At 47.6% G+C, this 260,151-nt stretch overlaps 12 protein-coding genes across 32 annotated transcripts; 4 read left to right on the top strand and 8 right to left on the bottom strand.

Moving 5' to 3' along the window:
• Nucleotides 1-16,871: 16,871 nt before the first annotated feature.
• CHAC1 (ChaC glutathione specific gamma-glutamylcyclotransferase 1) lies at nt 16,872-19,238 on the bottom strand. The gene is made up of 3 exons (XM_061430812.1): nt 18,872-19,238; nt 18,405-18,440; nt 16,872-17,963 (listed from the first exon to the last, which is right to left on the bottom strand). The coding sequence occupies exons 1-3, from the start codon at nt 19,091-19,093 to the stop codon at nt 17,562-17,564; spliced, it is 660 nt and encodes a 219-aa protein (XP_061286796.1). The 5' UTR covers nt 19,094-19,238; the 3' UTR covers nt 16,872-17,561.
• Nucleotides 19,239-31,276: 12,038 nt separating this feature from the next.
• Nucleotides 31,277-40,497, bottom strand: DLL4 (delta like canonical Notch ligand 4). The gene is made up of 11 exons (XM_061430811.1): nt 40,022-40,497; nt 39,648-39,917; nt 39,099-39,156; nt 38,051-38,314; nt 37,592-37,652; nt 37,375-37,505; nt 35,737-35,906; nt 35,334-35,553; nt 33,482-34,184; nt 32,888-32,996; nt 31,277-32,352 (listed from the first exon to the last, which is right to left on the bottom strand). The coding sequence occupies exons 1-11, from the start codon at nt 40,085-40,087 to the stop codon at nt 32,347-32,349; spliced, it is 2,058 nt and encodes a 685-aa protein (XP_061286795.1). The 5' UTR covers nt 40,088-40,497; the 3' UTR covers nt 31,277-32,346.
• Nucleotides 40,498-62,645: 22,148 nt separating this feature from the next.
• VPS18 (VPS18 core subunit of CORVET and HOPS complexes) lies at nt 62,646-71,851 on the bottom strand. Of its 2 annotated transcripts, XM_061430804.1 has the most exons (5): nt 70,982-71,851; nt 69,762-69,903; nt 66,856-66,947; nt 64,859-66,729; nt 62,646-63,990 (listed from the first exon to the last, which is right to left on the bottom strand). In XM_061430804.1, the coding sequence occupies exons 1-5, from the start codon at nt 71,070-71,072 to the stop codon at nt 63,265-63,267; spliced, it is 2,922 nt and encodes a 973-aa protein (XP_061286788.1). In that variant the 5' UTR covers nt 71,073-71,851; the 3' UTR covers nt 62,646-63,264. The 2 variants fall into 2 exon arrangements, with proteins under 2 accessions (XP_061286788.1, XP_061286789.1); XM_061430805.1 differs by lacking the exons at nt 69,762-69,903; nt 70,982-71,851 and adding an exon at nt 69,667-69,756.
• A 20,007-nt stretch (nt 71,852-91,858) lies between these two features.
• Nucleotides 91,859-94,897, top strand: RHOV (ras homolog family member V). The gene is made up of 3 exons (XM_061430803.1): nt 91,859-92,521; nt 93,311-93,369; nt 93,557-94,897. Exons 1-3 carry the CDS (start codon nt 92,314-92,316, stop codon nt 93,998-94,000), a joined length of 711 nt encoding a protein of 236 aa, XP_061286787.1. The 5' UTR covers nt 91,859-92,313; the 3' UTR covers nt 94,001-94,897.
• An 18,564-nt stretch (nt 94,898-113,461) lies between these two features.
• Nucleotides 113,462-126,909, bottom strand: SPINT1 (serine peptidase inhibitor, Kunitz type 1). Of its 6 annotated transcripts, none has more exons than XM_061430775.1 (10): nt 126,440-126,909; nt 117,674-117,801; nt 117,314-117,452; nt 116,999-117,217; nt 116,843-116,869; nt 116,380-116,505; nt 116,213-116,263; nt 115,048-115,218; nt 114,782-114,829; nt 113,462-114,365 (listed from the first exon to the last, which is right to left on the bottom strand). In XM_061430775.1, the coding sequence occupies exons 1-10, from the start codon at nt 126,894-126,896 to the stop codon at nt 114,142-114,144; spliced, it is 1,590 nt and encodes a 529-aa protein (XP_061286759.1). In that variant the 5' UTR covers nt 126,897-126,909; the 3' UTR covers nt 113,462-114,141. The 6 variants fall into 6 exon arrangements, with proteins under 6 accessions (XP_061286759.1, XP_061286760.1, XP_061286761.1 ...); XM_061430776.1 differs by having other exon boundaries at nt 117,047-117,217; XM_061430777.1 differs by lacking the exon at nt 116,380-116,505.
• A 152-nt stretch (nt 126,910-127,061) lies between these two features.
• Nucleotides 127,062-149,636, top strand: PPP1R14D (protein phosphatase 1 regulatory inhibitor subunit 14D). Of its 4 annotated transcripts, XM_061430795.1 has the most exons (7): nt 127,205-127,273; nt 127,557-127,681; nt 128,130-128,590; nt 139,107-139,365; nt 148,843-148,926; nt 149,080-149,112; nt 149,321-149,489. In XM_061430795.1, exons 4-7 carry the CDS (start codon nt 139,114-139,116, stop codon nt 149,384-149,386), a joined length of 435 nt encoding a protein of 144 aa, XP_061286779.1. In that variant the 5' UTR covers nt 127,205-127,273; nt 127,557-127,681; nt 128,130-128,590; nt 139,107-139,113; the 3' UTR covers nt 149,387-149,489. The 4 variants fall into 4 exon arrangements, with proteins under 4 accessions (XP_061286777.1, XP_061286778.1, XP_061286779.1 ...); XM_061430793.1 differs by lacking the exons at nt 127,557-127,681; nt 128,130-128,590 and having other exon boundaries at nt 127,062-127,273; XM_061430796.1 differs by lacking the exons at nt 127,205-127,273; nt 127,557-127,681; nt 128,130-128,590 and adding an exon at nt 138,857-138,949.
• Nucleotides 149,637-150,450: 814 nt separating this feature from the next.
• On the bottom strand, nt 150,451-157,635 carry ZFYVE19 (zinc finger FYVE-type containing 19; the record flags this gene model as incomplete). Its single annotated transcript, XM_061429763.1, has 11 exons — nt 150,451-150,874; nt 150,957-151,084; nt 151,186-151,284; nt 151,598-151,677; nt 152,113-152,322; nt 154,427-154,535; nt 154,883-155,028; nt 155,125-155,243; nt 155,629-155,682; nt 155,851-155,972; nt 157,525-157,635. Coding segments are annotated over 11 exons (1,257 nt in total), but the record flags the coding sequence as incomplete, so codon positions are not given.
• DNAJC17 (DnaJ heat shock protein family (Hsp40) member C17) lies at nt 157,605-187,919 on the top strand. Its single transcript, XM_061430790.1, has 11 exons — nt 157,605-157,809; nt 177,577-177,646; nt 177,940-177,998; nt 178,194-178,281; nt 179,666-179,751; nt 179,990-180,086; nt 180,645-180,688; nt 181,151-181,228; nt 182,035-182,115; nt 182,596-182,706; nt 187,724-187,919. The coding sequence occupies exons 1-11, from the start codon at nt 157,732-157,734 to the stop codon at nt 187,844-187,846; spliced, it is 915 nt and encodes a 304-aa protein (XP_061286774.1). The 5' UTR covers nt 157,605-157,731; the 3' UTR covers nt 187,847-187,919.
• On the bottom strand, nt 181,223-187,727 carry C10H15orf62 (chromosome 10 C15orf62 homolog). Of its 5 annotated transcripts, none has more exons than XM_061430801.1 (3): nt 184,882-187,727; nt 182,433-182,522; nt 181,223-181,838 (listed from the first exon to the last, which is right to left on the bottom strand). In XM_061430801.1, the coding sequence occupies exons 1-2, from the start codon at nt 185,393-185,395 to the stop codon at nt 182,455-182,457; spliced, it is 582 nt and encodes a 193-aa protein (XP_061286785.1). In that variant the 5' UTR covers nt 185,396-187,727; the 3' UTR covers nt 181,223-181,838; nt 182,433-182,454. The 5 variants fall into 5 exon arrangements, with proteins under 5 accessions (XP_061286785.1, XP_061286784.1, XP_061286783.1 ...); XM_061430800.1 differs by having other exon boundaries at nt 181,223-181,831; XM_061430798.1 differs by lacking the exons at nt 181,223-181,838; nt 182,433-182,522 and adding an exon at nt 183,653-183,970 and having other exon boundaries at nt 184,882-185,564; nt 185,710-187,727.
• Nucleotides 187,920-188,084: 165 nt separating the features above from the next.
• On the bottom strand, nt 188,085-192,144 carry GCHFR (GTP cyclohydrolase I feedback regulator). The gene is made up of 3 exons (XM_061430802.1): nt 191,690-192,144; nt 189,837-189,931; nt 188,085-188,597 (listed from the first exon to the last, which is right to left on the bottom strand). The coding sequence occupies exons 1-3, from the start codon at nt 191,723-191,725 to the stop codon at nt 188,474-188,476; spliced, it is 255 nt and encodes an 84-aa protein (XP_061286786.1). The 5' UTR covers nt 191,726-192,144; the 3' UTR covers nt 188,085-188,473.
• A 5,813-nt stretch (nt 192,145-197,957) lies between these two features.
• On the top strand, nt 197,958-213,269 carry RMDN3 (regulator of microtubule dynamics 3). 7 transcript variants are annotated; one of them, XM_061430782.1, is made up of 14 exons: nt 197,958-198,056; nt 198,441-198,634; nt 200,453-200,699; nt 201,115-201,258; nt 205,571-205,859; nt 206,720-206,822; nt 207,250-207,312; nt 209,783-209,843; nt 211,048-211,123; nt 211,287-211,364; nt 211,602-211,700; nt 211,972-212,025; nt 212,158-212,238; nt 212,543-213,269. In XM_061430782.1, exons 2-14 carry the CDS (start codon nt 198,448-198,450, stop codon nt 212,594-212,596), a joined length of 1,536 nt encoding a protein of 511 aa, XP_061286766.1. In that variant the 5' UTR covers nt 197,958-198,056; nt 198,441-198,447; the 3' UTR covers nt 212,597-213,269. The 7 variants fall into 7 exon arrangements, with proteins under 7 accessions (XP_061286766.1, XP_061286770.1, XP_061286771.1 ...); XM_061430781.1 differs by having other exon boundaries at nt 197,996-198,198; XM_061430783.1 differs by having other exon boundaries at nt 197,997-198,198; nt 200,510-200,699.
• A 246-nt stretch (nt 213,270-213,515) lies between these two features.
• On the bottom strand, nt 213,516-248,594 carry RAD51 (RAD51 recombinase). Of its 2 annotated transcripts, none has more exons than XM_061430788.1 (10): nt 247,544-248,594; nt 244,055-244,157; nt 242,266-242,403; nt 233,521-233,638; nt 232,256-232,347; nt 223,956-224,050; nt 216,082-216,195; nt 215,605-215,734; nt 215,268-215,389; nt 213,516-214,810 (listed from the first exon to the last, which is right to left on the bottom strand). In XM_061430788.1, exons 2-10 carry the CDS (start codon nt 244,139-244,141, stop codon nt 214,687-214,689), a joined length of 1,020 nt encoding a protein of 339 aa, XP_061286772.1. In that variant the 5' UTR covers nt 244,142-244,157; nt 247,544-248,594; the 3' UTR covers nt 213,516-214,686. The 2 variants fall into 2 exon arrangements, with proteins under 2 accessions (XP_061286772.1, XP_061286773.1); XM_061430789.1 differs by lacking the exon at nt 247,544-248,594 and adding an exon at nt 243,540-243,833 and having other exon boundaries at nt 244,055-244,144.
• Nucleotides 248,595-260,151: the final 11,557 nt, after the last annotated feature.

Here is a 260,151-nt window from a genome sequence, read left to right as displayed (position 1 = left end):
TGGGGATTCCAGAGACATCCAGGCTTTGAAAACTTAGCTCTCTGATCCTCCAGCCTGTGCTAGCAGTGTTTCTCTGATGGAGCTAAATAAAACACTGATAAACTCTTGCGTCACCATCAAGCAGGGTTTGCGCTGTTCCGAGTGTGCTGGCTGTGTGGCCTCCTGAGCCTTGGCTCACCCTGCACACCCTTGATAGGCGCGGGCTGGCTCCTGAGCATCTGCTGCTCCCTGGTCACAAGGGTAAGCCTTTTCCTCCTCTTGTTGATCTTAAGTAGCACTATCATATATGCTGGGTCTTGTTTTTGTTGCTGGTAAACTTGACCATGGCCTTGCACAGAGCAAACCGGTGTCAGTTTTCCAATTAGCCATACCCTATTGTCATCACCACTGTGGCTTCTGGTCAACAAGCCCACTAGGATGGATCCTCTCCAGTTCTCATTACCTAGCCTGCCCCTCAGTGACAAGACTGTTCAAACTGCACCAAGGTCAACGGTGGTCACCCCTCTAGAGACCTGACAACTCAGATCTTCGCATGGCTTCACCCAGATGTGGATAGGCTAGATAAAGTCTCCTCCTGAAAAGCATGTGAGTTCTGGACCAGAGCTCTCCAGTCATCTCTTTCTCCACACACACTGCCATGCTCCCCTGTTAGGCATTTTCAATCCAGTCCCTGAAGCAGCAGCTAACATGTCATATTGAGGGATGCTCATGGCCTTGATGTTTCTCTTACCTGTCCATCCCTCACCTGAGGTTTCATAGATGGAGCTTGAATCTTAAAAGTGAAGGCTTCAAACTCATTAACAATTTGAGTCCTGTCCCCAACTTACACACTTTCTGAACACTTGTCTGCCTCCCACGTGAGAGCCCAACTCACCTATGAACCCAAAGAACCAGTCCCTAAACACAGAAGAGGGCTGGTGAGGGATCCTACCTGCTAGAAGCATCCCTCCGGAAGGCCTGGAACACAGGCCATCCTTTCCACTAGAGTCCTCTCTCCACATGAGCCAGTTGTGGGGCCTCAGGTAAGTGGATTTTAAGATTGTGAGTCCATATGAACAGCCCTGGAAATGTGTAGTCTGTGCTGGGCTTTCTAGCACAGTCTCCATCCAGGAGTCTCTGGAAACCCCCTGGACCTGGAATTTTCGAGATCCTCAGATGTGCCTCAAGGGCTTTTGTGAGTGTGGGTGAAAAGGGATGTGGGCCCTCCAAATTAAACAGCAGCTCTGCTTTTACTGCCAGGTTAAGATTCTTTGTGGTGGTAAACTAAAGGGGAAAAAAGGCTTGGTGGTTTTTTTTTTAAACCTCTGGAACATTTAATAAGTGACAATTATTTAAGTAATACTTATCAAACTTTAATATACATATGAATCACCTTGCATCCTCTTGAAGTGCATATCAATTTCAGAAGGTCTGGGATGAGACCTGAAACTGAATCTCTAACATACCTCAGCTGCTTTGTCTTGGGCCACACCTGGAATAACAAGGCCTTGGTCCCCGCTCCAGCCCTGTCAGAATAAACTCTGATCTCTGCTTGTACGCCCCACCCCAGCCAGGAAGCCCTGTGCAGGAAATACATTTTATGTTTTATATTAATCGACCTGAGAAAATGAAAAACTAGCATTTCCAGGAAAATGAGGTCCCATACATGTTTTCTCACTTTTTTGCCTTTAAATGTATCAATTCATGATTTTCTCCATGGCCTTTCTCTCCTGGGTAGACCTCTGTTAAACATGTTAGGTATGAAGGAAGATCCCTGACCTGCTGCTGCCCTTTCCTGTGTAGTCATCACCAAGCTGTAGCTTTTTTCATTGCTGCAAAGTCTGTGATCCCTGGGCCCACTATTTTCAGCTACATCCAGTCAGCTTTCTCAGCTAATTCCTAAGCCATTCTCAGGGGCATGGAGAAATTTGCCAGGTCTCTCTTGCCCCAGCCAGCCACCTTCACGGTGCTTTCAGACTACTTGGCTGTGGAGAGCAGGTTCTGTTCTAGAGAACACGGGGCTTCTCGTTGTCTTAAAACCGTGCACCCCAGTGCTTGCTGCATGGAAGCAAATGGTGCTGCTAGAGAGGCATCTGCCTGGAGGGTAGGTCCCTGCATGGAAGTTCCTAAGGACTCTAGGGTGGCAGGAGCTTGGGCTCTGTCAGCCCTAAAAAGAATAACCCCTTCTGTTATCCTGGAAGTGTCTGGGGCAAATAGTGCCATGGCTGGATTACAGAGATCCCAGTCCCAGGGCTGGGTGTGGGGGAAGGTGGAAGGAAAGGAAAAGAGGAGGGATGCCATGCCTGAGACCCACTTCCTGGGTCCTTGTGGAAGCTGGGTGCCTCCCTTATCACCAGGCCCCTGAACTCTTCCTGTGTTCCTGTTTCGTCCTTGCTTCAGGTCCTGGGACTCCGTCGCCGCCCATTCTCATCCCAGTTTCCCTCCTTTACCACCAGCTGCAGGAGGTGTCCTCTTGGTTCTCTCCTGTTGTGTGCACGCGTGCTAAATCACTTCAGTTGTGTCTAACTCTTTGTGACCCCATGGACTGTAGCCCACCAGGCTCCTCTGTCCTTGGGATTTCCCAGGCAAGAATACTGGAGTGGGTTGCCTTGCTGCCAAAAATGAGCATCTTGCTTCCTTTTATAGTAAAGGTTTTCTTGCTCATCAAAACAAAGGGCAGGTAAAAGCAGAACCAGACATTGGGAATTACAAAGCTCAGGATACATTTCACGGTTCTGAGTCCCTGGTCTTCAGTTCTTGGCACCTTGGCTGAGAGAAACACAGATTCCTGAGCATGAGACTCTCTCTTAGGGAAGAGTATCTCCCCAAAGGCCTGGCAATGGGCTGTAGGGAGCACCCCTGCAGGGCCTGCACCTCTCTGCTCTCCTGCCCCTTGGGATTTTGAGGTCCTGGGACCCAAGGGCCAAGAATGAATGCCTGGGCCAAGGGATGAGGTGACCTCTCTGGGTCTAGTCTGGACTGGAAGTTAGACTGCACAGCCTCTGAAGGGAAAAGGAAGCAGGGCCATCGAGGGTCACAGCTGCAGGAGATGATGGGGAGCTTTCTAAGCCCCGTTCCCACCCCATCCCATACCGCCAGCCCAGCTGTTGTTCCTGAGAGCCACGCTCTGGGAGATCGCCCAGGAACACTCAACATCTCACACCCTGCACCAGCACCCACCACCCTAAACCCCACCCTGAGTCAGGCTTGCCTGTGGACTGTTCCTTCACATTTCCCAGGGGAGGGGGCCTAGAAGACGCCAGGCAGCTTCATGCCTTGCCACCGTGAAGCCACTTGCCTGGGAAAGTCTGAGGAGGGTGGACAGTGGAGGGTGTGCGGGACTGAGGGGTGATCTGGTGGATTGGAAGGGCCATGCAGTTTCAGAGGTCTCAGCCCGTGGATGTGGAAAGGGCAGCAGGAGCCCCGTCATGCAGAATCTGAATAGCTTGGTCTTTCAGAGAGCTGATGTATAACACTTTAAAGCATCAGAATTTATCTCGGTTAGGGCTTCCCAGGGTGGCTCAGTGGTAAAGAATGTAGGAGCCTGCAATGTAGGAGCCGCAGGGAGGCTAGGGTTCAATCCCTGGGTTGGAAAGATCCTCTGGAGGAGGGCCTGGCAACCCACTCCAGTATTCTTGCCTGGAGAATCCCATAGAGGAGTCTGGTGGGCTACAGTCTATGGGGTCTCAAAAGGTCAGACATAACTGGAGCAATTTAGCATGCACGCACAGGACTCTCTTTAAGAGATTTTATGAATACCACAGCTTAACCCTTCTGAACATATCTTAACCCTTCCTGAGGACCTGGGTCACAGAAGCATGTGGTGCCCTTCACTGTGACTGCCATGTGCCCGACACTAAACCATGCTGGCAGCTACGCTGGTATGCTGTTCAAGTCTGCTTTGAACAGGGCCCGTGCCCCTTAAGTGTCTTTGTGCCGATATCTAACTTACCTCCCTTTTCAGAGCTACCTTTTCCAAATTGGAAGCTAGAAGCCATTTAACCTAGCTCAGAACTTCTGAACCAGGGAAAAGTAAATTCCCTGAAGGAGGAACTGCCCAGTTTCCTGGAAATAAAGACATTGAGCTTCGGTGCATGCCTGTGGCTTCTGCTGGGCTCTAGTACATGAGTTCTGGATAAACCCAGTATTCTAGGTTGGCTGTTCTGGTTTGAATCAGTTCATTAAAAGTTGTAGATTTTTTAAATCTCTCTTTTAAAAAACAAAACCAAAAAAAAGTTGATTAACTTAAACACCTAGGAACACCTCTGCCAAGGAAGAGCTGGAGGTAATGCAAACAAATGTAGTCTATCATTAGGGTTCAGCCAGAGCAAGAAAAATTAATTGGTAGATCTCAAAGGCCTGTGTAATTGAACCTGATCTCCTGATCTCCATTCCCCCATGCTTCACTTTTATGGGAAAAGTCTGGTCATCCCTAGGGACTGTTCAATTACAGCTCTCCATGGGTTGGGCCATAAATTCTCTGAGCAAATAATGTCATCATTTATATTGGTTAAGGCAGCATACCATCTATAAGAAAGATCCAGAAATGCAATTCCTAAATGTAAATCCATATCAGTTCAGTTCAGTCACTCAGTCCTATCTGACTCTTTGCAACCCCATGGACTGCAGCACTCCAGGCTTTCCTGTCCATCACCAAGTCTCGGAGCTTGCTCAAACTCATGCCCATCGAGTCGGTGGTGCCAACCATCTCATCATCTGTCATCCCCTTCTCCTCCTGCCTTCAATCTTTTCCAGCACCAGGGTCTTTTCTAATGAGTTGGTTCTTCACATCAGGGAGCCAAAGTATTGGAGTTTCAGCTTCAGCATCAGTCCTTCCAATGAAAATTCAGGACTGATTTCCTTTAGGATTGACTTGTTTGATCTTGAATCCACAAGATGGCAGAGTAGAAGGACATGCGGTCATCTTCTGTGAGAACTCCCAAATTGCAACTAACTGCTGAACAACCATCAACAGGAGAATGTTGGATCCCACCAAAAAAAAGATACCCCACTTCCAAGGGCAAAGGAGAAGCCCCAACAAGATGGTAGGAGGGATGAAATCGCATTTAGAATCAAACCCCATACCCACCGGGGTATGCTCAGAGATGCTCGGAGGGCTCAAACAAAATCTTGTGTGCACCAGGACCCAGAGACCCCACAGGAGACTGAGCCAGACCTGCCTTTGAGTGTTGGAGTCTCTCCTGTGGAGCCACGGGTCAGCAGTGACCTGCGGTGGGGATGAGGGCTCTGGCTGTAGCAGAGAGGGGGGCATGGCATGTGAACCGCACCATAGAGTCACTGAGCAGACAACCCACAAACTGGAGAACAATAATACCAAAGAAGTTCTCGCACCATTACAAAAGTTCTAGGGCCCACAACAGACTTCCCAACATGGGGATCCAGCAAAGGGCCTGAGAACCCCTGGGGAATTTTGACTTTGAAGACCAGTGGGATTTGATTACAAAACTTCCACAGGACTGGGAAAAGAGACTCGTGGAGGGCACAAACAAAACCTTGTGCAGACCAGGACCCAGGAGAAAGGAGCAGTGGCCACACAAGAGACTGAGCCAGACTTGCCTGTGAGCATCCCGGGGTCTCCAGTGGAGGCGTGGGTCAACAGTGGCCTGCCGGGGGTCAGGAGCACTGAATACAACAGTCCTGGCATAAATCCTTTTGAAGGAGGTCACCATTACTGCCATTACTCTACCATTGTTTTTCCTCAGGCCAAACTACATGGGAGGAACACAGCCCCACATGTCAACAGAAAAAAATTGGATTAAAGATTTACTGAGCATGGCCCTGCCCATCAGAGCAAGACCCAGATTCCCCCACTGTCAGTCTCTCCCATTAGGAAGCTTCCACAAGCCTCTTATCCTTATCCATCAGAGGGCAGACAGAGTGGAAACCACAATTACAGAAAACTAACCAAACTGATCGCTTGGATCAGAGCCTTGTCTAACTCAGTGAAACTATGAGCCATGCCGTGTAGGGCCACCCAAGATGGATGGGTCATGGTGGAGAGTTCTGACAAAACGTGGTCCACTGGAGAAGGGAATGGCAAACCACTTCAGTATTCTTGCCTTGAGAACCCCATGAACAGTATGAAAAGGCAAATCTATATATCTCTCCCTTAAGAATTTGAGTATGTTCTACACATTTCAGGACTTCCTTCAGGGGATCAGATGGTAAAGAATTTGCCTGCAATGCAGGAGACCCAGGTTTGATCCCTGGGTTGGGAAGATCCTCTGGAGAAGGGCGTAACAACCCAGTATTCTTGCCGGGGAATCCATGGACAGAGGAGCCTGATGGGCTTCTGTCCATGGGGTCTCACAGAGTCGGATATAACTGAGCAACTAACATTTTCACTACACATTTAAGGTCCCAGTTTCTCTTCCTCATTTTTCTCTGCCATCTCCATGCTCTGTCCTCATCTACATGGTTAGTGCTGGTTTGCAGAAATATAGGAAGAGGAAAGTCTGGGGACAAGGTGCCCCTACTGTCTTAAAAGTTAGATACTTAATTGAACTTCTCCTGTGATCCTTAACTGCACTTGGTGGCCCAATGGTTAAGAACCCGCCTGCTAACACAGGGGACTCCAGCTTGGTCCCTGGTCTGGGAAGAGCCCATATGCTGTGCAGCAACTAAGCCTGTGCATCGCAGCTGCTGAGCCCCTGCTCTAGAGCCCGGAGCCACAATCACTGAGCCCTCAAGCTGCTACTTACCGGAGCCCTCAAATCCTAGAGCCTACACTCCGCACCACAACTAAAGGGGGCCCACTTGCTGCAGCTTCGTGCACAGCAACCAAGTTCTAGTGTAGCCAAAAATAAAATAAATAAATAAAAAATTTAAAATATATATAGTTTACAGTGTAGACATTTCATAGACTTTCCAAATAAACAGGATTGTAGACATTAAAAAAAGAAGGGGGAAAAAAAAAAAAAAAGATGGAGCCAAAAACATAAGGGAAAAATCTTAGGTTGAAAAGCATGAAACTGCTTTTTAATCTACAAATATGGCAATTTCATATGTTTCAACCTATTTATAATAATGTTATTTTATGATTTTTGAGGTATTTTTCTTTTTCTGTTCTAAATATTCACTTTTGTGCTTAATTTTGTATACTTTTTCTTAAAAGGGGCTTTCCCAAATTGTATAAGCTTTAGGCTTCACACACCCAGTTCCAGGGTGGGAATGAAAAGGGATAGGGCCTTGTGTAGGACAGTTTGACAATCTGTGTCAGGAATTTTAGAAAGAGCCATGCCTTTGGCCTAGCCACTCTACTTTTAGGGGTATATTTTCAGAAATAATCAAGTGTGATGTAGGGCAGGGCTTTGAACCTTAGGGGAATGGAGCAGAAACCCAGAGTGAGTCTTGTCAGAATCTCCCTTCCTCATAACTTTTGGGTTTCACCAATAACTCCTTGGCTTAAGACCATTTTGTATGCAATTAAAACAAAGGGCTTGTGGCAGCATAATAGAATTTAGCAAAAAAATTGGAAACCACCCAAATGGAAATGACATAGAATTGGTTAAATAAATTTTGTACATCACTATGTTGAATTAGGTGACCATTAAAAATCATATCTTCTAGAGTATCTGATGACATAGGAAAAAAGCTTACAATTCAATCTTAGGTTGAAAAAATAGGACACAAAATAGATGAAGTTTGTTTTTATGTATATATGTAAGTTTTTTCATAGAGTAGTAAGAAGAACTAGAAGAAAGTAAGCTTTCTTGGATGGTGGAATTATGAATGAATTTTAACTCTTCATACCATTCTGTATTTTCCAAACTTCCTATTATGAGTCTGTGTTATTTTTTATATAATTACTATAAGTGCTTTAATAAAAGAAGTAGGTTTTTAAGGGAAATTTAGAAAAAACTCAAAAGCCAAACGAAAGTAAGATATTTCCCATAGTGAAAATTTTCTTACAATGCATCTTCCAATTTCAATTCAGTTCTCCTGATAAAATGATAACAGGGCAGCACCGCCCCAGCACCTTAATGTTTTCAGGGGGACTTTAGAGAAGCTGAATTTCAGGGAAAAGCATAGACTAGAAATTCAGATACCATGCGGAGATATTTTCAGGCAGGTATGGCTTTTCACATCCCTCACATTAGATTCTGAGTATCAATATCTGCTCTGGGTTTACAGAACAGGTGTTCTGATTTACCTGGGCATGGGGCTAGCTTTTCCTCTGGGTAGAAAAGGGAGCTCTCTGCATGGCCCATCACCCAAATCAGTGTTCTTAACCTCTTAGAGGATATCCAGGGCCTCTGTGCTCAGGACTTTTGTTTTGCCGCTCTGCATTTTATTATATACTTGACTTATTTATGAATAAGTAATTATTTGTACAGTTCAAAATCAAAAACATACAAAAGGGCATAAGAATAAAAAGTCTCCCTTCCATCCCAACCCCTGGCCCCCAGCTCCCCTCCTGGGAGGCAAACTGTGCTGACAGTTCCTAGTGATTCCTTCCAGACATATTTCTATGCTTTTAAATACATGATTGTATTCATACTATGTATCTCTTTTTTTCCACTTAACATTATACAGCAATGTTAAGAAAGTACTGCAAAAAGAGTAAAATGTTTTCTGAACAGTAATAAATATTCTTCCTAAACATTCATAATGACTGCAAATACGCCATGGAGGGGAGATGGGCCATTTGGTTGTCTTACTGCTGGAAAATTTGGATTTTCACCCCATAAGTCCCAGAGGGACATCCAAATGAAACCATCTTCCTGGGTTCAGCCAGCAACTGCATTTGGTTTGGGCCCTGATTAGCCTTTGGCTCTCTGGGGACACAGAACTCTGGGGTCAGGAGGAGGCCCGGGGCCCAACCCAGAGGGACAAGCGGGTGGTCCCTGGCCTTGAGGGGCTGGCTGTGTGGTCCAGGCCAGCAGAGGAGATATATTTAGCTGAGCCAGATGCTGCTGGCTGTGTCATGACCCAGGAGGACTGTGCTATTGGTAAACAAACCACCATGGCCCAGCCCTCCTCTCTCCTCCCTTTCCCCAGTTGCTGGCAGTGCCGTGAGAGGTGGAGGCGGGCCCTCACCAGGGAGACGGCTCACACAGAGGGGCCACCTGCAAGATGCCCAGCAGAATTGTATGGCCTTGTCTCATGGCCCACGTTTGTTTTTTGCATTTCCCCTCCTGCCTTTCTCCACTCACCCTCCCTAACACAGCAAAGTGGGGCAGCCCAGGGAACACCCCCCCTTCTTCCTGTGCCTCCACACCCTTTTCCCTCTGCCCATCAACCTGACTTGTCCTCAGTGCTCTGCTAAGTGAATGGAGTTCATGCATACAGTCATTCAACAAACTTCATTTATCCATTTTTCTGTCCAGCAAATATTTTTTGAAGGCCTGAGATAAGCCAGGCTCAAAGCTTGGCCCTAAGAACACAGCAATGAACAGGGAGGTGCCAGCTCTGGCCCTTGTGGAGCTTATACTCTGGTGAGTAACTAATTAGGTGTTGGTGGAAAATGACAACGTTCAATAATAACCAACATTCACATGTTGTTTTAAAGTGTGTAAGGGTCTCCACCTGATAGCACATCTAATCCCAAGAAGCCGAGAGATATGATTGTCATTCCTGCTTTAAAGACGAAGAAACTGCAGCTCAGAGATGCTAAATAACCTGGCCCAGGTCCCACAGGGTACACAGAGCCCTGGTTCTTGAACTCAGTCCCTCCAACTGCAAGCCCATGTCTTTCCTGTAAAAGAGCAGCCCCTGGAGCTGGATGGGAGTAGGTTTCTCCCGCAGCTCTTCATTTTACATTTGAGGAAATGAAGACCTAGAGAGAAGAAAAGTGCCTGGCCTAAGACACAAGGCTTAAAACAGGACTGGAAACTCTGGACCCCAGCCCAGTTCTCTTCCTCTGCATCTGAACAGCAATTCAATGTCCTGCCCAGGGTATAAGGCCCTGGCAGATCTGGGGTCGAGGATAATCACTGCAGGTCTGTCTCCTCCTATCCCCTGCGCCCCCACTGGCCCACCCGCGTCTGCTGCTTTGTCCCTTTTGTGAAGATAGAGCCCAGAACGGCTTCCCCAGACCCCATCCTCCCCTTGCCAGGGTCTGCTTCTTACTGAGGGCGTGGGCTTTCATTCAGCAAACAAGGAGAGCACCTACTGTGTGCAGGCTCTGGGAAGCCCATCAAGGGCGCACAGTCCACTGGGGAGGCCAAGCAGGAGCACAGTGCCATCAAATGTGCAAGATAAAAAGCACAGATATGAGAGATGCGTGACAGGGCCCCAAAGCCAGGCCATGATGGACAGGTAGAGAAGGTTCAGAGAAGGCTTCCCAGAGAAGTCAATTGAAATCTCAATTGAGCCCTCAGGTCTGCGTGATGAGTTAGCCAGGCCAGAGCCAGCAGGGATGAGGCTTTAATGGAGAGTGGATTACAAAGTGAGAAGGCACCCTGGTCATCGCAGGCGTGTGGCAGGCATGTCAGGTGTGGGTCACGCCTCTCAGGGCAGCAAGCAACCTGTGAGCAGGAAGTGGGTCTCCCTTCCTGCAGAAATCCCCACGAATGAGGGCCTACTCCTGTGGGTGGATGACTCAGGCACCTCACGTGAGCAGCTTTCGCACCATGGACTCTGCATCCTCCCAGCCAGAGCCACCCTCCTGACCTGGCATGGGCATGACAGCCTGCCTGGCAGGAGTCTGACCATGGCGGTGGGGGAGGAGACACAGGTGGGTACAAGACTACTGTCCCCTCCTCCCCCAGTCACCAACACCCTCAGGTTGTTCAGGAGGGCCCAGCTCCCCCTCCTGTGGGGAAGGGAGCCCTAGCCCAGGAGACAAGGACAAACAGCCCTCCAGCTTGGTGCCCCGAGCAGAGAGGACTAGCAAGGGCTCGGACCCTGCCTTTGACCGGCCTGCAGAGGGCGGCCCTTCCCCTGGTGTGTGTTTAGGGCCCGACCTCTCTCTGACTGACTGAAGGGGAGAAAGGGGCGGCCCGGGGTAGGTCAGTGCCGCCCCAGTCAGGCACACGCCGGTCCGCCCTGGCCCCAGCAGCTCCCTGTCCCACACTCCTGGGCCGTGCTCAGAAACATTCACTTTGAATGCTGGCCCTAGGAGGCAGCTTGGCCGTCGTCTCCCTTGGCCATGACTGTGGTGTTCACAGGGCCTTTCCCTCCAAGGCGAAGCATGACACTGCACTCAGAAGGGGTGTCTCATTAAACCCCACTCCCCATAGGTCCCCTGAGTTTCTGTGGGGCCCAGAGCTGTGCTACGTGCGGAGTGACATTCAGCTCCCACCCTGGGGAAGGGGGATGGACGGGGCCTAGTGGGGACATCTCTGGAAGCAGATCACGTCCCTGTGGGTAGGGTCCTGGGCACGAGGTGGGGCCCCAGCCAGCCCCAGCCCAGGTCAATAGCAGGCACGATGCTGGCACTGAGTTCCAAAGGCTGTGAGAAGGTTGGGCACAGTGTTGCATGGGCAAAGTAGTAGAAGCAAAGGCATGGTGACCAGAAATAGCATGGGGTGGGAGGAGACAGCAAGCAGGAGCAGGATGGAGGGGCTGGGGGTGGGGATGTTTACCTCGAGGGACACAACGCGCTATGGGAATTTGTCGTGGGCAGAGTGGTGGTCAGAGTTACATTTGAAATCATGTAGAAGATGAATATCCAGGAGGGCACCGAACTGGGGACACAGATCAGTTTGGAGGGCTTGACAGTCGTCTGGGGAAAGAGGCAAGTGTTAGGGCAGGGGTGGGAGGGCTGGGAGGGCGGGACAGGGCACCCTTAGGTCGGGGAGGACAGCAGCAGGTCTGAGAAAGGAGACCGGGCCCATGTTTAAGGGTGACAGAGGTGGGTGCTCACTCTGGGGCTCTACCTTCCTGGAGGGGGTGGTAGTGGAGGGAAGGGTCTACCCTGAGGAGTGTTTGCAGGGCAGGGACCCTGATCAAGTGGGAGGTGTGGGCGCCCCCAGTGCCCTCTCCTTCCTGGAGGGGCAGGGCTGATGACGGGGGAGAGTGCCTGGTGGCTGCGCCTTCAGGGTGTGTCTGCTCTCCCTCATGCCCACGGAATGCCCGGGTGACCCTGAACCAGGAAGCACAGGCCTGGCAGGACTCTCCAAGGTCACCTGGAAAGGGCAGAGAAGAGTGGTGCCCTCGCGCCCCTGGGCCGGGGCCAGGGATCCAGGGATAGGGCAAGGAGGGCAGGACAGGACGGGGGCGGTCAGGGGCTTCGGTCAGCTGCCTCTGACAGGCACCAAATAAAGCAGCCCTGCTCAAGGACATCCCTGGAGGGCCAGGGGTTAAGGCTGGGTGCTTCCATTGCAGGGAACGTGGGCTCAGGCCCTGGGGGGGAATTAAGATCCTGCATGGCTGAAAAATAGAACTAAACAAACGGAAAAAAAAAAAAAAAAACCACAACAACAGCAAAAAACTGCTGGGTCCCAGTTCCCACAGCCACCATGCAATTTAAACTACCCAAACCCGGATGTTCCTGAGAGTGAAAGTAATAACTACCTCAGGACAACAGGAGCAAACTAGGCTTGTTGACTGTCTACCGGGCACTGTGGGGTGTGTGGTCATCCCAGAGCAGGGGCAGGAGGCTGGCGTTCGTGCGCCCACCCAGGCCCACAGTGACCTGTCCCCACAACCTGGCCCCAGAGCACCCTGACCCTCCTCAGACCCGGGCCTGGGGAAAGACAAGGTGTTCCCCATTCGAGGTCCAGCTCCTTTTGCGTCTCTGCCATCACTGTCTTCAGAGAAACGACAGCCCTAAGAGGAACAATCTCCCTCCTGGGACCCAGTGTGGGGGCCACCTGGAGCACCCCCAGAGCCTGTCAGCCCTAGAAAGGTGCCTGTAGGCGGGAGTCGTGTTTGCTCACGTGCCCTTGTATCGCGCAGCAAAACCCTGGGATCCCCTCCTGCGTATCCCCCGTTTCAACTGGCTGCCAGGAGGTGTCCCCACATTCCCTGCTCCTGGTTTTAACTCAGCCCTCCCCAGCCCCTGCCCGCCTCATGGCCTTCCCCTGCCACAGCACAAGCCTCCTTAAGCCCAGACCCGAACACAACACTTGGTCTGCTTGACAAGCAGACAAAACAAAAAGAACAAAAACAAACAAAGACCCTTCTGTGGGAGGAAAAACAAAAACATCACCACAGAACTCTACTTCCCTGCAAGATAAAGTCTAACACTTGCTCTAAGGACTGACTCCAAGGTAGCTTGCCACCTTGTCCCCAACACCCGCAGGCTTCCTCCTCGCTGTCCCTCCCTCATTTGCTGACGCCATCCCCACAAACCTGGAGTGCGCCTCCTCTCCGTGGATTCCAGCAGCTTCCTTAAGGCCATCCCTCACCCGGCTGCCTCTGCCCCATTCCCTGAGCTTGGAGTTGCCCCAGGCTAGGTGTGAGAGAGACTCTGCTAGTCCGTCTCCCCCGCAGCTGGAGGTCCAGGGCCCCTCAGCCTGCTGTAGACACAATAAACTTCGAGTAAATTGACTGATCCTTCCTACTCATCCCCTGTTCTCCAGAAGGATGCCCTTGAGGGATGATGGACAAAATGATGATTTCTCTGTGTGTGTATTCAGTCGCTCAGTCGTGTTGGACTCTTTGAGACCCTATGGGACTCTGCGGTGCTATGGACTGTAGCCTGCCAGGCTCCTCTGTCCATGGAATTTTCCAGGCAAGAATACTGGAGTGGGTTGCCATTTCCTTCTCCAGGGGATTTTCCCAACTCAGGGATGGAATCGATGTCTCCTATGTCTCCTGCACTGCAGGCATATTCTTTACCGCTGAGCCATAATTTCCGAGATCCCTGCTAACTCCTGAATCCCAGAATGCCAGTGGTCTATGGTTGGGCACCCATCCTGCTTAAATCCCTTCAACTAAAAAAGAAAATAAAAAGATAAATGAATAAAAATGGCTCAGGGACTCCTGGGAGTTCTCAAACCCCTCTCAGGAGGTCTGTGAGGTCAAAACGATTTTTATAACACTACTGAGAGGTTATTAGCCTTTCACTCTAATTTTCTCACAAGGGTACAGGAGAGTTTTCAACAGCTATATGTGAATTTGGATGAGAATTCAGCTGCTTCCATTAAAAAAGTAGAATCATTTTTCCCTAAAATGTTAACATATAATGGGTTTTTCTTATTTGATAAAATATGTTTTACACTTCTCAATTCCTAATACACTAAATGTTGTCAATTGCTATATCAACAGAAGCTCTTGGGGTCCTCGGACTTCCATGCCTTCTCCATACTCTCGGTCACCCCTCAGCTTCTCTCTTCTCTCAACAGTCAACTTTTTGCAGAGCTGTCTACTTCCCTCCCACTAGCTTCTCAGCCACACCCTGTGGTTCCCCACCACTGACACCACTGAGGACCCCCTGGCATTTCATCCAGTGGACATTCCTCTGGTCTCATTTCCCTTGACATCCCAGCAGTGTGACCCTGGCTCTCAGAAAACCACGCTCTCCTGGTTCTCCTCCTGCCTCTCCAGCTGCTCGTTCCCAACCCTTTTTGCTTTGCTCACCCTACCAGGGCCGGAGGCCTCAGGGTTGGCTTGGGGCTTGTTCTCTTTTCTCTTTGCTTCAAGCACTGTCTTGATAGGTGGAGCTCCTAAATCTCTACCCATGTGACTTTCCTGAGTCCCAACCCCACATATCCAGCTGCCAGGGATGCCATGTGCATGCCACTGCCCCACAGGCACCCCCAAGGCAAACATCGGGCAGATCTCCACCCCCACCCTTTCCAACGCTGCCACTGCACGGAGAACCCTGGCCCTCTACTCTCTCATCAGCCAGCCACATGCAATCCCGCTGACCTCACTATCCAAATGGCTCTCGAATCTACCCTCCTGTCTTTTCCCACCGTACCCCACAGCTCCAGCCACCTCCCCTCTCACTGGCCTTTGACCTTCCTCCTCCAGTCTGACACAGCAGCCAGTGTTCCTTTTTTAGTAGCCTCTTCCCCACTCAGAATCCACAGGGGGCCCCCACTAACCCAGGAGGAATTCCACCTCCACAGCACAGCTCACCAGAGCAGCCAGTGAAATGAGGTCTTGCCACCCATCCTGCCCCATGCCCTCTTCCCCACCACACTGTCCCAGCAGGGCTGATCTTGCACCCCTCTGGTACAAGCTGTTCCTGCCTCTGTTTGCTAGAGTCACCTTCTCAAGCTCATAATTTCTCCAGAAAGCCTTCCCTGACCTCCTCTCGACCTCAGGGTCAAGAGCCCTTTCTACACTGAGTGCCCTGTTCCCATCATGACACATTTCAGGCTGAATGGTCACCATTCAGAGGTCTTTGAGGAGCAGGATTTCTTCTCTGTTGTATCTCCAGTGTCTAAATTGGTGCGTAGCATGTAGCAGCACCTTAATAAATACTTGATGAATGACTGACTTGAACTATGTGAGACCACGTGCAGCAGGCAAGTGACCTTCCCCACCCTTGCTGCTAAGTCGCTTCAGTCATGTCAACTTTGTGTGATCCCATGGATGGCAGCACACCAGGCCCCCCCATCCCTGGGATTCTCCAGGCAAGAACACTGGAGTGGGTTGCCATTTCCTTCTCCAATGCATGAAAGTGAAAAGTGAAAGTGAAGACGCTCAGTCGTGTCTGACTCTTAGCGACCCAATGGACTGCAGCCCACCAGCCTCCTCCGTCCATGGAACTGTCCAGGCAAGAGTACTGGAGTGGGTTGCCATTGCCTTCTCCACACCCTTACACTCATTCATATAGAGCAGGGTCTGATGTGAGTACCAGGATTGGCTGTCTGGCCCTGCCCTGCCACGGAAGGCAGCTGCCCAGGGTTCCCTGCCTCCCGTCACCTCCTCCTGTTGTGCTGTCCTGACCAAGCTCCCAGAAGAACTTGGCTGGACTCCTTTTCCCATCAATGGCCAAGACATGAGGCTGCCAAGACATGGGCACCCTTCCCAGGCACAACGGCTGCCCAGCTTGGTCGGAGCTGACCCTGCTGAGGACACCAAGACCAAACCAGGGCACCAGCTGTAACAAGAGTGGCGGCAACACCCACCACACAGCACCCCAGGGTAAACAGAGGCTCAGAGGTGGCTTTTCTGGAGGCCACTGAGCAAGTGAGGGAGAGGCTGGGTTACAGCCAGGTGCTTCTGCTGCAAAAGCCTTATCTGGCCCCTGCACCCATTCCACAGGTCCAGGAGTAAAGGGTCAATCCACTGAGGGGCCATTTCCAGTTGAGGAGCCCAGGGCCAGGCTGAGATCTTGGGGTCTGGGACTTGCATGGGGCGGCGGGGAGGGCTGGGGGAGGGAAGAGTAGCCAGAGGCAGGCAGATGTTTGCGAACAAACAGCAGACCAGGGGTGCCCAGCCACCCCTCCCTTTTGGATTTGAGTCCTGGCAGGTAGGTCAGGGTGACAGGGAAGGCACAGCCCACACCAAGGCCCAGGAGGCAAGAACGAATTCCTGAACCTCAGAAGTCAAAGGGCCAGCGGGTCCTCCAGGCCTGCACTGGCAGCACTGTCTCACAAGTTGTCATCACCTTGCCCTTGAAGCCCTTTGAACCCACATGGCTCCTTCATCAGGAAGCCCGAGGTCTAGCCTCCCTGTCAAGAAGAGGCAGCAGCTGACCCTGCAACTGGAGGAAAACCTGATGTGAACTCCACACCTATCCACCTCTTCAGAGCAGCTGGGGGGAGATGCAGGCTACCAGGCCACTGGCAAGGACTACTCGCAGGGCTGCCAAGTGGAGCAGCCCAGGCAGAATCTGCATACCTTGGGGGGCATTCTTCATGTGCACTAAGAACCCTGCAGTCCTGCCTGCTCAGCAGTCCCTCTCTGGGAGAGCCACGGGGGATGAAGAGGGAGCCCTTCCCCCTCTAATGAGTCTTTCGGGGCCACACTCCCTCACTCATCCCAAACCCCCATCTGAAGAAAGAACCATATTCCAGCACAGCACAGATAATGAGGTCAGTTTATGGATTACAGTATGGGACAGATTAGGAAGGGGCCAGGGCCTACCTACAGTGAGAAGCTTCCCAGGAATAGACCGACAGACAGAAGTAGCCCAGACAGACAAGACAGAGGACCAGGGAAACAAAGCCAAATGGGGAAGAGGCCTTGGCTCAGCCTCAGCAGCTGTGAGGCTGCAGGGCCTCAGATCCTATAGGGCTCCCTCTCCTCACTCCCTTCTACACCCTCACCAGCAGGCTGGGACCCTTGGCAGGTGGTGTTTCTGGGGCTGGGAAATGGTTGGTCTGGAGGGGGCGGGCAGACAGTCAGGGCTCTTGGAGGCTCCCTGGGAAGATGGAGGCCTGGGTAGCATGGAGACAGTAGCAGCACTGGGGGGATTCCAGCCAGGCACCAGGCACCTGGGGTGGGGCACTGCTCAGCAGTTCCCCTAAATCTAGGGCAGGCCCCCCACCCTGCCCACCACACCAACATGGTGCAATAAATAAAGTTTCAAGTAGTAAATCGGTGTCAAGCAGGAGATCTAGGGGCTGGTGGACAGGCAGGGGCTTAAGAGAGGCCCCTGTCGGCCCACCGAGTCCTCTCAGTGAGCTCCAGCTGTATCAAGTCTGTCTGTGTGCATTGGAGTGGGGACCTGGCCCCCATGTCCATGTAGGCACTCCCTGCAGGGGCTCAGCCCCTCAGACCAGTGCCAAAGCCTGCTCAGTGGGACAGAAGCAGGGCAGCATAGTGCCTACAGCGTCCACGATGGCGGCCAGGTGCTCGTCCTGAGCCTGGGGCCCACAGAGCTGCATGAAGTCCGCCAGGCGCAGCAAGTACTCAAGGTTGTGCCCGGAGAAGCCTCTGCAGGCCAAGATCTGTGTAGCAATGGCCTCCTCGGGGGCAGGACCCAGGTAGCCAGGGTTCTGCGGAGTGGCCACGTAGGCCAATGCCTTGAGTGGTTGGTCAGGGGCATCTTGAGGGTAGAAGGTGACCTCCTTGGTATCGTAGCCGCCGAGCACCGCCTCCCGCACGTTCAGGTACTTCAGGGCCTCGCTCACCTGCTCTCCTTGCACCTGGTATGCCACACCCCAAGTGCAGCCCTGGGAGAAAATATGGGTACCGGAGTCAGTCACGAAGTTCCTTCTGATCCCATCCAGGACTGTACTCGATAAGGGAAGTGGGCAGACTGCTGATGAGCCCTCTACTATCAATATAGCAAACCCTCACCCTCCCTTAACTAGGGTTGAGAAGGTGGACTAGCCCCAGGGAGAACAAAAATTCAGCTCAGAGTTTGGTCTGAGAAACAGTGGCCATCACCTGTAAGCTTGTTAGGAATGCGTTTCAGGCCACTCTAAATCTTATATTAAAATCTATGTTTTAAAAAGATCCTCAGGTGATTCTTGTGAGAAGCACTTATCAAGACTCAACCTTCCTCTCAATCAGAGGGGTATCTATCTAATCTAGCCTGAGGCCAAGGGTCCATGAGCTCTGCCTGTCTGCACCCCTCCATGCTGGATCTCTTTCTTGACTCTGGCACTTACCTCATGATCTTCAAGGAGGGTCACCACACGACCAGGCTAGGGAGGGAAGAGAGATTTTGAAAAAGAAAACAAGTTAGAAATGAGTTCAGCCATCACTGGTAGAGAAAACCCTTAGTAACCCTTCTATCCCAGGCCTCAAATAGCCCCACTCTTGGCGGGCGGGGTGGGGGGCGGAGGAGTGGAGGGAGTGATGTATGTATGTAAGAGTAGACATATGGCAGTGGCCCAGATTGGTCATCAGAAATATTCATCAACACGGTGATCCACAGGATCAGGCTCTAGCCATCACACAATGACCCACTAGGTACACAAATTTAAGTCACAACGCCCTGAAAGGTTCTCCCATTTCCCCCATCTGGACGGAGTCACTGTCAGCCCAGATAGGCCCGGATACTCCAGGGCACCAGCGCAGCGCCCACTATCCTGCCCCAACCCCCGTCATTCACCCGGGCAGGGTCGATGCTCACCATCTTGTCACTGCCACGATGGAAGGTGTCTCCCTGCCAGAAGCGGCGGCTGTAGCCGCGCACGAAGCCCACACGGCTGTCACTGTAGGCGAAGTCGGGCCTCCACACCAGGGAGCCGTACCCAAAAATCCACAACGTTTGGGGGTCGTCGTCTTCGGAGAGGGGTTGTGAGGAGGGCGGAGAGGCGGGAGGGGAGTTCTGGGCTGCAGGCTCCTGCTTCATGGTGCCGGGCACAGGGACGGGCCCGGGCGGCCTCCGGGGCTGGTCTCCGGCGCGGGCAAGGAAGGACCGACCGACGCGCACACCTGGCCTGGCTCCGCCTGGTCGCTCCAGCTGCGCGGCCCCGTCAGAGGCGCTCTTTAAACCCTCCAGCCGGGAAGCCCTACCCCTCGCAGCCAGCTTTCGCGTTTATTGGGGCGGGGCAAATTCCCTTTTGGCCAATCACCTTCGGATTTTCCTGTTCAGTTAACCGCGCCGCCCTCTGAGTGGGTAACTACGTGACCAGCCCAGGGCCCAGCGCGTCCGCTGATTGGTTCGACTCCACCTCTGTAGCAAACCTGGCAGGAGTGATGCAACGGCGGAGGAGGTTTTCCCAGATCAAGCATGCAGCAAGGGCGCTTCAGATTGCGTCAGGGGCCGGCAGTGGGCACGGACGCGGGCACTGGTTGTCTCCCCGGCAGCCCCTTTATGCCTTGGTCCCTTCAAGAACCATGATGGGCGGGTCTCCGGAGGATGCCTCTCAAGCACTCCTGCCAGTGCACCTGGCCGAGTCACTGCCACCCCAGGCAGCACGGATTCATTACCAGGGTCAGTGCAGGACACGTCCAGAACGAGAGCTCTGGGCGGTGTAGACGCGCATCTCTGGTGCCTCGCCTGGGAGCACGTACTCTGGAGAAGCTATCGGAGGCACCTCCGCATTCCGCATAAGTGCCTCATGCTATTGGCGCGCGTGAGCAAATGGAGAAACTGAGTCACGAGGCTGCCAAGGGGTTCTGCAGAAGCTTCGAGACTGAGTCAGACCAGGCGGCCAGGGCTTGCGGGCAGCACGTGGGGGCTATGCCTCAGGCCAGATGTGAGACGCTCCAAGCCCAAAATAAGGTCTGGGAAAAGCCGGTCAGAGCGCTTGCAACAGCAGTCTAGTGGTGGTGGCCAGACCTGCGGAGAGAAGCCATAAAGCCAGCAAAGCCAGACCAATCTTGCCCCAAGGCAATGGGTTTAGTTTTGTTCGGACAGGAGATTTTGGCAACAACGGTGGGGTTAATCGTAGGCATGGAGGTTCTGGAAGTGGAAGGCAAGGAGGGCCCAGGTGAGGTCCCCAGAGGACCGTAAGCAGCTACCAGCCTTCGCCCTTGGCTACTGTCTTCACGACCCAGGGATTGTCTTCAGGCCGCCTGGAGTTGACCCCCTAAGCAGCGGCCAGGGTCAAAGGCAAACAGAGGCAGCAGAAGGCCTGCACTTGGCAGAACTGCTCCAAAGGACTGCTGCCGAGGTCGGGGAACTGCTGATGAGGGGCAGGGTGAGTCCTCCGGCAGGGAAAGGGGGCAAAGCAATTAGACGGTTAAACTAAAAATGATCTGCTCACCGAAGGTGCCTAAGATAAAATCTCCGGTAGGAATGCACTGTGGTGTGTATAGTATGAAGCTAGATCTTTAAAAACAAAATAAGTTATACATTAATATTAGTAAAAGAAATAATATGGAATAATATATTTAAACTGTTAGCGGAGACTGTCACCAGAGGAGGATTTTCATATTAACCATTCGTCTGTATTTTTCTGGAAAAGTAATTCATGTTCCTCGAAGAAAATCCAAACTTTTCCGTAAATATTTACATTTGTTTCTGGTTCTTCCTTCCTCCTTCCCTCCATTTGCCATGTGCACCCTCCCCTCTTCTCTTCTCCTCTCTATCCTGTCCTCTTTGGTCCATATGAGCACCTCGTTTGCTGCTCAGGGAAAATATCCCCCCTCCATCTATCTCCTTTGGTAGTTGGGTGGAAGGTGAAAATCTGATACTAATACATTGCTGAAAGTATCTAAATTGATACAGACAACCCTTTGAAAGCAGCTTCATGATACAAATCAAGAATCATAAAATAGCCTGCCCTTTGACCCATTACTTCAACTCCAGGAAATTATTAAAAATATGTGGAAAGCCATATTCCTCAAGGTTTTTCAGTGCATTGTTCCTTATTATAGCAAAAGCAAAAGAAGTAAAGCTACTTAAATATCCAAAAATAGTTGAATGTTAAAGTAAATTATGGTCAATCCACAGGTGGAGAAATGCACACACAGACAGAAAATGACTTAAAATCCTGCAATAGATGATTCGTTACATAAATTTGATATAGACATGAAATTAAATCTGCAGTCATTGGGAACAATTATGTATGACTACACTTATGTAATTAAGTGAAAAGCAGGTTATAAAATAACCTAAAATAACTTTCTTAACCTAAAAAGTCTATATGTGTTCATTTCCATAGGAAAAAAACTAGAAGAGCATAAAAATGCTCAGTGATTATCTCTTAGTAGTAGGACTACTGAGATCTGCACTTCCTTTTTTATACCGATTGAGATTGGGAATTTCTCAAGAGAACATAAATTACTTATGTTTAGAAAAAGAAGTTTAAAATAGGAAAACAATGTAGTAAAAATTCTTATTATTGCATAGTAAGGCAAAAATAGGAACTATTACATGTACTATAATTAAAACCATTAAAACAACAAAAACAAGATTCATGAGGAAAAAGATGGGGACACCATATACTAATGTTGGGTGGATTTGGGGTATTAAGAGTATAGGTGATTCTTTTCTCTATTTTGCAAGGCTTATGAAATGTACGTTTTAACAATACAAAGTTACTTTTAAAGAGTAGTTAATGGTTCTCTGTTGGCTAAGTAGTTAATGGTTCTCTGATATAGCATATCAGAATCACCTGGGCAATATCTTCATGATGCTCACTCTCCTAAACTCTCCATGACTTTCTTCTAAAAGCCCCAGGCTTTAATAACATTCCTGGTGGCTCAGACGGTAAAGCGTCTGCCTACAATGCGGGAGACCTGGGTTCGAACCCGGCGTCCGGAAGATCCTCTGGAGAAGGCAATCCACTCCAGTACTCTTGCCTGGAAAATCCCATGGACGGAGGAGCTTGGTTAAGCCACAGTGTGTGGGGTCGCAAAGAGTCGAACATGACTGAGCGACTGTCACCTTTGAAGAGTTTATCAGTGACCAGCTCTTGCTCCAAGCAGAGTTAGTCACTCCCTCCTCTGTGTTCCCAGACCCCTTACCTCAGTTCTGTCCCATCCACTTCATGCTTATAACAGAAACGTGTAATCGAGTGCTTATCTTGAGCTAGGCAGTTTGCTAAGTGATTTTGCTCTGCTGCTTTGTGAGGTAAATATCATTTCACAGATGAGCAATCTGGAACATAGGAAAGTTAGGTAACCCGCTACAGTGACACAATAGCAAAGTATAGCCTGGAGCCCAAGGCAGGCAGTCCAACCCCAGAGACTTCTTGTTAATGAACTTTTGACACCCTGTCTCCTATGAACTTGAGAGCTCCCAGAGAGCAGACGTCATTTTTGAAGGCCCAGGAGAACCAGCACAGTCCTGGCTCATGGAAGGTTCTCTGCAAAGGGAGGTAGAAGAACTGAAGCTCTTAGAAAAGTCCAGGGCACCATGGAGTTCAGAGGAGGAGGAATCCTGTGAGACACAGGTTTAACTTTGACCCTCTTAAAATAGTGTGTAAAAGTGTCAGTCTCTCAGTCGTGTCTGACTCTTGCGACCCTATGGACTGTAGCCTACTAGGCTGCTTTGTCCGTGGAATTTTCCAGGCAAGAATACTGGAGTGGGTTGCCATTTCAAAATAGGAACCCCCACAAAAGTTGGCCCAGAGGTCTTGACCACCTTCCCAGGAAGTTGTCTCACCTGTTTCTTCCTTGCTTATCCTTGCCAACATCTGTCTCTTTCCCTCCCAGTGGGACACTCCCAGGCAGTAAACTGCCCACCTCATCCAGTTCCTCTCCAGCACTGGCAGCAATAATCCCATCTTTCCTCCTAAAATCCCCTCAGGGTGGGGCTACAGACGTCATACCCACAGAGATGCCAGCTCACAACAGCTGATGAGAGGGTATTGCCTCCACCTTGCAGAGTCGCACATGATGCATTCATGGTGGCTTCCTTCTCTGAATCTTTCCCAAATTAATCCTTCCTTATTGTTCTTCCAAGCGGTCACTTCTAATTTCCTTCTCCTCGTTCCAGTCACTGTAATCAACTCCTGGTGTTAGTGGGCACCATTATCTGAAACGAGGGAAGGCTGTACCTTAGGAGCCTGGGGATTGTGCGAATTTATTATGCTAAATGATGAAGTTGCTTTATGAAGCTGCTGATTCCAGAGGAATGAAAAATCTTCCCATACATGAGCTCTAATACTAGCTTGTCCAGATTTGAGCCTAGTTCCACCATTTACCATCTGGGTGACCATAGGCACTATGGTGGCCTGAAATTAGAAAATGCTTGCTCCTTGGAAGAAAAGTTATGACCAACCTAGACTGCATATTAAAAAGCAGAGACATTACTTTGCCAACAAAGGTCCATCTAGTCAAAGCTATGGTTTTTCCAGTAGTCATATGGATGTGAGAGTTAGACTATAAAGATCTGAGCGCCCAAGAATTGGCCACCTGATGTGAAAAACTGACTCATTTGAAAAGACCCTGATTCTGGGAAAGATTGAAGGTGAGAGAAGGGGACGGCAGAGGATGAGATGGTTGGATGGCATCACCAACTCAATGAACATGAGTTTGAGTAAACTCTGGGAGCTGGTGCTGGACAGAGAGGCCTGCCTGGCGTGCTGCAGTCCTTGAGGTCTCAAAGAGTCAGACACGACTGAGTGACTGAACTGAATTGATATATATATCTCACATCTTCTTAAACTAGTTATCTGTTGATCAGCAATTGGGTTGTTTCCATGTCTTGGCTACTGTATATAGTGCTACTATTTACATGGGGGTGCATGTATCCTTTCAAAAGAAAGTTTTTGTTTTTTCCAGTTATATGTCCGGGAATGGGATGGCTGGATCATATGGTAGCTCTATTTTTAGTTTTGCAAGGAACCTCCATATTGTTTTCCATAGTGCCTGCACCAATTTACTTCCCCATCAATACTGTAAAAGTGCTCCTTTTACTCCACACCCTCTCCAGCCTTTATTATTTATAGACTTTTTGATGATGGTCATTCTGACCAGTGTGAGGTGACACCTCATTGTAGTTTTGCTTTGCATTTCTCTAACAATTAGTGATGTTGAGCATCTTCTCGTGTGCTGGTGGGCCATTTGTATATCTTCTTTGGAGAAAGGTCTATTTAGATCTTCTGCCCTTTTATTGATTGAGTTCTCTTTTCATTTTGTTGATGTTTTCCTTTACTATGCAAACGCTTTTAAGTTTGCTTGCTTGCTGCTGCTGCTGCTGCTGCTAAGTCGCTTCAGTCGTGTCCGACTCTGTGCGACCCCATAGATGGCAGCCCACCAGGCTGCCCCGTCCCTGGGATTCTCCAGGCAAGAACACTGGAGTGGGTTGCCATTTCCTTCTCCAATGCAGGAAAGTGAAACGTGAAAGTGAAGTCGCTCAGTCGTGTCCGACTCTTAGCGACCCCATGGACTGCAGACCACCAGGCTCCTCCATCCATGGGATTTTCTAGGCAAGAGTACTGGAGTGGGGTGCCATCACCTTTTCCGTTAAGTTTGCTTAGGGCCCATTTATTTATGTTTGCTTTTATTTCTTTTAGCCTTGGGAAAATATTCCTGTGATTTATGTCCAGAATGTTTTGCCTATGTTCTCTTCTAGGAGTGTTATGATGTCTTGTTTTAGATTTAAGTCTGTAAACCATTTAGAGGTTATTCTTGTGTATGGTGTGAGGGAGTGTTCTAATTTCCTTGGTTGCTGTTGTCCAGCATTCCCAGCACCACTCACTGAAGAGACTGTCTTTTTTCCATCGTATATTCTTGCCTCTTTTGTCATACGTTAATTTATTGTAGGTATATGGGTTTATTTCTGACCTTTCTTTTCTGTTCCATTGATCTTCATGTCTGTTTTTGTGCCAGTTCTATGCTGTTTTGATTACTGTAGCTTTGTAGTATTTTCTGAAGCTTGGGAGGGTTATGCATCCCACTGTGTTCTTTTTCTTCAGGATTGCTTTAGCAGTTGCTTTGTGGTTCCATATAAATTTTAGGATTATTCATTCTAGTTCTGTGAAAAATATCATGGGTATTTTGATTATGATTGCATTAAATCTGTAGATTGCTTTAAGTAGTATGGTCAGTTTAATAATATTAATTCTTCCAATCCAAGCACATGGGATATCTTTCCATTTCTTTGAACCATCTTTAATTTCCTTTATCGGTGTTTTAAAGTTTTCAGCATTTAGGTCTTTCACCTCCTTGATTAAGTTTATTCCTAGGTATTTCTTTTGGACACAATTTTACACAAGATTTTTGTTTGTTTGTTTGCTTTCTCTTTCTGATATTTCATGGTTAGTGTAAATAAATCCAAGCATGCTATTAACAGAATAGTTTCTCGACCAAAGAGGGAGATTATCTTTGTGTGCTTGGGGGAAGCGGGGTAATGCTTAAATAAATGAATGAAGAAATAAATTAAATAATCCACATTCCACTAGGGGCTATATCTCCTGCAAACCTGTGAGTGATAAATGTATCCTCAGGCCCTTGGCCCATGTGCTCCAGCCAACTCTCAGGCAGGATGGGAAGGAGGAGCTGAAACCCTTGATACAGTCCACCTCAGAAGACGGAGAGAAGTGGAGAAGACAGCTGCTCTGCTGGTTATACCAACTGAATCCAAAGCCAAGGGCAGCTAGGCCACTTGGTCCCCTGCCCACAAAATCAGGGACTGTCAGGGGTCACTCATGCCCTGGCAGAGGGGTGCATGGGTAAGTGGGAAAACCTGGCTCCCTGCCCATTTCTAGTTGCCAAGGAGCGGGGAAGACACAGCTGATAGGACACCCTGGGAGATTCAGATGTGGGGCTTAGTCCTGGAAGGGGAGGGGCCAGGGCTCCAGCAGAGGACTGAGATGGTGGGGTCTCTCTTCCAATTCCAAGGAAAAAGAAAGGTGTAGTTTGTGGGGGCAGGAAGTGGTTGGCTCAGGGCTGAGGAGAACAACAGTGGGGCCCACTTCAGTGGAGTGACAGAGCTGCAAAGAGGGGAGACTGTAGGGTCAGAGGCAAACATCAGATCCCACAGAAATGCTGGGCTGTGGTGGCACCAGGCTTCAGAAGTGAACCTAGAAAAGCAGCCCTACGCAAAATGGGCCTGACTGTGGGAGCAGACTCTTGAGAGCCAGGGAAGTAAGGCCTTAAATGACAGCAGCTGGGATGACAACCTGAGGGGCCTACTGCAAAGGGGCAGGAGATCCCAGAACATTTTAGTTCTCTTTTATCAGAGAGCTAGAAGAGGAAGCACTGAGGGAAGGGAGTCACTGATGGAAGTGAAACTGAACGTCCTACAGTCGTAGGATAGGCCTCGCCCAGATATCTGCCTCTGTGGGGAAGGGAAAGCAGTCCTAGCACAGGTCAAGGGCACACACCTGTCTGCTAACCGCCAGGGCCTGCTTTGCCTCCAGCATGAGTCAGGAGGAGGCATCACTGGAGACAGACGGTTCGCCCTGCCTGGCAGGGTTTTGGCTCTGCCCTGCAGGGGGTGCCATGACACAGGACAGCCATGGGCCCAGGGCTAAATCCAGACTGCTGGCTATGACTGTAGCTGCAGCTGGCTTTTTTTGGACCCTGCGTCATGGCCTTAGAGGGTCTTTGGGGATGAAGGGAACATGCTGAGCCCACTCTTGGCCAGAATACTAGCAAGTGCAGGGCTAAAAGCCACTTGTGGTAGATCTCCAAGGGGAATGGGACTCTAGAGGACTCGGGGTCCTGCCGCCATTTCCCACAGCCCAGGTCTCTCTTCCGTTACTCCCCACGTCAGAGGAGGTTGACCTAGACTAGTGATGCTCCTTAAAGACAGGGACACAAAGAGAAGAAATGGTGGAGGCAACCTGGCATCTCAGCTGCCTCCTTGGTCCAGGGCTACTGCTGGGGACTATCCAACCAGATTCCTAGCTCCTCACTAGCACCTCTCCTCCATCCTGTGGACTGGGATGGTGAAAGCTCCCAAAGTGGTTTGCTGGCATAAATTTAAAAAAGATTAACCTACCTGGGAGAAATATCAATAACCTCAGATATGCAGATGACACCACCCTTATGGCAGAAAGTGAAGAAGAACTAAAGAGCCTCTTGATGAAAGTGAAAGAGGAGAGTGAAAAAGTTGGCTTAAAGCTCAACATTCAGAAAACTAACATCATGGCATCTGGTCCCATCACTTCATGGGAAATAGATGGAGAAACAGTGGAAACAGTGTCAGACTTTATTTTGGGGGGCTCCAAAATCACTGCAGATGGTGACTGCAAGCATGAAATTAAAAGACACTTAATCCTTGGAAGGAAAGTTATGACCAACCTAGATAGCATATTAAAAAGCAGAGACATTACTTTGCCAACAAAGTTCCGTCTAGTCAAGGCTATGGTTTTTCCAGTGGTCATGTATGGATATGAGAGTTGGACTGTGAAGAAAGCTGAGCGCCAAAGAATTGATGCTTTTGAACTGTGGTGTTGGAGAAGACTCTTGAGAGTCCCTTGGACTGCAAGGAGATCCAACCAGTCCATCCTAAAGAAGATCAGTCCTGGGTATTCACTGGAAGGACTGATGCTGAAGCTGAAACTCCAGTACTTTGGCCACCTCATGCGAAGAGTTGACTTTGACTCATTGGAAAAAACCCTGATGCTGGGAGGGATTGGGGGCAGGAGGAGAAGGGGACAACAGAGGATGAGATGGCTGGATGGCATCACCAACTCGATGGACATGAGTTTGGGTAGACTCTGGGAGTTGGTGATGGACAGGGAGGCCTGGCCGTGCTGTGATTCATGGGGTCGCAAAGAGTCGGACACGACTGAGCAACTGAACTGAACTGAACCTACCTGGGGCGGCAGGGGAGGGGGAACAGACTTGTTGCTCACAAATATTTTCATACACTAACTCATTTCAATCTCATAGTAATGTACACAAGGTATTGCCATTCTCTGAGAGGTTAAAGATAATTAACTAGACGCCTAGCTTCCTAGGTACAGATCATGTTTTATCGCCAATGCCTGGCATATAAAAGGTACTCAGTTAGTGTAGAAGGAATGAAGAAATGCATGGATTGTCCCAGGTCACCTGGCAATGACAGGTGGTCCTGGAAGAAGCTTCAGCCTCCCAGCTCAAACCTGGTGTCCTTTCTGGCCGGTCCCCGTTTCCTTCCACTCAAGATGAGGGCAGGGATGGCCCAGAGGGCCGTGAGGTGGGGAGGGCGCTGGCTGAGAAAACAACTCAGAGTTTGGGTATGGGCTCGCTTCTCAGGCACAGCTGAAGCATAGTTAGGGGAAAGCATCGCGCTGAGCTTTCTCCAGTCTACTCTCTCTGCTTAGGGGGCCGAGGCCTGGAGGGAGCTCTGCGCGACAAAGATGACACGGAACTCGCGTCGGGCTGCCCCCTCCTCCGGCTCCTCCTGGTGACCTCCAGGGCAGAGACGGGCTGACCCCGAGCCTCGCGAAGCGACCGCGGTCCCGGTCCAGGTGCGGCCCTGCGGCCGCTCAGCGCCCCCTGCTGTCGGGCAACGGGGCCCAGGCAGTCCCGCCCGATGGCCCGCCGGCGACACCGGCTTCCCGCGGCCGCGGCCCGGCGCGGGCTCCCCGGCCGGGGGCGGGATTCGGGGCTGCAGGAGGCGGAGCCGAGCGGGCGGGGAGTCTCCGAGAAACTCGCGGCCTTCGGCGGCTTCCCGGCCCGGGAAGTGAGCCGGGGTCGGGAGGCCGCAAACAGGAAGTCGGGCTGTAACAAAGAGCTCGAGGCGGGCGGGGGGCGCGGAGCCGCGGGACCTCCGGGGCGCCCGGGGCGGCAGGTGCGCCCGCGCCGCACCTGCCTCTTCCGCCGCCGCTCGAGGCTCCAGGCCGGCCGGGATCCAGCAGTGCCGTGCGCCCTGGGCGCGAGGGAGGGCACGGCCGCTTGGGGAAGGCCACTGGGACCTCCCAGGCGCATCCTCTCCCCGGGAAGGGACACTCACAGTTCCCCGAGTCAATGAATCACTTCCATCCCTTCCCGGAATGCAGCTGGCCACGTGGGGCGGAGGGCTGGGTCGTCATCCTGCGGACCCGCGGGGAGAGAGTGGCAGGGAGGAGGACCCTTGTGGGTCCTCGTAAGAAGTGGAACAACCGCACAACCTGAGTTCTCTAGTGGCCTCATCTAGCCCGGGACGGGGCGGGGGAGGAGGTGGGGAAGGAGGGCGAGGTAAGAGCCACTCTCCTTTTTTTCTATCCCCTGACCAATCTGGCTCTGAGGCAGGAGAGGGAACCCTAGCTGAACCACCCTTCTTCACAGCCTCTCCCTACCTCACCTCCCAAGGTAATATCCAGGTGGTTACCAGCCAGTAAGCCCTGGAAAAGCCATTGTCCTCGGAACTGGAAGTCACCGTGGGTTAGGCTTTCCTTTAGATGGGTCACTGCCTCCAGGCTAAGGAACTGCTAAGCTCTGAATTCTCTTGTGAAATGCCAGTGCAGATTAAGCATGGGTGTTTTGATAAGCCATGAGGAAGACTTCACAGCGAGTCCACAGCTATCATCTGGCTTTGTGTCTGCCAAGCCTGGGGCCTCTCCTGTACACCTGAACACTCCATCAGGAAAAACTTGGGTACCTTACCTATGAGAAGAGGCCAAACCCTCAGGGAGTGACCTGGACATCCCAGAGAAAGAAGGGCTTCCACTGTGGCCTGTTCACACCCTTAGTGCCTGGTGCATGGCAGTAGAGGTGGAACCTGGCACAAGCTACGGGGTGAAGCTGCCCAGACCAAGTGCATGAGGAGACCCTCTCTTCCCCCAGAAAGCGGGCTTGGTATCAGATCGGGTGAGGGGGTTTGACCAGCCAGCTCCCCTCAGGACTCTCTCCTCAGGACCTGGAAGCCCGTGCAGCCCAGCACAACACGGTGGTGTGGACGTGCAGGCCCGCGGGTGTCCTACCTGTCCCCCACATGGGAGCCTCGTCATCTCGCCTTCGTGTCCCAGCCCAGTTCCCCCCGCCCCCCAGGGCCCGGGAGCTGCTTTCCTGTTTCATTTTGGGCAGGAAGAGTGAGGTCGTGTTGTTCTTCCCCCTGCTGCCGGCTCAGGCTGTGGGAACGGTTCCCTGAATGCTTTCCTGTTTGATACCCTGTGTGTGCGGTGAGGGGAACAGAGAGAAGTGGCAAGGCGTGGAATGTGTGCACTTGGGTGAGTGTGCACGAGCCTCGGTCTCTTGCTCCCTTGTGTTGGGCATAACTACCCAGATTAGGGCTGAGTATGCTGTGTATGTCAGGGAGAAGGAGACAAGGGAAGCACGAAGTGCTGCATGTGCTTGGTCTCCACTGGGAGCATCTGCTGGGTCTATTTTGCTTTACTGGACAGAATGAGAGCTAGGAGCATCTGCTCAGCTTTTTGTCAGTGGCTCATTTTTCATCACTTGCTCTCCAGGGGATATGTTTGTGGCTGTAGCAAGAAGACTGTGGCACCCTAGGGACCATCTTGAGCCTTAGAGGAAGCTAGCCATTAAGTCGAGACTGGAAACTCCATCAAAAAAATAGTGCCTCAGCCAGAGAAACCCAGACTCAGGGAAGCCTCCCTCCTCTTCCTCATCCCCTCTCTACAGTCTTCAGGAAACTCTAGCAGCTCCGGGCAGAACAGGCACAGTGCACCAGCTCTCTTGCCCAGCTGCAAGGAGGACAGACCCAAGGCAAATCCCCTGGCACAAAGACCAGTGCCTGGCCACGGCTTAAAAAAAGAGCAGGGTGCCAGTCCATCTAAAACCCTGCAGCAGCAGGAAGAAGGGCCCAGACATTATCGTGGTTTAGAGACCCCGTGCTCTGACAAGAGACTCCTTTTGAAAAGAGCAAGAGTGGCTGGATTGTCTCCTTCCCCTGAATTCCTGTATCTCCCGGGCTGACTAGGGTGTCCATAAGCCTTTTCAGACTAAGAGAGAAAAGAGGGGTAAAATCAGGTCAGGGGGCATATCCCCCAAGGAATGGTAGGAGCAAGAGGGGGTTGCAGCCAACCTCAAGCCATCGGGTAGAGAAGGCTGGCCCAGGCTGGGGACTAGATGGGTAAAGCCAGGTTCACCAAGGACTAGAAGAAGACGAGGGCCCAGAGCACAGGAGGCCAATCCCAAGTGCATGCACAGGTCCCAGGAGTTCTGCGGGGGATGTGGGGGGAAGCCGGCAGAAATATGAGAAGGGGATTCAGAAGGATTCCCACTCTGTCATCACAAAGACAGGACCCAAGAAGTAATAAACTCCTGTACACATCTGTTCCATATTATAAATACACATTATATACAAAATAATGTTATAAAATGTAGAAAGGTCAGTGCTTCTGATTCTTAAATTATTGAAATACTAGACTCCAAAATAAACTACAAAAAAAAATAAAAACTCATATTATTGATTTCTGAAGATCGGCTTCAAGGGTAGTCCGGGGGCAGTAGTGGGTGTGGGCAGAGCCCAGGCTCGAAGCCGTTGGAATGGGCTTCAAGGAGGGAAGGATCTGGGTGTCCACAGCACCCAGTTTCTCCCTCACCAGAATTTCCATCATCTCTGTCCAGAGCTCCCCAGTTAGGCCTGGTGCCCCTGGCTGGGAAGAGGGGCAGGCCCTCCCCCATCTGCTCACAGGAGCCTGAGACATCCAGGGCCAGAGGCTATGGAAGCCTGGGAAGGCTTACCAATATCCTTACCCAGAGAGCCCAGGCCAGGGAGAGGATGGGGTGGTGTCAGGAGCAAGGCCCACATGCAGTCGTTGGAAGCATGGGGCAGAAAGCGCTCCTCCTCTCCGCTCCGGGAGCTCACCTCACCTGCAGGGACACTCCTGCCAAGAGCTGCACCAGGTGGCTTCCTGGCTGGTGGATGGCCCTGCCCTTACTGGCCTCCTCTCTCCTCTCTGATTTGGACCCAGATGTCGCCATGGAGCCCGGGCCAAGGCACTTTTGGAAACACAGATGCCAGTGGAAGCCAGAGCAGCTCCAGGCCCCATGGGACCACTGCCCCTCCCTCTGGAAAATAGGCTGGAGCCCCAAGGAGCCCTCTGAAGGCCACTGCCGGCAGGGTGGGTCCAAGTGGCACCTCTCCTCTCCTCTGTTCCCCTGGCTGGTGCGGCTGCCAATCTGATGCCAGACAGACACCCAAAGATGTGGAAGGGTACTGCATCTCTTGGCAGGTTCACAGTCTGTCCAGTTCATGCCATTCCCTCTTCCTCCTGAGAGCAGCACGTTGCATATTAAAAATGTCCCATCCAGGATGCAATGTAAACAATGCAGAAGGAAGGTCCAGCTGCTGGGGTGGAGCTGGGATGTCCTGGGGAGGCTCCTGCCTTATACCTGGGTGGCATGTAGAAAGGGAAAAAGTGGGTTACCCTGGGGTACCAGCACTCCCTCCACGGCTGCCCTGGGCCTCCCTGGGAGAAGCCAGTGAGGCAGGTGGTATGAAGAGGAAGTGGGGCAGCCCTCCTGGTCTTCCGGCCCAACACATACCCATGCCTGGAAGTCTGTGCCCATGAGGGGGCCAGTGAAGGAAGCCAGTGAGTAGGGGCAGGAGGGGCCCAAGGCAACCACCCTCACCCACCAGCAGCTGGGAAGCAGCTCCCGGGAGCTGGCCAGGTGCCACGGCCGCCCAGCCCAGCACTAACACAGCAGGAAGAGACCGGGCTGGTTCACCACTGCGGCTCCTGTTTCACACCCTCTGTGGCAACGAGGCCAGCAGAGATCCAAGAGCCACTGAACCAGGCCTGCCAAGGAGGGGTTCCGACCCACCCTTCAGGAGCGGCCGCTGGGGTCAAGAGTAACCGGGCCACTTTCTCATTCCCTTAAAGGTAGGAGGGCACATGCGAGACGGGAAGGCAGGCCCATCACTCACCTCTGTGGCAATGACACATTCATTCCTCTCTTCTGATATCAAACACACAGACTGGTACATGGAGTCCCTGGGGGAGCATATGGCTGATATCCGACACTCTGGCTTTTCACTGAGGGAACACAAGACAGGCCGGTGAGGGAGAGATGAGCAGAGGGCTGGAAGAGGTGGGGCGCTAAGCTGGACCCTGGAGAGCCAAAGGGAACTGGCCAAGGTGGCTCCGGGAGAAGACACAGGGATTAGGGATACTCAGTGCTAGCCTGGTAGGCAGTTGGGAACAGGCCTTGAGAGAGCCACAGAGGGTCTCAGGCCTGGAAAAGGCCAGTTTGCCACTGGAGGCAAGCCATGCTGGGGGAAAATTGGAGTCACAAGTGACATAGTGTGGATATTTGAATGAATGAATGAGTGAATGGGAAGGAGGGATAAAAAGAGCCTGGAAGAAATCTTATTGGATTTGTAGCCTGTCAGCGGTAAGAGCCCCTATTTGCTTAAAAGCAGTCAAGGGCCTGGGGCCAGCCTCCCACCTGTCCTGGGAGAGCCCAGGCAGGACCATAGGTGTGACCCTGGGAAGCCCCTGGGCCTCCAGGTGCTGCTTACCTGTGTATCCGCAGTGGCGCCTTCTCCCCTAAGCTCTTATCACTGTGGGAATACTTCCCGGGCAGGATCCCCCGCCCCAGGAGCCCTGGGGCCAGATTATAGTCCAATGTATGGTTCTGCTGTTTGCCACAGTTGGACTTGTCCAGGCCACAGTCTACTTCCAGCTCCTTCTTCTGGTTTGTGTTCTTGAGCTGGGCAGTGGGGATCAGGTTGTCCTTTTGGAAGTCCGACAAATTGTTCATGGCCTCCCTGCTGCCGCCGTCGGGCCGCCTGAGCCGCAGCTGCCGTACCGCCACTGCCACCATGCACAGTAACACGAGCACCACCACCAGCCCCACGCCCAGGGACACGGCCACCCAGGGGAAGGTGGGGGGCATGCTCATGCGAAACTCGCAGCGGCTGCCCACGAAGCCATAGGGGCAGTTGCAGACGAAGTTGTCAGGAGGGAGGCCAGGGTAGCACGTGGCCCCATTGAAGCAGGGTCCCGAGGCACAGGCTTCGGCAGGCAGCCGCACCTCGCAGCGCCGGCCAGAGAAGCCAGCTGGACAGGTGCACACAAACCCATTCTCCAGGTCGTGGCACGTGCCACCATGGACACAAGGGCTGCGGGCACAGTCACTAATGTTGATCTCACAGTGGGCGCCAGTGAATCCAGGACGGCAGCGGCACACGCGGTTCGGACCTCGGTTCAGGCACTGGCCCCCTGTGGGGTACACACAGGCCACAAGTCAGCCATATCCAGGGAACGCTCCCTGGAGCAGAGGGTGCCCCATCCCGGGAACCAGCTCCGAGCTCAGGTCCTCCTGCCTCCAGAACACAACCAGCATATACAGATCCCGCTACAGAGTTCTTTGCATGAAGAGTCAGGAGACCCTGAGTTAAGGATGACCCTGGTCCTCTATGCCTCAGTGGGCTCATGTAGAAAAACCACTGGCTGCTTACAGAGCTTTACAGTAGAATCAAGCAGATATGCTTGGGTTTGAATCTCAGCTGTCTCTCTCTAACTAAGGATCTGGCACCTGCTGCTTTATTTTATTTCTAAGCCTCAGTTTCCTCATATGTTAAATTGGAGAAGAATGCTATAGGCTGTCTTTTGAAGGTCAGGTAAAATAATGCATGAAGACACGAGCCCGTGCCTGGTGTATAGTAAACGCTCAAATAAATTATTGTTTCACTTAAGCATCACAACCACATGAAAGAGGACAGGTAGTACATTTTCCCACTTGGTGATGAAGAAACTATGGCTCCGGGGAGTTAACTAGTGACTAGCCAGAGAACAGATTCCATCTCAGCCCTTCTGGTCCCTCTCCAGCCTTCTCCCCGGCACAGCTGTCTGTCTGTCTCCCAGATGGTCACCAGTGGAGCAAGGAGACAAAGACCAAAGACAACATACGTGGTGTCCCCCAAAATGCTGAACATTCCAGACACCTTAAGGTTCCGGGTTCCCCATAGCCATGGGGCAAGGTGAGGCCTCCATGAGCCGGGCCCTCACCTGCTAGCCACCTTCAAAGAGGGACATGAGGCCTTCAAAGTCCCTTTCTCTAGCCAGGACTTCTTGGGGAGGGTCAGAGGCCACCCTAGCCAGATCAGGACATGAGAATAGGAATGGAAGCCAGGCAGTGTGCATATTACTTCCTCTCCAATGGCCTGCACCCACTGCTAACCTGCTCTTCTTCCAAAGCCACCCAGATAATCAAACAAGCTCTTCAGCATCCAGAGCAGATGCAGATCCATCTCAGCCTGCCCAGAGTGACACACAAGGCCTCTCTCCTCCTCTTGTGACCCTCCCTCACCAGAAAGTTCTCTGGGCCCCAGGGCCAATCCAGCATGTTAGCAAGGCAACAGGACGCACCATTGGCACATGGGTTGCTGGTACACCTGTCCACTTTCTTCTCACAGTTGGAGCCAGTGAAGTTGGGGGGGCATTCACAGGCGTAGCTGGTCCCCTGGTTGCGCTCCCGACAGGAGCCACCATTGAAGCAGGGGGAGTCAGCACAACTCAAGGTGCTGTGTTCGCAGTGCAGGCCATAGTAGCCCGGGGGACACAGGCAGTGGTAGCCATCCTCCTGGTCCTGGAATGAGAGCATAAAGGGGCCAAAGTCAAACCATGGGGAGCAGGGATTCATGGCTGGGACCTAGCTCCCACCTGCCCATAGTGCCTGCCCATGGCTGCACATTCACTGGCCACCTGGGGTGGGGATGCCCGGGTACCACCTGGCCAGAGCTCTGCCTTTCTGGGCTGGCCTAGGCCTCACCTTACAGCTGCCTCCGTTGCGACAGGGGTTGCTATCACACTCGCTGAGCTCCAGCTCGCAGTCTACGCCAGTGTAGCCTGGGCGACAGGTGCAGGTATAGCTCCGCTGCCCACTGTTGGAACATGTTGCCCCATTCTTGCACGGGGAATGGTGCGTGCAGTAGTTGAGATCTGTGGAGACAGGAACCAACTGAGCAGAGCCAAAAAATGGTCTCCACTTCCAGGCTCCATGGAGTGCAAGTTCACTGTCCATGGTCGGACCTGGCGCTTCAACCCAAAGTCTTCCAGGTCCAAATACCCTTCTTCTTCCCCCAGTGAAATTATGTATATCGAAGTACCTAGAACCACATCTGAGGAGCGCAATCAATCAAAGTTGAAAAAACACAGTTGGACACCTGCCTGCAGGTAAGCTCACAAACACATAAAGGTAAGGAAGAGAAGGCGACAGCAAGGCCACATACTGAGGAGGAAGTCAGAAAAGGCTTCACGGGGGAGGGGCAGCTGAGGTAAGCCTGGAAGGGGGATGCAATTTTAACAGGTGGAAAGAGTAGTGGGAAGGCTAGAGCCATCATAGGTGGTTACCAGGCATTTTTTAAAAGCGGAATGTGTTACGGGGGTATTTTGAAATATAAGTCTTTGTTTTCTTATTCAGGGAGGACAGAGAGGGAGAACCAGACAGAGCAAATACAGGGACTGTAAGGGCTATGTTTGAATAAGACGAGTATATGACTGTGTCACCTGGGAGCAAATGTGGGGCGAGGAAAGAGACATGGCAGGAACCAGGTGTGTGTGTGTGTGTGTGTTTGAGGGGCGTGGAGGGGGGACAAAGTGACACACACACACACGCACAAAGAATACAGGGGCTGAATTCCAAGCCCCTTGTTGCCAGCAAGTCAGGGCCCAGGCAAGTTCCTTCTATCCTGGCAAGCGTCCTGCCCACCCTACCCAGGCCTGTGCTGGTGTCTCCATGGCAGCAGCCACCCCATTTGACCCTGAAAATGGGAGGAACGCGCTGCAGCTGGCTATGAGGATGAAGGAGAAAAGGCTCCCTCCCCCACCACTGAGGCTGGCAGACCCCCATACAGCCAGAAGAGTGACCGGCCCCCCAAACACCAGGAAGACTGTGGGCTCAGGCAGCTGCCTGGCAAGTGCTACTGGGGAGAACAAGGGAGGCTGTTTCTGCCTCACCGAGAAGGCGGTTAGATGTCACTCCGCCCAGAGGTCCCCCGCACCCACAGCCTCGGGGCAGCCCGTGGGCACACCCCACCAGACAGCTGTTTAGGGGAGAGCTGCTCAAACAGCCCTGGCAGGTAAGCAAACACTTAGGGGGTTAATAGGTAACTACAAGGTCGAAAGAGGAACTGAGCCTGGCACCCCTCTCTCTGGCCTTGTTGGAATTTATGAGGCCACCTTCAGGCTGCCAACTTGTCACCCTCCTGGCTTCTCCAGCCACCCTCTTTCCCTAGCACCTGAGGAAGAAGGACCCACCAGCTCACGTTAAGCCAGTTGTTAAGATCCTTCCAAGTCCCAAGCTCCTTGAAGGATAATGGGAAAGTTCATCAGTCATCAAGTAGGAAAGGTCCAGGTGACAGCTCTGGTTTCCACCCCCAGCCCATCCCTTCTCTCTGCCCTGACTCACCTTGGTCACAGAACAGGCCTCCCCAGCCCTCATCACAAGTGCATTGCCAGGGGGTGCTGCAGGTGCCATGGCGACAGCCATTGTGGGGGATGCATTCGTTGCACAGGCGGCCCTGCCAACCCGGGCGGCAGCTGTAGAACAAAAGACAAGCTGGGGGTGAGGTGAAGGCCTGGCCAGGGGACAGCTCCCCCCTCACAGCTTCCGGTCCCCTACTCACATGCACTCTGCAGGCTTGCTGCAGTAGCCATTCTGTTCATGACAGCCAGAAAGACAGATAGCTGAGGGAAGAAAACAGGGCTGGGTGAGGGCGGGATGCCAATGACTCTGAAGTCCTATTCTTCCTCTCCTGCCCTGGGGGTGCCCCCAGCTCTCCTGGGCTTACTTCCCACTCCTGGCCTCCCAAGGGAGCCATGGATGACTTAAAGAGAAATAATGGCACAGGGAAGGAGAATCCAGTGCAATAACGGGGTGTTTGTGGACTTAGCATGATGGGGAGGAACGCTAAGAAGAGAGAGGGCAGAGTCCAAGCCCGTCCTAAGCATCCCCAGCTGTTCCTGAGGCCCAGTTAGTGGACAGCCCAGACCGCTCTCCAAGGGAGGCAGACTGCAGACGACAAGATGCCACTGTGCTTGTTCCGGGGACCCCCCTCCAGGCAGGTGGGAGCTTGGCTGCTTACGCTGTTCGCAGTACTCCCCCGTCCAGCCGGGCAGGCAAGACAGGCTGCCATCTGGCTGACACACGTAGTGGCCGAAGTGGTCATTGCGCTTCTTGCATAGACGCGAGCAGCTGTCCCCATAGTAGTTGTCACTGCAGATGACCCGGTAAGAGTAGCGCAGCCTTGTGAGAGGGCTGGTCTGCTCATCCAGTAACCAGTTCTGGCCCACAGCTAGGGAGCCCTGGATGGCGATCTTGCTGATGAGCGCGTCTGGTGGCAAGGCCTCTGAAGGGGCAGAGGGCCGGGTCAAGGAAGGGCAGCCAGTCCCCAGTAGTGCCAGCAACTGCTGGATCAAACCAGTTGTCCAGATGACCCCCACCTGCCAGCAAGCACGGGCCACAGGAACCCAAGCGTCCCACTGCTTAGCTGCTCTGTATGTGCATGTGCAGAGAGCCTGATACCATTCAAAAAGGGGACAATAGAAGGATGTTAAGATATCCCAGTGTTCTGGAGGCAGATAGGCAGGGGAAAGAGGAAAAGAGGTCAAAATGAGGGGATAAAAGAAAAAAAAAAGAAAAGAAAAGTTCTCCAGGCCTTTGAGGACCCTGGGAGCAAAGGGTCCTCTGGTGCCCATTCAGGGGTTCTGCCCTTAAAGATGGGTAATGCTTTTCTTTTTCCTTTTCAAAGTGAGAATTGTTGTGCTGCTGAAATATCCTTTTCCTCTGTGTCAGAACAACATCCCAAAGCCATTATTCCCTTTCCAAAGGAGCGGAATTCGCGAAAGGTGTAAAATACAGGAAGGGGCCCGTCAGCGGCGCTGGCAGCTTCGGCCTTTCTCACCGCCGTGCTCCCCGCGTTCCCACGCCAAAAATAACCCGCAGGAAACGCAATTGTGCTCAGAGTCCAGGCAGCGGGCGGAATCCGAGCGTCCAGCGCGGGGCGCAGCTCCCAGCCTAGCTGAGCGTCCTGCCCCCCACCCCCCACCCTGCACTTCCCCCGCCTATTACAGATTAACTCTTTCGGCGCTGCGCCGTGTCGCCCCCCTGTGGCCGCGAAGCGAGCTACTCACCTGGCCGCAGGTCATCTCCTGGTGCGTGCCAAGCTTCAATAATGAGTGAGAAGGTACCCTGGGAACAGAAAGGAGGGGGCGGGGGAAGACAGAGAGATGGCGAGATGAACAGGGGATGGTGGGGGTGCCTTTCGGCAGCCGGTTTAATTAATCTAATTGCAGGATACAGTTACAGCACCCGGGTCAACATAACGGGTCTGTGCTCAGAAGCGCGCGCGAGCAGGGAAGGCGAGAGAATCCCGGGTAGGAGGAGAGTTGAAGAAGGGGTAATGTACGGGGGAGTCTTTCGGAGGTGAGGAATAGCCGGGGTGGCAGGTGATGAAAATTGTATCCCAAGGTCTAGGAAAAGATGGGACGTAGAACTGGGAAAAGAGAGACTGGTGAGAGCCTACAGGAGGGTGAGGTCCCAGGAAAGAGTCGGAAAGAAGGGTCAGAAAAGAGTGCCCCCCCCCTTTTTTTGGAGGGAGTGAGGAAATCTAGAGAGAGGGTTTGTTCCCAGGAGAGCCCCCTTCTCTCGTGATCTCCCAGTGCGCCCAACGCTGTACTCACCGGCCAGGTGAAATTGAAGGGTAGTTGGAGAGGGTTGCGTCCCCCGCCGCTACTGTTGTCTCCGACGGCGAAGGAGTTGGTGCCCAGCACAGGCGTGGAGACGCTGCCGAAGGTGCAGGGCCCGGGAGAGACGACCGCCTGGAAGTGCTTAAGGCAGACGCGGAAGAAGGTTCGGCAGCCGGGTTCGCACGGCCGCCCGCTAGCTAGTACGCCGCGCTCGTTGGCAAACTCCTGCAGCTGCAACTGGAAGACTCCGGAGCCGGCCGCGGGCTATTGCACAGGGACCAAGAGAAAGAAGAAGGGGAGCGGTCAGCTCGGTGGACGCCCGGGGCTCAGGCCCCGGGCGCGGTGGGAGGGAGTGGTGGGGATGTTACCTGCTGCCAAAGTGCCACCAGCAGCAGTAGCGCCCAGCCCGAGGCGCGACGGGACGCGACTGCCATCCCCTGGGGCGTCGCTCTCTCCACCCGCGGGCTAGGAAGCTTTCCCGCGCGTCCCACCGCCGGAGGGGTCCCTGAAAAGCCAGGCTCCGCTCGGGGCTTTCCTTCCGCCTCTCCTTCGCGCTAACTGCGCTCCAACTGCCGCGGTAGGTAATCCAGGTGAGGGCGGCTGGGTGGCAGCCGCTCTGAGGACGTGTCCTCGGGTTAATCCTGGTGCTGTAAGCAGGCTAGTGTCCGGCTACGCGGCACTGAGGCGGCTTGAGCTGCGGCTCTTGGCCTTGCGTTCACTGACCGCGCTCAGCGCCGCTACTGAAACCTGCGCTCTCCCGAGCTTTCCTTATATATATTGGCTCCTCTCTTCACCCGCCTGTCACTCAGACTCGTGGTCACTCTCCCCTCCCCTCCGGCCTCTAGCTGCTACAGTCCCAGCGCCGCCCGGAGGGGCCTCCGCCCCCGCCTTCCCCCCTCCCCGCCAGCCAGTCAGGCACAGGTCCCCGCCCCTCTGGGCCGCTCTCACTCAGCTCCTGGGTCCCCCAGCTCAGAGCGTGCCGAGGTGACCAGTTCTCCGCAATTGCGGGGTTACAGGAGGAGACATCGGCCTCGGGAGGACTAGGGGGAGCACCAGCGGGAATGGGGCGAAAGATGAGCTAGTGGTTCCCGGATGGTAGAGGGGGCGGAGACACTGGGGAGTCCCCGTGGGCGGAGTGTCCACGGCCGGCGTTAGTTACCTGCAACCCTCGAGCAGGTAAAGGGAACTTAAGCTCAGAAAGCGAAACCAGCGCTGAAGGACTCGGATCTCCTTTACCCTCCCGGAGCTTCGGGAGCCCTGACGTCGTCGGCCCCCAACCTGTGAGCGTCCATCCGCCCCGCACCCTACCACCCTACCACCACCCTGCGCAGCAGGGAAGCCAGCGGACGCATTAACATCTCTATGGCCAGTGCAGACTAGGCGAGGGGCCAAGTGTCCAAGGCTCGGGGGCTCGGTTCCTCCACCTGATGGGCATCTCCCTCCCCAGTTGCAGGGGGCGTGTCCAGCGCGTGCCTCCTCCCTTCTGCTTCCCGCCTGGGCTCGGCGCGTGCCAGTCCCAAGACGCGTGGTCCCCGTGCTGGGGGTAAGGGGGCGTGGTCCCCAACATAGAAGAAGGGGGGCGCGTCCTCAGCTGTATGGTAATAAGGGTCTGGTTCCGCCTTCAGCGCCTCTTCTCACCTGGGTTTAGCTTCAGCTCCAGCGCCTACCTTCTCCCCCCACCCCAACAGCCTCAAGCCCTGGCCCCCGCGTCCTGTCGCTCCGTTGGGGCAAGGAGGAACTCTCCTGGCTCCAGAGTTGGCTCAAGCCACCAGAGTCCGGGTGAGGGGCGGAGGTCCGGCAGACCCGGGTCCTCTCCTCCTTGGGTGACATGTAGGTTGGAACTGGAAGCGCGCGGACTCGTTTGAGTTTCAGGCGGCTTCCCCCGTCTTTCTTTAGCGTCTTCCCTGGGTGGCCCCACTTCTCAGAGCGGCGGCAGTGCAGCTGCTTTCCCGGAACCCGCGTGATCCCCGGAGGCTTTAGACCCCGGAGGGCCGGCTTCTCCCAGTGTCGGGGGGTGCAGGAGAGCTCTCCCTCTGAGACGCTGAGGGCGGCGGGGCCCTGTGGCTTCAGCTGTCAGCCCGCCCGCACAGCTATGGCTGTCGTCGGGCGATAAGATCGGTGCGGGGGGAGCAGGGACGCGGCGCGGGCCCGGGGGAGTCTTGGAGGGGCACGGCGCAGAGCTCAACAGCTGCCTAGATCGAGTATGATCTGATTTTTTTTTTTTTTTAACTTGAGGGTGGTAGTGTGGACTGGGGGAGAAGGATGAGAAACAAGAGGTTGGGAGCGTGGGTTGGGGGAGGGGCGAGGTGAGGAGACGGGCTCCGGGGTCCCCCACGCACGGCCACCCCTCCCAGCCACCATCTGGCGCGAGCGGGTTGGCGTGGGGAACCGAGGTGGGGCGGGGGCCGGCAGATGGGCCCAGGCTGCGCTCCAGAGTTAATGTAGGTTATGGACAGGCGGAGTCCCCAGGCCAGAGGGAGGGGGAGCCCAGGGTTGGCCTCCCAGCGATCTTGACAAGTGGGTTCTCCGCCCATACCCTACGGGTCCCTTAGTCCTGCCTAGGGTGCCAAAGAGTGCCCCTCACTTTCCTCTGAGGTGGTATCCAACCCTATCTAGTTCTGTCCTTTTCAACCCAAAAATCCTAGCGTGAGAGTTCATTAATAAGAAAAACAAACAAACCCAAAAACCTGGCTCCTTATCTGGCTCTGGCTTTAGCCTGACACTCAAGGGAAACATCCAGTCCCACTGGAGACATCTTTCTCAGTATTGGAAGAACTGGAACACTCTCCATCCCTCTACACATCCGTACTAATGCGCCTATAAGCACTTTGCAAATAGTCAAGGACCAAACACAAACATCATTATCCTCAGAATCAAGAATTCTTGCAAGGGATCCAAGAAATAGAAATCCTCTGACTTCTAGAGGAAAGGGTTAAATTATCTTCCCCATCAAAAGGCATTCAGAAAGCACCTATTTGCTAAGGGATGCTGTCTCAGAAGTTCATTTACTCCCCTAGGACTCTAGGATGTGGTCTTTGGCCCTAAATACCCACTCCAGTGTTCTGGGGTCCAGCTTTGCTCACATTTGCTGAGCAGGAGAGGGTCGCTTTGTGGGCAAGAAATAGAAATGTGAAGACTTCACAACTGGAGCTCCTCCACTTTACTCCCACTTGTGACTTGTGGCCCAAAACGTGTCCGCGGGCTCCCAGGAGCAAGAGGCTGTGAGGGTGTCAGAGGATGAAAATCACAGTGGGGTGGGACCCACGAGGACGTGTGTGGACCCTGCTCCTATGCAGACCCTGGGCCAGGCTCTGGAGAGAGGGCATGGAAGCAAGGCCCCAAGGACCTGGGCTTCCTTGGACTGACTGTGGGCCTTCGAGGGTCCACGGCTTCTCATCTCCACCAGCATCCACAACACTGCCCAACGTCTGGAGCCCAAGGAGGGTCGAGGCCTGGCTTCAAGCAAGCCCCACAGCCTCCACCCCAAGAACCTTTGGCTTCTGCTGTCCTCTCCGTTTGGCCGCTGTACACAGTGACCCCAACAGGCAAGACCCGCACCTGGGGCCTGGAGGGTGCAAAGTTGTCTTGAAGCCTTGCCCCCAAGCTGACCCCCAATGATTAGGGTGCGACCGGGACCGAGTAGAGCCTCAGGCCCCTTCCCCTACTCGGTAGCCTTCGCGCCCCCACCCGGTGGGAGGGGGCGGCGCGTCGTCCCGGCTTTCAGCGCCGGATTGCACACCCACCCCCGAGACAGCCTTCTCTGCGGGAAGACCTGCGCCCAGGTAGGAGCGCGATAGGGGCAGGGGACAGCGCCCGCCGAGGGGGTCCAGGGGTGGGGGAGCTAGTCTGGCTTGGGCGGGGCGCTTAAGCCTTAAGGGGCGCCGCTGCGGTCGCTGCGGAGAAGGGGCCACGTGCAGGGAGCGGCGGCCCGGGAGCTGCACAGAAGGCGGGGAGATTTGCAAACTGTTGCTGCCACATGGCTGCTCCATTCGATCCATTCACATTGAAATGAGGCCGGCGCGTGCCTCATCTGCCGCAGGGCGCTGCCACGCGTCAGCCCGGCCCGCCGCGTGCCAACTGGGGCAGTGGGGCTGGCAGGGCCTGGCAGCCGTGGGGGCGCAGCCCGGGCCCCGAGGCCAGGCGGCGGGTGGGGGAGGGGGGCCGAGCTACCCTAGCCGCTCAGGCGCCGCAGTTTCGCGGACCTTGGCCCTGCAGTTGGGAGCGAGCCGACGTGAAAGGACCAGGACCGACGGGTTTCGGAGGGGGGCCGGGATCGATGCCGCCGCTCCCCGCAGATGCGCCCCAGCAGCGCTACTCTCCATCTGCCGCTGCTCGCACCTGCCGGTCAATAAATCGATTTTACAATTTAATGCAGCAGCTTCCCGCCCGCCTGGGACAGATGCCGCCGCAGAACCACCTCCGCCCTCGCCCCTCCCCTCGAGGGGCGCCAGCGGTTAGGGCCGGGATTCCCGCTCGGCAGGCGGCGCCCCGCGGGGCCTCTGTCACCTCTCTCTGGAGTCCCTACAAGGAACTGCCTGCTCTGGGTCTTTCCCGCGGGACAGAGCGGGTTTCCCATAGGACAGGCCTGAAGCTGGTGGAGGAGAGAGGAAGATGATGACTTGGTGGTGGCCTTCAAGACTTACTTGGGGGCTTCACAGGGGGAAGACAATGCAGTGGCTGATGATAAGACGTGAGAGCCCCTGTGAGAAGGAGGAAGGGGTAGCACCTGGGACACTTGTGCTGACAGCCACTGGGTTCTGAAGAATCTCCATGGCAGAGCCCGGGAGGGTTGAGTTGGAGTGGGGCCTCTCCTCCACCTCTGCCTGAGTGGGGTGAATAAGCATGATGCAGACCTGACTCTTGGCACTTCTCAACCATATGGTCTTGGGCGTGTAATTCAACTATGGCTCTACACCTTAGTTTTCCTATTTGTGCAATGGGGATAAAGGATGGGAGGGCAACTGAGTATGCATTTGCAAATGAGTTCCAGGAGAAAAGAGCAGAAAAAAAGGAGAGCTGAAGGCAGTTATAAAGGATGAGGCAAAGGAGCAGAGGATGGAAACAAAGCGAGGAAAGCTAGGTGGGGCTTGGAAGGGAGACTGCACAACCTCCACTGGAAAAGGCCCTGTGCGGGTCTTTTGTGAGAAGAGGACCAGAAGGTTCTCAACTGAAAGCAGAAGTCTGGAGCTTAGAGAATGGGTTTAGAGATGGTTTGGAAGAACTAATTGCCCATGACCACATGACCCTCCAGCCAGGGCCCAATGTAGGTCTCAAGCTCTCACCCTTCCTCCTTCACAGTGGGGTTTCACAGCAGAGGCATTGGGAGAAGTCAACTTCTGGACAGCCCTGCTTATTGAGGGGTCTCAGCCCTCCGTGCATCAGCAAGAGGGCACACAGACTGGGCTGGGCTGTCCGCTGGTTTATGGCTCGTGACTGATGACCCAAATGTCCCAAGGAAAGGATGTCCAAGTGGGTGAGGCCATTACACATGAGTCAGAGTGCCTGCTCTGGCTCTCCATAAGACCAGGAGGGCTTCCCACCTTCTCTTTGCCAGGCTCCCAGAAGCCTGCAGGCCTGGGCTAGCCCCATTCTCTGTCTCCTTTACCTTCTCAGAAGACTGGGGCAGATGGTGCCTAGGGCTGGGGCAACTGCTCTGGACTGAGCCCTCTCCTTCTCAACAAGAACAGCTTCGGCCTGAAGAGACAATGGGCCCAAGAGAGAAGCAGCTGAGGGTCCGTCCCTGACCTGAGAAACCTCTTCGTCCCTGACCTGGGAAGCCTCTTCTGACTGTGTAGGAAGGAAGCGCTCCCTAGGCTTCCTGTGTGCTAGTTAGAAGGAAAGAAGGAGAGAGAGGAAGGCAGGGCAGAGACCTGCTGGCTGGAAGCAAGGGCCTTCATTGGTGGTGACCTGGCAGCTGCCCCAGCTTCATTTGCCAAACCCAGGGGAAGCCTGGAGAGCTAGGGCCAGGAGCCATGCCGCGGGTATTTCCAGCCACAGATGAGTCCAGGGTTTATGGCAGCCTCCACGGCAACTTTCCCAGATCCCCTGGCTTCCCCTTCCCTAGCTCCTTCCTGTCCCCACCCTACAAATTAGGAGGGAGGCCCCGGGGAAGGGAGGGAAGGCGCTTCGTGGAGACCCTCAGGCTGCAGGCCTTGCCCAGCCTGCCCTTGCCTCCTGCTGGGTCTCTCAAGACAGAGGGGACTCTGAGAGGGCTCACAGGGCTAGAGAACAGAGGGCATGGGACAAAGGCATTGCTGAGAACAGGGAACCTTCTGCCAACCGTGCTGAAGGACAGAATGGGATGGGGAGCAGAGCCTGAGTTGAAGGTAAAGGTTCAGGCGCCTCCTCAGCCCTCTATCTGGGACCAGTTTCTCTGCCCCAAGGACTTTCTTCCCTCTCACTCACTGGCCCCCGCCCTGAGTGTGCTAGCCTCCATGTCCTCTGCTCTTGTCCCCTCCCCAGCATACAGCTCACCTGTCCCTGAAACCTCTCTTTTCAGTAAACGTTGACAGGTGGGAAGCTCTCGCCAGCCCCACCCGCCTGCTCAGCCCTCACTTTCCTCTCCTGGCCCTGGCCTCCGTTTAGCATCAAGGCCCAACATTGCACCTGACCCCTCCGTGTCCTCGTGTGCACTTCACCTTGCTCTGCTGAGCAACAACTCATCTCCTGGAAGAAACTCTGACCTCTCTTCATTTCTCCACATGACCTCTGATCTCTGGGCCCAGCCTCCACCCAGGACTTGAAGCGAGGAAGAGATAGGTGCTGGGGTCACAGCTCTCCCTCTCTGCAGCCCCAGAGCCTGGGAGTGGGGACTCCTCAGATGGGCCAGGGTCCCCTCCAGCCTCCCTGGGGGGAAAGGTCGGGCTAGAACCAGGAAGTGCTGTGCTTCACATATTCTCACACACAGAGAAAGAAGCCAGGGGCAGGTGCCAGCTCCATGAACAGCGGCCTGAGCAGGTCCCTGAGGAACAGCTCCCTGAGGAAGGCTGAGGAGCAATCTGACTGCCATGGTCAAGTAGGTGATGGGTCTTAAGCAGAGAATGGTGACCAACTGACTCCGTCTCCCACCACAGTCAGAATGAGAGGAAATGGGCTTCAATCGTGGCAGGAAGGATTTAGGTTAGACATATGGGAGAACTTCCTGTGACAGTGTCTACACTATGTATCCCAGTCGTTAATCCACGTTGAACTCTCGCCTGGAGTTGATGAGAAATGCATGTTGATGCTGCTAATGAGTAACTTGTCTTGCCTGTGATTAGTCAAGAACTGCCAACCCAGAGGATTTTCCTTGTCCAGAAAGAAGTCCAGGGAAGCCTGAGAGGCACTAGGACCTGGGCCTCCTCTCAGCCCTGAGGGGTTTGGGGACAGTGTTAGACCACTGTGGGTCAATGTCCTCTGCCTCTCCTGCCCCAGTTCTCTGGCTGCTGCTCTTAGGTCCAGCCCTGTGGAGCTGTCCAGCCACCTGAACTTTGCAGCAAAGGGGCAGGCTTACTTTAAGGTCTGGGAACTCACAGAGAATTTCCAAAGCAATGGTGAATACCTAGGATCTCCACCACCAGGGGCTTCAGCACCAGCCTTAGCTATTTCTATAAGTTTAGAAATAGACAGGCTTTAGCTTGGTTCTGTGCCCATTCACCCAACTCTCATGAGTCCTGCTTAGGCAGCACGAACATTTCCACTGCTGGAGTCATCCTGCACTGAGATCCCTGTGTGTCGCCCCGTGGCTATGGTCGACACCCTTGTCTCTTGCTTCCCTTCCTCTCCTAAGAGGCTTGATCCCCTACCCCCATTACCACCACCCTTCTCTAGGTAAGGAGGAAGCTGGGAAGACCTGGGATGGGTCTATCAAGTGGGCATCAAAAGAATGCAGGCAAAAGACCTGCTCCATTTGCAGCATGGCTCTGTGCACCCCCATAATGGGTCCTCCTGGGTCAGGGCCTATGCATGTGGTACATGTACACTCAGAGTTTGGTCCATTAGTAAACCAGTTGTGAATGAGGTTGACTATGTGTCTAGCACTGGGCTGTGGTCAGTGAGGCTAAAAGGAACATCAGATTCAGTTGCTAATGCCTATGGGACATGCAGATAACATTGACGGTCCTGAAAAGGAATGTGATGTCCTGAGGAACCAGGGTTCAGAGAGGCATGGGGGACCCCAAGTCAAGGGAGGCTTTCTGGGTGGACTGGGGAAACACACTGAACCTGGAGAAAAAGAGCAGGACATAGAAAAAGAGAAGAGAGGGTATTCCTGCCAAGGAGGGTGGAGGGAGGAAAAGGATCAGGTAGAAACGAAGTAGGTATGGCTGGAGTGGACTTTGTATGTGGAGGGTTGGACGTGACATTGGACAGAATATGGAGATCTATCAGGCAGATTAATTCAGCCTTGATCAATGGGCTTTCGAATTGTGGTGCTAGAGAAGATTCTTGAGAGTCCCTTGGAGAACAAGGAGATCAAACCAGTCAATACTAAAGGAAATGAACCCTGAATATTTATTGGAAGGACTGATGCTGAAGCTGAGGCTCCAATAGTTTGGCCACCTGATGTGAAGAACCAACTTATTAGAAAAGACTCTGATGCTATGAAACATTGAAGGCAGGAAGAGAAGGGACGACAGAGGATGAGATGGTTGGATGGCATCACTAACTCAATGGATATTGAGTTTGATCAAGCTCCAGGAGATAGTGAAGGACAGGGAAGCCTGCTGAACTGAATAAAGCGTGCTGAAGTTCATGGGGTTGCAAAGAGCCGTACACGACTTAGCAACTGAACGACAACAACAACGGGGAGCCTTTGGGTTCTTGAGCCGAGGAGGGTGTTCAGCCATTATCTGGCAGTGGTGCGCAGGTGGTCTGGAATAGGGAGGTGCAGAGGGAGGGCCAGAGACAGCTACGAGCCTTTCTGCATCTGTGGCTGGTGGCCAGGTATACACCAATGCCTGGGTCCTGTCCTTGAGATGTCTGGGCACCTGAGGTTGCCAGACCCCTGATGACCTGCTGGGAGAGGCCCCACGCTGTCCTTGCCAGCAGCTGCTCTCTCCTTCCACCCCAACTTAGACAGAGCATCCCTGACTCCTATACTGAGCATGGGGACTGCTTTGTCTAAGCCACCTCTCGCACCCATCCCGCCCCCTTTCCTCCTTTTTCCCTCAGAGGCCTGAGGCCCTTCCTGGCAGCCTGCCTGAAAGAGGGTAAAGGGTTGGGTCAAGCCTGGGTTCATCCATCTTCAGGCCTGAAACCCACTGCAGGAATCTACAGGTGTCTCAAGGGAATGAGCTGGGGACTTATATCTAGAAACTCAGGATGAGGTAAGCTCTCAAGAGCACCTAGGCCCACCCCACACTCTATACCCATGTGCTTGAATACCTCTAGAGACAGGACCCTCACCTCCTCCTCAGGCTGATCCTGCTCCTTAGGTGGTTCTGGTTATAGAAAGTACATCCTCTGGTTGATCCAAAAGTCCTGCTGTGATCAGAGACTGGTGGTGTGGGAGAGCTCTGTTTGGGCCTCGCTGAGGGGCTTCTGGAGTGGCACTGCCAGAGGGAGGGTCCACCAGCCTCTTGGGTCTAAGGTGGCTCTGCTGGGTCTTGAGGGCCTCCCTGCTGCGCCTGCCTGGCGCCCTGGGCTGGGGCAGTTTAACCGTGAGAAGTGCCAGTCAATTCCCAGCTCGGCTCCGGAGGTGGGGCAGCAAGGGCGAGGCCAGGCCAGCCCCGTCAGCCTTGTCAGCCTCACCGGGAGGCCAGGCTAGGGTCAGGCTGTCGCAAAGGCCGGCCCTCCCCAGGCTGAGATCATCGCCCTCCGGCCTCCATGGCAGCCCCCACCCCCAGCTGAGCTCACTGCCCTGGCCCGCTGGGGGACATTGTTGTCTCCTGGGCCCCTCCCCCGGGCTCAATGAGCTGTTTGTTGGCATGTCCGGCGCGGGCAAGGGGAGGGCGGGCACGGGGCGCCCGCACACAATGGGGATTCCGTCCATTCTGAGGTGGCTGCGGGAACCAGGCTGGCTTTGTCTCTGGGACCCTCATTCCCACCATTTAGCGGAGCCGGAACTCCAGGCGGAAGGCCCCGTATAAGAACAACAATGTCGTCACCCCGTCTGTGGGGGGAGGGCATTGTGGGCCAGGCCTCTTGGGGCCCACGGGACCCACAGTTCAGGGCAACCTGAGGAGCACTCGGGACAGGTCTCAGGGCTGAGGCTGTGCCTCAAATCTGAGGGGGACTCAGGAGGCGGGTGACCCCCCGCCACCGCATGCCCTGCTGGTGTATCTGCAGCCCGCAAGCATGGAAGGCGCTTCCCTGGCATCTCTAGCTGTCTGCAGCTCCTCCCTGTGCAAAGATGAGAGCTAAGGTGCAGAAGGGGGTGAATGTACCCTGTATGCCCCATTTGGGTGATGTGCTGTAGAGGTGCTGAGCTCGAGGCAGCCTGACCCACAGGCCTTTCTGGATGCAACTTGGGCAAAGACCTTTGCTCAAAGCTGGGCTCAGGCCCATTTCCGAGCCTCTAACTCGGCAGGCCTGGCCCTTCGGAAGCGGCGCTGGCTGCTCAGACAACAAGTGTTTATTTTCCAGGGTGAGGGGAACAGGACGTCACCGCGTTTCCCTCCTGCCTGGTGCTGCAGTGGTTCTCACAGTCTGGGCACTGGTGACATCACCAGCCTTTCCTCCTTGGTCCTGGCCTCCTTGCCTCTCCCTTCCCCCACCGCACACTCTGGCCAGGCTACACGTTCTGAAGCTCCTGCTTCCGGCAAGGGCACTTCTGAGCAGGTCCTCATGGAAGGCGAGAGGGTGGCCGGGAAATTACTGCATCAGCCCCTCACTGCCCTTGGCATTCAGGCCAAGCCTGGGGATAGCCCCTTCTTGCTCACCCTCACCAGAGCACTTGGTGTCCCACCGGGCACGCTCCTAGAGTGATGCTGGCCCTTTAAGGGTCTTGGGAAGCCAGAACAACAGGAAATCCAAACGGCCTCATTAGGCAGCTCAGAGCTCAGCACAGTAATTAGTGCCCTGAAAACAAAACAAGGAAAAGCAGGTGGTGGTGCCCCCCCCCAATCTCGGCTGCCCCCGGCGTGGCCTGTTAGTACCCAAAGCTAGGCAGCTGGGACTGGAGCCCCTCCCTTCTAAGCCCCCTCACCCCAAGCTCCTGAAGCCTGCTGCGTGCTGCCCAGGCCAAGGGTCAGAGCCTTAGCTTCTGGGGAGCAGGCAGTGGCTTCTTGGCCAATCATTTCCCCCTGGGGGAGGATGAAGCCCCAGGGACCTGCACTGGGGCTTCCCCTTTCCTGTAGCCAGGTGGCCACTTGTCCACAGCATTTTCCACCTGTTTGGAAAGGGCTGTGATGAAGGTTGGGAGCCGGGGTGGTCTTCTCCAGGGGGAAAGGGGAGACCCCTGAGAATCCCAGGCCAAGAAGGGAGAATCCTGGTCTGTAGTCCAGCCTTTCAAGATCTCTGGTGATTCTGCAGGTGGGCAAGACAACTTGGACAGAAGGAATGGTAACCCACTGGCCCTCTGGACAGACCTTGAGGACCTGTAAGCCCTTCACCTGGTAAAAGCCTGGCCAGAAGCAAAAAAATACCCTAGTGAGTTCTCTTCACTCAGGCCCCAGGCCCCAGCTCATTCTACCCTCCACTCTCCCCCATCTGATGCCACTGGAACCCCACCTTGTCCCAGACCCCCGAGAGATCTTTTATGTGTACTGCTAGGGGAGGTTAGCAGCAGCAGCAGCTAGGGCAGGTGCATACTGTGCTCCACTTAAGAAACAAATAGTCATTCAACAAACATTTCTGAAGTGTTCAAAATACTCCATGCACTGTGCTGGTGGGGAATTCATGAGAAGGTTTCAAGGAATTTAGATGGTAGTTACCTTGTGATAGCTCATTACAGTCCCTCCCTCTGTTTTGAGAAAGCCTTTGAGAGGAGGGGCTGTGGCTTTCTGTGTGTGCACATCCCCTTGTAGACAAAGCTCTTAGGAGACTGGGACATGCTTATGAACATTTAAAAATGAACCAAGAAAAAAAAAAAAAGAATCAGAAATAGTCTAACTTTAGAGTAAGCTCAGTATTTGGCATGGCACAGCAGCAGCACTCTGGCAGGGCCCCCCGGTTGCTGGGGAAAGTCACAAAGGCTCAGAGCAGAGATCTCCCTGAGGACCCTAAGTTTTGTGGACAGCAAGGGCTAAGGGCATTGTGGGGAAGGATCCTCTGGTCATCCTGAGAACAAAACTGGAGATGACCCTGGGAGGTAGAGAGGAGCTGTGCTGGGCTTGCCTGGGCTGCAGGCCGTAGGGGGTGGGGTGGGGGTGGGGGATGCTGGGCGGGAGAGCTGGGCAGGTTGAGTATGGACCGTGGCCAGCCTATGGCCAGTGAATGGGGCTGTAATTAAGCTGCGGGTAGGTTTCTGGTCACACTCCTGTTGGCTGAGAACAAAGGCCCCAGGCGTCATTGCCCAGGGGGAAGGAGAAGGAGCAGAGGGAGGGGGCGGGGTATCCCAGAACCTGCTATTGGGTTGGGCAGCTGGCCTCCAGCTGGTCAGGGAACTCTGTGGGCACCTCTGGAGCCACCGGCAAGGTGGTAAATTCGGAGGGGCTAGAATCCTGTGAGGCCAGTGCTGATGCTAGAGGTGAAGGGGATCAGCCAGCAAGTGACCAAAGGGTCACAGGTTCATGGAGCAGGGGTTCTCAGCCCTGACTATACATAAGAATCACCTGAGCTGCTCCCTAGAGGTTCTGATGTAATCGATCTGGGACGAGGCCTAGGAGGCACTGGTATTTTCCAAAAGATTCCTAAGTGACCCAGAGTGCAGCCAGAGTTGAGAACTATCACTTGTTGGGAGCACAGGGCCCTGTTTTAAACCCTAGGGCTTCACCTCCCCCTCCCCCAAGCCCATGGCGATCAGAGGTCTTGCCTACTGGACCAAACAGTGCAGGTGCCCCGGGCGGAGAGGGAAATGGACAACAGAGTCTCCTAGGCCTGGGGGTGGGGACTTTGGGAAAGTCCTCCTCTTCGTGAAACCCCCTCACCCAGCGGAAAGTTACCCAGGGAAGCGGCTCTGGGCAGACAAGGCAAGATGGCTGGGGAGGTTCCCATGGCCTTTTCGGGCCCCCAGGAAGGGACCCTCCTACCTCACCCCCAGCCCCCCAGACAACACCAGGAGAACAGGGGAGCAGGAGGGAAGAGAGATAGACTCAGAGCACCTGAGCTGATGGAGCCCGACCCGGTTCAGGGACGTGCGCTGGTCCTGAATCATTTCCCGGATATAGCTCAACAGCTCAGACTTCAAGGTTTTGAGGGGGAAATCTTTTTTCCAAGTTCCTCGATCTGTCATCCCACTCCCCAACCCCCCCGCCCACCTCCCCGCCCCGCCGGCTGGCCGGATAGGCCTGGACCAGTGTCCTCTCTCGGCTCCCCCTCAGCCTCCCAGCTCGGGCTTCTCCACTGAGCTCCCTGGACATTGTTTCCCGCCTCAGGAAGTCTCTGATGCCCTGCGCTGGATTTTGTTTTCCTTGTTATCGGGACAACTAATATTTTTTCCTGTGCGGAAAAAAAAGAGATTTTCCCAAGCAGATTACAGCTGTCAGTGAGGGGGGAGGGGGCTGGAGGTTGAGCCCTCCCTTCACCCTCCCTCTCTGCCACCCTTCCAGGGCAGGGCTTTTGAACCAAGGAGGAAGCGCTGGCCCAAGAGCCAGCCAGGCCAGCTGGAGCCAGTGACAACTCTGGCCTTGGGAGAAAAGTCAGGCCCCTATCCTCTGCCTGAGGGGGCCCTGCTCCCTGCTAAGAGGGCTGATCCATGGTCTGGGTCACATGCCCAAGGGCAGGGAGAGGATCTGGGGCCTGCCTTCCCTCTAGCGGGCCAGGAAGAGCAGGCCACTCAGCAGTGCCCATCGGGTAAGTTCTGTCTGAATGGCACATCCTAGGCGCACAGTCACATTTGTGGATATACAACACACACACATACATCCTGGGCTTCTGTATTCTTCCTCAATAAATGCTCACTTTCTACATGAGGTGCTATGGTTCTAGGGAGAGGCTGCCTGAGCTTTTGGGGCGGGGAGCTTTAGCATAACCAGGATTGCAGCAATAAGGCCTTACCTAAGATGACCAGGTTTTTTTTTAAGGTTCACAACAACAAACGGAAGGGCTTTAGATGTGGATTACTCTATTGTTTGTGGTTTGCAAATGTATTTAGAAAACTAGCCCGCGCCCTCCCATGCCCTGCACCCTCCTGCAAAGTGGATGGTCAGCTCTGAAAAGGACCCTCCTATCTCTGTGTGATAGCTCCACAGTGGGCTGTGTGCAGGGGTGAGCAAGGCTATCTGTCCAGGGGGTGAGGAAATAGAATTTCTATTGAGATTAATTGTTTATCTAAAAAATAAGTTGAACTTTAATAATACTTAATATGTGTTTTGACTGGAATATAACCTATACAGAGATATTTATAATCTAAAAAATTCGGAGACCACTACTCTGGGAGATCAGTGAGAGCTTCCAGACTGGGTGGGGGAAGGGAACTGTGGAGGAGGGGCTGGTGAGCTCTGGGTGCAGAACCATTTGGGCCAGGTCGGATGCCCGTACGTCACCAGCATTGTGGACTTTCCGGGCCATCACTACCCGCTGTGGCCTCCCCTCTCCCTGCCCACCCTCTCAGGCCCTCTATGTTCCCGTTGGGTTCTAGGACCTTTGGCTGCCATGCTTCCCACCAGGGAGAAAGTGGTCTTGTGTGATGGTCCCTATACCCCAGGCTGGTTGAAGTGCGGCTGGGGTCCCTCTAGCTGCCCTGGATGCTGTGTCACCCCAAGAGAAAAGTCCCTGGCGGGAGGCGGCCCTCTGCCGGGAGGCTGTTTCCTCAACCAGCCAAGGTAAGAAGTGGGGGATTTCCAGCCCTGTCCATGGGCTGACTTAGTGCTGGGGGCTCCTCTCCTTCCTCATGCAGCCCAGGCCCTGGTGAGGACAGAAACCCCAGAGTTGGGCCCGGTTGTCAGCCAAGGGGTGTGGGGGCAGAGTCAGCTAAGCCCGCAAGTCTCCCCAGCTGTGACTCCCTGTTCCATAATGAGCCAAGTCCAAGGCGGAGCCCCAGGGCCACACCTGGGGCCAACAGGGACCCAGTCCTGGAAGACCCCGGCAGGCCTCTTGGTGGGGAGTAGGACCTGGAAATCCAGAGCCACACTTACTCATGGTCCTGTGGGGAATGACTCAAATCAATGAATGCCCCTGCCTAACCCCAGCCTGCCCTGGTTCTGGTGGTCAGGGGAATGGCAGGTCTGTATTTTTCCCTTTTTGGCTCTACTAACTGGCTGGTCCTTCCAAGGATGCTGGAGAATCAATGGAGCCAATGTGGGCCCCTTGGGAGCTGGGAGCCAGGACCCTCACGTCCCAGACATCTTGCCCCAAAAGCTTGACCCCAGGAAAGGGGAGCCATGCCCTAACAGCGTCCCCTTTCTTCCCGCACTGTGGTCAACTGAGTGAGGAGAGTGGGTGTGATCCTGGGGGCTGATTGGAGACACAATTAGGCAGATTTGGTGACCTGGTGATGGTGTTACACACAGACGCCCCAGCTCCAATGACGGGTCACTTAGGCCCAATAATGGCTTAGGAAACAGCTCGACTCTTCCTCCACTTTCATGAAGATTCTCTCGTGCCTCAGACACTTGTGAGTTTCACTTCGTTGCCTGGCTTGTATGTGTTTGCTACATGTATACATACCCAAGCCTGCAGGTTAGTGTGACCGAGGCATGTGAGGTGGTGGAAGAGACAGGGATTCGTGCAAGGTCCCTGAGCATGAGAGCATCTGAGAGGTGAAATAATAAATTCAGATATCATCAGCGCAGGCTGGCAATACACCATGATAATGTACATGCATTATCACCAATCTAAATACCAACCAATCCTCTGAGGAAGGTATCATAATCGCCATTTTACAAATCAATAAACTGAGTGAAATCGAGAAAAGCTAAATGACCAGCCTGAGGTCACACAGTAAGCAAATCTAGGTGAGCATTTGAACGCAGGTCAGTCCAAGGCTAAGCCAGAGGTCTCTCTGTCAGGCTCTCTCAACATGGTTCTCTTCAGTTATGCTCCATCTGCTCCTTGTCTCTGAGGCTTTGGCTGCCCTAGTCTGAGGTAACCCCCTCTCCCCCTCCTTCCCTCCCCTTTGGTCAAGGTGGCCAAGCAGAGCCTGTTCAAGGCTGTGTGGAGCCCAGATGCTGGGCCCAGACCTTCAAACATCTAGCCTGTGCCCATTTCAGAGAGGGTCTGGCTGGCCCTGGGCGGGATCGGCTAGGGCAGAGCTGGGGCAGCTGTTTACAGTAAACAGAAAGCTCCCTAGGAAGGAAGGAGGGGAGGGGCTGGGGTCGTCATGGAGACAGGGAAGAGCAGCAGGGCCTCGGCCCTGATCCACAGTTACTGGTAACGCATCCCTGCGCCTTCTAGAGCTGAGAAGGCCCATGGAAGGTCCAGACGGACAGCCTAGGCAGGAGGGGCAGGGGCAGGTTGGGCCTCGGAGCCATGCCTGCTGAGAACACACTCCCACCTCATTACATATTTCTACTTATTGCTAACAATAACAACCACTGTTTATTGAGCTTTTTTTAACAGCAGGCCTGACGCTAGGTCCTTGAGAGTATGTTTTCTTATTTAAGCCTAAAAACAACCAGGAGACAGGCAGAATAACACTCTCTAATTAACAGAAGAGGAAATTGAGGTTCAGAAGGATGAAGCCATTTGTCAAGATCACACAGCTTGTGACAGAGCAAAAATTTTTGGATCAAAAACTCTTTACCAAGGCAGATAGGAGATGAGCTAGCAAGTGAAGCTCTGAGACTGTCAGCTGGTGGGGAAACTGAGTCCCTTGGGTACCAAGGGGACTTTCCCAGGCTTCTGGCATTAGTCAAAGAGATGGCTGGGGACAGAACTCGTGTGTTCCAGCCCTAACCACTAGACCACACGGCTTCTCCATGGCCTGAGCTGGGAAGGTCCAAAGAGAAACTCCCTTTCCAGCCCCAGCCCGGTCTTAGATTCTCCCCCAGCTATCAGGCTGCCCCTGTGGAGGCCAAGCCTAGCCAGGGTGCCTGGGGGATGCTGGGGGGTTTCTGCCCACACATATGGTTTCCAGATTCCAAGGGATGAAAAGGAGGCCCTTGGGGGCGGAAATGGGGGATGTGTGATGACAAATTTAGACTGATTGCTTTAAAAAAAAAAAAAAAGGCCTAGAAACCCTAAAAAATAAAAGCAAAAAGTCCGCTAGAAAAACCAAAGGGAATTATTTGATTGTGGAGCCAAGTGCCGTGAGGTAGAACATGGTTTAAAGTGGAACAGTACCAAGGGTTCTCCTGACTGTGCTCAGAGGATGACGGGGAGGAAGAGGAGTTCCGTCTGCTGTTTCTGGCTTTACCCCCTGGACTTTGAGACAAGGCTAAAAGTTGGGCTTGGCTAAAGTCGGATGTCTGGAGTTCAGGAGCACTTGTTGGGGGGGCTCCCCTGTAAAGACAGGGCCGTTCCGATGCCAAGGATCCTGGCTTGTGGCCAGGGGTCCCATTGGCTCACAGAGCGAGTTGCCCTAGGGGAGGCTCCAGCTGGTCTGTACTGGGAGCATGTAAAAAGATGAACTGTAAGGTGGGGGTCTGGGGTGTCTCTGAGTCCCAGCCTTAAAGGGAAATCGCCAGGAACAGAAGGTAAAGAAAGGACAGCTGCCTGGAATTCTGGCCTGCAGCAGGCCCAAAAGGTCAAAGGTCAAGGGGGGACAAGGGGGACTTCCTGAGGCTCTCTGGGGAGTGCCAGCCAGCCAGGCTGTTGTGCAAGCTCTGGGCTGGACCAGAAGGGCAAGCTGGCAGAAGAGCCGTGCCTGGCCTAGTCCCCTCAGCCTCTCATATCTGTTCCCTGGAGCTGGAGTAGTGCCCTCTCTCCTTCAGGAGATCAGACCCCGCCCCCCAACAGCACCCCGTCCCACCTCACTGGCCACACTCTATATGCTTGAGGGCTTCGTCTCGAATACTCATCCTGAACCTCTCCTCCCCAGAACCACCATCTTTTGAGAAGCAGAAAAATCTCAAGTAAGCGTCTTTCTTCCATTTCTACTCGGATTTCCGACGTGATCAGAAGGGTTCACGAGGAGAGAGCCATGAGAGGGGGTCACAGACTCTCAGCTCTAGAGGAACAGGCACAAGGAGAGTGGAGGTGAAGCAAGCATCAGGGGTGTGTGGGCGCTGGGCCCTGGGTTAACCACAGATGTGCTGCCCTGCTCTCCCTTAGGCTCACATGAGCCTCTCAAGGTCTATTATGTTTGAGTTTAACAGGTGAAGAAATTGAGGTTCTGAGGGTGTGATTAAACTGACAGCTGGTAAATAGTACAGCAAAGACTTGCACTTGCTCTTTCCAGATCGCCTCCCTGTCTCTCAGCTCAACCCACCTGACTGGAGATGGAGAGCGAGCACAATAAAGGGTCTAGGACCGCATCTGGCTCCCAGAAGGTATGGGATCATTACTGACTGATGCTGAATCTCACGGAGAAGGGACTGGATCCTGGATGGAGCCTGGTGTATCACAAATTTCTCCTCTTAGATTCAGCATCTATAAGAGCAGGAGGTGGGGTTGCCAGCTCAGTGGTTTTTCCAACTTGGATTCTGGGCATCCTGGCATCTCATAGAAATTGGGATGGGGGAGAAAGGATGGTGAGTAGGGATGTTCCCTGCCTTCTTCCAGCCCAGATCCCATCAGGGAAGCTCAGCATATCAATATAAGGTAGTGGACATCCATAAGGGACGCTTTTATTTGAATAAGGGTCCCACAGCACTCTATGACCTCCACCTGAGGTCCCTGCAACTCTGACCTTCTGGGAGCCGTGATCAAGGCAGGTCCTGGGCTGGGGAGAGAAGCCAGAGGATCTAGTGAGGGAAATGCAGGAAGCCATGTCTGGGCTCCTAGCCCTATGGCAGGAAGCAGGTTAAGGTCAGAGCCATGAGATCAGGCCTCGGCAGAGGAGGTGAGTTAGAGACACATGGCACTTGCCTCTCCACCCGGGAAACACAAATAGACCTTTGGCCACAGCAGCCTGGAAACCAGAAGTAGCACCCACCTTCCTGGGGGTCAAACCTATGTCCCTTTCTCCTTTTCTTCCAGGCCTGCTTGGGCTTGTTGTGGTCGCCAGCCAAGGACCACCCTAACCTCCTATGACCTCTTGGCTCCTGCTGCTCAGTTCACAGCCTACTTCAAGGTGAAAGCTGAGAAAAGGCAAAGCTGCTCACAGGAAAGCCCCTAATAGAGGGCATTCAGTGGGCAAGGCTAATCACCTTGAAAGAAGGACCCTACTTGGTGCTCCTTTATGGGCCAGCCCTAGACAGAGTTGTCCCTGTGCCTCCGTTTTCCATTTTGGAAGCTGGGCGTAAGAATGGTGTCCCTCTCCTGGTGGCTTCAGCATGCATAGCTCCCAGCATGTGTAGTCTCCATGCTCTAGGTGAAGGAGGAAGCAGAGGGTGGCCCTATAACTATCTAGCATTCTCCTTCTGTCCCACTGCTCATCCTGGCCCTGCCTCTGACCACCATTCACCCTCAACCTGCTGCAGGGCCCAGCCTCACTCCATGTAAGCAAAGCTTGCCAGCAGGGTCCTTTGTGGGGCTGCTCCCCTGTGGCACTGCCTAGGGGCCCCACCATGGGGCAACAGATGGACCTATGGTCTCTACAGAACAATGGTGGGGGAGGGGCCCTGGCATCGCCTGCCCCAAACAGGAAGCGCTGCATGAGCTTCAAAGAACTGGCAGGGCCAAGGGGCTGAGTGGCTGGAGCCGGTGCCAGGACCGGCGGCTGCCTGAAGAGATGCCTGCCAGCCTCGGGATGCCCAGCCTGCAGTGGGGGTGGGGCTGCAGTGGCAAGGGCAGCTGGGTCTCGGCCGAGGACGCTTTGCACCCTCGGTGCAACAGCCTCTGACCTGGAAGCAGGCTGAGGGAAGGGCGCTCGCACTCAAGGCTGTTTCCCGGCTCTGCTGCCACCCGCCCGCGGGACTGCAGGTTCTTTCCCAGACCACAGTGGGTCTGGCCCTCCAGCAAGTAACCGTGAGGGGCAGGGCTGGCACTAAGCCTGCCGCCCACTCCCTGCCTCCTGCTCCCAGCTGCACTGCTCAAAGCCTTTTCCTCTCCACTTCCTGTTCACACAGGGGGGGGCGGGAAGTGGAGGGAGGAAGTTGGGGGGAGGCGAGTAGGGGGGACCCATTGAATAAAAGGAATTAACCGTTTCCCTCCTCTGACCTCTGGGAATTTCCGCCTGTGAAAGTGTCTCGAAGAATCTGCAGAGTTGAGGGAGTGAGGAGGAGGTGTGCCCCTCTTGGCCCCCTTCCCTGCCCCCTCTCCCGGTGTTAGTAGTGGGGCCAGATAACTCCCTCTGGGCCCCCTAACCTTTTGTTTCCCTGGCGCCAGGGGGGCAGCGCCAAGGGCAGCCTGGAGCCTGGTGGCCCCCTCCCAACCAATGGGGTTAGGGTGTCCCGCCTGCGACACGAGTTGGGCGCAGCGGGGCAAGAGGGGGCTGAGCAGGAACTGCTGGGAGGCGGTGGTCCCTGGGGAATGAACTCACTCCCGGGCTGTCCGGGCTCTGAGCCCTGCGCCCTCCCTGCCAGGGTTAGCTTTGGCCAGGAGAAGGGCGGTGGGCAGTCGGCCGAGCCTCAGACGTGGGGCGGGCACACCCTCGGGGCCACTCCCCCTGGGGCAGAGGAAAGGAGCTGGTGGGTTAGGGAAGCCAGTAGACAGCGCCCCCTAGTGCCCGCTGCTGACTCAGCCAGGCGCCCCCCGCAGCCCCCCCACAAGGGCCCTCTCAAGGGCGGGCCTCAGGAAGCACCTGCTCCCCAGGACCAGTGGCCGCCCTGCATCTCCCCCAGGTGGCTTCCTTGTTTACAGGCCTCCTGCCCTGATCCCAGCGTCACTGACTGTGGCCACTCCTCCTATTTCCAGTGACCGCTCCAGAAGCAGCTCATTCATCTTGGCCCCTGCCCACGCAGCTGCTCCCCCACCCCACCCCACCCCCTCTTGGTCCTTCCCCCAGGCTTAGGGCCAAGGCCCCGAGGGCCTTCTCTCTTCCCTCCACTCCAGGCCTTGCTTGGTTTCCAGGGATCTAAGAGCCGTGGCTTCCCGTTGCCCTGACTCAACGGAACCCCATTCTGTTGGTGCCAGAGAAGATTGGGGCCTTTTTCCAGGAAAGAGGAAGCAGCCTAGGACCAGATGGGCAGGCTTAAGAAAGGACAGAAGGGGCAGGGGTGTCCCAGGTTGTCTTAGCCAAGTCTTCTGGGAGGAGGGAACAGTAGGGCAGCCTTTGCTTAACTAACATGTTATTAGGCACACATTATGTGCAAAAACAGAAGCCTCAAGCTGTTCCAAGTAAGCAAGTGACCAGGCCAGTGGTAGGCCAAGATTTACCTAGCAGACAGTGGGGAGCATTACCCTGAGCCCTGGACTGGGCATGTCTAGGTGTGAGGGGAGCCTTAGGCCACATGGAGAGGAAGGGAGCAGGAGGCCCCCCAAATCTTCCTGGGGCACTGGAAAGCGAACAGGATTAGGATGGGTAGGGTCCCCTTTGTTTCCATTCTTGTTTCAGGGGGAAGATGGAGAGTCTGAGGCTCATCAAAGATGGACAGCTTCTGGCCCTATCCCTTGGCAGGGGCCATGAACAAACCCTGTTGTTCTAGTGGTTGGGGAAGAAATCAGCAGGACAAGATTCTCCCAGAACTGCAGAGGATAAATGTCTTGGGAGAGGATTAGGCTGCCCGGGCAAGAGAGAGAAGCCTGCCATCACTAGCCAGGTGACTTGACCCCAGCCTGATTCCAGGAACACTCACTAGTTATTTCGTCTCAGTCTGGGCAGCTGACTGACCACACCCATAAAGCTGGGCAGTGGACTGTGAACACTAGTCCATGGAGCAAAGGGTGCTCAGCTGATGTCACAGGAAGGCCCTGCTTCAGGACTTCCTAGGGCTTAGCCTCAAGCCACAACTAAAGAAGTATAAGTTGGGGGGGATGGGTAGGTCATAGGAGCTAGATAGGGAGAAAACATATCTGCCAAATGCTATGGATGGCGGCAGCAGCAGTCTCACCTCCATGGTGGACCTCTGCATTACGGTTAAGGGACTTCCCTGGTGGTCCAGTGGTTAAGACTCCATGAAAAAAATGAAACAAACATCGATTGTAGGGCAGTATCAAAATTGGGCAGAAGTTGAGAAGGCAGGGTTCCAGGCTGGTGAAGAGACAGGCAAGCAAATTCTAACAAAATCTAACATGAGCCAGTGGAGGTAGGAAGAATGAGGGGCTTAGATTTATGATTAGGCATTGAGATTAGCAGAAAACTCCTGGGACAACCAGGGAGGGAACAGACCAAGACTTGAGAAGTCAGCGCCCCCAGCTGCCTGAGTGTGGAGAGTTCTGTGGGGAGCAGCACCATCTGCTGGCCAAGGGGAAGAACAGACCCTGCACCTAGACTTGGGAGTGCTGTGCTGAGTTGCTCAGTTGAGACTCTTTGCAACCCCAAGGTGTGTAGCCCGCCAGGCTCCTCTGTCCATGGGATTCTCCAGGCAAGAATACTGGAGTGGGTTGCCATGCCCTCCTCCAGGGGATCTTCCCGACCCAGGGATCGAACCCAGGTCTCCCGCATTGCAGGCAGATTCTTTACCATCTGAGCCAGCAGGGAAGCCCATGAATACTAGAGTGGGTAGCCTATCCTTTCTCCAGGAGATCTTCCTGACCTAGGAATCGAACTGGGATCTCCTGCATTGCAGGTGGATTCTTTACCAGCTGAGTTACCAGGGAAGCCCAGACTTGGGAGGGTAGGCCTTAAAGCCCAACCCAAGCTTGGAGTCAGAAAGAACAGAGTGAAGGCAAAGAATCAAAAAATCATCCTGTCACATCTCCAGGAGGAAAAAGGGCCAAGGCTTGAAAGTATACAGGGCCTTGGCAGCTTCCTGTGGCACCCCAGCCCGTCTTGGAGATCACTCACACACTGCTCTCCCCAGCATCAACACAAAGGCACCAACTCCAGAGTACCAGGGCAATGCAGACAGTTTAATGCTCTCCACCTCATCACCATCTCCCACTGTCCTCCAGGAGGCTCTCTGCCCCAGGGCACCCCTCACACTGGAGCCCCAGACAGTGTGTGCACAAGGGCAGGCCCACCATCAGCCCCACCTCTCACCGCAACCCATGCCCAGGGCTTGGGGGGCTGGCCTTTTCACCTGTGGGACCGAGAGGCAGACAGAAGAGAGCGCTTCTGAGAGAGACAAGCCACAGTGAAAGGGAAGGCTAGGATAGGAGGTAATGCTCCAGGAGAACAGGTGTGTGGAGAGTGAAAAGGAAAAGAGCTGTTACACGCATGGGGATAGTGATGGGGTCACAATTCTGATTTCTCCAGGCTATGGCCCTCTACTGGGAAGCAGGCTTATGGCCTGGGCAAAACAGCAGCTCTGAGGCAGCTCTGAAGACCAGCACAGGCAGCTGGCAGAAAGCATCAGCTGATACCCGAGGGCAACAGGGATAGGTGCAGTCCCCCCACCACCGTCCCAGCCCAGCAGCCTCCAGGAGATTGAGCACAGATAATGCTGTGGCTTTCCCAAGAAGGGACAGCCCCTCAACTGCCTGCCCGCCTATCGGGGTTGACATCTTCCTACAACCAACTGAGGTGCTCCTCCTCGTAGCGCTGGGGGTCGATGAAGGGCCGGTCAATAGAGCGGATCATCAGCTCCCCACAGTACACGCACTCAGCGGCCACAAGTTCATCCAGGTCAGCCTTGAGCTGTTCCCGGCTGGGCACCCCAGCAGCAGTGCCCCCCTCAGCCTCCTTAGCCCGGGCAGAGCCCTTGGCAGGGGGTGGAGCAGCCCCTAGCTTTCGCTGCAGCTCCTCGAGCCGGGCCTGCTTGTAGGCCGGCAGGCCAGGCCGCACAGCCTGCAGCAGGCAGTCAGCATGGAACATGTGGCCACAGAGGAAGAGGTAAAAGGGGCGGTTGAGCAGGGGAAAGTCGCAGGTGGCACATTTGTCCTGGGGCTCTACGGTGCCATAGCGGCCCCGCAGCTCCTGCAGGTCTCTCCGGATGCGCTGGGCACTGGCTGTGGCCTCTTCCATCTCTCGCTGTAGCTCTTGGATGTGGTGGTTGTAGGCCTTCAGTGAGCTGCAGATGGCCTCCTTGAAGTGGTCAATGGTGACGAAGTCAGGAAAGAAAGGCAGCACATCTTCAATCTTGAGCAGGGGGCAGCTGGCCAGGCAGGCCATGGCCGTCTGTACATCTTCCTCCTCCTGCACCACGTGCCGCGCAATCTTTAGCCACAGCTTCTTGCGCAGCTCCTCGTCTTCCTCAGGCAGGTCAGCACACTGCTTGGCCAGGTCCACATCCACCTGTGGGGAAGCTGAGAGTGTTAGGGTCAAGTCCCCTCCCCACTCAGGGCAGAGTCTGTGGGAAAGACAGATGCCCAAGAGAACAGATGCCCAGCACTCCTGGCAACGAGAAAGATCGGGCTTCTGGGAGCTGAAATAGGGGCTAATGAAACAGGAAGGAACCTGAAACAGGAAGGCCTGTCAGTAACGGGCCTGTCCCTGTCAGAGCTATGCAAATGCTACTTATTAATGGTGGGCCTGCAATATTAGTTAAGTTAAAAATCACCTCAGGAAATACCCAAAATACAGATTTTTGGGCCCTCACCCAGACATTCTGATTCAGTAAGTCTTGGATTCAAACCCAGGAATATGATTTTTTTTTTTTCTTTTGACTGAAATGCATGGTTGGCAGGATATTAGTTCCCTGACCAGGGATTGAACCTGCGCCCTTGGCAGTGAAAATGCACAGTCCTAACCACTGGACCACTAGGAAATTCCCTCAAATTTTAAATAGCACTTTCTATAATCCTAAATAGGTGATAATTCATGATCTGAGCAATGCAACTCAGCATCTTCCCATTCTGCAATTGTGGCTAGCATGTATGCAGAACTCACCTGTGAGGGAAGTGCTTATTATATTAACCCCATTTTGCAGCTGAATAACCTGAGGCAAAAAGAGGTTCAGAAACCAGTCTGAGGTCACACAGCCTAGTACGAGACAGAGCCAGAATTCAAACCCTGACTTCTGAGTCGTGTTCTTCACCTCTATACAACAGCTCCTCTGCGAGAGAGGCCAGCACCCCTTAGCCACGGTCCAACCCCCCCAACTTTCAGCATGTCTTGCTTTCTAGTCCTCTCTCCCAGATGGGGTCAAGGATCACCGGCTCACCTGCAGGGCCAGGTCCACAGCCTCCTCATACAGCTCCAGGACCTTGTAGACGTGGACACAAGCACGGTGGTGGCCGTGTTCAGCACAGAGCCGCAGCGCATACTTGAGATCATAATGCACGCGATGTGGGCTGGCCCCGGCCTGCTCCAGGTAGGCCAGCAGTGAGGCTGGCTGGCCCCGGGCATAGAGCGACAGCAGGTAATTGTGAATAGCCTGCTCGGTCTCGCCCAGCACATTCACGCAGAACTCCATGTAGCGGATGGCTTGGCTCACCTGCTGGGCCTCGCCACCTTGGCTATAGTTCACCAGGGCAGGGATGAGCTGCCGGGCATCCAGCCGGCTGCCCATCTCAATCCAGGCGTCCACCAGCTGGCGAGGGATGTGACGGATAAGGATGGGTGAAAACTTGTAGAAGAGCTGGGGATCACGGTGGCGGGCCAGCACGGCCAAGGCCTCCTCGTAGGCCTCATGCTGGCAGTGGTAAGCCACCACGCGCTCGTAGTCCTGCATGATCACAGCAAAGTACACCATGTGCTCCGTGTCCCCGTGGCTGGCCAACAGCTCGTGGATGGAGGCCCGGCTGGCAAAGAGCCACTCCTTGTGGCGAGGGCTGCTGAGGAAGGAGCGGAAGCGCTCACGGGTTTCCCGGTAGAGGTTCAGGGCGTCGGGGTCACCCTGCAGGGCCCCGAGCCGGCTCAAGTAGAGCTCCGTCAGCCACGCGGTCAGCAGGGTTGCCTGGGTTCGTTCGGCAGGCTTCAAACTGGCCAGTTTTCGCTGCAGGAACTCGGCCAGCGCCTCCTCCTGTCGGGCCTCCAAGAATTTAAGGGCAATCTCTTCAAAGTAGCTCTGAGTCAGGGCATAGCAGCGAGCGCTCTCCAGGTAGCGACGCTGGCGGAAGCAGAAGTCAGCCTCCCGGGCCAGGACTGTGTCCAGGCAGTCAGGCCGCTCTCGACAATACTCCTTGGCCAGGTCGAAGCGGTTCATGTCTAGGTAGGTGCGCCAGACATCCCGTGCCTCCCGCTGTACGTGGTAGCGGAAGACAGCCCGCTCGGTGTGGGCCCACAGGTGACCCGTGGAGGAGTCCTTCACCATGTGCTTCAGCGGCCCAAACTTCTCCAGGAAGTGGTCCCGCAGGACCACCTGTCCCGTCAGCGTGCACACTGCCTCCACCCGGTCTGCCAGCAGCAGCAGGAAGTGGAACTGGGTCAGGACAATGGCCAGGGGTGGGCTGGCCCCGGGACCCACCCCCTCTGGGTACTCCCAGACCCGCTCCTCACTCAGCAGGGAGTCCGGACGCCCGCAGTCCAACGATCCATACAACACGCCATCTCCCATCATCCAGGCGAAGGCCCGGGGTGCAGAGCGCAACTTGGGGGTGTAGAAGGCCAGCTCGCTGTAGCCCAGACTGCTGGGGAACTCACGGAATGGGGGTGGGTGGTCAGCATAGGCAGCAAAGAGCCCCGAGAAACCCTGGGCCTCAGCTCCCTCCGCCACTCGGCCTATGAACTGGAAGAGGCGCTGCCGAGTGGTGGCGATGACAAAACCACGCCCTTCAGGGCCCCGCTCAGCCTCAAGGGAGCACACAGGTGCTGGGCCCCCTTCTTCATTTAGCACGTACAATGGACGGAAGTAGAGATCCGGGGCAGGGCCAAAAAGCCCACCCTCGCTGGCCGAAAGCTCTGCTTCAAAGATCTGCCCTTGGGCGGTGCCAACCAGGATGGGACCCGTGCTGCTCTCAGTGCCCAGGGCCTTATTCCAGCCCACACTCTCCACCAGCTGCCCCTTCCAGCGTGCCAGGGGCCGAACCTTCTGTCCATTACGATTCACATAGAGGACCTCAGTGCTGCTCAGAGCGATCAGCAGATGAGAACCTGGAGGAGGGCAAAGCATGGCACCCTAGAGGATGCTGCCTTTCCCACCCTCAGGTCCCACCCACCCCGGCAGTGACCTGCCCTCAAAAGTCCCCACCCCCACCTCAGAACTCTAGCACCACTCACCAGTGGGGTCCAGGAACATCTTGTGAACTTTGGCATCATCCTTGCGCCCCAGCTCCATGTGGTTGGGTTCATTTGCTTTGCCCAAGTCAATGCTGTCAAGACAAGAGTCAGAGCATGACTCCAGAGGAGGGCAGAGCCTTTTTTTGAATCACAGACCTCTTTATGGAGAAGGCACTGACACCCCACTCCAGTACTTTGCCTGGAAAATCCCATGGATGGAGGAGCCTTGTTGGCTAAAGTCCATGGGGTCACTAAGAATCAGACACGACTAAGCGACTTCACTTTCACTTTTCAATTTCATGCATTGGAGAAGGAAATGGCAACCCACTCCAGTGTTCTTGCCTGGAGAATCCCAGGGACGGGGGAGCCTTGTGGGGTACGTCTATGGGGTCGCACAGAGTCAGACACAACTACAGCGACTTAGCAGCAGCAGCAGCAGCAGCAGACCTCTTTATAATCAGATGAAAGGCACAACCTTTCCTCCTTGAAATCTACACAGACACATAAAATTCTGAATACAATCCCAAGGGAACTCTGAAACACATAGGGGTCCTCCTTCAGAACCCTCAGCTCTGAGAATCTACTTCATTTTGAGAAATCACTAAGCAGAAGTATTTTGCTTCTGCTCAACACACCCCCAGTGCCTCCAGGAAGATGGGCAGGGACATCCCAGAATGCTGGGGTAAAAAGGGAACCACAAATAGTAGCTAATGGTTATTGAGCACTTTCTAGATACCCAGCAGCATGCTAAGAGCTTGAGCTAGTATGACCTCAATTAATCTTCACAGTAATCTTGATGGGTATTTCCTTAAGGTTATTCCCTATTTAAGGTATTTCCCTTATTAAAACCTTTTCAAATGATATGCTCATTCTAACCAAAGAATCAATGCAAAATTGTATGAAGGGGAACTTCCCTGGTGGTCCAGTGGTTAAGAATCCACCTTGCAATGCAGGGAATGCGAGTTTGATCCCTGGTCAGGGAACTAATAATCCCACAAACCTCAGGGCAACTGAGCCTGAGACCCGCATTGAAGATCCCATGTGCCACAACTAAGACCCCACACAATCAAATTTAAAAACAAAAAGTAAGTATGTACGAAGAAAAAGTTAATGACTTTCCTTCCAAATTCCTGTTATTCCCAGCAGAAAAAAGTGATATTAACGTCTTTCTCCATGTTCACAACATAAAGTTATTTTACCACTGTTTTTATAATTTATACCTTACTTTTCTCAATGATATCATGAACATTCCACTGGGTCAACAGATACAGCTCTCATTGTTTTAATAACTGCGTAATATTTCCTTTTATGCCCGAATCATAACTTAATCATTTTCCTACTGATGGGCATTCAGCTTGGGTCTAGTTTTTTCCTACCAGAAACATGGCTGCAATCAACATCCTTGTATATATACCTTTCAAACTCGTAGTTTTCTTTCTATTACTTGAATTCCCCAAAGTGGGACTGCCAGGAAATGTCACAGATATTTTAAAGTTTAACAGACATTACTTTTCCAAAAGGTGGTGGCAATTTATACTCTTTCCAGCAATATATAAGTTCATCTCTCTATATCTTCACCAGCATCATGCATTGCCATTTTAAACTCTTGCTAATCTTACAGGTTAAAAATAATAGTATCTTAGTTGTTTTGTTTTGTTTTTTTTTTTCAATTTTTTGGCCATACCGCACAACATGAGGGATCTTAGTTCCCCAATCAGGGATTGAACCCACGTCCCCTGCATTGGAAGCACAGAGCCTTAATCACCGGACCACCAGGGAAGTCCCTTACTGTTATTTTAATGTGCATTTCCCACAGGTTTAAACTATTTTCAGATGTTTACTGGAAATTTGGAGTTCCTCTTCTGTGAACTGCTTGTTTATATTGTTTACCTTTCCTCTTCTACTGAACTTTTTCTTATTAATTTCAAAGGGTTTTTTAAGGAACAGGAATGTAAATCTTTAGTCATATATGGAAAAACATTATTTTCCCACTGTCTTTTGTCCTGACCTGCCTCATATGCTTTTCTATTTTTATTCTGTCATAACAGAAATTACATAGTCAAATCTACCTTTTCCTTTGTGGATTCTTGATTTTCTAGCTTGAGTAAGGTCTCCCTTAAGCCCAAGGGCACAGAAATTTATTAAATATTCTTTAATATTCACACTGCTTATTTTTTTATATTTAAATAATTATTCTACTTAGAATTCATTTTTGTGATACAGAGATTTAGCTCTGTTTCATCTCAGATGGTTATTCTGAATAGATAAAAAAATTTTGCTAACACCTTTTGTCATGTATTATTTCCATTTACTTGAGATATTTCCAGTTTTATTGAGATATTTTATTTCTACTTATAGTGAATTTATTTCAGGACTCTAGACAGTTCCACTTATCTACCTGACTAACTTTGTGGGTTGGTACTGTCTATAATGGGCTTCCTTGGTGGCCCAGTGGTAAAGAATTTGCCCGCAATACAGGAGACAGGGGCTCAATCCCTAGGTTGAGAAAATCCCTTGGAGAAGGAAATAGCAACCTACTCTAGTATTTTTGCCTGGGAAATCTCATGGACAGAGAAGCCTGGTGGGCTACAGTCCATGGGGTCACAAAGAGTTGGACATGACTTGGTGACTAAACACACACACAGAGTCTGTAACAGATGAAGGGATGTGTTCAGAGAGACCAGGTGACTTGCTCAAGATTCCATTGCTGTAAGTGGCAGAGCTGAGCTCTGAGTCCAGGTCTACTGCACTACATCAGTTCTCTCTGCAAAGGATAGGATATTTCCCCCAAATCCCAAATCACTGTTTCACCTGCCCAGAATGGAAGAAAGGCCTGGTCAATCAACAGTTCCAAAATACCACCAATCCACTTCCTACACTCGTAAACCTTCTGGGTCTTCATTTACCGGAGTAGTGTATCCTTGCCAAGGCTCATGCAGAGCTGATTGCAGGAGACGACAAGACTGGTGATGCGCTCGGAAGGGGTAAAGTCAATGCGCTGCTTCGTGAAGATGGGCGCTTCCTTCTCTAGCTGGGCATTCACATATCCTAGGCAAGAAGCAAAAGAAAGGTTAACTATGAAACAGAGGAAGGGCAAGAAGAGGCAGATTGCTCCTCTCCACCTTCTTCTAACATATTCCTACCCCAGGATGTTGGTTAGTGACACTTTAAATATCAATATATCAAGCACTTTACTAATCACTTCTACATTAGTCCTACGCTACATTATAGGTTCTGGGCTCTTCCCACACCTCTGAAAGCAGTAAGGGGTTGATTCTTTGAACCCTTGGGACGCTATTAAACCACTATGTACCTGCTCCTGGTGGTAATGAGGTAAAGTTTGAGTGTTCTCCCTTATCAGTCTTTGGTCAAGCAATCCGAGCTCAACTAAAGTCGTCTAGTTCCACTTTCTTCCCTCCTCCCTGCCCATGCAATAATGCTCTCAATGAATCTCCAGAAGAATGAGGGCAGAGGGATCCCTGAGAAACCCTTCCAATCAGTTGGTTAACAAACTGCTGGTACTTTCTCTCTAGCCTTTACTTTCATTTCTCTATCACTACTCAAAATATTCCAGCACTTCAGATGCCTCTGCCAACTCTGTACTACTTTCTACAAAAACTTCCCCTTACCATCCAGCTGCAAACAGCTCTACCAAAAGCTTAAGATACTTCATTTTCCCCTGTTCAGTGACAGAGTTCCCTCTAGGCTCATCCCTCCTTCCACTACAACACTCCCCTTTCACCAGTTCTTTACTCATTCTTTCTCTTACCTCCACAAGGGGACTGATGGGAAAAACACTGAATCAGATGAAGCCTATTCTCATCTGAACCTATTCTCAGTTTTCCCAAGTGCTGCCCTCTAAGCAAGTCACTTCCTTATCCGAGTCCCAGTTCCCTCTTAGAAGGACTCTAGTGGCATGGCCTAGATCACGCGGCTGTGCTTGCTGCTCTTACAAACTTCGACCATCCACCGCCTAGAGGCCATAAGAACCTGAGGAGAACCAAGGGCCTAAATCCAGACTGCAGGTCCAGGAGGTGAACCCGAGCTCTTGGAGCCACCTGCTCCGCTCCTCCCATGCAGATGCCAGGACAGCCGAGAGGTGCAGCGGCGCCTTCACTTCCCTTACCCGAGTGGGGGATGCCCACGCTGGGGCAGCCGGGCTGCAAGACGGTCGAGCGGGACAGGGAGTCCTCGTATTCATCCAGGATAGACGCCATGGTGCCCGGCCTCTGGGTCCTCCGTCCCAGGGATTACAACAGGGCTCCCCCCAGGGATCCCCGTCTCCCCGGATTGGAAGCTGCGACTCCCCAGCCTCGACAGGAATCTGACAGATCCTGGCAATCCGCCACCGCCAACTCCTCCTCTTTAAAATCCTAAGAATCTTTTCACTCTCGCCTTATAGAGCGAGAAGATCAGAGAGCTCGCCTCCTTTATTTGACGCAGTCCTGCACCCAACTCACGCCCCCAAGAGAGCACCGGTTCCCCTTAGCCGATCTCAGGTGATCCCAACGTCGCCCGAGCAGCTCAGCTGACTCCCGCCCCTGGGACGCACGCCTATAACGTAACTTCCGGGTTCTCAGAAGCCCACGTTTGCTGGCGCAGGAACGTCGCGGAGCCGGCCCTTGGGAGGTGCAGTGAGGGCTGCGGTGGGCGGGGCCGGATGGTGGTAGGGGCGGGGTCGGGTGGCGGACGGGCGGGGATATGGCCTAGCTGGCTCTCCAGCGGAGTTCTCCGTTCTCTGCTGCGGAGAGTCCGAGCTGGTGGTGGTGGTTTAGTCACTAAACCGTGTTCGACTCTTGTGACCCCATGGACTGTATGTAGCCCGCCAGGCTCCTCTGTCCATGGGATTCTCCAGGCAAGGATACTGGAGTGGGTTGCCATTTCCTTCTCCAGGGGTCTTCCTGACCCAGGGATTGAACCCAGGTCTCCTGCACTGCAGGCAGTTTCTTTACCGACTGAGCTACCAAGGAAGCCCCTAGGTGGTGGACGGGCCCCGCTGAACACAAGCCCCACCCTCCTGGACTCTGCTGCAGTTCTAGACTTTGACACCAGGAGGCAATCCTGGCTTTCTCAGTCGCCTTCCCAGACCCGCCCAGCGCAATCCAGCCTCAGCCTCTGAGAAGGTCCCCAGCATTTTTCACGCCCAGGCTTCCCTCCGGCAGAAGACCACTCAACCTCTCTGGTCAGCTCCCGCTCGCACATTTAAAAATAGTCCGTTGCCCTAGGTCCCCAGTGAAGGAAAAGACTACCCACTCCAGTACCCTTGCCTGGAGAATTCCATGGACAGAGGAGCCTGGAGGGCTGCAGTCCATGAGGTCGCAAAGAGTCGGACACGACTAAGCGACTAACACACACACTAGGTCCCCAGGAGAACATTCCTTTCTTCAATCTAAACGCCACCTAAATCCTGCCTTCACACGGCACAGGCAAGCGGTCCTGGGCTCTCTTCTCCCACATCCAGGGACCCACCAGTTTCCAGAAAGTGGCAGAGATGGTGGCTCGGCCAATAGGAAGCTATGTGCTATCCAGTCTCTTTCTCTGGTTCGTAGTGGCTCCTCCGTGTTGAGCACTTACTCTCTGTCTGGCCTTGAGTTAGGTGCTGGGGTCACAGAGATAAGTACAACAACCGTCCTGGAAGATCATAATCCAGAGGGGCGATGGGCCCATAAATAGGTAGTTAATGCTGATTGTGAAGTGAAAGTCACTCTTGTCCTACTCTTTGTGACCCCGTGGACTGTAGCCTGTCAATCTCCTCTGTCCAGGGAATTCTCCAGGCCAGAACACTTGAGTGGGTATAGCTGTTCCTTTCTCCAGGGGATCTTCCCAACCCAGGGATTAAACCCAGGTCTCCTGCATTGCAGGCGGATTCTTTTTTTTTTTTTTTTAATTTTTAAACTTTACAATATTGTGTTAGTTTTGCCAAATATCGAAATGAATCCGCCACAGGTATACATGTGTTCCCCATCCTGAACCCTCCTCCCTCCTCCCTCCCCATACCATCCCTCTGGGTCGTCCCAGTGCACCAGCCCCAAGCATCCAGTATCGTGCATCGAACCTGGACTGGCGACTCGTTTCATACATGATATTATACATGCTTCAGTGCCATTCTCCCAAATCTTCCCACCCTCTCCCTCTCCCACAGAGTTCATAAGACTGTTCTATACGTCAGTGTCTCTCTTGCTGTCTCGTACACAGGGTTATTGTTACCATCTTTCTAAATTCCATATATATGTGCTAGTATACTGTATTGGTGTTTTTCTTTCCGGTCTGAGCCACCAGAGAAGCCCTAATTAATCCTAGAAAAGCAATTTATGATTTGTTCAGCAGCGCACTCATTCCGCAAATGAGCATGCAAGCAAGCAAGTGAACACACACACACATACACTCTGTTCCTGGCTCTGGGGACACCACACAGAACAGAACAGAAAAAATCTGCCCTCCAGACATGTACAAGGGACATGGCCACAGCGCTGTTGAAGCACAAGTGCCTGAAAAGCCTGGCTGGAACAAGGGATGAGGGATGTTGGAGGCGGATGGGGAGTCCAGAGCAATGAAACAGTGAGGATTTGGGTGCAACTGCTCTTGGTTTTCCCTCTTCCACCTGCCGGGGCAACTCAGAAAGAATCTCTTCCTTTCTTTGGGGTCATGGGCCTTGCTACCTTGCTAAAGTGGAAGACTCTAGGCAGGATTACCAATGTCCTGGCTTTAACCCACAGCCCTGTATTAATGACTAAGAGTGCCCTCTTTGTTCTCAAAAACTTCCAGATGTACAACGTACATGGTGTGGTTATGCTTCTCTAGCTTAACTTTCCTAGTAGGCACAGAGGACTGGACCCTCATCAGCCCTCACTGAAGGTTCTCTGGGCCTGGAGTGTCCCTGACTGCTTCGCGGTCCAACATATTAAATAACTTCCCAGAGCTCCTGGGCTGGCCTCTCCCACCTGAAACCTGCGGCTGCGACGTGGCTACGCCGCCAGGGGTGCTGAGCAGCAGGTTAGGTCCCAGGAGGGAAGGTGCCCAAGCTACAAAGTAGGGAGGTTTCCGCGGGGAGAAAAGTGATCCCAGCCCTGAAGCTACTCCTATGTAAGGCTCCACCCCAGATCACCTGCCGGCTGCATTTTGATAAACACACATAGGTCCAGACGAAGGTCAAATAACCAGAAAAGGTACATTTCCTACAGATGCGCCAAAAACCACACTAAGTTCCTAATATTCGGTGTTATTTCATCTTACCTCACACTAATGATATAAAATAGGTACTGCTCTTTTCCCCATGTTAGGAAAGCGAAAACTGAAATTCAGCATGGTGGAGCATTTTGTCCAAGGTCATGTGGCCAGCAAGTGAGGAAACCAGGAAGCAATATTCAAATGCAAGCAAATGCTTAAGAGTTTACCACCGCACTGTCCATGACCCCAGAACAAGCTGAGGGGAGGGTGACACAGCTGAATCCTCAGGTCTGGACTGTGCAGGGAGAGTGTACGCCCTGCATGGAGCTGGTGTCTCAGGGAAACAGAGCTCTTCCAGCCACCTCACTGTCCCCAGAGCCTCCCTCTCAGTTCCACTGTTCTCTGGGATGTATGGGGTGGAGCCTAAGTGGGCCTACACACTCAATACTACTCCCTGTTGAGCTGATTACAGCAGTTTTCCCCCCCGCATACTGGGTCTTCAACCTTAGGCTAGACTTTGGAGTAAGAGTCAGAGACCAGCCTTCTTATTCATGCCTAGTCACTTGGTAGCTGTGACACTGTGTACATTTGATGCTCTTAGCGTTGATCTTCTCATCTACAGAAATAGGTATAATGATACCTAGTAGGTCTATGTGGAAGAGTAAATGAGGTGATCTAGGTGAAAGCTCATTGTGATAGCACAATGTTCAACGTAGAGCATGTGCTCAATAAACTCTAAATGTGGCTTTAACCTGAGAGTCTCTCAAGTCCACCTCCTCCATGAAGTCTCCCTGCATCACAATGTCTCCCTCAGAACTGCTATGGATTTCCTTGTATTGACCTCTACTGCCGCCTATTTCACCCCACTCCAGTACTCTTGCCTAGAAAATCCCATGGATGGAGGAGCCTGGTAGGCTGCAGTCCATGGGGTCGCAAAGAATCAGACACAGACTGAGCGACTTCACTTTCACTTTTCACTTTCATGCATTGGAGAAGGAAATGGCAACCCACTCCAGTGTTCTTGCCTGGAGAATCCCAGGGATGGGGGAGCCTGGTGGGCTGCCATCTATGGGGTCTCGCAGAGTCGGACGCGACTGAAGTGACTTAGCAGCAGCAGCAGCAGCCACCTATTTATGAAGCATGGGCATTTGGTTTTGATGTAACGGATGCTGATTATGGGGAATATCTCAAATACTTCTGAGCACCTGAATACAGAAATGCCTTAGGGAACTTACAGCTGGAGATGCAGATCCACTCACTTCTACCCAAAAAACCCCTGTGGGAAACTTCCCTGGTGGTCTAGTGGCTAAGACACAGAGCTTCTGATGCAGGGGGCCCAGGTTCGATCCCTCGTCAGGGAAGTAGATCGCACATTCTACAGCTAAGAGTTCTTATGCCTCAACTAAAAGATCCTGCATGCTGCTACTAAGACGTGGTACAACCAAATAAATAAATATTAAGAAATACGGTAGTTGTTGCCATGAAACAGGTAAGGGCTGACTGCTGGGCCGGGGAGAGAGAGGATTCATATATGAAAACCAGTGAATCTGAGCTAAGACTTGAAGTGCATGTGTGATTTCCAAGGGCCAAAAAGGGAAAGCAGCAGCTTTGGGTCTGCAAAGACCTGTAAATAGTGATGCTGGTGGGGAGGTGGGGGAGGTGGGGGAGGTGGGGGGTGGCTGAGGAGCACTGGGAGTAGGGCAGTGGGTGAAATGGGACTGGTGGTGGCCAGATTGTGAAAGCTATTGGATGGGCCATCAGAAGGTTTTGGCTGGGGATGAAACCACCTGATGTGGGTTCTGGAAAGATGGGTGGTGGCTTGGGTGGAGTCCATATCAGAGAGGATGAGCTCTGAGGCAGAAACAGAGAAGTGGAGAGGGCCCAGCCTGGAAAAGAGAGAGTAGACTGGGAAGACATTTCTGAGGAAGGGCCACTGGGCTTAGTGTCAAGTTAGGCACTGGCCGGGGGGAAGAGAGCCGGCAAGGAAGCATGCAGGACGGCTGCTAGGAGACCTAGCACATGGTCCAGTGACAACTTTGTCTGGGAGGAGGACGAGCTGGGTTGGGGTGGGGCAGAGGTCACATGATTGAGCTCAATCTGGATGATTGCATTTGAGGCCCCTGAAGGGCATTTACTCCAAGAGACCCAGCACCTGTTGGACATTCCCTAACTCACTAATAAATATTTATTAAACAATTGCATGAATGAGTTTTCTCATGCTTTAGTTTCTACATTTGTTAAAGGAGAAAAATCTACCTTGCAGTGTTCTGTGTTAAAATTAGTGAACCAATATTGATATATTCTTATTCACTGAAATCCATACTTTATTCAGATTTCCTTAGTGTTTAACCAAATAACCTTTCTGTTCCAGGACCCCATTTGGCAGATGACCTTGCATTTATTTTATAATGATTTTTTTAATGTTTGTTTTTATTTATTTGGCTGTGTTGGGTCTTTTTTTTCACTAGGGTAATTTTTAAGCTCTAAAATTATCTGGTTTTATTTCTAAGAATATGTTTCAGTTACATCTAATTGTCTTTAAGATTCCAGGCGCTTTTCATATTTGAACTGTGGACCTGTTTGCTTCTTTATCTTTAATCTTTATGAATTATCTGACTTTAAAATTACTGCCCACTTCTCTCCTGTTTAGTCTGAACCCCAGTGGACATCCCCCTCTTCACCACAGTGTTCAGATGTGCAGCCAGGAGATGACTCTTGACTCCATGGGGGCTCTCAGTCCTGCCCCAGGATTCTGTGGCATTTCCCTACTCTGATCTTTGACCTACTTTCTTGGGTAACTATTTCACATCTTTCTGTCTTCCTTGACACCATTCAAAACTTTCCCCTCCTCCTAACTCTCAGCTAATAAATCTGTGTCCTATCTTCCTGAGAAGAAAGAAGCAGGAGAGGATTTATATAAGATCCATTGCCTCATCTACCCACTTATCTGCTCCTTTGCCTTTATTTTTTTTAATTGGAGGATAATTGCTTTACAATATTGTGCTGGTTTCTGCCAAACATCAACATGAATCAGCCATAGGTATGCCTATGTCCCCTCCCTCTTGAACCTCCCACCCACCTCCCTGTGCTGAGTCTTAATTGTTGCATTCAGAATCTTTGATCCTTGTTGCATCATGCAGGATCTTTTAGCTGTGGCTTGTGGGATCTAGTTCCCCAACCAGGGATCAAACTCAGGTCCCCAGCATTGGGAGCACAGAGTCTTAGCCAATGGACCACTAAGAAAGTCCCTGACCTTATATTCAGTTATCATTTCTCCTTAGGCTCCTCTTGACTGTGGCAGTTTTTTCTGACTTTCCTTGTTTTAGGTGACCTTGACAATTTTGAGGAACACTGGGCAGGTAGAATGCTCTCTATTGGAATTTGTCTGTTATCTTTTTTTCATGATTAGACTGAATTTGTTGAGTTTTAAAAGGTAAAGGCGCATTATCATCACCTCATATCAAGGGTGCATACCATCAACATTGCTTATCACTGTTGATGTTGATATTGATCCCTGACTGAGGTTTGCCAGGTTTCTCCACTGTGCAGCTGCTTTTATCCTCCTTTCTAGACTGTACCCTTTGAATGGAAGTCACTATACACAGCCTACACCTAACGAGTGGAGATTTTTGCTTCCTTGGGGGTTAAGTATTATACAAATGGTTTGGAATTCTTTTACATGGGAGATTTATGAATTTATTTATAAATTTAACTTTTAATTTTAATCATATATTTGAATTGTTGGTAAATTTTTTCCCAACTGTCTAAGTGGGAAATGAAGGCATCCTAGGTCAGCAGTCCTCAAACTGGGGTTCACAGGTCCTTATGGGGTATGGAAGTCTCTCCCAAGGAGACCACACCAAGTCATTTTATGAGAATCAGTGCCCAGAGCATCTGTGGCTAAAAGTGACCAGCAGGAGAGAAGGTGCCTGGGAGCAAGGTCACGTCCCCTTCCACCTCTGCTGCTCCTGACTCTTCAGAAGAAAAGCACACCACACACCCACCTGGATGGCGAAACAGAAACCCATCCCTTGGTGCATTGCTTCAGAACTTAAAAAACCTGCAGGGAGCCCAGAAGAGAGACCTCTGGAATTGTTGGTTCTCCCACAAAGAGAATAAAGACAAGAAAACAGTGAATAGGACTTTCCTGGTGGTCTGATGGTGAAGAATCTGCCTTCTAATGCCGTGGACATGGGTTCAATCCTGGGTCAGGGACCTAACCTCTCACATGCTGTGAGGCAACTAAGCCCCTGTGCCTCAACCACTGAGGCTGGGCACCTAGAGAGAAGTGCGTACACCTCTACGAAGAGCCCGCGTGCTGCAACTCAGACCCGACACAGCCAAAAATAATAAATAACTATTGTGAACGGAGATGTGTGTAAACAAGGCTTCTCTGCATTTACATTAAACAAAGCAAAACAGTAACAGAACTGATGATGAATTTTGTCACGTTCAAGCATTCTATCCATGAATACATAACCTAATTGAAAACGAACCCCCAAAAAGCCTGATGCATTTCATCAAAAGATGTATTTCTAGTATAATTTTACTTTTCATGTATAACTTTATCAAAATGTGTAATATATTTGTGCTTTGATGTTGAATGATTGTAATGATAATTTAATTCAAATTTAAAAGAAAACAAGTAGACTTAGAGCCTCACAGTCACAAGATATATAACATAATGTTAAAAAACATATATATACTAATTACACCCAGTTAGGATACAATACCAATAAAACTTCCAATCATAACATACATGGGAGGAAGACTGAAATATTGAAAGAGAAAATGAATAACATAAATTTTCCAACTGTTAAAGTGGAGCTTGTTTACATTATTCTTGTGTGTGTGTGTGTGTTGCAGAGTTTTATTAAAGTGAAAAAGGGACAGAGAAAGCTTCTGACATAGACATCAGAAGGGGGATGGGAGAGTGCCCCCCACATTATTTTAAATGGATGTGGTAGGATATCAAACGAGTTTGGTATTTTAGTTTCCAATGTGCGTATGTAAAAGAGTGAGGTCAGAGTTTTATTTAAATGTCAGTATTCACAGTGTACTAGAAGTGGCATTCTCTGCAGCTGCTTGGTCTTAAGGTGAAGAGTTTTGGTTGTCAGTACCTATAGTTTGGGGGCTTCCCAGGTGGCACTAGTAGTAAAGAACCTGCCTGCCAATGCAGGAGACATAACAGATACGGGTTTGATCCCTGGGTCAGGAAGATCCCCTGGAGGAGGACACGGCAACCCACTTCAGTATTCTTGCCTGGAGAGTAAGAGGACAGAGGAGCCTGGTGGGCTGCAGCCCGTAAGGTCGCAAAGAGTCAGACACTACTGAAGCGACTTAGCATGCAGGCACCTATAGTTTTATTCATTTTTAGGGAGTTTGGGAGTCTTAGGGGGGAGGTAGATGCTTTGTCCCAGCACCACCTTGCCAGGCGCCACTCCCAGGCTGGCTGTTGCTCTTCCTACCACCACCCTCCTGCGCTGTTTCTCCAGAAGCTCTTCTCAGAATGTGGAACCTAACTCAGTCAGATGCTGCTGGACGAGTCTCTTGGCCCCTCTGAATGCTTCTCATTTCCTCAGCTGTAAATGGTGAAGGTAGAACTAGAGTATCTCTTAACAGTCTATGGTTCTCTGAAACCCAAACCTTTCTCACAGTCCGTTTGGAGACACGTGGGGACAGCTCCCAGGGAATAATGGTTTTCACGCGACTGCCTCCAAGCTGGTTTCTATGCTTCTTATCTATCCCTTAGTCTAGGATACATTTTAGAAGATGCCTCAGCCAGGAAGCCTTCTCTGATTATGTGAAACCAAATAAAATCTAACAACCAGTCCTCATCCTGCCTCCAATCTTTTAGGTCATAAGACCTGATACACTGTAAGCACTTGAGAAGAGTCTGCTGTATTAATGCATGGCTTGACACATAAATGTGTGTTTACATGCCTACCATCACACTACGTATGTCTATGTATTCACCCACACGTCCTCTTGCAGAAACTGTTTCAAACTTAAAAATAATGAGATCTTTGTATTAAGAATAAAAATAATAACACAACAAAAACAGTAAAATCCAAATTGTTCAAAAAGACCACTAATATGTAGTGTTGTGAGGCTGTGAAGCAACTGGAACTCATTGCTGGTGGGAATGTAAAATGGTGCAACCGTTCCTAGCCACTTAACATGCACTGACTTTATGACTCAGCATTTCCATACCTGGGTATTTACCTGAGAGAAAGAAAATATATACCCACTTAAAGATTTGGACCAAATGTTTATAGCAGCTTTATTCATAATAGCCCCAAACTGGAAACAACTCAAATGTCTATCAATAAGAGAATACACAAGTAGTAGTACATCCATTCAATACTATTCAGAATTAAAAAAGAAAAAATTATCCTTACACACGGGGCTTCCCTAGTAGCTCAGTGGTAAAGAAGCAGCCTGAAGTTCAGGAGATGCATGTTCCATCCCTGGGTCCGGAAGATTCCCTGGAGAAAGAAATGGCAACCCACTTTAGTATTCTTGCCTGGAAAATCTCATGGACAGAGGAGCCTGGAGGGCTACAGTCCAAAAGAATCAGACACGACTTAGTTACTAAATAACAACAACCCTTACATACAACAGCATGAATAAATCTCAAAAGCATGCTGAGTTTTAAGAGGTCAGACATAAGACAGTAGACAGAGCCTGATTCTGTTTATTTAAAATTATAATAGGCAAAAATAAAACTTTATCAACAGAAAACTGTTCAGTTTGCTTGGGAACTGCCTTAGAGGCGGAGGATTGACTAGAAAGAAGCAAGAAGGAACTTTATAGAGGAAATGGAAATGTTTAGTATCTTGATTGTGGTGGTGGTGAATACATTGGTTGAAACTCCTTAAACTATACAGTTAAAATGGGTGTATCTTAGATGTAAATGATATCTAAGTAGAGGTTATTGTTATACCAAATGTTATTTTATTTTTTAATAATTTTATTTATTTATTTTTCTTATTTATTTCTGGCTGTGCAGGATCTTCGTTGCCATGCAAGCTTTTCTCTAGCTGCGGAGAGTGAGGGCTGCTCTTCACAATGCTACTCTCATTGTGATGCACAGACTTCTCACTGTGCTGGCTTCTCATGCTGTGGGGCGTGGGCACTGTGTGGGCTTCAGTAGTTGTGGACTGTGGGCTCAGTAGATGTGACTCCTGGACTCTAGAGCACAGGCTCAATAGTTGTGGTGCTCAGGCTAAGTTGCTCCTCAGCATGTGGGATTTTCTTGGATCAGGGATCAAACCCGTGTCTCTTGCATTGGCAGGCAGATCTTTACCATTGAGCCACCAGGGAAGCCCTGCAATAGCAAATTTTAAAAAGATCTTTGCCCAAATGTCAGAATGGATATTAGAGTTTATAAGACAAAAGATAACATGCTTTGTAGCCCATAATTATTTTTATTTACATTTTTAAAAACACTGAAGTATAGTTGGTTTACAATAATGTGTTAGTTTCAGGCAGATAGCAAAGTGATTCAGTTATATATATTTTTCATATATTTCTGAAGATAATCTTCAGATTATCTTCCATTATAGGTTATTGCAAGATATTGAATATATTTCCCTATGTTATACAATAAGTCCTTGTTGCTTATCTATTTTAGGCATAGTAGTTCGTATCTGTTAATCCCATATTCCTAATTTATCCCTTCCCTCACCTTCCCTTTTCATAACTGTAAGCCTGTTTTCTGTGTCTGTGTCTGTTTCTGTTTTGTATATAGATTCATCTGTACTATTTTTTAGATTCCACATATAAGTGATACCATATAATATCTGACTTCCTTCACCAAGTATAATATTCTCTAGGTTCTTCAATGCTGCTGCAAATGGCAATATTTCATTTTTTATAGCTGAGTAATATTCCATTCTGTGTGTGATGTCTATATCTATATATTGTGTTTTCCTAAACTGTATATCTTGATGGGATAGCCCATCATCCTTAAGGGTAGACTGAAAAGTAGGTGTTGGTGGAGCAACAAATGGGGCTCTGCAATCCTGGCTGTATCTTAGCTGTGAGGCCTTGGGCAAGTCATGTAACTTCTACGAAGACTCAGTTTCCCCATCTGTAAAGTAAAGATAATAACAATACCAGTATATTAGAATGATGACTTTGTGTTCCCTATCTGGATCACAGAAGACAAAATTCTGAACCTGTTTTTTTAATTAATATTTATTTATATGTTTTCCGCTGCGCCAGTTCTTCACTGCTGCTGCCTGAGGGCTTTCTCTGGTTGAGGTGAGCTGGAGCTACTCTCTAGTTGCGGTGTTCAAGCTTCCCATTACAGTGGCTTCTCCTGCTTCAGAGCACAGGCTCTAGGTGCACAGGCTTCAGTAGTTGAGGCTCATGGGCTCTAGAGCATGGGCTCAGTTGTTGTGGCCCAGGGCCTTAGTTACTCCCAGGCGTGGGGAATCATCCCATACCAGGGATTTAAACTGTGTTCTCTGCATTGACAGGTGGATTCTTAACCACTGGACCACCAGGGAAGCCCCCGAACCTATCTTATCTGACAAATGTGTGTTCACTCTTAGGCTGCGCTATGACTTCATCTGAAAAAAAACTTGACCTGACCCAGGGGAAGATAATTATAATACTAGTGCACCCTTGCAGAGTACTTTCTCTGCACAACACTATTCCAAGCATTCTCTATAATTCATTTAATCCTCACAACATTCTATGAGGCAGGCACTATCTTAATCCCATTTTATAGACAAGCAAACTGAGGCCCAGAAAAAAAGGCCACAGTTAGTAAGGGATGCAACCTGGATACCAATCCAGGTGCTTTGACCCAGAATCTGTGCTCTTAACCATCAAGTTAACTTATCTCTTGTTGACAAAAGCATAATTTGTGATAAAGTCGGGGAAAAGAACTTGATTTAGAAATACTAACTTTATACAAACAAATGAGAACAAAATGCAGTACCTTTCATATCAACACTTTTATGAAAAATAGTGAAAGCTAATTTTATGTTGGTGTGGAAAATCCTGCTCTGTTTCTAGTTTCAATTGCTGTGGTTCAGCTAAAGAGCTAAAGAGCTGGAGAAGGAAATGGCAACCTACTCTAGTGTTCTTGCCTGGAGAATCCCAGGGGCGGGGAAGTCTGGTGGGCTGCCGTCTCTGGGGTTGCACAGAGTCGGACACAACTGAAGCGACTTGGCAGCAGCAGCTAAAGAGCAGTCTACCCTACTAACAGGGTTAGGGAGACCAGCCCTCATGGTTTTAGAGCTGAAGTTCTGTATCCTGGGGAGGTATCCCTAGGTCTAGCTGTTCCCTGCTGAAATAACCCTGAAGGAAATGAAAGCTGTGACGTGACCTGGATTGGGCTCTCGCCTCCCTTCCCAACTCATTTCTCCCACTCACTTCCTTGGTGAGCTGAGCTAGTTTTAGTTACACAATGGACCAGAGTCTTTCCCTTCTGGGCCGGATTCCTGCTATTCCTTCAGGCTGTTTCCAAACCCTCTTTGCTTGGTTCACACTCATTCCCAAACCCAACCAGACTGATGAAATTCGGCAGGTACACACCTATGTGGTCACGCCAGCGGTTAAAATATCCACTTCCCTGAGTGTGTCTCTCACCATCACTCTTCCCTAGGAGCCAGCCATTAAAGGTTTAATCTCTGGCATACTAGAGATTTTCTAAAAAGCTGCTCCAGCCCAAGGACCACCATCTCTCTGTGGGCCAAACCAGTTGTTAAATAATGTAAATGTCATCCTTGGTTCAAACTATATAAAATGCAGTTTGTATAAGCAATGCCAAGGAGAGGATTTGGATATCATTACTAACTGAATACTTCTTTATTGGGTCCTCTTTTTTGTAAAGCTGCTAATGTTCATCTTAATCATCAAAGGAAAACACATGCTCTAGGGTTAACCGCAGAAGGTCGAGTGGACCTTGGTGGTCTCATGCCCCAATTTCTATCCACGGAGACTTTGGGCCAGCGGAGCCAGTCTTTGAGGAGAAGCAAGTAAGGATTAGCTGAGCCATTTGGACAAGTGCTTGTGACATCAAGGAACTTGGGGGTAGTCTCTTTATCATTTGGTAAATCACGCCTCACCATTCATTTATTTATTCCACAAAGAGTTAATAAGCTCCTCTTTAAGTGGGATGCCACTGGGCTAGGGCAGTAAAAGCCAGAAGTTGTATGATACCCTCTTTGTCCCCTATCCTGTGTATAAGATGTGCACACAGGAAACACGGAGTGTTCTCAAAATGAGTGAGACACACCTTGAGTTCAGAGAAGGAGGGTTAACATAGGATAAGCAAGGTGGAGGAACACATGAGCCCGGATTTGTTCATCGCTGTGCACTGAGCACTTTCCACAGTGCTTACCCCACAGTGGGTTTGCAAAGAACCTCATGGAATGAAGGGATGAATGAGAACATAATCATAATTCATGATCCTGCCATTCTGACATTGTTGACATGTTGGCGTGTTTCCTTTTTTTCTAAATATACAATGAATGTGTATTTTTAAAAATATTTATTTATTTGGCTCTTCTCAGTTTTAGTTGTGGCATATGGGATCTAGTTCCCTGACCAGGGATCAAACCTGGGCCCCATGTGTTGGGAACTTGGATTCTTAGCCACTGGACCACCAGGGAAGTCCCTGAACGTGTATTTTTTATTTCAGTTTTTTTTTTTTTTTTTTTTGCATAGAAGTAACATGTTCATTGTAGAAAAGGGAGATAAAATGATGATAAAACAACATAATATTAATAGCTAACTTGTGCTTAGTGTTCATTATATATCAGGCAAAATCTGCTTCCCAGCCAGTGACAATGACTCTCTACATTTTGGTCTAAATCCTTCTTATAGGACTTTTTTATTCTAACTGTACACTTAAAAAAAAATACTTGGCTCAAACTGTTTATATACTTCTGTATCATTTTACATTATTTTTTAAAACACTTTCCTACATCATTGGAAGTTCTCTTAAGGATTATTTTAGTGGCTGTTTATCCCATCCTGGGAGTATACTGTAATCAGAAGCTGTGGATGACAGCAGAGATTCATATACTATCCAGCAGTGAATAGGGATTCACTGTAGTGTTTTAAGTGGGAGAGTAACAGAATAAACTTGTTGTCTTAGGAAGCTTGAGTCCACTAGAAATGAGCAGAACAAAGTCAGGGAGGCAGGCAGGAGGTGATTCTTTGGGCAAGGGATGCCAAAAGGAAGAGGAGTGTCAAGTACTTCACAAAAAGGATTGAAGATGGAGAGGAAGGAGTCCAAGCACATGGTGAGGTTTGAAGACTAGTCGGCTCCAACTCTTTCCAATTCATTAGCTGGAGAGAATTGTGTTAGCGTTTTCAGAAATGAGGAAGTTAGGGGGAGAGCTCTATTAATGAAATGAGAGAAGAGTACTTTTATATGAACAGTTTTAGCTGGAACTCCTGCAGGAGGTTAAAAACAAACAAATAAAAATACTGGGCAGGGCTTAAGAGCAAAGTCTGGGCATAAGTGAGAGGTTTGAGGAGGTAGAAGCAGTGAGATCGAGTGGGTAGAGATGAGGTGGAGAGAAAGGCAGGGAGAAGAAAAGACTAAGGCTGGATGTTGGGAGAAGGGCAGGGCTGGGCAGAAGCCAAGGAAGTAGCCAGATCCTTAGGACAGATGGCATGGAGAGGCTGGAGGGGAGATGAACAAGATCTGTTCCCCTGGTACCAGGAGGCTAACTCAGTCCAGGCCACTGAATTTTGCTTCTGACACCCTCCCAGGATGCAGCACAGGGAGTAGAGAAAAATCCAGTTATTGTCTTATTATCATCAGTATGTTGGTAAATAAGTAGTTTTTCCCAGGTTTATTAAGTGTTGGATATAAAATTCTTTTTATTGCATCCTCTTTTTATTTCAAAGCTTTCTGACCTACTCATTGAGTCTCTGGGCTCCTTTTGAGCAGCAGGCCTGATTCAGAAGTCTCGGAATGGAGTATGCAGAGGATATAGAAAAAGATTACAAGAGGTACGTTTCATTGACAAAGGGCCTCAGCACTGAACTTTTTTGGTAAACTCTTCCTTTTTTGCTAATCTTTTTTTCAACAATAGGAGAATCCAGGTGGTGGGTATGGGTAGATTTCTTTTGGTTTATTGAGTTGAGGTTTTGCTGGAGGTATTTCAATGTATGCAGTAATTTTAAATAAGATCAGGGCTTAACAGAAATGCCTAGGAAATTGACCACACCTGCTGCTGCTGCTGCTAAGTCACTTCAGTCATGTCCAACTCTGTGTGACCCCATAGATGGCAGCCCACCAGGCTCCCCGTCCCTGGGATTCTCCAGGCAAGAACACTGGAGTGGGTTGCCATTTCCTTCTCCAATGCACGAAAGTGAAAAGTGAAAGTGAAGTCATTCAGTCGTGTCCGACTCTTAGGGATCCCATGGACTGAAGCCTGCCAGGATCCTCCATCCATGGGATTTTCCAAGCAAAAGAGTACTGGAGTGGGGTGCCATTGCCTTTTGGTGAATCTATTGATTGCTAGTTTTGGGATGGTCTGCCACTTAGGAGCCTCTTTGATCTTGACGCTAGTTTCCTAACTTTGCTGGACTCCCCGTATACTCCCCCCACATCCCTCAACCGCTCAGCAATCACACTTGGATATCTTATGAGATAGAGCAAACTAAAGAAGCTTCACAAGTCTAAAGCTCCATATACCTTCTGTTGGACACTTTGGAAACAAAACGTTATGACTGCCAAGATTCAATGTCAGGACCACGTTTCAGTTTTTTTGTGTGTTTGTTTTTCCACTAAATAAAACTATTTTTATTAATCTTACACTCTGCCTAAGCTAGCTAATTTTTTTTTAACTTAAGGCTTAGTTTTTTTTAATATAGTTGACTTAAAATATTAAATTAGTTTCAGATGTACTACATAGTGATTTGACATTTGCATACATTATGAGATGATCACCATAAGTCTGGTAACCATCTGTCACCACACAAAGTTATTACAATATTATTGACCATATACCTTATGCTACACTGTATATTACATCCTCATGGTTTATTTTATAACTTGAGGTTTGTACCTCTTAACCTCCCAAGTATTTCACCCCCATCCTCCTTCCTTCTGGCATCTACCTGTTTGTTCTCATAGATGTGTCTGTTTTTATTTTGTTTTGTCTTTTAAACATTTTAATTAATTTTTTTTAGGCTGTGCCACACAGCATCTGAGATCTTAGTCCCCCAACCAAGGACTGAACCTGAACCCCCTGCAGTGGAAAGGTGGAGTCTTAACCATGGAATTGCCTGAGACGTCCCTAATTGTTTTGTTTTTTAGAGTCTACACGAGTCAGGTCATAGAGTATTTGTCTTTCTTTGTCAGATTTAGTTCACTTAACATAATACCCTCTAGATCCATCCATGTTGTAACAAATGGCAAAATTTCACTTTTATGGCTGAGTAATATTCCTTGGTACATGTATATAACATCTTTTTCCATTCATCTATTGATGGACACTTAAGTTGTTTCCTGGCTATTGTAAATAATGCTACAATGAATACTGGAGTGCATGTATCTTTTTGAATTACTGTTTTTTGTTTTCTTCAGATAAATACCCAGAAGTGAAATTGCTGGATCATATGGTAGCTCTTCTTTACCGTCTGAGCCACCAGGGAAGCAGAAATGCAGGAGACCTGGGTTTGATCCTTGGGCCACGAAGATCCCCTGGAGAAGGGAATGGCTACCTGCTCCAGTATTCTCGCCTGGGGCATTCCATGGACTGGGGAGCCTGGCAGGTTACAGTCCATGAGGTAGCAAAGAGTTGGACATCACTGAGTGACTAACACCTGGTAGTTCTATTTTTAATTTTTTGACGAAACTTCATACTCTTTTCCATAGTGACTGCATCAATTTACAGTCCCACCAATAATGTGCAAGTGTTCTCTTTTCTCCACATTCTCACCAACACATTGTTCTTTTTGATGATAGCCATTCTCACAGTTGTGCTTTTAATTTGCTTTTCCCTGATGACGACTGATACTGAGCATCTTTTCATATGCCTGTTGGCCATCTGTGTGTCTTGTTTAGAAAAACGTCTAGTCAGGTCCTCTGCCCATTTTTAAATCAGGTGTTTTGTTGTTGTTGTTGTTGAACTGTATGAGTTCTTTGTGTATTTTGGATATAGTTTCAATATAGTCCCTTTATTGAATATATTGTTTGCAAATATCTTCCCCATTCAGTAGGCTGTCTTTTTGTTTTGTTGATAGTTTCTTTCAATGTGCAAAATCTTTTTAGTTTGATGTAGTCCTGTTTGCTTATTTTTGCTTTTATTTCCCTTTCTAGGAGACAGACCCCCCAAAAAAAATATTGCTAACATCATGTCAGAGAGCACATTGCTTATGTATTCTTCTAGGAGTTTTATGGTTTTGGGTCTTACATTTAAGTCTTAATCCATTTTGAGTTTATTTTGGGATATGGTGTGAGAAAGTAGTCCAGGTTTGATTCTTTTGCATTAGCTGTCCAGTGTTACCAACAGCATTTATTGAAGAGCCTATCTTTTCCCCATTCTATATTCTTGCCTCCTTTATTGTAGATTAATTGATCATATTAGTGTGGGTTTATTTCTGGGTTCTATATTCTGTTCCATTGATCTATGTGTCTTTTTGTGTGTTAATACCATACATTAGGGTCTTTTGTTTGTTTTTTAAATAAACTTTAGAACAGTTTAGACTTACAGAAAAATCAAGAAGATAGCACAACGTTTCCCTGTCTTTCACGCTCAGGTTCCCCTATTATAAATATTTTACATTATATTGTACATATTTTCCAGTAGTCATGTATGGATGTGAGAGTTGGACTATAAAGAAAGCTGAGCCCTGAAGAATTGATGTTTTTGAACTGTGGTGTTGGAGAAGACTCTTGAGAGTCCCTTGGACTGCAAGGAGATCCAGCCAGTCCATCCTAAAGGAGATCAGTCCTGGGTGTTCATTGAAAGGACTGATGTTGAAGCTGAAACTCCAATACTTTGGCCACCTGATGTGAAGAGCTGACTCATTTGAAAAGACCCTGATGCTGGGAAAGATTGAAGGTGGGAGGAGAAGGGGACGACAGAGGATGAGATGGTTAGATGGCATCACCGACTCAACGGACATGAGTTTGAGTAAACTCCGGGAGTTGGTGATGAACAGGGAGGCCTGGCATGCTTCAGTCCATGGGGTCTCAAAGAGTCAGACATGACTGAGTGACTGAACTGAACTGATTGTACATTTTGATGTCACTGCTTATCACAATTAATGAACCAGAATTAGTCCATTATTATTAACTCAGGTTTACATTTTATTCAGAATTCCTTAGTTTTTACCTAATGTCCTCTTTCTCTTCCAAAGTCCCACCCAGAATACCACATTACGTTTAGTTGTCATGTCTCCTTGGGCTCCTCTTGTCTGGGGCCGTTTTCCATACTTATCTTGTTTGATGACCTTGACAGTTTTGAGAAGTACTGGACCACCTTTTGGTAGAGTCTCTCAGTTGGAACTTTCCCTGTTTTTCTCACGATTAGACTGGAATTCTTGAGAGGAAGGCCACAGAGGTAAAATGTCATTCTCTTTGCATCACATCAAAGGTACATACCATCAACTTGACTTATCAATGTTGATCTTAATCTTGATCACCTGCTTGAGGTGGTGTTTGTCTGGATTTTCCACTGTAAAGTTGTTTTCTCCCCTACCCTTTTCAATCTTTGCAAGGAAGTCACTATGCATGGCCCACAGGAGTGGTGGTTTACTCTCTTCTTTAAGGGTAGCGCATCTACATACAGTAGAAGCATTCACAAGATCATTCATGGGAAGTTTGTATATTATCCCCTATTTATATCAGAATAGATATGCTATTTATTTTATATTTTGGGTTATAATCCAATGCTGGTTTATTTTATTGCTCAAACTGTCCCAGATTTGGCCTGTGGAAGCTCTTTCAGTTGGCTCCTGGGTCCTCTAATGTATCTCCAGCTTCCTGTTGCTTTGTTTGTTTGGCACTTCCTTACTTTCTGTACTACAAAATGTTCCAGGCTCATCTTGTATGTTTCCTGCTCCAGTCCTAAATTCGATCATCCCTCCAAGGAGAAAGTCAAGGCAACATTTTAATCTTAGCAAATGTGTATCTGACTGGAAGTTGGGACAATTTCTCAGGTGGACAGGAACAAGACTCAGGCCACCCTCAGGAGGGGACTTTCCCAGCAACAGCAGCAACCAGAATTGCAAGTCTTTAGTGAGAAATAGATGACTCACCAGCTCCCCAGGTTGTCTCCTCCTTCCCCCCTCTTGCTGACAAGTCTGTCCCTAAACCAGCTCAGACAGAGAGACCCAGGTTAGAAAGTGTCCCCACCCACAGGGCCAGCAAAGAATGGCCTGTTGCAGGCCAAGTGGGGTTTAACCATGACCAGCTGATACCTCCCCCATTTGTATTATTTCTATTCCCTTCTACCTGCAGAAAGAATTAAACATGATTACTCTCAAATTTACAGCTACAATAAAAGTTTTTTTAATAATAGTTTGGGTAAAAGGATAAGAGCATGGTGAAGAAGAGTGTGTGTGTAGTAATTTTGTCCCAGACACCCAGACTGGGGCAATTTCCCTAGGTTCCCTGAATCACAGATTGCTAGCACCAGAAATAAGAAATATTTAAGAAATAAATATGAAATAAGGAAGCTTCACCTAGCATGTTATAGCTGAGATGGAGCAAGTGATCTCTCAGGAATTACACAGCTAATGAGTTGAAGAAGTGGGAATACTGGGGCAGGTTTCTTGATGTCTAGGTCTTTTCAAATCCCCATTCTTGCCTCCCTTTCCAGGACAGCGAAAAGAATAGCTTTCAGACCTTCTGGGCGACACAGTGTGAAGGCAGCACTTTCAGGCTTCTTTCACTTGCCGGATGTCTTGTGTGGATGTGTCTGAGGAGTCATAGGGGCTATAATTAGGGGTTATTAGCATCCACAGATACTTGGAGGTAAGGAATGTAGGATGTAGACACTGGGATACAGAAGTCAATACTGGGGATCCTACCATTTCCGCACAGTCAAGTTTTTAATGATTAAATCGGCAACTTTCTAGTTGTTGTCCTCAACATTTGATCAACAGTTGGTGGTAGGGGTGGGGTAAGGAATAAAAATCAGAAATCTTGAAACATTTTTTCAAGAGATTTTGAGATTTGGACTTAGGGATTTTTATACTACCTACTGCTTGAAAAATACAATGATTTCTTTTCTTCAATTTTCACTGACCTACTCCCAACACTCTCCCTTCAACAACTCGTGAAGGAGGTGTTTTCAATGATCTTTATATAGGCTGAGATCTTCGTACAGGCTTGGAATTCAGAGAAAGGATTCTGGGCCTGTTGTCACCTGGTGTGGCTACAATAAAGAGATGAAATTAGCATCAGGCTATTCTTCACTTGCTCTCTTGGTGACCTTCCTAGAGTTACATGAGATATCATGTCTCTATCTATAAACATCTTCTAGGGCAAGGACAATGGGTGACCCAGGACAGCATCAGCAAACAGGTAATTATTATGTGCTTTTGATGATGATGAAGATAATATTAGAGACTTTGGGGATACAGAAAATATTCAATTGGAGAATTGTCCTTGAAGATCCTCCCCAGCTAGCTTCTCCAGCATCCCGAGATCCTTTAAAGGAGCAGAGTGAAGGTGTTTAAAGCCTGCCTTCAGGCTGAATCTAGAGGAAGCTCTTCCGTGGAAGAGGTACAATACATTCTTGCCTGCCGTGTTCCCTCTTGAGCTTATCTTCTGCCTCTTCATGATCTCTTTATTTTTAAAAAGTAATTCATTAATAAAATTATTATCCAGACTTTTTAATACTCAAACATGTCTTTTTTATTGTTTTGATTTGAATAAACGTTTAATTTGAAAATGTTGCATTATGTGTTCTGCAATTTGCTTCTTCTTCCTAACAATAAATCCTGGATATCTGTCTCTGCCAGGATACCGAGATCTGCCTCATCTGGGCAATTCTTTGTTCTCGAACTTGTGTGATTCCCTGAGCGTCAGTTTTCGGCCCGCGTCTCTACCTCCTGATGTTAGAGACTGCCTGACCTCTTGGGGCGTGCTGAAGAGGGAGGTCCTAGAGGAGGCTCGGAGGGTGGGCGGGGTCCGAGGCCGCTTGGGGTATGCAGATGAGGTGGGCGGGGTCCACATAAACCCAAGGGTAGCGGCTGGCGGTTGAGCTGGGTTTCCGCGGATTCAGTCAGAGGCAACCTACGGAACGTGCTTCACCGATCACAGCGGAGCCTGGTCCTCGGCTGTCCCCTGAGCGGGTCATGCCCCCGCGGGAGCTAAGCGAAGCCGAGTCGTCCCCGCTCCGATCCCCGACCCCTCCCCCGGGACGGGGCAGCGCCTCCCCCGAGCTGGGCATAAAGTGCGTGCTGGTGGGCGACGGCGCGGTGGGCAAGAGCAGCCTCATCGTCAGCTACACCTGCAATGGGTACCCCGCGCGCTACCGGCCCACAGCGCTGGACACCTTCTCCGGTACGTTCAACGGCCGCGGCGGCCGCGTGGCTGGGGGTGGGGTTGTGCACTCAGGGGCTGCGGCTGGAGCAGAGGAACCAGTGCACCGAACCCCCCCGGGAGGCTGGCGGGAGCAGGCCCCAAGGTGGCGCTGCTGAGGCTTGGTGGGATCAAGTACGCTCTTTCTTTTTCTTTAAAAAAATTTTTTTTTCATTTATCTTTGGCTGTGCTGGGTCTTCGTTGCTGCGCGGGTTTTTCTCTAGTTGCGGCGAGCGGGGACTACTGTAAATTGTAGTTCGCTGCTTCTCACTGCGGCGGCTTCACTTGTTGCGGAGCACCGGCTCTAGAGCGTCCCGGCTTCAGTAGTTACCTCATGTTTCGTTTCGGTTCCAGGGCTCTGGAGCACAGGCTCAATAGTTGTGGTCATGGGTTCAGTTGCTCTGAGGCATGTGGGATCTTCCTGGACCAAGGCTCGAACCAGTGTCTCCTGCATTGGCAGATGGATTCTTTACCACTGAGCCACCAGGGAAACCTCCTTTTCTTTTCTTTATTCGAGTATAATTTCTTTACAAAGTTGTGTTAGTTTCTGCCCTGCAACGAAGTGAATCAGCTATATATATACACGTATGCCTCCCTCTTGAACACTCGCCTCCCCCCATACCACCCATCACAGAGCACAGAGCTGAGCTCTCTGGGCTGTACTGTAGGTTCCCACTAGCTATCTATTTTATACACGGTAGTGTAAATACGTCAAACCTAATCTCAGAACGCTCTTTCTAACTCAGTCTTTCGCCTGCCTCTCCCCTGCAGTGCAAGTCCTGGTTGATGGAGCCCCGGTGCGCATTGAGCTCTGGGACACAGCGGGACAGGTGAGAAGTAGGAGCATCCTCTACTGGTCTGGGGTGAGGTGGGTTGGAGGCTGGGAAGATCCCGGGTCCATCAGGAATGGAGAAGGCCTTGGGCACTTAGTTATGAGTCTCAGTCTCTAAAACCCAGGTGGCAAGGGATTCCCTGCATCCTGTGGCAAGGAATAATGGCCTGAACTTTCCATCCTAGGAAGACCTTGACCGCCTTCGCTCCCTCTGCTACCCGGATACAGATGTCTTCCTGGCCTGCTTCAGTGTGGTGCAGCCCAGCTCCTTCCAAAACATCACAGAGAAATGGCTGCCAGAGATTCGTACTCACAATCCCCAGGCGCCCGTGCTGCTGGTGGGTACCCAGGCCGACCTGAGGGATGATGTCAATGTACTGATTCAGCTGGACCAGGGGGGCCGGGAAGGCCCGGTGCCTCAACCCCAGGCTCAGGGTCTGGCCGAGAAGATCCGGGCCTGCTGCTACCTGGAGTGCTCTGCCTTGACGCAGAAGAACTTGAAAGAGGTGTTTGACTCGGCCATTCTCAGTGCCATTGAGCACAAAGCCCGGCTGGAGAAGAAACTGAACGCCAAAGGTGTGCGCACTCTCTCCCGCTGCCGCTGGAAGAAGTTCTTCTGTTTTGTTTGAACAGCTGTGGCAGCAAAATGATCAGTAGGCCAATGGCCACAGACTTCTAGAACCTGAGACATGGGGCCTTTGAGAGGCTCTGCTGGCAGGGCCAGGACACCCCCATGGGACTCAGTTCCCGTCTGAACGCTGTGGAGCCATGGGCCTTTAACTGCCCGCTCTTATATGCTAGGGTGAGCCTAGGGCCTGGAGGAGGGAAGGCTCTGACTTGGATTTCTGTGGTCAAGGCTGACAGAGAAATCCTAGTACTTTGATTTTCATGGGATGATCCTGACAGTGTCAGCTGCCTCCAAGCAGTTTGGGATCCAATTCCCATTTTCTTATTATGGGCCCTCAAGCCAGCCTGGCTGAATTAAGACCCCTTGTGGTGGTCCCCACCCTTTCCTTGGCCCAGGGGTGAGGAAGAGCCTGAGGAACAGCTGGGCATCTCGGAAGGCTGGAAGGTGTCCAGCCCTGATTTGGAGAGTTTAGAATGAATTGACTAAGACAGAGGTCTGTGAGAGATTGAGAAGGAGCAGAAAGTACAGCCTTGGAGCCTTAGGACTAGAGGCAGGCTGGGGAGAAGACAGATCAGAGGGCTTCTCTTGGAACGAAGAAGAGAAAGGAGAGTAGAGAAGTGGGGCAGCTGAGGAGCAAGGCTGACACTTGGGCTGTCCTCAAAGCCTCAAGGCCAGGGAGGGCGGGGCTGGTGCCTGAGAAGAGCTGGGTCTCAGGGCTCCCTAGGCACTGCCCAAACTGGCTGGACAGGAGTGGGGCAGGAAGTGAGAGGCAAGGCCCAGCAAGAGGAGGGGGAGGAGCTGCAAATCGGAGCCTAAAGGAAGAAGGGGCTTTCTCCAAAATCATAGCCTAGAAGACAGGGCAATGTGGAATCTGCAAATAAAGCCTTAAGTTTCTGAAGCTGCTGTCTCTGTGTCTTTTTCTGGAGAGGTCAGCATGTTGGTCCCTCAAGACCCAACAGTTTGGATGGAGACAGCTTGGGTACCAAAAGATTGAGGCTAGATTGAAAGGTGAGGGCTGGTCTAGATGGGACAGTGATGGGAACTGGCCTGTGGGGAGGGGTTTGGGGCGCCCCGTTTGGGGCTTAGCTGGTTCCCAGGAGAGCTAGCGTGGGAAGCAGCCTGGAAACGGGTTTCCCCAGGTGTCAGCGCCAGAGCTGCTTTCCCATGACCTCACCGGGCGGGTGGTGCCCCTCCCCTTTTCCCCTCCCTTCTGGAGCACAGTGCTCAGCCCTGGGCTCTGGGGCAATCCTGAGCCCTCTAACCTTCCTGTCTACAGTGCCCCAGGGTTTCAGATTGGGGAGGGCCCTCTGATTCAGACCCCAAACACGAAGGGACCCCCATACAACTTAAACCTCAACCACTGGCCAAACTTCTTGGACTTGGGTTGGTTGAACTCAGTCTTTAGACTTAGCACTCAAAGGCTACATAAGGACCTAGTGAAGGTCAAGATGCCAGTGTTAACAATTTATATTGCTTTTTTTCTTTTTTTGGCCTCTTCTGTGCAGGTTGTGGGATCTAAGTTCCCCAACCAGGGATTGAACCTGCCCTCAGCAGTGAGAGTGAAGTGTCCTAACCAGTGGGCCACAAGGGAACTCTGGTTAACAATTTAAATAGAAGTTTGGTCCCAGAAATCCTTTGAGAGTGAAGGTTCATTGATTGATGACTTGGAAAGGAGCAGGGATTCAGAGAACATTCCCTGGACTTGGAGCTGGAAGGACGTTTAACAGGTGAATTTGGAGTGGGATGGGCACCACTTTACCTGTAAGGAAAGGGAGGCTCACAGAAAAAAAGGTAATATCCCAAGTAATATACTATTATAAGTGGCCATAAGAACTTTGCAAACTCTGCTGCTGCTGCTGCTGAGTCGCTGCAGTCGTGTCCGACTCTGTGGCAGCCCAGCAGGCTCCCCCGTCCCTGGGATTCTCCAGGCAAGAGCACTGGAGTGGGCTGCCATTTCCTTCTCCAGGCACACCTGGGACACTTGCTAGGCAACTAATGGGCCAGGTGAGCCTTCTGTCCCGGCCCAGCTCCCTCTGCAGGAAGTTGTGTGTGTGTGAGAAAGAACGTGGCTGTGGGACAAAAGTCCTAGCCAAGTGAAACCTCAGATAATCCCCAAGTTTAGTTTTGGCCAAGACTGTCCACCTTATGCCCCACCTGGGCTCTTCCCCCAGAGCTCTGGCCACCTGTCTCCCTTTGCCCCTTGCCCCCTCATGTGGATGGAGTCTCACGCCCCTGCTCCATGGCCGGCTGTTACCTCAGCCCAGCCTGACACACTCCCTTTCCTGGGGGCAGAGACCCCAGTTCAAGTTCAGGGTCTGGCATCAACCATGACCTTAGGCAATTTTTTTTTCCTTCTCTATGCCTCAGTTTCCTCATTCGCAAAATGAAACACTCAAGTCTCTGGATTAGAGATTTTCAAACCGTTCCAAGGTGACTTAAGGTGCTATGGGTTGGGGGAGGAAGCCTAATCAAGTGATCTTTGGGGTCTCTCCCAATTCCAGCTTCTTCCCTAATCCTCTGATGGTACTAGTATACCCATGTCGCTTTGTCTTCTCTCCTGCTGGGTCACTGAGCCTTGTTCGCCTCGCACCTGCATCTCTGCCACTCCCGCTTCCCACCCCGGTCCCCCTAGTGCTGCTTCCTTTCTCCTGGCACTTCCCTGACTCAAGACTCTTCCTAGATCTCAGTGCCTGCAATGAACTCCCAGCTTCTCATTTCAGCACTCAAGACCACAAATCTGACACCAACCTGGACAAGTCCAGATTGTCCCAATGATCCCCACTCCCTGATCCCCAATCATTTTTTACTTCTGACTCCAAGTCTTTGCTTTTGCTAAATCCTCTAGAAAGTGCCCCCCACCTCCTCTCCCAACCAGATGCCCAGTTTCTCCTTTAACGGTCTTCTAGTCACTACTCAAGTCAAGTCAATACTTCCAGTCAATACTCTCTAGGACCTGTATCATTAATGTCTGCACTGCTGTCTTGGCCCATTAAGGAGACACTGAATTTAGTCCTTTGCTCACACTACACCACTGCCCCCCACCCACCATCACCAGCTAAATGGAGAGGGAACAAGTCCCATTCATGCCTCTGTGTTCCCACAGGATCATGGGCCCAGGCAACATTTGCTGCTGGCCATTTAGTGCTTGGGGCTTCCCTTGTGGCTCCGATGGTAAAGAATCTGCCTGCAATGCGAGAGACTTGGGTTTGATCCTTGGGTTGGGAAGATCCCCTAGAGAAGGGAAAGGCTACCCACTCCAGTAATTTGGCCTGGAGAATTCCATGGGCTGTATAGTCCATGGGGTCGAAAAGAGTTGGACACAACTGAGCGACTTTCAGTTTCATTAAGTGCTTGAGATAAAAAGCCAAGCAGTGAGCCCTGCAGGAGATCCCGAGGATAAAGTTCATCTCCAGGTCTGTGTCCAGGGGCCTTACCACAGGCCTAAAGAGTAATGGAATGGCTTGGACTTCCCTGGTGGCCCAGTGGTTAAGGCTCCTTGATGCCACTGCAGGGGGCCTGGGTTTGATCCCTGGTCAGGGGACTAGATCTCACGTGCTACAACTAAGAGTTCGAATGCTACTACTAAAGATCTCGCATGCATCAACTAAATGATCCTGCATGCTACAATGAAGATCTCACATGACGCAACTAAGACCTGGACACAGTAAAGATAAATATTTTTTCAAAAGAGCGATGGCTTGCTGGAAAGGCCTTCTGAGGCACTGGGCCCATGCCTGTACAGAGCAAAAGGGGATTTACCTCTTGTTCCAAACCCACCGTCTCTCTCGCTGTCTCTACAGTGTGATCTCTCTCTGCTTTTCTGGGACTGTTTTTATCTCTTTATCTCTCTCATTTGCCTCTTTTCCCCTCTTTGCTCTGCTCTTGAATCTAAAGGAACATTGACTATATTAACTGGAAAGAAATGTATGTTTCTTACGTATACAGTCTTAAATTAGTGCTTATTGATGTAAAATTATTTTTAATATCTGTGGAACCAACCCTTAGTTGATGTTTTTAAATATCTATTTTCTTTTTTCACAATAAATGCTTCGCTTACAGAAAAACTGGAAAATCCAAAGCACTAGAAGATTGAAATGTACCAATAGTCTTAATTCCCAAAGATAATCCATAGTAACATTTTGATGTTACTTCCTTTTGGTTTTCTCTGTATATATTTGAAATATTTCTTGTGATTATGCTAGATATAATTTTGTATTTTCAGTTTAAAATTTTAACAGCTTTTTCATGTTATTATAAACTCTGATTAGAATCTGTAACCATTTATGTATGTTTGTTTACTATTTCACTCTGATCATAATTTCTTCAACTAGATCCCCATTTGGGTGCATTCAGGTTGTTTTCCTTTAAATACTTTTTTTCTTTTATAAATGAGATTAAATCCACAGTTGATTATTTTTTCCACCATGGATTGGTGACCATCTATAGAAAAAACATCCTTCAATTTTGGCTTGGATACTGGGCCACCATATGGTCGTAAAAGGGGCCTATGAGGGAGCTTTGCCTGTTGACTTGTCAGAGGCTCTTTCTGTTGAAGCATGACTAGCAGATTGTGGGTGTTCAATAAATACTACATGATGACAAGGTATGTATATATGACATATTTGTGTTCATGTACATCCCTCTGCATCCCTGTTTTTGCTCTTGTGTATTTCAAGTGGATATTACCTTTGTGCAGACCTCTGAACCCTTCCATTCGTGTGCAAGTTTGTGTATCTACATGTGTAAATGTGGAAGTCTGTCTTCGTGTGAGATGTGTGTAGCTCCGCATGTGTACATTTGTGTATCCACATAATACTTGCCCTTGCTGGGGCTGCTAAGTCACTTCAGTCGTGTCCAACTCTGTGTGACCCCATAGATGGCAGCCCACCAGGCTCCCCCGTCCCTGGGATTCTCCAGGCAAGAACACTGGAGTGGGTTGACATTTCCTTCTCCAATGCATGAAAGTGAAAAGTGAAAGTGAAGTCGCTCAGTCGTGTCCGACTCTTAGCGACCTCATGGACTGAAGCCTGTCAGGCTCCTCCGTCCATGGGATTTTCCAAGCAAAAGAGTACTGGAGTGGGGTGCCATTGCCTTTTGGTGAATCTATTGATTGCTAGTTTTGGGATGGTCTGCCACTTAGGAGCCTCTTTGATCTTGACGCTAGTTTCCTAACTTTGCTGGACTCCCCGTATACTCCCCCCACATCCCTCAAACCGCTCAGCAGTCGCACTTGGATATCATATGAGATAGAGCAAACTAAAGAAGCTTCACAAGTCTAAAGCTCCATACACCTTGTGTTGACACTTTGGAAACAAAACGTTATGACTGCCATGATTCAATGTCAGGACCACGTTTCAGTTTTTTTGTGTGTTTGTTTTTCCACTAAATAAAACTATTTTATTAATCTTACACTCTGCCTAAGCTAGCTAAAAAATTTTTTTAACTTAGCATGTATGCATGGGTTTGTTGGATGTGTGTTGGTCTCTGTGCCTCCGTGTGTACATCTAGGTTTGGGTCTTGTGTCTTCGGGGCTGTATGTCTATGTGTCTGTGTGTGCCCAGGCTCAATTCTGAGTGGGTCTGTGTGTTGGGGTGGGTGGCGGGGGGCGGGTGGGGGCCGGGGTTTCCTCCATGAGCATCTTTGTGCTGGGTGTGTGTGTGCTGGGCTGGTGTGTGAGTGCACACTTGAGGGAGCTGGGCCTTACTCGCTTTCCCCTGGTTAGCAGAGCGGTGCCCAGGGCAGAGGTGACACACCCTCCGATCTCATTCTCCTGGGAACCAGCTTGGGAGAGTGAGTGAGACCGAGAGCAGACTGCGTCAGGAGTACCGGCCCCTTTTGCAACCAGCCCAGGCCCCAGGCGGTAACCAGGCTCTCACAGGTCAGACCTGCCCACTGTGCCTGGCTGCCAGGAAACCCCGCTCCCAGCAGGGCTGCGCTGTCAGCGCCCTCCCTGGGCTTGGGCCAAATCCTCTGGCGAGCGGAACTCAGCCAGCCGAGAGGCCACATTAGTCACGCTGTGACAACAGTAGGGAGTGACTTCCCAGGCCTGGGCAGTGCTGACTGTCCCAGGAAACCACTGTTTTCTGTCCCTGGTTGCGGCAACACTTAGGCAGCCTGGTCTGCTCCAGTATTGTCTTCCATTCTTACAACTGAACTTCCAGATGGGCCAGAGGGCTCTTATTAGCTCCGATTTTCAGATGAGACTGAAGCCAAGGCCAAGATGGCGCTTGGACCTGGGCCCTGACCCTGCATCCAGGCTTCTTTCTAGGGTGCCGCCTGGAGGCTCTGCCCCCCTAGAAATAGACCTCCCAGAGGGCAGGGCTGGGAGGCATGGTTGATGGGACAGACAGATTAGGTCGTTCTAGGCTGAGTGGGACAGAGGGAGACAGGGTCGGAGTGGAATGTGAGAAGGGAAGTTGGCACTGAAGCGGGCCTGCCCTCCTCCTGGAATGTTCTCCACGCTTCCTCCACTGAACAGATTTGTCCCCTAACTGGGATGACCGTGCAATTCATTGTCAGACTCGGGATATTTCTGAGATTGAATGGGAACTCTATTAATAACCTGGGCGTATGGTCACCCTGCTCATACCCTTCTGGAAGGCAGAGCCAGTCAACGGTCTCCTTGCCTGGCCAGCTCCTTGGCTTGCTTGACCTTTGCCTGTACCAGTCTGTACCAGACTCTCTGGCCCCTGGGCGGTGAGGGGCAGCAAGGGGGCCTTTGGGCCAGGTGGGGCACAGTGATTCCCTGGGGCCCCTTGAAACTGGCAGAAAAGCAAGCAGCCCAGCCCCCAACCAGGGACGCCTGACCTATCGTGTGTTTCCCCCTCAGACCTGTACTCACTGTGGTCATGTTCCACTGCTTCTGCCCATCTTCTCTCCCTCCCCAGCACCCCATACCTGCTGGAGATGGCAAGATCATCCCCTGGTGAGACAGGGACCCTCTATTCCCCAGGATATGTGTGTTTTTCTACCTATGGCACTGTTCCACCCCTGCCCAACAGGCCATGTGTCCCGCCGACCACCCCATCTCCCATGGGTTCTCCGGTTTCAGTTCTATCCCCAACTCGCTGGGCGACTTTGGCCAAATTACTGCTTTCTTCCTTGTCTAAGTTTCTCCCAGTTGTGAAGCGGGGTTAGTACTCTCTGCCCCTCCCTGGCTCCCAGGGGACCTTCAGGGAGAAGCACGAGAAGAGTGGGGAACTGATATGGAGGAAGCTGTGCAGTGTGTGAAGGAGCAGTTCTGGCCTGTGTTTACATGGGTGTGTGGGCCTTGGGATCCCAGCCTCCTGAGGCTTGGGAACAGCCCTGACTGCTCCTTGGCCTGGTTCCTTTGTCCCACTTCCAGAGAAATGACAGACACTAAGCCCAGGAGCCTGGGCATCTGGAGAAGATGAGACCTCAGAGCAAAAAGTTTGGGGCTCAGACTTCCTGGCCTATTCTGTCCCCAGACACTGGCTATGTGACCATGGGCAAGTCACTGCCCATCTCTAGGCCTCAACAACTTGGCTCTGACAGCCTCCACCAGTCGTGTATTCAGGGGGCCCTAGAATCTGTAACCTGTAACCATAGTTTAGGGATTAGAAAGGATTTTGCCACCTAGTCCAAGTCCTTCACTTTTCATAGAGCACTATGGATTTTCTGGGGGCCACAGACTAGTTCTGGTTAACCTAGGATCATAAACTGGTTGCAAAGAGGATCGAGCAGGAGAGGGTAAGTGGATCAGAGAAAATCCACTGGCGAGACAACTCCAAGTGGGTTGGTGAGTCAACAATGTAATCTTTTGTACTCCATCAGTATTCGATCATCCCCAGTCCTCTCAGCCTCTCCAGCCATGCCTGAAACCCAGCCTGGGCCTCTCCTCCCCTTCCCCACTATTTCATTCCGACTCTGCTGTCTGCCACCTGCTAGGACTCCACCTGGCTCCTCAACCATTCATGAAGATCAGCTGGCAACTCATTCCCAGCATCCTCCTTTCCTGACCCTGGCAGGGTTTGAAACCCCTCACCTTCGAGCCTCTTTCTTTCTGGGTCTCCTGCTGCCCCTCCGACTGCTCCTCCTCAGCTTCCTTTTCCTCCAGAGGCTCTGTCTTTACTTACCGCTCTCCCCTCTAGGTTGACTCTCTCCATAAGTAGTCTCCTCCTTCCTGCCCTTCACCCTCACATGGCTTATTCTCTCCACCAGGCCCACACACTCACCTCCAGGGTGTTGGGGGCCTCACCAGGAGGCCCCACACCTGGGACGCAGAGCTAAGTGCATGGCCCAAAGACTATAAGACTCGTATGTTTTTGCCTTATTCCTAGCCCTATCTTATGTTCCTTCTTAGGTTTCTTTTTAAATCTTGTTCCTTTGTACTCATCTCATAGTTTATAGACCCTTTTAAGTTGCCTTTAAATCTTTCCCCAGTAAGGCTATGCAAAAGCAAACAAAAACTAAGATCAACAATAAGAGCCACAAAGACCTACAAAAAGATCAACAAAACCAGTCTCCATCTGGTCCCTGACGGCCCTCACCTTCTGCTTGGTTCTCCTGAAGCTGCCTTCCTCCCCTGGGCCCTGTTTCTATTGATGGCACTGCCAGATTTCTGGCACAGAAAACCGGAAGGCCCCGCTGACTCAGCTTCTCTGTCTGCACGAGCCAGTCAGTCACCAAGTCTTGGAGCTTCTCTCTCCTTTACCAGCCCCTCATTCTCTATCCCATCTCAGAGACTCCGGATCTAATGATTTGTTTCTTTCCGAAACAGACCTCAATATCTCTTCCGAAACCATTATTCATTGTAGAAAAGCAATAGATATTCATTGTAGAAAATTTTCAAAAATGCAAGTCAACAAAAAGAAGAATGTGAAAACCACCTGTAATTTTATCAACAAGAAAACACTGTAGGCATTTGGGTAAAAATCTTTTTCAGTTTTATGTAAAAGAGTTTTTGTGCATGTGTTTTTTTTAAGCTCTTCTTAGTTTCTTTCCCAGTGTATTTTTTTGGTCTTCCTGGTTCTGGGCTCAGCTGATGGAACCCCAGGAGCTACTGCAGGTAGGGGAGGAGAGTACTGTGGGGGAGTTTCGGCCACCCCCGGGGGCTGAAGCCAGCTTCTGGGTTTGTGGTTTCCAGGTGACACTCTTGACCTTGGGGGTGGAGGGTGGGGGTGGGCTGAGAAGTGCCTTCCCAGGCTTCAGTCTAGCTGAAGCCTGGGAAGGTGGGGAAGGGAGTGGTCTTGTGCAATAGGACAAACCACTCCTCATTCAGGGCTGTTTGTTTAAAGGGGCAGGGATGGGTTCCAGAGAAACAACCCTGTTTTGTTTTCTTTTTAAAAATTTATTTATTTACTTATTGGCTGTGCTGAGTCTTCATTGTTGTGCAAGAACAACACACTAGTTGCCCTGAGTGGGGGCTACTCTTGCAGTGTGTGGGCTCTTTCACTGCAGTGGCTCTTGTTGCAGCGCACCAGTTCTAGAGAGTGGGCTCAGTAGTTGTGGTGCACGTGCTTAGTCGCCCCGTGGCACGTGGAATCTTCCCAGACAAGGAATCTAACCTGGGGCCCCTGCATTGGCAGATGGATTCCTAACCACTGGACCACCAGGGAAGTCCTCAGAAGCAATACAGTTTTTGTCAGTGTTTATTAGATTTAAGGGCCTAGGTCTGATAGATAGAGTGCCTGATGAACTATGGAATGAGGTTCGTGACATTGTACAGGAGACAGGGATCAAGACCATTCCCATAGAAAAGAAATGCAAAAAAGCAAAATGGCTGTCTGGGGAGGCCTTACAAATAGCTGTGAAAAGAAGAAAAGCGAAACGCAAAGGAGAAAAGGAACGATATAAACATCTGAATGCAGAGTTCCAAAGAATAGCAAGGAGAGATAAGAAAGCCTTCTTCAGCGATCAATGCAAAGAAATAGAGGAAAACAACAGAATGGGAAAGACTAGGGATCTCTTCAAGAAAATCAGAGATACCAAAGGAACATTTCATGCAAAGATGAGCTCGATAAAGGACAGAAATGGTATGGACCTAACAGAAGCAGAAGATATTAAGAAGAGATGGCAAGAATACACAGAAGAACTGTACAAAAAAGATCTTCATGACCCAGATAATCACGATGGTGTGATCACTGACCTAGAGCCAGACATCCTGGAATGTGAAGTCAAGTGGGCCTTAGAAAGCATCACTACAAACAAAGCTAGTGGAGGTGATGGAATTCCAGTTGAGCTATTCCAAATCCTGAAAGATGATGCTGTGAAAGTGCTGCACTCAATATGCCAGCAAATTTGGAAAACTCAGTAGTGGCCACAGGACTGGAAAAGGTCAGTTTTCATTCCAATCCCAAAGAAAGGCAATGCCAAAGAATGCTCAAACTACCACACAATTGCACTCATCTCACACGCTAGTAAAGTAATGCTCAAAATTCTCCAAGCCAGGCTTCAGCAATATGTGAACCATGAACTTCCTGATGTTCAAGCTGGTTTTAGAAAAGGCAGAGGAACCAGAGATCAAATTGTCAACAACCGTTGGATCATGGAAAAAGCAAGAGAGTTCCAGAAAAACATCTATTTCTGCTTTATTGACTATGCCAAAGCCTTTGACTGTGTGGATCACAATAAACTGTGGAAAATTCTGAAAGAGATGGGAATACCAGACCACCTGACCTGCCTCTTGAGAAATTTGTATGCAGGTCAGAAAGCAGCAGTTAGAACTGGACATGGAACAACAGACTGGTTCCAAATAGGAAAAGGAGTACGTCAAGGCTGTATATTGTCACTCTGTTTATTTAACTTATATGCAGAGTACATCATGAGAAACTCCGGACTGGAAGAAACACAAGCTGGAATCAAGATTGCCGGGAGAAATATCAATAACCTCAGATATGCAGATGACACCACCCTTATGGCAGAAAGTGAAGAGGAACTCAAAAGCCTCTTGGTGAAAGTGAAAGTGGAGAGTGAAAAAGTTGGCTTAAAGCTCAACATTCAGAAAACGAAGATCATGGCATCTGGTCCCACCACTTCATGGGAAATAGATGGGGAAACAGTGGAAACAGTGTCAGACTTTATTTTTCTGGGCTCCAAAATCACTGCAGATGGTGACTGCAGCCATGAAATTAAAAGACGCTTACTCCTTGGAAGGAAAGTTATGACCAACCTAGATTGCATATTCAAAAGCAGAGACATTACTTTGCCAACAAAGCTTCGTCTAGTCAAGGCTATGGTTTTTCCTGTGGTCATGTATGGATGTGAGAGTTGGACTGTGAAGAAGGCTGAGCGCCAAAGAATTGATGCTTTTGAACTGTGGTGTTGGAGAAGGCTCTTGAGAGTCCCTTGGACTGCAAGGAGATCCAACCAGTCCATTCTGAAGGAGATCAGCCCTGGGATTTCTTTGGAAGGAATGATGCTAAAGCTGAAACTCCAGTACTTTGGCCACCTCATGTGAAGAGTTGACTCATTGGAAAAGACTCTGATTCTGGGAGGGACTGGGGGCAGGAGGAGAAGGGGACGACAGAGGATGAGATGGCTGGATGGCATCACTGACTCGATGGACGTGAGTTTGAGTGAACTCCGGGAGTTGGTGATGGACAGGGAGGCCTGGCGTGCTGCTATTCATGGGGTCGCAAAGAGTCAGACACAACTGAGCGACTGATCTGATCTCTGATCTGATTTGGCTTCCCTGATAGCTCAGTTTTTAAAGAATCTGCCTTCAATGCAGGAGACCCCAGTTTGATTCCTGGGTCGGGAAGATCCCCTGGAGAAGGGATAGGCTACCCACGCCAATATTCTTGGGCTTCCCTTGTGGCTCAGCTGGTAAAGAATCTGCCTACAATGCTGGAGACCTAGGTTTAATCCCTGGGTTGGGAAGATCCCCTGGAGAAGGGAAAGGCTACCCACTCTAGTATTCTGGCCTAGAGATTTCCATGGACTGTATAGTTCATGGGGTCACAAAGATATGACTGAGTGACTTTCACCTCACCTCATGTGAGCTGCTAGGACCAGTAAGTTCTAGAGAAAACACTGGAAGGAGGATGGGTTATTAGGGATAAGACGCCCAAAGTCAAATGCCTGGAGGGCCCAGGCAAGCACCTAACCTAGGGAGATGTAGGGTGAATAGGGGATGCGGGCAGTTAGTGCCTGAGGGGATCAAGAGGACCTAGTGCCTAAATCACTGTAGGAATGTGGACCTCAATTGCCAGAGTCTTAAGTTTTCACAAGCTAGATATGTGTGTGTGTGTGTTTTAAATAAAGTTTCCCGATTCTTTAAATGTAATAACTAATTAAAGAAATTAAACCACTGTTTGGGTCACAGCCCAACTGACTGCCAGCATGCAACCTTTCCAACTAGGCTTTACTGCCTGTCTACCATGTACTTCACAAAGGTCCCTCTGCCTAACTTACTTGATGTGGCTTCCTCCTCCCTTCCCTCTCTCTGGGTTTCCACCTCTAATGATATAGCCTGCTTATATGTCCACTTCTTAAAGTTCAGTTTGGATTTCCCTTCCCTTGTCCCTCTGCTCAAATCCCCAAGTGCCCACCAATGTGATCTCTACCTACCAGCCTCCCAGCTTTTCCTTTTAGTGCTTGAGCCAAACTGAGCAGCTGGCTGGACCCCCGTCAAAACAAGAACCATGATCTCCACTGCCCAGCTTTTGCTCACTTTGATTTTGTTATGCCTGCAGCACACACAGCCACCTGTTCATCTCATTTTATACCTCCTTCATGAAGCTGTCTCCAAGATGGCAGACTAGAAGAACATGCACTCATCTTCTGTGAGAATTCCAAAATTACAACACACTGCTGAACAACCGTTGACAGGAGACTGTTGGATCCCACCAAAAAAGATACACCATGTCCAAGGGCAAAGGAGAAGCCCCAGCAAGATGGTAGGAGGGGAGAAATCACATTTTGAATCAAACCCCGTACCCATCAGAGATGCTTGGAGGGCTCAAACAAACCTTGTGCACACCAGGACCCAGAAACCCCACAGAGACTGAGCCAGAACTGTGTTTGAGTGTCTCCTGTGGAGACACGGGTCAGCAGTGGACTGCTTCAGGGGAAGGAGCTCTGGGTGCAGTAGACCTGGGTATGACATAAGCACTCTTGGAGGAGGTTGCCATTAACCCCACCATAGAGCCACCAGAACTTACACAGGACTGGGGAAACAGACTCTTGGAGGGCACAAACAAAACCTTGTGTGCACCAGCACCCAGGAGAAAGGAGGAGTGAGCCCCATAAGAGACTGACCCAGACTTGCCCGTGAGTGTCTAGGAGTCTCTGGTGGAGGCATGGGTCAGTGGTGGCCTGCTGCAGGGTTGGGGGCACTGAGTGCAGCAGTGCCTGCACTTTTGAAGGAGTTGCATTGTCTTATTTAGCTTCACCATAGTTTGGCCTCAGGTCAAACAACAGGGAGGGAACACAGCCCTGCCCATCAATAGAAAATTGGATTAAAGACTTACTGAGCATGGCCCCGCCCATCAAAACAAGACCCAGTTTCCCCCTCAGTCTGTCTATCCCATCAGGAAGCTTCCATAGCCTCTTATCCTTCTCCATTAGAGGGCAGACAGACTGAAAACCACAATCACAGAAAACTAACCAATCTGATCACATGGACCACAGCCTTGTCCAACTCAATGAAACTATGAGCCACGCTGTGTAAGACCACCCAAGATGGACAGGTCATGGTGGAGAGTTCTGACAAAACGTGGTCCACTGGAGAAGGAAATGGCAAACCACTTCAGTATTCTTGCCTTGAGAAGCCATGAACAGTATGAAAAGGCAAAAGATAGGACACTGAAAGATGAACTCCCCAGGTCAGTAGGTGCCCAATATGCTACTGGAGATCAGTGGAGAAATCACTCCAGAAAGATTGAAGAGATGGAGCCAAAGCAAAAACAATACCCAGTTGTGGATGTGACTGGTGATAGAAGTAAAGTCTGATGTTGTAAAGAGCAATATTGCATAGGAACCTGGAATGTTAGGTCCATGAATCAAGGCAAATTAGAAGTGGTCAAACAAGAGATGGCAAGAGTGAACCTCGACATTTTAGGAATCAGTGAACTAAAATGGACTGGAATGGGCAAGTTTAACTCAGAATTTATCTACTACTGTGGGCAAGAATCCCTAAGAAGAAAAGGACTAGCCCTCATAGTCAACAAAAGAGTCCAAAATGCAGTACTTGGATGCAATCTCAAAAATGACAGAATGATCTCTGTTCATTTCCAAGGCAAACCATTCAATATCACAGTAATCCAAGCCTATGCCCCAACCAGTAATGCTGAAGAAGCTTAAGTTGAATGGTTCTAAGAAGACCTACAAGATCTTCTAGAACTAATACCCAAAAAAGTTGTTGTTTTCATTATAGGGGACTGGAATGCAAAAATGGGAAGTCAAGAGACACCAGAGTAACAGGCAAATTTGGCCTTGTAGTACAAAACGAATCAGGTCAAAGGCTAACAGTTTTGCCAAGAGATGCACTGGTCATAGCCAACATCTTTTCCAACAACACAAGAGAAGACTTTACACATGGACATCACCAAATGGTCAATACCAAAATCAGAATGATTATATTCTTTGCAGCCAAAGATGGAGAAGCTCTATACAGTCAGCAAAAACAAGACTAGGAGCTGACTGTGGCTCAGATCATGAACTCCTTATTGCCAAATTCAGACTTAAATTGAAGAAAGTAGGGAAAACCACTAGAGCATTCAGGTATGACCTAAATCAAATCACTTATGATTATACAGTGGAAATGACAAATAGATTCAAGGGATTAGATCTGATAGACAGAATGCCTGAAGAGCTATGGATGGAGGTTTGTGACATTGTATAGGAGGCAGTGATCAAGACCACCCCCAAGAAAATGAAATGCAAAAAGGCAAAATGGTTGTCTGAGAAGACCTTACAAATACCTAAGAAAAGAAGAGAAGCGAAAGGCAAAGGAGAAAAGGAAAGATATATCCATTTGAATGCAGTGTTCCAAAGAATAGCAAGGAGAGATAAGAAAGCCTTCCTCAGTGATCAGTGCAAAGAAACAGAGAAAAACAATAGAATGGGAAAGACTAAAGATCTCTTCAAGAAAATCAGAGATACTAAGGGAACATTTCATGCAAGATGGGCACAATAAGGACAGAAATGGTATGGACTGAACAGAAGCAGAAGATATTAAGAAGAGGTGGCAAGAAAACACAGGACAACTATACAAAAAAGATTTTCATGACCCAGATAACCATGATGGTGTGATTACTCACCTAGAGCCAGACATCCTGGAATGTGAAGTCAAGTGGGCCTTAGAAAGCATCACTACAAACAAAGCTAGTGGAGGTGATGGAATTCCAGTTGAGCTAATTCAAATCCTGAAAGATGATGCTGTGAAAGTGCTGCACTCAATATGCCAGCAAATTTGGAAAACTCAGCAGTGGCCACAGGACTGGAAAAGGTCAGTTTTCATTCCAATCCCAAAGAAAGGTAATGCCAAAGAATGCTCAAACTACCGCACAACTGCACTCATCTCACACGCTAGCAAGTTTAAGTAATGCTCAAAATTCTCCAAGCTGAGCTTCAGCAGTATGTGAACCATGAAATTCCAGATGTTCAAGCTAGATTTAGAAAAGGCACAGGAACCAGAGATCAAATTGCCAGCATCCGTTGGATCATCAAAAAAGCAAGAGAGTTCCAGAAAAACACCTACTTCTGCTTTATTGACTACACCAAAACCTTTGACTGTGTGGATCACAATAAACTGTGGAAAATTCTGAAAGAGATGGGAATACCAGACCACCAGACCTGCCTCTTGAGAAATCTGTATGCAGGTCAAGAAGCAACAGTTAGAACTGGATATGGAACAACAGACTGGTTCCAAATAGGAAAAGGAGTATGTCAAGGCTGCATATTGTCACCCTGTTTATTTAACTTATATGCAGAGTACATTATGAGAAATGCTGGGCTGGAGGAAGCACAAACTGGAATCAAGATTGCTGGGAGAAATATCAATAACCTCAGATATGCAGATGATACCACCCTTATGGCAGAAAGTGAAGAGGAACTAAAGAGCCTCTTGATGAAAGAGGAGAGTGAAAAAGCTGGCTTAAAACTCAACATTCAGAAAACTAAAATCATGGCATCTGGTCCCATCACTTTATGGCATATAGGTGGGGAAACAGTGGAAACAGTGACAGACTTTATTTTTTGGGCTCCAAAATCACTGCAGATGGTGACTGCAGCCATGAAATTAAAAGATGCTTGCTCATTGGAAGAAAAGTTATGACCAACCTAGACAGCATATTAAAAAGCAGACAACTAAGGTCTGTCTAGTCAAAGCTATGGTTTTTCCAGTAGTCATGTATGGATGTGAGAGTTGGGCTATAAAGAAAGCTGAGTGCCAAAGAGTTGATGCTTTTGAACTGTGGTGTTGCAGAAGACTTGCACTGCAAGGAGATCCAACCAGTCCATCCTAAAAGAAATCAGTCCTGAATATTCATTGGAAGGACTGATCCTGAAGCTGAAACTCCAATACTTTGGCCACCTGTGGTGAAGAACTGACTCATTTGAAAAGACCCTGATCTGGGAAAGATTGAAGGCGAGAGAAGGGGATGACACAGGATACAATGGTTGGATGGCATCACCGACTCAATGGACATGAGTTTGAGTAAACTCCGGGAGTTAGTGATGGACAGAGAAGCCTGCTGTGCTGCAGTCGGTGGAGTCGCAGAGTCGGACAAGACTGAGCAACTGAACTGAACTGATGAAGCCATTTCCCAACCTCTTTCTTAATCTCTGTGGCTTGACCAGCCTGTTTCATTCAACATCCATTTGTGGGATACGCTGTAACCAAGGGGATCCTGGCACGGTGGATACTGAGGTAAATAAGACCCGGCCTCCATCCCAGAGTGGAGGAGCCTTGTCCCACTTAAGCTAACACCCGGTCATATGTATGCAGGGCAGCTATGAGAGGGTGGCTTTTTCAGCTGGATTATCAAGTAGGAGCTTTCCAGAGGCAAAGAGATATTCAAGGTGGAGGCAACTGCCTATACAAAGAAAAGGAGGTGTGAAAGTTCTGGGAAAAGGAGTCATTTGGCTGGGGACAGAGCAGAGAACAGTTGGGAATGTCTCAGCAGTTCGGGGACCAAATTGTTTAGGTACAGTATTTGCATTCCTTCCGCCTGCACTCCAGTGTGTAAGTTCCAGAAAAGCAGGTGCTGTGTGTCAACTTTTATTGCTCCACACCTGACACCTGTCTGGGACTGTGTACTCTGGGTTCAACTCTTGCCGCAAAGACAGCTCCTGGCAGTGATAAGAGCGCCCCCTAGTGGCTCCTCTGCGCTCCCACCTCTCGTCAGCCAGCTGACTCAGCCCTGCCTGCCTCCCAGCAGCTCTTGCTAGGGAAGGCACTTTTGTCTGCCGTCATCTCACTTCATCTCCACCCTCCCTAAGAGGAGGATGCTCCCTTCAGTCCAACAAACACTTATTAAGCTCTTATTCTGTGTTGATTACTCTTCTAGGCATTGAGATACAGAATTGACATCAGCCTGGAAGTGCTCATAGAGAACCAAGGGATAATGAAGTTTCCTGGTGCTGTGGGGACGAGAGGAGGAATCAAGCCCATTTTGAACCTTGAAGGATGCATGAGTGGCTGGCAAAGTAGGAAGCAAAATACAATGCCCTTTGAAATGGAAACAGCCAAAGCACAGTAAAGGCCCCACCCCTGCCATCTACTCAATGTTTATTGAACTACTACCATTTACTAAGGTCATAGAGGGGGTGTGGCGAGCTGCAGACTCAGGTGATTTAAGATGCCATCTGTGTCTGCAGCACTGTGGGAAGACAGGTAACTAAATGGAAAAGGGGGTGCTTGGTGATGAGGGTCCTGTTAGCAGACACAGGATGTAGAGCAGGGAGTAATCCCGAGAGGATCTCAGGAATGAGCACTCATGAGAAGGGTGAAGATGGGCCAGTTCAGTACCACAGGCGCAAGGGCTGTGAGAAAGCCATCAAAAAGAGGCCTGTCCTGGGCTGCTAATAAGGTTTTGCTTCTTTTAGAAAAAATTAATTTACTTATTTTGTTGCACCAAGCCTTAGCTGTGGCATGTGAACACTTGGTCATGGTATGTGGGACCTAGTTCCCTGTGTGTGTGCTAAGTCGCTTCAGCCGTGTCCAACTCTGTGAGCCTCTGGACTGTAGCCCGCCAGGCTCCTCTGGCCATGGGATTCTCCAGGCAAAAATACTAGAGTGGGTTGCCGTGCCATCCTCCAGGGAATCTTCCCAACCCAGGGATCAAACCTGCCTCTCTTAAGTCTCCTGCATTGGCAGGCGGGTTCTTTACCACCAGTGCCACCCCTGGCCAGGGGTCAAAACCGGGCCCCCTGCACTGGGAGCGCCACTGGACTACCCGGGAAATCCCAAGGCTCCGCTTCTTGATCTGGGTGCTTGTCTCCTGGGTGTGTGCAGTTATGGAAATTTATTGAGCTGTACACTTAGGACTCAAATATGGACATTAACCTCAGTTGCTCTTCAACCCTTTAAAAGTAGTCCTCAACCTCTCACACTGCTATTTGATTTTTCTGTGTGGCACTTTCCACAATTTAAAAAAGTCTCTCTTTTGTAATGTAAAGGTTTAAATCAATCCCCCGGTACCAGCTCTAAGACCTTAGGAAATGATCTTTGCTGAGTCAGTTTCCTCGCCTGTAAAACGCGGATAATGGTAATACCTTCATCCTGGGATTGTGTGCTGAGGCAATCACTTGAGATATGTTAAAGCACTTACACAGCGCTTCCTATATGCTTAAAAATACCAAACTTCTAAGGACTGGTGGTGCCTGGTACATAGCTCAATAAATAATTGGTTGAATAAATGAATGAATGAACGGAATGATTTTTTTTTGCACAAGCAGGTAGGTAGCTCAAACAAACAGAGGGGTGTGGATTGGAGGCGAGCACCTGAACTAATGGCAGGAGCTCAGAGCCTGGGGAGCAGCTACACTCCTGTGAGAAGCAAAGGCTTCTATGGGTGACCAGATGGGCCCCTTGTCCCCAGCCCCTACACCAAAGGGAGTAGAGATAAGAACCAGGGTTCAGTTAAATTCCCTGGCAGTCCAGTGGCTCCACTGGAGGGGCCCAGGTTCAATCCCTGGTCAGGGAACTAAGATCCTGAAAGCCTCGGCTACAAAATGAAAAAACCAAACCAGGGTTCAAGTGTATGCACCCCCCACCCCCCAAGTCCTCGACTACATACTGCAGGCCCAAACCAGGAAGAAACAGAGCTCCATGGCCTCCCTAGGTCCCTACTCCCAGGGCTCTTTCTCCCCTCCCCCCTGGTGGTCAGACTTGGCAAGTCTCTCCACCCTCAGGGGCTGGGGCTAGGACAGTTTCGGGAAGGGTGGGAAAACCTGCTGAACAGGATGACCAAAGCCGGAACCGGTTGGACAGGACGGTCCCATCTCCCCCCAGCAGCCTGTCCCTTTCCTGGCCCACAGAGCAGAGGCAGGAGACTCACAGAATAAATCACTTTATTCCACTGAGTGGACTCTGGCCCGTGGAAACAAGGGAGCTCCAGTGGGTGCGGAGGATCTGGCTCCATGTGCAGGCTGGGCTGGCTTGGGGCTTACTATGGGGGGCAGGGGAAGGGGTGGGGCCAGAGAGCCACTTCCTACTCCTCTCACCCACCCCCCATGGCATTAAATAAACAAAAAGGAACTCTGTACAACACAAAATATACAGGGAAGTCCTTCCCCCCACAGACCGCCGCCCACTGGAACCCTGGACTTTGCAGAATGGGAGGGCCAGATGCGGAGGAAAGGGTTGGGGCTTCCAGCCTCTGATGCTGTCCCAAGCCCTTTCCCAAGGTCATGGGATGGGGGCAGGCAGCTTGGAACAGGAAGCAAAACTCCAACTTCCTCTGAAATCCTACGTGGAGAGGTCCATTTCTTTGGGACTCCTGGCTCAAAGGTTTTCTGCTCCTTGCAGACCTGTGAGCTTTCTCAGGAACAAGTAGCCTGGACTTAGCTGAGACTCCTCCAAGAGGAGCTGAAGCCCTGGCCTTGGAGGCAGAACAGCCCTGGGAAACAGGCTGGAGAAGTCTGGTCCCGAAGTCTTTGCCCAGCCCAGGCCTCCGTCTTGGCTAGGAAGCAGGGCTGGGTGAGAGATGGCGAGAGCCCTGGAGAGGCCCAGGCTCAGAGGGGTCTAGTTGTTTGGTAATAGACCAGGTGTTCCATGTCATCAGTGGTGGAGACCTTGGAGCTGGTGGGGGTGGAAGGTGGGGGGTGGCGGTGTCTGTGGAAGTCCTTTCTCTGGTTCTTGAAGAAGCAGTAGCCCAGAATGGCGACCACCACCACGATGCAGGTACCCAGGAGCACTGCAATGGCCACCTCCACGGGGCCTGGGGGAGGCAGGGAGCCTGGGGGAGGAAGGGCCGGATGAAGCACTACCAGAGCCTGCTGGGTCCTGACGCCCACCCCTACTCTGTATCAAAGGGACTTAGGCAAACGGACGCGGTGGGTGGTGGTGGTGGAATAAGGACCCTGGGCATGTGAGCAGCTGAAACTGCTCTGCTGGGAGTTTGGTGGGAGGGATTCTGCTGGGTCTTGGCTCCAGGTCACTCTACTTGCAGCTGATACGGGGAGGACACTGATGGCCCGCAGACCTGGCATGTATTTCTATCCTTCTCTCCCTTGCCCCGGCAGGTACCACCATTGTCCCTTTAGCCAACCTCAGGATCCTCTCAACACAGGCTTAGGCTGTCACAACCAATTGAGTGGAGTTGATCTTTCAGTTGATACCTACTCAGTGGTGACAGGCAGACGGGAGGCTTACCTGTGTTGGGAACGGGGCTTTCCCGCCGCAGACCAAACACATCCTTCTCTACAAACCAATGGAGGCGGGGGAGATAAGTCAATATGAAAGGTTCGAAGACTCAGCTGCTCATCAGTAGTGCCCCAGACACCCCACTGCCATCCCTTCCCACCCTTAGTTCAGGTGCTCTGACGACAAGGCTGACCAGTCCACGCCTTGAGACAGAGCTGAATGCTCAGCTAAGCCTTTCACCTCCCCATCTTCCGGCCCCCCTCTGCCCCACTCACTGGAGATGCCACGACAGGACTCAAGGCACTGCTCCTCCTCCTCAAAGTTGTTCTTGTTGCCATAACAACCGCCATAGGTAAAGCGGGCACAGTGTTCAGTGAAGGGGTTGTAGTACCAGCGGGGGATGCTCTCTGAGCAGAGGCCCGTGTCTGGCATGTCTACACAGTGCCCTGCAGGGTAAGGAGCAGACGAAGGTGTGAATGTCCACGGGACCTCCCTGCCACCACTAGGCTCCACATGGTTGCTGCCCGCCACCCCCGACCCTCCTCAGGCTGGGGATGGCTGTGATTCAGTGAGGGCCCTGGGGGCCCCAGGAATATCTGGGCCATTTGCAGTGCTGCTAGAAGCAAGGAAGATAAATGCAAGAGAGTAAGTGTGGGTCCAGAATTACGCTAGGCTGACTCATATAACTATTTCTTAATTTTCTTTCAGCATTCCTGACTGTATCAAGGTCTTGGTTTCTCCCCAGCACTTGATGGTCTGCCTTCTAACAAAGAAGACTCAGTCTGAACCTTGGCAGCCAACAGCATCCAGCTAAAATTTTTTATTATATGTTTTATTATACTTATTTTAAAAGCAAATCTCAAATTGTGACATATAATAGTGGCTTTTCATTTACAGTACTGATGTGAAAGTTCCTTTTTCTTTTTTAATCTCCAATTTCAGTTATTTATTTTTGGCTGTGCTGCGTAGCATGCGGAATCTTAGTTCCCTGACCATGGATTAAACCCATGCCCCCTGCATTGGAAGTGTGGAGTCTTAACCATTGGATTGCCAGGGAAGTCCCGGAAATTTCCTTTTTAATATATTAAGTTAAATCAATAACATCTCAGTGATATGTAGGCATGGTTAAATTTCTGAAGGTGTTGGAACTCCCCTGGCAATCCAGTGGTTAAGACCCTGAGTTTCCACTGCAAGGGGCATGAGCTCAACCCCTGGTTAGAGAACTAAGATTCCACATGCCATGTGGCATGGCCTAAAAAAAAATAAGAATTTCAGGAGGTGTTTGATGCTTAGCAAACACAGAAAGAAAAGCACAGGACACCCCTGCCCCCAGCTTTCTGCCCACAGCCTGGTATCCACAGCAAGCCCCTTCAGCACACTGATGGCATGAGTGAGGAGAGTAGTTCAGCCCTGACCCAGGAGACCAGGGCAGGAGCTTACCTTTGTCCCCGGGGAAATGGATCCTCTGGAGTTTATCGAAGTCTCTGGTGTCTGCAAAGATGAAAGATCATCAGAGGTGCAGACCTGACAAGGGCCTCGCAGAGGTGTGGGGTGAGTGGGCTGGCTCTGCCCTGCCCTGCCCGCTGCCCTCCACCCCCAGGCCTCACATTTCTCACAGGTGGCCTCATCGGAGGCGTCGGGGCAGTCAGGAGTGTCGTCACACTCCAGGAAGCTGTCGATGCAGCAGCCATCAGCGCAGCGGAACTTGCTGGAGTGGCAGCTGCCAGAACACACTGAGTAGGGGTGAGGCCAGGGGGAGGGTGAGGTCAGGTGGGGGTGCAGAGGCCAGCAAATACCTCGAGTCCATCATCTACCTGGCCCTCTCTACCCCCAGGCGGCATCATGACACAGCCCCTGTTCCCTCTCCACCCCTGCCCCTCAAACCCTCACACAAAACAGGCAAAGGCTGATGGGAGGATCCTGAGCTGCAGGGGGTGAGGCACTTGTGGGCCTCCGTTCTGAGGGCAGGAATGAGTTGTAGAGCCAGGGCAGTGTGGGCAGGGGCCTGGACTTGATACCGGCTGGAGAGCTGGCAGGGGTAAGGGAAACAAGGAAAGCAGCAAAGCCCACCTGGATGATGCCTTTCTGCTGAGGGACCTAGGAGAGAAAAACAGAGAAGTGAGAGGAGGCAGGGCCAGGCCCCAGCCGGGATGAGCTGATAGGGGGGCCTAGGGATGGGGGTATGCCCATGCCCACCTCCCTGATCCGTGAAGAGAGAACACCTACCCTGGGGGAACGTCACCTGAGCCCCAACACTGCTTCGCAAAGGCCCACCTTGCACATTGCGGCAGGCGAGCTTGCACTCTTCCTCCCGAAGGTAGTTGTTCTTGTTGCCCAGGCAACCTCCATAAACAAAACTCTTGCAGATCTGTTCTGTGGGGTCGTAGTACCAGCGGGGGAAGGAACCACGACAGCGGCCCACCTTCCTGGATGCAAGGCAGTATTCTGGCAGGCAGGGAAGTTGGTCAGGGGCGTCTGAAGGGCCAGGCAACTGGGGCGGGGGATGCCTCCCATGGTGGCCTCCTCGCCCCACTTCCTTACCTTCCGTCTGCTCAGGGGACAGCACAGTGACTGTGACGTTGGACGTCCTCTCTGGCTGGTCTGAACCGGTCGCCGTCAGCTGGAACAGGTAGCTGCCTTCTTTGAGTCCCCACAGCTCCACCTGGTCTGGATCATTCCTCTAAGCACAGGAATAGCCGTCAGGCAGGGGCTGCTCCAGGCCCTCCCAAAAAGCCATTCCCCCACCCCTGCCCCAACTGGGGAGAGCAGACAGTCTTGGTATTAAATGGATCCTCGGCTTTTATCCACCCCATCCCTCCTGGAGCCACAGTTGGGCCTATGGCCCCAGGAAGGAGCCCTGGAGAGCTGAGGTGGGGGTCCGAGAGCCACCCAGTGTCTCACCTCAACCCTGATGTCTGTGTCACCCTGCAGCAGACGCCAGTCTGTGTTCTCCACACCCTTCAGCACTAGGGGCTCCTGGGGCTGTACCTTCAAGTCTATACCGTCCCAGGCCATGGGGATCCGGGACCCTGGGAGGAAGGTGAGGTAAGGTGAACTCTCACTGAATGGGAAGGATCCCTCCTCAAGTGAGGGGCTGGTGCCCTATGGGTGGCAACTAGACCAACCTAGGACTCAGCAGCCTGGTGAGACACAGATACAATTTCGCAATGAAACCATTCTTCTTGTCCTCTATTTAGATATGTTACACTTAAGACATTCTAATGTTGTAAAGCCACTTTCTGAAGCAAATAACTGAATGCATTGCCATCTGATTCCATTTAGGAAAAAAAAAATATATGTATATATACATATACATACATATACACACATATATTTGGAAGGAGGAATTTTCCTATTTTCTACAATAAGCAGGTACTTGTGCTAATTGCTTTAAAAAGTCAGGGGACTTCTGTGGTGGTCCAAGTGGCTAAGACTTGGCACTCCCAAAACAGGGAGCCTGGGTCTGATCCCTGTTCAGGGAACTAGATCCCACATGCTTCAACTAAGTTTGTATGCCACAACTGAAGATCCTGCATGCCACAACTAAAGAACCCACATGCTGCAAGGAAGATCAAAGAACCCGCGTGCCACCTCTGAGACGTGGTGCAACCAAATAAACATATTTTTTTAAAAGTTAGAGTAACAACACTTTTGAAATGCCAGATAAGTTAATGTGTAATTAACATCATCACCCTTCTCTCTGCAGCCCAGATCACTGCTGAGAAGCCCATCCGGACAGAGGCCTTAAGTACAGAGTTCCCGGGCAGCACTGTGTCAAGCCTGGTCCCATGATGACCGGGCACATGAAGAGGGTGCCTCCTCCAGTTACAAGGGGACACAAAATACCCTCCCTCAGCCAGGGTCTTCAGAGAGAGCATGGCCCTGTGGACATCTTGATTTTGGACGTCTGGCTTCTGGAACTGAGACAATACATTGCTATTGTTTTCAGCCACCCACTTTGTACTACTTTGGCATAGCAGCCCTAGGAAACTGACATACTGCCCTTGAGGGTGTCATGGTCCCGTTAGGCAGGTTAAGACCCAGCCACAGGAAGCAAAACCAGAGAAAAGACCCACCAAGATGAAGGGGTTTGTGGTACATGTACAAGACAAGGAAATGGATGTTTAAAGAAAGGAAAGATCATAGCAAGTTAGAGGAAAAAGGCAAGACTCTGTGAAGAAAAGACAAAGGATTTTTTTTTTTGAGACAAAGGATTTTTAAAATTCTTTTACTTTTTTTTTGTTTAGTTGTGGGGAAGAATGTTCTGTGTTGCTGATGATAGCAGAAAGCATGATGAGCCAAAACAAGGAGTGGGGAATTTGCAAGGCTGGTTTGGTGGACTTTAAGGAGACCAGCTGGGCTGGGCCAGATCTCCAAGGGCCCTGGACACTCGGTCAGGGCATGTGCACAAACAGGATTGACATGCAAATACTTGACAACTGATGGTACAGAAAGGGGACAGACACTGGCAATGAATAGTGGCACAGAAGCCTGGAGGCCCAGTCTGCACTAGAAGCTGACCTCCCGCAAAGCCTGATCAAGCTCCAGAAGTACTAAGGGAAGGCCAAGGGCTAGGGTAGCAGGGGAATTCTTAAGCTCCCGGCAGCAGCTGTTTACCCATCTGTCTGGAATAGAATTATTTCTACGGAGCAAGGAGACCAGCAAGTGGACCAGTGCAGTAGTTCAAGGCAGATGCAACAGAAGCAGTCTGAATTAAGAGATAGCTTAGGGATGGATCCTGATGCTGGAAAAGATTGAGGCAAGGAGGAGAATGGGGCAACAGAGGATGAAATGGTTGGATAGCCTCACTGACTCAATGGACATGAGTGTGAACAAACTCTGGGAGATACTGAAGGACAGGGAAGCTTGGTACGCTGCAGTCCATGGGGCCACAAAGAGCTGGACACAATTTAGCAACTGAATGATGACAGAGATGGAAAGGAGGATCTAAGAAACAACGGGCAGATGCTTCAGGCTGCTGTGCCTGACAAGCTCTAGGGAACTGGCAACGGAGAGCCAGGGCATGGGCAGAAGGGAAACCAGATCTAGCAGGAACATGTGGCTTCAGCCATAGAGAAGTTGAATTTAAGGGAGAGGAGTGCAGTGAGAGCCCCAGAGAAGCCAGAGGTGGAGAAAGACCTGGAGTCATACTAACAAAGCTGCTGCTAATGGAAACTGTGCTCAGAGGACTTCCCTGGTGGTCCCGTGGCTGAGAATCTGCCCGCCAATGCAGGGGACAGGTTCAATCCCTGGTCTGGGACGATCCCACATGCCTTGGGGCAACTAAGCCCTGGACCACAACTACTGAGTCTGGGCTCTAGATCCCACACTCCACAACAAGAGAAGCTACCATAACGAGAAGCTGTCACACTGCAACTAGAGAGTAGTCCCCATTTGGCAACTAGAGAAAGCCTATGCACAGGAATGAAGATCCAGCACAGCCAAAAATAAATAATTAAAAGAAAAAAAAAAGTGTGGCTGGCACACACTAGGTACTTTATCTGTAGTATCTTATCAGAGCTGGCAAATTATGGCCTGCAGGCCACATTTAGTCCAACCTGTTATATTTTTTAACGGTTGAAAAGAATTCTTAAACAATACTTCATGACATGTGAAAAGCCCATAAAATTCAAATTTGTGTCTATAAATTAAGATACAGCCTTACCAAATTGTTTACAAATTGTGGATGGCTGCTTTCATGTTACAACAGCAGCTGAGCAGTTGTAACCAATACAAAATCTAAAGTATTTACTATATGAATATTCACAGGAGGTTTGCTGCCCCCATCTATATTGCCAACCTGCCTAACCATCCTGCCACAACCACATTCTTGCTCCTCTTTCCAGATGAGAAACTGACACCAGAGAGGTTAAATGACTTGCCCAGGGTTGCTCAGTTTCTAAACAGCAGAGCTAGGATTTGAACCCTGGTCTGACTCATACTTGCTGCAAAACATCAAAACACCATGCTGCAGGTTATACCTGATTAGAAGGATGACTTTTTTTTATTATTACTTTTATAATCTTCAATTTTGTTTTTAGCTTAGGTAATACATGGACCTGGAGAAGGAAATGGCAACCCACTCCAGTATTCTTGCCCGGAAAATCCCATGGACAGAAAAACCTGGTTGGCTACACTCCATGGGGTCGCAGAGCTGGACATGACTAAGCATAAGGACATGAACGAACCTTCTCTCCAGAGGTATTCTCAGTTACTAGTTTGGGGGCGTGTGTATGTGTGACTATCAGGAGACAGAGTACTGAATTTATAAGCATGCAAGTTCTTCATCTTGCTTTTCCCTTAATATATACTGGAAATCATTCACAGTAATACATACTTTTGGTTGCATAGCACTTTTAACACATTTAACCAGTCCATCAGTCCCTCTGGGTCGTGAAGATCTTTTTGTACAGTTCTTCTGTGTATTCTTGCCATCTCTTCTTAATATCTTCTGCTTCTGTTAGGTCCATACCATTTCTGTCCTTTATCGAGCCCATCTTTGCATAAAATATTCCTTTGGTATCTCTGATTTTCTTGAAGAGATCGCTAGTCTTTCCCATTCTGTTGTTTTCCTCTATTTCTTTGCATTGATCGCTGAAGAAGGCTTTCTTATCTCTTCTTGCTATTCTTTGGAACTCTGCATTCAGATGTTTATATCGTTCCTTTTCTCCTTTGCTTTTCATTTCTCTTCTTTTCACAGCTATTTGTAAGGCCTCCCCAGACAGCCATTTTGCTTTTTGCATTTCTTTTCCATGGGGATGGTCTTGATCCCTGTCTCCTGTACAATGTCACGAACCTCATTCCATAGCTCATCAGGCACTCTATCTATCAGATCTAGGCCCTTAAAATCTATTTCTCACTTCCACTGTATAATCATAAGTGATTTGATTTAGGTCATATCTGAATGATCTAGTGGTTTTCCCTACTTTCTTCAATTTAAGTCTGAATTTGGCAATAAGGAGTTCATGGTCTGAGCCACTGTCAGCTCCTGGTCTTGTTTTTGCTGACTGTATAGAGCTTCTCCATCTTTGGCCTCAAAGAATATAATCAATCTGATTTTGGTGTTGACCATCTGGTGACGTCCATGTATAGCCAGACATCCTGGAATGTGAAGTCAAGTGGGCCTTAGAAAGCACCACTACAAACAAAGCTAGTGGAGGTGATGGAATTCCAGTTGAGCTATTCCAAATCCTGAAAGATGATGCTGTGAAAATGCTGCACTCAATATGCCAGCAAATTTGGAAAACTCAGCAGTGGCTGCAGGACTGGAAAAGGTCAGTTTTCATTCCAATCCCAAAGAAAGGCAATGCCAAAGAATGCTCAAACTACCATACAATTGCACTCATCTCACACGCTAGTAAAGTAATGCTCAAAATTCTCCAAGCCAGGCTTCAGCAATATGTGAACCGTGAACTTCCTGATGTTCAAGCTGGTTTTAGAAAAGGCAGAGGAACCAGAGATCAAATTGTCAACAACCGCTGGATCATGGAAAAAGCAAGAGAGTTCCAGAAAAACATCTATTTCTGCTTTATTGACTATGCCAAAGCCTTTGACTGTGTGGGTCACAATAAACTGTGGAAAGTTCTGAAAGAGATGGGAATACCAGACCACCTGACCTGCCTCTTGAGAAATTTGTATGCAGGTCAGGAAGCAGCAGTTAGAACTGGACATGGAACAACAGACTGGTTCCAAATAGAAAAAGGAGTTCAAGGCTGTATATTGTCACCCTGTTTATTTAACTTATATGCAGAGTACATCATGAGAAACGCCGGACTGGAAGAAACACAAGCTGGAATCAAGATTGCCGGGAGAAATATCAACAACCTCAGATATGCAGATGACACCACCCTTATGGCAGAAAGTAAAGAGGAACTAAAAAGCCTCTTGATGAAGGTGAAAGTGGAGAGTGAAAAAGTTGGCTTAAAGCTCAACATTCAGAAAACGAAGATCATGGCATCTGGTCCCATCACTTCATGGGAAATAGATGGGGAAATAGTGGAAACAGTGTCAGACTTTATTTTTCTGGGCTCCAAAATCACTGCAGATGGTGACTGCAGCCATGAAATTAAAAGATGCTTGCTCCTTGGAAGGAAAGTTATGACCAACCTAGATAGCATATTCAAAAGCTGAGACATTACTTTGCCAACAAAGGTCCGTCTAGTCAAGGCTATGGTTTTTCCTGTGGTCATGTATGGATGTGAGAGTTGGACTGTGAAGAAGGCTGAGCGCCAAAGAATTGATGCTTTTGAACTGTGGTGTTGGAGAAGACTCTTGAGAGTCCCTTGGACTGCAAGGAGATCCAACCAGTCCATTCTGAAGGAGATCAGCCCTGGGATTTCTTTGGAAGGAATGATGCTAAAGCTAAAACTCCAGTACTTTGGCCACCTCATGTGAAGAGTTGACTCATTGGAAAAGACTCTGATGCTGGGAGGGATTGGGGGCAGGAGGAAAAGGGGACGACAGAGGATGAGATGGCTGGATGGCATCACTGACTCGATGGACGTGAGTCTGAGTGAACTCCGGGAGTTGGTGATGGACAGGGAGGCCTGGCGTGCTGCGATTCATGGGGTTGCAAAGAGTCAGACACGGCTGAGCGACTTATCTGATCTGATCAGTCCCTCTTGATTTAGGTCCTTCTTCCCTACCTTCCTCCCTCCCTACTAAAAACTAGCCCATGCTGCCTCAGGGTTTATTAGTAATATTATGATGAAAACACCACCACAGCTGTTTTTATACACATTATAGGATGTGTTGACAGACACTGAGATTGTTTCCAATTCCTTGCTATTATAAACAATGGTGCAGTTGACTGGCTGGCTGGTAAGTTGTTTTACACACGTTTAAGCATAGCCACAATATGAGTTCCTGCAAGTGGAACTGTGATGAGGGTTATGTGCATTTACACTTTTGGTGGATACTGCCAACCTGCCCTTCACAGAGGCACCACAGAAGGTTAGTGAAGTCTAAGAGTTCAAAGGAAGGAGAGAAGGTAAAGAGATAAGAACAACTGATAGAAGGCTGAATCATAGGGCTGCGTCCCTGCCTCTCTTTGATGAGGCAGAGAAAGCAGAGCCAATAGGGGAGTCACAGAGGGTGGTCCCAGAGGTGAAAAGACCAGGACACACAGTGACAGCAAAGAGAAAAGGAAACCTCCATTATAAGACCAGGAGAGCAGGGCCAGGAACCAAGCCTCAACCCAGTGGCTTGAGGGCTCACTGAGAGCTAGCCCAGGCCCTGAGGTGAGAGGCCAAGCCAAGGGGGCAGTGAACTGGGAGGAGCCTGTCCCTCCCTCCTTGCCTTTTCCAGAAAGTAATCAGCAGTCCACAAGGGGAAACAAGACAGACTACTTGGCAGTCTACCTAGCAGAGAAATAGGCTAGCCCCACTGGCCCCAGGGTAGAAGTCACAGAGTGACATATCAGACCTCGAGCCAAATCAGCAGTGTCTACCCACACACGCAAGGCTGGTCCTCTCCAAGCCCCAGTCCCCAGGAGCAAGGGGCAGATGTCTGGACAGATACCACTCCTTACTTCCCACCCACAGAGAGCAAAGGGCCAGAGGAGCAATAAAGCCAGCCCCTCCCCCAGCCATCAGGCCTCAGGACTCTCCAGGGAAACGCAGTCTCTATCTTCCAAGCCACTCTTCCAATGCAAAGATGGGGAATGCAGGGGAAGGGGAGAGGAGGAAAGAGCAGGGTGTTTAGGAGGCCCCAGTAATCTGGACTGGATTGGCCTGGCCACAGGCAGGGAAAGGGGTACAGGTCAACCCACCCTGGGAAGGGCTCCCCCAGTACAAGAACCAAAGGTTCAGAAGCCCTGAGCACTTGCCCACTTTGCCTGCCTCGGTCTACCCTAGCCCAGCTTCCAGAAGGCCATAATGGCTTGACCCTCTTTGTACTTTCAACCTCTCTAGTGCGACTCAGGTGAGAATGGACTCCTGGACACATGCACACAGCATCCCCCATTCCCCCAAACACTGTGGTGCCCTGAAATGGCCTGGGGACCAGACTAATCCAAGTTCTACCCAGCACCTCATGGGACAGGAAATCCCCACTCTGTCCCGTCTTGTGCCAACCAGGCAAGTCAGGAGGTGGGGAGGTTCCCAGATGAGGAAGGCTCCGTCCAGCTCAGCATCCTGCCCAGACCCCAGAGTTTCAGGTGTTGGTCCTCTAGTGCTGGCCCTCCGATGGGTCCTGTCAGAGCCGGGAGGGCAGGCAGCTCGGATCACTTAGGTCATCACCACCTACACTCCCTGCTGCTTCCTTGTGAAATACGCTCAGGCCCTGGCCCACTGGGACTCAGTAGCCCAGCCTAGCCTGGAGACAGTGTCCCCCTCCTGGAATCTCCACCCCACCTCTTCTCAGAGATCCAGAGCTTCTGAAAGGATAGGGAGAAGAGGAAAGGCTGGAGAGGGAAACTCCTTTCTCTACTTCCCAGGACTGAGACCGACCAGCCCCAGCCTGGCCCTGGGCTCCCCAGTCTCTGGTTCTGCTGTCCACTGGGCTGTCTTGGATCAGAGACAGGTTTCTACCAGAGAGATGGTCTTGTGTGAGAAATAGCACAGCCCTGCAGGAGGTCCTTCCTGGGGTTGAGTCCCATTTGTGGATGGTATATATTTAAGACGGGAGTCAGTTTCCTAATCTAAAAAGTGGAATGACTACTAATAGCACCCTTTTCAGAGGCGGTTGTCATGATGCCTAAGTGAGAGGCTGAGTGGCATAGCAGTCAGCAAACAGTAAAGTACTAACAGAGGTTATCAGCATGACCCATCCCTGCCCTGGAGCCCCACCTGGCCAGAACAACAGGTGGAGAGGATGGGGAACGAAGGTCTCTGGAAGGACCCCAATCCCAGCTAACTGCTCAGTCCCAGGAGGAAAGAGGAGGAGCCGTGGCCCCACTTTGCCCTTATCCTGGCAGTAAACAAGGTGAGCAGACAGCTTGGCTACTAGATCTTAAGCAGGAAGAGCTCTGCCAGGCTTATGAGCACACACAAGTATACACACACGCACACACACACTTGCCTGGACAGCTGACTTCCTTCCCCTACCAGGTAGACATACCAGTGGACTGACTCATCCAGCAACCCTCCTCACCTGGACCCCAGGGCTAGGCTACTGTGTCCACAATACCACCTTCTCCCCAGTTGGGTCATCCCCAATGGGCTTGTTCTTTAGACTCTGGTGGTCTGGCAGTTTTCCCCCAGACCACTAAAGACCAGTACTTGGGGAGAGGAGTACAAGAAATGCTAGAACCAATCCCAGACCCAGCAGTGAGGAGCCCAGCCTTCACCAGTCCACTTGACAGGGTCCCAAGGTACCTAGCACAGTGCTTGGCCTGGAGTATCTATCTATCTGGTCATCAGGTTGCCTCCAGACAGCTCATTCCCTGATTTGGCCCATTGGGGTCAAAGTAGGAATCCCCAGGAGCTTGCTCCCACTCACACATCCCAGAGCACCCGCCCACTCAACATCCTGAATTCAGGAGCCAGCTTGGGCTCTAGGACGTCCCCCCTCGCCCCTCCTGTAGGTTGTTCTTTATTTACTGTTTATACCATGCCTACTTCTAAGGATGAGTTAGGATCGAATGGGACTCTCCTCCAGCTTCGCGCAAAGACCCTATAACCAGTCCTTTTTGTGAGTCTCCCCAGATTCTGGCACCCTCGTCCTTACCTCTGAAGCCCTGGGTCCGCAGCTCGCGGTAGGAGCGGTAAACCTCCCGCGTGAGGTAGTTGATGAAACCCTCCCTGGGCGCGAACTTGCACACGAAGTTCTGCTCGTAGAGGCAGTTGATGAGGAAGCAGGAGACGATGGCGTCCTCCCCGCCGTCGGGCTGCAATTCCACCAGCGCCAGATTGCAGTCGTTGGAGCTGCAGCAGGCGTGCACGCAGTCCCTGCCGCGGCGCGCGGTGAGGGAGCGCAGGAAGGTGGCCCCGTTTCTGACCGAGGCGTCCGTGTCGAGCACGAAATCAGGCACCCCGGGGGTAAAGCGGTTCAGGCAACCGTCGGCCGTGAGGAGACCGGGGGTCACCGGCGGCGGCCCGGCCTCGGCGCCCTGGAGGACGAGCGCGCAGAGAAGCCACACGGCGACCGCTGGGATGCGGGCCCGGGAGAGGCGGCCCCCGGCCATTGTCCTCCCGGGGATCGTCGCCCTCCTCACCACCGGGGTCACCTTCAAAGAGCGGGCCTCTGGGCTCCGAGGGTGCTAGCGACCTGCGAGAGGGAGGGGACGGAGGAGGAGACATCGGATCAGCCGAGAGACTTCCAGGGAGGAGTGCCGGCCGGGAGGAAGTGAATGGGAGGACCGAGGAGCACGAACATCCCGGGAGTGAAGAAGGGCAGGCGGGCCCGGTGCTCCCACGCACACTTCGGTGACCCCGCAGCCGGTCGGACGGCTAAAGAGCTCACGTACCCGGACACACGCACCGGCGCAGAACAAAGGGCCAGACATGCTCCGAACCCGCTCCGCCTCCTCCTGGCTCTCCTCGGCCCGGGTTACCTGCGCAGGTGAGTGGGGTGGGGCCGGGCCTGCCGAGGTTCCGGTCCAGGTTTCCTGCGCTGCTCGGACCGCCGTTTCCGCCCGGGTGTCGGGTGCTCTGGGGTTCCGGCACCTCCACCCGTCTAGTTTCTGGTGAAACTGAGTCAGTGCGGCCGGGGCGGGGCGAACATTAACCCCGGCGTCGCCGGCCCCGCCCACGCCCGGTGCGCCCCTGCAGCCCGGGCTTCCGGGCCGCCTACCCCCAATCCCTGCCATCTTCCACCCTGCTTCTGCAATCTGGTGCCCAAACAGGCTCAGAGGCCGGCGCGCCCTGCCCCGGTCCCAACCTCGCGGGGCTCCATGCGCCCCAGAAGTACACCCCTATCCCTGGAGGCCCAGACACTTCGGGAAGCGCCGACGACGTCTGGCACCCGAAGGTGGGTCAGGTGCTCAGAGACGCCCGACTCCCTTTCCGGTCCGGGCTAGCATTCCCAGACCCAGGCCCGAGGCGCTAGGGAAGGGGCTGGGGGAGGAGAAACGGGGGAAAGCCCGACGCCAATGATTTCGCTGTCGTGGTCAGCCCTCGGGAAGTCATTTCCATCTTGTGGCGGGAAGAGATCCCATAAGCTGTGTGGCTGCCCCTTTGATAACTGGAATTCCAGATGCCTGCTGGATTATTACCACCTTTGCCAGCTCTGGAAATCCTCCTTTCAGTTACAGTTGAGAAACAGATTTCCCCGGGCCAGGTTAGTGGTTCCTTTTGTTTTGAGGCCCTTCCTCATTTTGTACTAACGTTTCCGTTCGGGTAGTTGTCCGAGCTGACTTAGCTTCATTGGTCAGACGATGCGTTCTCTAGAGCACAGAATTTCTCTCCTCTCTCACCAGGTGGGGTGCTCCTGGTCAGGAGCTGGTTCTTTGTTTCAGTAAAATAACATCCTTGGAAGCTAGAGGTTCCGGATCACCAAAGTAGCTGAGCCTTCACTGAGCCCTGGACTCCTTGAAACCAGGCTCATTGCTTTTCCTGAGTGAAGAACTCCTCTTAAAGGCCATTCTTTACAGAACAGCGTTGGTCCTGTTAATGTTCTCCTCAAAAGAGATTCCATACCGGACTTCCCTGGTAGTACAGTGAATAGAAATCCGCCTGCCAATGCAGAGGTCACAGATTCAAGCCCTGATCCAGGAAGACTCCATATGCCAGGAACAACTAAAGCCCACGAGCTGCATCTAGTGAACCTGTTCACCTAGAGTCCGAGCCCCGCAACGAAAGAAATCGCAGCAGTGGGAAACCCTTGCACCACAACAGAGAGTGGCCCGCAGCAATGAAGACCCAGCGCAACCAAAAATAAGTTAATACAATTTTTTTTTAAAAGAGATTCCACACCTTCACGATGACTTAACAAACCCCAGCCCAATGGGAACGGTCTTCTTACCCACTAGATCCTGTAGCCAAACCTCAGCCTTTTTCTTAGCTTAACTGCAACATTCCCTAGCTGCACACATTTTGGGTATGGGTATTGGGTGTGGGAATCTGGAGTCTGTCTCCCCTCTGAATTTTCCGTTTTTTTCCACTGCCCCAGGCATGGTGGGGAACATGGATGATATGCTGGGGAATGAAGCTTATGATTGTGTAGTTAGTGGAAAGAAAGAATTTTGTTGAGATTTGATTCCTGCTTCCTTTAATACCTTATACATACAAAAATCCTAACACAGAAGACTTACCCTATGGTAATATTACTACAGATTAATCATTACTTCCATCATATATACCATTACAAAAACCTACATCTGATAATGCCCAAAACCTGTTCCCAAGTATTTCCCACACATTGCCCCATTCAGTCAAAACAAACCAAGATAGTAGGTACTAATTTTAATCCCCATTTTACAAATGAGCAAGCAGGCTCAGACAGGTGGACAAACTTGTTAGGTCACGTGACTTTGGTGGCGGAACCGGGATCGGAGTTCAGGCAGGCTAAGTCCACTGCTTTAGCACATAAACGCTGTGCTTTTACTGCACTTTCAATTCTGACTTCAGCTGGAAATTCCACACTCAGCTCAGATCAACTTGCCTTGAAAATCAACAGATTTTCAAGTGGGGATCAGCCACCATTTGAGATGCCTGCTGGGTTCCAGACACATGACATCTGTGACCTTCTAATGCTCACAGTAGCTCTGAGAATGGTTTCTACTTTGCAGGGAGGCTCACTAAACTCCACCTAGGTAAGGTAGTGAAGAGTGGGAGGCAAGATGCTATAGGGGTTCAGCTTGTGGGCTTCAGACTCAGATTACAGGGTTTAACTCTTTCATCAGCCACTTACTGTCAGTGTGGCCTTTGGCAACTTATTTATCTCCTCTGTGCCTTAGCCTTCTTGTATACAACGTGGGACTTCCTAGGGTTAGTATGAGAATTAATGAGTTAATACAGAGAAAACATTTGACTCTGAGTGCTCAATAAATGTTACCTGAAAAAAGCGACAGAGTCAGAATTTTATCTCAAGTATCTCAGACATCAAAAACTACTCTTTGGGAACTTCCTGGTGGGCCAGTGGCCAAGACTCCATGCTCCCAATGCAGGAGGCTCAGGTTCGATACCAGCTCAGGGAACTAGATTCCACATGTTGCAAGGAAGATCAAAGACCCTGCGTGCCGCAAGACCTGACACAGTCAAATAAATATATTAAAAAAAAAACAACCCTACACTTTTCACACTACCTTATGCTGGTTCTTACATCCTAAAGAGAAAAGCTACACATGAAGGGAAAAAGACTAAGTTCACCAAAGCGGTAAAGGTGATGGCATTTGAATGATGAAAATATGGGGTAACATTTTCTTTTTTCTAGTTTAGCAATTATTACCAAAGTTTCTTTTGGTGAGCTTGAAGTGTTTCCATGAGAAAGAGAAAAATACATCATGACAGCTTTCACATTCATATTTAGCCCCGCATTACTTCTTTTTCCACATTCTCTCCTCATCTCACCGACCCAGCCACTTTGTCGCAGTATCTCTGTTCCCCTTGGCTTTCCTTGGGCTTCCCTTGCAAACGTCCGGCCAGCCCTGGGTGGTGGCAATCTTCTTCGGTAACTGCTCACAGACATCCCGGCTTGTCTGTGGCCACTGCTGCCCTAGTTTTGGGCTCTCTACCAGCTTGCAGATGTACTCCAGGCCACCCTGCACGTGGCATGTGGTTCCCTCCTCCAGCCCTGCCCTTCACCTGTTCAGGGCCTCAGTGACTCCCAAGAGCCTCTCTAGCAGTATGTACAGAGCCAGCTATCCTCTGGGTGGGTTCATAAACTTTGGTTTATGGAGAGGCAGAGAGCGTCAGAGCTATTGGGGATCTCAGTTAAAGCCCTTCCCCTTACATATAGGAAGCTGTGTGTCCTATATAGGCCCAGAGATCGGTCTTTGGTTTGTTCAGAGACAAACAGAGCTAGCATGTAGCAGAGGCCATCTCTACACTTCAGGTCTCTTGACTGCCAATATTGGGCCCTTTCTGTGATTCTGACTTACTTCCTACAAAGCATTTCCAGATGGTATTGTTTTCTTTTCTCTCTCTCTCCTTTTTTGGCCATGCTGTGTGGCTTATAGGATCTCAGTTCTCCAACCAGGGGTTGAATCTGGGCCATGGTAGTGAAAGGCCAGAACACTAACCACTAAGCAACCAGGGAATTCCCCCAGATGATATTGTTTTCTGATTGTACATTGCAGGCCCAAGGGAGCTGTCCAAGTGAGTTAGCTTTTTTGTTAGGCCACGTGGTTCACACTCCCTATATGAACTTGGGGAAGAGAAAGCCAGGGTTTATGCTATAGGCTTCCTTCTTATTTGCACCAGTACCAAACACTGATGTTAGGAGTGGGTGGTTTGGTGAGAACATGCAGTCCTTAACACCATATTAGAAAAGGAACACTGAATGCCTTGTCTTGGATGGTGGTCTGGTGGTTTCTATAAGTAGGTTTAATGAACTATCTACAAAGACCGCTATCAACGATGGTGGACAGGCCCTCACCTTCCTTGTAAGTGCATGCTGCTCCTCCCACCAAGAGGTGGTGTCTACCTTTCCCTTCCCTTTGAATTTGTAACTTGCTTTGACCAATAGGACAGAGTAGAAGTGGTGCCACGTGGCTTTCAAACCTCAGCCTTGTGGCTTGCATTTTCCCTCTTAGAACCAGTTGTTGGGTAAAGAAGTTTGACAACCCTGAGGGAGAGAGAGGCCACCGGAGGAGAGCAAGACCGGAGGATGAGAGGTTGTGATGGGAGAAGGAGGTGTCTGGCTATCTCACAGCCACCCCCGCTGAGTAGCTTCATTAAACCATTGTTCGCCTTTAGCCCCAATTGACTCGCTCCAACAGAGATTAGCTACACCTTCAAAGCCCTGCCCATGTTGCAGAATCATGAGGAAATGTGTTCATTTTAAGCCTTTAAATTTTGGGATGATATCTGTAAGCAGATAAGTTAGGGAGTCCCTGAAGAAAGAGAATCAGGAATGGCATTCTTGACATAAGAGAAGCCATTGTGGGGAATTCTGTGGTGGTCCAATGGTTAGGGTTCCTGGCTTTCACAGCCAGGGGCCCAAATTTAATCTCTACACAGGGAACTAAGATCCCACAAGCTGTGCAGAGCAGCCGAAGGAAAAAAAGAGAGAGAAGCTATTTTGGCTGAAGTTATCTTGTGTTCCCTGATAGCTCAGTTTGTAAAGAATCAGCCTGCACTGCAGGAGACCCCAGTTCGATTTCTGGGTTGGGAAGATCCCCTGGAGAAGGGATAGGCTTCCCACTCCAGTGTTCTTGGGTTTCCCTCATGGCTCAGTTGGTAAAGAATCCACTTGTAGTGTGGGAGACCTGGGTTCGATCCCTGCGTTGGAAAGATCCCCTGAAGAAGGGAAAGGCTACCCACTCCAATATTCTGGCCTGGAGAATTCCTGGGTTGCAAAGAGACATGACTGAGCGACTTTTACTTTCATCTTGTGACCTAAGCCTGGCCACAGTGCTTGCCCTTGAACAGGTCTAGGTAACAAGGATCTTGAGGGAACAAAGAAAGAACAGAGAAGACAGTCAAACAATAGTCCTGTGATAAAGCAGAGTCCTAGTTCCTCCTCAAGGAATATACATAATAATTTATCTTTGACTCCAGCTGGAGTTAATGCCCCCACCCTGGTGGAGGACAGAATAATAATACTGACCCTCCTGACTTCAATCCACCAAGACTTGGATGCCTAAAACTTCGCCCTAATTCTATGCAGAATTTTCTGCTCAAGCCTCTTCCTAAATATGCGTATCAGTTCAGTTCAGCTCGGGCTACCCTTGTGGCTCAGCTGGTAAAGAATCCGCCTACAATGCGGGAGACCTGGGTTCGATCCCGGGGTGGGGAAGATCCCCTGGAGAAGGGAAAGGCTACTCACTCCAATATTCTGGCCTGGAGAATTCCATGGACAGAGGAGCCTGGCAGGCTACAGTCCATGGGGTCACAAAGAATAGGACACGACTGAGCGACCAACACTTTCAGTTCAGTTCAGTCGCTCAGTCATGTCCGACTCTTTGAGACCCCATGGTCACAATGCTTGCCCTTGAACAGGTGTAGGTAACAAGGATCCTGAGTGAACAAAGAAATGTCAGAACAGAGAAGACAGTCCAACAATAGTCCTGTGATAAACCATATGTATATACCCTTAGCTCAAAACTTCCCTAATTTTGCTGTTAGGGGAGAGGCTGCTTTGAGAAAGTTCCCTGGTCTCCTCCTGACTTGCTGCTATTGCTGTTGTTTAGTCACTAAGTCATGTCTGACTCTTTTGTGACCCCATGGACTGTAGCCCATCAGGCTCCTCTGTCCATGGGATTTCCCAGGCAAGAATACTGGAGTGGGTTGCCATTTCCTTCTCCAGGGCATCTTCATCGTCACCCAGGAATTCAACTCACATCTCTTATGTCTCCTGCTCAGGTGGGTTCTTTACCACTAGTGCCACCTGGGAATCTCCAAGGCAAGTAATAATTTGACTTGCTGCCGCTAAGTCGCTTCAGTCGTGTCTGATTCTGTACGACCCCATAGACGGCAGCCCACCAGGCTCTCCTGTCCCTGGGATTCTCAAGGCAAGAACACTGGAGTGGGTTGCCATTTCCTTCTCCAATGCGTGAAAGTGAAGAGTGAAAGTGAAGTCGCTCAGTCGTGTCTGACTCTTAGTGACCCCATGGACTGCAGCCCACCAGTTTCCTCCGTCCATGGGATTTTCCAGGCAAGAGTACTGGAGTGGGGTATTACTTGCTGCAAATAGTAATAAATCCTTCCTTCTTCCAGTCTTTGGCTTGATTGTTTCTGTTGGCTTGACAGCCACTGAGAGGCAAACCCATTTCTCCGATAACAGTTTGTTTTGTGGAAATAACTGAAACAGAGGGACAATATATTTACAGAACAATTTTTAGTATTAATTATCTGATTATCTGGAGAAGGAAATGGCTACCCACTCCAGTATTCTAGCCTGGTGAATCCCGTGGACAGAGAAACCTGGTGGGCTACAGTCCATAGGGGACCAAAGAGTCGGACATGACTGAGCGACTGAGTACTAGCACATCTAATAATTATAGCTAAATAAGTTGTATTTTAATGATCTAAAGACCAATAATTCCCTTGATAATTCAGGGCCATGGAGAAGGCAATGGCAACCCACTCCAGTACTCTTGCCTGGAAAATCCCGTGGATGGAAGAGCCTGGTGGGCTGCAGTCCATGGGGTGGCTGGGAGTTGGACACGACTGAGCGACTTCACTTTCACTTTTCACTTTCATGGATTGGAGAAGGAAATGGCAACCCACTCCAGTGTTCTTGCCTGGAGAATCCCAGGGAAGGGGGAGCCTGGTGGGCTGCCGTCTATGGGGTCGCACAGAGTCGGACACGACCGAAGCGACTTAGCAGCAGCAGCACTGCAGGGCCAAAGAATTTTGAGGAAAGTAATGCAATATTTGTCAAGGTGAGGCCACTGTCATTGGTTTAATCTTCATTTAAAGGAGACAAGTCCCCTCAGATACTGCTGCAATCCTCAAAGGGCTTGATTTATTTGGCCGTGCTGCACAGCTTGTGGGATCTTAGTTCCCCAACCAGGGGTTGAACCCCAGCTCTCAGTAGTAAAAGTGTGGAGTCCTAACCACTGGACCACCAGGGAATTTTCTAAAAGGGACATTTTTGAAGAATTCTGCTAACGTCAAAAACGTTCACAATAGTTCAGTGTGGTAGATAACCTCTAAATGATCACCAATGATCCATACCGGCCAGTAATCATGCCTGTGTGTGTAATCTCCTCCCTTCAGTGTCGCTGGACTTAGTGATTGGCCTCTGATGAATAGAATACAGCACAGCAAGTCATGGGATGTCACTTCCTAGATTAGGTTACAAAAAGACTGTGACTTCCATCTTACCTGTCCCTCTGCCTCTCTCAGCGCCCTGTGTCTGTTGGAAACCAGCTGCCATGTGGTGAGTAGCCCACTAGAGATGTCCATATGGCAGGGAACAGATGTCTGACCAACAACACTGGCTTGTGCTGGCTTGCACCCTTCTGAGAACCCCTGAACCAGAGGAGTCGGCTAAACCACGTACTGAAATTGATATAATAAATACCCATTGTTTTAAGCAGGCTTTGCTGGTGGCTCAGAGGTAAAGAATTGCCTGCCAATGCAGAAGACATGGGTTCGACCCCTGGGTTGGAAAGATACTCTGGAGAAGGAAATGACAACCCACTTGCCTGGGAAATCGCTTGGACAGGGGAGCCTGGGAGGCCACAGTGCTGGGGTAACAAAATAGTTTGACATGACTTAGCGACTCAACAATTGTTTTAAGCTGCTAAATTTAGGGGTAATTTGTTATATAGTAATATATAACTGGTGTGTGCCCAGTCGCTTCAGTTGTGTCCGACTCTTTGTGACCCTAAGGACTGTAGCTTGCCAGGCTCCTCTGTCCGTGGGATTCTCCAGGCAAAAATACTGGAGTGGATTGCCATGCCCTCCTCCAGGGGATCTTCCTGACCCAGGGACTGAACCCGAGTCTCCTGTGTCTCCTGCATTGTAGGTGGATTCTTTACCCACTGAGCCACCTGGGAAGCCCTAACATATTCATTAATTTAAAAAATTAGGATATCAAACTATAAACAGTTTATCTGGTACAATCTTTCAAGGAGCCTCTAGAATTTCCCTAGAAGTGGGGTGGGGGGAAACACAGGGTGGTCCAGGGGGCATTCCACTGCAGGTGGTAAGGGTTCCATCCCTGGTTGAGGAACTAAGAACCAAGAAGCATGGTCAAAAAAATTTTTTTTTACATAAGAAAAAGAGAACATCTAGCTCTGATGGGGCCTGCTTGCTGCTGATTTTATTCCACCGCTGGACCCAGGCCTGGCTGGGACAGCAGGGCAGACACCCTCGCCTCTGCCCAAGCCTGCACCCTCTTTATTTCCCCACCCTGATATGAACCTGTGGTCCTGGTGGTTTTTATTTTCTTGAAATTTGAGTTCCCTTATCTTGGGCAAACTTATTGATGAGTGGTGACATGCATAGGTCAATGCTGAGATGAAAGAATGTAAATAAGGAGACTTATACATAAATAATGGGCATTACTCTTTCGTGTGCCATCGAGCGTCTCTGGGACTGTGTTGTGTGTTCCTGCAGAGTCTTAACAACGCCCAGCTTATAGATGAGGAAATATGCTCAGAGAGGTCCCATGTATGAACCTGTGTTCCTGTATTGGCATTCATGGAATTTGCATGTTCCAATCCATCACCAAGTTCTGTTAAATATTACCCCCTAAATAGCTCTCCAATCCGCAACTTCTCACTATCACCAGCAATACCTCCCCCAGTCAGGCCCTACAGCAGTGGTCTCCCCACTGACCTCCAGGACTTCTGCACCCTCTGATCCTCTCTCTATTCAAAATCTGAACATGTCAGTCTGCCCAACCACCCTGGCTTAAGATTTTGCAGTGACTCTCAATGCTCTTAGGATAGAGACAAAACTTCTTACCATGGTTCACAGGGCCCTAAGTGGATAGATCCACCCTGTCTGCCTCAAGACTCACTTCTGCCTCCCTCATCTCTTTAAAAATTTTTATTTATTGGCTGCACTGCACAGTTTGTGGAATCTTAGTTCCCTGACCAGGGATCGAACCTGGGTCCACAGCAGTGAAAGCACTGAGTTTTAGCCACTGGACTACCAGCAGATTTCCCCTCCCTCCTCTCTTTGTTCCAGCTCTACTGACCTTCTCCAGTCCCTGGTGCTTACCCTCGTCCTCCTGCCACAGGGCCTTTGCATATGCTGTGCCTTCTGCCAACTCCCACCTCTTCCCTGTACCTAGTTAACTCCTACTTATCATTCAGAACTCAGTCCAAATGTTACCACTTGTTAGGTCATACCCTCTCTAGACATTCTATATCACCTCTTACCTTTTCTTCAGAAAAGAAATATAGTTGCAGTTTTACATTTATTTGATTAGTTGATTAATGTTTATTTTTACACTAGACTGTAAGTTCCATGAAGGCTGAGACCGTGTCTTTTTTGGATCACCAGTCTTCAGTATTGAGCATAATGTTTGCCTACCAGAGGAGTTCATAAAATCTTTGTTAAATGAATGAGTTAATGAATGAACAAAACCATGGGCTCTTCTGATCTGGTTCCTTTTCCTGAATGGGCTCTTGAACCCTTCAGGAGACAGAAACAGAATGGGGAGGAAACTATCATAATAATGCCTATCACACTGTGTAACATGTCATCAAGGTAGAACAACTGAGTCTACAGGCTGTATTTTAGAGGCCTCCCTACCCCCTTCTTATTGCCACCTTCTTCCAAAGAGGGTCAGGAAGGAAGCCACTGCAGAGAAATTCCAGAGCCAGCCTTTGATGGACAGAGCCTCACCGGGAAAGCAGGGAGGATGGGAAGGCAAAGAAAGGAAGAGAAAGGATGTCTGTTGAGAAAGTACTTTGTATTGAACATCATGCTAAATGTTTACACACATCATCTCATTTAATATTTACATATATATTTATTTGACTGCCTCGGGTCTTAGTGGCAGTACATGGAATCTTTGCGGAGCTCAGACTATCTGTCGTGGTACTCCAGCTTTAGCAGTTGGGGGCTTCAGTATTTTCAGCACATGCTTAATTGCTCTGCAGCATGTGAGGTCTATAGTTCCCCGACAGGGATTGAACTCATGTCTCCTGAATTACAAGGTGAATTCTTAACCACTGGACCACCAGGAACGTTCCCACCATCTCATTGAATCCTCTTCAAACTCCATTTTGCAGATGAGAAAGCAGACTCAGGTTGTGAAACTGGAGGGTTATTAGACCAAGGCGGGGCAAAGCTGAGTTTGAACTGGGATCTGTCAGCCTTCCTCTGAAGCCTGGGTGTTTCTAGGCTACCATCCTGGCTTCCAACCCTCAAACACCTCCCCAACCCGGTTAACTTAGGGCCTAGAATATCACCATTAAAGACTCATCAATTGGTTTTTGTCTAAAACTCTCTTGTAGGTGTCACTGTATGAGAGTTGAAATTGATAAGTTGGAGACAAATTCAGCATCACAAAGGCAACCACTCTAAGACCTAAAAAGAAATTAGTGAAAAATAAATACATAAATAAAAATATGAATGTAGCAAGTAAAGGGGATGAGGGAGTATGAGTGAGGGAGCTAATTTCTTATCATTCATATTAGGAGACAAGAGATACTGTCTAAAATGGACAAATTGGAATTTCCCTGGCAGTCTAGTGGTTAAGACTCTAGTCAGAAAACCAAGATCCCACATGCCACGCAGCATGGTGAAGAAGATAAAAAATAAATAGAATGGACACATTTATGTTATTACACAAAGAGATAATGGTGATCACAGGAGAACTAAGAACAGAAACTGTTGGTAGGCTGCCTCTAGGGGGTGGAGCTGGGGAGAACAGAGAAACTTTCATTCTTTATTTGTCCTTCTTAGCTCTTCATTAAAATATATATATATTATATATATAATATATATTCTTCTGTTGTGTAACTTTTCTAAAACGTTTGGAAATTTTTATTACAAAAGACTGAAGAGACAAAAACACCCTTCCTTTAGCATGCAAGTCTGTCTTGAAGTAATAGTCCTTGACACCGGGGTAAATGTTAGGTCTACAGGGTTCCTCAGTGGAACCTCAGTCAGGGGAGGGTCATGTGGTGATAAACATGGCTTTCTAAGCAGTTGCCTCTGGGGAATGGGCTTGGGAGACAAGTTCAACTCTGCAAACACACAGGGCCAGGGGAGTACCTGTTCCCTCACAGTCTTAAAGGCAGCTAACACTCAGACACAAGAGGATGCTGCCCCCACGAGGGCCAGAGATCACCACCCCTCTAATTATCCCTGATGCAACTCTGCTCTCAGCAGCACCACGCTCTGAGCAGGAGCCCTTGCCAGCCAGGGACCCCACTCCTGCAGGATCCCTGTGAGCGTAGCTTCTGAAGGCCAGTGGATCTAGTCCCAGGAAAACGCGGTGCTAAGGTCTCTCTGGTGAGTGTGACTCAGGTTAGAGCCCCGCACCCCTCAGGACCCAAGGGCCTCTTCCACCTCCGAGGCATGGCACCCTCTTGACCTTTGTTCCTGTGTAGTTTATATCCCTGTTTTGCAGCAGCTGCAGAAAGGAAGGCTGGGGCACAGCGCGGGAGTGCCACTTACTGGCAGCCTGGAGCCAGGAGCCTGGCATTCCCAGCACCAGACAAAGGCCAGTTGATCTTTGACCCCCGCCCCCCCAGAAGCCTTGGCCCTGCCTCCACCCGCCTTTCTTTCTTCCCTGCTGGCCTCTCCCTCTGCTCTCGCTCCTCATTCCCTGGCTTTCCTGCTCTGACTGGCAATTTTTCCCAACTCTTTGCCCAAACCAGTCCTTCCATGCTGTCTTCAAGCCCTGCTTCCTGCACATCTCCCAACCCGGACAAGGAGAATCCAAGTAAGAAGGTCCACTGGGCTTCTGGGAGGAGGAGGACATCATCCACAGACTCCGAGTCCAAGTCCCAGTCCGACCCCTTCCGACCCCGGTCCCGGAAACCCAGCCGGCTGACGGTGAAGTATGACCGGGGGCAGCTGCAGCGCTGGGTGGAGATGGAGCAGTGGGTGGACACCCAGGTTCAGGAGCTCTTCCAGGTGGGTAGGACCTGGCGGGCCTGGGGACTGGAGGGCACAATAGAAGTGTTCTATGGAGAGGAAGCTTTTCCCACAGGCAAGGCATGGGTTCGCAGTCCTGAAACTGGCCTCCCATTGGTCTGGGCTCTGCCTCCCACTCTATAATCTGGAGCAGGTCTTTTAACATCTCTGAGACTCAGTTTTCTATCTATAAAATGGGGCTATCAATGCCTGTTGTACCCCTTTTGTAGAACTTTTTGAGGCTCAGATGAGATGGTAGAGGAATATTTGTATTTTAGGTCTGTATTTACTTTCATCCTCAACACACATACCTGTCTAGTGCAACGCTGTTCACTCCTGTAGCTATCAGCCATGTGCAGCTATTTAACTTTAAACTGATGAAAATTAAATGCAATTAAAACTTCAGTCCTCAGTCACACTAGCTACATTTCAAGTGCCCAATACCTCCAGGTGACTAGTGGCTACCAAGTTGCCAGGACAGATACAAAACCTTTCCTTCATCTCAGAATGGATAGTGCTGGAGTAGAATGTCAGAGTGACCAATAGTGACCACTGATATGAGCGCCTGACCTAGCCTTGGCCCTGGCTCCGACTGATTCCCCTCAACCACATCCTGAGAGAGCAGCATTTTATTTACCTAGATACCTCCAAATCGAGATCCTAGTGTAGTAACAAAGGTTGCTCCAACAAGAATAACATTTTGAGCACTTAACCATACGCTAGGCACAGTGTCCAGAACCTGCCTTACGTTATTTCATTCAGCTCTCCCCACAAGTCCATTAGGTAGATTCTGTTTTGTTGTTGTTTAGTCACAAAGTCCTTTCTGACTCTTTTGAAGCCTGCCAGGCTCCTCTGTCCATGGGATTTCCCAGGCAAGAATACTGGGGAGGGTTGCCATTTCCTCCTCCAGCGCATCTTCCCAACCAGGGATCCAACCCAAATCACCTGCTTGGCAGGCATACTTTTTACCACTGAGCCACCTGGGAAGCCCAGATACTGTTTTACTGTGGAGGAAATGAGGACAAGGCAATGGCAGCCCACTCCAGTACTCTTGCCTGGAAAATCCCATGGATGGAGGAGCCTGGTAGGCTGTAGTCCATGGGGTCGCTGGGAGTTGGACACGACTGAGCTACTTCACTTTCACTTTTCACTTTCATGCCCTGGAGAAGGAAATGGCAACCCACTCCAGTGTTCTTGCCTGGAGAATCCCAGGGATGGTGGAGCCTGGTGGGCTGCCGTCTATGGGGTTGCACAGAGTCAGACACGACTGAAGCGGGTTAGCAGCAGCAGTGGAGGAAATGGAGGCTTAGAAATGTTGAATAAGTAGCCCAGGGTCACACCACTAGAGAGCCCTGGGACCAGGAGCTGAGCTGGGGCTCTGCCTGTAGCGTCCGAATGTTTATTCACGTAACTTAGTGGTTCCCCCAAGTTCTTCAGAAATAATTCAATGCCCCTGTTGCACTTCAACTAAATTTCAGTCTACTGGAGTGGGGCCCAGGCGCTGGTCTTTTTCATAAGCTCCACTGCCGATCCTAGTGTGTGGCTAGCAAGAACCTCTGCACCATGCCAGAGTCCTCCTTGTCCACATGCCATGGTCCTTGTTTCTCTCCTTCCTTACTCAGGTCCTGTCTTTTTCTTGGGGGACAGCAAGGGTTTGTGACTCTCCCAGGGAAGAGCTGTGTCAGTGGTCCTGCAGTGGGGGTGGGGAAGAGTGATACCCGTGGCCCAGGCTGTCTTGTCAGGCTCACTGTGTCACGTATCAGTTTGGTCCAGGTGTTGACAGTGTCCCTGGCAGCACTTGTGGAGGAGAGGGAGATGGCTTGGAGCTGGGAGCAGGAGAGGCAAGCTTTCTTGGCCCGTGTCTACTCTGACTTTACTGGACATTGCCCTGCCCTTCATTCCTGCCAGCACCCTGCCTCTCTGGGTCTGTTTCAATTTCAGATTGTTAGACTTGTGGATAAAAAGTCTCATATTTCAGACACCTCAGGGCAAATCCTTCCAGGCATTAGAGAGAGACAATAGCCAAAGAATCTTGTTTTGCAAGATCAAGGCAGGGGAAAAGCTGTAGAATTATGAGCTCATAAGGTTAGAAAACAGGACATGTGGGAAGACTGCTCCCAGGAAATGACTGGAATAAAATACCTGACCTGTGGTTGCCATGGCAATTGTCCAAAGGTGCCAGGTGGGAGTTCCTGTCCTAATCTCTGCTCTTTTCAGCAGGAAGCAGGCAAGTGGGTGGGAAGCACTAGGTAGAGGCTGGTCACCTTGGGCAGGGATTGAGGCAACTCAGTCTTCAGCTTACCCAGCTTCAGTTCTACCTTCATAGAGTCCCTCTCTACTAGCTGCCCGCCTACCCCTGGCCACATGCCCACCCTGGATAGCACTGCTGGATTGGTTCCAGGAGTAGGTTGCATTACTGCTTTTAGTTTAGTTTAATGGGACCCAACCTTCCTTTGTTGAAGGGCCCCACCTCTTCTCACTGGGTGTGCAGCCTGTTTTAGGGTCTTAAGAAGAGCCAAGTCTGGATTCAACAAGGCAAACTGACTTGGGGCCCTGGAGCTCCTGTTGTCCAGAAATGATTGTGTAGATTCGGCTTTTAAGCAGGGACTTAAACACTCGTGAGCTTCTCCTGTTTAACACTATGCTCCGGTTTGGTTACCATCCCCTACTTCCTGTCTCCTTTACAAGGCCCTTTAATGGATTTGTACTCAGAGCCTTTGCTAACTTTCCCCCTTCTCTTCCTATCACTATTCAAACCACTGTAATCTACAAACCACTGCAACCTGACTTCTGTTCCCACCACTCTATTGAGACCTCTTGGCAAAGTCGAGGATCACTACCTGGGGGGCTAAATAGTGTACATATCAGCAGGGGACACTGTTGACCACCCCAGAGTTTTGAAACATTCCTGTCGTTTCCATGACACAGCCCTTTTGATGTGATGACATTTTAAAAAACAATCTATTCAACTTACAACCATAAAAATGTACCACCTGTGCCTCCCGAGGTCTCTCTTGAGTTCCTGGGTGATCAGGGATGACCCTCCACTCTGGCTGAGTGGACCTTGATTTATCTATCAGTCCTCTGTGAGGTCAGGGAACTGTTCATTTCTGTGCCTGCCGTGTCTCATAGTATCTGGCCTCGTGAAGTTTTACCCTCTGAATGTGTACCTTGTGTTCAGCAAAAGCTCAGGAGAACCCTTCTGCAGACTTTTGGAGGTCTCTTTCTTCATAACTCCCTCCTCTCTGGAACTTGTCCATTTACAGCCGCCTCAACCCCAAACTCTGATCTCTGTCATATCAATTTAGTATGACCACTGCGCTCTGCTTGGGATCTGCCTCTCTGCTCTGTGGTCTGGAAACTGCCTTCAGGATGAAACCCAGGACAATTGTAGAGTTTATCTCTTTCATTTCTCTTCTTTCCCAGGTAGTGCTGAGTTACCTGTTGTCTAAAGTCTGAGAACACTGTTCATATATTTTTGTCTAGTTTTCTAATTATTTTCTGACTAGTTACTTATGTTGAGAGAATAAATCTGGTCCCTGTTACCCCATCATCAGAAGTATAAACATCTTGTTAACTCCTACTCAGCCTTCAGGTCTCAGATTAGAGATCACTTCTTCCTGGAACCCTTCCTAAACCCCGGTCTTGGCTAGGTTCCCCTTTCATGTGCTCCTATAATATCTCATCAGAGTGCTTAGCTAAGCTAAGTCACTTCAGTCGTGTCCGACTCTGTGCGACCCCGTAGACGGCAGCCCACCAGGTTCCCCTGTCCCTGGGATTCTCCAGGTAAGAACACTGGAGTGGGTTGCCATTTCCTTCTCCAATGCATGAAAGTGAAAAGTGAAAGTGAAGTCGAGAAGTCGTGTCCGACTCTTCGAGACCCCCTGGACTTCAGCCCACCAGGCTCCTCCATCCATGGGATTTTCCAGGCAGGAGTACTGGAGTGGGGTGCCACTGCCTTCTCCTCAGAGTGCTTATCACCCTGTATTATAACTACCATTTTGCTTGTCAGTATCCCTCAGGAGAATATAAGCTTTTCGAGAGCAAGACCATATCTGCCTGTCTTGCTGTTATGGCCCCAGGACTCATCACAATGCTTGGTGCACAACATGCTCTCAATAAGGATGCATTTAATAAATGAATGCTAAATCAGATGAGCTAGAAACCGAGGAAACAAAGGAGAAAGTCTAGAGCTTAGGGTGAAAGAACTAACTTAGAATCCTAGCACTAATTTGCTTTTAAAAGGGTATAGAAGGACCAAAACTAGTAACAATGATTAACCATGGGCAGTGGAAGGAATGAGAGGGTAATTGAGGCATTTTTTCCCTTCTTTCTTTTCTAAATCAACTTTATTGAAACATAATCGGCAGACAATAAAATGTGCCTATTTTTAGAGTAGGGGGTAAGCATTAGCTTGTCAAGATATGGAACATTTCCACCACCCAAAAAGTTCCCCCCAATAGCACTTACTTTTAAACAATTTATACAACCAAATTAATTAATGCATCTGTTTTTACTGTCTCCTCAACTGCCCCTAAGATAGGTTCTTTGAGGGCAGGATCTTTGTTTTGCTCACTGAAATTCCCAAGGTCAGAGTGCCAGGTTAATAGTAGCCAGTGGACACACTTGTTGAATGAATAGATTCCAGATAATTAAATACTCAAATAGAAAAGGTAAAATTATCAAATATCTAGGAAAATGTAAGGTGACTATCAAATATTTACCCAAATCAGTATGGGAAGAACCTACTAAGCATAGAAAAAAATTTTTTTTAAATGAAGCAAAACTCAACCTGGAAAAAAACATTATTTCCAATTATATAATACACCTATTTCTCCAATGCCTCCCCCAAACAGTATATCCATGATATATGGAATGCTAGGGATAATCTGAATCAAAACAAACAAATAAGCTTCTTTAGTCAGTTAAAAAAAACCCTCAACAACCCCATAGAAAAATGGAGAAGGCAGCAGTTCTTGCAGTGTGTTCTGGTGACACCAGGGGCTCCCAAGACCTTTTCAGAGGGTCTACAATTATTTTCATAAATAATGCAATAAGTTGTTTGCCTTTTCAACTATATTGATATACGCACTGATGATGCAAATCAGTGGTGGACCTTGGCATGAATCAAGAAAATTGCACCAACCTATTCTAGAAGTCATGATCTTCCCCATCAGGCAACTTTCACTTAAGAAAGTCCCTGATGAAGCACTACAAAACCTTGAGTTTACATCTTAAATTTAAAAAAAACATTTTTATTAAGGTGTAATCAATATTCGTTTCAGGTGTACAATGTAATGACTTTATATTTGTGTATATTGCAAAATGATTACCATAATAAGCCTAGTTAACCGCTGTCTTCATACATAGTTTCAACAAATTTTTTCTTTTTCTAAAAATAATTTTATTTATTTATGACTGTGCTGGGTCTTCACTGCCGGGCGAGCCTCTCTCTAGCTGTGGTGCGAGGGCTTCTCATTGTGGTGGCTTCTCGTTGCAGAGCACAAGCTCTAGGGCATCTGGGCTTCAGTAGTTGCAGTGTGCAGGCTCAACAGTTGTGGGTCCCAGGCCCTAGAGTTGTGGTGCAATAGTTGTGGTGCACAGGCTTAGTTGCTCTGACTCATGTGGGATCTTTCCGGACCAGGAATGGAACCCTTGCCTCCTGCATTGGCAGTTGGATTCTCTCTTTTTTTTTTTTTTTTTTGACTGTGTTGGGTTTTAGTTGCGGCTCATGGGCTTCTCTCTAGTTGTGGTACCTGCGACACGTGGGATCATAGTCCCCTTATCAGAGATCAAACCTGAACCTGTGTCCTCTGATTCTGAAGGTAGGAAGGCAGATTCTTTACCACTGAGCCACCAAAATTTTTTTTCTTGACAGGAGGACTTTTTTTTTTCTTTTTTCAAACCCATGCTCCCTGCAGTGGAAGATTCTTAACCACCAGACCACTAGGGAAGTCCCAAGGAGGACTTTTAAGATTTATTCTTTTAGCAACTTTCAAATAGGCGGTACAACATTATTAATGCTAGTCACCATGCTGTGCATTAGAGCCCCATGACTTATTTATTACTGGAAGTTTGTACCTTTTGATTTGTTTTACTCATTTCGCCTTTCCCCACCCCCACCTCAGCAACCACCAATCTGTTCTTTTATTGATGAGTTCTCTTTTTTTTAATGCCACATACAAGTGAGATCATACAGTGTTTGTTTTTCTTTGATTTATTTCACTCAATGTAATACTGTCAATGTAATTCATGTTGTTGCACATGGCAGGATTTCTTTCTTTTTTATGGCTGAATAGTTTTCCAGTGCATATGTATACACCACAGTTTCTTTATCTATTCACCCATTGATGGACGCCTAGGTGGTTTCCATATCTTGGCTACTGCAAATCAACACTGCAGTGAACATGGGGGTTCATATATGTTTTTGAATTATTGTTTTCATTTTCTTTGGATTAATATCCAGAAATGGAATTACTGGGTTATATGGTAGTTCTATTTTTCAGTTTTTGAGGGACCTCCATACCATTTTCCATAGTGCCTGCACCAATTTACATTTCTACCAACAGGGCACAGAGGTTCCCTTTTCTCACATCCTCACCAACACTTGTTTTTTATTTTTTTGCTATCTTTATTTTAAAAATACATGCACATGGTAAATTTTTTAAAAAATAATAAAATGGTACACAAAGATGTAAAATGAAAAATATGTCTTTACTAACTTATAGAAACACTTGTTATTGTCCTTTTGATAATAGCTATTCTAACAGGAGAAGGCAATGGCACTCCACTCCAGTACTTTTGCCTAGAAAATCCCATGGACCTAGGGGCCTGGTAGGCTGCAGACCATGGGGTTGCTAGAGTTGGACACGACTGAGCGACTTCACTTTCACTTTTCACTTTCATGCATTGGAGAAGGAAATGGCAACCCACTCCAGTGTTCTTGCCTGGAGAATCCCAGGGACGGGGGAGCCTGGTGGGCTGTCGTCTATGTGGTTGCACAGAGTCGGACACGACTGAAGCAACACAGCAGCATTCTAACAGATATGAGGTTATATCTCACTGTGGTTTTGATTTTCATTTCCCTAATGATGAGTGATTTTGAACATCTTTTCATTTGCCTGTTGGCCATCTATATGTCTTCTTTGAAAAAAACGTCTATTCAGATACTCTGCCCATTTTTAAAAATTAGATTTTTTTGCTATTGAATTGTCTCAGTTCTTTATATATTTTAGATACTAACCCCTTATGATTTGCAAATATTTTATCCTATTCAGTAGGTTGCCTTTTCGTTTTGTTGATGGTTTCTTTTGCTGTGCAGCTTTTCTCTTTTAATGACTCTATTTTTTATTTTAATGACTTTATTGTTTTAGGTTCACAGCAAAATTAAGCAGAAGGTGCTGGGAATTTCCATATTCTCCCTGTCCCCACACATGCACAGCTTTCCCACTATCAACACCCCCCTACTAGAGCACTAGTGCTCATGAATTTATATTGCTACATCATAACTACCCAAAATTCAGGGTTTATATTGGGATTCACTCTTGGTGCTATACCTTCTAAGGGTTTTCACAAATGTGTAATGACGTGTGTCTACCCTCCTGGTATCATCACGTAGAGTAGTTTGGCTGCCCTAAGAATCCTCTGTGTTCCACCCATTCACCACTCCTCCACTGTAACCCCTGGCAACCACTGGTCTTTTTATTGTCTCTGTAATTTTCCAGAATGTCATATGGTTGGAATTGTACAGTGTGTAGACTTCTCAGGTTGGTTTCTTTTGCTTAATAATATGCATTTAGGCTTCCTCCATGTCTTTTTATGGTTTTATAGTTCATTTTGTTTTAGCACTGTCTGGGTGCACCACCATTCATTCATTCATTTACCTACTGAAGGACATCTTGGTTGCATCCAAGTTTTGGCAATTATGAATAAAACTGCTATAAACATTCATGTGCAGGTTTCCGTGCAGATATATTTTCAACTCATTTGGATAAATATCAAGGAACACAAGTGCTGTTTTGTATGATAGGAGTATGTTTTGTGTTGTAAGAAAGTACCAAACTGTCTTCCTAAGTGGCTATGCCATTTTGCATTCCCACCAGCAGTGAACAGGTATTCCTATCTCTCCACAGCCTCATCAGCATTTGGTATTTTAGTTTGTTTTTGTTTGCCATTTTAATAGGTATGTAATGGTATCTCATTGTTATTTCAATTTGCAATTCCCTAATGAAATGGCAACCCACTCCAGTGTTCTTGCCTGGAGAATCCCGGGGATGGAGGAGCCTGGTGGGCTGCCGTCTATGGGGTCACACAGAGTCAGACACGACTGAAGTGACTTAGCAGCAGCAGCAATGACATATTATGTTAGCATCATATGCTATTTGCTATCTTTGTATCTTCTTTGGTGAGGCAGATATACAAAATTTCCCCCTGTTTTTAAATTGGATTATTACTTTCTTATTGTTGGTTTTGAGAGTTCTTTGTATATTTTAGATAACATCCTTTATCAGATATATCTTTTACAAATATGTTCTCCCAGTCAGTGGTTTGGTTTCTTACTCTCTTTACCTTCTTTCATTTTTACTTTTATAAACTATGTATTGCTTAAATTTTTGCAATGACTATAATAACTTTTAAAGTTAGCTTTATTGAGATATGATTCATATACCATACAATTCCCACTTAAAGTGTAAAATCCAAATAGTTTTAACTATCTTCATAGGTTGTACAACCACCAGTATGGTCTAATTTTGGAACATTTCACTATCCATAAAAGAAGCCCTGTACCAGTTGGTAGTCACACCCCATTCCTTATCACCACCAGTCCCAGCCTTAGGCAACCACCAGTCTACTTTGTGTCTCTATACACAAACATCCTACTCTGGATGTTTCATACAAATCGAATCATATAACATGAAGCCTTTGTAACTGGCTTCTTTCACTAACATGTTTTCAAAGTTAATCCCAGTTGTAGCATGAATCAGGCCTTTATTTCTTCTTATTGCTGAAAAATACTGTATGGCTACATAATATTTATTTATCCATTCACCAGTGGATGGTCATTTGAATAAGAAGAATGCTTTGAACTGCACTCATATGTGATTTTTACATGAATATATATTTTCACTTGTCTTGGGAATAGACCTAGGAGTGGAATTGCTGGGCCAAATGATAACTCTATATTTAACATATTAAGGAGCTGCCAAATTGTTTTCCAAAGCAGCTGTACCATTTTATATCCCTACTAACAATGTTTATAACTCTTGAAATTAAAGATACTCTTTTTAAAGAACCCTAGACTTTCAGGTAGAACATAGTAGGTGTTTGGTAACTGTTGAATGGACGGATGAATGGGTGGTGCGAGTAAGGAGAGGAACTGAACATGGAAAATAGAGTGGGAGATGGGTGAACCCAACTGCCTTTCACTCCAGCACCAGCTGGCTGGGCTCCTCTGAGCCCCATGTGGTTCCCAAACAGGATCAACCAACTTCTTCAGAGCCTGAGATCGACCTGGAGGCTCTCATGGAACTATCCACAGAGGAGCAGAAGACTCAGTTGGAGGTAGAATTGGGGACCAAGGGGAACCCAAGAACCCAGGTTCTGCTTCCCCATCCAGTGTGGGGAGAACCAGTTCAAAGGGGGAAATTCCTGGGAGACTGGGGACTCGTGAAAAAGTGCTGTGGCTCAGGGACCCACTCTGCTTTCTTCCACCAGGCTCTTCTCCAAAACTGCCCCCGCCCCACAGAGGTAAGGGATGCTCTGGTGGTCTGGGCTAAGAGGGGGCCCAGTGGGCCAGCAGCTAGTGAAGAGGAAGGTTTGGCCCTGGGTCCTTCTCCCCTTTCCTGACTTGGAGGCCATGGAATCAGGTGGAGACTAGGGGGAGCACTGTGGTGGGGTAGGTGTGACCCCATAACCTGATCTCATCCCTGCTTCTGCTCCTCTGTTTCTTTCTCAGCCTTTTATCTCTGAGCTGCTCAGTCAACTCAAGAAACTTCGGAGACTCAGTCGACCTCAGAAATAAGCCTTGTGAGACTAGCTTCATCAGCCTCAGCACTGCCCAGTCTGCCCTGAACTCCTGGATCTTCAGCTGGGTGGGAAACCACTCCCTGGGACCCAGACAAGGAACATGGAGAATGAGGAGGGACATTTGAATGCCACTGTCTGTGTGCAGCCACAGCTGGTTCCTGTCAGCTGCACTGTCTGGGAACCAGTCATGGCTGTTGCCCACTGCCTTCCTATCAGCCAAGTGGATAAAACCTTCAGGAACCCCAGCTTCATGGAGTGTGGTGCATATCTGTGCTGACGGATGGGGGAGGGAGAGGGTGAAGTCTTATACCAGAAGGCCAGCATCCAAGTCACTAGGCTCCCATATACCTCACCCGTCCACATGTCCAGCCACCCACCCACACATGCCTTGAGAATTCAAAGATACAGGTCACAGTTCTGTGTCAGAGAAATCACCATCATGCAAGGTCCCAGAGGCCAAGCAGAAGGCACCTGGCTAAGACACACAGCATCCTGCCACCACCAACAGGAGCCTAAGTGGCAAAGACCAATAGGAGAGTTAACTGGAAAAACCTAGTTGGGTCCGGGGGCATCAGAAGCTAAACCTTCTTCCCCCACTAACTGATCCAGGAGGCCTCAGGCTGAGGACTCTTTCTTGAGCCAGCTCCAAGCCAGAGGCTAAAAGAGAAAAAACAGGGACTAAGCAGAGGGGTGTAAAGGGTATAGGCTGAGAGCCCAGTGGTCAGGTAAGGAGGGAGCTGGTGGAAACTGACAGTGGGTCTGAAAGGCAGGCAGGTGGGGACAGGAGCCCTGGAGGTGGCATCCTTTGGGAGTAAGGCCAGAAGCAGGGTATGCATTCACTGTTTGTGTAGGCAGTGTCTGAGTACTAGAAAGGTTGTATAATCCAAGATGGTGGGGCCTGGGGGCATGCCTACTGCATGTGAGGCCACCAGGAGGGGTGGGGCTGTTCCTGCCTAGAGAAACTTTTTCCTTCTTCCTCACTTCACAGGACTCTGCTCCTGTACCTCTCCGAGGGCCCAGGCTCAGGATCCATAGGGTTCTACAGATAAAAGATGCTGGTCCAATGAATCACACACTTTATTAAATCCTCCAAGTACCAGCGGAGGGCCCTGGGCTCTTGAGCAAGTTTCAAGGCTCCTCCTTAGATTCAGACTGGTCTTGCCCTGTCTCTCACTTCCAATCCAGACTCTAGCGCTGGAAGGCTCCTGACCTCTGCCTTCCCTCTGGCTCCTCCAGTCATTGTCTCCAATGGAGAATCCTTCCTCCTTCCAGGAACGGAGGCTTAAGAAAGGGCACATTCATAAGCAGTCCAGCCTGTCATGTCCTCCCATCAGATGCCCTGGAGGGCGCCCCAGCCTGTGTGCTTGCCTGTAGGATGACGTTCCCGGGAGGACCAGGGCTCCCTCAGTGCCCTTGGCCTTTATGCAGGGGCTGGTAGGCAGATGTCTGGTGCTCTTTAAGCTCAAAGGCATCATGGCCTTCCCTGCGGAGCATAGAAATAGGTCAGAGATCACAGGTAGCCCTGGAACTCTCCGAGCCCCAAAGAACATTCCACCTTCACCCACCGGAAGCAGCGGTTGCAGTAGAGGTCTCCGTCGCAGCCAGCACAGCGAAGGGTGGCATCCTCATTGCAGATGCAGCACCAAGGGAGCTCCTCTTCCTCTTCCTCAGGCCTGGTGGCCATGGCCTGGGCCTTTAAGGACCAGAGAGGAATGGGGGACATCAGGTACCTGACGGAGGTGGGAGGGAGGCTATGATGGCAGCCTGGGGGTCTGCATCTGTGGTTCTTCTCACCTTAGGCTCTGCCCCGCAGGACTGGTCTTGGGGTTGGGGAGTTGGCTCCACAGGGATATTAAAGCCACTTGCCTCATCCAGGGCAGCTTCTTCGGTGAGCTGTGGACAGAGTGAAGAGGTACAGCTCCTAGCTCCAGGCACCCCGCCAATGCACAGTATTTCTGCACTCTGTGGCCTAAGCTCTCAACCCATCTTCCTTGATCTATTGTCTGTGGCTGCTGATGTCCCATCTCAAGGGACCAGGGGCAGGTGTGGGTCACGGGAGTAGAGGAACTCCAGCTAGAACAGGAGCTGCAGAGTGACAGGCCAGCAAACCCCAGGGTGGGCACAGAGTGAATGGGGCCAGGGGTGTGGTGGGGCAGCACAGCAGGGACCAGACAAGGGGTGGTCAGGTGCGTAAGGCAGGGCCAACCTGCCGCAGGACTCTCTGGATGGCCTTCTCTTCCTCCTCTTCATCATCGCTGTCAGGAAGGTAGTAGTCCTGGAGGGTCACTTGAAGATGGAGGGCAGGGAGCAGGGGAAGAGGAGTGAGGTGGAGAGCTCACCGGAGTGGCTGTACTGCTGTCCCCGGGAGTGGTGTGGTTTCCAGCGGCACTTGTTCCAGAGTTAAGCCGCCTCCGCAGCCACTCTGATCAGAGTGGCTCTGACCCCCCTCTGCTCTGATATCCACTCTGCCCCCTCTGCTGGGCTGCACAGCGTGAACAGAAGGTTCTGCACCTGAAGGGACCCGGGGCCCCTGCCCCCTGATGGCTGCCCCTTGTTCTTCATCCACCGTTTTGCCCTAGCACTTGTCTCATGGTTCTAGGCAGTGCTCAGTAGACTCGGCCTGGCAGAGAGTACAGCCACTGTGCAGAGCTTGGCCTGGGGGTGGGGGTCGGGGGGCCTGCCCAGGGGACACGAGTGAGTGGCTGTTTTACCAGCCTTTACCTCTGTCAGGGTCCCGTCCCTGCAGCACAGCCAGGCGCTTGGCGAGGGCCAGGATGCGCTCCTGCCGGGTGTTCTCCTCCCGAAGCTCGACGGCTGCCTCAGCCAGCAACCTGCTCTTTTCCTCCTCCAGGGACCAGGTGGCTTGCCCCCTGGAACTGGTGCTCTGGGCCCCTGGGCACCCCCGGTTGAGGTCGTTCTGGATAGAGGCGGCTAGAAAGAGTGATGCATTCAGGGAGGGAGACATTTTGGGATCTCTCATCAGAAACCACTGAGCCCATTTCCTAACTTTAAAAAACCCTCCACGAATTACCAGCTTTTTGTTCCACAATAGTTCCTGTGGCTTATATTGCAAATAAAATTAGCTATTTTTATTCATTTTCCCAAATATAAGAAACCAGTAATCTTAGACTTTTTTTTTCAATTAAATTCATCCCCACCCACCTGATACTTTAACATGTTGCCCTTAGGGTGGGTGCCCCATGGTATAAGAATCACTGCCCGAAAGGAGCAGAAGATGGGGAGGCCAGGGTCCAGCCAGGCCCTCTGCCTTACAGGCTGGAATCAGCATTTCTAGGGAGCAGCATAGAGACGACATGAGGGAAGCTGAGGTCTTGAATGTCACTAGGGGGGAAGAATTTTAGTTGAGTGGGTGTGGCTCTGACATGGTCCTCTTCAGCTCAGAGTTTTAGAATAAGACATTTGAAGTTAGACAGCTTTGGGCTGAAGTCCTAGCTTCGCTACTTAATAGCTATGTGACCTTGGTCAAGTTCCTTAAGCTCACCAGGCCTCAATTTCCTCGTTTATAAAATATGGATAATAATATTAATCATAGGATTACTGAGGATATTCAGTGAGATTGTATCTCTAAAGCAGGGTTTCTTTTTTTTTTTTTTGGCTGCACAACATGGCATGCAGGATCTTAGTTCTCCAGTTAGGGATCAAACCTCTGCCCCCATCAGTGGAAGTACAGAGTCCTAACCACGGGACTACCAGGGAATTCCCCTAAAGCAGGGTTTCTTTTTTTTTTTTTCTTAAGGTTTTTAAACTTTTTATTTTGTATTGGGGTATGCATGCATTTGTGATAGTTTCAGGTAAACAGCAAAGGGATGCAGCCATACATATACATGTATCCATTCTACCCCAAAACTCCCCTGCCATCCAGGCTGCCACATAACATTGAGCAGAGTTCCATGTTAAAGCAAGGTTTCTTAATCTTGGTTCTACTGACATATTGGACAGGACATAGGCATACCTTGTTTTATTGCACTTCACAGATAATTGCTTTTTCTTTTTTTTCTTAGAAGTTGAAAGTTTGTGGCAACTCTATGTTGTCAGATGGTGGTTAACAATTTTTAGCAATAAAATATTTTAAAATTAGGTAGGTACATTTTTTTTAAACATAATGCTATTGTGCACTTAATAGACTATAGTATACTGTACACAATTTTTATATGCGCCAGGAAACCAAAAACTTCACGTGCCTCACTTTATTACAGTGAACTTGAACTGAACCCATAATGTCTCTGAGGTACGCCTGTAATTCTTTGTGGTGGGGGCTGCCCTGTGTATTGTATGATGTTCAGCAGCTTCCTTAGCCTCTGCTCACTAGATGCTAGTGGTACCCTCTGAGTTGCAACACCCAAAATGTCTCCAGACGTTGCCAATTGGGCCCTGCAGGGAAAATCATCACCATAGTTGAGAACCACTGATGTGAAGCTTTTGAAGAGCTCTGTCCAAAAGAATTTTTTATGATGATGGGAACATTCCATGTCACGTCATGGTCTGTATTTGTGCTGTCCAAGATCATAGCCATGAGTCACTTGTGACTACTGAGCATTTGAAATGTGGTACCATTGAGGAACTCAATCTTAAATTTAATTTTAAGTAAATAGCCTCTTCCTCCTTATCATCATCATCATCACAGAGAACATTCACTTACTATGAGCCAGGCAGGGTCCTAAGTACTCCTGGATTAGCCCATTTACTCCTCATGACTTTTCCATGAGGTAGGTCTTACCACACATCCTTCCATTTTACAGATGAGGAAAGTGAGACTTCAGTCAAGCAACATGCTGAGGGTCACACAGCTACTAAGTGGTAGAACAGAGAATCACTGTCTGAGCCTAATGCCTACACACTAATCCACTAGGCTTACACTGGCTCCCACTGGAGTAAACATTCAATAAATGGCAATCCTTATAATGTTGATATTCTCTAATTTATATTCACCTCCCAGAGTGTCAGCATTGGAGCCTCTCCCACCTGGGGAAAGAGTAGGGGCTGGGTCCCTGGGGGAGCCAGGTGGAGAATATACCTGGGCCTTCTTGTTCCCAACTCTCATCAATAGCCACCTCCGCTGTTAGCTGTGTCAGCAGATCCTGTGCCTGCTGCACCTGGGTCCTGGGGTCCGGTGGTTGATGTGCCTGCTCAGAGAAGGGAACCTCAGTGGGGAGCAGGGTAGTGGGGAAGCCACATCATAAGGCTCAGAGCAGTTCCGGTCAGGGCTGGGTGCTGAGGCGTTCCCAAAACTCAGGGAAAGGGGGCTAACCAAGAGCCCATGTAATCAGGTAGGTCTGGCAGTCCCCAACAGAACCTAGGGGCCACTCTTTGCTGCCCCACCCAATCCTGCTGCTTGTCCCTGGTTCCTTGGCCTGGCAGCAGGCCTCAGGAGCAGGAGGTACTCCTGCAAAGTATCTAAGCATACATGTATCTGGGCTTCTGCTGGGTCCCTGTCCCAGGACCTCCATCCCTCCAAAGTCACAGCACTCACCAGCTGGGGGGCCTGAGAAGATGGAACTCTGCCTTGCAGCACAGCAAGCCGCGCCTCCATCTCCTTGGTGGAAGGGACAGGACCCTGGGGTGCATCCTTCAGTGCAGCTAGCCTGGCTTCTATCTCTGCCTGCGAGGGCACTGACTCTGCAATTGGCATAGAGATGCCTTGTAATATCCAGAGGTTTCCTACTCCCAGGAGCCCCGGATGGTGTCTTTTCCACCCTGTCTGGGCCTGCTCACTGGGCTTGTTCTCCCGGCGGAGCCGTGCTAGGCGCTCAGCAATGACTTGATCTTGCTGGGTCAGTCCATGGCTCCGGGGAGTGCTGGGCTTCTGCTTGGCTTCCAATGCTGCCACACGCCTGGTAGGATATGAGATAGAGGCTCTTGATGAATGCAGAAGGGAGGGGTGAAGGCACCCTCTCTGTTTCCCATTCAAATCATTTCTAGGCAGCTAGGGAGGCCTCCAATGGACCATCTTCTGGGGCCATCGCTCATGTCACCCTGCACCCCAACCCAGCCAACTGGCAGGAGGGTTCAGCTGAGAGGGTGAGGTCTACCAAGAACCTTTTCTGGGGAACGGACTGATGAGCTGCTCTCTGAGCCCAGGGGGGCACTCAGGAGCTGGAGAGTCAGCTATCCTCCTGATCCTGGGCTCACTTAAGCTACAGGCTGGGAAGAGACTCCTATCCTATGGCTCCTGTGTCCTTTCCCTTCCCCATTTGTCTCTGTCCCTTCAGCACTTACTTCTTGTAGTTCTGAGGTGGTGACCACTTGGAGGCACTGGCAGGAGAAGATCCTCTACAGAGAAGAAATCTGGTGTCAGAAGTCACCCACCATCTGCCTATCGGTGCCCTCCACCCCAAACAATCCCGAGTCGACCTCTAGACCCAGAGCACAAGGCTGAGAGGCCTGGCCAGCTGCCAGCTGCCATGCTCGGCTGAACCGTCACCCGTGTTGACTTCTCACCTGGTCAGAACCTCATGGCACTGCTTGCAGACCTTCTGTTGAGTGTTTCCAGCTCGGGGAACTGCTGCACTGAAGCTAAGGCAGCCGGAACAGAAGGCCCGGCCACAGTTCTTACAGCCATACTACAAGAAACATGAAGCAAGGAGTCTACCTCTCACCCACCCCTGAAGGCTCCTCACGGGGACTCTTTGAACACACACACAGAGCAGACACTGAAGCTGTGACCAGCTGCTGGGAGGAGGATGGGGAATGGGGCCCCTAAGGCCTGGGGAGAGATGCGGGGTGGAGGGCAAAGCGATTCCTGTCTCCAATTTTCTATTCAAATCTCATAAAGCTTCATGCAAAATTCACATGCTTTCTACTCGGTCTTCCCTTACACAAGAGTGTAAACGACAAATAGGCAAAGTCCCATGCTTCAGGTCACTGACTCTTCAACAGAGGAGAAAGAGAATGCAGGGCCCATGCCTTCTCTGTTCTAGCAGAGATGGAAGGAGGTTTGACTCAGGATGGGATGGTAACAATAGCCTCCATTTATTAAGCATTTACTGTGTGAGTGAAAAGTGAAAGTTGCTCAGTCATGTTGGACACTTTGCGACCCCATGGACTGTAGCCTGCCAGGCTCCTTTGTCCATGGAATTATCCAGGCAAGAACGCTGGAGTAGGTAGCCTCTCCCTTCTCCACGGGATCTTCTCAACCCAGGGATTGAATCCACATCTCCCACACTGCAGGCAGATTCCTTACTGTCTGAGCCAGGCACTAAATTCAGTACTTAACATTCATCACTTGATTTAATCCTCAATTTATACACACTATCATACTTAATCCTGACGACAACCATTATCATTCTTATTTTAAACAGGATCAGAGAGGTTACTAGACTTGCCCAAACCAAGGTCACCTCTGTGAATGACAGCAGAGCCCCAATTTGAATTCTGACCACTTTGACTACAAAACCCAGGTTTCTGAGGGCTCCATGATCTGCTTCCCTACCAGCTATTCATCCCGCCTATCCGGTTCCTATCTCCTGGTCACACTGAGGCAGAGGAAGCCTGCTGTTTACCATGGGAACTTGGCAGGTTTGTGCTGAGGATAAGTGAGACTTTGCTATGTTGCCCTGGAGACAGGAGAAAGGGCAGGCTGCTTGATGGTGAGGGCTTCAGAGCAGAAAGAGTAACGGGCATGGTGTAGTGGAGAGTGGTCACAGAGTATTAACTAAGACCGGGCTGCGGAGGAGCAGGGTGGAGGGAAACAGCCAGATCCTACACTTGGCAGACAGAAAAGCTTAGCTTTCCGAAAATGACAGGAGCCCGATTTACAGTTTACAGGGAACTCACATCCAGCACCATAACCCCGAAAGCAAGGGAGTGTTAGCCCCGTTTTATAGAAATGTTAACTGAGGCTCTGTGGCTTCATCAAAACCACACGTCTGGAGAGGTGCCATAAAACCAAGCCTAGGACTGCAAGTCCCGTGTATTTCCCTCCACTTCGCGTCCTCCCTCTAGCCCGTGAAGAGAGACTCGCCTCCTTCTTGAAGATGGTGAACTTGACAGCGCATCCGTAGCACCTACTCTCCATCCTGTTTCCCGGTGCAGCGCAGCAGGATCCGCAGAACAGACCTCTTGCGGGTCAGGTACGGGCCCCAGGCACCTTCACCCAGCCCCGCCCCTACCTACCACGCCCACTTGCGCGGGCCAGCCAAGGCCTCCGACAGAAGATTCACGACAGTCACCCCAGCCGGAGAGCAGCAGCGGCGGGCGCGAGGGCTGCCGGGAGTCGTAGTTCGTTCACCATTCAGCGGGCTTGGAGCCGACAGTCCGCGGGAAGCCCCACACGCGTAGACTTTTGGGAGTTGTAGTACTAATCCAATCAGAGTTGGAACCATGGCGGTGACCAAGGAGCTCCTACAAATGGACCTGTACGCGCTATTAGGTATTGAGGAGAAGGCGGAGGACAAAGAGGTGAGAACGGGGGTGAGGAAAGTCGATCCTGAGCGACCTGGCGGCCCTCCCAGCCTTGGCGCCTCACCTGAGGCTGGCACCAACATCTTTCCAGGTTCCGCCGGGCCCTGAGTGGGGAACGAGAGGCGGCCCAATGGCTTCAGAAGGGGGATTCCCAGACCTTCCTCAGACCTCAGGGGTCTGAGGGCCTCAGGAAGAAGAGGTGGCACGAGCGAGAGGTTACTCCGCGGGGCACTGTACTGTGCTCTTCGGTGGCCCTTGTGTAGCGGAGGCCGCCGGCTGAGCCTGGGAGGCAACCCTACCCTACTTCTTGCGCCTGCGCAGTGTCAGCCTCTGATGCCCCTTCTGTCTAGACTGCGGCTAAAGGTGCTTCATTCTGTCTCTCTTGCTGGCTGATTTAACTATGTTAAGAGCCTAGGGCGGAAGAAAGGCCAGGTCTCAAGGTTCCTCCATTCCTTTTTCATACCTTCAGTGGCAGTGTGACCTATGACTTTGCCATCTCTGTTTTCTTTTACACCCCAGCCCATTGACTCTTTTCTAGTAGCAGATGCTCAGGTGTTGCCCTCTCAACATGTGCTAGTGGCCAGAAGCAGGAGGATCAGAAGGGTAGGCAGATGACCTGGAATTGGAGTTTCACAGGAAACTCCAGGTTGATAAATGTGCCAGGGAGTGGTACACTGATCAAGCTGTAACTAAGATCTCTGTTACTTCCCCCAGGATTATGGTGGTGGCTGTAGCAGTGTAGGAAGTGGAGGCAGATAAGTTATCAAATGAAAATTAGTGCCTACAGATGCCCCTGTACTTCCAGGCTGCTCTGCTTATTGTCTGAGTGAGCTTGTGGAAAGAGGAAACTCTGGGACAGAAAAGCAGGGAGACCACAGGGCCCTTGAGGAGTGATACAGTCAGTCAGTACAGAACTGGTCCCAGGTGGCTCAGGGGTAAAGAATTCAGCTGCTAATGCAGAAGATGCAGGAGATGCGGGTTGGATATTTTGGTTGGGAATATCCCCTGGAGGAGGAAATGGTAACCCACTTCAATATTCTTGCCTGGAGAATCTCACGGACAGAGGAGCCTAGTGGACTACAGTCCATAATGTCGAAAAGAGTCAGAAACGACTCAGCACAGCACAGCACCACCTATATAATATCATGTGCTGGACACTATTTTAAGTATTCTATATTTATAAATTGTTTAATTAGTACTTCATTATTAGTGGACATTTCACACTGGATCTAGCCAATGTGTTGGAACCTTGACGTTGAGAACTCCTGAGGAAGGCAGTTATGAGCCACTGATGTATATATTAATCAGAAAAGTGACATAATCGGATTTTAAAGAAAATATTCAAAGTCAATTTGCAGAAAGGACACAGTACGCGATGGGTAGAGGAGCTGCCACCGGGGGATCAGGTGAGGCTGTTGTCTAGTCAAGAGGCTGGGGTCTAAGCAGGGCAATGAGGTTGGTATTCAGTTTTCACTCAGGTGAAGTAAGGGGTAGGTGAGAAGACTGCATTGGCTGTACTGAATCTTAGTTGCAGCACATAGGATCTTCATTGCATTGTGTGGGATCTTTTACTGTGGTGCACGGACTCTAGTTGCAGCATGCAGGGTGCGGGCACATGGGTTCAGTCGTTACGGCATGTAGGCTTAGTTCTCCGTGGCATGTGGGATCTTAGTTTCCTGACTAGGCATCAAATCTCTGTGCCCTGCAGTGGAAGCGCAGAGTCTTAACCACTGGACTGCCAGGAAAGTCCTTCCATCTGTGTTTTAGAAGAGGGTAGAAACTTTTTCCCCCAAACACCATTTGATTCCACAAACTTTTATTAAATGTCTACAAGTGAAGAGAGCAGTCCCTGGAGGGTTACCTCATCATGTCTGTTTCCAGGCTCTCTGTCTCTTGCTTTTGTAGTTCATCGTTTAGAAATGCAGAAGTCAAAAGTTGATAATTCTAGAAGGTGATGCTTTCTAATCAGATGGCGGTTTCCTACAGAGTGTAACTTGTGTAGAAAATGACAGCATTTATGACTAATCTTAACAAGTGAGGCCAAGAATTGTTGCTTGTTACATCCCTGTATTGAGAATGGATGGAAATCATAATACAGCATTGAGGTGTATTGGGATTGTAAATGTGCCTTTATAATCATGTTTGTACTAATCACCGCAGGCAGTTAAGAAAGAGAACTTTGGAGTCAGACTGTATGCATATTGGTTCCATTACTTACTTAGTTCACGACCTTGAACAAACATTTAACTTCTGTGTGCCTTGGCTTCCCCATCTGCAAAATGGGAATGATGGCAGTCCCTCCTCACCGGCCTTTTTGTCTGGCTTAGTCCAGGCAAAGCACGTAGAAGGCACTTAGCACAGACTCGCTGCAAGTTCATTCATGCTGTTATCATTGTAGCTTCACCTTCCTACACTGTAAGCTCTAACGTCCAGTGCAGTCTCCCACAGCTCATGTCTAAGGTTGCCCTTCACGCCTCACCCCTTCTCATTTGTTAGAGTCCCTCATTCACTTCACACTACACCAGTGATTCTCAACCAAGGCAGTGGTCAGAGTAGAAGGGAGGTGAGGCATCAGGGAGGTAGAACAAGATTGAGGATCAGCAGAGTTCACAAATGTTTGGGCATGGTGGGACTTCAGAGCTGAAGAAGATACCGCTTCTGTTTTCTGACAGCTCACACAATATAGTAAACAATGAATTCTGAGGTAGAGTGAAAGAGGTTGAATAAAAGCATATAAGGAAAGCGTCCCTGATGGCTCAGTGGTAAAGAATCTGCCTGCGAATGCAGGAGACAGGGTTGTGATCCCTAGTCTGGGAAGATCCCACGTGCCGTGGAGCAACCAAGCCCATGCACCACAACTACTGAGCCTGTGCTCTGGAGCCCAGGAATCGAAGCTACTGAAGCCTGCGTGCCCTAGAGCCCATGTTCTGCAACAAGAGAGGCTACCACAATGAGAAGCCTGCACGCCGCAACTAGAGAAAAGCCTGTGCAGCACTGAAGACCCAGAGCAGCCAAAAATAAACAAAAAATTTTTTAAAAGCCTATAAGGAAAATGCTGTCAGAATAAAGAGGAAGGCATGATTCATGTGATTGGTAGGATCAATGAAGACTTCCCCTGAGGAGGTGTTTTTATGCAAGACCTTGAGGGGAGAAAGGAATATTTTGCAGCAGGGTTAAAGAAGATCATCATGGTCATTTACTGTCTTCATTTTATAGACAGGAGGATGGAGGCTCAGGGAGGTTATGGAACTTGCTGAGATCACCCAGTGAGTGAGTGTTGGGCCATATTGGAGCCCTAATTTAGTGTTCCTACCACTGCCCTGCACAAATCCGTGGAAGCTGACATGTGAATTTCTGTCCTGTTTATAGCAGCCTTGCTTTTCATTTGAAGCCCTTTGCAGGGTACGTAACTCACTGTATCTTGCCAGGTATTACTTGGTAAAGCTAGGTGCTTGAAAATGCGTTTTGATCAACCCTTTGAAGACTCAACTTTTAAATGTATTTACCAGGAAAACTACCATGGAAACTTACTATTGACCTTTTCAGGTTATATTTTATTATTGCTTTAAGGAAAAGGCGATTTTACCTGTTTGCTAGCTAATACTTGTATTTAAATCACTTGTTTCAGTTATACCCTAGAATGTGATCACTGACATCCATTGTTTCTTACCGATATAAGAAAAGTAAGACAGAGAAGGACTTGAAGGAATGGTATGAGGTTAAAGTGCTTGGCATGACAAGGATTGGGGCATTGCCTAGGATTTGTTGAGGATGTGGCGGGAGATGAATCTGAAAAATGTGGTATCTCTGGGCCTCTAGGCCCTGGGGTGGCTATACTTGATTCTGTGGGGGTCTGGGGGCCATTTCTGGATTTGAGGTGTGTGGGACTCAGTCCACTGCCTCCAAATGGCTGCCTTGCCTCCAGCCTCTTGCCTCCAGACCAGGCCCTGAGGCGCTAAGGTTGGGCACTGAGCCTGGTTTCACTTGTCATTCATTCATTCACTGAGGGCCTGACCAGCACTGGGTGGGACCAGGAGCCCAACCTCCAAGTCTTCTTGATATTTCTCTGATAATTAACTCATTCCTGGGTTTGGCTGTCTGGCTGAAGCTCTGAAGTTTTGAAGTTACTTGGCTACCTGTTAAGTCAGAAGGAATGATTCATTTGTGTTTGTAAGCTATTCATTAGTGTTCAAGATAATACCTCACATTTATATGACACTAAAGTGCTTTCACATAAATTATCTCATTTGATGTGATCTTCAAAATAAGCCTGTGAGGTATGCAAGGACTATTAGCTCCAATTTATAGATGAGAAGACTGAGACCTGCAGAGTTTAATTGATTTGGCCAGCATAAGGTGGCTAGTAAATGCAGAGCACCTGCCCAAACCTGCATTTTATATGCCTCTTTCAGAGTTGTTTTCCATGACCCACAACTTAGGAGCAATTAGGGCAACAAGAGATGGCTCCAGAAAGCCTCTCGCTCCCATCCTTGACACAGATAGAGATTTGACTCTGAGTAAAGCTGCCCGACCTGGGTTAACTTGAAGGATATTAAGCCAACCTGGACAACTTGAGGACGTGTATTAAAATTTGTGTTAAAACTACCATAGTGGGGTTTTCATCTTAGTGAAGGTAGAATTCAAAATATTCTCTATTTGCATAACTGCTTTCCCTATTTTTGCTGCTTCTGAATACTTTTATTTGGTTATTATTGTTTTTCTTTAAGTCAACTCTCTTCTTTTTACTAATATAATTTTGTTTATGAAGGAAACCAGTGCATTAAGGGGAAAAAAGAATGAGATGTAGGAAGTACCAGGGCCAAGAGAGAAAGAATTCTGTGCCCAGGCAGAGAGAATGACTTTGGGGGTAGGGACCGAGGACGTTAGGGGTTGAGAGTGATAGCAGGCCATGGGGGTGAGGTGAGGAGCCGCCGGACCCAGGGTATCTGTCAGATCTGAGGGTGGGAATCTCCAACCTGAGAGAAGAAGGCAGGTGAGGATTTGAGAGTCTGGGCATGATGTAAGCCTGCTGAGGGTAAGGGTGGGAGGGAGAGGCAGGCCTGAGAGAAGAGGGCATCTGAGGAGGTGGAGGTGGAAAAGGAGACTGGCCTCCAGATGCAGACCAGTCTGGTTTGGGGACGTGGGCTGAGAAGGAGGGCAGGGCCGGGGTTGAGGCCCAGGAACGGATACTGGGAGCACCAAAGGGAGAGCCTGAGGGGAGGGAGGACCAGAGGAGTGACCTCAGGGATGGGCTGGGGACCTGGATCCTTTAAGGCACATAGGGGCAACATATGGACAGAAGCAGCCCAGGCCCTGTGCACGGTCTTGGTTGGTTCAGGCTGCACAGGTCACTGTCCTGAGTCTGGACCATGGACCATGGTTAGCAGACCGAGAGATGTTGGCGTGAGGTCCAGGTGCCCCCAGAATCATCTCACAGTACTACTGGCAGGCCTACATTTGGAAATGCTGAGCTGAGAGCACTGGTCTGGGCAGTGGCTGGCACCCTCTTTGCTCAGAGCCTTAGGAGCAGTCCCGTTTCCACAGAAATTTAGAAATTTCTCCGTAGTGCTGTTGCAGTGTAGACCATAGGCTGTAAGAAATGAAAGTGACCAATCTTTTAGGCAGAGGGGACTTCCAGGTAAGTGCCTAGAGCTCTGTGGTTTACTTCCTGCTTATGACATCAGGCGGTCACATAACCTTTGGGGTTGTGACTAGTGCAGGGTTGATGAGATGTCTGCCTCCCCCAGGCTTGGCAAGAAGATATTGCCCAGGCTGAGATTACTAACTCTTCCTCCTTCTGGCACTGGGCCTGTAATGACTTCTTGCTGATTCGCCAGCATGATTTGTTCATTCAGTATCTGTTGTCACATGGAGTGGCCTCCCTGTGTGTCCTCTGTATCTGAGTCTACCCTGTGGACTTACTTGTACTATTAATACTTACTTGGCTCCAAGTTTTATTATATGGAAGGATAACAGCCTTCTAAAAAATAATGATCTCTTCTTTGTAGGGCACCTTTCTTTTAAGTTAATGATGGCTATTTTACATTTATTGGGCCCCTTAGTGCCTGGCTTTTTTGTCTAAGTTGGGAATTCATTCCTTTCAAGAGGTGAAACTGGAGGCAGGTGGATTGTCAGAGGCCCTCCTGTGTGCCTGGCACCAAGCCCAGTGGAGACGGCGGGAGACCCAGCTCCAAGCTCCTTTCCCTGCTCTGGGCTTAGGTTGCTGCAAGTGGCCAATCCAGTTATGGAGCCTCCAGGAAGGGCTGGGCTAATGCATAACTCATTCTTCCCCTCTGTGATGCAGGGGGATAACATTTAGTTCCCACTATGGTTCTTTTATAGTCTGTTGTAGTGATTTCTCCTTAAGAGGAAGTGTTAGCAGGTAGAAGGAGAAATTATGAAATAGTGTGGGAGGATCTCCAAGGCTTGGAACAGCACCCACTTCCTTCTGCTCTTCAATAGGCCAGAAGCAATTGACATAGTTGAGTTTTCCTAATTGTGTTTGGTTGAGAACAAATGGATGTTTGCCCCTTTCATTCAAAAGGTATTTATTGTGTGCCTACTGAGTGCCAGGCACTGCCCAGTGCACTGTTCTGGGCCCTAGGGATAAGCAAAATTCCCTGTCCCCTAAAGCGCATTCCCTTTATTTCTAAGAACCCCCATAATTCCCTATACCTGTGTGCTCTCATTTGAAGTACAATCATAATCGGTGTGTCTGTTTTTCCAGGCCATACCAAAAAAGAAACAGCAGATTTATAAGCACTTCCAAAGATATGCTGGTATCTGGCACAGTCTAGTAGGGAAGAGATATTTCTATAAAAGAGTAGAATTTGAGGGACTTCCATGTTAGTCCAGAGGCTATGACTCTCTGCTCCTAATGCAGGGGGCCCTTGTTTCATCCCTGGTCAGGGAACTAGATCCTGCATGCCACAACTAAGACCCAGCTCAGTCAAATATACTTTTTTTAAAAGTAGAATTTAAGATCATCACCACCTGAGGAAGCATAGGAAAAGCCTGACTCTGCCCTCAGTAACATCTGAACATTTTGTACTGTTCAGTAGTTTATGTTCTGAGTGATGATCCTGCGTGACGGAAGACTGATCAAACTCAAGTAGTGTCCTAGGATGGAGAAGGGAAGGGAGTAATCTGTGGTATTTTTGAAAGGCATCAAGAGAAAAGACCACACTTTTGCAAATTGGAGTTGAAAGTCCTCATAAAGTTTAGGTTCAAAAAAAAAAAAAGTTTAGGTTCATCTGAGATCTCTGTCATTCCGGGACTGGGTCTTGGAGACAGCCTGGTTCTTGGAAAAATCATGGTCTGGGCAGGGGCTTTGGGTGAGAAGCCCCTCAATTGTCACCTAGGTCCTTTCTGTGAAGTCTCAGGAAATGTAAACAACTATTTCCAAGTGCTAGGGAGATCTGAGTTTTTAGGAGAAAACTATAGGTAAAGAAGGAAAACTGCAAGTGTTGAGATAATTCAGTAGCTTTTGGCAACTTTCAGTGGCTGCTTCAACCCTCCCTGGGTGTCCAAGCACCTGCAGACTCCGTTTCATAAAGGAGCTGCCAACCCTGGAATTAAATAGTCCTGTCTCTCTCACATAATAACACAGAAGTCGTTCTGTTTCTTTATTCTTCTGAAAGTTCCTCTTCCTTCTCAACTTATCATGATTAAGAAAAATAGTATTGCATCTTTTTTGCCCTCTTGAGCTGCTAGTAAGGTGGAATTATTTCATAATAAACAGTATTGACACAGAAGCTTTTCAGAGGCCTGTTGTAGGAGAGTTGTGTTTATGAGATGAGAAATTTTTCAGGTACTACTCACTCCAGGAGGGCTGGGCGGAGCTGGGAGTCCTGTTAGTAGCACAAAATACCAAACTGCAGGCCAGCTGATTCAAAGTCAGAACTGGCCTTCCAGGCTAAAACCCAGCAATGGGCCTTGCCCAGGGCAAGCTTAGCAGCTAAAGACTGTAATAACTAGTTAATCAGGACAGACACACTTGACCCGCATTCTTAGGCCAGCTGGGTTTTTGTTCATGGCCACTCTGGAGGATCTCAGGCTACCTATACTTTGAATGAGGGTAGTTCAGAGCCCTTGGGGGCTGACCAAGGATAGAATTTGAGAACTGCCCCCAGCATTCCTGAAGCCAGCCTTGTACACCTTGAGAATTCATACTGGATTGACCTGGGTCCTTTCCTGAAGCTTTTGAAGTCAGGTTGGCATCATCCTGGGCTGGTGTCACAATTTACCTCCCTCCTAGGAGTGGATAAACAAGAGGTTTGGACCTTACATTGAGTACCTGATTTTGTTAGGTACTTCACATGGATTATTTTCTTTAATCTTCACAATGGCTCTATGTGTAGGGGATACTTCCCACACTTTGTAGTTGAAGAACCTAAGGCTGAGTGAGATTTGGTAATTTGCCCCAGATTGTGCTAATAGCATGCGGAAGATTCAAAATTTTAAAACATTATCTGTTAGACTCCAGAACCTTCTTTCTTTCAGTGAACCATGTTGCTTTCTAGCTTAGGATAATTGAAAGAAGCTAAACATCCCTGGTTTTTTGCTTTTTGTGTTTTTCTAAATATATAATTAACATGTAACATTATATTAGTTCAGGTGTACAGCATAATGATTTGATATATTTGAGATATATATTGTGAAATAATCACCAAAATAAGTCTAATTAAATTACATCCATCACTGTACATAGTTATAATTTTTTTTCCTTGTGATAAGAATTTTAAGATCTACTCTCTTAATAACTTTCAAATATATAGCATGGGGCTTCCCTGGTGGCTCAACAGTGAAGAATCCACCTGCTAAAGCAAGAGACTTGGGTTCTATCCCTGGGTCAGGAAGATTCCCTGGAGAAGGAAATGGCAACCCATTCTAGTATTCTTGCCTGGGAAATCCCATGGACAGAGGAGCCTGGTGGGCTACAATCCAAGCAGGTGCAAAGAGTAGGAAACAGCTTAGCAAGTAAACAACAACAGCTAACTATAGTTGCCATGCTATACATTTTATCCCCATGGCTATTTGTTTTATAACTGGAAATTTATACTTTTTAATCCCCTTCACCCATTTCGCTACCCCATTTTGCCAACTGCCTGCTCTGGGGCAATCTGTTCTCTATGAGTTGTTTCTTGTTTGTTTTTTAGATTCCACAGGTATATGAGATTATATGGTATTTTTCTCTGACTCATTGACACTCAGCATAATGCCATCAAAGTCCATCCATATTGTCACTGATGGCAAGATTTCCATTTTTATAGCTGAGTAATATTTCATTGAGTGTATCTATCTGAGTGTGTGTGTGTGTGTGTGTATGTGTATGTATAATCTCCATGAAATTAAAAGACGCTTACTCCTTGGAAGGAAAATTATGACCAACCTAGACAGCATATTAAAAAGCAGAGACATTACTTTGTCAACAAAGGTCCGTCTAGTCAAGGCTATGGTTTTTCCAGTAGTCATGTGTGGATGCGAGAGTTGGACTGTGAAGAAAGCTGAGTGCTGAAGAATTGATGCTTTTGAACTGTGGTGTTGGAGAAGACTCTTGAGAGTCCTTTGGACTGCAAGGAGATCCGACCAGTCCATCCTAAAGGAGATCAGTTCTGGGTGTTCATTGGAAGGACTGATGTTGAGGCTGAAACTCCAATACTTTGGCCACCTGATGTGAAGAGTTGACTCATTGGAAAAGACCCTGATGCTGGGAAAGTTTGAGGGCAGGAGGAGAAGGGGATGACAGAGGATGAGATGGTTGGATGGCATCACTGACTCAATGGACATGAGTTTGGGTAAACTCCAGGAGTTGGTGATGGACAGGGAGGCCTGGCGTGCTGCAGTTCATGGGGTCGCAGAGTCGGACACGACTGAGCGACTGAACTGAACTGAACTGAATGTATAATCTCACATTTTCTTTGTCCATTCATCCATCATAAGACACTTAGGTTGCTTTCATGTCTTGGCTACAGTAAATAATGCTTCAGTGAACATGAGGGTGCACTATATTTTTAAGTTAGTGTTTTCATTTCTTTTGGATAAATACTCAGAAGTGGAATTGCTGGATCATTTGATAGTTCTGTTTTTATCTTTTTAATATTTATTTGGGCCACGCCACACAGCCTGTGGGATCTTTGTTCCCCAACCAGGGATCGATCCCTGGCCCTTGGCAGTGAAAGTGTGGGGTTCTAACCACTGGACTTCCGGGGAATTCCTGGTAGTTCTATTTTGAATTTTTTGAGGAATCTCTATACAGTTTTTTGTAGTGGCTGCACCAGTAGAGAAGGAAATGGCAACTTACTCCAGTGTTCTTGCCTGGAGAATCCCAGGGACAGGAGAGCCTGGTGGGCTGCCGTCTATGGAGTCGCACAGAGTCGGACACGACTGAAGCAACTTAGCAGCAGCAGCAGTAGTATAACTGGGATCACTTTCTCCACATCCTCACATTCTGTTTTTTGGCAATAGCTATACTAACACGTGTAAGGTATTAATAGTATCTTATTGTAGTTTTGATTTGCATTTGCCTGATGGTTAGATGTTGAACATCTTTTCATGTACCCATTGGCCATCTGTATATCTTCCTTGGAAAAAATGTCTATTCAGATCTTCTGCCTATCTGTTAATGACATTGGGTTTTTTGTTGTTTATTTTGGGTCTTTTTTTAACCCCTTATCAGATATATGATTTGCAAATATTTTCTCTGATTCCATAGTTCGCCTTTTTATTTTGTTGATTTGCTGAAGCTTTTTAGTTTGATGTAGTCCCACTTGTTTAGTTTTTGCTTTTGTTTGTTGCTTTTGCTTTTGCTCTCAAATCCAGAAAAAACAAGAAATCATTGTCAGGACTAGTGTTAAGGAGCCTAATTTCCATGTATTCTGCTTGAAGTTTTATGATTTCATGTCTTACGTTCAAGTCTTTAATCCACTTTGAGTTAATTTTTGTGTATGTGTAAGATAGTGATCCAGTTTAATTCTTTTGCATGTGACTACCTAGTTTCCCTAACAGTATTTTTTATTTTTTAAAATTTTATTGAAGAAAAATTTTATTGGCACATAGTTGATTTAAATGTTGTGTTAGTTTCCGGTGGAGAGCAAAGTGATTCAATTTTCCGTATACATATATTTCTCTTTTTCAGATTCTTTACCCATGTAGGTTATTATAGGATAAGTTCCCTGTGCTCTATAGTAGCTCCTTGTTGGTTTTTTTTATGTACAGTAGTGTGTGTATGTGAATCCCAAGCTCCTAGTTTATTCCTCCCCACTCCAAAACTATTTATTAAGGAGACTGTTCTTTCCCCATAGCATAGTCTTGGCTCCTGTGTTGTAAACTAATTGACTGTATACGTGTTGGTTTATTTCTCAGCTGTCTGTTCTGTTCCATTAATGGAGATGTCTGTTTTTATGCCCTTACCATACAGTTTTGATTACTATAGCTTTGTAATATAGTTTGAAATCAGGACGTATGATGCTTCTAGCTTTGTTCTTCTTTCTCAAGATTGCTTTGCCTATTTGGGGTGTTCTGTGGCTCCATAAACATTTTAGGATTTTTAAAAATTTTTTAGTGAAAATGCTCTTGGAATTTTGATATGGATTGCATCGAATCCACAGATTGCTTAGGGTAGTAAAGACATTTTAGTAGTATTAATTCTTTGAAACCATGAGCTTGGAATATCTTTCCTCTTACTTGGTCTTCTTCAACTTCTTTAATCGGTATCTTATAGTTTTGGTGTACAGGTTTTTCACCTTCTTGGCTAAATTTATTTCTAGGTATTTTATTCTTTTTGATGAAATTGTAAATGGAATTGTTTTCTTAATTTCTCTTTTCTGATAGTTCATTGTTAGAGCATAGAAATGCAACAGACCTTTGTGTATTGATTTTGTATCCTTCAAACTTTACTGAATTCTTTTATTCTAACAGTTTTTTGGTGAACTCTTTAGGGTTTTCTATATATGGTATGTCATCTGCAAGTAATGACAGTTTTACTTCTTCCTTTTTGATTTGGATACATTTTGTTTCTTTCTTTTTAAAAAAGTTTATTTATTTGACTGTTTTGGGTCTTAGTTGTGGCACGTGGGATCTTTGTTGTGTCATGCTAGGATCCTTTGTGATCTTGAGTGAGTTCAGTAGTTGTGGTGTTGTAGCCACACGTTCCCGGAGAAGGCAATGGCACCCCACTCCAGTACTCTTGCATGGAAAATCCCTTGGATGGAGGAGCCTGGAAGGCTGCAGTCCATGGGGTCACTGAGGGTCGGACACGACTGAGCGACTTCACTTTCACTTTTCACTTTCATGCATTGGAGAAGGAAATGGCAACCCACTCCAGCGTTCTTGCCTGGAGAATCCCAGGGATGGGGGAGCCTGGTGGGCTGCCGTCTATGGGGTTGCACAGAGTCGGACACGACTGAAGTGACTTAGCAGCAGCCACACGTTCCGGGAAACAAACTCACTCACAAGGACAGTGCAGATAGTGGAGTGCAGTTTATTACACCGGTGGGCCCAAGGCAGAGTCTCCTCTTAGCCAAGGACCCCGACCAGCATTTGTAAAAATCTTTTATACCCCATGTGTACGTGTCTGAACCCTTCCACTCCAAATTCCTTGAGACTTACATAAACCAAGGAAAATACAATCCCAATAACCCCATCATTCACGCGCTATGTGCTAATGTGCTCAAACAGTCAAACAATTAGCCAATAATCAATAAACCCGAGGTTACACTCCGATAGATACAGAAAAATTTATGGCCTGTCTGGAGGAAGGGGTGATTAGTGTATGTTTCTTTTAGGCAATGAGTAACCTAGATACGATCTTCAAGGTTCTCCTGTCTGGAGGGGGTCTTATCCTTCTGTTGCTGTTTTCATAGGCACTAAACATAGTTCATCACTGCAGATGGTGACTGCAGCCATGAAATTAAAAGACGCTTACTCCTTGGAAGGAAAGTTATGACCAATCTAGATAGCATATTCAAAAGCAGAGACATTACTTTGCAAACAAAGGTCCGTCTAGTCAAGGCTATGGTTTTTCCAGTGGTCATGTATGGATGTGAGAGTTGGACTGTGAAGAAGGCTGAGAGCCGAAGAATTGATGCTTTTGAACTGTGGTGTTGGAGAAGACTCTTGAGAGTCCCTTGGACTGCAAGGAGACCCAACCAGTCCATTCTGAAGGAGATCAGCCCTGGGATTTCTTTGGAGGGAATGATGCTGAAGCTGAAACTCCAGTACTTTGGCCACCTCATGTGAAGAGTTGCCTCATTGGAAAAGACTCTGATGCTGGGAGGGATTGGGGGCAAGAGGAGAAGGGGACGACAGAGGATGAGATGGCTGGATGGCATCACTGACTCGATGGATGTGAGTCTGAGTGAACTCCGGGAGTTGGTGATGGACAGGGAGGCCTGGCGTGCTGCGATTCATGGGGTCGAGGAGAGTCGGACACGACTGAGTGACTGAACTGAACTGAACTGAAACAGAGTTCAGAGTCCATTGGAAAGGTGCCCGAGCATGATCAGCATGAACAGGCCTAAGATGGAGTCCAGGCCCTATGAATTCCTTCTTCAGTGGTGCACAGGCTTAGTTGCTCCACAGCATGTGGGATCTTAGTTCCCTGACTAGGGATCAGTCCCGTGTCCCTTGCGTTGCAAGGTGGATTCTTACCCACTGGACCACCATGGAAGTCCTGGGTGCCTTTTATTTCTTTACCTTGTCTAATTGCTCTGGCTAATTATGTTTGTTTGTTTGAACAATTTTTTTTTTTCTTGATGTGATTACACAGTGAGCTTGTGTAATACAGCTCACTGTGAAAAGTAAATGTCAATTATAATGCTCTCTTTCGGAAATATTTTTATATTTTCATCTAGTGAGTGTGAACTCCCTTCTTGGCCTTCTCTGACACCACTCTGGCAAAAGGTTTGGGGTGCTTTGTTACAGCTGGTGAGGATGGAAGTCTAGACTCCCAGTTCCTTCTTTGATGGCAGGGGTGATTGGGAGCCACAGTTTTCCCTATGGTATATGGCTAGAATAGAACAGTTATTGTCTGAAATAATGATTGCATAGTCTTTCATTGAATGGATTTTCAGTATCATAATGATTGCTTCATTATGTCACAGTTTTCTCATTTGTAAAATGAGGATAGTAATTTCTACCTCATAGGGAGGTGTTAAGAGTTATGTAAGTTACTGGGACTTCGTGGTGATCCAGTGGCTAAGACTCTGTGTTCCCAATGCAGGGGCCCCAGGTTTGATCCCTGGTCAGGGAACTGGATCTCTCACGCCACAGCTAAAGTTTGCTTGCCCCAACTAAGAGTTCACATGCCACAACCAAGAGATCCCATATGCTGCAACTAAGACCCGACAAAGCTAAATAAATAAAATAGATTTTTTTTTTAAAGGAGAGAAATCCTATTTTAAAATAATAGAGTTAAGTAAGTTACTGTATATAAAGCATTTCAAAAAGAGCTTGCTACATGATAGGTGCTAGCAACCATCTTGGAATGTAGATTATTTCTGACTTTTTCTTTTATAAATATGCTATCATGAACAGCAATGTTTATAAATACTGTATAAACTTCGAAGTATTTCTTTAGAAGAGGCCTTGCTGGATCAAAGGGTCTGCACTTTTCAAAGCTTCCTGATATATACTGCTAGATTACTTTCCAGAATCATTTTATAAGAAATTCCTTGGCAGTCCAGTGGTAGGGCTCTGCTCTTCTACTGCAGCGGGTAGGGAGCAGGGCTTTGATCTCTAGTCAGGGAACTAAGATCCCGCAAGCCACGGGGTGCAGACAAAAAAAACCCAAACAGACCAGAATCATTGTGTTAATTTACATATTCACCACAAAGCCACCAACATTAAATACCATCCTTTGTTTTCCTTGTTGTCAGCTGAGAGGTGAAAAGGACTTAACTTTTATGTGTAAGGCTGAACATTTTTCGTGTCAACCGTTTATATTCTATGACTCTCTGTTCATGTTCTCTGTTTTCTTGTAGTTTGTCTTTTTCTTGTGTTTTTTTTGCCTGCATGGCTTCTTTGCATAGTAAAGATGTCATGCACATACTTCTCTCAGTTATCATTTCCTTTGTCCTTTTTTTTTTTAAACTTCTTTTTTATATTTAATTGGAGGATAATTGCTTTACAATGTTATGTTGATTTCTACTGTACATCAGTGTGAATCAGCTATAAGTATATATATAGCCCCTCCCTCTTGGGCCTCCCTCCCACCCCCCTCATCTTTTAATTTTGTCTATGATTTTTTGCTTAAATTAAAAAATTTTCATTGTAAATCCATTCATTTTGTGTACATATACATGTGTGTGCATGTATGTGTGATTCCTTCCCTTGCTTTAATGCTTAGGAATTTCTTCCCCACACTAAAGGTAGATTAATAGTCCCATCATTTTCTTTCTTTAGGTTCTTTTAGTTTCATTTTTTGTATTGAGGTTTTTTTGTTTTTAATCTATCTGGAATTATTTTGGTATATGGCTTGAGATGAAGAACTAACTTTTTTCACTCACTATGTTGGATTTTAATAATACTTTTTACCATACATTGAATTTTTACATTTATTAATGTTTGTTTCTTGGCCATGCTTATATGTTCCATTAATCTTGTCTTTGTGCTTCACGACAAACTTTCATTAGCTCAAAGTGAACTTTGGGGTTCAAACTCTTTGGGCTTGGAGACCCCTAAAGCCTCTTTAGTCATTCATCCTGATTCATTACTTTTGATCTTAGAAGGCTTTCCACATCTGGCCCTGTTCACGCACTGTGGGGCTTTTCCTTCTGATTGGTCCACTCTCTGTTTTATGAATCACACATACCTTATGAATCATGCTGAGTTTCTTTATTTTCAGAGTCACACCTGAGTTACCTTTAGCGCTGTTTCTCTTCTCAGGCCAGTTTGCATTTCTTTGCCTTTATATGTGCCCTTGCTCCCTAGCATTTCTTCATCCCAAGTTTGTGTTTTTAAAACTTGTTTGTGTGAATTTTATTCTTTTCCTGGTTTTTTTCTGTTACTTTTCTTTGGTCAAAGGTTTTTTTTTTTTTTTTAATTTTCTTTGACAAAAACATTATTTTTACTTCCATGTTTTATTGCAACTGCATCTCTGCTTTTTCATGTCCTTTTCTGTTCTCAGTACCTTTTCCTCATTAAAGGAAAACATATTTCTCCTCTGAGCTGATCTGGGGCTTGAAGGGAAGGAAGTCAGGTTCTTCCACACCCTCTGTCTTGAATGCCCTTTCTGGCTCTGCTTGAAGAACTATTACTCACCTTTCAGATCCAGCTCAGATGTTATCTCCTATGTGAGGCCTTTAAGGCTAAAATTAACTCCTCTCTCTTTTTTTTTTTTCCACTCTAAGGGACCTCACTTACAGGCATCTTACAACTGTAGTATTCATTGTTTTCACAGCCATTTTCCTTGCTAAGCAGTGTCCTTCCTCTTCAGTGTCAGGGAAATTCCCGATTATTCTCTGTATTACCAGCTTCAGCTCAGTCCTTCCGTATCCTCCATGCTCCAGAAGTGGACCCAGGAGGTGGGGTAGATTTGGTGCTGTACCAAGGGGCTCTCAGAGAGCTTCCCTCCTATCTGTAGACATTGCTCTCTAAGAATGAATACCAGCATGACCTTGACTTTCTTACCTCACCTCTCCCCTTACTCATCAGGCCACTGCATGAGACCGGTAATTTTTTCCAGTAGGATTTTGAAATACAGAATGTTCAACTCCTCACACCTTTAAGGGGTGATTTGGAAATGGAGGCCCAGGCTAGGCCTTGAGTGGAAAGGGGTTCAGGATACATCAAGTTGATTGGGGCAGTTGTGTTTGGTTATAGATGTTGAGTGTGTGGGAGGCTGGAGGGGTGGGAGTAAAATGGGGGTCCACCCAGATGGGGAGTGAGGTGACCTTGGTCTAGTTATACTGTTGCTTCAAATGAAATCTGATGAGACTGGTAAAGACATTTGTCGAAGGAACATATTCTGGAAAGAGAATTGATGAGAAAACAGACTAATATATGTAGAGTAATTTCCTATTATTATATAACTAGTTTTTTTGTTTGAACAATTTTCCTGTTTAAGTTAAAAAAAACACAACTTTCTGATATAGAGCATTAAAATGAAATATAAAACAGAAAGCTATTTAATATCATTCCTTTAGAATAAAAAACTATAAAGCATTCTCTAAAGAAAGAAAAGAAAATGAAGAGTGTTCTACCACCTAGCCCCCTCTTGCCTCTTATTTTGCTTTCCTACTATTCCTTCTTACTCCTCCCCTCCCTCTTATTGTCCTTTCTGGCATTTACAAAAAAGAACACGTAACACTTTAAAAGAACTCCATGATACAAAAGAAACCATCTTCCACAAAATTCAGCCTTTGTAGGGCAGGACTGCTAATCTTGGTCCTGAGGGCAGTGTTGCAAATTGAGGCAAGAGACACCCTGTTCTCCCTTCCTCTTCCTCTCAGCCAGTTCAGCCACAGCGCCTGGGATCAGAGAGAGGAGAGGTGGGGGCAGAGAGGCAGAAACAAGACCCCAAAGACTTCTGTTTGTTGGAATGATCAGGGGGAAGGACTTGGAAAAGAGGGCTGGGGAAATAGGGAAACAACAGTAGCTTTTTAGTTCTCTCTCTCCTTATATACTTTTGTATTGCTTTACTTATTGAAGAAACAAAAGACGCTTGGTCTTCTACATTGGCAGGAGGATTTTTTTAACTACTGAGCCATGGGGGAAGCCTGCAAATATAAAGAATACATAATAAAGGCTTGGTTTAAAGTAAAAAAGAAATAAGGCCCTAGGCATAAATGGAGAAGGGAAAAGAAAGAGTAAAGGGAGGAATGACAAATAAGTTGCCTCAAGAGTAAAAGATGACATGTCAGATGTAAGACTATGAAACTATCACCTCCTCTTCCCTTATTATTATTTTTTAATGAGGAGAAGAAGGCGACAGGATGAGATGGTTGGATGGCATCATAGAGTCAATGGATATGGGTTTGAGATAGTGAAGGACAGAGAAGCCTGGTGAGCTGCAGTCCATGGGCTGGCAAAGAGTCAGACTCGACTGAGTGACTGAACAACAAATAGTGAAAAAAAGCTGGGTTTTGTTATTGTTGTCATTACTTATTGTTGGTGAAGACCTAGGTTGGGGTGAGGAAGTGAACATAGGTGGGCAGTTGAGAAGGTTAGGGGGCAGGGAGGGACTTTTACACTTTCTGCCCAAAGCCTGTGCTGGGAGTGGTTCCTGCTTCCTCAGGCTCAGCCAGGAGAGCTGTTAGTAGATGGGCTTGCTTGCCCCGGCAAGTGAAGGTGTGCTTCTAGCTCTGGCCCAGCAGGTGGCAGCACACCCCAGTGGTCCTGGGCTAGGTGTAGCCGAAGGTGCAGGGGGCACTGGGCCACAGACCCTCCCCTGGGGGTGCTGGCTGCTTGCCTCTGAAGGCCATTTTCTAGCACACTTTGGATTGAAATGTTTATTGGTTCCCTGTAGGAAGCCTGGAGAGCCAGTCTGCTTAGCTACTGGTGGTGGTTCTGGGCTAGAGGCTTCTCCTCCCAAGAGATTTGAGCAGTAGGTAACGTATACAGGCAGAGTGAGGGCAAGGCCTCAGAAAGCAGAGGATTTCTGGGTTTTGTGCTCTGCTTTCCCTTATGAGTGGGAAATATACAAAAGAGAACCTTGGTAGCTATGTTTATTTATTTTTACTAATATAAAAAATAATACTTATTTTCTTTTTAATAAAGAGGTACAAAGATGAAAACTAAAAATAGACCATAGCTTCCCCACCAAGATAACCCCTGTTATCAATAAAAAATAATAATAAAGACTAGTTTAAGGTTTGAAAAGTAGAACTACAGAAAAGTATACAATGAGAAGTGAATGTTTCTTTCCCCTCCACTTTCAGCTTCTCTCCAAAAGAAACCACTGTTTCTTGTGATTGCTGTGAGGGAAAACAGGAAAACAAAGGCTTGCACATGCTCGAGTGTTTCTAACTATTTACATTTCTTTTATTTTTGATTTATTTTTCACCCCCAAATTGTCATATTAACATATACTGTTCTAAGCCTTGTTTTTTCATGCACTGTACCTTGAAGATACTTTCTTTTTTTTAAGTTGAGGTATAATTGACACATCACATTGGATTAGTTTCAGGTGTAGAACATAATGATTTGCTGTTTGTCATCATACTTAATCAGTTTTTTTTCTTGTAATGAGGACTTGAAGATATTTCTGGACAGCACATACAGACTTTTGTCTATGATGATTTCTTAAATGAGTCTCCCCATTGTTGGAGATTTTGGTTGGCTTTACTTTGGGGCTTATATAAACTATGTTTTAGTGGGCGTCCTTGTATATTTATTTTGGCATGCTTCTGCAAGTCCAAATTCCATAATAAGTCAAAGAGAAAGTACATTTAAAATGTTGATGGCTAAGTTTCCCTGCGGAAATGTTGCCCTGGCATACATTACATTACACTAAGACTGTGTGAGTGCCTGTTTCTGGATGGCTAGAGGGAATCTGCCCCTGCCAGGAGCCTCTGACATCCACAGTGGTGAGACTGGGTGCTCGGCAGGAAGCAGGCCCAACCCTGCTGCTGGGCAGCCTTCAGCTCCCTCCGTAGCCTTTGCTTCCACTGAAGATCTCCACTGTGGTTGTGAGATGACTATTTCAGTGTGGCAACCTTCTTGTAGCGATGCAGAGCCCTCCCTGGATTTCCCTTATCCCGTTAGCAGTGTTTTCCTGTCTGTCTTGGGGTGAGAGAATGAATAACCCAATCTTGTCTCTTCTAGGTGAAGAAGGCATATAGACAGAAGGCCCTCTCCTGCCACCCAGACAAAAACCCGGATAATCCGAGAGCAGGTGAGCCTCTCCTAGGCATGAGGAGAAGCCCAACCCACCTGGGTGTGGTGTGAGTGCCATGGAGGTCAATGCATGCAGCCTGACTTTGGGCACTGGGCCCGTGGCTGCACTTCACACGTTAAAGGCATCTGATCAATTGCTGATATACTCACTCTTCTTTGTTGGTTGGGCATCTGTTGATGTCTTCCTTTCCAGCAGCCTGTGGCTTCTTTGAGGTGCTTTTCTGAGGGAGCACACCGTCACCAAGTCTAACTTTACTTTTCTCCTCTCTCTGTTTTGATCTCTATGTTTAGCTGAACTCTTCCACCAGCTTTCTCAGGCCTTGGAGGTACTGACCGATGCTGCCGCCAGGGTAAGCACATCCTCCTCTACCTGAATTGTCCCCCACATTTAGAGACCACTGTGTGCTTCATCCTCTATACTCGGCCATACTGTCCTCGCCTTGAGACTGTCACCAGACTGCCTCACTAGCTCCAGGGCTAGTGGCGGGGCCAGGGAGGAGGCCTGGCGCTGTGTGTGTTACCCTGTTGACTCTTCCTTCTGCCAGGCTGCGTATGACAAGGTCAGGAAAGCCAAGAAGCAGGCGGCAGAGAGGACCCAGAAACTTGATGAGAGAAGGAAGAAAGTAAAGCTCGGTAGGCGGCATCGTGGTGCTGGCGCCCTGCGGTTTCCCTGGGTTGTTTTTGTGCAGCTCCGCCACCTTTGCTCCTGTAGCTTCAGTTCCAGCCACTCAGAGCTTTGGGCCCCAGTCCTGGACAGAACCCCGTTCTCAGGGGCGGCTCCTGAAGGACAGTCTGAGGAATAATAACAATGACTAGGTGTGCTATTAGCTAAGCATTGTGACAGATGTTTTACTGCCTCCTTTAATCATCATGACTGTCCAAAGAGCTGGGTGTTACGAAACCTATTTTTATAAACAAAAGAGGCTAAGGCACCAAAAAGATAAGAACCTGCTGGAACCAGGATTTGAACCCACACGGCACGAGCACAGTCAGGTCTTTGTTGGCCGTGCTGTTGTTTATCTGTGTCGTTTGTCCAAGTTCTGCACAGAGCTCTCACTCTGAAATCCCCTCAGAAGGATCCAAAGAGAGCCAGACATTCACCTTTTGAAAAACAGCTTTATTGACATTATTTTGCATATCCCATTGTCCACCCATTTCAAGTGAACAACTCAGTGATTTTTAGTAAATTTAACAAATGGTGCAACTATGACTCTAAATCAATTTTAGAACATTTTCATTACCCCCACAAGATTGGTTCAGGCATTCTTCACTCAATTTTTCTCCCCTTCATCTTGCCTGTTTCACATCCATATATTTATTATGTACATATACCATCCCCATACCTCCATCAAAAACAAATAAACCTGGAGTTTAGGTAGGTAAAGTGAACAGAAAAGAAAGCAGCGAGTCCCAGACCTGAGAGAAGCATTTGCCGCAGCAGCTGGCCTGGGACAGAGCCACAGGCAGGTTTCTCTTGGAAGGTGGGAAGGGCTCCAGGCCCTGGGGTGATGTCCTTGCATGGAGGCTTCTGTCCCTATAGCTGGGTCTGCAGTGAGGCTTGGTAAATGTGAGTTGAGGGGCAGGTAGAGGAGACAGTGGAAACTCGAGCACAGTGGTGGGAAAGAGCATCGAAGCCAAGGCAAGGTTGCAGGCTGTGGTGCCAAACCGCAGGAACAGAGGTCGGCGGCTCCACCCACTGGCAGCCCTGACCCATGGCCCCAGGCTGCTGACATCAGCACCCACCCACACCTTCACTGTTCAGAGAACCAGCTTGGTCAGTGGGAGCTGCTGTAACTCTTCCAGACCCCAGCCACTCAGCTGGAGCCTATACTCTTCCTTGTGACAACTTTTCTCAATGGAAATGAATCTGGGAGCACATGGGCATGGAGGGAGGAGGAAGAATTACTGGATGGGTTCATGCTACATGAGACTTTGGGGTACAGCCAGAGCCAGGTGGGCTGGGGCCATGTGGAAACTGCTTAAACCAGACATTGGGTCATTCAACCCTTGTGCCTAGACCTGGAGGCCAGGGAGCGGCAGGCCCAGGCCCTCGGCAGCGAGGAGGAGGAGGAAAGCGGGAGCGCCAGGACGCTAGAGCAGGAGGTGAGCGTCCAGGCCCTGCGACCATCCTCAGGAGGAAGAGGCCGGTCAACTAGAGGCTGCTGTGTCTGGGGCGGGCATGCCCTTCCTGCCTTCCCCTGTGGGATCTGGGTCGTCTGTCCCACCCACAGGTTGCTGAGCCTAGCTTGCAGGTGGAACGTCCCAGGGACCTTTGCAAGGTGAGCCAACCTGGAATTGGATCTGCACAGAATTGTCACCCTCCCCAACCCCTGCTCTGCAGATCGAACGCCTGCGAGAAGAGGGTTCCCGGCAGCTGGAGGAACAGCAGAGGCTGATCCGGGAGCAGATACGTCAGGAACAGGAGCAGAGGTTGACAGGTGAGAGTCTGGCCCCCACACCGGCCTCCCACTCTGAGGTGGTTCACAGCGGCCACACTGGCTGCTCGGTGAAGTTGATCTGGAAGCTTCTACCTGCTGGAACCCTCCGGGTACCCCACTTGGACACATGCCACCTGTCCTTTCTTACAGTTCTCTGGGGCTTATTGGCTTTTCACTCTGCCTGAGATCTCCTGGCCGCATTTATGTTGGCTCTATTTTTGGAGCAGATCACCAGGGCAAGGGGAAGGCTCTGGGACCCTTTGTTTCAGTAGAACTGTGAGGTCTATACCTCTGACTCTTGCCCCCAGAAGGCATTCGTGGCCCCTCGTTGGTGGAGTGCTAATCATGGCCTCCAGCAGGCAGCTGGGCTGCTACCCTAAGGTGGCAGCTGGGGGCAAGGGTGGGATTGCTCCTACTTGCCCTGTCAGGCTCCACAGCAGGGCGGGGCACTGCCCATGGACAGGAGTGATCTTTGCCAGGTCCTTGTGGCCCTAGACTGTGTCTCCCCTGGGGGAACCTCTCCACATTCTACCTTGCTAATTTTCCTAAATTTTCTAGGAATGGCAAAAAATCCTGAAAACAAAGAAACCCCCAAGCTAAAGGTGAGCCCTGCAGGCTCCACGGGCCACTTCACACTGCCTCCTCTCAGCAAGAAGAGATGCTTCTGGGGTCACCGGGGCTTGTGGTGCGGACACTGGATCTCTGGAAGCCACACCACTGCCCACATGCCATCCTTCCGTCTTCCCAAGGCCTGAGCATCAGGATGGCCCATCAGAGCTGGCCGTGAAAGGCTGTTCTTAGCCTTGAAGGCTGCAAGGCAGCCCTCCCTGAGGCCCCTTGAAGGAGAGCATCTTATAGGCTCTGTAAGAGCCCTGAGACTGTGGCTGAGCAGGCCTCCTGCCTGTCCATTTTCCAAGGGGAATGCATTTCTTGGGGGTGCTCCCTAGATCACTTGTGCCTTGAAGGCCAGAGGGGTGTCTGCTCAGTTTGTAACGCTCAGGTGCAGGGTCTGGTCCTGTTGAGAAGTCAGTGTTTAACAGTGGCCCCCACTGCCGTCTTTTCAGCTCAAGTGGAAGAGCAAGAAGGAAGCTGAGTCACAAGGCGGCTATTCCAGAGATGTCCTCCTGCAGCTCTTTCAGAAGGTCAGCTCTGCTTACTTCCCTCTTACCCATCATCTCAGTCCCCACGTCAGTCAGCCCAAACCTCAGGATCTCCAGGCCTAACCTTCCTTCACATCTCTACCTGCCTTTTTTTTTTTTTTTCTGTGCCATAAACTATGTGGTAAGTCATTTCAGTTGGGTCTCTTTGTGACCCTATTTACTGTAGCCTGTTAGCCTTCTCTGTCCATGGGGTTTTCTAGGTGAGAATACTGGAGTGGGTTGTCATGCCCTCCTCCAGGAAATCTTCCCCACCCAGGGATTGCACCCTTTTATCCTGTGGCTCCTGCATTGCAGGGGGATCTTTTTACCGCTCAGCTACCAGGGAAGCCATAAACCATAGGATAGTCTAAAGACTTATACTTGAGCCATGGCCCTCCAGTCACTCGTGTTGCCATGTGCCACCTCCAGCCAGACCTAGCCCTTGTCATCCTTAGAAGTAAGGGGCTTGGCTGGGTGTATGGGGAGAGAGGAGGTGGGTGTCTGGCACTAAAGCTCCATCCTCTCCATCTCCTTCAATCATGGAGGCAGCTGTGCGTCTCTGCTGGTCCAAATCCCCACGTCTGCCCAGCTCGCCTTTGCTGCCTCCTGTATTCTTGGAAAAAGAAACAACAAACACAAAAACCTTTCTTTCCCATCTCTGATATCCCCTCTCTGGGAACCTAGCAACAACAGGTTATCCCCAACCCAAAATGACTTGGTTGCCTCTGGGTGGCCTAGGCTTATCTCCAGTGTGAGCTGGGCCATCCTGAAGGCTGGGCCATGCTTACCGGGACCCCTTATCCTCACAGTACGGAGAGGTGCTCAACCTGGTGCTCTCCAGTAAGAAGGCAGGCACCGCTGTGGTAGAGTTTGCAACCGTCAAGGCTGCGGTGAGTGCTCTGTGGGGTTTTGGGGGCCACCAGCAGCCCTGCCATTCCAGGGGAGGAACTCAATTCTGTGGGCCCTCTGAGCTTAGGTGTCCCCACTCCTTGGGCCAGCTTAGAGCCAAGATCTCCCCGAGGCCCACAGGTCTTTGGAGAGGAGACAGAGTGAGTGAAGGAATGAATAGGAGAATGTTCCAGGGATGGTGTTATTTCCTACTGCCTGGCTCCACACCCCTCACCTTCCCCTGGAAGCCAGTGTGCCTCCAGGTTGGGACCCTCACAGAGCCTTCTCCCCTCCCCCACTGCCCAGTCAGAAGACTCACGTTTCCCATGAGCGTCAGAGCTTCAGCACACCATCGCACAAAGGCTGCTCCACTTTGCTTGGAGGATGAGAGTGCTGGTTTTGGTTCTTTCTGTAGGGGTAGAGAGAGCCATTGTGTAGCTGACTGGAATGATGGGACTGGGACTGGCTGTTGTATTTGACAGGAGCTGGCTGTCCAGAATGAAGTGGGCCTGGTCGATAACCCTCTGAAGATTTCCTGGTTGGAGGGACGGCCCCAGAGCGCGATGGGCCACAACCACCCAGGACTGTCCCGGGTAAGGAGCCAGGCCTCACTCTACTGGGCCTACTCAAGCTTCGGGGTGCCTCTTCCTATCTGGGCTCTTCTCAGGGCCCTTTCCTCACAAACCCGTCATCGGGACTACGGAGAGATTGTCAGGTCTGCCTACCCAAGCAGGAGGACTGTGATTCCTTGCTGCCTCTTTCCAGGCTGGCTTACCCTACCCACAACTCTTAGACCTTACTTTCTGTGTTCTGGTCTCCTTTGGGAGCTCTCATCATCATCCAAAGGTGTTGCCCTGGCCTGTGGGTTGCTTGGTTGCTGTGTGAAGCATTTGGTGCTGAGATGACCTGGCGCTTCAGGGAAGGGCTGGTGAGGAGGGTGGCTGCCTTCTTCCCCAACTTCCTTCCAGGTGTGTCTGTGGCTGTCCCAGACAGGGACCTACTGTCAAGAGGCAACATTTCCTCCTTAGAAATAACACTGTCACCCTGCCAACACTGAGGTGCTACCTGGTGCCCACCTCTTGGGGGGAAGCACAGACTTGAGCTGACACATGCCATGTACCAGCTCTTAGTCCCCACGGCCCCACGAAGGCTTGTGTTCACTTCCCCTCCATACACATATATATACACACACTCGGCCCAGGTCACACCTGCCCCCGCTTTGGTGGGGAAAGAGCTCTCCCTTCTCAGAAGCATCTGGGGGTCTGTGCCTCAGGCTGATGTGCTCCAGCCCCTCTGGGGGGAAGAGTGCCCCTCAGCAGGTCAGCAGGGCCTCTGCTCCCACTGCCTCTGGCATGTCCCCTGCTCTCTGACATGGCCCGCACCCGTGAGGATGGGGTGCTCTCTGGAGTATGTCCCAGAGCCTGGACAGAGGAGGAAAAGGAACTGCTCTGAGCCCCACCTGGAACTCTTTAGAGACTGTTTCTCTCCCCCCCTCACCCCTGTTAAGTCCCAGCATTTCACAGCCCCAGATGACACGCCATAGGCTGTGTGATAAAGAACTTTATTTATCATCTGCACCCCCAGGGGAGCTTTCCGCTCAGCACATGCACACAGAGTAGAAATGGGGAGGCCATAAGGCTCGCGTTGTGGAGGCAGTGTGTGCCAGAACCACATGCCGCCAGCCAGGGTCCGCCTCCAGGTCTTCTGGCCATGCGTCAGGGCAGTGCTGCAACCCCCATCATCAGAGGCTTTGAGCAAGGCTCCTTGGTCGTGGTGGCGATTCTGGAGACCAGCTGTGCCTCTTCAGTGTAACAGCCTTGAGCTTTGTGTCCGTCCCCTGATCAGACCTCCCGTATTCTCATGGGTGCAGGAAGGAGGGAAAACTGCACTGTATTTCATTGCATTTCCCCAGGGCTCCCATCCCAAATCTTTCCGAGAATTCCCCACAGCCTCTCTTCTGAAGCTGTCTATGTCTGACATGCCCTCGAGTTCCTTCCTTGGGCTCCAGGGAGTGCTTCAGGCAGCTGTGTTGGCATTTTGAGTCTCTCACACCCACTTTCCTGCTAGTGATTTTGGACTTTTTCCTGAGTCACTCTCTGTATCTCCATTAGCCTCGCTCTTCCCACCCCACAAGCCCCTCCCTCTCCTGGCAGGTCCCATATGCTTCCCTTCCCCCACCAGCCTATGGTCTAGGCCTGTGTGGCCCAATAGAACTTTCTCCAGTGACCTTAACGTTCACCGTTTGCCATTCAGCGTGGTAACCCTTCGTCATATGTGGCTGCTGAGCACTTTAAATGTGGCTAGTGTGACTGGGATGACTTTTTTTTATTGTATTTAGTTTTAATTAGTGTGACTTTAAACAGCCACATGTAGGAGCTGGCACAGCGCATCCATCTTTGAGCCAGTCTTTGTCCTCCACTCCCAGACTTGCCCCTTATGCCACCGTCCCTCTGCCTCCACCCAGGCCTCTGCCTGTCCCTGTGGCTGCAGGCATGGCCTCCCTTCCCAGTCTAGCTAGCTGTCTTCAGGGCTCCTGCCAGCAGGTGCCCCCCTCACATTTCTGGCTTGCCTCTATACCTTTGTCCCTCCACCCTGGGGTGACTCAGAGAACTGTTCAGGACTCCAGGGGGTAGGGGCAGGCAGGGACCTGGATTTCTATCCCTATCTTAATCCCCGACTGTCCCCTCCTTCTCTGGGTCCCCAGGCTCCCACCTCTTTCAGTCACCCCACCTCTGCCCACCCTCCCCCCATTCAGAAGCTGAGCTCACTGGGAAATTGCTCTCTCAGCATCTGCAGAACCTCCTCAAGAAGTGAAATCCCCAGGTCCACTTTGAAGGAGAAGAAGGGATCGCTGAGGTCCGGAGCAGGTGTCCTCTGGAAGGGGGGCGTGTCCGTAAGGTCCTCCTCGGAGGATCGGTGGAGGTTGTCTGCCACGGAGAGCGCGGAGGGCAGGGTGGCAGAGTAGGCGGCCGTGTACTCTGCGGAGGGGGCCTCTAGGATGTTGGGGCAGCTGAAGCTTTCCTGGTAGAGACGCGGGGGTTTGGGCGGGGCCAGCAGGGTGGCCCGGGGCTGCTCGTCCCCCCACAGTGGCAGGCGCCGGCCGTCCGGTCTCCCTCGCAGCTCCCGTATGACCTCTCGGTTGCTGTACTCCTCATGGTCCCCCCCAGCTGTGCTGGCCTGGCTGAGCACGCTGCCCTGTCGCCGGAGTCTCCGCGGCCGCCCCAGGCTCAGCCGCTTGAAGAAGGAGGGGCTGCGGAAGGAGCCTTTGCGCCAAGTCTCCATGGGACCCTGGGGAGCCCGCAGACCAGCCTGGTACCTCAGAAGCCCGGTCAAGGGCAGCTGGGGACCATCGGGCCCTGCTGGAGCAGTGAACAGCGAGAATCAGGCAGCCCTCGCGGGCAGAAGCAGAGGCCTCCGGGTTTCTGCTCAGCACAGAGCGTGGGCGAGCATCCTGGATGATGAGAGGGCATGCAGGGCAGTCCAGGGGAGCCAAGACCTGGGAGTGCTTGGCGATAGGAGTTTCCCAGAGGCGCAGGAGCGGCCCGGTTACTCAATAGGGTAGTGGAAAAACCCCAGGAGGAGGAAGCTGCACTTACAGAGCTCGAGTTCGGGCAGCTGTGGTAGATGAGAGCTGCATTGTCTTCCGCGGGGCTGGGCTTCTCACCGGCTCCGCTGGCTTCTCCCTGGCCCTGGCAGGAGACTGGCCTCTCTGCTGGTAGCTCCCAGACTGTGATTAGTAGCTTGGCTGTTTGTGACCGCGTGTGGTGGTGGAGATGTTTTGTTGTCTTCAGTTGACTCAGTCAGGTGGGAAGTGGCGTTCAGGCTCTGAGGTAATTGCAGCATCTGCAGGCTGGGGTTTGGGCTGCGCGGCCAACACCCTGGGGCACCAGGGAGCTGAGGATTCCTCTGGGGACTGTCGGGGCAGCCCTGCTCTGTGTCACCACGCTGCCTCCTCTTCCTCCACAGCCCCAGTGCTCTGGGGCCTGGTGGGCAACCTGGCTCTCCAGCTCCTGTGTGTCTGGAGTGAGGAACTCAGAGGTGGGAGTTAACTGAAAGACTGGCGTGTGGAATGACTGTTGGGGAAGGAAGGGACCTGTCACTGGTGTGGGTGACTCAGACCTGGGGCCCAGTGACAGGCCCTCATTAGCAGAACCCGCAGGGATGGGGAGGAGGAAAGAGGCAGAGGGTGTGTTAAGGGTGAGCAGCCCTGCACCTATAAAGTGCTGGCTCCTCCCAGGGGCGTGCCAAGGGTGACTTCAGGTTTTCTCAGCACAATAGCATTACCTTGGGGACGGGAGAACTGACTTCCCCTTGCCCTGACTTCAAACCTGGCTGCTGTTTCCTCTCCCTTCCTTGATTTACCCAGATGGCCTCAGGGCAGGAAAGGACAGTTGAGGGCCAGGGTCCTAACTTCCTGTCAGGCTGTGTGGACCTCATCTGGGGTCTGTCCTCTGGGGAAGGGGCTGGGCCCAGCCTAAGAGGTGGGCCTGGCGGGGAGGGCCACTCTTCTTCAAGTTGCTGCAACTTGGGAGAGAGGAGGAGGCGTGGGGTTGTTGGGAAGAACAGGGGGATCTGGGCTGAGTAACACTTCCTGGTTCCGTACATCCCCGACTCCAAACCAGTTGGCCAGGGCCTAGCATCTTAACCCTAGCCACTCCCTTCTAATTCCCTGGGTCACTGACCACCAGACTTTCTCCTTGGCTTGTTCCGTGAAGGTGCACCAGCTTGGGGTACTATGAGAAGCTCTCTGCTGTGCAGCCCCCTTTGACCTGGCTCGCTTCTGTGCCACCTCTGGTGGGCTTCACCCGTATTCACATAGCTTCAGCTGCATGGAGGGAGGAAGTGGATCTAAGACTCACTGCAGACATTATCAGGGCATGAGGTCGGTGGCTCAGGGCTCTCCTGCAGAGCCGCCTCTCCAGCCCACAGCCTTGGCCTACTAAGGTGGTTGTTTATTATTCTTTTGATTATTAAAATACTGCACTCTTTAATCCCTCACACTGTGCTGGCAAGATCATAAAAGAAGCCAGGGCCCTGCCCTCCGCGAGCCCTGGTGTATTTTTAGGAGGCAGGCTGGCCTCTTGTTTCCCTCTCCTCCTAGGGTGGGGCTCCCTCTGTGTCCTTAGCAGGAGCCAGACCACAGGAAGGGAGGGCAACTGGGATGGGGCAGTGCTCTCACCTCCTCCTGGCAGAGCCGGTATATTTCTGCACCTTCAACAAGCCTTCTTCCCTGGGAACTGGTGGAAAGCAGAAACCATGGGGTGCAGGACATGAGGGGAGATGAGGGCCTGGCTAGAGCATGAGCAAGTGAGTCACTGAGCTGACTGCAGATGCGAAGGACCTGGGAGAGGGGGAGGCGGGGTGGGGTGGCAGCTGCTTGATGGGCTGGAGGGAGGCAGCCGAGCAGCTGGCCTGGTGCCAAAGGCCTGCTTGCTGTGAGGGAATATGGGTGGCTTGGGGTTGCGGGATGTTCCAGGATCCTCCCTTTCCCAGGCAGCCTCCCTCCTTGACCATTGGTGGCGGCTCTGCCTAGGCCCTGTCCTCCAAGTCTGGAATCTGTGGGACACTGCCCTACCACCCTGATCCCTCCCTGTCTCCCTCTGTCCCCAGGGCTCAGTGGTGTCCGAGAGGGACTACGAGAGCCTCGTCATGATGCGCATGCGCCAGGCAGCTGAGAGGCAGCAGCTGATTGCCCAGATGCAGCAGGAGGACCAGGCGGGGCAGCCAACGTAACCTCCTGCCTCCAGCGCTCTCCTCCCACAGCCCTTTTCTTAAACATCACCAATAAACTTTCTGTTTTTTAAGAGTCTACCTCTACTGCATACATAGGTATAGGGTGTGGGCCTACCCAAGCGTGGCCCTGGTTTCTGGGCTCTGCCCAGGCCTGGCTCTCCCTCCCAGGGAGTGGGCAGACCCCAAGGAGGCGCTCCCCTTGGTGAGAGTCAGTGGCCAGCAGAGCAGAGGAGCAACCTCTCATCACAGCCCTTTATTGGCTTGGACTAGCTATGCAGGCCCTACCCACCCAGTCCTGGAGCCATGCTCCACAGGGGCACCTAGCTCCCTGCCAGGGGCAGCCTGGCTCGTCAGGCCCTGTTTTTGACAGAACAGGGCCTCCTCCAGGGCCTGCGCCTGGCCTGATGCTGGAGGGGCAGCTGAGGGCACCAGGGCCAGGGGCCCTACCCTTCCACACTGTCTGAGACAGGTTTCAGAGAAGGCCATTCACTGCCCAGTGGTACTGGGCCAAGGAGAAGGATGATTTGGGAAGAAGGGGCAGGGTGGTGAGCAAGGCAGGGTCTTGGGGTCGGGGCCCATGGCAGCCACTCCAAAGAAGTGTGACTGGCGCTCCTCCGTGTGGGAGGGTCACTCCTTGTGCAGGCACCACACCAGCGTCTGGCCCACCCCTGTCATGCTCAGCACACGGAAGCCCCTGCGCTCCAGCTTGTCCAGGACGATTCGAGGAGGGTCATTCACATAGTACTCAGAGCTGCGAAGAGAAGGAGAGTGGCATGAGAGGGTACACAGCACAGCCCCGCCTACAAACCTAGTATCTGCTGCAGACTCTGCCTGGTCACAAGTACTCCTAACAGGACTGCTGTTTTCAGGTTGCCTTCTGCAAATGTTCCCTGCCCCGTCACCTGCTTAGCTCTTTGCATCATCTCATTTATTTCTCTCAACAACCTAAGGGAGGTACTGTTATTCCTATTTATAAAAGAAAATCAAGAGGAGTAAAGCAGCTTTTCTGATGTCATCCAGATAGTAACACCCCCGTTAGTCTGAAAATAGCCCACATGCCCTGGGTCACTGCCAATTTGGAGGGAGCAGCCTCCTTTCCCCAGGGCCATCCCCCAGGCCTCTGTCCTCTTGTCTGACTGTCCTGTAGTCCTGGAGCAATAAGGTTGGCCTTCAAGAGCTCCTGGCTGTGGCTGCCGCCCCCTAGGATGGAGAATGCTTGGTTTCCCTTCTTTCAGGATTAATTGATTCTGAAGGGCCATCAGATACATAAAGAGCTCAAGCCCCAGGCTGGGCATCTCAGAGACAGAAGCCTCATGGCAAAGGGATGGAGTTGGCTTCAGCCTTCCAACCCTGACCAAGGGGCTAGGGCCAGCTCACCAACTCTTTCCCTTCTTTTAACTGGGGTACACTCTGGTGACCTTTCTTAGGAGTTCCAGCCTGTGTGAACAGGGTTCTCCCTGTCCACTGGGTAGGAAGGAATGAGGGGCAGAAGAGGAATTAATGATCACTGTTTAGACTTGGAGTTGGGGTGAAGGATGCCGAGAGAAGTGGTTAAGTCCCCAGGCAGCAGCTGAACTGGAAGCAGGACCCAGGCATCCTGTTCCTAGGGCTGAGCTTTGTTACTCATTCAGCTCTTCAAGCCAGAGCCTTTCTCTGTGCCTGTCTTGGCCTTGATGGGATTCAGCTTAGAGATGAAAAGGTAAGGCAAGAAGCAGTCCACTTGCAGAAGTCTATACTCAGGGGACTGGACTCTGTCCTGGTACCTTGTCCACGGGCTCCCTTGTGAAGGCAGGGCCAATGGAAAAGCTCTCAGAGCAAGCCTGGGGGGCTGTGGTGAGGCTGCAGATGGGACCCACCCTACAGAGGACAGATCCCCAGGATGCAGGCAGAGGGGTCCTGAGGCTGGGCAGGGGCATTTTCTTGTGTAAATGGAACAAAGACAGGCCTCGGGGCTGGCGGGGAGAAAAGTCTTAGGAATGCTACTACTTACAAGTTGTTTCCCAGGACACTTCTTTTTGAGGCCCCCAGATGCTGCATCAGTTCTGGATCTGAGTGCTCATCGCCCACCACGGTGGGGCCCACCTCCTGCAAGGTAAGCCACAGAGGCTGCTTGGCTGTCTGCCAGGTCGAGGTGTGCAGTTAGCCTTTATCTGAGCCCACTTCAGTTAAAGGCTGGAGGGACAGGGAAGGAATCTTGGGGGCTAAACACAAGCTGGGAAGGGGTAGAGTCCATCAGTCATCAGACTGAGCAATGTGGGGCCTCCTTGGCCCCTCTAGGCTGGACCAGGCAGTGCCCAACATTGGCACCTTCATGCCAGGCACCACTGCGTGTATCTGTGTATCAGAATCACCCAGAGAACAGAGAAATGCAAATGTATGTCCACATAAAAACTTGCACACACAGTAGCATTATTCATAGTAGCCAAAAAGTAGAAACAACCCAAATGTTTGTCAACTGATGAGTGGATAAATGAAATGTGATATAGCCTTTCAATGGAATTTTATTTGACCCCTTTATTTGACCTCTTTATTAAGAGGGGTGAGTACTGATGCATGCTACAATACGGATGAACCTTGAAAACATCATGTAAGTGAAGGAGGCCAAAGACCATATATTATGATGAAAAGTAGGCGAGTGGTTACCTAGGGCTGAGGGGCCCGGGGAAATGAGTGACAGCTAAGGTTCAGGGTGTGGGTCTTCTCCTAAGACCCAATTGGAGTCTTTGGAGAAGACAATTGTTCTAAATGTTGTTCTAAATGTTCTAAAATTGCTTACGGTGATGGTTGAACAATTCTGAATAAGCCAAAACAAACCCAAACCCACTGCCGTGAACTCTACACTTTAAATTGGTGAATTCTGTGGTTATATGTATCATATACCAATGAAACTGCTAGTTTAAAAAATTGCTTCAGGAGCACTGAATTCCCAAACTCCAGGCTTACAGAGTGCTTCCGGAGATCTGGGAAGGGACCCAGAGTCTACATTTTACCATCTGTACAGCTGACTGGCTCTTAAACCACTGCCAAGACTTCTCCCATCCAGTGGAGAGCGCGTCTGCTATTTCCTGCATCTCTAGGGAACCGTGTACCTCCTGATGGATCACCGGAGCACTGGAGAGGTAGGGGGCAGACGAGCATCCTGCTGCCCAGGTTGGGGACCCAGTCATATTGTGAGCTGTCAGCACCTTCTTTTTGCAGAGGAAACTGTGCCCAGGGAAAGGGGCGTGGCTTGACTGTTGAATGGATGTTCTCACACCTCTAACCTTCCTGGTCGTCTCCGGGTTCTTTCTTCTCTTTCTTTTCTAAGGTCTCAGAAGAGCTCTTCCTGGAAGTGCCTAAGGGCGCAGGTCGTAGCTGTAGGCGGGCCACTTGGCACAGGGGTCTCAGTGTCGTAGCACATCCTTTTTTCAAACCTCTTTTCCTTAGATTAGTCCACTCCTCCCACCCCTCATTGCCCGGCGGAGCGGCTCTGTGTAGGGCAGTGGTTGCTGCACTTGAGAGAGCAGGACTTTCTGAGTCCCTTTCAGAGGCTTCGACCTCCCGCAGACAGGTAGGACCCGAGCCGCAGGCGCCCGGAACTCCTGAGTGGCGGGGACGCACGCACGTAGCCCCCCTTCCCGGCGCTGGAGGGGCCCGGCCGCCGGAGCTCCCTAGTCCCAGTATCCAGGCAGGGTCCGAGTTCCAACCTTCCTCTCCGCCGCCCGCGGGGGGCGTGTCCCAGGCGGCTTCCGCGTCTCGGCACCCGCAGGCGTGGCCCGGGAGGGAGGCGCCAAGGTGCGGCCGGCAGCGTCCCCCCGCCCTGGGCCCAAAGCCAACTCCCAGGGACGAGCAGCGGGTACTCACCATGCGTGTCTGGGTGCTGATGAGCAGGTAGGGCATGGTGCGCGCGTCCCGGCCAGGATCCTTCCCTGGACTTTGGGTAGGGCGCCGACGCCAGCCCTTCAGGCTCCGGGACTGAGACCAGCAGCCTAGAGTCCAGTTACTCCGGCTCTGGCCTCCGGTTGCGCCAATCCCTGAGCTCCTGGTCCGTAAGCCCCTCGACCGGCCAATCAGGAGCGGGCGCCCTTGACGCGCCCAGAGCTCGGTGATTCGAGACCCGCCCCCTGCCCTGGGGCAGCTCACTGGGACCCTGTGTTGTCACCCGCCGCTCCCGAGGGTCGTCCAGCGGAGCGGAGGGACCTCTGTTGGGTAGTGGGGGGATCGCTCCCGCACCGGCGTGCCGGAGCTGGGAGCGGCCCCCGAGCTCTGCTGGCTGCGTTGGGCCGTGGCGCCCAGCGCGCGTGTTGCCCTTGCACCCCGTTACTGCAACACCTCCAGTAACAGGTTCCAAAGTCCTGCTGGTCCCCGTCCCAGCCTCTGTGAAGCCCAACAGGGAGCAAAGGGCGACCCCACTGAGGTCTCCCAAGCTCCTGCCCACCTCACCCAAAGACTCCTCTAAAATGTTTATCGGATCCCTACTTCCCGACCCAAGACACGGTCTCCGGAGATTCCTTAAGCGCATGGAAGACAGGCAGGAGACCCCTCCGGTGCACTGCGCATTCCTGCCTCCCCACTGTAGTTCCTAGTACAGCGGCGGAACCTTGCATTTCTGTGGCCTTGTGGGTAAGTATGTAAGAGAACTGAGCACTTCGCAGAGTGCCAGGCCTAGAGAGACTGAAACCAATGGAATCTGGTCGTTCAGAGAGCTTTCCATGAAGCGAGAGAGACACGGCACACGTGCTGGAGACTACAAGGCAACACCTGGGACAAAAGAAACTTACCCGAACCAGCCACCAAAGAGAGCGGCCAGTTCACCTCCACGTGTTCACGCCCTCATCTGGATGTATCAAAATCTGACAACATTCTTAATCTGCCTTGTGACATCTGCCTTGTTGTGATTGGTTTTTTAAAAAAGAAAAGCAAAACAAAGGCAGCCTGTAACCTTCCCTCCCAGGCTCTTGAAAAATCTTCACTTCACTGAAGGGCACTTACAGGGCTCTCTCTGTGCCTCCAGCACTTTGACCGATGAGGAGAGAAGTACAAGGGATAAATAGCAAGTTGTAACCCTAAAGGGAGAAGGCAATGGCACCCCACTCCAGTACTCTTGCCTGGAAAATCCCATGGACGGAGGAGCCTGGTAGGCTGCAGTCCATGGGGTCGAGAAGAGTCGGACACGACTTCGCGACTTCACTTTCACTTTTCACTTTCAAGCATTGGAGAAGGAAATGGCAACCTACTCCAGTATTCTTGCCTGGGAAATCCCATGGAGAGAGGAGCCTGGCGGGATAAGCCTGTGGGGTCACAGAAGAGTCAGACATGACTTAGCAACTAAACAACAACCCTACAGTATACTTCCTGGTCTGATCTGTTTTTCTGTACCCTCTTTCCCTATTCTCTACCTCCAGGACTAGAAGTCTAGCTAGAGAGATAAGACATATTTATGCTTAACAAAGGATTTGTTAAACTAAAAACTAATGCCCAGGATATAAAGAAATCTTACAAATTAGGAAGAAAAAGAAGAAAAATGGGCAAATGACTCAATTAGGCACTTTTCAAAAAAGAGAGTGGAAATAGGCAATAAACATAAAACATAATGTTCAATATCATTAGAAATTCAGAAATGCATATTAAACCACAACGAGATAATGCTTTACAGATTTGAAAAAAAATCAAAATATGTGAGCATCATGTATTGGTGAGGATGTCTAACAGTTGAAACGTGAAACGTTACTGTTGGGATTACAAATTGTTATGATAGATACAATCACCTTGGAAAACAATTTGGCATCATCCAGTAAAGCTTAAGATGTTCATTACTGTGACCCACCAGACCTCTCATCGATAAACCTAGGAAAACTCACTGACTACATCAAGAATATTAAAAAAGAATATTCATAACAGCACTGTAATTAGCAAAAAACTGGAAACAGTCTTTATTGCCATCTGAAGTAGAAAAAGGTTTTGCTTGATTCATACAATGGACACTACAATAAAAATGAATAAAAAAGCAAATACTGGGGAAAATACAGAATAATCCTATTTACCTAAAGCTCACAAACATGCAAAACTAAACAATTTGAAGGAAATGATAAATATAATATTCAGGGTAGTGGTTACCTCTGAGAGAAGAGAAAGGGATGGAGGAGAGACAGAAATGCAGGGTTCTTAAAAGATAAAAATGATGTTCTCCTTCTTACACTAGGATGTGGGTGCAAAGGATTATAAATGTACTCAGTTTTTATACATATATTATAAGTATTATTTTGTAGCCATTAAATATTTTGTAAGAACAATCCTTTTTAAATGTCAAGTGTCTTAGAGGTAAGGCCACCATCCCAAGGCATATGTCACCTCTCTTGAAAGAGCCAGGTACATAAGGCTCTCATGTTCTGGGCAGAGACCAGGACAGGGATTTGGGGTTTGCTCTACTCTCTCAGGCTGGACTGTGGAGGGGTGGGGAGGAAACAGGAGGGCAGACTATCTCAGACTGCCAGGGATTTATTAAATTTGCAAAACTGGTCTGCAGATGCAGCATAAGATAGAGTACTCCATCCAGAATCACCTACCCCAATGCTGATTGCCCTAGCAGAGGCATGCACACCAGATAATATCTTTAATATCCAGGAGGAAATGAATTCCCCTACTTGGTTTTCCCATCTGGCTTCACCTCTTGCCACAATCAGTTTATCTGGCAGATCTTCCTCCCCTATAAAAGGAGAAGAAATTGTTCTTCTACTACTCAGCTTTTCATTATGAAAATCAAACTGTGTCCACAGGGTTAACAGAGGCTTATGACTAGCAAATTATTACCTTGTTTTACAGAACAATAGATAAGAAACAACTTGTTAAAAACCCCCTCTGCTTGTAAACTCCCTTCACTGATTAAGCTAGCTTTTGTTTTTAAAGCTAGCTTTAATTTGTTTTGTTTTGTTTTTTTTCTCTCTCTAATTTCATACCCTTCAAATATCACATAGCCTGGGTAATATATCACAAGACTCCTTAACCACCCCTACAGATAACACCTTTGAAGTGTGGGTCGCTATAGCAACGGGAGCTCAAGTTGTTTCTTGGGAACTTGGAATCAGTTCATGTTCTGTTCAAGCTGGCTAAGACTGGCTGGGACCACTGAGCCTAAAACTGGGTCCACACAAGTGTCCAATGAACAGCCTTTTGACATAAGAGGGTCAAAACTCCACCATCAGATCATGCTAAGCGCCTGCATTTTTAAGATCATGCTAAGCGCCTGCATGAAGAAGCGTATAACCCAGATATGGCCACACAGAACACCATTTACCTTACCTTTTCCTATCTCTAATCACCTTCCCCCATGCCTAAGATCACCCTGTTTCTTTTCTTTTTTTTTTTTTTAACTTTGGCTGTGCTAGCTCTTGTTGTGGCAGGTGGGATTCTCCAGTTGTGATTAGAGGGGCTTAGTTGCTCCCTGGCATGTGGAATCTTAGTTCACCCACCAAGGATTAAATCCATGTCCCCAGCATTGGAAGGTGGAGTCTTAACACTGTACCACCAGGGAAGTCCCCTACCCTGTTTCTTTATATCTCAAGTCTTCAGAGAGGCGGATCTGAGATTTGTTCTCCTGTCCCCTGGCTTGGCTGCCTTGGTAATGAATTCTTTTTCTGCTGCAAACCTCTGTGTCTTAGCATTTGACTTGCCATGCTTTGGGCAAACAAATTTGGTTTGGTAACAAAAGCATTATCAATGTGGCAGGGGCTGGATATTCATCATTCCTTATTTCCTTCCTTCCTCCATGCAGCTTTTATGGATGGTCTTTGTATTAGAGCTGTGCTAGGCATAGGGAATGGATCAGGCATGAACTCCATCCTGGAAAAGTAAGCAGTCCAGTGGGTAGAGAGTCTAGAAAGCAAATATTTATAGAACCAATTGTAATACAGGTAACCAGGCCTCAAAGGCAAAGAAAGAAAATATTAATTCCACTAAGGAATTAATTAATTAAACAGGTTTTTATTCCCTCCAAAGTAAAAATACTCAGTTTTTTCTTATTACAGAAGAAATACATGCTTATTTCAGAAAAATGAGGAAAAATACGGAAAAGATATTAAAAGCATTCCTTTCTCACCACCAAGACAACATACTTAATCTCTTAGCGTATCGCAAGAGGTACTAATACTAATGAAACTGAATCCTTAAAAATGAGTAGCTGGAAAAAAAAATCAGTAGCAGATATTGGTGAAGTTTTTTATTTAAAGGACTTCACCACAACCTCTGGAATTTTTTATTTATTTTTGGCTGCATTGGGTCTTCATTGCTTTGTGAGGGCTTTCGCTAGTTGTGGTGAGCAGGAGCTGTTCTCTAGTGCAGGCTCAGAAGTTGTTGCACAGGGCTTGGCTGCTCTGCGGCATGTGGAATCTTCCTGGACCAGGAACTGAACCCATGTCTCCTGCATTGGCAGGCGGATTCTTAACCACTGGCCCACTTAAGGAAGTCCCAAATGTACTGCTATATGTGTAAAATATCTCACAATTAAAAAGTAAATAAATATAATATCTAGTCAAGGATTTGGGAGGACTGGTTTAGATATTTTGACTCCCACTAAACTAAAATTTAACTTTTAAGAAATGCTGACAATAAAATTAGAACCATAATCCATAAAAAAATCTTGTCTTTAATTTTTTTCAAATATTTATTTATTATTTTTGGCTGCATCTTGTCTTCACTGGGGATCTTTCCCTAAAATGCGTGGGCTCTGTAGTTTTGGTGTGCAGGCTTAGTTGCCCTGAAGGCATGTGGGATCTTAAGACGTTCACTGGCCAGGGATGGAACCTATGTCTCCTGCATTGGAAGGCAGATTCTTAATCACTGGACCACCAGGGAAGTCCCTATGTGTTGTTTGCTTTTTAAGTAATTAATTAATTTTTGACTTATACTGCAGGGCTTGTGGGATCTTAGTTCCCCATGCAGGGGTAGAACCTGAGCCCCCAGCAGTGGAAGCACAGAGTCCTAACAACTGGACTGCAGATGATTCTCTTCTTTTTAGTTTCTAAAACTACAAGTTGCATAAAATCATAGGATCAATATAGATTTATAAAAGTACAGTTCACAGGTGGTAGAAAAAAATGATTAAAACAAAATCTGAAATGCTATCAACCAATTTAAGCAAACAGAGATCAACCCAAGTTTCAGCCTCATGCAAACATTTAAAATGTTATCATTAGAGGAATGAATTTAATGAATTTAATTTTCATTCTGGATATTAAAAAGAGTTTTTATAAGCCTGTCCCTGTTTAATGTTACAACAATTTAAGGTTTAAGATTTTTTTAAATGATGGGGTGTGCATCTTTTTCAGATGTCAGCTGGCAGAAGCTGGCCCTGGGAACTCAGGGCCTGTTGTGGATAACCAACAACTTAACCTGTTTTAACTTGAATTGCCAAAGGCACTATTGTGTTGAGCTTAGTAAACGATTTGAGTAAAAATACGTAAACAAATTGAGCTGAAATCAAATAAAGTCTGAGTTTTGACCGAGGGTTAAGGAAAGGTGGAGAGAGGTGGCGTTTTCCAGGTAGGGGTTCAAGACAGAAAGAGCAGCAGTGGAAAAGGTAGAAACGTTGGGTATTAGGAGCATATTCCGGGAACACTAAGTAACCTGGTGTGATTGAGGGGAAATGGAACCTCAGCTGTAACCTGGTGTGATTGGAGGGAGATGGAACCTCAGCTGGCCAGACCACGGAGTTACTGCTCTGAGCATCCACTCCAGGCAGTCTCTCAGCTTTCCCCTGTTTGTGCGTGCTAAGTCGCTCAGTCGTGTCCGATTCTGTGCGACACTATGGGCGGTAGCCCGCCAGGCTCCTCTGTCCATGGGATTCTTCAGGCAAGAATACTGGAGTGGATTGCCATGCCCTGTTCCAGGGGATCTTCCTGACCCAGGGATCGAACCCGCGTCTCTTACATCTCCTGCATTGGCAGGCAGGTTTTTTTAACACTAGCGGCGCCAGCTGGGAAGCCCTGGTCACTTTTACTCGCCTTCTAACCCATTCTCGATTCGCCTTTCCAGATCTCTGCTGGCTCCGCCCCGCTGGTAGTGCCTGTAGCCCCGCCCCCTAGGGAAAAACCTGGCCACGAGGTGGAGTCTCGAAGGGCTGCTCACCCCCGCCTTCTTATAGGCGCGCGAGGCTGCTAGTTGGCACCGTTTGATGACGTCACGGTCATTGACAGAGAAGCCGCGGCCTTCGCCACAGTAGCTAGCGGTAGTAAGAGTGAGTTGAGGTCCAGACAGGCTGGGGCGCCTTCAAAGGAAGCGGCGGAAAGGCCAGGGTTTTGTAGCCAGGGCGGCGGGTTTGTGGTCTGCAGTGTCGTGAGGCTGGGGGGTGGATTTGGAAGCCCATCGACCTGACTCCAGTATCAGGCTTAGGGGGCGTGTTGGAGGGGAGGCTGCGAAGGGCCGAGTGGGCGGCGTGGTAGTCAGGCCTGGGGGCTAGCAGAAACCTTAAGGTCGGGACTAGGGTGAGGGTGGCGAATGCTCGGGGTCTGGGCAGGGAGATTATCTTACAGGGTTCGGCTTTGGCGATGGGTGGACCACACTCATGAATCTCTCTCCCTTCCTTCGCCCGCTTGCTCCTGGTGGCTCACGCGGGCTGCAGGTGTAGCATGTCTAGTCTGGGGACCTTGGGTGGCGCCCGCGCCGGGCTAGGACTGTTGCTGGGCACCGCCGCGGGCCTTGGATTCCTATGTGCCCTTTATAGCCAGCGGTGGAAACGGACCCAGCGCCGCGGCCAGAGCCAGAGTCAGTCCAACTCTCTGGACTACACGCAGACTTCAGAGCCTGGACGCCAAGGTAGGAGCGGGGCTTTTGAGGCCTCAGTGACTGTTGAGGGGGTGGGCTTGGGGTCGGGGCTGCTTGTAGCAGAACCTGCGGGACAGGACAACAGGAAAAACTAGGCGGGTGGGTGCGGGGCCCGAGAGTTTCAAGTTTGGGGAAAGTTTATCGAAAAGGAAAAGCAGTCTTCCTCTTCTGTCGTCTTTTTCCTGTGATCCCAGGAAAGTATATAGTGAAAAGGCTTAGCTTTCACTTTTAGTTCTGGCCGCAGAAGTGCTGTGTATGTATTAAAGTTACTTGCTTAGTGTGGTTGAGGTGTTTAATAAGTAAAGGTCCGAAAGAAAGTAAAAAGAGAATAGTCTTGGAGAAATTAAAATCTTTTGAGGCTTATGTATTAAATTAGGTTAATATTAACATTCGAAGACACCTTGGAGACTATATAGTTCAAGGTTTTGTTTTTTTAAATCCTTCTTATGAGTAAGTTGAAATTGAAAAAAGTTGTGTAACTTTCCCAAGGCTGTCACAGAGCAAGTAAGTGGCAGGATTGGGCTTGGTCACCTGGTCCTGTGGACTTCCCACAGCATGGGGCCGGGAGTGCACTTACTGCAGTTGAAGCTGAATATGGCTGGGAGCCAGACACAAATGGTTAGTACTTTCAGTTTTGGAAAACTTTAATGTTAACCCATTAGAGCAAAGCATCTAGGGCTCGTCCAAACCACTCCCCTCATGTGTGTGTGTGTGATAGAAGAGGGTTCAAGTCATCTTGCCTCATGTTCATTGGAAACACATGTTTCCTCTGATGACCAAATGCCAGTTTTTGAAGAGTCTTAAGAGTTTTCACCTTAGATTGCAATTGTTTGTCAGCATTTTAATAAGCTGGTAGTAACAGCGCTGCAAGTGTGCTTGCCCTTCCTTTCTTTTCCTTGTATTTTGTTTGTTGGTTTGTAATTTCTCAGCTGTAATCTTTCTTCTACTGAGGTTGGGAGGTGGTAGCCACATTCCCAGGGATCTTTCTTGCTTTACATACTGGAACATTGTTGGGTCTGTACAGTAATCCAGCCTTTATTGTTACTAGATTTCCTCTAACAGCTTTATGCTTGCTTGGACTGTGGGTCCTGCCTTTCTGGTTTCTCTCCTGTTTTTACATTTCCCAGTCCACTTGTCTTAGGTATCCGTTTTCTAGCATTTTAGAATTTACTTAGAGCTCAATTCAGGGCTTGGTGATGATGTTTTTTCCCAGTGGGGTTTGGGTGGGTTTTTCCTGGTGTACCTTTTCTCTCAGTAACTGCCCCTGTTTACCTTGCCACTCTCTGATAATACTAAATGAAGCTCTTGAGAGGAAAGAGTGTTCTTTGCTATTCTTTGTAAAGTGCAAGATCAGAATTTGAGTGAGCTCAGTTTCAGTTTTGCTGTGTGGTAAGGTTTGACTGCCTGGGATTTGGGCAGCAGGGCAGCTATCCTGCCTTCTAGGTATCGCACTCTTGCGAGAGCATTCTACATTATCTGCCAAGGTATACAGTGCTCATGAAGGGCCCTGGGTGCAAGGTTTTTGGAACAAAGGGCTCTTGTGGACTTTTTTGTTTTTTTCCCTTTGGCCATGCTTGCAAGATCTTAGTCCCCTAGCCGGGGATTGAACCTGGACCCTTGGTAGTGAAAGCATGGAATCTTAGCCACTAAACCACCAGAGAATTCCCTGGAGAGCTCTCGTTTAAAGATTGGGACCTTGATTTTTTTTTTTCTGGGTTTGTTACCTGGGACTTGTGAATATCTGACCCTCAAAGATCTTTATAAATTGAACTCCAGTGAGAGGTAAGAGTTCTTGAGTTCTGGGTGCAGGATCTTCTCGTCCCTCTAGCCCACGGGCATCGCTGTCTCCTGTCCTCCGTCCTCCAGTCAGGCCGTTGCGGGCAGCCCCGGGTGAGGCTGGTGATGCTGCAGTGCTCTCAAGCCTTCCACGAGGACAGGAGGTGGTACTGGACCGCCTGGAGTTCGTGCTGACCAGCCTGGTGGCGCTGCGGCGGGAGGTAGAAGAGCTGAGGAGCAGCCTGCAGGGGCTTGCTGGGCAGATTGTGGGGGAGGTCCGGTGAGTATTGCAGCCTTCCTTGTTGCCTTGGCCCCTGCACCCTAGCTTTTCCTCGCCCCGACAGCTTTCTCAGCCTTTGTTGTCTGTCTGTAAGGACACAGCCAGTTTTCTGGCTTCTAACCTCTCTGGCAGGGAAGCCATGTGCTTGATTCCTTGCCTTACCTGAGTTCTTGCTGCCTTTGGGCCCTCAGGGTCTATTGCAGCAGCTGAAATACTTTGTCCTGTTTAACCTGGTCTGCTCTGTAGGCTGGGTCCCGCCAGCTGCCCTTCTTGCTCTCCTGAGGGCAGAGACCCCAGAGTTTCTCTGCTTTGGGCCCTTTAATGAGCAGCAGTAGTAAGAGGCTCCCTCATGGTGAGGGGAAAGGCAGGCTGGAAGGGCCTAATGGCACCCTCTGGAAAGGAGCTTACTTTTCAGATCACATATGGAAGAGAACCAGAAAGTGGCTCGGCGGCGAAGGTTCCCATTTGCCCGGGAGAGGAGTGACTCTACCGGCTCCAGCTCTGTCTACTTCACGGCTGCCTCAGGAGCCACGTTCACGGATGCCGAGAGTGAAGGCGGGTGAGTCATGTCTCCTGGAGACAGCTGTGGCTTCAGCCAGGTTACATTGTGTAAAAGTAATGTTCAGAATGAAAAGTTCACACCAAGCTGCTGTAAATAATTTTTAGAACAAGGTAAGGATATAAACAAATGAAATACAAAACAGTTGAAATAAGAAAAACCATCCACCACATGTCATCCGGACAGATGGGAATGTTTAACAGCAGTTAGTGTTTGCATCTGTTATTTTTCTCAGAGTAGGTTTGCTTTTTACCTAGTTATTAGATCCTTTATTTTTGTTTTATTGTAACGTCGGTTGGGTGGTTTCCTGTTATCAGGAGGACTTTGTAAGCTTTGTCTTAACGGCCGTATTTCCTTCACTGAGTGACTGGGCCAGGTCTACAGAGCTGTCTAAGCGCTAAGCACGCTCCCTCCCTCGGGAAGTTCTCTTCCCACGGGGAGATCCGCTTGTGCGCCCTCGCCCTCTTCACAGGTGGGCGGTGACTCACCTGAGTAACTGGTGGGCCAGCAGGTCTGGCCATAGGCCTTACTGTGAGACAGGGCTGCAGGCAGGAGTCTGGTGGAACGCCCAGGTTGGTCAGGCTGAGGGCTTTTTGGTTTTAAACCACGGGTGCCATTTTGAAATTTCCATCCCACGGATGGAGTCTGAATGAACATCTTCGTTGCAGTGCTGTTAATAGCAGCGTCTGCCCGTGTCTGCTTCGAGGCCGCCATCCAGGTGGCCCACGTGGGGTCTAGAGGCTGGTCTCTCTTTGTGGCCTTTGCTGACCTTTCTCCCCCTTCAAAGAAGAGGCTGGTGAAGTGAGCAGTCAGGCCTGTCCTTTCAGGGCAGAACAACTGGTGTAGCTCCAAACATACACATGGAAACCAAAAGCTAAACCAGTCATTCATGATCTTTGCAGCATGTCCCTCTTCAGCTGAAACACTTCATAATATTAACCAGTTTATTCCTCCTTTGTGACAGACAGGTGGGAAGCACTTCAGAGGTATTTCCTTAGTCTCACAAAGGAGAGAGAGGAGCATCTCTTAAGGAGCATTTCTAAGCAACCCAAGGAAGCCAGTTACTTGACATTTGAACTTTATGAGTGTGGAACATAAGGACAGGTCACAGCTCTGCCCAAGACTAGGATAATAGAACTCAAACCCCTTCATGATGATTTTAAGAAATTGTACAGGCTTCTGGGGGCAGCACGAGCCAGAGTGATTAACCAGGGAAGTTTATGGGTGCTTCGTAGCTTAGGGTGCTCACTGGGGCTCCCAAAGCCATACAGGGCAGGACAGGGCTGCCAGCTGCCTGTAGCAGCTGGAGAGAAAGGGTGGCTTCCTTAATAACAGCTCCAGCAGGCTTAGCCTTGTGACCGATCCTGTGGCATGTGGAAGCCGATGGTCGTGCATGGTGCAAGACTGGTTTAGCCGACTGCTCTCAGGAGCAATGGCCGTAGTGAATCATTCATTTGGTCATGGTCAAGGAGACCAAGCCTTGGGAATGGCTTATTATTTTTTTTTAATTTTATTTTATTTTTAAACTTTACAATATTGTATTGGTTTTGCCAAATATCGAAATGAATCCGCCACAGGTATACATGTGTTCCCCATCCTGAACCCTCCTCCCTCCTCCCTCCCCATACCATCCCTCTGGGTCGTCCCACTGCACCAGCCCCAAGCATCCAGTATCGTGCATCGAACCTGGACTGGCAACTTGTTCCATATATGATATTGGGAATGGCTTTAAACCTGTGGGCCCTGGGGAAGGAGAGCTTCTTTGAGGGATGAAAGAATAAGACTATTTGATGGACAGCTCTGCACCACTGAAAGCTGTGTTCTCGCTTTCTTCCAAATAAAACAGCTCCCAGGGGATCAGCTGAATATGCCAGAGTCCGAATCACTGGGTGGGTCAGTGAGCTTGTTCCCAGAGCCTTGTTGCAAATGCAGCTTTACTTCCCTCCTTGCAAAACCCAACTCGCCCTAATACCAGCTCCCCTGGCAAACCTGCCCAGGCATTCCAGCCAGGAGCCACTGCCGGCAGCCTCATTGCCACTCCTCCTTGGGTGTTTGCTTATCACCTCATTCCTCTTGGTCTTATCTTCCCTGCCACTGTGGGGTCAGGGCCCAGGCCTGCTTGTCTTTGCCTCAGCTCAGCACCTCTTACGGGGCTTAGCAGTTGGAGGAAAGAAATGTAATTGCTGGGAGGGCTGTGTGTGTAAGAGTCCTTGATCCCTGACGCGGGGGCTCTCCTTAAGGAGCAGAGTTGGCCTCCTTGCCTCAAGGGAGCCTGGAGTCCTTGCTCCACAGTGGGAACAGTGTGTCTAGCTTGAGTGCACAGGACCAAAGGACCTTTTCAGAGGTCTGTACTCATCTCAAAAGCTGCCGGGCACATTGAACAAAAGGGTCACCACTTTTTCTCTGGTGGATTTCACCAGCAGCTGGGTATGTGGTCCAAGAAATGTGGGAGAATGCTGCGATACCAGCTGTCACTGGGTGGCAGCAAGGTCCCCCGACCTCTCCTTTTCCTTGCCCATGTGAGCTCCCCGGCCTTTACGGCCCAGAGCGATCACAGCACTGAAGGACCTTCCTCCCTGCTTCCTTCCCTGGAGACTGCGCTCAGGCAGGATGAGAGCAGGGGTCTCTCCCCATATGCCGAGGCAGCCTTCAGCTGAGCAGGGAATGAGTGGGGTCTCCTCTTCTTTTTGCAACATGAAGTGATGAGACTCAAGCTTGCACCTGCCAAAAATTCATTTACTCATTTTGCCTCTGGGCCTGGTTGGGCTGAGTAGGGGCACTGGTAGCCACTGATTTGACTTTCTGGATGGGGCAGGTTATTGTCTAAGCCTAGGAGCCTAAGAGAGTTTCTCTAGGCTGCCCCTGTGTGGTCTTGCTCACCACCACCCAGGTTGGTTGTGAAATCTGATACCACTTTTCCTTGTCCCTTTTTTTTACTGCAAATTGCTTGAAGGGGGAGATACTTCTATAACCTCTTTAAAAAGCAAGGTTAAGAAGGTTTTAAATATTTTCCAATTTCTTGTAATAGATGTTTCTGGAGCGCCTTTGTTAAATGCATCTGAAAGCTCCCCTATAAAGAAATAGGATGGGTGGACTGGACCCCAGGTCTGGTTACTCACTTGGTCCCTGTCCTCTCTGGCTTTGCAGACGAGGAGGACAGCACTTGGACCTGCAGTACTCAGCCCCCTTGACCTTAGGCTATCTTGTTGTGACTTTGTTTGTGTCTCTCCTTCGGGTCTGATTTGCTCCAGCCACACGGATCCTACCTGTCTTTTATTTCAGGACGGAGGAAGGCTTATCCTTAAGTGACTCAAGGATCTTCCCTGTGTCTTGGAACCTGCTAGCTCAGACAGAACCTGCTTTTCCTTCACTCAGCCTGGGGGCTCTTTGGTGTCTGGTTGTGACCCCTCGAAGCCTTATCTTCTGCTCTGCTCGGTTTTTGTCTGACTCAGTTGGCAGTTGGAGAAAACAGTATCATTAGCTGCTGGTGGAGGCAAAGATCCAGGAGAAACAGTGGATGCAATCAGAGTTGAGCTCCCCAGGAGACACCTGGATGGCAGCCCCACAGACACCTTCCTAAGGGATTGCTTGCATCTTCTGCCTTTCTTGCTTCCAGCTGCAGCCCTCCCCCGCTCCCCCCACCAGTTCCCAAGGTTTCCAAGGGCTACTCCTGTTGTGGTTGAGGTTTGGTTACTGACTTGGGACAGAGGTATACATTGAATTGAGAAAGAAAATATGTATATCTGTGGCTACCCACAGCCACAGAGGCTGGCATCCACCCATGTTGGTTCTGGCAGGTGCATTTGGCTGATAAAGCAAAAATGATTGACAAACCCTTCCCCTCGTGAGCCATCGAGCTCCACCTGCATCTGAAGGTTTTTATCTTAAACTTTTATTACTTTACTTATAAGAATATATGGTCCCTAAAGCAATCCCATCTAATACTAAAATATAGGGGGGATATTAATTCCTCTGCCCTGAGAGGTCTACTGACATTTTGTTGATACCTTTCTAGGCTTTCTCTGTTTTCTGGCAGACGTGGTGGTAGCTAAGTAGGGGCTTCTCATATCGGCCTCTGACTGTCACAGGGCTCCGAGTTGGTCACTCTTCCCCTCCCAGATCATTTTCCTGTGGTTCCCTAGGAAGCATTCTCTCAGGACTGAGTCCCCCCTCAGTGAGGGGCGTGGCTCACGGTCAGTGCTGATGGCTGCAGCGCTGTGGAGAGCCCCTCTGTGGAGGAGGCTAGACCCCTGGTGGTCTGAGGTTAAGTAATCCCCTCCCTTGCCCTTGTCTCTTTGTTTCCCCGCCACAGTTACACAACAGCCAATGCTGAGTCTGACTATGAGCGGGACTCTGAAAGGGAGAGTGACGGTGACGGTGAAGATGAAGTGAGCTGCGAGACCGTGAAGATGGGCAGAAAGGACTCCTTGGACCTGGAGGTGGAGGTGGCTTTGGGTCTGGAGCCTGAAGCCCCGGAGGCTGGAGGCTCCCCTGGCCAGGAAGATGTGATGCCGCTCCTGCAGCAGGCAGATGAGCTGCACCAGGGCAGTGAGCAGGGCAAGCGGGAGGGCTTCCAGCTGCTGCTCAACAACAAGCTGGTGGTGAGGCTCCAACGGCCCGTCTACCCTCCTTCCCCTGCTCACTCCCACGAGTATGTCAGTGACCCTGCCAGGTGACATGGGAAGGGAAATGAGGGTGACACGGCGAGTTTCTGCATCTACCCTCAGGGTCGTACACCCTTTTCCAAGGAGGCCAAGTGCTGCCCCTAGGGGCCTGTGTACTCCCTGCCCCAGCGCTTCCTCCCCCACCACCCCCTGGGTAGTTGGCTCTGGCTCTCAGCATAGGGAGAAATGTGGAAAGAACTGAAACTTTCCCCTTTTATTTCCCTGAGGCAGACCCACAGCTGCTTGCCCCATTTGAAGTTTTCATCACCAGTGACAAGTGTCTGGGTCACTCAATCACAGTTCCCTTCTCAAGTTCACTGCCAGAATTTATGCAGAAAGACTGAAGGCAGGAGAAGGGGACGACAGGATGAGATGGTTTGGTTCGGTGGCATCACCGACTTGATGGACATGAGTTTGAGTAGGCTCCGGGAGTTGGTGATGGACAGGGAAGCCTGGCGTGCTGCAGTCCATGGTGTCGCAGAGTTGGACGCGACTGAAGTGAACTGAGCTATAAATGCCCTCAGTTAGAATTTCCCTTTTCCTGGGCCTTGCCACATGCTCTTGCTGTAACTCATTACATGTTGGAGTTGGCCTTCCCTCCTCATAGCATTGGGAGGCCAGGAGGCACCCACTTTGTGGGTTGTGCAGTCTACTGACTAGAGATGATGTCACCACCTAACTGCAGGTGAGAGGCCATGTAGATGGCCTGATATCAGTGTTTACGACACAGAGAGAAGGTCAGGGCTCCAGTTCTCTGCAGCTGAGAAGGAGCCCTCATCCCTCTCTTTGGATTGCAGCATGGAAGCCGGCAGGACTTTCTCTGGCGCCTGGCCCGGGCCTACAGTGACATGTGTGAGCTTACCGAGGAGGCGAGTGAGAAGAGGTCCTATGCCCTAAGTGGTAAGTGCTGACAGCCTCCTGGTGCAACTGACTGATTCTGAGGGTGGAGCCAGCCCAGTGGCTTGGGGCCCAGGGGACCCACCAAGACGCAGGCTATCAGGGCAGCTGGGGCTCAGGTACTCAGCAGGGACAGACTGGCTCCCAGAGACCCATTTCCTCCTGGAGACACAGAATAGTCTCTGCTTTTCTGCACGGTATGGGGCTTGAGTCACACAGGCATACGTGACTGTAGCACAGCTGGCCTTGAACATCAGTGATTTGAGCAGCGCAAGCACATACAGTCCGTGGTTGCTTGGGCCTGAGGATTTGTTGTTGCTTAGTTGCTAAGTTGTGTCGGACTCTGCAACTCCATGGACTGTAGCCTGCCAGGCTCCTGTCCATGGGATTTCCCAGGCAAGAACACTGGAGTTGCCATTTTCTTCTCCAGGGCATCTTTCTGACCCAGGGATTGAACCCTCGTCTCCTGTACTGGCAGGCAGATCCTCTACTGGTGAGCCAGAGGGCTGACTATGTTACACGTGGATTTCTGACTGGGCAGAGGGCCAGTAACCCCTGCATTGTTCAGGGTCAATTGTAGTTGTTTCATTAGCACTGTTCTTTGTCCTAATTCTTTAACTACAAAGGGCAAAACCTTTCTTAACCTGAGGAGGGGTTTTTTTTTTTGCTGCTGTTTAAGACTCTAGTTTCAGTTATGGAGCCTGTGGGGCAGGTGTTTAAGAACATAATGAGTGGAGTACGTTTGGTGAGTGCCAGGAAGGAGTAGTTTGGGAGAATACCACTAGCCTACAAGCCCGTGGGGTCTACTAGCCAGCTCTGTTGTCAGAACCTGTCCCCGGGCATGTAGGGTGCATCTGACTCATGCCAGGTTCATGGCCTGTCCTCTACTGTCGTGAAGTTAAGACCCTTGAGATTTTAGAGACTGGTTTTACGGGCAAGATGTGTCCTGCCTAGCTACACAGCCTCTGAGTCAGGCACCGTCGGTGGACTTCCACATCTCGTAGTACAGCCTCGCAGACATTGAATTTTTGATAATGTAGAGTCTGACAGTACCTCAAGGTCGTCATTCTATAAACTGTTGTAGAATTCTGCCAATACAGAAAGGTCAGTTGAGCTGAATGTTTGATCTTCAGAAAAATCCCTGGAAGTTTTAACTGAAGGTGCTTAATTACTGTCTGTTTCTTTTCAAAAGTTTCTGCTACCTTTCCTGTGTTTCAGGTGAGGATTCTGATCAGCGTTTGGGGCTGGTGTCTGGACTCTTGGTGGCAACAACCACCTTTCCTTTTCCTTTTGATCATCTCTTAGTACTAATAGCCAACGTGAACCCTGAAGGTGGAGATGGAGCAGTGGTTAGAGAAGCAGCTATGCCCACACTGGTATGGCTCCTTGTAGCACCCCCAGACAGATCTGTTCCTTCTGGAGGTCAGGGGACTATGGAGAGACTTTGAAGGCTCTGCTCTGTGATTCTAGCCTTTTAGGACCATTGTTGGTGGATCTAAAGTTCATTTTGTGTTGCCTCTAGAAGCTGGACCATCAGGAGGCTGCAGGGAACTGGTTGCCTCATTCTTCACCGTTATTTCCCTAGTGAGTGAGTGCTTTGAAGCGGGCAGAGTAAAGTCCCCTAAAAGACAGTGTCCCTCAGTGGTAGAGCCACATGGTTCTGCTTGGATAGGGGAATTGTAGGGTTCTCACCTGTTCTCTTTAAATGTATTTGTTGCATATACAAAATTATACCATGATTACTATCACTTATACATGAGGAAACATTTCAGATTAGCCAGCCTATCACCTTAACACCTTACTTTTGTTCCATTCCCTGTGTTCCCTTTCAAGCCCTTGCCATTGAAAATTTCTTTTTATTATTTCAAATTTTTATTATACAGTTGACTTAACAATGTTTCAGAGGTACAGCGAAGTTATTCAGTTATACATAGATATACTTTGCAGATTCTTTTCCATTATAGGTTATTACAAGATATTCAATATAGTTCTCTGCTACACAGTAGGTCCTTGTTGTTTATCTATTTAATATATAGTAGTTCATATCTGTTAATCTCGAATTCCAAATTTATCCCTCCCCTTTGGTAACTAGTTTGTTTTCTGAGTCTGTTTTGTAAATAAGTTCATTTGTATCATTTTTAAAAAATATGTTTCACACATAAGTGATGTATATTTGTCTTTCTCTGTCTTATTTCACTTAGTATGATCTCTAGGTCTGTCCATGTTGCTAAAAATGGCATTATTTCATTCTCTTTTATGGAAGCCCTCTTCTAATCAGATGTCCCATTTCGCAGTGTTCTGTTTTCTCCAGTGCGTAGGTGTAACGGTTCTCATCTGGAGGGCTCCAGCTCCTTGATGTTCTAGGGGACCCTTGTCAAGAGCCTGCATGTGTTTAGGCCTTGATTTCTGTTAGTTTTGGTGCCTGGAAAACTTGGGTAAGGACTACATGAAAGTCATCCTTGGTCAGATGCCAGGTCATTTGGCTCTAGTGAGGAGTTCTGGCCCAGAGCCATGGTTACTGTTCCTAGATCATGGTCCTCTTGAGAATCCAATCAAAGCTGTGGACCCTCTCAAGAAAATGGACTTATGCCTAATATTTCAGTGGGATTTCATGGACACCCTAAGGCCTATCCACAGACCCCAAATCAAAAACTCTCCAGGTAATGATCTACTAGGGCAACTGTGATTGCTTTCGAGTCCTTTTATATTTGCAGTGCTCTGAGCATGTCGGGTGGGTGTTGTATAGCTGGGACAGCTGATGACAGAGATAGGGAAAGCAAGGCAAAGTGGAAGTTATCCTTGAAAAGCTATTTGTATCTCTTCACTCTGCTCAAGTGCATAACTATTTATAAGTCCTGCTTGGGTGGGAACTGTGAGAGCTAGAGCAGACCATCCTCCCACAGCCTTTCCCGTGGAGGGGTCACGGGAGCCCGAGTCAACTCTGGATCACTTCTGTCTTACAGGAAAAGAAGAAGCTGAGGTCGCTCTGGAGAAGGGGAATGAGAATGCGGAGTGTCATCAGTGGTAATAACACCCTGCAGGGCCCCAGAAAGAGCCCAGCATGGGTTAGAGTGGAGCAGAGCCCTTTCTTTTCTCTGCCCTGGCCAAACAGGCATTTGCCAGAGGCACCAGGAGAGGAAGCTCTGGCCTTTATTTTCATATGTCCCAATCCTCCCCCAAGCCAGGGACCCAGGGCAGTTTCCTTCGGGAAGTGCCTTGGGAGTGAGACAAGGGAAGAGTAGTACAGCTTCCTGTTGAAACTTGGAGAAATGAGTAGCTTTCTTATGTCATCCCTGGCTTCAACCTTGAGGCTCCTGGCTCCTCAGGGAGGTTGGGACATTGGCCGTTCCCCTCTCCCATACAAGCTCTTCATTCCCCTAGCTGTGATCCCTGGCTGGTGGTGGACTTTGGCTTCTTCGCTTTGCTGGCATGAGGAAACATAGATGTGAGCTCACCCCCAGGAAGTTCAGCAGTCAGTATTAGTCCACAAAAGCATCAGCCCTGTTTGTGATCTCATGTGGGCAAAGTCCTGCCACCTTGTGTGGGTCAGGGCCAACCTGGAGGCCTGGTTCTAGCACCTCAGTTTTAGTCAGTGTTCCTTTTCCACTCCCTGCTGCTTTCTGTAACTCTGCCCTCAGATTGTGAGCTGGAGAGGCCTTGTTTCCCCATCTGTTGCTGAAACTTTGCAGTGCCTCTTTTTAGATGCCAGGTCACTGTTTCTTAGACCTTTGTTTTTAAAGACAGAAAATGGGAAGCTGGATGGCTTTGTTTCCCTGGGAGGGTGTGGAGGAGAGGGCTGAAATCGGAGGCCTTTTCTTCCTCTGCTTCTGTTGCTAATTTTAGAGTATCCCCTTCCCAAACAGCTTCCCAGTGACGTACCAACTAAGCAGACAGTGTATTCACGTTTCTTACACATTGATGCTGATTTTTAGAGACCTGCTTAAGTTTTTATGACAGCTATGGCTATACTGATCATGAGGGGACATTTGGATTGAGACCTTGTCTAAATTTTAAGTATAAAAGAGCCCACTTTTTGTACCCAGTGTACTTTGGGGAACTGTGAACCTACCACTGTATCTGCTAAAGAATATGAATTGGGACCATAGGTCTGTGAAAAGAGGAATTATGTACAGATGAAGTACTGGGCAGTGCCGTCAGCCCTGGGTGGGAAGCCCCTTCCTGGCAGGGACGGTCCTCAGTCCTGAGCCTGCCGCTGCTCTCCCCCTAGGTATGCAGTGCTTTGTGGTCAGCTGGCTGAGCATGAGGGCATCCAGAGGCGCATCCAGAGTGGCTTTAGCTTCAAGGTGAGAAAGGCTTCTCTTCCTTCCCTGGTGCTGGTCTCGTGCAGATTACCTGCTCCAACCTAGCTCTTTGCAAAGGTGTTCCTACCCTACAGCTCTGTGACTTGCCTTTCTTCCCTTAGTAACTCTGCTCTCTGATGTTAACTTGTTTGTATTTCCACTCTAGGAGCATGTGGACAAAGCCATTGCTCTCAAGCCAGAAAACCCCATGGCTCACTTTCTCCTCGGCAGGTGGTGCTACCAGGTGAGCTAGATTTCAGGGCTTGACACAAGGGCCCAAACTACCCTGAGACACTGATCACCGTGCAGTGAAGATCAGGTCACCTCAGCATGGTCTGGCTTATGTGTCCTTCCCTCCAGGCAGTCATGGGAGTGGTGACTGGATGCAGTCCTATTTGGCCCCTTTTCCTTTCAGTACAGAACATTTATTGTTCTTAAAGATACTTAAGTTTTTAGTTACACCTTGATCTTTTGATGGCAGGTCTCTCACCTGAGCTGGCTAGAAAAAAAAACTGCGACAGCCTTGAGTGAAAGCCCCCTTGGTGCTACTGTGCAGGATGCCCTCTCAAGCTTCCTAAAGGTATCAGGGAGGGAAGGGAAGGGTGGACAGCAGCCAGAAAGGCCGGGGTGACCTTGTTTTCCCTAAGGACATTAGTGTATTGGGAGGGGTTTCTGGTAGAGGGGAGTTTTATGTGTGCCTGTTCTGTGGAAAATGAGAAACCACTGGAAGGGCTTATTAAAAAAATGTAGACTCACTGAATCAATCTCCAGGTTGGATACTGAACTCTAATAAACTTTAGCCTGACTTGGATTTCGGAACCTCTTACTGAAATGCATTCTCCCTTCTCTAGGCTGAAGAACTACAGCCAGGATTTTCCAAAGCAGGAAGGATATATATTTGTAAGGTAAACTCATCTGCCCATTTCAACATAGATGAAATATATATATGTTGATACTTTTTCTTGAAAACATACACTCATTCCCTTCTAGTCTCCTGGTGGTATTTCTCCCAGGTTTTCACTGTTGTCTCTTCTCAGTGCTACAAAGAACTAGGGAAAAACCCTGAAGCTAAAGAGTGGATGAAGTTGGCCCTGGAGCTGCCAAATGTCACTAAAGAGGTAATACTTAAGAGCTTTTCTAATACAGGGTTCTTTCACTGAGTCATTATGTGACTTTTCAGGAAAGAATGTCTTCCCATGGTTCTTATTTCCCTCCAAAAGAGAGTCTGCACTTTGCATGTGGGATTTTTCGTATACATCTCACCTGGGGAGGAGACAGAGTTCGTAGGTTCCAGGTTGTCCTGGGAAAGTGGGAAAAAGACTGGTAATAGCAAGGAAGCAAAGGGCCCATTCTCAGGTACCAGTGGTTTAGGAAATGTTGGCTTGGATTTAAAGTCCTAGTCTTATTCTCTTGTCTTCCTAGGATTCAGCTTTCCAGAAGGACCTGGAAGAATTGGAAGTAATTTTAGGAGAATAATCACATTTCAGTGGGCTTCATGACTCGAGGAAGGAAAAAAATTAAGTCTTTTCCCCTTAGGTCCTGCTTAGATCAGGAAACGGAGCAAGACTGCTTAAGGGAGTGTCTTGACTCCTAGGTCTGACTGCTGCTTGCTACAATTCCCCAATTTCTTCCTACTGGTTAATTTATTCTAATCCCTTACCTAATCTGAAATTGGGGAAGTACTTGAGACCTGGGTTTCTATTACTTTTTCCATAAAGTGAGTTCTCAAAAAATCAAGACCAGTATACACCTGCCCTAGGGTAGAGTGTGGATAAAACACTGGAGGCTCCCTTTCAACTGCTGCTGAGGTGGATGAACTCCAAAGAGCTATAGGAACAAAACACAGAATGTGTACTCTCTAATCTTTTTCACTGATTAATATTCAGAACCAAAATATATAGTCCTAAGATCACACACCCCAACCTACCAGGGCGGAAGGTCGGGGAGTCCATGGGTATTGCCTCTGCTCAATCTATCATGTGGATCGTAACTGTACTCCTGGGCTGAGCGCGGGACCACCTGACTTCCAGTGTCCTGGCAGCTTTTGGAACAGCAGTGCATAAGGCTTATGACTGAAAATGATGATCTGAAGAGTTGCCTGGAATATATTTTGGTACAAACTTGAAATAAATCCAAAATTTAAACTTAACTAGAAGTGATTATAATCCCCTTTCTATGTTTGTTTTCATCTCCTTATTCTTTCTTGGCACTTCAATAACTGTTTCCTACTGGGAGGCTATTGCAGACAAGTAGAAAAATAGTACCAAATAGTTTAGAATAAGCTCTTTGGTTAAAGAAAAATTGAGACAAGTTTTTAGGTCAAGGTCACTTAAAATACTTTATAGATCTAAAAGACTGAGATGCTTTTATATAAGAACCAAGCTTTCATTCCAGAGTCTGTCACTGTGGGTTTATTACATCATTCCAGGTTTGTTTTGTGATGGAAAAAAATGGAAGAAGATTTAGGAGGCACTCTGGTCTATAGTCAGGGAACAGCTGTTTTTAAAACAAAGTTGCATTAAATTTTGTCCTCCTATCTCCTTACATAGAGTAGGCTCAACACAGGCAACAGCTGAGATTTGCACTGCCTCTCCACCCAATTCTAGCCAAGAGGCCCTCTGAAAGTGGAAGAGTTGCTTAAAACTCATGCTGAGTAGAAGTGAAGGGGAAGGAGTAATCTCAAAGCCCTAAAAAGCAGAATAATCTAGGCAAGTACCAGATTTATACAGTACAAACCTTAATAGAAACAAAGGCCATAGGAATGCTATGGAGTAGCTATCTTGCGATATTTTCTATGAGTTTAAAGGAGAATAAAGGGAATCACCTGAAGGTTGGGACTTCCCCTTTAAAACTGAAAATGTAAAGTAATAGAAACTGATCATTCCTTCCCAGAGCCAAAACAGTATTATGCAGGCCCTATGTTGAAATATTCAGCTTGTACCAGGATAACTCCTATAAATAGCACATTCCCTACAAATAACTACTTTATTAGCAGCCCCACACTGAATCTACTTAAAGAGCTTCTGAAATGAGTATCTTGAATTGCTCTTAATATTAAAACAAAATTCTTACATAAGCTAATTCAGACATACAAACTTAAAAACCTGCTTCTGATTTAACAGTTTTTACTGATGAAGGGAAAAGAACCTGTGAGGCGACCCACTCCATTTGCTACGTAGCTCAGGTATTTTTTTCCCAACATTAACACAGAGAAGTCAGGTCTCTCCAGCTTTAGTTAGTTCTCTTGGAGACATAAGAGTGGCCAACAGCAGTTAGTTCTGAGTCAATCCCAAGGCGCTATGATGTCAAAGGTATTTCACACCTACCCCCCAAACCAAAGAATTCACATAGAGATTAATATATTCTAGAAGGAATAAACATTTCAGGTCAGCTTGTGACTACTGACTTGTCTCGTGTTTACACCGTAAGAAAAGCTGATATAATAGCTGTTTTCCTGAAAGCCTTTTTCTGCAGTCACAATAGGAAGAAGCCTGTGAAAAACTCCAGGGAGCAGTCCTTTCCATTAGTCTGCAGCGCTTAAGGTTTATCACAGGAAAAAAAACAATTCAGTCTTTGGCATCTCCCACTCCATCTGCATTGATGGCAAACATAGCTTCAGCTTCAGGAAGACAAGGAGAGTCATAGATTTTGCAGATTCTGGTTTCCCCTCTTCCTTTTCGCAGGTACAGTCTGCGGCAAAGACACAGACCAAAGCACCAAAATTACTATAATTAAAAAATTCTATTCCTGATCTATTTATGGTAGATCTAAAAGGTTTTTAGACTTATATGCTAACTAGAAGGATTTTAGGGGATCTTTCTGTATTCCTTAGGGTACTTCTAATCCAGAGAAATCCATTTCTGCTCACCCCCTGCCCCCAGTGGATTTCCTATATTGAAACCTTTTTTAAAAAAATGATGAGACATTAATTCTTCAAATGTATTCTTCCACACTTGAGCTTTTAATTCCTTTGTGAACTAAAAGCAAACATTTGTTTTAACCAGAGCGTGATAATTAGGTTAAGCAAAGGCTCCTGTGTCTAATTACAGACTAGGCCTTTAACAAGGTGTAAATGGAAATATTCTTTTCATGTCCACCTCACAGTAATATGACATTCCACAATGAAGCGCCTGTCCCATCACTGTACCTTGTTGTTGAGGCGTGAGCAATGATATTTCCTCCAATAGGTTTTTTAGGATCTGCAGCAAACATGGCTGCTCCATCCACTTGGGCTACCACCTGGTTGGTGATTACCACTGCTACACCAAACTGACAGGGAAAGGATAAACGTCATTTTTTGTGGTCAGACATTCCAAGAACCTTACTGCTGCCACTCCATCCCCCACAAAGCAATGAATGACTAAAGAAGTCTCTATATCTAACTGATATCTTGATACCAGACTCCAGTATTGGCCTCCTGGCAAGGCTACTGGAATTCATAGCTCTTGAAATTAGGTATTCTCTGTCCCTACCCCAAAACTTACCTCATCAGCAAGTCGCAAAAGCATCCGCAGAAACCTGGCCAAGTGCATCTGCCTGGCTGAAAGCTCACCTCGACCCGAATAGTCCGTTCTGTAGAGGGCAGTGGCACTGTCTACAATTAGCAGTGCATACCTACAAGGAACACAGATTCTCTGAAGCCTGTTTCTAGACGCCGATGTCAGATTTTGCTCCCTTTCCCACTACCCTAACATTTTATATTTATGGCTACACTTATTTATTTATACAACATGCACTTGAGTTATCCTATAACAAAATTTCCAACAAGTTCAGGTGAATTATAGTTTCATATTTTAACAGTGACTTGACCTAAATCACAAAGCAAGGGTGTCAAAATAGGAACTAAAACTCGAATCTTCCCATTTCTAATTCAAGCTACTATCAAATTTGCCACAGCCTGTACAAGATTCAAGCCAAGGGCTCTGGGAAAACATGTTCAGTATCTTCTACTGCCCACATACCTGGACTCAACCATCATGGCCGATGCCTGATAAAGGAGCTGGGTCTGGTGGTCTGTGTTGAACCCTCGGGCATATGCTACATTATCCAGGACATCACTGCCAGAGAGGCCATATCTAGAAGAGAGAACATGTTGAGGCTGATACAAAACTAAGGCAATGAAATTACCTGAATGGGTAGGTAAGAAGTGATAGTAAGAAGGCTAAAGAATATAATTCCCTTTCTATTAGGAAGCCCAGGGAAACTACAGAGAAAGATTTAACAGCAACTGCGTTACAGTAGATCTACCTGGCAGGACTTCAGAATAAATCAATCTATTCTTTGAGGACTCCTGAACTAGAATGATAAATTTCCAAATATAAGGAAACAATCAATGTTCTCCTGGAAAAACAAAAGGCAGCATGACAGATTTAGGACTGAAACAAAAACAATCACTCAAAGATCAATTAAACAAAATCATATAAACTGTTTGTTATATAGGAATAAAACCTCCTAAACTCAAAACCCTAAGGACTCAAAACTGTAAGAGTCCTATACTTAAGAGAAATAAGTGTACTCCATCTGTTCTCCCCTTTTTCTTGCTAGTAATAAGTTATAGAATCTGTGACATGGATCTATTATGGTTAAATAAGTAATACCTTAATTCATCTTATATTTCAATAATGATTTTTCACCTTTGCATTAAAAAATACCTTTCTTAGAACCCCTTTTCCTCCTGCCCCCAATCCCTCCCAGCATCAGGGTCTTTTCCAGTGAGTTAACGCTTCGCATGAGGTGGCTAAAGTACTGGAGTTTCAGCTTTAGCATCATTCCTTCCAAAGAACACCCAGGGCTGATCTCCTTTAGAATGGACTGGTTGGATCTCCTTGCAGTCCAAGGGACTCTCAAGAGTCTTCTCCAACACCACAGTTTAAAAGCATCAATTCTTCGGTGCTCAGCTTTCTTCCCAGTCCAACTCTCACATCCATACATGACCACAGGAAAAACCATAGCTTTGACTAGGTGGCCCTAGTTGGCAAAGTAATATCTTTGCCAAAGTAATACTTTGTTGGCAAAGTAATATCTCTGCTTTTTTTTTTCTTTAAATATCTCTGCTTTTTAATGGGCTGTCTAGGTTGGTCATAACTTTCTTTCCAAGGAGTAAGCGTCTTTTAATTTCATGGCTGCAGTCACCATCTGCAGTGATTTTGGAGCCCAGAAAAATAAAGGCTGACACTGTTTCCACTGTTTCCCTATCTATCTCCCATGAACTGATGGGACCAGATGCCATGATCTTCGTTTTCTGAATGTTGAGCTTTAAGCCAACTTTTTCACTCTCCTCTTTCACTTTCATCAAGAGACTTTTTAGTTCCTCTTCACTTTCTGCCATAAGGGTGGTGTCATCTGCATATCTGAGGTTATTGATATTTCTCCCGGCAATCTTGATTCCAGCTTGTGCTTCTTCCAGCCCAGCGTTTCTCATGATGTACTCTGCAAAGAAGTTAAATAAGCAGGGTGACAATATACAGCCTTGATGTACTCCTTTTCCTATTTGGAACCAGTCTGTTGTTCCATGTCCAGTTCTAACTGTTGCTTCCTGACCTGCATATAGGTTTCTCAAGAGGCAGGTCAGGTTGTCTGGGATTCCCATCTCTTTCAGAATTTTCCACAGTTTATGATCCACACAGTCAAAGGCTTTGGCATAGTCAGCTTGTCATTAAATGTATCTTAATAGGATCCCATTTCTTCAAAAGTGGTTTGATTTATTCATCTATCAAGACTCAGCTAAATGCCAGTACTTTTATAAAAGCTTCCCTGTATCTCTTGAATAGATGTGATTCCCCTTCTTCTGCACTTTGAGAAAACTTGATTTAGGCCTTTTTATGGCACTTGTGAGGAGCTACCTGCCATTCTTTTACTAGACTAAAAATTCCTTGAGGGAAAAGACTATGCCTTTCCAACTAGCACATTTTTTTTATACCTAGTAAATTCTGAATAAACATTGCTGAATATGAAGTTTTTAACCATAATCCAAACAAAAGGAGAATCATATGTCATCACTTTAACTCAAGTAATATTTTCAGATTAAGGTTACCTAAAATCATTATAGTTCAAAAGTATAATACTGACTCCCTTATGTAATAGTTCAAAAGATAGTCTGTTGAAATAAAATCTATGTGCTATAATTTCTTGAGATCCAGAAGTCTCTATGCTTAAGAGTTTATCTTTTAAGAGAAGCAATCTATTCTATGTAAAGATTCTGATCATTACAAAAGCATGTACTACGTCAAGCCTACTCTTCTGAGACTTAGCTTTAGTAGCTTTCCTCTGTTTTCCTACCCAAAAGAATAGAAAAACAAAAGAATGTCTAGCACTTGAAATAACCCTGCAATAAGATGAGCCTCGATATCAGGAGATCCCACTCCTCCCAACTGAATTTTCTACATCTTTCAATGGATTCATCATATTTGGCAAACCCAGTCTTTGCACTTCCCTGGACAGTTCACCAGTTATTCTTTGCCATTATCAATACAAAGGGAAGTTTAGCTGTTTTGTTTGCTTTTTAAAGTGGATTGATGATGATAAATTTGTTGAGTCTAGGCATGGAGACAAGAAAATGAAGCCAACACAGTTTTACCTTAGGATCATGACCAAATGGGGATAAAAAGATAAATTTTCTGTATTTAAGTCATAACTATAAGATAGAAAAAAGACTGAAGAGGCCTAAGTACTATACTACATAAACCTTCTAGTCTTGCCTCAAGAAACATTGATATAATCTACTATCAGGAATGGAGACTAACTTCTGCTGTTAGAATACAGATGTTACTAGAAAAACAGAGTCATCCTGGCCTTTCTTTCAGCAGAGTTCATAAAGATGATTATGGGGATCTCTGTGCTGATATTCTTGAAGTAGTAGAGAATTTTCAGTTCCTACAACTTGGAAAAAGCTGGCTGGAAATCAGTATCACTCATCACCAGGGAAATACAAATCAGAACCACAGGAGTCTATCACCTGTCAGGGTGGCTCTTCTCCCAAAGAAAAGAAACGCTGCCGAGGATGCGGAGAAGAGTGAACCCTCAGGCACTGTTCGTGGGAATATAAACTGGTACAGTCACTGTGGAGAATGGTGTGGAGGTTTGTCAGGAAACTAAATTATCATATGATCGAGTAATTTCACTGCTGTGTATGTATCTAAAGAAAAAAGACATTCAAAAAGATGTATGCATCCCAGTGTTCATAGTATTATTCACAACAGCCAAGATAAGGAAGCAACCTAACCTGCCAACAACAGAGGAATGGATAAAGATGTGGTATATATATTCAATAGAATATTACTAAGCCGTAACAAAGAATGAAATCTTGTCATTTGTAACAACATGGATAGACCTGGAGGGCATTATGCTTAGTGAAATAAGTCAGACAAAGAAAGACAAATACTGTGTGTTATCACTTATATGTGGGACTTAATAAATAAATAGAACAGAACAGAAACAGACTCAAAGATACAGAGAACAAGTAGTTACCAGGGCGGAGAAGAATGGGGGAGGGACAAAAAAGGGGTAAAGGATTAAGAGGTACAGACTATTATATATATTAACAAAATAAATAAGCCACAAGGATATATTGCACAGGTAATATAGCCAATATTTTCTAATAACTTTAAATGGAGTATAATCTATAAAAATATTAAATCAGTATGTTATACACCTGAAACTAATATAATATTGTAATCAACTATATGTGGGACTTCCCTGGAGGTCCAGTGGTTAAGAATCCACCTTCCAAGGCAGGGCACATGAGTTTAATCCCTGGTTGAAGAACTAAGATCCCACATGCTGCAGGGCTACTGTGCCCCTGTGCCACAACTAAGACCAGTTGCAGGGACTTCTGGTGGTCCAGTGGCTAAGACCCCAATCTCTCAATGTGTGGGGCTTGGGTTTGATCCCTTGAGATTTGATCCCTTGAGGTTTGATCCCTTGAGATCCCTTGAGATGCTGCAACTAAGACCTGGCACAGCCAAACAATGAAATATTTTAAAAAGAATAATAAATAAGAATAAAATGAATTCCATCAAAAAGCAAAAAAGACCAGATGCAACCAAATATAAAAAAATCAACTATACATCAAGTATTCTATACACACATAAAAACTTATATAGTGCTGTATGTCAATTATATCTCAATCAAACTGGAAGATAAAATGGGAATTTTCATAGTAAAAACAAAAAAGCATGTAAGTTTGAAAAATTCAGCTGTATTGCCTCAAGGGAGTTCTGTCATTCTTTCTTTCATAGTATTTTAAATACATTCCAAAAGGGTAGGGACACTGTGGCAAGCAATGGTGGCCATGGTTTTCCAACTCAGCAAGCATCCCAATCACCTGGGGAGCTTGTCACACCACTACTGGACCCTATCCTCAGTCTCTTGGTCATCTCTATTTCTGTAGATCTGTAGTGGAATCAGAGGACAGTGAAGGACAGGACTCTTTGCGACCCCATGGACTGTAGCCTACCAGGCTCCTCCCTCCATGGGATAGGCAGACGCTTTAACCTCTGAGCCACCAGGGAAGCCACAGGGATTCAGAGGATCTGCATTTCAATTTCCCAAGTGATGGTAATGCAGTTATAGGGAGGACTAGAGTCTTAGAGAAGGCACTGGCAACCCACTCCAGTACTCTTGGCCTGGAGAATCCCATGGACGGAGGAGCCTGGTAGGCTGCAGTCCATGGGGTCGCTGAGGGTCGGACACGACTGAGCGACTTCACTTTCACTTTTCACCTTCATGCATTGGAGAAGGAAACGGCAACCCACTCCAGTGTTCCTGCCTGGAGAATCCCAGGGATGGGGGAGCCTGGTGGGCTGCCGCCTATGGGGTCGCGCAGTCGGACATGACTGAAGTGACTTAGCAGCAGCAGAGTCTTAGAAACCTCTGAGCTAGTCATCTGAATGTGAGTTAATATTCTTCAACAGAATATGGCAAAAATTTATCAATAAGGGTTGTTCTCTTGTGGAAGGAAATTAGGTAATCATTATCTTAGGAGGCCCTGTCCTGTAACTTTCTCAGATATATAAATTTAAATGCAATATACATAAATATAAACTCAATTATAAAAATTTTCCTGATAGAAGTGATTAAAATGAATTAAATTTCTAAACATTTTTCTTTTAGTTGACAAAACAGCCATAAACATGGCTCTAATAAATATTAGTTCATTAACAAACATCGAATGCGCTGTTCTAGGGCTTGGGGATACAGTGAATGGTCAAAACAAAGTCCCAGTCCTCATAACATTCTACTATCTCATATATCCTATCTGAACACTCATTTATACTATTGGACAAAATCTTAGTGACTTTATCCAAAAGAACTCTTCAACTAATAAAGTAGCGTACTTAATTAAAAGTGTTTTCTGTAGAACACCAAAATCAACTTTGGGAAGGAATATACATTTTGATATACTCATCTTTGGTAAACTAAAATCAGGTTGCAAGAAAGTAATTCTTTTTTCCTGACAGGGATTTTCTAAGAAGAAGCAAAGGGCTACAGTTATTGTTCCAGCCTAATTTTATGCCTCAGTGGTGTATATCTGATGACTTGGATTCCTCCAATTGTAAAATGGGAAAGACAATTCTGTTATAAAACTAGCGAATTCTCCTTAACTTAGCAAGGCAGGTTCCAATGTGAATCCAACATCTCAACATGCAATTAAATTTCATTTAATCATCACTAGGTTTCAGTAAAATGTGTGGTAGGAATCAAATTATCATATTTGACCCTAGACAAGGGAAAATTAAGGAAAACAATTTTGAAAGTTTATTTGAAAGCTGTATTAGGGGATGTAGGAAAATTACCAATTCTTTTGTTTAAATAAAATAAATTATTACTTATTTGGCTGCACCAGGTCTTAGTTGCAGAATGTGGGATCTATTAACAGTTCCCTGACAAGGGATTGAACCCAGCCCCCCTTGCACTGGGAGTGCAGAGTCTTAGCTACTGGACCACTAGGGAGGTCCCGAAAAATGTACAAATTCCTTACCAGCTTTTCTGAGGTATAATTTATATACCATAAAATTGATGTGTTTTAAGTGTAAAATTCAATGACTTTAATAATTCAATTTTAGAACATTTCCATTGCTCAGAAAGATTTCTCCAATCTATCTGCAGTTACTTTCTGTTCCTACTCCCTGCCCCAGGCAACCATGCATCTACTGTCTCTATATTTTCCTTCTGGGAATTTCAAATAAATGTAATTCTATTTGGTCTCTTCTGTCTAGCTTCTGTCATTTAGCATGTTGTTGGGGTTTGTCCATGTTATAACATGTATCATTACTTCATTCCTTTTAGCTGTTTAGTAGTATTCCATTGTATGGATATGCCACATTTTATTTATTCATTCATCAGTGGATGGACAATTGGGTTGTTTCTAGGTTTTGGCTATTTAATAATACTTATAAACATCCACAAACAAGTCTCTGTGTGGACATGTTTACATACCTCTTGGGTACATAACCAGAGTGTAATTGCTGGGTTATATGGCAAATTTATGTTTAAATGTCACAGTTTTTATTGTCAACTCTCGATTCTATTCCATTGATCCATATGTCTATCCTTAAGGCAGCACCACACTGTCTTGATTACTATTGTTTATAGTAAGTTTTAAAACTGGGAAAACTGAGACCTCCAATTTTGTTCTTTTTTTCTCCTCCAAGAATGTTTTGGCTGTTCTGGGTCCTTGATGTTTCTATATTAATTTTATAATCAGCTTGTCAGTATCTGGAAAAAAGGCTGGTGGAATTTCAATAGGCATTGTATTGAATTTGTAGATCAATTTGATATTATTTTTAATAATATCACATCTTCCAATCCATGAATGTGAAATGTTTCTCTATGTAGATATTCTTCAGTTTCTTTCAGCAGTGTTAGCTATCAGTGTACAAGTCTTGGACTTCTGTTAAATTTATTACTATTTCATTCTTTTTGATACTACTGCGAATGGAATTATTTTCTTAAGTTTTGAATTGTTCATTGCTAGTATATAGAAATACAATGGATTTTGGTATATTGAAATTGCATCCTTTGAACTAATTTAGTTCTAGTAGTTTTTTGTGTATGTAGCTTCTTAAGATTTTCTACATATAGGATCATTTCATTGATTAATGAAGATAGTTTATATTTTCTATTCCAATCTGGATGCTTTTTATTTTATTTTCTTGTACTGGCTGGGACCTTCAGTACAATGTGAATATAAGTGGTGAGTGTGGAGATCTTTGCCTTATTCCCAATCTTAAGGAGAAAACATTCAGATTTTCACCATTAAAAATGATGCCAGCTGTAGGTTTTTGTAGATGCTCTTTATCAGGGCATCTGATAAATGCTGTATCCATTACGGAGAGTAAGGTATTAGTCCCGAACAATTATGCACATATTTGGGGGCTCTATTAAGTGTGTATATATTTGTTATACTGTCTGGATGAACTGACCTTTTATTTATAAGATGTTCCTCTTTGCCTCAATTAGTACCTTTTTTTTTGTCTTAAAGTCTATTTTGTCTGGTATTAGTATAGCTACTCCCGCCCTCTATGGTTACTATTTGCATGCAATATTTTTTTCTCATCTTTTTAGTTTCAGCCTATTTGGGTCTTTGAATCTAAACTGGTTCTCTGGAAGGCAGCATACAGTTGATCTTGTTTTTTATCCAGTTTGACAGCAACTCACAGGTTTTTTGACTAAAGAAGCATGTTTTTCTCTAAGGTTATTCTTTTGAAACACACATACAACTTTGGGATATGGAGCAATAAGACAGAGGAAAAGACACCCTTCAGCCAGACTAAGCCTGGCAATCACTACAGTGACAGATGGAGCCATGTTTCTCTTGTCTGATCCAGTAACCTACCTCTCAGCCACTGCTAGCAGCCGTTCTGGCCTAAAGGTACCTTCGGTGTCAATGTACATGGCCTTTCCTTCACCTCCACCTCGGTCAATGGGAAGCTAGAGAGAAAAAGAACAGTGGAAATGACACTGTACTTCTGATATAACTGAACAACTTCCTTCTGACGGGCCTATAATCGCTTCCGCTCCCAGTAAAGCAAAAAGAAAAATAAAGTGACAATAAGATCTAGGGAGGAGACACTCACTTCTGAGAGAAGTGCATCTAGTAGTAGGTATGGAGGTCACTGTGAGGCTAGAGTCTGGCCAGAGTTGAAGAGTGCTTGGAAATATATACCAAAGTAAGTGATAAAATTATTTTTTTTAAAAACATACACTTCTTCCAATTAAAAAAAAAATTTCTACCATTGTATACCAGCAAAAGACTGATCAAGTCTCGCAAGGCAATTTGGAAGATCATTTACTTAGCTTTAATAAGCAAGAGACTCTGATCCAATACCCAAATCATTTTATCATATCCAGATCACACTTAAACGAGCGGAGTTCATTCCTTCGGGTTGCTGAAGGAGATTGGCAACTACCCCAGGGGCATCCCTAGCACATTTAATAGGTGTTTGCTCCAATAGTACACAGATATTGAAAATAAACAAACATAGAAAAGGAAAAATAATCAGAGTTTAAAAAAAAAAAGAAAGAAAATGGAGGAATGCCAGGAAAACTGTCTCATGAGCTGTTCAGGGAAATCTGCTTTAGGTACCTATCCCATACCAGATACTGAGTTCTACCAATTTTAAGTGAATGTGGCTAAATGGTAGTTTCCACCCTTGAAATCTACTTTGGAACCTTTAAATTCTGAGGAGAATCCCTTACAGCGGTTTACATTAAGTGCCTGGTAATGCCAAAATTTTGTCTTTTCCGATTCTGAGAAAAAGGATTTTTTTCAAAATTACGAAAGTACTACATGCTTGTATTAAAAATTCAAGCAATATAGAAATGAGTGGGGAAAAAAAAAAAAGGAAAATTTCTTCTTTTAAAAACTCACATCTCCCAGATCATTTTCTGTGTATTTTCATACAAACACTTTTTATATGATTCTGCCACTTGGTATGTGACCCTGAGAATATTACTTCTCAGTTTTTACATTTTGTGTAAAATGTAATAAAACCTACTTATGGCACTGTTTTGAAGATGAGATAATTCACGCTAAGTGTTTAGCACAGTGCCTGATACATAGAAGGCATCTGGAAGACTCAAGCTGTCCTCCACCTCTAGGGCACTGACTTTAGCATATATTAAATTACAGAAGGCTTCGTTAATTTGGAAAGGGGAAAATGATTATGTTGTCATTTGGTAGGCTGGCAGATAAAATTGTTCAAACTATAGGAATTTGTGGAAAGAGCAAAAGATATATATACAACAGAAGAATGTCTTCAGAAAGCAGAAACTGCCTCGGTTTTTGGGGAGGGGAAAATCTTGACATTCAGGGGCCTAAGTCCATAGGAATTAAAATGAATGAGCTTCTCCTTTCTCTCACTTTCTTGCATCTTTAGTACTAGCATGAGTTCTTTTCCAGCTAAACAGACCTCCTTGGGCAGAAGGGAGGCCATGAGTGTCTGGACAGGGCATTGGTAGGCAGACTGACAGCAGAGAAGTGGACTGCTGGCCTGGTCACAGGGGGATGGACTATGTGCTGTACACCCCTGCTCATTTTGTCTCCTTTGCCTCACCCTTCCAGTGTCACCTCAGCTATCTCCTGTTGCTGGGCTGACCACCAAGGTAGCTATTTGTAATAACTACTTAGTCCCATAAGCAGAGACATCACTTTGCCGACAGAGGTTCATATACTCAAAGCTATGGTTTTTCCAGTAGTCATGTATGGATGTGAGAGTGGGACCATAAAGAAGGCTCAGCGCTGAAGAACTGATGCTTTTGAACTGTGGTGTTGGAGAAGACTTTTGAGAGTCCCTTGGACAGCCAAGGAGATCAAACCAATCAATCCTAAAGGAAATCAACCCTGAATATTCATTGGAAGGACTGATGCTGAAGCTCCAATACTTTGGCCACCTGATGCAAAGAGCTGACTCACTGGAAAAGACTCTGATGTTGGGAGAGACTGAGGGCAAGAGAAGGGGGCGACAGAGGATGAGACAGTTGGATGGCATCACTGACTCAGTGAACATAAGTTTGAGCAAACTCACAGAAATAGTGAAGGACAGAGAAGGCTGGCGTGCTGCAGTTCATGAGGCTGCAAAGAGTCGGACACGATTTAGTGACCGAACAACCACAACAACCGTAATTTAATCTTATTTCATAATCATGCAAGCTGTTTTGAACTTTCACCATTTTATAATGCTATGGTGTAAATTCTTTCTACATATATTCTTGATTGTATGTGAAGAGTTTTCTAAGACACATTTTCTGTCAAGGGCATGTGCATTTAAAATTTGTACTTAACACTGTCCTCCCAGGATTTTAAAATTATTCTAGTACTGTGAACAAACATGGGCTATTCATTTTTATAACCTAAGTATGACTCTTAACTTTATATAACTTCACTATTAGACAGATCTGATACATAACGGGGTTTCACTTCATTAAGTTGAGAAAATCTGAACAAATAAGAGGTGATAATATTTAGATTTAAATCTAATCTAATAGCCTCTTTATACCTCTGGTTCCAGCTCTTAGGCTAGCGACATGTAATCCTTTCCATTACTAATGAATTAGAACTTTTTTTCTCTGACAAAAATATCAAAGATCCAGTTATTCAGCCAACTGTGAATGTTCAGTTGTTTTTATAGAGAGGGTATGTTTTAAAATTTTGCTTCAGTTTATTGTAAACAGGCATTATCTGAGACTTTGCCCAACTGCAGGCTAATGTAAGTGTTCTGAGCATGTTTAAGGTAAGCCGGGCTAAGCTACGATGTTCAGTAGGCTAGGTGCATTAAATGCATATTTAACCTGTAAAACTACCGCACAGTTGTACTCATCTCACATGCTAGCAAAGTAATGCTCAAAATTCTCCAAGCCAGGTTCAACAGTACGTGAACAGTGAACTTCCAGATATTCAATCTGAATTTAGAAAAGGCAGAGAACCAGAGATCAAATTGCCAACATCCACTGGATCATCGAAAAAGCAAGGGAATGCCAGAAAAACATCTACCTCTGCTTTATTGACTATACCAAAGCCTTTTACTGTGTGGATCACAACAAATTGTGGAAAATTCTGAAAGAGATGGGAATACCAGACCACCTGACCTGCCTCCTGAGAAATCTGTACCAGGTCAAGAAGCAACAGTTAGAACTGGACATGGAACAACAGACTTGGTTACAAATTGGGAAAGTACGTCAAGGCTGTATATTGTCACTCTGCTTATTTAACTTTTATGCGGAGTACATCTTGAGAAATGCTGGGCTGGATGAAGCACAAGCTGGAATCAATATTGCCAGGAGAAATATCAATAACCTCACATATGCAGATGACACCACTCTTATGGCTGAAAGCGAAGAAGAACTATGAGCCTCTTGATGAAAGTGAAAGAGAGTGAAAAAGTTGGCTTAAAGCTCAACATTCAGAAAACTAACATCATGGCATCCAGTACCATCACTTCATTGTAAACAGATGAGGAAACAATGGAAACAGTGACAGACTTCATTATTTTGGGCTCCGAAATCACTGTAGATGGTGACTGCAGTCATGAAATTAAAAGACGCTTGTTCCTTGGAAGAAAAGTTATGACCAACCTAGACACTACATTAAAAAGCAGAGACATTACTTTGCCAACAACGGTCTGTCTAGTCAAAGTTATGGTTTTTCCAGTAGTCATGTATGGATGTGACAGCTGGTCTATGAAGAAAGCTGAGTGCCGAAGAATTGATATTTTTGAACGGTGGTGTTGGAGAAGACTCTTGAGAGTCCCCTGGACAGCCAGGAGATCCAGCCAGTCCACCCTAAAGGAAATCAGTCTTGAATATTAATTGGAAGGACTGATGCTGAAGCTGAAACTCCAATACTTTGGCCACCTGATGCTAAGAGCTGACTCACTGGAAAAGACCCTGATGCTGGGAAAGATTGAAGGCGGGAGAAGGGGACGACAGAGGATGAGATGGTTGGATGGCATCACCGACTCGATGAACATGAGTTTATAATAATTATACCTCAGCTATCCTTAGCTCCTGCCTCTCCTTTCAGTTCATTAAACAAGTTGCTACCAGAATATTTCTGAAAATTTGCTCATGCTTATCTTCTCTTGAAAAATGCTGAATGATCCCCACTCTCTATAGAATCAAGTCTATACTTCTTATATTTTGGTCAAGACCTTGTAAAATGGTCTTGATGTGTCCTTTTCAAAGGTTTGTCTCCTACTATTTGTCCAAATACAACTTCTGAGCTAGGTAAACGGACTTATTTTGTCTTATTATGTTATGCTCCCCTGTCTCTGCCCTATTCATACCATTCCCTATAGTTAAATGCTTTTTAGTTTATTTACCTGGTCAAATTTAGCATTCTTCAGGATCCTGGTCTAATCTCTTTTTCCCACAAAGTATTCAATGATTACTCTAGTGTGATGGAATCCTGTTTCTTCCTTAAATACTTACGCTACTTCCCCTGTATTTTTTTATTTACTAATATATCAGGTATGCCTTCAGTTCAGTTCAGTCACTCAGTCGTGTCCGACTCTTTGAGACCCCATGAACCGCAGCATGCCAGGCCTCCCTGTCCATCACCAACTCCTGGAGTTTACCCAAACTCATGTCCATTGAGTTGGTGATGCCATCCAGCCATCTCATCCTCTGTCATCCCCTTCTCCTCCTGCCTCCAATCCCTCCCATCAGAGTCTTTTCCAGTGAGTCAACTCTTGGCATGAGGTGGCCAAAGTACTGGACTTTCAGCTTCAGCATCAGTCCTTCCAAAGAACACCAGGACTGATCTCCTTTAGAATGGACTGGTTGGATCTCCTTGCAGTCCAAGGGACTCTCAAGAGTCTTCTCCAACACCACAGTTCAAAAGCATCAATTCTTCGGCGCTCAGCGTTCTTCACAGTCTAACCCTCACATCCATACATGACTACTGGAAAAACCATAGCCTTGACTAGATAGACCTTTTTTGGCAAAGTAATGTCTCCACTTTTGAATATGCTGTTTAGGTTGGTCATAACTTTCCTTCCAAGGAGTAAGTGTCTTTTAAATTCATAGCTGCAATCACCATCTGCAGTGATTTTGGAGCCCAGAAAAATAAAGTCTGACACTGTTTCCACTGTTTCCCCATCTATTTCCCATGAAGTGATGGGACCAGATGCCATGATCTTAGTTGTCTGAATGTTGAGCTTTAAGCCAACCCTTTCACTCTCCTCTTTCACTTTCATCAAGAGGCTTTGTAGTTCCTCTTCACTTTCTGCCATAAGGGTGGTGTCATCTGCGTATCTGAGGTTATTGATATTTCTCCCGGCAATCTTGATTCCAGCTTGTGCTTCTTCCAACCCAGCATTTCTCATGCTGTACTCTGCATATAAGTTAAATAAGCAGGGTGACAATATACAGCCTTGACGTACTCCTTTTCCTATTTGGAACCAGTCTGTTGTTCCATATCCAGTTCTAACTATTGCTTCCTGACCTGCATATAGGTTTCTCAAGAGGCAGGTCAGGTGGTCTGGGATTCCCATCTCTTTCAGAATTTTCCACAGTTTCTTGTGATCCACACAGTCAAAGGCTTTGGCATAGTCAATAAAGCAGAAATAGATGTTTTTCTGGAACGGTCTTGCTTTTTGGATGATCCAGCGGATGTTGCCAATTTGATCTCTGGTTCCTCTGCCTTTTCTAAAACCAGCTTGAACATCTGGAAGTTCACGGTTCACGTATTGCTGAAGCCTGGCATGCCTTAGGACATCTAATTCAATCATCTCCATTCATTCCAGTATTTACTGAGCACTGACTTAGGCACTAGCAGTACAGTAGAGAACAAGTCAGTTACTATAAGCCAGGTACTAGTTTAATGAGTTTTAAGAGCATGGGCTCTGAAGTTGGGTTTGATTCCTGTAGCTACTACTTAAATGTGATATGATCTTAGGAATTGTTTAACTCATTGTTTCTGTTTCCAAATCCATCCTAGCAAAGCAAACAAAGAAGAAACAGAAGGCATCTGGGGAAGTTTTTTCCCTAATGTAGGAAATACTAGGCATGCTTGTGTAACAATGAAAATAATTTAATAGAGAGGTAGACCAGAAAATAGAAGGAGCAGAGTCCTTGGAAAAGTGGCAAGGCATGGTAACCAGATCACAATGGTAGGACCTTTGAGAGGAAGAGAGACACTCTCTATTGTAACCCAAGGTAAGAAAAGGTGGCTATAGATAGATGGATTTACCTCACACCAGTCAGAATGGCCCTCATTAAACAGCCTACAAGTAACAAATTTTGGGGAGGGAGTGGAGAAAAAGGAACCCTCCTACACTGTTGGTGGGAATGTAAATTGGTATAGCCACTATGGAAAACAGTATGGAGGTTCCTCAAAAAACTAAAAATAGAGTTACCATATGCTCTAGCAATCCTACTCTTGGGCATATAACCAGACAAAACTTTAGTTCTAAAAGATACATGCACCCCTGTGTTCACAGCAGCACTATCCTAACAGCTAAGACACAGTAGCAACCTAAATGTCCACTGACAGATGGATGGATAAAGAAGATGTGCATATATACAATGGAATACTACTCCGTGGATTAGTACACATATATACAATGGAATACTACTCCATGGATTAGTACACATATATACAATGGAATACTACTCAGCCATAAAAATGAATGAAATACTGCCATTTGCAGCAACACGGATGGACCTAGAGATTGTCATACTAAGTGAACTAAGTCTGAAAGAGAAAGACAAATACCATATGATATCGCTTACAAGTGGAATCTAAAATGTGACACAAATCGACTTATCTACAAAACAGACATAGAGAAAAAGGGAGGGGGATGCTGGGGATGGATAGATTGGGAGTTTGGGATTAGCAGTTGCAAAGTATTATAGAGAATGGATAAACAACAAGGTCCTACCATACAGTACAAGGAACTACATTCAACGTTCTGTTACAAGAGACTTCCCTGGTGATCCAGTGGTTAAGAATCCACCATGCAATGCAAAGCGCATGGGTTCAATCCTTCACTGGAGAACTAAGATCCCACATGCTGTGAGGCAGTTAAGCCCATGAGCCACAACTAGAGCCCGCATGCTCTGGAACCTGAGCAATGCAACTACCTAGCCCGCGTGCCACAACTAGAGAGTCTGTGCGCCACAATGAAGGATCCTACATGATGCAACAGACAAGATCCCGCACGCTGCAACTAAGACCTAATGCAGCCGGATAAATAAATAAATAAAATCCTGTGACAAACCACAATGGAAAAGAATATGAAAAAGAATGTATATATTAGCATAACTGAATCACTTCACTAGACAGCAGAAATTAACATAATATTGTAAATCAACTATACTTCATAAAATTTTTATAAAAGCTACATGAGTTTATAGTTTTGACGTGAAGAACGTGAAGAACAGTTTAGATTAATTTGCCTAAGAGTGAGGCTGAAGAGAAGCATGAAAGTTTGAGGAAAAAGGACAAATTACGAGATTCTTACTGAGTGGGGGAAAATGTTGCCTGAATGAAAAATTTTCAGGAGATCATTGAATGTTAAAGCCTGTCATCTTAAATTTAAGTGAGGTCAGTCAGCTTTATGTTAAGATTTTTCTCTAGTATGATCCGCTATTGGGGAAATCAGGCACTGAAAACATAGATAGGGTTCATCTAAGAATGGCATCTCTTCAGATGGGGAATGTAAATCTGAGGGTATCTGTAAAGGAATGACTTTAATGAAGAGTCATAAATATAAACCAGTGAAGAGGGAAGAAAAAGCCAGGAGAGGCCTAGTGGATAGCAAGAAAGTATGTGAAATTAATAATCTGAAAGTTTCCGAGCTGTTTGGAAGTCTTACAGTAGCAATCTGTCTTCTAATTAGCTATAGCATTCTTTTTCTTTTTCGGCTGAGTCATGCAGCATGCACAGGTTCAATACCCAACCAGGAATCGAACCTGTACCCCTGCAGAGGAAGTTCAGAGTCTTAACCACTGGCCCTGCCAGGAAAGTCCCCCTAGCATTTTTGAAGACACAGAAAGTGCTTTTTTGGTCCATGCTAACAGATGCTTGCCAGTAGCAGCAATCAACTCATTCTTGTCCATGCGAACAGATGCTTGCCAGTAGCAGGAATCAACTCATTCTTGCTGATATGATTAGGCAGAGTCCCAACAGCTCACCTGGCATGTTACAGCCAATGTATGACAGATCTGGGTCTTCCCAGTTCGGAATTCTCCAAACATCTCTGTGATGGATCCAGTCTCAATTCCTCCTAAAAAGAGAAACATCTCTTAGCACAATACAAATGTTAGAAACATAACCATAGAAACATCCCAGTAGCTCATCAGAAAGATGTTTACATAATTTAGAGACCCAGTCTTCAACAAGCAGTAATTTTAAAAATACCTCATTTGGAAATAATTCTAGATTCATAGACAACTGCAAAGAAATACAGAGGTTCCATGCATTCTTCATCCAGCCTCCCCCAACGTTTGTTTTATATAATTATAGTATAGTATAAATATCAGAAAATTGACACCCATACGATTCACAGAGCTTATTCTAATTTCTCCAGCTATATATGCACTCATTTGTGTGTCTGTGTAGTACTATGCAACTTATCACATTTGTAGCTTCATGTAGGTATCACCACAACCAATATACAGAACAATACCATCACAAGTCAATAAGCAGTCATTTAAAAAATAAATTATAGATAATACCTAACATTTACCAAATAATTTTTGTGTATCTGTCATTGTGCTATCAATTCATTTAATTCCAATAACTTATAAGGTAGGAAGCTTTTTTTGACCTCATTATGAGGTCAAAGGTAAGACCTTATCTTCTTCAGTAAGATAAGAAAATGGAGGCATAGAATACAATACGTAATCTGCACCATGTAACATGGCCAGTAAATGCTAAGAGGGGGAACAGGAGGGAAAGCAAACGAGCAAATCTGAGTGTGATTCCTGAACTCATGCTATTTTGTGCCTGAACGTGATCAAATATTTGGGGAAGCAACAAGAACCAAATCTAACACTAAAATTTAGGACAGCAGTGCTTTCAAAAGTTCAAAAACTTAACAGCTTTCCATCAAGTCCTGAAAATTAGTGTGCACCACAATGTACTGATACTACAGTGTAGTATGTTAACCAGCCATCAGATTTTCTACCTTGTGGTAGAGTAAAAGGTTATATTATTTCTTTAGGCAGAGGGAGATGACTTTCAAGAATGCAATTATTAATTAGAGATTAAATTATTGAATTGGCAGATAATTTTAGTATTTCTAAAGTCAGCCTCACCCTTCAGTCTTACTGAATACTTTCCTTTATTTCTTAATTCTACCTAACACATAAACATGAACCAAATATCTTAGTTATGTTCTATAACCTGGATGCTTTGCTAACCGCAGTTCACGACATAGGATAAGAGATTACGATACCTTGAAGCAATTTGTCAAGTTCTTTGGAGCCAGTAGTAATCTGTATGATCTCAGATCGCCTTTGGTGGAACTCAGTTGCAGTGGTGAAACCCATTGGAACTAATTTAGCTGCCTCAGTCTGGGGTAAAATAAGAAACGTCAAACTGATGAAATACACTTAGTAAAGTAATAATCAGGCATGTAGTGGGAAGAGGTAACATCTAACAAAATTTCCAGAACGATTTCTCTTTAAAAAGTTATCAAAACACTCGTAAGTTCTAGTTCTAGGATTATTTTCTCTCTGGCAAATAAAGGATAAACTAATTTAGAGACTCCAAGAAGACTGGCAACAGTTTAATTGTCATTCAAATAATACACTCATGTAGTTAAAAACAACAAATTGATACACCAACACATACATAGTTTGCCTGACAATACAGTACAAAGTCCACAGTGTATTTAAACCTTTGTTTCCTGTTCCATCAACCACAGAATGTATCTCTTAACTTTCTACTTTGTTATATGAGGACATTTGTCCTTTGATCTTTGCTCCCTCATCTACTTTTCCATCTCTGTCAACTGTACATTCTCTTTTACCCTGTCAGGTTGAAAACATTTAATCCTACTTTGTAGTCACTGATAAGCCATTAATGATCAGTCTATAGGTTGATTCCAAAATTTAAAAATAAAAGCTTTCAGATACATGGCGATTAAACACAATATTCCTAAATAAGCAATGAACCAAAGAAGAAATCACAGGGGAATTTCGAAGTCACTGAAATCAATGAAATTAAGACAAAACACACCAAAACTTATGGGATGTAGCAAAAGCAGTATTTAAAGGGAGATTTATAGCTGTAAACACCTATATTAGAAAGATCTTAAATTAATAGCCTAATCTTCCCACCTTAAGTTACTGAAAAAAAGAGCAAACTAAACATAAAGCAAGCAGAAGGAAGAAGATAAAATCTGAGTGGAAACTGGTGAAATAGAGAATAGAAATACAATAGAGAAAAATCATTAAAACCAGAAGTTGCTTCTTTGAAAAAAAATCAACAGAACTGATTTATTATTTTTTTTTTTTTAGAACTGATTTATAAAGAGTCAAATCACTAAAATCAGAAATGACAGAGAGGACATTTCTACAACCCTTACAAAAATAAATCTATGCCAACAGATTAAATAATTTACAAGAAACAAAGAAACCCCTAGAAACACACAAACTATCAAAACTCACTGAAGTAGAACAAGAATCCAAGTCCAGGCCCCAACTAATTAGCCAAACTTGAATCTAAATTCAGTAAAATAAACTGAATCTAATGAAAGAAAGAAAGAAAAGAGGGAGGGAGGAAGTAATGAAGGAAATTAAAAGAAAGAGAAACAGGAACAGAAAGAGAAAGAAAGTGGGAGAGGAAAAGAGAGAAAAAGAGAGAGGGAGGGAGGAGAAAATCTGGATAAATCTACAGCAAGTAGAGATTAAACTTGTAATTTAAAAACTTTCCACAAAGGGAAAAATCTAATGAAGAGGTAAACAGTGGTCTTGCTTTATTCTCTGAACTTCTCTATACGTTTAATACTTCACTTAAAAGTTGATTATAAAGTTTGTATTATAGTTATTGCAGAACCAAAGGGTGTGCTAGAAATACATTTCTTTCACTAAGGTTCCAATGTTAACAACTGATGTCTCTCAAAGTTATCTGTCAAGTTCAAATAAATTTTTTTAAATGCCACTAGTTTCAAAATCATGCTCCACTTTACGCTGCTTTTATATCTGAGCCATATCTTTCTCTAGTATTCTCTGACTTAATCACTTCTCAAAATCTTCAGTCTCTCAGTCTTACTATGTATTCTACTGACTCCTTTCCTTCTATCTCCAAACCGGGCTCTCTGCTCTCTCTTTCACTGGCTACCTGACATAGAGCCACTCCAACCTAGGTCCTGTGTTTTCTGATTTTAGTAAAGCATATCCTCAAGTATTGATAACTTCCTAAGAAAGAATAGGTAAGAGCAAAATGTTCTGAATTCTTGTATTTCTGAAAATGTGTATTCTACCCTAACACTGGGTGAGTAATATTGTCACCAATAGAATTATAGGTTTAAAATCATTTACCCTAAGAATTTTGAAGGGATTGCTCTACTAGCTTCCACCACCCAGATTTCTAATAAGAGACGTGCTATCTTTCTGATTTTTGTTCCTTTAGAGGTCACTTACTTTTTTTCCTCTGAAATCTTTCAGTCTTCTCTTTATAACTGGTATACTGAAAATTTCACACTCAGGAGTCCAGGTGTGGGCCTTTGACATTTTGTGGGGCCTTAGGCTTCTGTTTCAGAGAAGGCAATGGCACCCCACTCCAGTACTCTTGCCTGGAAAATCCACGGATGGAGGAGCCTGGAAGGCTGCAGTCCATGGGGTAGCTAGGAGTTGGACAAGACTGAGCGACTTCACTTTCACTTTTCACTTTCATGCACTGGAGAAGGAAATGGCAGCCCACTCCAGTGTTGTTGCCTGGAGAGTCCTAGGGACGGGGGAGCCTGGTGGGCTGCCGTCTATGGGGTCGCACAGAGTCGGACACGACTGAAGCAACTTAGCATAGCATAGCATAGCATAGCATAGACTTCTGTTTGCCTTTAGCTCTGAGAAATCTTAATTTTTTTTTTGAGAATTTCTTTACTTCATTTTTCCCATAACTTCTACCAATCTTTAGGATAAATGAAGATCAATGAAAATTAGAAAGTAAGAATACTAAAGAAAGGGGAGAAGAAACTATAAGCCAATATGGAACTCTAGTTTAGTAAATGCTAAGATATTTAGGGGGAAATGTACTGCAACTTTCTTTAAAAATCACAAAAAGAGCCAAGATGTACTGATGGCTAGAGAGATAAACAGATAGATGATAAAGCAAGTATATTAAAATGTTAATAGTAGTGTCCAGGTGGTGGGTAAATGAGTGTTCACTTCAAAATTCTTTCAACTTTACAGTAAGTTCAAAAATTTTACTCAAAAATGTGGAGGGAAAATATCAAACTCACAGAAGATGTTATCCCTTCATGTCATTTAGCCCCTACATTTTCTAGTTTATGAGCTCTTCAGTTCATTTCAGTTGCTCAGTCATGTCTGACTCTTTGCGACCCCATGAATCGCAGCACAACAGGCCTCCCTGTCCATCACCAACTCCCGGAGTCCACCCAAACTCATGTCCATTGAGTCGGTGATGCCATCCAACCATTTCATCCTCTGTCGTCCCCTTTTCCTCCCGCCCTCAATCTTTCCCAGCATCAGGGTCTTTTCAAATGAGTCAGCTCTTCGCATCAGGTGGCCAAATATTGGAGTTTCAGCTTCAACATCAGTCCTTCCAATGAACACCAGGACTGATCTCCTTTAGGATGGACTGGTTGGACCTCCTTGCAGTCCAAGGGACTCTCAAGAGTCCTCTCAAAAACCACAGTTCAAAAGCATCAATTCTTCTGTGCTCAGCTTTCTTTATAGTCCAACTCTCACATCCACACATGACCACTGGAAAAACCATAGCCTTCATGAGACGGACCTTTGTTGACAAAGTAATGTCTCTGCTTTTTAATATGCTGTCTAGGTTGGTCATAACTTTCCTTCCAAGGAGTAAGTGTCTTTTTATTTTATGGCTGCAATCACCATCTGCAGTGATTCTGGAGCCCCGAAAAATAAAGTCAGCCACTGTTTCCACTGTTTTCCCATCTATTTGCCATGAAGTGATGGGACCGGATGCCATGATCTTAGTTTTCTGAATGTTGAACTTTAAAGGAACATATTATAACCAATATGAAATTGGAAGTAATTTCATTCATTCAGGGCACAAATATCATAAGTAATTTGGCATGGTTTTGCCAAACTGCCAACTGCATAGTCTGGCAGAACTTGACTTCTTTTGTTTATATAATAAGCTTGCTTTCATCTGTCTTATATCTGTAGGAATTTTCAATGTCTGACAAAGTTTTTTTTTTAATGTCTGACAAGGCATAAGCAAAGGTCAGGATTCACTGAGTCACAAAAACTGATACCCAGAGAGAAACAACAAACAGACTTTAGGGACACCTACTGGCTTAATAGTATCACAATCTTTCAAAGAGGTATTAGGTATTCAGAATTCTTATTCAATTAAGTCACCACTTTAACAAATTTATTTATTTGAGCAATCCAATAAATGACAACTGCATACTTCCATAGATGGCAACATGTTTAAGAATTTAAATTAAGGATCACTTATGATATTTGCGCCCTGAATGAATTAATACTATAAAATAACAGACTTGCTAGCACTTAAAAATTCAAAGCTCTTAGTATAATACCTGATAAAACAGAATTTACTAGGTTGTATATATAATATGAGACATTAAAATAAATCTCAGATATTGTCCATCAGATTAGGTTATGTGGTAGAACTACATGCACTGAAGCTGCAGGAGGTTTTTTTTGAAGATTCTTTAGCTTTTGAAGATGATTTTTCTCAGAGAAAATTTCTGTGAAACTATAACAGCCATCAACATAAAAGTATAAAATATAATTTTATAAATTAAACACTTGCTTTACATTATAGAAAACTTCAACAGCAAAGCTAATCAAACTCTTTAACTACACAATGGTGATCTGTGGTCAGCAATCTTTGATGTTACTATAATTGTTTTGGGGTGCCACAAACTACACCTATAGAAGACAATGAACTTAACTGATAAATCTGTGTGTTCTGACTGCTCTACCCACTGACCATATCCCCACCTCTCTCTCCCCTGAAGTCTCCCGTTCCTTAAGACACAACCATACTGAAATCAGGCCAATAAATAACCCTACAATGGGCTTCCCTGGTGGCGCAGATGGTAGAGAATCCACCTGCAATGCGGGAGACCTGGGTTCGATCCCTGGGTTGGGAAGATCCCCTGGAGGAGAGCATGGCAATCCACTCCTATATTCTTGCCTGGAGAATCCCCATGAACAGAGGAGCCTGGCAGGCTACAGTCTAATGGGTCACAAAGAGCTGAACATGACTGAGCAACTAAGCACAGCACAGCACAACGGCCTTCAGGTCTTCAAGTGAAGGGAGTGAACCTGTACCCCCGTCACTTTAAAGAAAAAGACCAGAAATGATTTGGTTTAGTGAGGAAGGCATGTCAAAAGTTGAAATAGGCTGAAAGCTAGGCCTCTTGTGCCAAACCGTTAACCAAGTTGTGAATGCAGAGGAACTTCTTGAAGGAAATTAAAAGCACTACCCCAATGAATACATGAACAGTAACAAATAGCCTTATTGCTAATAATGAAGAAAAATTTTAGTGGCTTGGGTAGAAGATCAAAGCAGCCATAACATTCCCTTTAGCCAAAGCCTAGTTCAGAGCAAAGTTCTACTCTCTTAATTCAGGGAAGGCTAAGGGAGATGAGAAAGCTGCAGAAGAAAAGTCTGAAGCTAGGAAAAAAGCCATCTCCATAACATTTAAGAGCAAGGTGAAGCAGCTAGGGCTAATGTAGAAGCTGCATCAAATTATCCAGAAGATCTAGCTAAGATAAAGAATGAAGGTGGCTATGCTAAACAGATTTTCAGTGTAGACAAAATAACGTTATATTGGAAGAAGATGCCATCGAGGACTTTCATAGCTACAGAAAAGAAGTCAATGCCTGGTTTCAACAGTTTTCAAAGAATCAGCCGACTCTCTTTTTAGCAGCTAATGCCACTGGTGACTTTAAGTTGAAGCCAATGTTCATTTACCATACTAAAAGTCCTAGAGCCCTTAAGAATTATGCTAAATCTATTCTGCTTGTGCTCTATAAATGCAACAAGTCTGGATGATGGCACACCTGTTTAAAACAGTTTACTGAATATTTTAAACCCACTGTTGAGACCAATTGCTTAGGAAAGATCCTTTCAAACTATTATTGCTCACCAACAACATACCTGGTTACTCAAGAGCTTTGGAAATGCACAATGAGATTTAATGTTGTTTTCATGCCAGCTAACACAACATCCATTCTGCACCCTGTGAATCAGAAGTAATTCTGCCTTTCAAATCTTATTATTTAAGAAATGCATCTTGTAAGACCACAGTTGTCATAGACAGTGATTCCTCTGATGAATATGAGAAAAATCAGTTGAAAATCTTCTGGAAAGGACTTACCATCCTAGATGCCATTAAGTACATTTGTTAAAAAAGAAAGTATTAAAAAAAAAAAAAAGTAAATTCGTGGTTCATGGGAAAAGGTCAAACTGTCATTTAACAGGAGCCTGAAAGAGGTTGGTTTTCACTCTCATGGATGACTCTGACAGGTTCAAGACTTTAGCAGAGGAAGTAAATACAGATATGGTGGAAACGGCAAAAGAACTAGAAGTGGAGCCTAAAGTTGTGGCTGAAATACTGCAGTATCATGATAAAACTTTCATGGATAAGGAGCTGCTTCTTATGGATAAGCAAAGGGTGGTTTCTTGAAATAGAATCTACTAGCGAAGATGCTGTGAAGATTGGTGAGATGACAACAAAAGATTTAGAATATGATATAAACTTGGTTGATAAAGCGGTGGCAGTTGTTTGAGAGGGCTGATGCCAATCTAGAAAAATTTCTGCTGGGGATAAAATGCTGTAAAATAGGACTTCCCGGGTGGTCCAGTGGTTAAGAATCCATCTGCCAATGCAGGGGACACAGATTCAATCCCTGGTCTGGGACCATTCACATGCGATGAGGCAACTAAGCCCACGCTTAGGGCCCGTGTTCCGCAACAAGAGAAGCCAATGAAAAGTCCATGCACTGCAACCATAATAGCCCTCATGCAGCAACAAATGCCCAGGGCAGCCAAAACATTAAACAAATAAAAATTTTACAATCCTATCAAATAGCATTGCATACTACAGAGAAATCATTCATGAAAGAAAGGAAGATTCAATCTATGTGGCAAACTTCACTGTGGTCTTATTTTAAGAAACTGCTGCAGCCACCCCAACCTTCAGAACCACCACCCTGATCAGTCAGCAGTCATAAACGTCAAGGCAAGACTCACCAAAAAAAGAATATAAATTGCTGAAGGCTCAGATGATGGGTAGCATTTTTTAATAGTAAAGTACTTTTAAATTAAGGTATACACACTGTTTTTGTAGATCTAATACTATTGTATAGTTAACAGACTACAAAATAGTGTAAACATAATTTTCATAGGCAACAGGAAACCAAAAAATTCATGTGACTTGCTTCACTGCAATATTTGCTTTGTTGTGGCGGTCTGGAACCTAACCTGCAATTATCTCCAAGGTATAGCCTATAAATACGAAAGGATAAAATACATAAAATGTAATCACAGGGTACTATGAGTGCCAAAGGAATATATGAAGCAAGAAAAATGAATAGTAGCTGCAAGACACTGGAGGGAAATAAGAAAGGATCACAGTGTATCAGGATGAAATTAACTGGATTCTAGTCTTAGTTCTGCGATCAACTGTGTAACGTTGGATAAATAACTGAACCACTGTGCTCAAGTTTCCTTATCTGTAAGGCAGAGATAACACTGGTCCTACCTCTCTCTCCCAGTGTAGGTACGAAGGGCAAGTGAGAATACTGTGTATACAAAAGGGATGGGATTTCAAAGTTAAAGTGCTATAAGGGAACTCTACTCAATATTCTATAATAACCTATACTGGAAAAGAATCTAAAAAGAATGGATATTGTATATGTACTGACATATGAATCACTTAGCTATACACCTGAAACACAACATGGCAAATCAACTATAGTCTAATGTAAAATTTCAATTAAAAAAGTTAAAGTGCAATATAATATAAAGGATTATTATTACCTTATTTTGGTTAAGCCTGTAAAATCACTTTTACATCATTTACTAAAGTTAAAAAAACCTAAGTATTAATGATGTATAATTACACTTTCTTATGATTAAAGAATCTTGCTTATGACTAGTTAATTCATAGACTGTACACACTGGCAGCCTAATTAACATGACTCTAATATTCAAGGAATAAAAACAACTTTTCCATTTAAAGTAATACATGTTTAGGGGACTTTCCTAGTGGTCCAGTAGCTAAGAGTCCACCCTCCCAATGCAAGGGGCCTGGTTTTGATCCCTCTTCAGGGAACTAGATCACACGTGCTGCAATTAAGACCCAGTGCAGCCAAATAAATAAATAAATATTTTAAAAATAAAGTAATACAAGTCTATTATAGAAACTGCAGAAACTTCAGAAAATTGAGGCAAAAAAAAAAAAACTGTTCACATTCTCACCATCCAGAAACAACAGTGTTAGTATTTGACTGTAGTTATCCCCAGTGTATATGCTGGGGATAATCTATATGTGTATATAAATACACACATTTAAAAAGATAAAGACATAAGCACACAAACACATTTTTTAACCTGCTTTCTTGTATCAGGAACATTTTCATATGTCAATAAATGTTCTTCAAAACTATTTTCAGTGGCTATATACTAATGAATATATTTCTAAGGCATGACATTGTAACATCCAGAAATGATAAGGCCCACATCACTCACGGCTGGGAGGAGTGCAAACTGGTAGTCAATTTGCCAGTATTTATGTCATACCCCCATGATATTGCAGTTCCCTAGGAAAAATCCCAGTTTATTCAAGGAGACATACAAAGATAATTAGCTGGTAATACAGTCACTTCTGGAAAAGGGAAGAGGGTGGCACACGGGGGATGGAAGACGGAAGACTGCGGCCTTTCATCGTATGCTCTTCTATACCACTCCCACTGCTGCCTCTCTTGGTCACACAAGCGGTACTTACCAGAATTTTATCAGCTTTGGCTTCACTAATCCCCTTAATATTTATTAGCTCCTTCTTCGGTGCATAGGCAACAGCCTCTACAGTATGAAATCCAGCTTCTTCCAATTTCTTCACATCATTGGCATTTATACCACATTGCTGCAAGTGAAGAAAACTATGGATAAATCTAAGCTTTGGTTCCCTCATCTGTTGAATGTGGATATTGGCCCTACTTATTTCACAGGGCTGTTTTTAACTGTGATATTATACGCAAAAGCTTTAAAAAGTATGCCCTACATATGATGTATTTCATAACAAATTACCAATCTATTCATCATCAAAGGTATTCTCTTGGTGGCTCAGATGGTAAAGCGTCTGCCTGTAACGCAGGAGATTTGGGTTTGATCCCTGGGTTGGGAAGATCCCCCAGAGAAGGGAAAGGCTACCCACTCCAGTATTCTCGCCTGGAGAATCCCAAGGACGGAGGAGCCTGGAAGGCTACATACAGTCCACTGGGTCGCAAAGAGTCAGACATGATTGAGCGACTTCACTTTCACTTTTTTTTAGTTTTCATTCATTATCAAAACCAGTAGTTTTAGCTAGCACTATGTAATTAAAAGACTCGTCATGAATTGGGATTAAACCTGTAACTAAACCTTTTGACTGGAACTCTAAATGAACTTTGAGACCTGGGCCCTAAAAGGCCACTTTAAACTGGTGCTTCCCAAAGTTTTCTACATCAAGCACCCATCAAGAATAATAAGTTTTACACTAAGCTGGGTAAACAGATAAGACTGTCCCAGAGCTAAGGGGAGCATATCTTAGCATACATTCTTTGTTGCCCAATAACTGGAAAGCTCGGCTTTAACAACTGATATTAAGAATGAGGAAAACTATTTTTGGTCAGGGATTTACATGCCACTTCTCAAAAACAAACCACCCAAAGGCACTTCCTTCTCCTGATAAACAAAGTCAGCTTTGGTTTTATTAGCCACCAAAACCATGACTTTGGGGAAAGCATGCATTATTAGCGGGATATGTATGTAGAAACCAGGTCTGTTGGTTTAAGCCATAAGATTTAAGCCATAAGCAATACACATGTGTGGTTATAAGGATGCTCACTGAAACCAAAAGTTGACTCTGAATTCTCCAATGTGTTTAACAAACCCGTTTAAGTATCCTCTGAAGAGCTGAAGCTTAGGTGGGAGATGGGAGGAATATGCATAAAGAGACAAGAATGAAGACTTTCTCAGTATACTCTGCTGATTCTTTCAGCCCAAGTCAATGGCACTCACTCTGGGACCACTGTACAATGTGGAGAAATAGTGCAAGGCCCCAGGTTTCATGCTTGATGTCCTTGCGCAGAGTCTTGAACTCTCACATCTTAACCCCAAGCCAGTGTGTCTATGACAGCTGTCTTCTTAGTAAGTTCATCACAGTTCCAAGTTGGTGGAGAGATGTTGTTCCTCTCCACTTCCTGCATAGCTGGCCCAGGACACTACAATTCCCTGGATGGTAATTTCATACTTAGTACAAACAGCACAGATTCTCATGGGATCCTAGGGCTTCTTAGTTTCTGACATCCAGTTCTAAGAAAAAAAAAATGATGAAAGAGGGGAAGAATTCTTGACAAAAAAGGGACCTGGCAGATATGTTTAGCAATTGTCTTAAGTCTTTCCACAGGATCCTTGACAACACTTCTGAAAACTCTAATTTGGACTTTAGTTTATGTAAAGGCTGTGATTCCTCCCAGTAGGTAGAACAATCTTATCCAGCATTATAATTTTAAAATTAACAACCAAGCACATACCTCTAGTCGGGAAATAGGTTGTGGACCAAAGCTTTCTTCTTCCACAGAAGTATCTGCATTTGCTTCAAGCTGCATTTGCATAGCCATTACTTAGTGTTCAATACTGAAAAACACAGATGGCCATCAGGAAGAACACTAGAGAAAGTACAGACGCGCAAGCATAGTTTTACAGTAAATCTCTTAAAGAATTACTTACTAGGCTTTTCCTCTGGATATATATATATATAAATAGTATGTATAATATATTTAAGAAAACTTATGGACTTTTGCCTAGCTAAAAAATGTATGGCATTTTGATTCTACTTGTTTGACTTATGCTAGAACAGAACAGAATGCTAGATTTTTAATTAAAAAAAAATAGATACACAATAAGCAACAAAAGTTTACTGTATAGCACAGGGAACTACAGTCAATATCTTGTAATAAACTACAATGGGAAATAAAGTGAAAAATAATATATGTGTATATGTCTAACTGAATCACCTTTCTGTGCACCTGAAACATTGTAAGTCAACTATAGTTCAATAAAATATATATATTAAGAAAAAAAAAACGACTACTAGGCTTTTGGTTTAATCACTGACCTACCCATGGCAAGAAAAAGAAGAAATCCCTCACCAGCTTTCCCTTCCACCTAGACAGCTTAACTATATGAACTATGTCCCCCAGTTCTCCTGCTTCATATTTCTTATAGATAAGGGCCAAGTCTTATTTGTGTATAATTTATGATACATCATAAATGTTAGGTGTTTGTTAAATATTCAGCAACTGAATGCAGATTTTCCAGGACTCTACTTAAAAAAAAAAACCCCAAACTGATATAGGATTAAAGTGTTTCAGTTTCACTGTTCCCTTCCAAGAAAGCAGGGTTTCGGGGTGATGGGAAAGGAGTGAAATGAAGGTAGAGAATCACTGCCATAAATCTCCACTCCTGATACAGAAACAGTGGACTGAGATGAGAATTCTCCCCACCTTAGGCAATGATCATAGTTTGTAGTCCCACATTTTGCTTCTATTGTAACAAAAGTGTATGAAATTTAAAGATCAACATTTTAACCAATTGCAGACTTCACTGAATGCACAAATGAATAAGTAACGTGAAGTACCCTGCTCAGTTTGAAATCTTCCATATAAGGCCAATACCAAAAGTCAGATTATTTTAATAGTTAAGATTGCACTGATTGAAAGAATGGAGAACAAAAAATTTTAATTATCTTCATGAGGTATTAGTAAAAGCAAACAAGTCATGATGTCTACAAGGATAAATATACTTAAGTCACACCAAAATAATCTGGACAATGTAACAATCAAGATAAATTTAATTCAAAAAATAACAGGTAAGGAATCTCCAGTCTTAGAGGCTTGACAGAAGGTAACCATTTGTTCTTGACTGGTTCTGGTGTAGTTCTCTTAGATGGCATGCTTAGCATAATGTGAGTTTATAATTCCAAATATCAGAATCATCTGAAGGCAACTTAAAGTGTCTTCCTTCATAATTTATGAAAAAGATGGCTTGAACTGTATACATAAAGCAATAACCAAAAAGCAATAGGCTTAAAAACTGGACTATATTTAAATTTGGAAATTCTATCCATCAAAATGCTATGGCTGGGACTTCTCTGGTCATCAAGTGGCTAAGACTCCAAGCTCCCAATGCAGGGGGCTGGTGCTCAATCCACGGTCAGGGAGCTAATACCCAGTGCAGCCAAAAAAAAAAAAAAAAGGCTATGGCTTCCCAGCTGACGCAGTGATAAAGAATCTACCTGCCAATGCAGGAGATGCAAGAGAAATGGGTTCAATTCCTGGGTTGGGAAGATCCCATGGAGTAGGAAATGCACCTGGAAAATTCCATGGACAGAGGAGATGGGAGGGTTACAGTCCACGGTGTTGCAAAATGTCAGAGGACTGGGACTTCTCTGGTGGTCCAGTGGCTAAGACTCTGCATACGCCCATTGCAGAGGGCCCAAGTTCGATCCCTGGTTGGGGAACTAGATATTCACATGCCACAACTGAGACCAAGTGCAGCCAAATAAACTAGTAAAAAAAAAAAAAAAGTCAGATGACTGAGCGACTGAGCACATCTAATCAAGACACCACGGCAAGAAGGAAAGTTAAACAATAGTGAGGGGGGAAAATATTTACCACAAATATAACTCAGGGCTGATAATGAGAATATATAAAGAATTCTTGCAAGTCAGCAAGAAAGACAACCCAATAAAAAACAGGCAAAAGAGATCTGAACAAGCACTTCATAGAAGATACTCAAATGGTTAATAAACGTATCCACAAATGCTCAATTTCATTAATAATCAGGAAAATTAAAATTAAAACCACAAGATAATAGCTAAAATTTTAAAAAATTAACATTAACTATTAGCAAACGTGTGGAACAACTGAACACTCATTCATCTCTGGTTCGAGTGTACTGGTACTGTATTAAATATGGAAGGTGAAGCCAGACAAATGCTTTGACCCAGGAATTTTGCCACTCTATTTTTTTTGCCACTCTATTATTAACCCAGTGAAAAACATATACGTGTGCACTAAACTGTATGCAGGAATTTTCTCAGCCATCTTTGTCCTGAAAGCTAAAAACTAGAAATAATCCTGATATCCATCATTGGTATTATGAATAGGAGGAATACAACATAGCAACGAGAAAGTATTGCTAAATGCAAAGACACTTACGAACCTACAGACAGAACGTTGAGCAAAGCCAGACACAAAAATAGTCTTTCTTTACATAAAATTCAGAAACAGGCAAAATTAATCAACGGTATTAGTAGTCAATACAGTGGTTACCTCTGGCGAGAGGGTGAGTATTAGAGAAGGGGGCACAAGGGAGGCTTCTGGGTGATGACAGCATTCTTTCTTGATCTGAGTGGTATATTCATTTTGTAATGACTCATGGAGCTGTACACACTTTTGATCTGTGCATTTTTCTATTTGTATACTACACTTGGCTTACAAGATTAAGAAAAAACAGCATCCGTTACTACAGATCATTACCTAGACATAACGTAACCGGTCTTCCGCACTAGGAAAAGCAAATTATCTTACGGCAACCGGAGGTGGGTACTCTGGTAAGCAAAATTTTGTGTAATGAAAGGGCACTGACCAGAAACCTGGAAACTGTGGTTCTGGCTTAAGAGCTGTGACTCTGTCACTACACAGCTCTGGATCCTGGATTCCTCGCGGACGCCCATTAAGTAGGTGTTGGAAATGCAGGCCTCCCAAGGTTCCTCCCAGGAACTCTAACTAAACGCTAGAGTGCGCTTCTATTTTCCCCTCAGCGAACTGCGACGGTCGAAGTAGCCCGGACACGTCCCGGCTCCGCCCCGCCATTTCCGAGTTTCTCACTTGGGAGAAACGGAGGGGCCCCTAAGCCTGCTGCGGAGCTGGGGCCCAAATCTGGGTCTAAGCCTGGGTCCGGCTTATACCGGGACTAACCTGGCGGTGGAAGGGGCTTGGTCTGCGTCTCACACTCACCTGGACCTGCGGCGCTTTGGTATTCGCTAAGGCAGGCTGCACACTCCGACTACCGTCTGCTGGACCCACCCGCGCCCGATCCTGGACGGACTGTAGATCCCCTCGCTTGTGCCCCGCTTCTCTACTCCCTTGCTTCGACCTTCTGCACAAAACCCAGGCGAGTTTCAGCTTCCAACTGCGCTCCTGCGGCGCGTCTCGCCTCCTCTTAGGCCTCGGTCTCAAGCCGCAGCGCGCGCTCTGCCTACAGCTTTCGGAAATCCCGCCAAATCCTATTGGGCAAGGTCACGCCCGCGTCAACGTAACGTCTCCCCACCCTTCTCTGGCCCGCCTTCCAGCCGCTTCGACCACTCGTGAGACCGAGAGTTGGGCTCGAGGAACTTGAGCTTGCTGGATGTTTCGGATTCCCGTCTTCTTTTTCTCCGTTAGGACTAATCCAGAACTTGAGAGTTGCGTTTTTCTCACCCTTTACCTGATCGAGGACTACAACTCCCAAGAGGTTGTGGGCCGCCAGAGACCACATATCCCAGTATGCACCGCGGGCGGGCGACTCAGCTGTAGCTTCTCAGCCCCTCTCCGAAATACCCAGACTCTTGGGAACTGGTGGCTTAGACAGTAAAGAATCCGCCTACAATGCAGGAGACCTGGGTTCGATCCCTGGGTCGGGAAGATCCCCTGGAGGAGAGCATGGCAACCCACTCCCGTAATCTTGCCTGGAGAATCCCCATGGACAAAGGAGTGGTGGGTTACAGCCCATGGAGTGACAGAGTCGGACATGACTGAACGACTAAGCACAGCACTGGGATCTCTTAATATGCTTCTTAAGTGTCTAACCTGGGGCATTTGGCCCTTCAGGTTGCGCTGGGCCTCTAATTTAGACCAAGTACGGAGTTCAGGTGCTTTCTAGGCTCTTGTAGATGGTGGAGCTGATGATGCTGAAGTACATGGGTGAAACTGGAACAGAAAGCTAATGGAGAGAAAGAAAGGACTGAAATATTAGTCAAGCTGTGGTACTTTACTGGAAATTTGCAGGATTCCGGATTTTAAGAATGTAAATCTTTTCGTAGTTTATTAAAAGTTGATTCCAGTTTTAAAGGGTGATTAGTGGTACTTTCATGCATTGGAGAAGGAAGTGGCAACCCACTCCAGTGTTCTTGCCTGGAGAATCCCAGGGACGGGGGAGCCTGGTGGGCTGCCGTCTACGGGGTCGCACAGAGTCGGACACGACTGAAGTGACTCAGCAGCAGCTGCAGCAGTGTTTACTGGTGGAGAAGGCAATGGCAACCCACTCCAGTACTCTTGCCTGGAAAATCCCATGGGCGGAGGAGCCTGGTAGGCTGCAGTCCATGGGGTCTCGAAGAGTCGGACAGGACTGAGCGACTTCACTTTCACTTTTCACTTTCATGCATTGGAGAAGGAAATGGCAACCCACTCGTGTTCTTGCCTGGAGAATCCCAGGGACTGAGGAGCCTGGTGGGCTGCCGTCTATGGGGTCGCACAGAGTCGGACACGACTGAAGCGACTTCGCAGCAGCATGAAGAGATGTATAAGACCATTAGAGAACTTTGATCTTTATTCTTTAGGTAATGGGTACATCTGAAAGTTTTTAATCCAGTGAATCTCATGCTTTAGACCTGTTTTTTGTTCCGCACTACTTTATATTTATGGAGTGCTTTAAAATTCATAAACTTTTTATTTAATCCTCACATGGTTACCCTGTGGCATTGAAGGACAGATTTCAGGATAGAGTAAAAACAACAGAAACTGTTATGAAGTGCTTTAAATATTTCAGGGAAGAGATTGTCGATTTAAAAAAGTCACAACCTAAAGGTTGAGAGTTATGTTTTATTTGGTGGGAATTTTTAGGACTTAAACCCAGGAGGCAGAATCTCAAGTAGCCTTGAGAGAACTGCTCAGAGGAGGCAAGGGGAGGAGCCAGGTTATATAGAAGTTCTACAACAAAGGACAGGCAGGCTGAATATCAGAGATTATTGTTAAAGGAAACCAGATATTCCAAGTTAAGAAATTTGGTGATTTTCCATGTCTGGGAAGATGCAAAAGTCTCGTGAGATCCTTGTTAATTGATATGGCAGGAAATAACTCCATTTCTCAAGATGAAGGTTTGCATTAGAGCAATGACAGAACAGATTCAGGAAGCATTCTGAAGGTAGAATTAACCTAACTAGTGATTCTAGATAGTAATTGGGGATAATAGTGAACTGCCATCCATACCGGAGATACACACCTTCATGCCTATTCTTCATATACTCTCCTTAGAACACCTGCAAACCCACAGCCCCTCTTGGCTATGTGATGATACATAACTTTGACCTTTCATTAAAATAGAATTCCTGTGGCTGTGGGGATGTCAAACCAGAGAAACCCATTTGCAGAAAGGTTAAGAAATTGAGAGATAAGGAAGTGGGAAAGAGTCAAACAGAAAGAAACTGTTTTGAAATCTGACTGCTTCCCAGATCTTTCCAGTTTCTCAGGGGCCCTGCAGCACTTAATGCTCTTGAGGTCCATGAGATAGCTCTACATTCCAATAATCTCCCTACATTCCAATAATCTCCTTTTTTTTCCCCAGCTTAAACAAATTTGAGTAGTTTTATGTTCCTTTCTTCCAAGACAACCAACTAAGCTGGAAGTAAGACAAAGTAGATTTCTTACCAACAGTTCAATTAGCAATTCATGAGAATATCTATAAATGTGTAATTGAAGTTTTGAATATATATATCCCAAGTTACAAGGTAAGTGACCAATCTGAAATCTCAAGGAGGCAACTTCTAACAAAACCAAAACTTAATCAGCAGAAATCTGATCATTTGTTCAAGAATATGATCTCATTAGCATAATCAACCTGGAGCACAAAAAAGGAAATCCCATGTCACGTCCAAATGATCTATTTGAGTAGTGCAAGAATGATGCAATATTAGAAAAAGTCAGTTATTTGGCTATATTAATGGGTCAAGGAGAAAAATCAAATGACTAATTTTATCACATTGGAAAGCATTTGTCAGGAAGAAATTTTCCTCTACCCTCATAGGTTCTTCTGGCTGATCTGAGAAATTGACATTAAGACAAAAGGAGAAAAATCAAAAGTTTAGTAATATGTACACCTGGAGTGATGCAGGAAATCTGAGTAACTCTGCAAAAGAGCAGAAACCCTCACCTTAAAAACCATCTTTAGCAAAAGACAAAACAGGATGTTGGGGATAGTGGCTTAGGACTTTAAAGGAGAGGAAGGCAGATGGAAAGGCAAATGTTTGGCAAATAAATATTTGTTGGGTCATGCAGAGACAATGGAACACAGAGTAGACTCGTGATACCTCTGTACCAGGAACAAACCTCTGAATTTTTTTTAGGCAATCAGGGGAAAGGTCAAAGTTACTTTCTGATCTTGATCAGGTCTTGATTGTTTTCAATTTGAAATAACCTACAAACCAAAGAGATATTTTGGAGTACTAAATTCTGTTCTACATATCCAATAAAATTAAACATCAGTTCAGTTTAGTTACTCAGTTGTGTCTGACTCTTTGAGACCCCATGGACTGCAGCATGCCAGGCCTCCCTGTCCATCATGAACTCCTGGAGTTTACTCAAATTCATGTCCATTGAGTCAGTGATGCCATCCAACCATCTCATCCTCTGTCGTCCCCTTCTCCTCCCACCTTCAATCTTTCCCAGCATCAGGATCTTTTCAAATGAATCAGCTCTTCACATCAGGTAGCCAAAGCATTGGAGTTTCAGCTTCAACATCAGTCCTTCCAATGAATATTCAGGATTGATTTCCTTTAGGATGGACTAGTTGGATCTCCTTGCAGTCCAAGGCACTCTCAAGAGTCTTCTCAAACACCACAGTTCAAAGGCATCAATTCTTCAGCGCTCAGCTTTCTTTATAGTCCAACTCTCACATCCATACATGACTACTGGAAAAACCATAGCCTTCACGAGATGGACCTTTGTCGGCAAAGTAATGTCTCTGCTTTTTAATATGCTGTCTAGGTTGGTCATAACTTTTCTTCCAAGGAGTAAGCGTCTTTTTACTTCATGGCTGCAGTCACCATCTGCAGTGATTTTGGAGCCCCAAAAAATAAAGTCAGCCACTGTTTCCCCATCTATTTCCCACGAAGTGCTGGGACCAGATGCCATGATCTTCGTTTTCTGAATGTTAAGCTTTAAGCCAACTTTTTCACTCCCTTCTTTTACTTTCATCAAGGGGCTCTTTAGTTCTTCACTTTCTGCCATAAGGGTGGTGTCATCTGCATATCTGAGGTTATTGATATTTCTCCCAGCAATCTTGATTCCAGCTTGTGCTTCATCCAGCCCAGCGTTTCTCATGATGTACTCTGCATATGTTAAATAAGCAGGGTGACAATATACAGCCTTGACGTACTCCTTTTCCTATTTGGAACCAGTCTGTTGTTCCATGTCCAGTTCTAACTGTTGCTTCCTGTGTGGATCACAACAAACTGTGGAAAATTCTTAAAGAGATGGGATTACCAGATCACCTTATCTGCCTCCTGAGATACCTTTATGCAGGTTAGGAAGCAAGTTAGAACTAGACACGGAACAATGACTGGTTCCAAATCTGGAAAGGAATAAATCAAGGCTCTATATTTTCACTCTGCTTATTCAACTTACAGGCAGAGTACATCATGTGAAACACTGGGCTGGATGAAACACAAGCTGGAATCAAGACTGCTGGGGAGAAATATCAGTAATCTCAGATATGCAGATGACACCATCTTTATGGCAGAATTTCCAATAGAAATCCCAGTGGGATTTGTGTCAATCACTGGCAGTTGCCTATCCAATAGTATGGCTAAAAAAACTTAGTATGTGGAAGGATGCTCTCTAGTAAGATATGAATGAGTTTGTCTTCATCCATATTCTTTTGTGTGTTGTTTGAATTTTTTGTACAAATTTGACTTTACAATGATAGTTTTAAATTGTAACAAAATATAAAATGTCTTGGAATAAACTTAACAACAAAAGTACACATTAAAAGGAACTTTAAGATAATAAAGGACACAAAACAGAAAAGCATACTATCTACTTGTAATGGAAGATTCAGCATCTTTAAGATAGCAGTCCTCCATTAGTTGATCTTTAAATTTAATACAACATGATCTCAGTAAAAATGTCAACAAGGATTTGTTGCAACTGAACCAGCTAATTCTCACCTTTATATGGTAAAATAAAAAGCAGGAAGAGTCAGGGACATTCTGAAATAAAAGGGTCTGAACCAACCAGCCAGTAAACTAAATTATAAAACTGTAATAATTAAAATGTACTTGTACACAAAAGTAGGTCAATGGCACAGACTAGTTATCCCAGTGTTGTAGTTCCCTATTGCTGCTGGTAACAAATTACCATAAATTTAGTGGCTTAAAACAACAGAGATGTATTGTCTTACAATTCTAGAAGTCAGAATTCCTAAATTCTGAGTCTCAATGAACTAAAATCAAGGTGTTGGCAGGATTGTGTTCCTTCTGGAGGTCCTAGAAGAGAGTCTGTTTCCTTGCCTTTTCCAATTTTCAGAGGCATTTGCCTTCTCTGGTTTGAGGTCCCTTTCTCCATCTTCAAAGCCAACAATCATTCTGATTTCAGCTTCCATCATCACATCTCCTTCTCTGACTCTTGACATCCTGACTCCCTCTTATAAGGACCCTTGTGATTACATTGGATCCACCCAGCTAATCCAGGATAGTTCCACATGTCAAGATGTTTCAGCACATTTGCAAAGTCCCTACTGTGATGTAAGGTTACATTCATAGGTTTCAGGAGTTAAGATGTGGACATCTGTGGGCCATCTCTGGACTGTCTGAGCCACCAACTATATATTTGGTCAATCATTTCAAGTCCCCTAGTCATTATTCTGTCTACCATGCTCAGCTATAGATATGAATATATAGAGAAATTTGTATATGAGAAGAGAGAAATTATGAATCACTGGGAAAAAAGGGTGTTCATTAAATGGTGCTGAGATAACCACATAGCCATCTGGAAAAAATTAATTTTGATTCTTATATCTGTTTTAGGATAAATTTCTAAATGGATCAAAGATATAAATGTAAAGTGTTAAACCATAAAAGTTCTAAGAGAAACCATGGGCTTTACAGGTTCCAAAGAAATAAAGGGGGAAGCCAGGTATATACGTGACTTTTGACAAAGGCGTATGTGCAACCAAGCACACATCTTGGTAGGTGACTACTATTCAAAAAGAATAGATATCTTAGTTAATGGTGTTAGTACTTTTCTAAGTATGGTAAGATGTAAGAAACTGGGTTCATAAAATTTTCTCCAGAAAATATCTGAGGGCCAGTTCTGCCAGAGCATGAAATGCCTCATCCTGGTCTTTGCCCTGAATTCCTTTCTAGGATGTACTGTATGTACACTGCTAATGACTCAAATCTTATAGAACTGGATGGTGGCCAACATTTTTTTGTTTACAAAACCCTCCTTTTGTGTCTCAATTTTGACAAAGATTTGGGAGGCATTTCATGACCAATTTGTCCCACAGCATTAGGAATACTCATTCCCAGGTCAGGTGAGGATTTCATTGACATGCCACTCACTGTGCTATTACTGGACTTGGGCCTATTAATAGTTGCCCAAAGCCTCTGGATTGCCTGTCTTACTTGTCTCTTATGGTCCAGGAAATGGCTTATTCCCATACCTACACTATTATAAACATTGATCTTATCGAACTATACATTTGGTCAATCATTTCAAGTCCCCCAAAAAGTGAAAGTGTTAGTCGCTCAGTCATGTCCAACTCTTTGCAACTCCATGGGTTGTAGACTGCCAGGCTCCTCTGTCCATGGAATTCTCCAGGCAAGAATACTAGAGTGGGTTGCCGCTCCCTTCTCCAGGGGATCTTCCCATCCCAGGCATCAAACCTGGGTTTCCTGCATTAGAGGCAGATTCTTTACTACCTGAGCCACCAACTATATATTTGGTCAATCATTTCAAGTTCCCTAGTCATTATTATTTTACTAGAGGCTCAGTCACACATTCTGTAATGTAAACACACACACACACACACAAACAAACCAACTAAACAACCCAGTAATCTTATGAAATAGGCAGAATACAAGTAATATGGCTAGCAACATTAATAGAGTCGTTAAGTAGTTAAGATAAGAACTTTCTTCCATTAGGTGTTGTCCAGGTCACCTGACCCAGTCTGTTCTGTACCAGTCATAATCTTTAAACATAAGTTCACCAAAGATGTCCACATATACAAGGTAGGTGGTAGTTCATTGAGACCTCTTACAGGATTGAGAAAAGAATTTTTTTTCTAAGGACTACACGGCTGGTGCCAGAAGAAAAACTGGTCTCTATGTTTGAACAGGTATTTCTGCTGTTGGGGAGGTTTGGTTAATGCATAATGCAGATGTGCAATGCACACTAGAGGGAAGGGAGGAGGCCTGAAAGGGCAGTGAAAAATTTTTTCTTGTCTTGCCTTAAAATGTTAATTTTATTTCATCATTATATATATATCTTTAATGTTCTAAATGGCAAAACCCATCGTAAATAATGTCAAGTAAACCAACAAATGGGGGACATTTGGCAACCTATATCAAAAAGAGTTCTTTTATAAACACATCCTACAAGTCAATGAGAAAGATAACTCAGAAAAATGGGCAAAGATTATCAACAGACAGTTCACAGAAAAGGACATACAAATTGCTCTAAAGCACATGTGAAGAAGCACAATCTCACACATGAGAATAATATAAATCAAAACCATACTGAGATAACCATCAAAAAGCTTGGGACACACTGTATGAGCAAGTGTGTGGTACTCATTCCTAGCAGGATTGATATGACTATTTTAATGGGCAGTTTGCTGACATCTATTACAGTTACAAATGCAACTAGCCTTTGACTTAACAGCTCCATTTCTAGGAAGCTTTCCTATAAACTTACACATATGCAAAATTTCAGCATAATTTACAGTAGCAGAAGGTGATAAACAACCTACATGCTTATCAACAGATATAGCACATCTATCCAGTGGTCTATGATTTAACTAAAAGCAAAAATATGTGTTGGAAGTCCATTATGTATTGATCTGAACCTATCAAGATATGTCCTTAAGTGAAAACAGTAAAGTAAAGGACAGTGTGTATTGATGGGCTATTTGTGTAAAAAAGGAGAGAAGAAATATATATTTACACACTCATACCTACTTGCATACATGTTTACTTTTGTATACAGACAGGTTTGGAACAACAGGTAAGAAACAGGTAATACTGGTTGTCTCTAAAAAGGGAAACTGAGTGTCTAGGGGCAAAATAAAAGAGAAATGTTTACTTTCCTTGTGATTTAAGCACGATTTTTAAAAAAGAACACAATACAATTTTTCATTTTGGAAAAATTTTTAAAGGATGGGGAAACATCACCAGAAAGAATTTGGCATAGTCTAGGAAGGATTAAAATTTGCATCAGAAACAGCTGCAGGAAGATATACTTCCTTATGGAACAAAAGCAATTCATCAGTGTTTCCTAGAGCCTCGATGAAATCTTAGAATTGTACTACCTCTCGTGCCTGGCCACCAAGAAAACCTTTTTTTTCTTCTCTCTCTCTTTTTTGGCCACGCTGTGCAGCATGTGGGATCTTAGTTTCCTGACTAGGGATAGAATTTGTGCCCCCTGCAATGGGAATGCAGAGCCTTAACCACTGGACCACCAGGGAAGTCCGCAAGCAAACCTCTCTTCATCTCCAATTTTTCATTTTGAAAAAATTGAAGCCTAAAGAAATGTTGAAAGAACAGTGCATTTAAGCACCTATGTACATATTGCTGTATTTGTTTTCTCTCACTTTTTCTGTGTCTCTCACACACATGCATATATGCACATACCCACATATATTTTTAAAAAAAACATTTGAGGGTTTCCCTGATGGCTCAGTGGTAAAGAATCCTCTTGCCAATGGAGGATACACACATTCGATCCCTGATCTGGGAAGATCCCATGTGCCATGGAACAACTAAGCCCATGCACCATAGCTACTGAGCCTGTGTTCTAGAACCCCGAGCCACAACTACTGAGTCTATACACTGCAACTACTGAAGCCCAAACACCCTAGAGCTGTGCTGCACAACAAGAGAAGCCACCACCACGAGAAGCCAATGCACTGCAACTAGAGTAGTCTCCACTTGCTGCAACTGGAGAAAAGCCTGTTCAGCAACGAAGACCCAGCACAGCCAAAAATAAATAAAATTAAAGAAAGGCAATGCCAAAGAATGCTCAAACTACCGCACAATTGCACTCATCTCACACGCTAGTAAAGTAATGCTCAAAATTCTCCAAGCCAGGCTTCAGCAATATGTGAACCGTGAACTTCCTGATGTTCAAGCTGGTTTTAGAAAAGGCAGAGGAACCAGAGATCAAATTGCCAACATCCGCTGGATCATGGAAAAAGCAAGAGAGTTCCAGAAAAACATCTATTTCTGCTTTATTGACTATGCCAAAGCCTTTGACTGTGTGGATCACAATAAACTGTGGAAAATTCTGGAAGAGATGGGAATCCCAGACCACCTGACCTGCCTCTTGAGAAATCTGTATGCAGGTCAGGAAGCAACAGTTAGAACTGGACATGGAACAACAGACTGGTTCCAAATAGGACAAGGAGTATGTCAAGGCTGTATATTGTCACCCTGTTTATTTAACTTATATGCAGAGTACATCATGAGAAACGCTGGGCTGGAAGAAGCACAAGCTGGAATCAAGATTGCCGGGAGAAATATCAATAACCTCAGATATGCAGATGACACCACCCTAATGGCAGAAAGTGAAGAGGAACTTAAAAGGCCTCTTGATGAAAGTAAAAGTGGAGAGTGAAAAAGTTAGCTTAAAGCTCAACATTCAGAAAACTAAGATCATGGCATCCGGTCCCATCACTTCATGGGAAATAGATGGGGAAACAGTGGAAACAGTGTCAGACTTTATTTTTCTGGGCTCCAAAATCACTACAGATGGTGACTGCAGCCATGAAATTAAAAGACGCTTACTCCTTGGAAGGAAAGTTATGACCAACCTAGATAGCATATTCAAAAGCAGAGACATCACTTTGCCAACAAAGGTCCGTCTAGTCAAGGCTATGGTTTTTCCAGTGGTCATGTATGGATGTGAGAGTTGGACTGTGAAGAAGGCTGAGCGCTGAAGAATTGATGCTTTTGAACTGTGGTGTTGGAGAAGACTCTTGAGAGTCCCTTGGACTGCAAGGAGATCCAACCAGTCCGTTCTGAAGGAGATCAGTCCTGGGTGTTCTTTGGAAGGAATGATGCTAAAGCTGAAACTCCAGTACTTTGGCCACCTCATGTGAAGAGTTGACTCATTGGAAAAGACTCTGATGCGGGGAGGGATTGGGGGCAAGAAGAGAAGGGGACAATGGAGGATGAGATGGCTGGATGGCATCACTGACTCGATGGATGTGAGTCTCAGTGAACTCCGGGAGTTGGTGATGGACAGGGAAGCCTGGCGTGCTGCGATTCATGGGGTCGCAAAGAGTCGGACACGACTGAGCGACTGATCTGATCTGATCTGATCAAAAAATCATTTGAAAGTAAAGTGCAGACATGTGTTTCCTAATAAGAGCATTCTCCTACATAATACCATTATCACACAAGAAATTTAACACTGATACAAAACTATTATCTAATATATAGTTTAATATTCAAATTTCCACCTCCCCAAAATATCCTTTATGAATTTTTTTAATACTGTTTCAATCAAGGATCAAGCAATACCTTTCAAAAGTTCTTTAGTGTCCTGTAATCTAGGAGCATTCCCCTGCCTTTCTGTTTTGATTTCATGACATTTTAAAAAATTAATAATCAAAAACCTCAATTAAGTAGAAGAAGAGCAGAAAGGGGAATTCTCATGGCTTGCATTGTTGGCAGAGTCCAACAAAAAGAAGAAAGATTCCTTTTCTGGGAAGCGTTGAGCCAATGAAAAGCCTTTGTTTACTGTAGCCTCCTAGCTTTCCTTTCCTCTGTATAAAGTGTTTCCCTTTCCTTGTAGAGAGGGAAATTACATGTGGCCCACCATGGTTGCAGACCGTGAATTGCAGTTTTCTTCTGATCCCAAATCCATTTTTGTTGGAGAAATATCTGGCAGTCTAGACTTTAGGTCAACAACATGGATACTTTTGAAGAGCTAAGGAAGATTGTCTGGAACAGGGGTCACCAACCCCCAGGCCACAGACTGGTATCAGTCTGCAACATGTTAGGAACTAGGTTGCACAGCAGGAGGTGAGTGGTGGGCAAGCTTCATCTGCTGCTCCCCATAGCTCACATTACTGCCTGAACCATACCCCTCCCCTGGCCCCCAATCTGTCGAAAAATTTTCTTCCATGAAACTGGTCCCTGGTGCCAAAAAGGTTGGGACCACTAGTCTAGGGACTATACTTTAAGAACCACTACATTAATTCTTAAGAAATGATAGTTTCCTAAGGGACTTCAAAATAGTTTTCTTTTACTGTGCCTTAGAGACAAAGGAATAACTACGGTTTGTACCTGGTTCTTTTATTAAGGTCCTGACATACTTTAATTTTATCTGAGTTTTCAAATAGGTGATTATTCCTAAAGTGAGCTTGCTTAGGCATATCTTCAAGGATATACTGGATACAGGGTAAAAAAAAAAAAAAACTTCATAAAGAGATACCACTTTAAACATATTTTACATAATAAACGTACTTTAATAGTGCAAAAAAATCTATTTCCAATCACTACTGAAGAAACTTCTAAAGAATTTTATAAAAATAGCCAATACTTTGAACAACTAGAAAAGCAAATAACTAGATAAATAATACAATTATGTTCTCCAAACCCAAGAAAGCAGAGATTATCATTACAAGCCAAATCATCCTTGGAACTGGTCATTCCAGGTTGCCAAAATGCATAAAACAAAACTTCTACTTTTTTAGGTTTACAGAAAGAAAGAAAACAACTCCAGTAAGAAAACAAATTTCATGGGCAGTTTCAGGGAAACACATCATATTGATGACCTTAAAATTTTTTCAAGGAGTTTACAGAAACAGGGAGCATTTAAATATTGATTTTTATGGTAAATGAGTTTTATGTTGACTTTTGAAGCTTAAAAGACCATTTACTATTTTGACTAGTAGTTCAGGAGTAAAAGCCAATCAAGAGGGCAGATAACATTCATGGGACCCATAGAACTTTAACCTGATCCCAAAATATAAAGCAAAATATTAAGACAAATTAGTTTAAAAATGTAAATATATTTGAGAAATATATAAGGGAAACAAAAATTATCATGATTAGGATTTGACTAAAGAGTAGATGAAGTTTTTTCACATTGTCTATCTTACAGATAATACTGATTATGCAGTTATCAATGGACATGCCTATTTTTGTGTATAAGAAAGTGTTTGGCTTCAGAAAACAATACTTAAAAGTTCATTACCATTACCAAAACTTGACAAATCTGTGTTTTGGGTGTGATATTGTTTGAAGCTATTATTAAATGAAAGAGACTGAGAATCTTGTTGTAAAGCATCCTTCAGAAAGATGTTTTATCTCTATGTATTTCTATATACATCTCTTTACTATATCACAAACACAAAAACAGTA

The sequence above is a fragment of the Bos javanicus genome, chromosome 10 (assembly GCF_032452875.1).
Source record: "Bos javanicus breed banteng chromosome 10, ARS-OSU_banteng_1.0, whole genome shotgun sequence".
Lineage (NCBI taxonomy): Eukaryota > Metazoa > Chordata > Mammalia > Artiodactyla > Bovidae > Bos > Bos javanicus.
This window is presented reverse-complemented; position numbering and strand designations above follow the sequence as displayed.

Coding starts and splice junctions, on each gene's coding strand:
- CHAC1 (XM_061430812.1), bottom strand. CDS start 19,093: ATGAAGCAGGAGCCTGCAGCCCAGAACTCCCCTCCCGCCTCTCCGCCC. Junction 18,441..18,871: donor ATCGTGGCAGTGACAAGATG/GTGAGCATCGAC, acceptor TTCCCTCCCTAG/CCTGGTCGTGTGGTGACCCT. Junction 17,964..18,404: donor CCCTCCTTGAAGATCATGAG/GTAAGTGCCAGA, acceptor ATTTTCTCCCAG/GGCTGCACTTGGGGTGTGGC.
- DLL4 (XM_061430811.1), bottom strand. CDS start 40,087: ATGGCAGTCGCGTCCCGTCGCGCCTCGGGCTGGGCGCTACTGCTGCTG. Junction 37,506..37,591: donor AGCAAGCCTGCAGAGTGCAT/GTGAGTAGGGGA, acceptor TTTGTTCTACAG/CTGCCGCCCGGGTTGGCAGG. Junction 34,185..35,333: donor CAGCAACCCATGTGCCAATG/GTGCGTCCTGTT, acceptor TGTACCCCACAG/GGGGCCAGTGCCTGAACCGA.
- VPS18 (XM_061430804.1), bottom strand. CDS start 71,072: ATGGCGTCTATCCTGGATGAATACGAGGACTCCCTGTCCCGCTCGACC. Junction 66,948..69,761: donor GGCAAGGATACACTACTCCG/GTAAATGAAGAC, acceptor TTGTCTTGACAG/CATTGACTTGGGCAAAGCAA. Junction 66,730..66,855: donor GATGTTCCTGGACCCCACTG/GTGAGTGGTGCT, acceptor GCCCTCCTCCAG/GTTCTCATCTGCTGATCGCT.
- RHOV (XM_061430803.1), top strand. CDS start 92,314: ATGCCCCCGCGGGAGCTAAGCGAAGCCGAGTCGTCCCCGCTCCGATCC. Junction 92,522..93,310: donor AGCGCTGGACACCTTCTCCG/GTACGTTCAACG, acceptor TCTCCCCTGCAG/TGCAAGTCCTGGTTGATGGA. Junction 93,370..93,556: donor TCTGGGACACAGCGGGACAG/GTGAGAAGTAGG, acceptor TTTCCATCCTAG/GAAGACCTTGACCGCCTTCG.
- SPINT1 (XM_061430775.1), bottom strand. CDS start 126,896: ATGGCCGGGGGCCGCCTCTCCCGGGCCCGCATCCCAGCGGTCGCCGTG. Junction 117,802..126,439: donor GCGGACCCAGGGCTTCAGAG/GTAAGGACGAGG, acceptor CCTTCCTCCCAG/GGTCCCGGATCCCCATGGCC. Junction 116,506..116,842: donor AGCAGAAAGGCATCATCCAG/GTGGGCTTTGCT, acceptor ACCCCTACTCAG/TGTGTTCTGGCAGCTGCCAC.
- PPP1R14D (XM_061430793.1), top strand. CDS start 127,062: ATGGGAGGACCGAGGAGCACGAACATCCCGGGAGTGAAGAAGGGCAGG. Junction 127,274..139,106: donor GGCCCGGGTTACCTGCGCAG/GTGAGTGGGGTG, acceptor TGCCCAAACCAG/TCCTTCCATGCTGTCTTCAA. Junction 139,366..148,842: donor AGGTTCAGGAGCTCTTCCAG/GTGGGTAGGACC, acceptor GTTCCCAAACAG/GATCAACCAACTTCTTCAGA.
- DNAJC17 (XM_061430790.1), top strand. CDS start 157,732: ATGGCGGTGACCAAGGAGCTCCTACAAATGGACCTGTACGCGCTATTA. Junction 177,999..178,193: donor TGACCGATGCTGCCGCCAGG/GTAAGCACATCC, acceptor TCCTTCTGCCAG/GCTGCGTATGACAAGGTCAG. Junction 180,689..181,150: donor AAGAAACCCCCAAGCTAAAG/GTGAGCCCTGCA, acceptor CCGTCTTTTCAG/CTCAAGTGGAAGAGCAAGAA.
- C10H15orf62 (XM_061430797.1), bottom strand. CDS start 185,395: ATGGAGACTTGGCGCAAAGGCTCCTTCCGCAGCCCCTCCTTCTTCAAG. Junction 183,971..184,881: donor GCTGAGAGAGCAATTTCCCA/GTGAGCTCAGCT, acceptor TGCACCCATGAG/AATACGGGAGGTCTGATCAG.
- GCHFR (XM_061430802.1), bottom strand. CDS start 191,725: ATGCCCTACCTGCTCATCAGCACCCAGACACGCATG. Junction 189,932..191,689: donor TCAGCACCCAGACACGCATG/GTGAGTACCCGC, acceptor CTTACCTTGCAG/GAGGTGGGCCCCACCGTGGT. Junction 188,598..189,836: donor AGTGTCCTGGGAAACAACTT/GTAAGTAGTAGC, acceptor TTCTCTTCGCAG/CTCTGAGTACTATGTGAATG.
- RMDN3 (XM_061430782.1), top strand. CDS start 198,448: ATGTCTAGTCTGGGGACCTTGGGTGGCGCCCGCGCCGGGCTAGGACTG. Junction 201,259..205,570: donor GATGCCGAGAGTGAAGGCGG/GTGAGTCATGTC, acceptor TCCCCGCCACAG/TTACACAACAGCCAATGCTG. Junction 211,701..211,971: donor CCCTCTCAAGCTTCCTAAAG/GTATCAGGGAGG, acceptor TCCCTTCTCTAG/GCTGAAGAACTACAGCCAGG.
- RAD51 (XM_061430788.1), bottom strand. CDS start 244,141: ATGGCTATGCAAATGCAGCTTGAAGCAAATGCAGATACTTCTGTGGAA. Junction 215,735..216,081: donor GCCATGATGGTTGAGTCCAG/GTATGTGGGCAG, acceptor TGTTCCTTGTAG/GTATGCACTGCTAATTGTAG. Junction 215,390..215,604: donor TTTTGCGACTTGCTGATGAG/GTAAGTTTTGGG, acceptor TTTCCCTGTCAG/TTTGGTGTAGCAGTGGTAAT.